The 288,358-nt window shown below is 46.1% G+C and overlaps 3 protein-coding genes across 5 annotated transcripts; 2 read left to right on the top strand and 1 right to left on the bottom strand.

Moving 5' to 3' along the window:
- Window positions 1-58,462: 58,462 nt before the first annotated feature.
- Window positions 58,463-116,620, bottom strand: GRSF1 (G-rich RNA sequence binding factor 1). 3 transcript variants are annotated; one of them, XM_077276313.1, is made up of 10 exons: window positions 116,513-116,620; window positions 82,694-82,847; window positions 81,977-82,132; window positions 79,193-79,381; window positions 73,117-73,255; window positions 72,511-72,692; window positions 71,744-71,865; window positions 71,486-71,624; window positions 59,482-59,568; window positions 58,463-59,017 (listed from the first exon to the last, which is right to left on the bottom strand). In XM_077276313.1, the coding sequence occupies exons 1-9, from the start codon at window positions 116,561-116,563 to the stop codon at window positions 59,519-59,521; spliced, it is 1,182 nt and encodes a 393-aa protein (XP_077132428.1). In that variant the 5' UTR covers window positions 116,564-116,620; the 3' UTR covers window positions 58,463-59,017; window positions 59,482-59,518. The 3 variants fall into 3 exon arrangements, with proteins under 3 accessions (XP_077132428.1, XP_077132420.1, XP_077132436.1); XM_077276305.1 differs by lacking the exon at window positions 116,513-116,620 and adding an exon at window positions 116,114-116,481; XM_077276321.1 differs by lacking the exon at window positions 116,513-116,620 and adding an exon at window positions 116,341-116,463.
- A 6,801-nt stretch (window positions 116,621-123,421) lies between these two features.
- LOC143787518 (MOB kinase activator 1B) lies at window positions 123,422-220,729 on the top strand. Its single transcript, XM_077276336.1, has 6 exons — window positions 123,422-123,552; window positions 184,499-184,665; window positions 187,726-187,819; window positions 196,515-196,648; window positions 201,380-201,543; window positions 217,445-220,729. The coding sequence occupies exons 1-6, from the start codon at window positions 123,539-123,541 to the stop codon at window positions 217,520-217,522; spliced, it is 651 nt and encodes a 216-aa protein (XP_077132451.1). The 5' UTR covers window positions 123,422-123,538; the 3' UTR covers window positions 217,523-220,729.
- Window positions 220,730-226,764: 6,035 nt separating this feature from the next.
- DCK (deoxycytidine kinase) lies at window positions 226,765-260,092 on the top strand. The gene is made up of 7 exons (XM_077276350.1): window positions 226,765-227,078; window positions 229,863-229,978; window positions 244,427-244,620; window positions 244,935-245,082; window positions 254,627-254,742; window positions 258,338-258,437; window positions 259,687-260,092. Exons 1-7 carry the CDS (start codon window positions 226,859-226,861, stop codon window positions 259,711-259,713), a joined length of 921 nt encoding a protein of 306 aa, XP_077132465.1. The 5' UTR covers window positions 226,765-226,858; the 3' UTR covers window positions 259,714-260,092.
- The last annotated feature ends 28,266 nt before the right edge of the window (window positions 260,093-288,358 follow it).

Below are 288,358 nucleotides of genomic sequence, written 5' to 3' on the forward strand. Positions count from 1 at the left end.
GAAAATCCAGAATTCTGGGTAAGTCGGGAGTGCCTGCCGCAACCTCGGACCTGTCACCCTCTAGACAGAAACGCCTCCAAATCTTCAGGTAGATTGCTGACGTGACTGGCTTCCTGCTAGCCTTGATAGTGGATATGACCAGGTCAGACAAGCCTCTTGCCTTCAAGATGTTCCTTTCAGGATCCAGGCTGAGAGATGTAGCTTCTCTGGGTCCGGATGGTACACTGGGCCCTGGTGGATTACATCTGGTCTGTGAGGGAGCTCCACTGGACTTTCTATCGCCAGGTCTACCAGCAGGGAGAACCAACTCCTTCTTGGCCAGTATGGAACTATCAACATCACTCGGGCCTGTTCTTCCTTGATTTTCCTGAGAACAGCCGGGATTAGAGCTAGAGGAGGGAAAGCATACGAGAGGGGCTCCGTCCACCTCTGGCTTAAGCCATCTATCCCTTCCGGCAGATCTTGAGGGTTCAGCGAGAAGAACCTTGAGACCTTCGAGTTTCTCCTGTTTGCGAAGAGGTCTATACTGGGAGTGCCCCAACGCTGGCACAGCTCCTGAAAGATGTCCTGGTTGAGTTCCCACTCTGTTGCAAACACTCTTCTGCTCAGGTAATCCGCTACAACGTTCTGGGAGCCCTCTAGGTGGATTGCCGAGATGGAAAGGATCGACCTCTCTGCCCAGCGAAATATTCTCCCTGCCAGCTCTTGGAGAAGATGGTGTCTTGGGCCTCCTTGGTGTTTTAGGAAGGAGACAGTTGTCACGTTGTCGGACAATACTCTGACGTGACGATTCTCCAGAATGCAATGATTCCTTCTCAGGGCTTCCCAGACGGCATACAGCTCTCTGAAGTTGGATGAGTTGCGAGCGACGTCTGGAGGCCACCTTCCCTGGAGGATCCTTCCTTCTAAGTGAGCTCCCCAGCCCTAGGCGCTGGCGTCTGTAGTAACTACTACGTAAGGGTCGGTAGTCCATAGTACTCCTGTTCTTAGCTTCTCCGGGTCTGTCCACCACAGGAGGGATCTTCGTACCGGATCTGGTAGATGTAAAGTATTGTCTAGAGAAGACTGACGACGGTCCCACTTGGAGAGGATTAGGCTCTGTAGAGATCTTGAGTGGAACTGTGCCCATCTTACGCATGGTATGCATGCCGTCATTAGGCCAAGCACTCTCATAGCCATCCTTATCGAGACTCTGCGTTCTAGTAGGAGTCTGATCTGAATCTGAATTGCCTCCAGCTTGGATTCGGGTAGTAAGGATATTCTGTTTGCAGAATCTAGACAGACACCCAGGAAGACCTTCTTGTGCTCCGGAATTAGGTCTGATTTTTGCCAGTTTATAATCATCCCAAGTGCTCCAATACCGCAATGGTTCGGTTCCTGTGGTCCAACAGGATATCTGGTGTTCTTGCTATCAGGAGAAAGTCGTCGAGATACGGGACTATAACAATCCCCTGATTTCTTAGGAACGCTACAATCTCCGACACCAGCTTTGTAAATACACGAGGTGCTGAGGCAAGACCAAACGGCAGGCACTGAAACTGGTAGTGACAGGTCCCGGACGGCAGGACTACCGCGAACCTCAGAAGCCTCTGAGATAGATGGTGGACAGGAACCTGATAATAGGCACTCTTCAAATCGAGAGTGCACATTACCGCGTTCTGATCTATAAGGAGGATTGCAGAACGGATGGACTCCATACGAAACCTCTTGTACCTGACCCAGGCATTTAGAGGTTTCAGGTTTACGATTGTGCGTGAGTCGCCGGACGGTTTTGTTATGGAGAACAGGGAAGAGTAGTGTCCCTGGCCTAGCTCTAGCGGTGGTACTGGTATTATGACTCTTGAGGACAGCATGTCCATTAAGTCTTTTAGCATGGAAGAGTCCTGCATAACCACCGTGGGTACGATGTACCTGTCTGGAGGAGGGGAGTAGAACTCTATACTGTAGCCCTCTGATACAGTGCGGAGGACCCATTGATTCTGCGTGACTCTGCTCCAGTTTACCGCGAAATGGCGAAGCCTTCCCCCTATAAGAGTGGCGTCATTGTGATTTGGACTTAGAGGAGGGGCTGAAGAAGAAACTCCTGTTCTTACTGCTGTGACCGCGGGAACCCCTATTAAAGCCTCTATTGGACCTTCCCCCTCGGAAGTCGGACCTGTAGTCGGACTGTCTCCTAAAGGGAAACCCTCTCCGAAAGGACTGAGGCCTCTTAGGCTTGTCCTCTGGGAACCCTTTTTTCTTGTCCGAAGCCGACTCTAATATAGTGTCGAGGGAAGGACCAAACACCCTTGCGCCTGAGAAGGGGATTGAACACAATTTTGTCTTGGACGCATTATCACCCGACCAAGACCTTAGCCAGACTGCCCTTCTAGCCGCATTAGACAATGAACCATTTCTGGCTGAAAATCTTACAGACTCAGCCGTCATGTCAGATAGAAAGGCAGTAGCCGATCTCATTATTGGGAGAGAGTTTAGGATCTCTGATCTTGGGGTCTTATTAGAGAGGTGCTCCTCTAATTGACCCATCCAGAGGTGCATAGACCTGGCAACCGAGGTAGCTGCGATGTTGGTCTTAATTAGAGCCGCAGAAGTCCCCCAAACATAAGGTCCTGCCTGGATTGCGGCTTAGATGCCTCCTCTACTTGCATGGTGCACCTTACAGCCTGCACCAGCTCGTTTGTGTCCTCCGCCTGGAAAAGGTACTTCCTTTGATGGTCCTGGCTTCCAGATGGAAGCTCGCCCTCTTCCTCAGAGATAGGCTCTTCAGAATCGGACCTGTCGTCCGAACTATAATCCACCTCCCGTCTGGCCCTTTTCCTGCTGGGCATAGGGCTGGACTTTTCCGTCAAGGTGGCCAGAGATGCTTGGACCTCTTCTCTTATTAAGGACCTCATCTCAGACAATAGGGAGGGCTGCTCGTCTCTCATAACCTTAGATGTGCAGTCTGCACATAAGGTTTTGCCATGAGTGTCCGGAAGCTTTGTACTGCATATCGGACATCTACTGGACTTTGCTGAAGCCTTCCCAGATTTCTTAGCTTGACCAGGGGGGACTGCTGAAGTTCCCTTATCCTTAAACAATATAAGATAGGGAAGGTAACAGGGAGGCTCTCACTACCAGGGTGCAGGGGGAGTTTGCGCTCTGCGCACTTACCCCATCCTCAGGTGGCATGCTTTCCATAGCTCCGGAGTACTGGTGCTCCCTGCGGCTTGTCGGCGTCTGAGCGCTGTAGTCCCTGAGCTGTTGGCTGGAGCGCACGCCTCCCCTGTATTCTCCGGCGTTACCGGAAGTGCCGGCAACAAATGGCGCAAACCGGAAGTGACGCGGTCCCCGGAACTTCCGTTGGAAGAGTCAGAGCCCGGCGTTCATGCCGCATGGAGGCTGCTGACCTCGGGGACCGCGTCCGCAGCCGAGAGCCCCCCCACCGGGAGGAGCGGCCGCTGGTCTTTGGGACCGAGGGACCCCCCTCTGGAGGGTTTCGGCCCTGAGCCTCTTGACAGGGGGAAGGATCTGGACGAGCCGCACGATCCCCCTGAGCTCCGGTAAGCAGCGCAGCTTTCTCTCATGTGTCCCTTGCAGGGACAGGAAAAACACTGAGGAATGGGGGTGGGACCGGACCTTTTAAACTCTCGTGTGTTTCCTGTCCCAGCAAGGGGGAGGAGGACGTCCTCCCTATAGTGCTGTCAGGATGACGTCCTGGAAATATATTTTTTGGTCAATCTCCATGCTCCCAGCCATGACCAACATTACTTCTACACATCAATTCTCCAGATTCTTTTAGGACTTGGGCCTAACCATCTAATAGTAGTAGGAGATTTTAATTTAGTACAATGTCCTGCCCTGAACCACTCCTCACCCTCCCCACAGACTTCAGTAGCCACTGCTTCTCTCCTACACTTCATGGAACAGCTCTCACTCTGATCTATGGAGAGTGATTGCAGCTAGAGAATGCACATTTCACTCCCTTACCAGTCCATTTCCTATATTGACTACTTCCTCATCTCCACACAACTATTTCCCAACATCATGATTCTCGCATCCACCCAATACAGATCTCAGATTATGCTCCTATTTCATTATCCCCGACTTTAACAGACCCAAGTCCCCAATCATGGAATTGGAGACTGGCAGAATCAGACGATTTCAAAACCTTTTCTAAAATTACACTGGAATGACTGGACGACAATGTCATCCATACTGATAATATCCCTCTACTGTGGCCAACTTCTAAGGCTGTCATGAGAGGCCATATCATCGGTTATCTGTCATGTAGAAGGAAAAGCCATAGAAATAAATGTGATGCCTTGCATGCCTCCCTCCTTCAGACTCAGACAACACTTGCCCTGTCCCCATCCCCCGTTGCACAACAAGCTTATTCTATGGCCAAACATCTCCTGGACTTTTTTTATACACCCCCAATCACACTGGCAAATCCAATTAACCCGAAACAAATTTTACCGCTGGGGAAACAAGACAGGCAAATTGCTAGTTACCCTTACTAAAAGCAAACAACGCTACAAACCAGTTATTAAACTGCAGAATCCCATAACAGGTTTGCAGATGACTGACCATTAAGAGATCACACAAATTTTCAGTGACTACTATGAGGATCTATACAGAGCCTCCCCTACCAATCTTCCCACAATTAATTCCTTTTTGAACTTTATTAACCTATCATCTCTGACCACAGAACAACCAATGATGTTAGACTCAAAGGTGACGGAGGACTAAGTGAGACAAGCTATAGCAGACGCATCTAAGAGTAAGACCCCAGGCCCTGCTGGTCTCTCCGCTAAATATTATACGATTCTCTCCCCTGATTTAGTGCCCATTTTGACTAACCTTTTATTGAAGCTTTTATTCAAGGAGCTTCTATCAACCAATTTGAAGACTCATGAACAATAGTTATCCCTAAATCTAATAGAGACCCATTACTGCCACAATCTTACCACCCAATCTCTTTCTTTAATCACAATTATAAACTCTTGGCAAAGATCCTAGCAATCTTTGCTGCCTTGCCTTCTATGTGAGACTCAGACAAGCAAGACAATGATCCAAAACACCGCTCCAAATCTACTCATGCATTAATGCAGAGGAACAATTACACTGTTCTGGAATGGCCATCCCAGTCCCCAGACCTGAATATCATTGAACATCTGTGGGATCATTTGAATAGGGTTGTCCATGCTCAGCGACCATCAAACTTAACTGAAATGGAATTGTTTTGTAAAGAGGAATGGTCAAAAATACCTTCATCCAGGAACTCATTAAAAGCTACAGGAAGCGACTAGAGGCTGTTATTTTTGCAAAAGGAGGATCTACTAAATATTAATGTCACTTTTCTGGTGAGGTGCCCATACTTATGCACCTGTCAAATTTTGTTTGAATGCAGATTGCACATTTTCTGTTAGTACAATAAACCTCATTTCAAGGTAGAAACATTACTGTGTCCAACAGTTATTAGATATATGAAACTGAAATAGCTGTTGCAAAAAAAAAACAATTTTTATAAAACATTAAGCTTAAGATTAATAGGGGTGCCCAAACTTTTTCATATAACTGTAAGTGGTCACAACAACGCAGGTCAACAAATGTAGCTATTTTCATAGAGATTAGTGTATATCATAATGTGCACACAAGCAGTAATATGTGATAGCTCTGTAACCCAATTGCTGTATAGTTTGGAAGGTAAAGTAGACATTTTTTAACAGTGTCCCAACAGTTTCGCAGGATGCCTCCTATGAAACGAAGGACCTCATTTTTCAATATAGAAATGCACAATGCAAGGCTAAATTATGGTGTAATAGGATGTCATTAGAAAATTACCATAAAAGTAAAAGACCAATAAAATTTGTTTGAAAAAGAAAATTACCATAATAAAAAAATCATACCGAGAGGTCTTCGAATCCAATTATAACCCACCAACGAACTGGGCGAATCAGACCTAATCAAAAAATGATTGACGGCAGCATCCACATGCTCTCTTGAATTTATTCAGATAATGTTAGAAAAGAGTATCTTGTCTCCACGGGAGGTTGATAATGAGGTGAATAATTTACAAAAATCCTTACGGAAAGACATGCCGACAGACCAATTTAAAAAATGGTCAAAGGAATTGGAATTAGACATCACAAAATGGGAGGATAATGTAAGTAAGGAAAAATTGAAGAAATTTCAACAGGATGTTGGGTATTATGATGCAAACAAGATATATAGATTGCAAAACCCCAGGAAGCGACCTGTGCCAGGTTCTAGAACCCGAGGGGAATCAGTGACATCTAGTGTATCGGATATTGAGAGTAATATATCCACTAGCGAATGTAAACATCCTCGGGATTTCCACCTCCGTAGCGGTAATCATAGAAAGACATTTCCTGACATGTTCCATAAAGCCCAAAGGAGGTCGCAGAAATAAAAACCAATACCAGGTGATCAACTAATCACAACACACATTATGCAGCTTAAGGTATTGGAATGTGGCTTCACTTTTCTCCCTCTCAACATTTAGATGCATTTACATCAATAAAAGACACCCATCTTTTTGCCAGAAAACTCATCCTCACGAAACTCCATGCTAAAAACTGCGTGGGTAATCAATTTACTACAAAACAAGAACAAGAAGCATTGGAAACCCTGAGGTCATTGGAGGAGGAAAATAGACCGCAGGAGGTCAGTGTTATACATCATCATGTTTTTTCGAAATCAAATAAGTTTCCACCTTTGGGGCTGTGTCCAGCCATCAATGTCTTTACCAACCTGGTTACCAGTGACATTAAAATGTTGGCATTGAACCAAAATATCCCTCCTAACCTGACCAAACCTGAAAGAACAGCGATTGAGGAACTCAAATCATGGAGGGATGTGGTTTACAAACAGGTGACAAGGGGGGGGGTAACCTGGTTGAGTGGCCAATTGAGCTATATGAGAAGCAAGCCAATAATAATAATAATAATTTTTATTTATATAGCGCCAACATATTCTGCAGCACTTTACAATTACAATAAGTTGCTCAATGACCCCAAATGTTACCGTAAATTGTCTTACAACTCCTTGTCTTTATTTCAGGCTGAACTCATCGACCTCATGCAGCGTTGGACTGGAGCATCTTGGGCCCACCAGAGAAAATCATTCTTGGTGTCCACTATGTAGCTACATAGAAATAAATACAAGACCACCAATTGTGTGGTAAAACGCGCTAATATCAGGGTATAATATAAGGTAAACAAAAACCTATATAGAAAGAAACACCAGAGATAATAATTTTTATAAACTGAGGAAAAACACTATAGAAATAAACCCTTAAAAAATTCCATCAGACCAGATTATATTATATAAAATATATTTTTATTTAAAATTAATTGCAATCACAAAAACATCACCAAAACGCATGGAAATTTTTATTACTAAAATTGTATAATCTACAACAGATATTTATTTATTAAGAATATAAAACATGCAATTATAGATAATATGTAACTCCTCCAATCGAGGTTTACTTAGGGATAGATGAAAAAATTATATATAAAAATCCCGTATGTGCAAGACAGGGCAAGTCCAAACTGATCAGTATAATAAACATAAAAATATATATAATGCAGCAAATAATAATTTTAGTAATCTAATATGTGATAAAAATCAGTCAAATAAATTTGTGAATAATATGTGTGTATATCCATATATACACACACACTCTTATTGTGTGCAGCAAAATAAATCAATTGTTAATAAAGTGCAATAGTGCAATGAAAAATAAATTACATACAAAACAACCAGTGTATCCACCAAAATTGTGAGCCAAAAACCAAAAACAAATAATTATATATTGCTCTGTGAAAGCGCTGCCAAATGTACCAAACTATATTATAAATACTGACCAGTTAGGAGTGCCACTGCCCTGCACACACCACTCCAACGCCGTTTCGCTCACTGCTTCATCAGGGAGTTACATATTATCTATAATTGCATGTTTTATATTCTTAATAAATAAATATCTGTTGTAGATTATACAATTTTAGTAATAAAAATTTCCATGCGTTTTGGTGATGTTTTTGTGATTGCAATTAATTTTAAATAAAAATATATTTTATATAATATAATCTGGTCTGATGGAATTTTTTAAGGGTTTATAATATAAGGTAGTACATTTCTTAATGATGTGGCAGGGGTTGGGGTAGCACCCTCATAGAATATAAAGTAGTCACCTCATAGGGTACAATGTATCCCCCTCATAGTATATAAAGTAGCCCCCTCATATAGTATAATGTAGCCCCCTCACAGAATATAATGCAGGCCTCATAAAGAATATAATGTAGCCCCTTCATAGCATATTATGCAGCCCCCATAGAATATAATATAGCCCCCCCAATAGAATATAATACATCCAGCCTCATAGAGTATAATGCCACCCCTCATAGGGTATAATGTAGCCCCCTTAGAGTATAGTGCAACCCCCCTCAAAAGGTATAAAGCATCCCCCCTCAGAATATAATGTAGCCCCCCATAGGGTATAATGCAGCCCCTTCAAATAGTATAGTACAGCCCCCACACAGAATATAATGTAGCCTCCTCAGAGTATAATGCAGCCTCCTCATAAGGTATAATTCAGCTCTTCCATAGAATATAAGGCAACCTCCCACAGAACATAATGTAGCCCTCTCAGGGTATCATGTTGCCCCCTCTCCACAGGGTATCATGCTGCCCCTTCCAATAGGGTATTATGCTGCCCCCCTCCAATAGGGTATCATGCAGCTCCGCCCATTAGGGTATTATGCAGCTCCGCCTCCCATAGGGTATCATGCAGCTTCGCCTCCCATAGGGTCTCATGCAGCTCCCCCCATACAACCAGGACTCACTGATATATATATATATAACACCTCTCCTCCTCCCTCCATGCTGATTCCAGCAGCGGCTCTGCTCCTATGTCAGCGGTGTCAGGAGGCCCTGATAGCGGGCAGTGTTAGCTGCAGCCTGAGGAAAACACTGCCCGCTATTAAAGTGAAATGAAGTCACTCCTCTCCACGCCCATGGGGGCCGGAGGAAGCGTGAATATTCATTTCACTTTAGCAAGCGGGAACAATACACTGTGTGCAGAATTATTAGGCAAGTTGTATTTTCGAGGATTATTTTTATCATTGATCAACAACCATGTTCTCAATCAACCCAAAAGACTCATAAATATCAAAGCTTAATATTTTTGGATGTTGGAGTGTTTTTCTTTTTAGATTTGGCTATCTTAGGAGGATATCTGTTTGTGCAGGTAACTATTACTGTGCAGAATTATTAGGCAACTTAATAAAAACCAAATATATTCCCATCTCACTTGTTTATTTTCACCAGGTAAACCGATATCACTGCACAAAATTTAGAAATAAACATTTCTGACACGCAAAAACAAAACAAAAAAAATTAGTGACCAATATAGCCACCTTTCTTTATGATGACACTCAACAGTCTTCCATCCATAGATTCTGTCAGTTGCTTGATCTGTTTACGATCAACATTGCGTGCAGCAGCCACCACAGCCTCCCAGACACTGTTCCGAGAGGTGTACTGTTTTCCCTCCCTGTAGAGCTCACATTTTATGAGGGACCACAAGTTCTCTATGGGGTTCAGATTAAGTGAACAAGGGGGCCATGTCATTATTTTTTTTCTTCTTTGAGACCTTTACTGGCCACTCTGTGGAGTAGTTGGAGGCATGTGATGGAGCACTGTCAAATCATGTTTTTCTTGAACGATACTGACTTCTTCCTGTACCACTGCTTGAAGAAGTTGTCTTCCAGAAACTGGCAGTAGGTCTGGGAGTTGAGCTTCACTCCATCCTCAACCCGAAAAGGTCCCACAAGTTCATCTTTGATGATACCAGCCCATACCAGTACCCCACCTCCACCTTGCTGGCATCTGAGTCGGAGTGGAGCTCTCTGCCCTTTACTGATCCAGCCTCTGGCCATCCATCTGGCCCATGAAGAGTCACTCATTTCATCAGTCCATAAAACCTTTGAAAAGTCAGTCTTAAGATATTTCTTGGCCCAGTCTTGATGTTTTATCTTATGTTTCTTGTTCAAAGGTAGTCGTTTTTCAGCCTTCCTTACCTTGGCCATGTCTCTGAGTATTACCTTGTGCTTTTTGTTATTCCAGTAATGTTGCAGCTCTTAAATATGGCAAAACTGGTGGCAAATGGCATCTTGGCAGCTTCACGCTTGATTTTCCTCAATTCATGGATAGTTATTTTGTGCCTTTTTTGCCCAACACGCTTCTTGCGACCCTGTTGGCTGTTTGCCATGAAACGCTTGATTGTTTGGTGATCACGCTTCAAAAGTTTGGCAATTTCTAGACTGCTGCATCCCTCTACAAGATGCAATTTTGGACTTTTCAGAGCCCTACCAAATAGAATCATATAAACTTTATTTATAACAAAGATAAAAACATGTATATAATCAATATAAAATAGGGGAGAAAACGAAGTGCAGGAACAACCGGCAAGTATGGCTGGAAAAAGTGGCTAAATGGACATAAAATTACCTCCAAAATATCTATATATGTATAACAACACACCGTATCACTTGACAAATGTAAAGTATGTTGGAAAGTCATGTGTATATATCATAATTCCACCGACGCAGCGGCTGATAGCGATCACGCACCATATACATATAAAATACACCTATATAATAGCATCAATTAATATATAATCACAAATGTGCAAAATCGCAAAATATAAAGATAGATAAACATAGGGTGCAAGATCACCACCAGCCGCGGTGCTGGGGAGTATAATCATATAACCACTGTGTGTGAAAAGAGGAACATAATTACCTAATGTAAGCCGCCAGCCAGGGACCCACCACACCCGACGCGCGTTTCGCTAAGGAAAGCCTTGTCCAGGGGTGGTGGGTAGCTGAAAATGAGGCTTATTTATATTCGTCATTATATACATTATATACTTATTCGCATGTGGCATTTGGTTTCGCTCAGCGCTATTTTTTGGAGTTTACTGGTAATTATCGCTTGGCTTGGTATTTTATTTTGTGAGGAGTTATAGGTGTTAACAACTTTTCAGAGCCCGTCAAATCTCTCTTCTCACCCATTTTGCCAAAAGAAAGGAAGTTGCCTAATAATTAAGCACACCTTATATAGGGTTTTGATGTCAGACAACACCCCTCCTCATTACAGAGATGCACATCACCCGATTTACTTAATTGGTAGTTGGCTCTCAAGCCTGAACAGCTTGGAGTAGGACATGTATGAAAAGTATCATGTGATCAAAATACAACTTGCCTAATAATTCTGCACAGTGTATTTGGCTTCCTGTCACCCGCTGCTGCTCCTCTGGCACCGGGGGCCCTAGGAAGCTGCTGGCCCTGTATGCCAGCAGGTGTCAGGACCTGGGCCCACCGGAGATTTCTCCGGTGGCCCAGTCCAACCCTGACCTCATATTAAAAGCTCATGCTCAGGGCATTGTATCAAAGACATTTCTAGACAATATTAGGAATTTTCATCCAAGGCTTCCTACCTTCTACTTAATCCTGAAACTACACAAAAACCCCACAGACCCACCAGGACACCCGATAGTCGGAGGTAACAGTGGCCTGTGTGAGATGATTTCAGATGTCGTAGATTATTTCTGGAAATCGCTGGTCGTGACTCTTCCATCATACATCAGGGATACCACGTCCGCTTTACAACGCCTTGACCAGTTATACTTGAGGACAATATGGTCATGGTGACAGCGGACGTGGAGTCTCTGTAGATTGCTATCCAACATAACCTTGGGATAGAGGCTGTTAGGTTGTTCCTTCGTTCCAGTAATCTGGACAGCCCCCTTGCTGATTTGGTCCTGACATTGCTGGAGTTTTTAAGCCATAACAACTTTATTTTTAATAATCACATGTATCTCCAGATACAGGGCACAGCAATAGGGGTCTCATGAGCCCCTTCATATGCTAATTTGCTTTTAGGGGTGTGGGAGAGGAATATTTTCCACAATGGCCTCATCCAGGAAATGAACAATGTTCATAACTGGATGAGGAACATCAACGGCATCCTCTTCTTCTGGGAAGGTGATCTGGAAGAATTGAATAACCTGATGTGCAAACTTAAACACAATAATCTTAACATCAAATTGACCTTTACATGTGGCAGACAAATTGATTTCTTGGACATCAAAATTTCAGCCTGTCCCGATGGATAAATACAAACAAACGTCTTTGGGAAAGCAACTACCACAAAGTTTTCCTTAAAGCGGACTCATCTCACCCCCTGTCCACTATCTGTGGAATCCCCATTGTACAGTTTCTCAGAGCCAGAAGAATCTGTTCCAACACTGAAAATTTTGACAACCAATCTGAAGATCTGATTCGGAGGTTCATCCAAACGGAATACAGTAAAAGATCCATTAAAAGAGCTATCTTAGGACCACAAAGACACCATGCAATGAAGAACTGTACTGTCCGCCTACTACGAATGATAAAAATAAGCCAGGTACACTTTATTTCCATGTACAATAACAAATGGCAAGTTCTGGTGAATATTATCCGCAAACATTGGAAAGTCCTAATGGTGGACCCTACTTTACGGCAAATTTTGCCTCCCATGTGTGGCAAGATCGGCTAATCTCAAGGACATCCTTGTCCAAAGTCACTATGAATCAAATAGACCTGGTAACGAAAACAATATACAGGGGGGAGGGGCCCCATGGGATTCTTCCCTTGTGGTGTCTGCAAAAGGTGTTTGAATCACACCAAATCCTCTAGATTTACCAATCATGATGGTTCCCGTACCTATGAGATTAGGAGATACTTGAACTGCTCCTCACGTGGTGAAATTTATCACACACAATACACCTGTGGAAAAATCTACATAGGCGTGACCAGGGAACTCAAGGTAAGGACATGTAAACATGTACGTGACATTGAGAAGGCTAGGACTATAGAGGATGTCACTACATTAATAACACTACCACAGCATTTTTTGAGATATCATGGATGTAATCCCAGGAGCCTGGTTATAAAGGGCATTGATCAGGTCAACATGGAGTCACGGGCTGGGGATTTAAGCAGAACACTAGTTTAACTTGAGAGCAAATGGATTTTTCGACTGGGCACCCCGAGTCCAGAAGGCCTGAACAGCATTTGTATAAATCATGTAGATATCAGGTAGCATCTTTTTCAGTGTGAGGAGATACTGGGTTTTTGTTATTTTTTAATTTCACCTTTGGTGTCTTTTTAACATCTTTAAGTATTTATAGTGCTTTGGAACAAAGCACTATATTGTAATCCGATCGTGGATAACTTCTTATTATAGTGAATCATGAAAGAATAAACGCAGCACTCACCGGCACCGTGGTCAAAATCTTCTTTATTGCGGCATAGAATAACACATCTTCACGGCACGGGGGAGTTTAGTGAAATAACCGCCTCACATGCTCTTATTTCACTAAACTCCCCCGTGCCCTGAAGATGTGTTATTCTATGCCGCAATAAAGAAGATTTTGACCACGGTGCCGGCGAGTGCTGCGTTTATTCTTTCATGATTCAGTATCTGAGACTGTTATTTCCAACGCTAGCACCGCTGTCTATAATACGTCTGTGGATTTATTTTATTTCCCAAATACACACCTTGAGATATCCTCCGAAAGAGAGTGGTGCCGCTTTACTTTTTTCTGTGATTTTGTCTTCTTATTATAGTGCTTTGGCACAAAGCACTATATTGTTATTCCATCGTGGTAAACTTCTTCTTATTATTATTATTAGGCTTTTTTCCGCAATTAATGTGGCCCAAACCGTAAAACGCACAGACTCCAGTGAGGTGTCATTTCGAAGCCAGCGTCCACGAGAGGTGTGCTAAGTTTTTTTCATGTCGATCGGATTTGTAGTTTTGGTGCAATTTGTATTTGAAAATTGTTTTCCCCTCATTGGAACGCATTGTTTCAATGCATTTCATTAGGGAAATTTTCCTATACGTTTATAATGGGCTGGTTTCTGAGGCAATTTCTAAAAATAACTGCCAACTGCCACCTGGCTGATTAGCTCATTAATATGCGCAGTCAGACACAGTTACTATGCCAACGCCTACCAACTCTACATCAGCCCACCAGGTCGCAGTTTTGTCAGATAATATCAGCTCTTAAAGTGACAGCACAGCACAATTCCAAAGCACTATCTGTAGTCTTATTATTATTACTAGATGGTGGCCCGATTCTAACTCATCAGGTATTCTAGAATATGCATGTCCACGTAGTATATTGCACAGCCACATAGTATACAGCGCAGACCCACGCAGTATACAGCGCAGAGCCGCATAGTATACAGTGCGGAGCCGCGCAGTATACAGCGCGGAGCCGCGCAGTATATAGCGCAGAGCCGCGCAGCATACAGCACGGAGCCGCGCAGCATACAGCGCAGAGCCGCGCATTATACAGCGCAGAGCCACGTAGTTATACTGCCCAGTCACGTAGTATATTGTCCAGTCACATAGTATACTGCATATCCCTGTTAAAAAAAAAAAAGAATTAAAATAAAAAATAGATACATACTCACCTCCTGGAGCGGCCGGTACCTGATGCTTGTTGCATCTCCTAGAGCGGCCGGTACACGATGCTTGTTGCACCTCCTGGAGCGGCCGGTACACGATGCTTGTTGCTCGCTCCGGTCCCAAGAGTGCATTGCGGTCTCACGAGATGATGACGTAGCGGTGTCGTGAGACCACACGTCATCATCTCGCGAAACCGCAAGGCATGCAGCGGTGACCGGGGCGTCGCGCGGAGCGGGAACGGCCGGTTCCTGATCCGGAGGGTCCACCGGAGGATAAATATGTAACTATTTTTTTTTTTATTATTTTTAACATAGATATTTTTACTATTCATGCTGCATAAGCAGCATCAATAGTAAAAAGGTGGTCACACAGGGTTAATAGCAGCGTTAACCGAGTGCATTACACCGCGGTCAACGCTGCCATTAACCCTGTGTGAGCGCTGACCGGGGGGGGGGGGGGGAGTATGCGGGCGCCGGGCAGGGAGTGCGGGGAGTAAGGAGCGGCCATTTTCTTCCGTACTGTGCGCGTCGCTGATTGGTCGCGGCAGCTATGACAGGCAGCTGCCGAGACCAATCAGCGAACGAATAACGGAAGTGCCCTTAGACAATTACAGTTAGGTCCATATATATTTGGACAGAGACAACGTTTTTCTAATTTTGGTTATAGACATTACCACAATGAATTTTAAACAAAATAATTAAGATGCAGCTGAAGTTCAGACTTTCAGCTTTCATTTGAGGGTATCCACATTAAAATTGGATGAAGGGTTTAGGAGTTTCAGCTCCTTAACATGTGCCACCCTGTTTTTAAAGAGACCAAAAGTAATTGGACAATTGACTCCAAGGCTATTTCATGGACAGGTGTGGCCAATCCCTTCGTTATGTCATTCTCAATTAAGCAGATAAAAGGCCTGGAGTTGATTTGAGGTGTGGTGCTTGCATTTGGAAGGTTTAGTTGTGAAGTAAACATGCGGTCAAAGGAGCTCTCCATGCAGGTGAAACAAGTCATCCTTAAGCTGCGAAAACAGAAAAAACCCATCCAAGAAATTGCTACAATATTAGGAGTGGCAAAATCTACAGTTTGGTACATCCTGAGAAAGAAAGAAAGCACTGGTGAACTCATCAATGCAAAAAGACCTGGGCGCCCACGGAAGACAACAGTGGTGGATGATCGCAGAATAATCTCCATGGTGAAGAGAAACCTCTTCACAACAGCCAACCAAGAGAACAACACTCTCCAGGAGGTCGGCGTATCAATATCCAAATCTACCATAAAGAGAAGACTGCATGAAAGTCAATACAGAGGGTTCACTGCACGGTGCAAGCCACTCAAAAGCATCAAGAATAAAAAGGCAAGACTGGACTTTGCTAAAAAACATCAACAAAAGCCAGCACAGTTCTGGAAGAACATTCTTTGGACAGATGAAACCAGGATCAACCTCTACCAGAATGATGGAAAGAGAAAAGTATGGCGAAGGCGTGGTACAGCTCATGATCCAAAGCATACCACATCATCTGTAAAACACGGCGGAGGCAGTGTGATGGCTTGGGCATGCATGGCTGCCAGTGGCACTGGGTCACTAGTGTTTATTGATGATGTGACACAGGACAGAAGCAGCCGAATTAATTCTGAGGTATTCAGAGACATACTGTGTGCTCAGATCCAGCCAAATGCAGCCAAACTGATTGGTCGTCATTTCATACTACAGATGGACAATGACCTAAAACATAAAGCCAAAGCAACCCAGGAGTTTATTAAAGCAAAGAAGTGGAATATTCTTGAATGGCCAAGTCAGTCACCTGATCTCAACCCAATTGAGCATGCATTTCACTTGTTAAAGACTAAATTTCGGACAGAAAGGCCCATAAACAAACAGCAACTGAAAACCACCGCAGTGAAGGCCTGGCAGAGCATCAAAAAGGAGGAAACACAGCGTCTGGTGATGTCCATGAGTTCAAGACTTCAGGCAGTCATTGCCAACAAAGGGTTTTCAACCAAGTACTAAAAATGAACATTTTATTTAAAATTATTGAATCTGTCCAATTACTTTTGGTCCCTTTAAAAACAGGGTGGCACATGTTAAGGAGCTGAAACTCCTAAAACCTTCATCCAATTTTAATGGGGATACCCTCAAATGAAAGCTGAAAGTCTGAACTTCAACTGCATCTGAATTGTTTTGTTTAAAATTCATTGTGGTAATGTCTATAACCAAAATTAGAAAAATGTTGTCTCTGTCCAAATATAAATGGTCCTAACTGTATATAGTAGATTACCCCGCTCACCAATTCGGACCCCGAGTGGCCCCACCCACCAAATCGGACCCTGAGGTGCCCAGCCCACCGAATCGGACCCAGAGTGACCCCGCCCACCGAATCGGACCCAGAGTGACCCCGCCCACCGAATCGGACCCAGAGTGACCGCGCCCACAGAATCGGACCTAGATTTACCCCTCCCACAAAATCAGACCCAGATTGACCCAACCCACCAAATCGGACCGCCTGAGGGGCACCCAAGTCTGAAAGTCTTGCAGGGGCAGCCCATGCACCATTCCAAAGCACTATCTGTAGTTCCTTCAGGAAATACCCATGTAGTTATAGTGCTTTGGAACAAAGCACTATACTGTTATTCCATCGTGGATAACTTCTTATTCTTCTTATTATTATTATGGTGCTTGAACCTCCTAGGTTCAAGCAACATATTGTAATCCGATTTCTTATATTTTATTATTATGGTGCTTGAACCCTCCTAGGTTCAAGCAACATATTGTAATCCGATATTTCTTATATTTTATTCTTCTTCTTCTCCGCGTTTTCCGCAATTAATGCGGCCCGAACCGCTCGGCGCAGAGACCCCGTTCAGGCGGCGTTTCGAAGGCCTCGGTGGGGACAGGTGTGCTATGACTTTTATAGTCGATCCGATATGTAGATTTTATTTAAATCGCATTTAAAAAAAAAAAATTTCCCATAGGAAATAATGGCGAACTTTCCATTACCCCCAGCTTGACCTTCCAAAGATGGCAGCTATGCAAATGTACGGTGTCCATTTTAGGACATGATCATTTATCACAGTCAAACATCAGAATAAAGTGAATATGACACCCTCTCGTCCCGTGTGTGAAAAGTAAGTGCCCCCCCGGCCCCGTGTGTGAAAAGTAAGTGCCCCCCCGGCCCCGTGTGTGAAAAGTAAGTGCCCCCCCCGGCCCCGTGTGTGAAAAGTAAGTGCCCCCCCCGGCCCCGTGTGTGAAAAGTAAGTGCCCCCCCCGGCCCCGTGTGTGAAAAGTAAGTGCCCCCCGGCCCCGTGTGTGAAAAGTAAGTGCCCCCCCCCGGCCCCGTGTGTGAAAAGTAAGTGCCCCCCCCGGCCCCGTGTGTGAAAAGTAAGTGCCCCCCGGCCCCGTGTGTGAAAAGTAAGTGCCCCCCCGGCCCCGTGTGTCAAAAGTAAGTGCCCCCCGGCCCCGTGTGTGAAAAGTAAGTGCCCCCCGGCCCCGTGTGTGAAAAGTAAGTGCCCCCCCGGCCCCGTGTGTGAAAAGTAAGTGCCCCCCCGGCCCCGTGCGTGAAAAGTAAGTGCCCCCCCGGCCCCATGCGTGAAAAGTAAGTGCCCCCCCGGCCCCGTGTGTGAAAAGTAAGTGCCCCCCCGGCCCCGCCCACCGAATCGGAGGCCAAGGGTCCCCGGCCACCGAATCGGAGGCCGAGGGTCCCCGGCCACCGAATCGGAGGCCGAGGGTCCCCGGCCACCGAATCGGACCCAGAGTGACCCGGCCCACCAAATCGGACCCAGAGTGACCCGGCCCACCAAACCGGACCCAGAGTGACCCGGGCCACCAAATCGGACCCAGAGTGACCCGGCCCACCAAATCGGACCCAGAGTGACCCGGCCCACCAAATCGGACCCAGAGTGACCCGGCCCACCAAATCGGACCCAGAGTGACCCGGCCCACCAAACCGGACCCAGAGTGACCCGGGCCACCAAATCGGACCCAGAGTGACCCGGCCCACCAAATCGGACCCAGAGTGACCCGGCCCACCAAATCGGACCCAGAGTGACCCGGCCCACCAAATCGGACCCAGAGTGACCCGGGCCACCAAATCGGACCCAGAGTGACCCGGGCCACCAAATCGGACCCAGAGTGACCCGGGCCACCAAATCGGACCCAGAGTGACCCGGGCCACCAAATCGGACCCAGAGTGACCCGGGCCACCAAATCGGACCCAGAGTGACCCGGGCCACCAAATCGGACCCAGAGTGACCCGGGCCACCAAATCGGACCCAGAGTGACCCGGGCCACCAAATCGGACCCAGAGTGACCCGGGCCACCAAATCGGACCCAGAGTGACCCGGGCCACCAAATCGGACCCAGAGTGACCCGGGCCACCAAATCGGACCCAGAGTGACCCGGGCCACCAAATCGGACCCAGAGTGACCCGGGCCACCAAATCGGACCCAGAGTGACCCGGGCCACCAAATCGGACCCAGAGTGGCCCGGCCCACCAAATCGGACCCAGAGTGACCCGGGCCCACCAAATCGGACCCCGAGGGGCCCCGCCCAAAAAATCGGACCCCGAGGGGCCCCGCCCGCCAAATCAGACCCGGAGTGGCGCCGCCCGCCAAATCGGACCCGGAGTGGCACCGCCCGCCAAATCGGACCCGGAGTGGCGCCGCCCGCCAAATCGGACCCGGAGTTGCGCCGCCCGCCAAATCGGACCCGGAGTGGCGCCGCCCGCCAAATCGGACCCGGAGTGGCGCCGCCCGCCAAATCGGACCCGGAGTGGCGCCGCCCGCCAAATCGGACCCGGAGTGGCGCCGCCCGCCAAATCGGACCCGGAGTGGCGCCACCCGCCAAATCGGACCCAGAGTGGCTACAACTAACAAAACAGCGCCTGAGGGGCACCCAAGTGTGAAAGTCTTTCTGGGGCAACCCGGGCACCATTCCAAAGCACTATCTGTAGTTCCTTCAGGAAATACCCATCTAGTTATAGTGCTTTGGAACAAAGCACTATACTGTTATTCCATCGTGGTAAACTTCTTCTTCTTATTATTATTATTATTATTAGGCTTTTTTTCGCAGTTAATGCGGCCCGAACCGCTGAACGCACAGACTCCAGTGAGGTGTCATTTCGAAGCCAGCGTCCACGAGAGGTGTGCTAAGTATTTTTCATGTCGATCGGATTTGTAGTTTTGGCGCAATTTGCATTTGAAAATTGTTTCCCCCTCATTGGAAAGCATTGCTTCAATGCATTTCAATAGGGAAATTTTCTTATACGTTTATAATGGGCTGGTTTCTGAGGCAATTTCTAAAAATAACTGCAAACTGCCACCTGGCTGATTAGCTCATTGATATGCGCAGTCAGACACAGTTACTATGCCAACGCCTACCAACTCCACCAGGTCACAGTTTTGTCAGATAATATCAGCTCTTAAAGTGACAGCACAGCACAATTACAAAGCACTATCTGTAGTCTTATCATTATTGCCCCGCTCACCAATTCGGACCCAGAGTGGCGCCGCCCACCAAATCAGACCCAGAGTGGCGCCGCCCGCCAAATCGGACCCAGAGTGGCTACAACTACCAAACCAGCGCCTGAGGGGCACCCAAGTGTGAAAGTCTTGCTGGGGCAACCCGGGCACCATTCCAAAGCACTATCTGTAGTTCCTTCAGGAAATACCCATCTATTTCTCTCTGTTATCAGCCATTCCCCGTACTGCTGTCAGTCTATTCTCTCTGTTATCAGCCATTCCCCTGTCCTGCTGTCAGTCTATTCTCTCTGTTATCAGCCATTCCCCATCCTGCTGTCAGTCTATTCTCTCTGTTATCAGCCATTCCCCTGTCCTGCTGTCAGTCTATTCTCTCTGTTATCAGCAATTCCCCTGTCCTGCTGTCAGTCTATTCTCTCTGTTATCAGCCATTCCCTTATCCTGCTGTCAGTCAGAGTGACCCGGGCCACCAAATCGGACCCAGAGTGACCCGGCCCACCAAATCGGAGCCAGAGTGACCCGGGCCACCAAATCGGACCCAGAGTGACCCGGCACACCAAATCGGACCCAGAGTGACCCGGCCCACCAAATCGGACCCAGAGTGACCCGGCCCACCAAATCGGACCCAGAGTGACCCGGCCCACCAAATCGGACCCAGAGTGACCCGGCCGACTAAATCGGACCCAGAGTGACCCGGCCCACCAAATCGGACCCAGAGTGACCCGGCCCACCAAATCGGACCCAGAGTGACCCGGCCCACCAAATCGGACCCAGAGTGACCCGGCCCACCAAATCGGACCCAGAGTGACCCGGCCCACCAAATCGGACCCAGAGTGACCCGGCCCACCAAATCGGACCCAGAGTGACCCGGCCCACCAAATCGGACCCAGAGTGACCCGGCCCACCAAATCGGACCCAGAGTGACCCAGCCCACCAAATCGGACCCAGAGTGACCCGGCCCACCAAATCGGACCCAGAGTGACCCGGCCCACCAAATCGGACCCAGAGTGACCCGGCCCACCAAATCGGACCCAGAGTGACCCGGCCCACCAAATCGGACCCAGAGTGACCCGGCCCACCAAATCGGACCCAGAGTGACCCGGCCCACCAAATCGGACCCAGAGTGACCCGGCCCACCAAATCGGACCCAGAGTGACCCGGCCCACCAAATCGGACCCAGAGTGACCCGGCCCACCAAATCGGACCCAGAGTGACCCGGGCCACCAAATCGGACCCAGAGTGACCCGGGCCACCAAATCGGACCCAGAGTGACCCGGCCCACCAAATCGGACCCAGAGTGACCCGGCCTCCAAATCGGACCCAGAGTGACCCGGCCCACCAAATCGGACCCAGAGTGACCCGGCCCACCAAATCGGACCCAGAGTGACCCGGCCCACCAAATCGGACCCAGAGTGACCCGGCCCACCAAATCGGACCCAGAGTGACCCGGCCCACCAAATCGGACCCAGAGTGACCCGGCCCACCAAATCGGACCCAGAGTGACCCGGCTCACCAAATCGGACCCAGAGTGACCTGGCCCACCAAATCGGACCCAGAGTGACCCGGGCCACCAAATCGGACCCAGAGTGACCCGGGCCACCAAATCGGACCCAGAGTGCCCCGGGCCACCAAATCAGACCCAGAGTGACCCGGGCCACCAAATCGGACCCAGAGTGCCCCGGGCCACCAAATCGGACCCAGAGTGGCCCCGCCCACCAAATCCTCAACTACCAAACCAGCGTCTGAGGGGCACCCAAGTGTGAAAGTCTTGCAGGGGCAGCCCAGGCACCATTCCAAAGCACTATCTGTAGTTCCTTCAGGAAATACCCATCTAGTTATAGTGCTTTGGAACAAAGCACTATACTGTTATTCCACCGTGGTAAACTTCTTCTTATTCTTATTATTCAGTCCGCACGTAATGCGGCCCGAACCGCTAAACTCACAGACTCCAGTGAGGTGTCATTTCGAAGCCAGCGTTCCTGAGAGGTGTGCTAAGTATTTTTCGTGCCGATCGGATTTGTAGTTTTTGCGCAATTTGTGTTTGAAAAAAGTCTTTCAATGCGTTTCAATAGGGAAATTGTCCCATACGTTTATAATGGGCTGGTTTCTGAGGCAATTTCTAAAAATAACTGCCACCTGGCTGATTAGCTCATTGATATGCGCAGTCAGACACAGTTACTATGCCAACGCCTATGAAGTCTACATCAGCTCACCAGGTCACAAGTTTTGTCAGATAATATCAGCTCTTAAAGTGACAGTACAGCACAATTCCAAACCACTATCTGTAGTCTTATGATTATTAGACTGTGGCCCGATTCTAACTCATCGGGTATTCTAGAATATGTATGTCCACGAAGTATATTGCACAGCCACGCAGTATACAGTGCAGAGCCGCGCAGTACACAGCGCAGAGCCGCGCAGTACACAGCGCAGAGCCGCGCAGTACACAGCGCAGAGCCGCGCAGTACAAAGCGCAGAGTCGCGCAGTATAAAGCGCAGAGCCGCGCAGTACACAGCGCAGAGCCGCGCAGTACACAGCGCAGAGCCGCGCAGTACACAGCGCAGAGCCGCGCAGTACACAGCGCAGAGCCGCGCAGTACAGCGCAGAGCCGCGCAGTACACAGCGCAGAGCCGCGCAGTACACAGCGCAGAGCCGTGCAGTATACAGCGCAGAGCCGCGCAGTATACAGCGCAGAGCCGCGCAGTACACAGCGCAGAGCCGCCCAGTATACAGCGCAGAGCCGCGCAGTATACAGCGCAGAGCCGCGCAGTACACAGTGTAGAGCCACGCAGTATACAGCGCAGAGCCGCGCAGTATACAGCGCAGAGCCGCGTAGTATACAGCGCAGAGCCCCGCAGTATACAGTGCAGAGCCCCGCAGTATACAGCGCAGAGCCGTGCAGTACACAGTGCAGAGCCGCGCAGTACACAGCGCAGAGCCGCGCAGTATACAGCGCAGACACACGCAGTACACAGCACGGACACGCGCAGTACACAGCGCAGAGCCGCGCAGTACACAGCGCAGAGCCACGTAGTATACAGCGAAGAGCCACGCAGTATATAGCGCAGAGCCGCGCAGTACAAAGCGCAGAGCCGCGCAGTATACAGCGCAGAGCCGCGTAGTATACAGCGCAGAGCCACGCAGTATACAGCGCAGAGCCACGCAGTATACAGCGCAGAGCCACGTAGTTATACTGCCCAGTCACGTAGTATATTGTCCAGTCACATAGTATACTGCATATCCCTGTTAAAAAAAAAAAGAATTAAAATAAAAAAGTTACATACTCACCTCCTGGAGCGGCCGGTATCTGATGGTTGTTGCACCTCCTAGAGCGGCCGGTACACGATGCTTGTTGCACCTGGAGTGGCCGGTACCCGATGCTTGTTGCGCGCTCCGGTCCCAAGAGTGCATTGCGGTCTCATGAGATGATGACGTAGCGGTGTTGTGAGACAGAAAGACGGAAGTGCCCTTAGACAATTATATAGTAGATTACCCCGCTCACCAAATCGGACCCCGAGGGGCCCGGCTCACCAAATCGGACCCAGAGTGACCCCGCCCACCAAATCGGACCCAGAGTGACCCCGCCCACCAAATCGGACCCAGAGTGGCTCCGCCCACCAAATCGAACCCAGAGTGACCCCTTCCACCAAATCAGACCCAGAGTGACCCCACCCACCAAATCGGACCCTGAGGTGCCCAGCCCACCAAATGAGACCCTGAGGTGCCCAGCCCACCAAATCGGACCGAGTGACCCCACCCACCAAATTGGTCCCTAAGGTGCCCCGCCCACCAAATCAGACACAGAGTGGCTCCGCCCACCGAATCGGACCCAGAGTGGCCGCGCCCACAGAATCGAACCAAAAGTGACCCCGCCCACCGAATCAGACCTAGATTTACCCCGCCCACAAAATCAGACCCAGATTGACCCAACCCACCAAATCGGACCGCCTGAGGGGCACCCAAGTGTGAAAGTCTTGCAGGGGCAGCCCGGGCACCATTCCAAAGCATTATCTGTAGTTCCTTCAGGAAATACCCATCTAGTTATAGTGCTTTGGAACAAAGCACTATACTGTTATTCCATCGTGGTAAACTTCTTCTTATTCTTATTATTCAGTCCGCACGTAATGCGGCCCGTACCGCTAAACTCACAGACTCCAGTGAGGTGTCATTTCGAAGCCAGCGTCCCCAAGAGGTGTGCTAAGTATTTTTCGTGCCGATCGGATTTGTAGTTTTTGCGCAATTTGTGTTTGAAAAAAGTCTTTCAATGCGTTTCAATGGAGAAATTTTCCTATACGTTTATAATGGGCTGGTTTCTGAGGCAATTTCTAAAAATAACTGCCACCTGGCTGATTAGCTCATTGATATGCGCAGTCAGACACAGTTACTATGCCAACGCCTATGAAATCTACATCAGCTCACCAGGTCACAAGTTTTGTCAGATAATATCAGCTCTTAAAGTGACAGTACAGCACAATTCCAAACCACTATCTGTAGTCTTATAATTATTAGATGGTGGCCCGATTCTAACTCATCGGGTATTCTAGAATATGCATGTCCACGTAGTATATTGCACAGCCACGCAGTATACAGTGCAGAGCCGCGCAGTACACAGCGCAGAGCCGCGCAGTACACAGCGCAGAGCCGCGCAGTACACAGCGCAGAGCCGCGCAGTACACAGCGCAGAGCCGCGCAGTACACAGCGCAGAGCCACGCAGTACAAAGCGCAGAGTCGCGCAGTACACAGCGCAGAGCCGCGCAGTATAAAGCGCAGAGCCGTGCAGTACACAGCGCAGAGCCGCGCAGTACACAGCGCAGAGCCGTGCAGTACACAGCGCAGAGCCGTGCAGTACACAGCGCAGAGCCGCGCAGTACACAGCGCAGAGCCGCGCAGTACACAGCGCAGAGCCGCGCAGTATAAAGCACAGAGCCGCGCAGTACACAGCGCAGAGCCGCGCAGTACACAGCGCAGAGCCGTGCAGTAAACAGCGCAGAGCCGTGCAGTACACAGCGCAGAGCCGCGCAGTACACAGCGCAGAGCCGTGCAGTAAACAGCGCAGAGCCGCGCAGTATAAAGCGCAGAGCCGCGCAGTACACAGCGCAGAGCCGCGCAGTACACAGCGCAGAGCCGCGCAGTACACAGCGCAGAGCCGCGCAGTACACAGCGCAGAGCCGTGCAGTACACAGCGCAGAGCCGCGCAGTATACAGCGCAGAGCCGTGCAGTACACAGCGCAGAGCCGCGCAGTACACAGCGCAGAGCCGCGCAGTACACAGCGCAGAGCCGCGCAGTACACAGCGCAGAGCCGCGCAGTATAAAGAGCAGAGCCGCGCAGTACACAGCGCAGAGCCGCGCAGTACACAGCGCAGAGCCGCGCAGTACACAGCGCAGAGCCGCACAGTATAAAGAGCAGAGCCGCGCAGTACACAGCGCAGAGCCGCGCAGTACACAGCGCAGAGCCGCGCAGTACACAGCGCAGAGCCATGTAGTACACAGCGCAAAGCCGCGCACTATAAAGCGCAGAGCCGCGCAGTACACAGCGCAGAGCCGCGCAGTACACAGCGCAGAGCCGCGCAGTATAAAGCGGAGAGCCGCGCAGTACACAGCGCAGAGCCGAGCAGTACACAGCGCAGAGCCGCGCAGTAGACAGCGCAGAGCCGTGCAGTACAGAGCGCAGAGCCGCACAGTATAAAGCGCAGAGCCGCGCAGTATACCGCGCAGAGCCGCGCAGTACACAGCGCAGAGCCGTGCAGTACACAGCGCAGAGCCGCGCAGTATAAAGCGCAGAGCCGTGCAGTACACAGCGCAGAGCCGCGCAGTACACAGCGCAGAGCCGCGCAGTACACAGCGCAGAGCCGCGCAGTACACAGCGCAGAGCCGCGCAGTACACAGCGCAGAGCCGAGCAGTACACAGCGCAGAGCCGCGCAGTACACAGCGCAGAGCCGCGCAGTACACAGCTCAGAGCCACGCAGTACACAGCGCAGAGCCGCGCAGTATACAGCGCAGAGCCGCGCAGTACACAGCGCAGAGCCGCGCAGTACAGAGCGCAGAGCCGCACAGTATAAAGCGCAGAGCCGCGCAGTACACAGCGCAGAGCCGCGCAGTACACAGCGCAGAGCCGCGCAGTACACAGTGCAGAGCCGCACAGTACACAGCACAGAGCCGCGCAGTACACAGCGCAGAGCCACCCAGTATATAGCGCAGAGCCGCGCAGTACGCAGCGTAGAGCCAAGCAGTATGCAGCGCAGAGCCGCGCAGTATACAGCGCTGAGCCGCGTAGTATACAGCGCAGAGCCCCGCAGTATACAGTGCAGAGCCCCGCAGTATACAGCGCAGAGCCGTGCAGTACACAGTGCAGAGCCGCGCAGTACACAGCGCAGAGCCGCGCAGTATACAGCGCAGACACGCGCAGTACACAGCACGGACACGCGCAGTACACAGCGCAGAGCCGCGTAGTATACAGCGAAGAGCCACGCAGTATATAGCGCAGAGCCGCGCAGTACAAAGCGCAGAGCTGCGCAGTATACAGCGCAGAGCCGCGCAGTATACAGCGCAGAGCCGCGCAGTACACAGCGCAGAGCCGTGCAGTACACAGCGCAGAGCCGCGCAGTACACAGCGCAGAGCCGCGCAGTACACAGCGCAGAGCCACGCAGTATACAGCGCAGAGCCGCGTAGTATACAGCGCAGAGCCGCGTAGTATACAGCGCAGAGCCACGCAGTATACAGCACAGAGCCACGCAGTATACAGCGCAGAGCCACGTAGTTATACTGCCCAGTCACGTAGTATATTGTCCAGTCACATAGTATACTGCATATCCCTGTTAAAAAAAAAAAAGAATTAAAATAAAAAAGTTACATACTCACCTCCTGGAGCGGCCGGTATCTGATGGTTGTTGCACCTCCTAGAGCGGCCGGTACACGATGCTTGTTGCACCTGGAGTGGCCGGTACCCGATGCTTGTTGCGCGCTCCGGTCCCAAGAGTGCATTGCGGTCTCACGAGATGATGACGTAGCGGTGTTGTGAGACAGAAAGACGGAAGTGCCCTTAGACAATTAGATAGTAGATTACCCCGCTCACCAATTCGGAACCCGAGAGGCCCGGCCCACCAAATCGGACCCCGAGGGGCCCGGCCCACCAAATCGGACCCAGAGTGACCCCGCCCCCTAAATCAGACCCAGAGTGACCCCGCCCACCAAATCGGACCCAGAGTGGCTCCGCCCACCAAATCGGACCCAGAGTGACCCCTTCCACCAAATCAGACCCAGAGTGACCCCTTCCACCAAATCGGACCCAGAGTGACCCCTTCCACCAAATCGGGCCCAGAGTGACCCCGCCCACCAAATCGGACCCAGAGTGATCCCACCCACCAAATCGGACCCTGAGGTGCCCAGCCCACCAAATCAGACCCTGAGGTGCCCAGCCCACCAAATCGGACCGAGTGACCCCACCCACCAAATTGGTCCCTAAGGTGCCCCGCCCACCAAATCGGACCCAGAGTGGCTCCGCCCACCGAATCGGACCCAGAGTGGCCGCGCCCACAGAATCGGACCAAAAGTGACCCCGCCCACCGAATCGGACCTAGATTTACCCCGCCCACAAAATCAGACCCAGATTGACCCAACCCACCAAATCGGACCGCCTGAGGGGCACCCAAGTGTGAAAGTCTTGCAGGGGCAGCCCGGGCACCATTCCAAAGCATTATCTGTAGTTCCTTCAGGAAATACCCATCTAGTTATAGTGCTTTGGAACAAAGCACTATACTGTTATTCCACCGTGGTAAACTTCTTCTTATTCTTATTATTCAGTCCGCACGTAATGCGGCCCGAACCGCTAAACTCACAGACTCCAGTGAGGTGTCATTTCGAAGCCAGCGTTCCTGAGAGGTGTGCTAAGTATTTTTCGTGCCGATCGGATTTGTAGTTTTTGCGCAATTTGTGTTTGAAAAAAGTCTTTCAATGCGTTTCAATAGGGAAATTGTCCCATACGTTTATAATGGGCTGGTTTCTGAGGCAATTTCTAAAAATAACTGCCACCTGGCTGATTAGCTCATTGATATGCGCAGTCAGACACAGTTACTATGCCAACGCCTATGAAATCTACATCAGCTCACCAGGTCACAAGTTTTGTCAGATAATATCAGCTCTTAAAGTGACAGTACAGCAAAATTCCAAACCACTATCTGTAGTCTTATAATTATTAGATGGTGGCCCGATTCTAACTCATCGGGTATTCTAGAATATGCATGTCCACGTAGTATATTGCACAGCCACGCAGTATACAGTGCAGAGCCGCGCAGTACACAGCGCAGAGCCGCGCAGAGCCGCGCAGTACACAGCGCAGAGCCGCGCAGTACACAGCGCAGAGCCGCGCAGTACACAGCGCAGAGCCATGCAGTACACAGCGCAGAGCCGCACAGTATAAAGAGCAGAGCCCCGCAGTACACAGCGCAGAGCCGCGCAGTACACAGCGCAGAGCCGCGCAGTACACAGCGCAGAGCCATGCAGTACACAGCGCAAAGCCGCGCAGTATAAAGCGCAGAGCCGCGCAGTACACAGCGCAGAGCCGCGCAGTACACAGCACAGAGCCGCGCAGTATAAAGCGGAGAGCCGCGCAGTACACAGCGCAGAGCCGAGCAGTACACAGCGCAGAGCCGCGCAGTAGACAGCGCAGAGCCGTGCAGTACAGAGCGCAGAGCCGCACAGTATAAAGCGCAGAGCCGCGCAGTATACCGCGCAGAGCCGCGCAGTACACAGCGCAGAGCCGCGCAGTATAAAGCGCAGAGCCGGGCAGTACACAACGCAGAGCCGGGCAGTACACAACGCAGAGCCGCGCAGTACACAGCGCAGAGCCGCGCAGTACACAGCGCAAAGCCGCGCAGTATAAAGCGCAGAGCCGCGCAGTACACAGCGCAGAGCCGCGCAGTACAAAGCGCAGAGCCGCGCAGTACACAGCGCAGAGCCGCGCAGTACACAGCGCAGAGCCGCGCAGTACACAGCGCAGAGCCGCGCAGTACACAGCGCAGAGCCGAGCAGTACACAGCGCAGAGCCGCGCAGTACACAGCGCAGAGCCGCGCAGTACACAGCGCAGAGCCGCGCAGTACACAGCGCAGAGCCGCGCAGTACACAGCGCAGAGCCGCACAGTATAAAGCGCAGAGCCGCGCAGTACACAGCGCAGAGCCGCGCAGTACACAGCGCAGAGCCGCGCAGTACACAGTGCAGAGCCGCGCAGTACACAGCTCAGAGCCGCGCAGTACACAGCGCAGAGCCACCCAGTATATAGCGCAGAGCCGCGCAGTACGCAGCGTAGAGCCAAGCAGTATGCAGCGCAGAGCCGCGCAGTATACAGCGCTGAGCCGCGTAGTATACAGCGCTGAGCCGCGTAGTATACAGCGCAGAGCCCCGCAGTATACAGTGCAGAGCCCCGCAGTATACAGCGCAGAGCCCCGCAGTATACAGCGCAGAGCCGTGCAGTACACAGTGCAGAGCCGCGCAGTACACAGCGCAGAGCCGCGCAGTATACAGCGCAGACACGCGCAGTACACAGCACGGACACGCGCAGTACACAGCGCAGAGCCGCGTAGTATACAGCGAAGAGCCACGCAGTATATAGCGCAGAGCCGCGCAATACAAAGCGCAGAGCTGCGCAGTATACAGCGCAGAGCCGCGCAGTATACAGCGCAGAGCCGCGCAGTATACAGCGCAGAACGCGCAGTACACAGTGCAGAGCCGCGCAGTACACAGCGCAGAGCCGTGCAGTACACAGCGCAGAGCCGCGCAGTACACAGCGCAGAGCCGCGCAGTACACAGCGCAGAGCCACGTAGTATACAGCGCAGAGCCGCGTAGTATACAGCGCAGAGCCGCGTAGTATACAGCGCAGAGCCACGCAGTATACAGCACAGAGCCACGCAGTATACAGCGCAGAGCCACGTAGTTATACTGCCCAGTCACGTAGTATATTGTCCAGTCACATAGTATACTGCATATCCCTGTTAAAAAAAAAAAAGAATTAAAATAAAAAAGTTACATACTCACCTCCTGGAGCGGCCGGTATCTGATGGTTGTTGCACCTCCTAGAGCGGCCGTTACACGATGCTTGTTGCACCTGGAGTGGCCGGTACCCGATGCTTGTTGCGCGCTCCGGTCCCAAGAGTGCATTGCGGTCTCACGAGATGATGACGTAGCGGTGTTGTGAGACAGAAAGACGGAAGTGCCCTTAGACAATTAGATAGTAGATTACCCCGCTCACCAATTCGGAACCCGAGAGGCCCGGCCCACCAAATCGGACCCCGAGGGGCCCGGCCCACCAAATCGGACCCAGAGTGACCCCGCCCCCTAAATCAGACCCAGAGTGACCCCGCCCACCAAATCGGACCCAGAGTGGCTCCGCCCACCAAATCGGACCCAGAGTGACCCCTTCCACCAAATCAGACCCAGAGTGACCCCTTCCACCAAATCGGACCCAGAGTGACCCCTTCCACCAAATCGGGCCCAGAGTGACCCCGCCCACCAAATCGGACCCAGAGTGACCCCACCCACCAAATCGGACCCTGAGGTGCCCAGCCCACCAAATCAGACCCTGAGGTGCCCAGCCCACCAAATCGGACCGAGTGACCCCACCCACCAAATTGGTCCCTAAGGTGCCCCGCCCACCAAATCGGACCCAGAGTGGCTCCGCCCACCGAATCGGACCCAGAGTGGCCGCGCCCACAGAATCGGACCAAAAGTGACCCCGCCCACCGAATCGGACCTAGATTTACCCCGCCCACAAAATCAGACCCAGATTGACCCAACCCACCAAATCGGACCGCCTGAGGGGCACCCAAGTGTGAAAGTCTTGCAGGGGCAGCCCGGGCACCATTCCAAAGCACTATCTGTAGTTCCTTCAGGAAATACCCATCTAGTTATAGTGCTTTGGAACAAAGCACTATACTGTTATTCCACCGTGGTAAACTTCTTCTTATTCTTATTATTCAGTCCGCACGTAATGCGGCCCGAACCGCTAAACTCACAGACTCCAGTGAGGTGTCATTTCGAAGCCAGCGTTCCTGAGAGGTGTGCTAAGTATTTTTCGTGTCGATCGGATTTGTAGTTTTTGCGCAATTTGTGTTTGAAAAAAGTCATTCAATGCGTTTCAATGGAGAAATTTTCCTATACGTTTATAATGGGCTGGTTTCTGAGGCAATTTCTAAAAATAACTGCCACCTGGCTGATTAGCTCATTGATATGCGCAGTCAGACCCAGTTACTATGCCAACTCCTATGAAATCTACATCAGCTCACCAGGTCACAAGTTTTGTCAGATAATATCAGCTCTTAAAGTGACAGTACAGCACAATTCCAAACCACTATCCGTAGTCTTATGATTATTAGACTGTGGCCCGATTCTAACTCATCGGGTATTCTAGAATATGCATGTCCACGTAGTATATTGCACAGCCACGCAGTATACAGTGCAGAGCCGCGCAGTACACAGCGCAGAGCCGCGCAGTACACAGCGCAGAGCCGCGCAGTACACAGCGCAGAGCCGCGCAGTATAAAGCGCAGAGCCGCGCAGTACATAGCGCAGAGCCGCGCAGTACACAGCGCAGAGCCGTGCAGTACACAGCGCAGAGCCGCGCAGTACACAGCGCAGAGCCGCGCAGTACACAGCGCAGAGCCGCGCAGTATAAAGCGCAGAGCCGCGCAGTACACAGCGCAGAGCCGCGCAGTACACAGCGCAGAGCCGTGCAGTACACAGCGCAGAGCCGCGCAGTATAAAGCGCAGAGCCGTAGAGTACACAGCGCAGAGCCGCGCAGTACACAGCGCAGAGCCGCGCAGTATAAAGCGCAGAGCCGTGCAGTACACAGCGCAGAGCCGCGCAGTACACAGCGCAGAGCCGCGCAGTACACAGCGCAGAGCCGCGCAGTATAAAGCGCAGAGCCACGCAGTACACAGCGCAGAGCCGCGCAGTACACAGCGCAGAGCCGTGCAGTACACAGCGCAGAGCCGCGCAGTTTAAAGCGCAGAGCCGTGCAGTACACAGCGCAGAGCCGCGCAGTATACAGCGCAGAGCCGTGCAGTACACAGCGCAGAGCCGCGCAGTATAAAGCGCAGAGCCGTGCAGTACACAGCGCAGAGCCGCGCAGTACACAGCGCAGAGCCGCGCAGTACACAGCGCAGAGCCGCGCAGTATAAAGCGCAGAGCCGCGCAGTATAAAGCGCAGAGCTGCGCAGTACACAGCGCAGAGCCGCGCAGTACACAGCGCAGAGCCGTGCAGTACACAGCGCAGAGCCGCGCAGTATAAAGCGCAGAGCCGTGCAGTACACAGCGCAGAGCCGCGCAGTACACAGCGCAGAGCCGTGCAGTACACAGCGCAGAGCCGCGCAGTATAAAGCGCAGAGCCGTGCAGTACACAGCGCAGAGCCGCGCAGTACACAGCGCAGAGCCATGCAGTACACAGCGCAAAGCCGCGCAGTATAAAGCGCAGAGCCGCGCAGTATAAAGCGGAGAGCCGCGCAGTACACAGCGCAGAGCCGAGCAGTACACAGCGCAGAGCCGCGCAGTAGACAGCGCAGAGCCGTGCAGTACAGAGCGCAGAGCCGCACAGTATAAAGCGCAGAGCCGCGCAGTATACCGCGCAGAGCCGCGCAGTACACAGCGCAGAGCCGCGCAGTACACAGCGCAGAGCCGCGCAGTACACAGCGCAGAGCCGCGCAGTACACAGCGCAGAGCCGCGCAGTACACAGCGCAGAGCCGCGCAGTACACAGCGCAGAGCCGAGCAGTACACAGCGCAGAGCCGCGCAGTACACAGCGCAGAGCCGCGCAGTACACAGCGCAGAGCCGCGCAGTATACAGCGCAGAGCTGCGCAGTACACAGCGCAGAGCCGCGCAGTACAGAGCGCAGAGCCGCACAGTATAAAGCGCAGAGCCGCGCAGTACACAGCGCAGAGCCGCGCAGTACACAGCGCAGAGCCGCGCAGTACACAGTGCAGAGCCGCACAGTACACAGCATAGAGCCGCGCAGTACACAGCGCAGAGCCACCCAGTATACAGCGCAGAGCCGCGCAGTACGCAGCGTAGAGCCACGCAGTATGCAGCGCAGAGCCGCGCAGTATACAGCGCTGAGCCGCGTAGTATACAGCGCAGAGCCCCGCAGTATACAGTGCAGAGCCCCGCAGTATACAGCGCAGACACGCGCAGTACACAGCACGGACACGCGCAGTACACAGCGCAGAGCCGCGCAGTACACAGCGCAGAGCCGCGTAGTATACAGCGAAGAGCCACGCAGTATATAGCGCAGAGCCGCGCAGTACAAAGCGCAGAGCTGCGCAGAGCTGCGCAGTATACAGCGCAGAGCCGCGCAGTATACAGCGCAGAACGCGCAGTACACAGTGCAGAGCCGCGCAGTACACAGCGCAGAGCCGTGCAGTACACAGCGCAGAGCCGCGCAGTACACAGCGCAGAGCCACGCAGTATACAGCGCAGAGCCGCGTAGTATACAGCGCAGAGCCGCGTAGTATACAGCGCAGAGCCACGCAGTATACAGCACAGAGCCACGCAGTATACAGCGCAGAGCCACGTAGTTATACTGCCCAGTCACGTAGTATATTGTCCAGTCACATAGTATACTGCATATCCCTGTTAAAAAAAAAAAGAATTAAAATAAAAAAGTTACATACTCACCTCCTGGAGCGGCCGGTATCTGATGGTTGTTGCACCTCCTAGAGCGGCCGGTACACGATGCTTGTTGCACCTGGAGTGGCCGGTACCCGATGCTTGTTGCGCGCTCCAGTCCCAAGAGTGCATTGCGGTCTCACGAGATGATGACGTAGCGGTGTTGTGAGACAGAAAGACGGAAGTGCCCTTAGATAATTAGATAGTAGATTACCCCGCTCACCAATTCGGAACCCGAGAGGCCCGGCCCACCAAATCGGACCCCGAGGGGCCCGGCCCACCAAATCGGACCCAGAGTGACCCCGCCCCCTAAATCAGACCCAGAGTGACCCCGCCCACCAAATCGGACCCAGAGTGGCTCCGCCCACCAAATCGGACCCAGAGTGACCCCTTCCACCAAATCAGACCCAGAGTGACCCCTTCCACCAAATCGGACCCAGAGTGACCCCTTCCACCAAATCGGGCCCAGAGTGACCCCGCCCACCAAATCGGACCCAGAGTGACCCCACCCACCAAATCGGACCCTGAGGTGCCCAGCCCACCAAATCAGACCCTGAGGTGCCCAGCCCACCAAATCGGACCGAGTGACCCCACCCACCAAATTGGTCCCTAAGGTGCCCCGCCCACCAAATCGGACCCAGAGTGGCTCCGCCCACCGAATCGGACCCAGAGTGGCCGCGCCCACAGAATCGGACCAAAAGTGACCCCGCCCACCGAATCGGACCTAGATTTACCCCGCCCACAAAATCAGACCCAGATTGACCCAACCCACCAAATCGGACCGCCTGAGGGGCACCCAAGTGTGAAAGTCTTGCAGGGGCAGCCCGGGCACCATTCCAAAGCACTATCTGTAGTTCCTTCAGGAAATACCCATCTAGTTATTATAGTGCTTTGGAACAAAGCACTATACTGTTATTCCACCGTGGTAAACTTCTTATTCTTATTATTATTATTCAGTCCGCACGTAATGCGGCCCGAACCGCTAAACTCACAGACTCCAGTGAGGTGTCATTTCGAAGCCAGCGTTCCTGAGAGGTGTGCTAAGTATTTTTCGTGTCGATCGGATTTGTAGTTTTGGCGCAATTTGCGTTTGAAAAAAGTGTCTCAATGCATTTCAATAGGGAAATTTTCCAATACGTTTATAATGGGCCTGATTTCTGAGGCAATTTCTAAAAATAACTGCCACCTGGCTGATTACCTCATTGATATGCGCAGTGAGACCCAGTTACTATGCCAACGCCTATAAACTCTACCAGCCCACCAGGTCACAAGTTTTGTCAGATAATATCAGCTCTTAAAGTGACAGTACAGCACAATTACAAAGCACTATCTGTAGTCTTATCATTATTGCCCCGCTCACCAAATCCGGACCCAGCCCACCAAATCGGACGAGAGTGCCCCCGCTTGCCAAATCGGACCCAGAGTGCCCCCGCCCGCCAAATCGGACCCAGAGTGGCGCCGCCCATCAAGTCGGACCCAGAGTGGCGCCGCCCGCCAAATCGGACCCAGAGTGGCGCCACCCGCCAAATCGGACCCAGAGTGGCGCCGCCCGCCAAATCGGACCCAGAGTGGCGCCGCCCGCCAAATCGGACCCAGAGTGGCGCCGCCCGCCAAATCGGACCCAGAGTGGCGCCGCCCGCCAAATCGGACCCAGAGTGGCGCCGCCCGCCAAATCGGACACAGAGTTGCGTCGCCCGCCAAATCGGACCCAGAGAGGCGCCGCCCGCCAAATCGGACCCAGAGTGGCGCCGCCCGCCAAATCGGACCCAGAGTGGCGCCGCCCGTCAAATCGGACCCAGAGTGACCCGGGCCACCAAATCGGACCCAGAGTGACCCGGGCCACCAAATCGGACCCAGAGTGACCCGGGCCACCAAATCGGACCCAGAGTGACCCGGGCCATCAAATCGGACCCAGAGTGACCCGGGCCACCAAATCGGACCCAGAGTGACCCGGGCCACCAAATCGGACCCAGAGTGACCCGGGCCACCAAATCGGACCCAGAGTGACCCGGGCCACCAAATCGGACCCAGAGTGACCCGGGCCACCAAATCGGACCCAGAGTGACCCGGGCCACCAAATCGGACCCAGAGTGACCCGGGCCACCAAATCGGACCCAGAGTGACCCGGGCCACCAAATCGGACCCAGAGTGACCCGGGCCACCAAATCGGACCCAGAGTGACCCGGGCCACCAAATCGGACCCAGAGTGACCCGGGCCACCAAATCGGACCCAGAGTGACCCGGGCCACCAAATCGGACCCAGAGTGACCCGGGCCACCAAATCGGACCCAGAGTGACCCGGCCCACCAAATCGGACCCAGAGTGACCCGGCCCACCAAATCAGACCCAGAGTGACCCGGGCCACCAAATCGGGCCCAGAGTGACCCGGGCCACCAAATCGGGCCCAGAGTGACCCGGGTTGACCAAATCGGGCCCAGAGTGACCCGGGCCACCAAATCGGGCCCAGAGTGACCCGGGCCACCAAATCGGACCAAGAGTGACCCGGGCCACCAAATGGGACCCAGAGTGACCCGGGCCACCAAATGGGACCCAGAGTGACCCGGGCCACCAAATGGGACCCAGAGTGACCCGGCCCACCAAATGGGACCCAGAGTGACCCGGCCCACCAAATGGGACCCAGAGTGACCCGGCCCACCAAATGGGACCCAGAGTGACCCGGCCCACCAAATCGGACCCAGAGTGACCCGGCCCACCAAATCGGACCCAGAGTGACCCGGCCCACCAAATCGGACCCAGAGTGACCCGGCCCACCAAGCCTCAACCCTGAGGGGCTACAACTACCAAACCAGCGCCTGAGGGGCACCCAAGTGTGAAAGTCTTGCAGGGGCAACCCGGGCACCATTCCAAAGCACTATCTGTAGTTCCTTCAGGAAATACCCATCTAGTTATAGTGCTTTGGAACAAAGCACTATACTGTTATTCCACCGTGGTAAACTTCTTCTTATTCTTATTATTCAGTCCGCACGTAATGCGGCCCGTACCGCTAAACTCACAGACTCCAGTGAGGTGTCATTTCGAAGCCAGCGTCCCCAAGAGGTGTGCTAAGTATTTTTCGTGCCGATCGGATTTGTAGTTTTTGCGCAATTTGTGTTTGAAAAAAGTCTTTCAATGCGTTTCAATGGAGAAATTTTCCTATACGTTTATAATGGGCTGGTTTCTGAGGCAATTTCTAAAAATAACTGCCACCTGGCTGATTAGCTCATTGATATGCGCAGTCAGACACAGTTACTATGCCAACGCCTATGAAATCTACATCAGCTCACCAGGTCACAAGTTTTGTCAGATAATATCAGCTCTTAAAGTGACAGTACAGCACAATTCCAAACCACTATCTGTAGTCTTATAATTATTAGATGGTGGCCCGATTCTAACTCATCGGGTATTCTAGAATATGCATGTCCACGTAGTATATTGCACAGCCACGCAGTATACAGTGCAGAGCCGCGCAGTACACAGCGCAGAGCCGCGCAGTACACAGCGCAGAGCCGCGCAGTACACAGCGCAGAGCCGCGCAGTACACAGCGCAGAGCCGCGCAGTACACAGCGCAGAGCCACGCAGTACAAAGCGCAGAGTCGCGCAGTACACAGCGCAGAGCCGCGCAGTATAAAGCGCAGAGCCGTGCAGTACACAGCGCAGAGCCGCGCAGTACACAGCGCAGAGCCGTGCAGTACACAGCGCAGAGCCGTGCAGTACACAGCGCAGAGCCGCGCAGTACACAGCGCAGAGCCGCGCAGTACACAGCGCAGAGCCGCGCAGTATAAAGCACAGAGCCGCGCAGTACACAGCGCAGAGCCGCGCAGTACACAGCGCAGAGCCGTGCAGTAAACAGCGCAGAGCCGCGCAGTATAAAGCGCAGAGCCGTGCAGTACACAGCGCAGAGCCGCGCAGTACACAGCGCAGAGCCGTGCAGTAAACAGCGCAGAGCCGCGCAGTATAAAGCGCAGAGCCGCGCAGTACACAGCGCAGAGCCGCGCAGTACACAGCGCAGAGCCGCGCAGTACACAGCGCAGAGCCGCGCAGTACACAGCGCAGAGCCGTGCAGTACACAGCGCAGAGCCGCGCAGTATACAGCGCAGAGCCGTGCAGTACACAGCGCAGAGCCGCGCAGTACACAGCGCAGAGCCGCGCAGTACACAGCGCAGAGCCGCGCAGTACACAGCGCAGAGCCGCGCAGTATAAAGAGCAGAGCCGCGCAGTACACAGCGCAGAGCCGCGCAGTACACAGCGCAGAGCCGCGCAGTACACAGCGCAGAGCCGCACAGTATAAAGAGCAGAGCCGCGCAGTACACAGCGCAGAGCCGCGCAGTACACAGCGCAGAGCCGCGCAGTACACAGCGCAGAGCCATGCAGTACACAGCGCAAAGCCGCGCACTATAAAGCGCAGAGCCGCGCAGTACACAGCGCAGAGCCGCGCAGTACACAGCGCAGAGCCGCGCAGTATAAAGCGGAGAGCCGCGCAGTACACAGCGCAGAGCCGAGCAGTACACAGCGCAGAGCCGCGCAGTAGACAGCGCAGAGCCGTGCAGTACAGAGCGCAGAGCCGCACAGTATAAAGCGCAGAGCCGCGCAGTATACCGCGCAGAGCCGCGCAGTACACAGCGCAGAGCCGTGCAGTACACAGCGCAGAGCCGCGCAGTATAAAGCGCAGAGCCGTGCAGTACACAGCGCAGAGCCGCGCAGTACACAGCGCAGAGCCGCGCAGTACACAGCGCAGAGCCGCGCAGTACACAGCGCAGAGCCGCGCAGTACACAGCGCAGAGCCGCGCAGTACACAGCGGAGAGCCGCGCAGTACACAGCGCAGAGCCGAGCAGTACACAGCGCAGAGCCGCGCAGTACACAGCGCAGAGCCGCGCAGTACACAGCTCAGAGCCACGCAGTACACAGCGCAGAGCCGCGCAGTATACAGCGCAGAGCCGCGCAGTACACAGCGCAGAGCCGCGCAGTACAGAGCGCAGAGCCGCACAGTATAAAGCGCAGAGCCGCGCAGTACACAGCGCAGAGCCGCGCAGTACACAGCGCAGAGCCGCGCAGTACACAGTGCAGAGCCGCACAGTACACAGCACAGAGCCGCGCAGTACACAGCGCAGAGCCACCCAGTATATAGCGCAGAGCCGCGCAGTACGCAGCGTAGAGCCAAGCAGTATGCAGCGCAGAGCCGCGCAGTATACAGCGCTGAGCCGCGTAGTATACAGCGCAGAGCCCCGCAGTATACAGTGCAGAGCCCCGCAGTATACAGCGCAGAGCCGTGCAGTACACAGTGCAGAGCCGCGCAGTACACAGCGCAGAGCCGCGCAGTATACAGCGCAGACACGCGCAGTACACAGCACGGACACGCGCAGTACACAGCGCAGAGCCGCGTAGTATACAGCGAAGAGCCACGCAGTATATAGTGCAGAGCCGCGCAGTACAAAGCGCAGAGCTGCGCAGTATACAGCGCAGAGCCGCGCAGTATACAGCGCAGAGCCGCGCAGTACACAGCGCAGAGCCGTGCAGTACACAGCGCAGAGCCGCGCAGTACACAGCGCAGAGCCGCGCAGTACACAGCGCAGAGCCACGCAGTATACAGCGCAGAGCCGCGTAGTATACAGCGCAGAGCCGCGTAGTATACAGCGCAGAGCCACGCAGTATACAGCACAGAGCCACGCAGTATACAGCGCAGAGCCACGTAGTTATACTGCCCAGTCACGTAGTATATTGTCCAGTCACATAGTATACTGCATATCCCTGTTAAAAAAAAAAAAGAATTAAAATAAAAAAGTTACATACTCACCTCCTGGAGCGGCCGGTATCTGATGGTTGTTGCACCTCCTAGAGCGGCCGGTACACGATGCTTGTTGCACCTGGAGTGGCCGGTACCCGATGCTTGTTGCGCGCTCCGGTCCCAAGAGTGCATTGCGGTCTCACGAGATGATGACGTAGCGGTGTTGTGAGACAGAAAGACGGAAGTGCCCTTAGACAATTAGATAGTAGATTACCCCGCTCACCAATTCGGAACCCGAGAGGCCCGGCCCACCAAATCGGACCCCGAGGGGCCCGGCCCACCAAATCGGACCCAGAGTGACCCCGCCCCCTAAATCAGACCCAGAGTGACCCCGCCCACCAAATCGGACCCAGAGTGGCTCCGCCCACCAAATCGGACCCAGAGTGACCCCTTCCACCAAATCAGACCCAGAGTGACCCCTTCCACCAAATCGGACCCGGAGTGACCCCTTCCACCAAATCGGGCCCAGAGTGACCCCGCCCACCAAATCGGACCCAGAGTGACCCCACCCACCAAATCGGACCCTGAGGTGCCCAGCCCACCAAATCAGACCCTGAGGTGCCCAGCCCACCAAATCGGACCGAGTGACCCCACCCACCAAATTGGTCCCTAAGGTGCCCCGCCCACCAAATCGGACCCAGAGTGGCTCCGCCCACCGAATCGGACCCAGAGTGGCCGCGCCCACAGAATCGGACCAAAAGTGACCCCGCCCACCGAATCGGACCTAGATTTACCCCGCCCACAAAATCAGACCCAGATTGACCCAACCCACCAAATCGGACCGCCTGAGGGGCACCCAAGTGTGAAAGTCTTGCAGGGGCAGCCCGGGCACCATTCCAAAGCATTATCTGTAGTTCCTTCAGGAAATACCCATCTAGTTATAGTGCTTTGGAACAAAGCACTATACTGTTATTCCACCGTGGTAAACTTCTTCTTATTCTTATTATTCAGTCTGCACGTAATGCGGCCCGAACCGCTAAACTCACAGACTCCAGTGAGGTGTCATTTCGAAGCCAGCGTTCCTGAGAGGTGTGCTAAGTATTTTTCGTGCCGATCGGATTTGTAGTTTTTGCGCAATTTGTGTTTGAAAAAAGTCTTTCAATGCGTTTCAATAGGGAAATTGTCCCATACGTTTATAATGGGCTGGTTTCTGAGGCAATTTCTAAAAATAACTGCCACCTGGCTGATTAGCTCATTGATATGCGCAGTCAGACACAGTTACTATGCCAACGCCTATGAAATCTACATCAGCTCACCAGGTCACAAGTTTTGTCAGATAATATCAGCTCTTAAAGTGACAGTACAGCAAAATTCCAAACCACTATCTGTAGTCTTATAATTATTAGATGGTGGCCCGATTCTAACTCATCGGGTATTCTAGAATATGCATGTCCACGTAGTATATTGCACAGCCACGCAGTATACAGTGCAGAGCCGCGCAGTACACAGCGCAGAGCCGCGCAGAGCCGCGCAGTACACAGCGCAGAGCCGCGCAGTACACAGCGCAGAGCCGCGCAGTACACAGCGCAGAGCCATGCAGTACACAGCGCAAAGCCGCGCAGTATAAAGCGCAGAGCCGCGCAGTACACAGCGCAGAGCCGCGCAGTACACAGCACAGAGCCGCGCAGTATAAAGCGGAGAGCCGCGCAGTACACAGCGCAGAGCCGAGCAGTACACAGCGCAGAGCCGCGCAGTAGACAGCGCAGAGCCGTGCAGTACAGAGCGCAGAGCCGCACAGTATAAAGCGCAGAGCCGCGCAGTATACCGCGCAGAGCCGCGCAGTACACAGCGCAGAGCCGCGCAGTATAAAGCGCAGAGCCGGGCAGTACACAACGCAGAGCCGGGCAGTACACAACGCAGAGCCGCGCAGTACACAGCGCAGAGCCGCGCAGTACACAGCGCAAAGCCGCGCAGTATAAAGCGCAGAGCCGCGCAGTACACAGCGCAGAGCCGCGCAGTACAAAGCGCAGAGCCGCGCAGTACACAGCGCAGAGCCGCGCAGTACACAGCGCAGAGCCGCGCAGTACACAGCGCAGAGCCGCGCAGTACACAGCGCAGAGCCGAGCAGTACACAGCGCAGAGCCGCGCAGTACACAGCGCAGAGCCGCGCAGTACACAGCGCAGAGCCGCGCAGTACACAGCGCAGAGCCGCGCAGTACACAGCGCAGAGCCGCACAGTATAAAGCGCAGAGCCGCGCAGTACACAGCGCAGAGCCGCGCAGTACACAGCGCAGAGCCGCGCAGTACACAGTGCAGAGCCGCGCAGTACACAGCTCAGAGCCGCGCAGTACACAGCGCAGAGCCACCCAGTATATAGCGCAGAGCCGCGCAGTACGCAGCGTAGAGCCAAGCAGTATGCAGCGCAGAGCCGCGCAGTATACAGCGCTGAGCCGCGTAGTATACAGCGCTGAGCCGCGTAGTATACAGCGCAGAGCCCCGCAGTATACAGTGCAGAGCCCCGCAGTATACAGCGCAGAGCCCCGCAGTATACAGCGCAGAGCCGTGCAGTACACAGTGCAGAGCCGCGCAGTACACAGCGCAGAGCCGCGCAGTATACAGCGCAGACACGCGCAGTACACAGCACGGACACGCGCAGTACACAGCGCAGAGCCGCGTAGTATACAGCGAAGAGCCACGCAGTATATAGCGCAGAGCCGCGCAATACAAAGCGCAGAGCTGCGCAGTATACAGCGCAGAGCCGCGCAGTATACAGCGCAGAGCCGCGCAGTATACAGCGCAGAACGCGCAGTACACAGTGCAGAGCCGCGCAGTACACAGCGCAGAGCCGTGCAGTACACAGCGCAGAGCCGCGCAGTACACAGCGCAGAGCCGCGCAGTACACAGCGCAGAGCCACGCAGTATACAGCGCAGAGCCGCGTAGTATACAGCGCAGAGCCGCGTAGTATACAGCGCAGAGCCACGCAGTATACAGCACAGAGCCACGCAGTATACAGCGCAGAGCCACGTAGTTATACTGCCCAGTCACGTAGTATATTGTCCAGTCACATAGTATACTGCATATCCCTGTTAAAAAAAAAAAAGAATTAAAATAAAAAAGTTACATACTCACCTCCTGGAGCGGCCGGTATCTGATGGTTGTTGCACCTCCTAGAGCGGCCGTTACACGATGCTTGTTGCACCTGGAGTGGCCGGTACCCGATGCTTGTTGCGCGCTCCGGTCCCAAGAGTGCATTGCGGTCTCACGAGATGATGACGTAGCGGTGTTGTGAGACAGAAAGACGGAAGTGCCCTTAGACAATTAGATAGTAGATTACCCCGCTCACCAATTCGGAACCCGAGAGGCCCGGCCCACCAAATCGGACCCCGAGGGGCCCGGCCCACCAAATCGGACCCAGAGTGACCCCGTCCCCTAAATCAGACCCAGAGTGACCCCGCCCACCAAATCGGACCCAGAGTGGCTCCGCCCACCAAATCGGACCCAGAGTGACCCCTTCCACCAAATCAGACCCAGAGTGACCCCTTCCACCAAATCGGACCCAGAGTGACCCCTTCCACCAAATCGGGCCCAGAGTGACCCCGCCCACCAAATCGGACCCAGAGTGACCCCACCCACCAAATCGGACCCTGAGGTGCCCAGCCCACCAAATCAGACCCTGAGGTGCCCAGCCCACCAAATCGGACCGAGTGACCCCACCCACCAAATTGGTCCCTAAGGTGCCCCGCCCACCAAATCGGACCCAGAGTGGCTCCGCCCACCGAATCGGACCCAGAGTGGCCGCGCCCACAGAATCGGACCAAAAGTGACCCCGCCCACCGAATCGGACCTAGATTTACCCCGCCCACAAAATCAGACCCAGATTGACCCAACCCACCAAATCGGACCGCCTGAGGGGCACCCAAGTGTGAAAGTCTTGCAGGGGCAGCCCGGGCACCATTCCAAAGCACTATCTGTAGTTCCTTCAGGAAATACCCATCTAGTTATAGTGCTTTGGAACAAAGCACTATACTGTTATTCCACCGTGGTAAACTTCTTCTTATTCTTATTATTCAGTCCGCACGTAATGCGGCCCGAACCGCTAAACTCACAGACTCCAGTGAGGTGTCATTTCGAAGCCAGCGTTCCTGAGAGGTGTGCTAAGTATTTTTCGTGTCGATCGGATTTGTAGTTTTTGCGCAATTTGTGTTTGAAAAAAGTCTTTCAATGCGTTTCAATGGAGAAATTTTCCTATACGTTTATAATGGGCTGGTTTCTGAGGCAATTTCTAAAAATAACTGCCACCTGGCTGATTAGCTCATTGATATGCGCAGTCAGACACAGTTACTATGCCAACGCCTATGAAATCTACATCAGCTCACCAGGTCACAAGTTTTGTCAGATAATATCAGCTCTTAAAGTGACAGTACAGCACAATTCCAAACCACTATCCGTAGTCTTATGATTATTAGACTGTGGCCCGATTCTAACTCATCGGGTATTCTAGAATATGCATGTCCACGTAGTATATTGCACAGCCACGCAGTATACAGTGCAGAGCCGTGCAGTACACAGCGCAGAGCCGCGCAGTACACAGCGCAGAGCCGCGCAGTACACAGCGCAGAGCCGTGCAGTACACAGCGCAGAGCCGCGCAGTATAAAGCGCAGAGCCGTGCAGTACACAGCGCAGAGCCGCGCAGTACACAGCGCAGAGCCGCGCAGTATAAAGCGCAGAGCCGCGCAGTACACAGCGCAGAGCCGCGCAGTACACAGCGCAGAGCCGTGCAGTACACAGCGCAGAGCCGCGCAGTTTAAAGCGCAGAGCCGTGCAGTACACAGCGCAGAGCCGCGCAGTACACAGCGCAGAGCCGTGCAGTACACAGCGCAGAGCCGCGCAGTATAAAGCGCAGAGCCGTGCAGTACACAGCGCAGAGCCGCGCAGTACACAGCGCAGAGCCGCGCAGTACATAGCGCAGAGCCGCGCAGTATAAAGCGCAGAGCCTCGCAGTATAAAGCGCAGAGCCGCGCAGTACACAGCGCAGAGCCGCGCAGTACACAGCGCAGAGCCGTGCAGTACACAGCGCAGAGCCGCGCAGTATAAAGCGCAGAGCCGTGCAGTACACAGCGCAGAGCCGCGCAGTACACAGCGCAGAGCCGTGCAGTACACAGCGCAGAGCCGCGCAGTATAAAGCGCAGAGCCGTGCAGTACACAGCGCAGAGCCGTGCAGTACACAGCGCAGAGCCGCGCAGTACACAGCGCAGAGCCATGCAGTACACAGCGCAAAGCCGCGCAGTATAAAGCGCAGAGCCGCGCAGTATAAAGCGGAGAGCCGCGCAGTACACAGCGCAGAGCCGAGCAGTACACAGCGCAGAGCCGCGCAGTAGACAGCGCAGAGCCGTGCAGTACAGAGCGCAGAGCCGCACAGTATAAAGCGCAGAGCCGCGCAGTATACCGCGCAGAGCCGTGCAGTACACAGCGCAGAGCCGCGCAGTACACAGCGCAGAGCCGCGCAGTACACAGCGCAGAGCCGCGCAGTACACAGCGCAGAGCCGCGCAGTACACAGCGCAGAGCCGAGCAGTACACAGCGCAGAGCCGCGCAGTACACAGCGCAGAGCCGCGCAGTACACAGCGCAGAGCCGCGCAGTATACAGCGCAGAGCTGGGCAGTACACAGCGCAGAGCCGCGCAGTACAGAGCGCAGAGCCGCACAGTATACAGCGCAGAGCCGCGCAGTACGCAGCGTATAGCCACGCAGTATGCAGCGCAGAGCCGCGCAGTATACAGCGCTGAGCCGCGTAGTATACAGCGCAGAGCCCCGCAGTATACAGTGCAGAGCCCCGCAGTATACAGCGCAGACACGCGCAGTACACAGCACGGACACGCGCAGTACACAGCGCAGAGCCGCGCAGTACACAGCGCAGAGCCGCGTAGTATACAGCGAAGAGCCACGCAGTATATAGCGCAGAGCCGCGCAGTACAAAGCGCAGAGCTGCGCAGAGCTGCGCAGTATACAGCGCAGAGCCGCGCAGTATACAGCGCAGAACGCGCAGTACACAGTGCAGAGCCGCGCAGTACACAGCGCAGAGCCGTGCAGTACACAGCGCAGAGCCGCGCAGTACACAGCGCAGAGCCACGCAGTATACAGCGCAGAGCCGCGTAGTATACAGCGCAGAGTCGCGCAGTATAAAGCGCAGAGCCGCGCAGTACACAGCGCAGAGCCGCGCAGTACACAGCGCAGAGCCGCGCAGTACACAGCGCAGAGCCGCGCAGTACAAAGCGCAGAGTCGCGCAGTACAAAGCGCAGAGCCGCGCAGTACACAGCGCAGAGCCGCGCAGTACACAGCGCAGAGCCGCGCAGTATACAGCGCAGAGCCGCGCAGTACACAGCGCAGAGCCGCGCAGTACACAGCGCAGAGCCGCGCAGTACACAGCGCAGAGCCGCGCAGTACACAGCGCAGAGCCGCGCAGTATAAAGCGCAGAGCCGTGCAGTACACAGCGCAGAGCCGCGCAGTACACAGCGCAGAGCCGCGCAGTACACAGCACAGAGCCGCGCAGTACACAGCGCAGAGCCGCGCAGTACACAGCGCAGAGCCGCGCAGTACAAAGCGCAGAGTCGCGCAGTACAAAGCGCAGAGCCGCGCAGTACACAGCGCAGAGCCGCGCAGTACACAGCGCAGAGCCGCGCAGTACACAGCGCAGAGCCGCGCAGTACACAGCGCAGAGCCGCGCAGTACACAGCGCAGAGCCGCGCAGTACACAGCGCAGAGCCGCGCAGTACACAGCGCAGAGCCGCGCAGTACAAAGCGCAGAGCCGCGCAGTACACAGCGCAGAGCCGCGCAGTACACAGCGCAGAGCCGCGCAGTACACAGCGCAGAGCCGCGCAGTACACAGCGCAGAGCCGCGCAGTACACAGCGCAGAGCCGCGCAGTACACAGCGCAGAGCCGCGCAGTACACAGCGCAGAGCCGCGCAGTACACAGCGCAGAGCCGCGTAGTATACAGCGCAGAGCCCCGCAGTATACAGTGCAGAGCCCCGCAGTATACAGCGCAGAGCCGTGCAGTACACAGTGCAGAGCCGCGCAGTACACAGCGCAGAGCCGCGCAGTATACAGCGCAGACACACGCAGTACACAGCACGGACACGCACAGTACACAGCGCAGAGCCGCGCAGTACACAGCGCAGAGCCGCGTAGTATACAGCGAAGAGCCACGCAGTATATAGCGCAGAGCCGCGCAGTACAAAGCGCAGAGCCGCGCAGTATACAGCGCAGAGCCGCGTAGTATACAGCGCAGAGCCGCGTAGTATACAGCGCAGAGCCACGCAGTATACAGCGCAGAGCCACGCAGTATACAGCGCAGAGCCACGTAGTTATACTGCCCAGTCACGTAGTATATTGTCCAGTCACATAGTATACTGCATATCCCTGTTAAAAAAAAAAAGAATTAAAATAAAAAAGTTACATACTCACCTCCTGGAGCGGCCGGTATCTGATGGTTGTTGCACCTCCTAGAGCGGCCGGTACACGATGCTTGTTGCACCTGGAGTGGCCGGTACCCGATGCTTGTTGCGCGCTCCGGTCCCAAGAGTGCATTGCGGTCTCATGAGATGATGACGTAGCGGTGTTGTGAGACAGAAAGACGGAAGTGCCCTTAGACAATTATATAGTAGATTACCCCGCTCACCAAATCGGACCCCGAGGGGCCCGGCTCACCAAATCGGACCCAGAGTGACCCCGCCCACCAAATCGGACCCAGAGTGACCCCGCCCACCAAATCGGACCCAGAGTGACCCCGCCCACCAAATCGAACCCAGAGTGACCCCTTCCACCAAATCAGACCCAGAGTGACCCCACCCACCAAATCGGACCCTGAGGTGCCCAGCCCACCAAATGAGACCCTGAGGTGCCCAGCCCACCAAATCGGACCGAGTGACCCCACCCACCAAATTGGTCCCTAAGGTGCCCCGCCCACCAAATCAGACCCAGAGTGGCTCCGCCCACCGAATCGGACCCAGAGTGGCCGCGCCCACAGAATCGAACCAAAAGTGACCCCGCCCACCGAATCGGACCTAGATTTACCCCGCCCACAAAATCAGACCCAGATTGACCCAACCCACCAAATCGGACCGCCTGAGGGGCACCCAAGTGTGAAAGTCTTGCAGGGGCAGCCCGGGCACCATTCCAAAGCATTATCTGTAGTTCCTTCAGGAAATACCCATCTAGTTATTATTATTATTCAGTCCGCACGTAATGCGGCCCGAACCGCTTCACTCACAGACTCCAGTGAGGTGTCATTTCGAAGCCAGCGTCCCCAAGAGGTGTGCTAAGTATTTTTCGTGCCGATCGGATTTGTAGTTTTGGCGCAATTTGCGTTTGAAAAGTGTCTAAATGCGTTTATAATGGGCCTGATTTCTGAGGCAATTTCTAAAAATAACTGCCAAATGCCACCTGGCTGATTAGCTCATTGATATGCGCAGTCAGACCCAGTTACTATGCCAATGCCTACGAACTCTACATGACACCACCACAGATAATATCAGCTCTTAAAGTGACCCGCCCACCAAATCGGACCCTGAGGTGCGCAGCCTCACCAAATCGGATCCCGAGTGGCCTCGCCCACCAAATCAGACCCCGAGAGGCCCCCCTCACCAAATCGGACCCCGAGTGGCCCCGCCCACCAAATCGGACCCAGAGTGGCCCGGCCCACCAAATCGGACCCAGAGTGACCCGGGCCACCAAATCGGACCCAGAGTGACCCGGGCCACCAAATCGGACCCAGAGTGACCCGGGCCACCAAATCGGACCCAGAGTGCCCCGGGCCACCAAATCGGACCCAGAGTGACCCGGGCCACCAAATCGGACCCAGAGTGACCCGGGCCACCAAATCGGACCCAGAGTGACCCGGGCCACCAAATCGGACCCAGAGTGATCCGGGCCACCAAATCGGACCCAGAGTGACCCGGGCCACCAAATCGGACCCGAGTGACCAGGGCCACCAAATCGGACCCAGGCCACCAAATCGGACCCAGAGTGACCCGGGCCACCAAATCGGACCCAGAGTGACCCGGGCCACCAAATCGGACCCAGAGTGGCCCCGCCCACCAAATCCTCAACTACCAAACCAGCGTCTGAGGGGCACCCAAGTGTGAAAGTCTTGCAGGGGCAGCCCGGGCACCATTCCAAAGCACTATCTGTAGTTCCTTCAGGAAATACCCATCTAGTTATTATTATTCAGTCCGCACGTAATGCGGCCCGAACCGCTTCACTCACAGACTCCAGTGAGGTGTCATTTCGAAGCCAGCGTCCCCAAGAGGCGTGCTAAGTATTTTTCGTGCCGATCGGATTTGTAGTTTTGGCGCAATTTGCGTTTGAAAAGTGTCTAAATGCGTTTATAATGGGCCTGATTTCTGAGGCAATTTCTAAAAATAACTGCCAAATGCCACCTGGCTGATTAGCTCATTGATATGCGCAGTCAGACCCAGTTACTATGCCAATGCCTACGAACTCTACATGACACCACCACAGATAATATCAGCTCTTAAAGTGACCCGCCCACCAAATCGGACCCTGAGGTGCGCAGCCTCACCAAATCGGATCCCGAATGGCCTCGCCCATCAAATCGGACCCCGAGAGGCCCCCCTCACCAAATCGGACCCAGAGTGGCCCGGCCCACCAAATCGGACCCAGAGTGGCCCGGCCCACCAAATCGGACCCAGAGTGGCCCGGCCCACCAAATCGGACCCCGAGTGGCCCCCCTCACCAAATCGGACCCCGAGTGGCCCCGCCCACCAAATCGGACCCCGAGTGGCCCCCCTCACCAAATCGGACCCCGAGTGGCCCCGCCCACCAAATCGGACCCAGAGTGACCCGGCCCACCAAATCGGACCCAGAGTGGCCCGGCCCACCAAATCGGACCCAGAGTGGCCCGGCCCACCAAATCGGACCCAGAGTGGCCCGGCCCACCAAATCGGACCCAGAGTGGCCCGGCCCACCAAATCGGACCCCGAGTGGCCCCCCTCACCAAATCGGACCCCGAGTGGCCCCGCCCACCAAATCGGACCCAGAGTGGCCCGGCCCACCAAATCGGACCCAGAGTGGCCCCCCTCACCAAATCGGACCCCGAGTGGCCCCGCCCACCAAATCGGACCCAGAGTGGCCCGGCCCACCAAATCGGACCCAGAGTGGCCCGGCCCACCAAATCGGACCCAGAGTGACCCGGCCCACCAAATCGGACCCAGAGTGACCCGACCCACCAAATCGGACCCAGAGTGACCCAGCCCACCAAATCGGACCCAGAGTGACCCGGCCCACCAAATCGGACCCCGAGGGTCCCCGCCCCCAAAAAATCAGACCCCGAGGGGCCCCGCCCACCAAATCCTCAACCCTGAGGTGCTACAACTGCCAAATCAGTGCCTGAGGGGCACCCATGTGTGAAACTCTTGCAGGGGCAGCCCGGGCACCATTCCAAAGCACTATCTGTAGTTCCTTCAGGAAATACCCATCTAGTTATATATTGTCCTTGTCTTGTTTTTAATTTATCCATTTATTTTGTCAGATAACTACTCTTGGGGCTTTCTGGGCATCTCAGGCAGTATCCTAACATATTCCGTCATGAGTGATGAGTAGGAGCATCGTTGTGACCCTCAACAAGTTTGCCACGTTATGGCGCCAAATATGTTCTCTTCAGTTCAGCACCTTCATCTCCTTCAGCCAATGGACTCTTTAAGCTACTTGTTCATTCTAATATGAACTTTATATATTAGCTCATTTGTGAACTGTATTTTATAAATTCCGTAAATTGGGTGATATTTTGGCATATGTATTTGACTTAATTTTCCACCTTACACATGCAATAGTCACTTTCTAATGTATTACCTACATAGGGGTGACTTTCCGCCATTATAGTACAATGTTGTCCTAATTTGCACAATGTACATGTCACTTTCTATATTGTCTTAACTGTATATGAGTACTGTGTCTTCTAACTCAACAAATATATTTCACCAATAACTTATTTTAGTATCTTTATACTATTCTTAGGCTATGTGCACACGTTGCGGATTTAGATGCGGATCCGCAGTTTTTGGACCCGCAGAATTGCATCAAATCCGCAGTGTGGTGTGCACAAGCAATGTTAGTCAATGGGAAATTGAGAATTTTTGTTCACATGCTGCATATAAAAAAGTGCGGATTTAGTTTTATTTTCCGCAGCATGTCAATTATTTTTGCAGATCTGTAGCGTTACTGCACCCATTGACCTCAATTGTGTCAAGCCAATCTGCAGCAAAACCGAAGGTTTAAAAAAGATGTGCGGTTTTGAAGCGGATGTGCCTGCGAGAAACGTTGCAGATCGGAAGGGGGAAGAGTGTGTGTGGGCGGAGACTGTGTGCGGAGATGTGCGTGTCTGTGTCTATGAGGCTGTGTGTGTATATGTAGGCAGGCATTCTCCGATGGGACTACTAGTCCCAGCTGGCTATGCCTGCTACAGTGACAGCTAGCCGGATGATGGGACAGTAGTAGTCTCATCATCCAGCTACTGTGTAAAAAAAAAAAAAAAACCCACATGCACACATACAGTACAGACATACAGTACATACAACACAGTATATAATCACCATACAGCTAATACCCGAAGCCCTCGATCACCTGTAAAAAAAAAAAATTTAAAAAATTTTAAAATAATAAACCGACAGTATACTCCCTGATCCAATGTAATCAATTTAATAATGAGTGTCCCGCAACGATATCCTGTGGAGAGCGGTCACATCGGTAGATGCGACTGCTCTCCAGGGGCTCCGGTGATACAATGACGGAAGATATCCTTCCGCACTAAATCCACCGCTGTGAGTGCAGAGTTTATACTGTCACTTGTAGCACCGCTCCATGGGAAAATTCTCATGCAGCAGTGCCGTAAAGTGAGAGGCCATGGAACCCTAAGTGATAACACTGCAGGAGCCATTGTCTCCTGTCAGTGTGTCACTGAAGGCCTATAGAGCTGTCACATCTCCTGATGTGACTGCTCTATAGGGGAGATTGTCGTGGGACACTCGTTATTAAATGGACTGCGTCAGACCAAGGAGTATTTGTGTTGGTTTATTATTTTTTCTTTTTTTCCCAGGAGATCGAGGGCATTGCATGGATTGGCAGAATAAAGATGGCAAAACTGTGTTTTATTACATTAAAATACTTTGTTCTGCATGTGTGTGTATTTAACCCATTAACCATAGGATTAGTAATGGATAGGTGTCTTATTGACGCCTCTCCATTAATAAGCTGGCTTGATGCCACCTTACAATTCAAAGGTGACATTAACCCCCTATTACCCCATATGTCACCGCTAGAGGGCAGTGGGAAGAGAGAGGCTAAGTGCTGGATTTAGCGCATCTTACAGGTGCGCCATTTCTGGGGCGGCTGTGAGCTGGTGTTTGTAGCGGGGGGGACCAATATCCATGGTCCCTGCCTAGGCTATGAATATCAGTCCGCAGCTGTCTGCATAGCTTTTTCTGGCTATTAATTATAGAGGACCCCACATCTTTTTTTTGGAGGGGGGTCCCCCTATTTTAATAGCCAGTAAAGGCTAAATATACAGCTGCAGGCTGTTATTCATAGCCTGGGAAGATCCATGGGTATTAACCCCTTCCCAGGCTATAAACATCGGTCCCTAGTCGTTGGCTTTCCCTCTATGGCGCAGAAAATTGCACGGGAGCCCATGCCAATTTTTTTTATAAATTAAACAGATATTGTGTTTAAGGTCACACTTGTGAGAAACTTGCACAAGTCTCTCGCATCAATACCCAGCACTGCCGCCAGCACTTGGGTCCGGAGCGTGTGGATGCATGTATTTCTATGCAGCTGAACGCTCCGGTCCCGAGTGCCGGCGGCACTGCCGGGTATTGAGGTGTGAGACTCGTGCGAGTTTCTGGCAAGTGTGACCCAAGCCTAATGCAGATTTTGTGTGTGTCTTTATTTAACTGTTTATGTACCATTTTATTGTTTATTACTAAACATCGGGCTTGGTATTATCTATCTATAGGTGGATAGATGATCGGTAGATCTATTATCTATCTACATATCTATTTACCTATTATTGTGTTAAACATTATTCTTCAATAGAGTATGTAAATGAAGAGGTTGGACAAGAAATGACCACAATTTTTTTGTTCAATAATAGATCTTTATTTAGCTTTCAATTTATTTTAGCTAGAGCAGGGGGTGGGGAACCTCAGGCCTGAGAGCCGTTTACAACACTCAATGATCTTTTATCTGGCCTGGAAACCACAGTGCTTGGGCCACCAGTCCATTAATTTCTCCTTGCTCCATGAGCATGCACACGTAGTGTTCACTACTGAACGCTGAGGCGCATGCAATGAAAGATTACATCCTGACAACAGTGAGTGTAATTGTTCAGAGAAAATTAATCTACAATGCCAGCCATATAAATACCTGCCAAATTTTTAATATAAGAAAGGAAATTATGCAACTCCACAACCCAATCTACGCCCATCTTCAATTTATTTCTTCCCTGGCAGGAGGAGATGTCAGAGGGAGCGGTGGCTGTGAGGACAATTCAGCCTGAAATGTCAGGGCATAGACTCAAATCCGGGACTATCCACTGTATCCAGGATAGTTGGGACTTAAGATGAGTGGATTGATTCACGAGACTCCGGTTCAGAGTCTCGATCAGTGGAACCTGGAGGCTGGAATGGAGACGGCGAATCTCTTACCTTTCAGGGTCCCCAGAATGGCTTTTGATTAGCCAGGGTTGGCGCAAAGTCATCTGTGCGTCCAGCTCATCTCTACTTCAGACCTGTGGTTTTCTTTTTTTATTCATTCATAGTCATAGCAGCCAGAACTTTCTCATCTTTATGTAGCTTCACTATATGACATCTGGCTTTTTTTGGGTGTCTGTAAGGCCGTGTGCACACATAGCATAAATACCGTGTTTTTGTTTTCTGCAGGTGTCCACACCAAACTACACAACAATCTTCTCTGACTATTGCTGCGCTTTTTTATGCCCCTTCCCTCTTATTTGATGTGTTTCTAGTGCAGATGTGAAGCATTTTTAATGTGTTTTTTATAGTCCAGAAAAGCTTTGATTCTGCACATAAAAAAGTAACTGCAGTTTTTACATGTTCTTTAAGGCTCCACATAGAAGACGAGAGGAAAGAAAAGCACCAAAATTGCATGAAAAAAAAACCTACTGTTGCATTTTTAATCAAAAAAATCAAAGCTTTTCTGCACTATTAAAAAAAAAAAAAATGTTAAAGTCTGCTTCATATCTGCACCAGAATCACATCAAATAAAAAGGAAAAAGCATAAAAGAAACAAAGCAAACTTATTGTTATTGCGTGCTGTGGTGCAGACACCTACAGAATAAAGCAATAGAAAGAATGCAGCATTTACGTCACATGTGACCACGGGCTCAGCATTACATTTTTATGAGTTTAATAGAGACAAAGTACCATTCGATATTTTTTTTCTGATCCCCAGAAATAATCTGATCACTGTGTTGTGAATGGAGTTACGATTACATGGACACCAAATGTTTGTTATTTAACGATTTGTAATTTATTTATTTATTTTTTTAAAGGGAACCTGTCACACCCCCCCCCCCCCCCCCCCGGGCGTTTTTAAGTAATAGAGCCACCTTGTGCAGCACTAAGGCTGCATTCAGTGAAGGTGGCTCTTGTATGCGCTCCCTTCTAACGCTGCAATATGAAGTTTTATAATTTTCGCGCCATACCTGTATTATATGTCCGGTGAGTATATTTTTTTTTCCCCCGGACTTAACCACCTCACCTCCCATCAGTCAATCATCCCCCCGCAGTGCGCCGCCTCCTCTGTCTGTAGTCACGTTACCGGCCCCTGCGCTGTGCTTTCCTTTTTCGAGCATGCACTGTTTGCGCTGCCCTTCAACTCACATCACCTGATCTAGTGATCTCACGCCTGCGTGTAGCCGAGGCCCGAGATCCCGCCTCGCAGCGTGTTGCGATTTATTCACACTGCGTGGCTGGGAATCTGGAGCATGAGCAGTAGTTCTCTGCGGCTGTCCCCATCTCCCTCCGCCTGTTTCCTCCAGCATTAGAGGACTCGTGAGCACTGCAGCATCACAGTGATACCAGGCTGAATGCTGGTGTGTGGGTCTGTGTGTGTGTGTAGGTTGGGCATAAGACAATGATGGGGGGTGATGGTGATAAGGAAATCATGAGGGCAATGATGGGGATAATGCAATGATTTTTGCTGATAGTGATAATGCAATGATGGGGACAATGCAATGATGGGGGTGATGGCGATAAGGAAATCATGAGGAAAAGGCAATGATGGGGTGATGTTGAAAAAGGCAATGATGGAGGTGATTGTGATAAGGAAATCCTTATCACCATCACCCCCATCATTGCCTTTTCCTCATGATTTCCGTATCACCATCGCGCCAGTTTTTTCCGTGAATTAATCCTTTAACACCTACAGCTCCAAAATTTTACACACACACACTACTAACATTATTAGTGAGGGACATACATAAGTCTAACGGATATACAATAGTTTATTGTATGTAAACCATGTCTCATATCCTGTCGGGTTCTGCAATGATTTTACAGAACCTGACAATTGAATTTAATCGCCAGAAGGTGTCTCTTTTACTTAAAAATGCCCTGCGATTTCACTAAAGTCAGTTGTTCAGTAGCTTTAGCTCCTGCCTGTAATGTTGAAGGCTACCAGGGAGACTCACAAGAAAGTCATTTTTTTATTTTTAGTAGCTTTATAGGAGCAAAAAAAAAAAAAGCTGTGGTTACTGCCGCAGCTCATGAATAGAGATGAGCGAATCTGTTTGGGTCTCTCCTTATTTGGCAAGCTATAGCGCTTACCAAATAAGCTGCAGAGGGAACCCGAATACCTGGACCGCTCCTGCTGATCAGCTGTCCGGCTCCGCAGCTCCATGTGTCGCGGCTGTGTGACAGTCACAACACATGCATGAAGAGCCCAACAAACAGGCTGTCCATGCATGTGTTGTGACAGTCCATTACGTGGATTCCTAAAATATATAATAAATTGGGTACAGTAAAAAACGCCAATGCAAGTCTATGGGTGCGAGAAAAAAACTCACACACCACATGGACCATCAGTGTGACTTGCGAGAAATACGCATCAGTGTCCTATAGAAAAGCCAGTAATTCAGTATGGTGAACAATAAAATCACACTGACAGGTAAAAATAGAACAGATAAAATAAATGTCTACACATAGTATAGGTAGAATATATATATATATTTCATAGAAAGTTAGATAGCAGAATAGCCGATAATTCAATTGTCGGTGTGCTGTTCCGTTTATCCTGATAGACTTTCAGCCATACATGGGCATTTATGTAATGGTAATATACTCAGTTCTATCATCTATTGTATTTGTTATACTTTGCTGCCATCTACTGGCCATTGCTGTATTACACTGTAATATTTTGTTATGGTACTTTCCCATAATACCTCTCTGTCTATAGCTCCTCCTATCTTTTTCCATCTCTTCCTGTTTTTGTACTCCTTGTTATCTTAGAACACACATGTGCGGCAGAGCTGGAGAAAGGATTTTCTTGTTACCTCTAACCTGGAGCTTCTATTGTCTCTAATCTGGTTCTTCTATAACAGCTCTAACCTACAGTCCTCACTCCTACCTCATCTTCATCCCTTCATCTTCCCTGACATCTCACCTCATCAAGGTACTGTAAATAAAGCCTGTTGAATTCATCACTGCGTCATCCTTCCGGACCACCACGCGCAGCTGATAAGGACTAGGAGCACAGGTTGGCGAGTAACGCTATCAGCCATTGTTTATACAGAGATTCGTGATCACATCCCCCAGACACATCTCATCCATGTATATCGGTGGAAGAATAGTCGGGTTCTGTAAAATCATTGCAGTACCCAACAGGATGTGACACATTGTTTACATACAGTAAACCATTGCATATCTGTTAGATTTTTATATGTCCCTCACTAATAATGTTAGTAGTGTGTGGGTGTAAAGTTTTGGAGCTGTAGGTGTTAAAGGATTAATTCACGGAAAAAACTGGCGTGGGCTCCCGCGCAATTTTCTCCACCAGAGGGGGAAAGCCAGTGACTGAGGGCATATTAATAGCCTAGAGAGGGACCATGACTATTGCTTCTTTCCCCTCCCCCGCCCCCCGGCTAAAAACATGTGCCCCCAGCCACCCCAGAAAAGGCGCATCTGTAAGATGCGCCTTTTCCGGCACTTAGCCTCTCTCTTCCCACTGCCTGTAGAGGTGGCATATGGGGTAATAAGGGGTTAATGTCACCTTGCTATTGTAAGGTGACATTAAGCCTGGTTAATAATGAAGAGGTGACAATAAGACACCTATCCATTATTAATCCAATAGTATGAAAGGGTTAAAAAATACACACAAACATTAAGAATAAAGTCTGCGCAGCCTCAGTGACGTCAGCAGTAGTCGGCCCCGCCTGACGCGGTGAACTTGACAGAGTGGGAAAATGTTCAGAAACTTTCCCAAGCTAATGAGTTCATGTAGGGTCAGGCATGGAGGCTACACAGGCAGCTTTTCATTCATTCCTCTGTGGTTTTGGTTTACAGCCTGGCCAGTAGCATTAGCACCGCTCCAGGTTGTAAACCATTTAACCCCTTGAATAGATTAGAGCGTGGGACTTAACTGTATGGCAGAAAGGTATGGGATATTGTTGCTTTTTTATTTTGGATTTTTTTTTTTTACAGAAGAACAAGGGCTTCGCTTGGATTGAGTGTAATAAAGATGGTAAACCCGTGTGTTTCATTATTTCATTAAAAGACTATTCTTAATGTGTGTGCATTTTTAACCCTTTCATACTATTGTATTAATAATGGAGAGGTGTTTTAATGACACCTCTCCATTATTAACCAGGCTTAATGTCACCTTACAATAGCAAGGTGACATTAACCCCTTATTACCCCATATGCCACCTCTACAGACAGTGGGAAGAGAGGCCAAGAACAGGATAACAATGATTTTACAGAACCTGACAGTTGAATTATCGGCTATTCTGCTATCTGGCTGTGTATGATAAATATATATATTACACACACACACACACACACACACACACACACACACACACACACACACACACACACACACACACACACACACACACACTACAGAGCAAAAGTTCGGAAACACCTTCTCATTTAAAGATTTTTCTGTATTTTCATGACTGAAAATTGTACATTCACACTGAAGGCATCAAAACTATGAATTAACACATGTGGAATTATATACTTAACAAAAAAGTGTGAAACAACTGAAAATATCTTATATTCTAGGTTCTTCAAAGTAGCCACCTTTTGCTTTGAAGACTGCTTTGATAAACCTAGAATATAAGACATAATTTCAGTTGTTTCACACTTTTTTGTTAAGTATATAATTCCACATGTGTTAATTCATAGTTTTGATGCCTTCAGTGTGAATGTACAATTTTCATAGTCATGAAAATACAGAAAAATCTTTAAATGAGAAGGTGTGTCTAAACTTTTGCACTGTACTGTATATAAGATAGATAGAGAGAGACGAATGTTTTCACGAATATTTGAGGCCATGGATCCATTCTATGTCCATTTTGCAAGCCGGCGAGAGAGAGAGGGAGAAAAAAAAAAATAAAAATTGCATCCTCACATTGCACACGGATGACATACGGATCACTATTCGGGAACATTGCTGCAGATCTCGGCCGTAAAAAAACGGCCCGTGTTTTTATACGTTGTGTGTGACGCCGGCCTTACACAGATAAGTGTTATTACCAGAATGGAAAAGATAGGAAGGTGGGAGGGAAGACATATCAGGATGTGGGCTAGGGTACACCAACTTGGGTAAAAAGATCAGTGGAGCATAGTTACAATACCAGACTTGGCTGTGTCTATGAGGGAAAAAATATACATAATTTTTTTAATCTTAGACAAAACCTTGCATAAAATTACCTTGTAAGTCCTAACAGGAAAAAGGGAACAGAACAACTGGTAAGATACAATAGATAGCATGTGATGCTTTAGTATAGAAAAATGAAAAAATAAAGACACGAGATGAAAGAACGGACCATTTTCCTGGTTTAATTTGTATTCCAACCCCATACTACAAATAAATGTAACGGTTTTCATAAATTTAGAACCAATTGCAAATTAACTATGCAAGGACTGAACCCACCACGAGGAGGAAATAAGACAACTGACCATTCACGGTACCACTTACCAGTGTCTGTCTATATATCTATGTGGGCACAAAGCAGGACAATTAAATGCCTGTTTATATCTTCTACTTTATGGTTTTCCTACAGTTTCAAAAGGAATTCCCTTCTGGATATTATCTTAGGCACTTTGATGAAACAAGAACATATGCTGCTGGCTCGCAATTTACATCCACTCTTCTGAGAGCTTTTCTTCCAGACCAATGAGTACTTTTGAGTTGGTAATCTCATGAAATATCTTTGTGTTTGCTGAATAAGTACCGGCTATCCTCTTACATTCAGCAAGGTAACAAATATATATATGTATTTAAAATAAAAGTCCTGAACTTTTAAACAGCCATTAAAAAGAAAATAGAGGTGTTTATACAGTCTAATGTCAGGAGGTGGAGAAGATACTTAAATGCCCTAAAAAAAAAAAAGAGACATGAAGACGTGAATTAATTGGTGTGATACCATGTAACGATACGTACAACACATACCCATACAAATTATATCACAGAATATAGAATGACATCTCAAAGAAGGAGAGAAAGGTCTTTCACGATCCCCTACGGCAAACAATCCCATACACTGGTAAGGGATGCCAGGTTCATACATGCCGGTTGTTACAGGGGTTCTCCACTACTATGTTATTGATGATCTATCTTTAGCAAGCGTCACCATTACCAGATTGATGGAGGTCCATCACCTGCTGCACCGACCTGTTACCAAGCTCTGGCAGCAGCTGGGTGTAAAGAATGTATGGACTAGAACTCCACTACTCTGTCACTATGTTTAGTGGCCACTCCAGAGAGTAAAAACAGTGCTAATGCCCATTTACAATGTACAAAACCTCTTATTACCACAAGCATTTTTATGAGTAGTAATACCTTTTTAATGTGGGCAACAACACGACCAAAACGGATCTCATTTACTATCTGGCGACGAATTCAGGAACAGTTCTAAGTATCCATGTTCTAAAAGAGGGGGAAAGAAAAAAAAAAAAAAAAAAAAAAGATAAATTTTAGTTTTTACGTGCTGCGCTAATTGTTTGGAATTCACTACCCAGGTTAATTCGATTAATCCCCACAGTTTTAAGAATGCTCTAAAAACGCATTTGTTCAGACTGGCCTACCACCTCAACGCATTAACCTAACGATCCCTGTGTGGCCCATTCAAATTTTTTACCATAACCATGTTCCTCGCATCACGTTCTCATACGCTTTATGCAGTTAATAGCCCTCTGTGTCTGTACTGCTACACACTTAGGCAGTGAACTGGTTCATGCAGCTTTACATGAACACCCGAGCCTTACACTATGGCTGGTCCAAATAACTAAAGCAATTGTTACCATCCACCTCTCGTGTCTCCCCTTTTCCTCATAGTTTGTAAGCTTGCGAGCAGGGCCCTCATTCCTCCTGGTATCTATTTTGAACTGTGATTATGGTTATGCTGTAATGTCTATTGTCTGTACATGTCCCCTCTATAATGTAAAGTGCTGCGGAATATGTTGGCGCTATAGAAATAAAATTATTATTCCTTGGTTACACTTGTGAAAATGCTAAATTTGGAGCTAAAGAAGCATTTTTGGGAGAAAAATTATTGTCTTATTTTCACAGCTAGGGCAATTGGAGGGGGTTTCCACTGTTTAGGCACATTAGGGGATCTGGAAAAGCAACGTGGCGTCCTTTATAGATTCCAGCAAATTTTGCACTCCAAAAAGTTGAATCCTGCCATGGTCTATTTTCACTTGTTGCCTTTTCAAAAATGTAAAATCTGGGGCTAAAGTAATATTTTTGTGGGAAAAACTACAATTTTATTCACTTGACATTGCTTTAATTCTGATAAAGCCCATAAAGGGTTACTAAACTTCTTGAATGTGGTTTTGAGCATTTTGAGTAGTGCAGTTTTTAAAATGGTGTCACTTTTGGGCATTTGCTGTCACATAGGTCCTTCAAAGTCACTTCAAATGTGACGTAATCCCTAAAAAAAAATTGATTTTGTAAGTTTTATTGGACAAATGAGAAATTACTTGTCAACTGTTAATCCTTCTAACTTCCTAACAAGAAACACTTTGACACCCATACAGATACCCCATATGTGGTTGAAAACTACTTTTGAGTAACAGTGGAAAAAGTGCTATATTGGAGTTCAGATTTTGTTGGAATGATTTGAGGGTGCCATGTCACATTCACAGAGCCCCTAAAAATGCCAGAACAATAAAAAAAAACAATAAGTGACGTCTTTTTACAAACTACACCTCTTCATGAACTTATCTAGGATTGCAGGGAGCATGTGCCTCACAGAAATTTATACCATTGGGTAGAGAAGAATGAATAATTACATTTTTACTGCTAAAATGTTTTAGCACCAAATTTTTCTAAGAGCTAATAGGAAAAACTGGGCCTCTTCTTTCATTGTGCAGTTTCTCCGAGTGCACCAATACCCTACATGTAATCGGAAACTACTTTTGAGGCACAGTGCAAAGCTCAGAAGGGAAGGAGCGCAGTAATTTAGTGCAGATTTTACTGTGCTGGTTTTTATACCATTGTGCAGTCAAGAAAAAATAATTACATTTTTACTACAAAAATTCTATTTTAGCTCCAGATTTTATATTTTCACAAGGGGAAATGAGTAAAAATGTAGAAAAGGAGATTTTTGTGTACTCACCGTAAAATCTCTTTCTCTTAGCCTCTAATTGGGGGACACAGGACCATGGGTGTTATGCTGCTGTCCACTAGGAGGCGACACTATGCATAATCTGAAAAAGATTAACTGTGGCTCCTCCTGTGCAGTATACACCCCTGGACGGCATCAGCCTTCTCCAGTTTTGTGCAAAAGCAGTAGGAGGAACGGAACATGAATAACATAATTATGCCTGTAAGAAGGCAACTATGTACGAGCTCAAGAAACAATATGAGAACTCAACAGTTACAACAGCCCGGAAAGGGCAACAGGGTGGGAGCTGTGTCCCCCAATTAGAGGCTAAGAGAAAGATTTTACGGTGAGTACACAAAAATCTCCTTTACTCTGTCGCCTCATTGGGGGACACAGGACCATGGGACGTCCTAAAGCAGTCCCTGGGTGGGAAGCAATGGACGAATATTGTGCAGACAGGCCCGTACACTTAGGGCACCGCCGCCTGCAGGACACGTCTACCCAGGCTCGCGTCCGCTGAGGACTGGGTATGAACCCTGTAGTGTTTAGTAAACGTGTGTAAGCTAGTCCAAGTGGCCACCTTACACACTTGTTGTGCCGAAGCCTGGTGCCGAATGGCCCAGGAGGCCCCTACCGCCCGTGTAGAGTGTGCCGTAATACCGGCTGGAAGAGGAGAATTCTTAAGGCGGTACGCCTCTTGTATGGTGGATTTGATCCACCTGGCAAGAGTAGCTTTGGAAGCTGGCATACCCTTGTGGCCTCCTTCCGGAAAGAGGAAAAGGGAATCAGACCTCCGGAAGGACGCAGTCCTAGACACGTATATACGCAAAGCCCTGACAAGGTCAAGCGTATGCAGAGCCTTCTCCACTCTATGAACCGGAACCGGACAAAGGGATGGTAGTGAAATTTCCTCATTGAGGTGGAAGTCGGACACAACCTTCGGGAGGAAGGATGGGCCCGTACGAAGAACTACCTTGTCCTGGTGAAATGCCAGGAAAGGCCGTCTGCAGGAGAGTGCTGTCAGTTCAGACACCCTGCGTAGCGAGGTGATTGCCACCAGGAAAACCACCTTCTGGGAAAGAAGGCGGAGCGGGACCTCCTTAAGAGGTTCGAAGGGTGGTTCCTGCAATGCTGTCAGGACCAGGTTGAGGTCCCACGTTTCTAGTGGTCGTCTGTAGGGGGGAACCAATCGGGAAACCCCCTGAAGGAAAGTCCTTACTTGCGGCTTGGTAGCAATGCGCTTTTGGAAAAGCACTGAGAGGGCTGACACCTGGCTCTTAAGCGAGCCCAATGACAGCCTGGGCTCCAGCCCCGATTGGAGAAAACCAAGTACTTTGGGTATGGAATAAGGGAGTGGGATCTGGCCACGAGATTCGCACCAGGTAAAGAAAGCTTTCCAGGTACGGTAATAAATCTTGGCAGAGGCTGGTTTCCGTGCTCTGATCATGGTTCCAATGACATCTGCCGAGAGCCCTGCCTGGGTTAGAACCCAGGTCTCAAGGGCCACGCCGTCAAATTGAGAGCCCCTGAGTTCTGGTGGTAGAACGGCCCTTGTGATAGAAGATCGTGGCGGTCGGGGAGACGCCAAGGGGCGTCTGCTGTGAGTTGTACGATGTCGGCGTACCATGTGCGTCTGGGCCAGTCCGGTGCAATGAGGATGGTTGGAACTCCCTCTTGTTTGATCTTCCTCACCACTCTGGATATCAGGGGGAGAGGTGGAAAAATGTACAGAAGCTGGAACTGGGTCCAGTCCTGAACCAGAGCGTCTGCTCCGAGCGACCGCGGATCGTGTGTTCTGGCAATGAAGTTGGAGACCTTGGCATTGAAATGGGATGCCATTAGGTCCACATCCGGGGTCCCCCAGCGGAGACAGATCTGTTGAAAAATTTCGGGATGGAGAGACCACTCTCCCGAGTCTATTCCTTGTCGGCTGAGGAAGTCTGCTTCCCAGTTGTCCACACCCGGAATGTGGACCGCCGAAAGAACCGACCCTGTGTCCTCCGCCCAGCGGAGGATATGTGACACTTCCCGCATCGCCTGGGTACTGCGGGTCCCCCCCTTGATGATTCACATATGCCACAGCCGTGGCATTGTCCGACTGTATCCTGATGTGAGAGGCTGCCAGTAAGTGATGGAAGGCCCTCAATGCCAGTAGGATGGCACGAATTTCCAGGATGTTGATGGGCATGGTCGCTTCCGCTGGGGACCACTTGCCCTGTGCCCTGTGGTGTAGGTGCACCGCACCCCAACCCGTCAGGCTCGCGTCGGTGGTCAGGACCTTCCATTGACCTGAGAGAAAGGATTTCCCCTTTGCTAGCGAGGTTGGCTTGAGCCACCAGTGCAGGGACCTCCTGGTTGACGACGTTAGCTGGAACTCCCTGTCGAGAGAAAAGGGATTCCTGTCCCAGGACTTGAGAATGGCTAGTTGGAGAGGTCTGAGGTGAAACTGGGCAAATGGGACAGCTTCTATTGCCGCTGCCATCTTGCCGAGGACTCTCATGGCAAACCGGAGAGATCGAGGGGGTTTGCGGAGGAGGGTGCGAACTGCAAGTCGGAGAGCCAGTGCCTTGTCCTTGGGAAGGAGCACTAGACCCCTGGAGGTGTTGAATAACATTCCCAGGAAGGTCAGGGACTGACTCGGGGTTGGTGATGACTTTTGTAGGTTGATTAACCAGCCCATGCGACTGAGAGTATCGGTTGTGATTGAGACGCTGAGCTCGCAGTCCTTGAAGGTGGGAGCCTTGATGAGTAGATCGTCCAGGTATGGAACGACTACTATGCCTCTGGAGTGCAGGACGTCCATGGTGGCTGCCATGACCTTGGTGAACACTCTGGGAGCCGTGGCGAGTCCAAAGGGGAGAGCCACGAATTGGTAGTGGTCCTGGCCTATTGTGAACCTGAGAAACCTCTGATGGGCAGGTGCAATGGGTATATGCAGGTATGCGTCTTGTATGTCTATGGAGGCGAGATATTCTCCCTTCTCCATGGACGCAATGATGGACCGAAGGGACTCCATGCGGAAATGACGGACCCGTACATATTTGTTGAGCTGTTTTAGGTCTAGTATGGGCCGTACGCTGCCTCCTTTCTTGGGAACTACGAACAGATTGGAGTAGAACCCTCGGAAGCGGTTGGTCGTGGGTACCGGTACTATGACTCCTGATTGACAAAGCGAGGAGACCGCTTGATGGTAGGCTCGAGCCTTGGCTGGCGGTTTTGGGGGGACAGAGAGGAAGAACCGGTCCGGTGGGTTGGAGGTGAAGTCTATTTTGTATCCGGAAGACACTAGTTCCGTGACCCACCTGTCTTCTGTAATAGGCAGCCAGACTTGATGAAAGAGCAAAAGTCGGCCGCCTACTGGTGTGGTGTCTTCCGGAGTCCGTGAGTCATGAGGAGGAGAAAGTCTGAGATTTTCCTCCTCTGGGCTTAGACTGGCCTGCTTTTGACTGCCAGGTCTTGTCCGACCTTTGCGTCGATCGTGAGTTGTCCCTGCGTGGGGAACGGTTACGATTTTGTACTGGACGTGAGACGGACCAGCCGGAGGAATTCCGAAAGGATCGGAATCGAGTTTGGTTACGCTTCTTGTAAGTGCGTTTAGGTTTCAGTTGGGGAAGAGAAGTACTCTTACCCCCTGTGGCGTTGGATATCATAGTGTCCAACTGTTCACCGAAAAGTCTCCCACTGAGGTAGGGGAGGTGCGTGAGGGACTTCTTTGAGGCTGCGTCCGCTTTCCATTCCCGCAGCCAGAGGATACGCCGAATCGTGACGGTGTTTGATGCTATCCCCGCGACTCCCCTTGCTGAATCCAGAGCTGCATGGAGCATGTAATCTGCTACAACAGCAATTTGAACCGCTTGGTCCGACAGTTCAGGAGCGGATGCTTGGAAGGCTTGTAAATTGTTTGCCCAGGCCAGGATGGCCTTGGCAGCCCAAACTGAGGCGAACGCGGGAGCCAGGGATGCCCCTGCTGCCTCGAAAATTGAACGAGCCATGCGTTCTACCTGCCGGTCTGCTGCGTCCCTTAGGGTTGAGCTATCTGGCAGTGAAAGGAGGGTCTGTGCTGCTAGCCTGGAGACTGGGGGATCCACTTCAGGTGGATCTGTCCATTCCTTGGTGTCCTTCTGTGGGAAGGGGTACCTCGCCTCCAGATATTTGCTTTTAGCGAATTTTTTCTCAGGCTGTGAGAGCTGTTTTTTAAGGATCGCCATAAACTCTGGGTGGTTAGAGAAAACCTTAGGCGGCTTCAGAGGTCCTTCAAAGGAAATCTGATGTTCTGGGGCCTCTGGTGGCGGATCAGAAATGTCCAGCACCCGATGGATGGACGATATTATGTCCTCAACTAGCGCTGTATTGCTAGGAGGGATTGGGATCAGGGACCCCTCCGTTTCTCTGTCTGAGTCAGAGTCGCAGATGCCTTCCGAATCCTGTGTATCACTGAGGCGTCCCCTGCTGGGTGAGCTGGGGAGGAGGCCTTCTCTGGTTGGGGATTGCGGAGATCTGCATTGTCTGTCCCTGGAATGGGACGGTCTAGATGACCTGGAGTAACGGTGTCTCTCCCTAGAGGGGGATGACCGTGTGCTATGGGATGACGCAGATGGACTTGATCTATGGATCCGCTTGCGTCGTGACCTAGACGTGGATGTGCCAGGGTCATCTTGTTCCTGAGTCAAGCTCTCCCTTTGCTGGGTAACGGTCATAGCCGGGGCATGACCCTGCAGAGCCTGAAGCAATGTTGAAGTTAGGTTATCTATAGACTGCGTCATAGATTGAGATATCTGAGTAGCCCATTCCAGTGTGGCATTAGACACCGAGGCATTGGCAGGGGCTTCTTGAGGCTGTGACTCAGTAGTTTGTATACAGTTCTGACAATGCGGGTACGTGCTACTACTGGGGAGAGCGGTCCCGCAGGCTGTGCAGAATGCATAATAGCAGTTCTGCCTGGTTCTCTTAGACCTTGAGCCCGGCATAGTGCACAGAGTGCAGAAGTGCTGCCAGCAGATGGACCTTACAGGGGTAGAGAACCTACAGGGGAGCTTTATAGGTAATATGGATTCACAGCTGAGTAAAGATAACCCAGCTGTGATCTTACCCCACCAGTGTACCCCTAGGTCCAGCGCCGAAAATCCACAGTCCTGTGCCCCCCGGAGACTGGCTGCCTGGTCCTGGTCCTGCAGACCGGGAGATGCAGGGTTAATCTGCAGCCGAAAATGGCTGCAGAGACAGAGGAGAGAGGAGGAGAAGGGGGCGGAGAGCTGGAAAAAGGCGGCAAGGCTATAAAAAACCCGCCCTTTCTGTCTCGATCCGCCCCTTGTATGACACTGTAGAGTGTCATATTTGTCATCCGGGGGGCGGGCCGGGGGGCGGAGAGGAGGCTGCTGCTTCAGCTAGGCCGAAGCCGGGGCCTAAATTAGATGCCTGAGGCCCAGAAGGGCTCCAGGCCGGCACGAAAGTCCGGGAGGGGGTCGGATCTGAACCGGACCCCTCCGGATTTGAAGGCAGGATGGCGGTGGGGCTATAAGCGGAAGGGGGAGCCCGGCTGGGGTCCCCCTGAGGCAGTATAGAGGTGGTGCTGCCGCAGAGACAGGGACGCAGGGAGCCCTGTGTCTGTATGTGCCATGCCTGCCTGCACTCCCCCCGGCCCCAACAGGAGCCCGCAGCTGGGCTGGGGTCCCTGGATGCAGGCGCAGTGTGCTGGCCCATTGCTGGGAGCTGTAGGATGCTGCCTGTACAGGCCCTACCTGAGGTGTCTCAACCTAATACCCCCAGAGGGGGATAGGGAGGGTGCTTTTGTCACACCTTCAGGGGCCTTTATCCTCGCCTCGACCTCAACCCAGAAACCAAAAGGAATTGGGGAAGGAGGGGGGTCTCGACTTCGAACCAACACCCGAGGGGTTGGGGAAGGAGCAGCATGGGGAATAGCCATCTCAACTTCAACTGGGCACCCCATAATAGGGGGCCGAGGAAGGAGCCATGCCGGGGGTCTCACAGGAGACCCTCTTTTCTTCATCTGTAATCCCGTCGGAAAACGGGAAACGGAGTAAAAATCTTTAGGTGTGCCTCCTTTGCGACACTAAGCAAAAACTGGAGAACGCTGATGCCGTCCAGGGGTGTATACTGCACAGGAGGAGCCACAGTTAATCTTTTTCAGATTATGCATAGTGTCGCCTCCTAGTGGACAGCAGCATAACACCCATGGTCCTGTGTCCCCCAATGAGGCGACAGAGCAATACCCCATATGTGTCTGAACAGTTCTGCTTAGCCACACAGTGAGACTTGGGAGGGCTAATTGCCTCCTGGAGCACAGATTTTCCTAGAATACCGTATTTTTCAGACTATAAGACGCACCGGACTATAAGGCGCACCCAGGTTTTAGAGGTGGAAAATAGGGAAAAAAAATATTTGAAGCACAAAATGTGGTAAAATATTTAATAACATAAATAACATACTATTATATGTGGTGTTATTATATATAATAGTATGTTATTATGTTGGAAGCTGTGGGACCAGTGTGGTGTCTGAAGTACGATATGAAGATGCTGGAGGGTGAGTATAAGAATGGGGGCACAGGGCTGATATTGAAAGCACCACTCCAGCACTGCAAAATAACACTGGAGTGCTGCTTTAAAATCCCATGGGAGAACTATAACTCCCAGCATGTCCTGCAGATCCTATGACATGCTGGGAGTTATAGTTCACCACAGGAGTGGCAGAGTGCTTTATTGTGTTTTGTAAAGACTAACCTCTTAATTATGGCAGCCTGCCAGCCACACTGTGGTGAGGTACAAGCATCCCATGGCTGCACAGAGCCCTCCCTCTTGTTGCCTCTCCACAGCACAGGTTATGAGGAAGCTGCAGATTCTAGTGGGGAGCCTGGAGTACCTGTGATGATGTCAAGAAGAGGGAGGGCTCTGTGCTGTGCCATGTGATGCTCCAGCCCGCCCACTCCTGACATCACACAGGTCCTGTTTGTGCACAGCACTCGGCAACCAGGCATGGCAGGCAGGTATACAGCGATCTCCTCTCCGTTCTGGCCCCTGCTGCTGCCTCCTCCTCCCCAGTACACACAGATCTCCCCAGCTGCTGCAGGAATCAGCAGCTGGGGAAGCCATGTGTGTCCCTGCATAAGTGCAGTATTCATTTGCTGCTCCCGGCTCACCGCTCAGCTGATCGGTGGGCGGGGAGCCGCTAATGAATATTCACTGCACTTAATCATCGGGACCACGTGGTTTTCCCAGCGCTGATTCTGGGCAGCGGGGACATCCTGAAGTTGGATAACAGTGAGATCCCACTCACTGCTGCTCCCTCCCCACATGCTACATCCCTACCATAAGACGCACCCACACTTTCCTCCCAAATTTGGAGGAAAAAAAGTGCGTCTTATGGTCGGAAAAATAGGGTACTTTGGGGATTCCATCTAAATCTCTGAGGGACGTGATTCAGATGAAACCCCCAAGGGATCCATACACTAAAATTACTCTGGACTCCGTCTGGCCTCTGGTCAGGGTTGTCCTCCTTTAAAGAGGTGCACAAAACTGTGGCCAAACGTGGTTTTATGCACACCTGAAAAGACGGACACTGCCAGATCACAGGTCCTATGGCATCCACAATGCCTCTTTATAGGTAATCTTCCACTGGAGATTCCATCTGAATCATGTATTTCAAAGATTTACATGGAAACCCCAAAGTAAGCACTCATAGTAGAGCACAGGATAAATGCGAGCCGAGCCTCACTGCGATATTTGGGAGGCAAAATGATCAAATCAACAGCAGGTGAAGAATTGGTTTTATGTATTTTTTACACAGTTTCTTGTGCAGAATAAGTGATTACTGTGATATCAGATTTATAGCACTGTCATCTTTGGCTGCTGTCACACCGTAAAAGATGCTTTTTTTTTTTTTCAAAAACAAGTTTTTGCATCTCCATATTTTGAGAGCTATAATTCTTCCAGATTTCTGCCGACATATTTAGTCATGTGAGGGCTTGTTTTTTGAGGGACGAGTTGACACTTGTATTGGTACCATTCTCTGTAACAACATTTTTTAACCCCTTTCTGCCAGCTGACGGAATAGTACTTCAGCTGGCAGATCCCCTGCTTTAAGGTGGGCTCCGGCGGTGAGCCCACCTTAAAGCCGCAACATGTCAGCTGTTTTGTACAGCTGACATGTGCGCGCAATGAGCGCGAGCGGAATCGCGATCCGCCCGCGCCCATTAACTAGTTAAATGCCGCCGTCAAGCGCTGACAGCGGCATTTAACTAGCGCTCCCGGCCGCGCGGCCGGAAGTGCTCGCACCGCTGACCCCCGTCACATGATCGTATGATGATAAAAGTTCAAATCACCCCCCTTTCGCCCCAATCAAAATAAAACAATTAAAAAAAAATTAAACATACACATATTTGGTATCGCCGCGTTCAGAATCGCCCGATCTATCAATAAAAACAAAGGATTAACCTGACCGCTAAATGGCGTAGCGAGAAAAACAAATCAAACCGCCAAAATTAAGGTTTTTTTGGTCGCCGCAACATTGCATTAAAATGCAATAACGGGCGATCAAAAGAACGTATCTGCACCAAAATGGTATCACTAAAAATGCCAGCTCGGCACGCAAAAAAATAAGCCCTCACCCGACCCCAGATCATGAAAATTGGAGAAGCTACAGGTATCGGAAAATCGCACAATTTTTTTTTTTTTTTTTTTTTTTTAAGCAAACTTAGAAATTTTTTTTCACCACTTAGATAAAAAATAACCTAGACATGTTAGGTGTCTATGAACTCGTAATGACCTGGAGAATCATAATGGTTAGTTTTAGCATTTGGTGAACCTAGCAAAAGAGCCAAACAAAAAAACAAGTGTGGGATTGCACTTTTTTTGCAATTTCATCACACTTGGAATTTTTTTCCCGTTTTGTTACATGGCATGGTAAAACCAATGGTATCGTTCAAAAGTACATCTCGTCCCGCAAAAAATAAGCCCTCACATGGCCATATTGATGGAAAAACAAAAAAAGTTATGGCTCTGGGAAGGAGGGGAGCGAAACACGAAAACGAAAAAAGCTCCAGGGGTGAAGGGGTTAATCGCTTTCTATTCCGATTTTTGGGAGGCAGAATGAACAAAAACCAGCAATTAAGGATTTTTTTATGCCATTCCACATGTGGTAAAATTGATAAAGCAGCTTTATTCTTTGGGTCAGCACGATTACAGCGATATAACAATTATATTCTTTTTATGTTTTGGCGCTTTTACACAAAAACTATTTTTATAGAAAAAAATTATTATTTTTGCATTGCTTTATTCGGAGAGCTAGGACTTATTTTTCTGGTGGTGGAGCTGCATGGCAGCTTGTTTTTTGTGGGACAAGATGACGAATTCAACTATACCACTTATATTATATTTACAGTTGTCTTTTTTATTGAGTTTTATTCCACTTTTTGTTTGGCAGTATGATGAAAAGGCATCTTTTGTTATGGTATTCACTGGAGAGATCGCTCCGGACGCAGAGATACCAAATATATGCATTTTAATTATTTATTCATAGAAATATTTATTTCTTGATACCATTTTTGTGATTTTTACCTCTTTTGGACTTTCACAGCAATGATCGCAGTTATTAAGCATATCATTTCGGTTAGTGCTGTACTGACAAGTTGGATCATGCATTTCACATGATTTAACTAATTTGCAAGCCCTTGCGACCCGGATGTCATCATGGCGACATTAAGTCACCATGGCAACAATCGGTCCCTCGCGATGACGTCAGCTGAACACCCGGCGCGATAGCGCGAGTGCACAGCTTTTGTGGTGCAAAATCGCCTGGATGCATCCATAAATCCAAGGTAGGTAAGTACTTACCAACCTGGACATATGGAAAAGCCAAGGTCGTTAAGGGCTTAAAAATTTTAAAGTTGTTAAATTTCCTAATTTTTGGATAAACAAATTACATTGACCAAACTTTACCACTAACATGAAGTACAATGTGTCACGAAAAAACAACCTCAGAATCACTAGAATCCGTTGAAGCGTTCCTGAGTTATTACCACAAAGCGACAATGGTCAAGTTTCAAAATTGTCCTGGTCAGGAAGGTGAAAACAGGCTTAGGGAGGGGGGCTGAAGTGGTTAAAGCACTTGTTGCACATTTACTTTGCTTGTATCAGCCCATTTTAAGTTGTGCTTATATCATAAAAAGTAGGCATAAAAAGTAGGCAGTCACTACTGTTATGTGAATGGTAGAAACCTTACGCATATGGCATCTGTTTTTAGCCATGGCAGCTACAGCATCCTCATGGGTCAAAAATCTTACTACAGCTTCCCCAGACGTTCCTCCTGCATCTGCGCTGTATTCAATATTTATCTTCAGTGGCATCACAGGGTGGAAAAACTGTTTAGGGGAGGAAAAAAAAAGTGATTTTTCATTTTCATTCCAAATGCTTATAATATTTATATAAGACCCTATCAGTAACATTATATTAAGACTTTCACTGCATATTATTAACTCACATTTGCAATATCTTGCCCAGACGCATGGAACGGGAGTCCTCGAATGTGGATATCATGGACTGGTGATGCAACTGGGAATTCACTGGTATCCGCTGCCTTCCCAGGCATGTCCTTCCCATAATCTGTGGGAGGAAAGAACCAAATTCAATACCTTATAGTGTAGCATATAACTTATAGGTTTTGCTTTATTAAAAAAATTACACCATAGTGGATTAGGGGTAAAGCTGCTTCTCAGCACTGAAACACCCATCACCAGGTCAAAAGTGGGCAGTTTACGTTGCTACTTTATTCCCACCACTTTAGGTTTTTTTAAAATCTGCCATACAGTTCCAGAGATCTAGGTTTTGTTTAATGCCACTTTTAATTGTATTTGCCAAGGGGGCGTGGCTCACAGGATTCCCTGGGGGAGTGTCTGTAGACTGCTCTGCATTATTAGCCACTAGGTAATCACCATAAAAAATAGTCTAATAGGTGCACTAAATTATAAGGCTCATACCTCTAGAACCATATGGTGGATTAGAAAATAAACAATGGAATACTCAGGGCAGCGGTGGGAATAAGAGGAAAAATTACCACTTTTTCATGTTCCTCATCAGGTGTATAAGTTGGACGATACTTTGCCGAATGTGTCCAGAGACTTTTATGCATGACCCTGCTGAGTAGACCCCTTAACATGCAAACATCTTGGTAAATCTCAGCCAAAAGGATAGTGTGCATTTAATCAGCTGTAGAAATATCAAATAATGAGAAAGGGAAGAGTATCTCACCATTCATGTGATTGTTCTCACTGACCAAGTCACACGGTCTGTCTTTATTTTCATTATTAATAGACACATCTGGGTCATAAAGTTCTTTCATGGTTGGAGCAAAAGTAACACCTTTCCTCTTCCTAACCAGAAAGCGAGCATTCTGAATTTCATTTTTTCTGCTTGGAAAAATTTCAATGTACCTATAAAGTAGTAAGAAGAATAAATAACGTTGAAAAAATTCTAAGTGAATTTCAGTCATATTGGAGCAACCCAAGTTTATAATTGCGGCGTGTGAAATGAGTGATCAGGCCTGTGTTACTGATATAGAGGCACTGATATGACCCGAGTGATAAAATGATCACAATCGAAACTTTTTTTTAAAAGCAAAATGTAGGAATTGCTGAAAAAGTCAAATGTGCCCATATAAGGTCTCAGGCTGTACAATTGAGCTGAACTGAAATGGCAGACACGCATATGGGCTACCCATTTTTTTCGAACCCCCAGTGATCATATGGTTATCACCTATCCTGTGTGATACCTGTTTAAACCCTTTTAAGTAATTGATGAAAAAACACAGCCACTATAGGCAATACTAGTATGTAATCCTTAAAGAAAACACATTACCTGCTGCCTATTTCTTGCTTGTGTCTCAAAAGCGCTTGCTCTGCATGTTCGTCGGAAACAAAGTGCACAAACGCCTCTCCTGACTTGCGCCCCCTCTGGTCAAACACAAACGTTATGCCTTCTTCGGCTATACTTAGACCTGTAAAGACATGCACATTAAAACAAAAGACCATTGAACATAAAACCACGTGGTGGTGTTTACTCCTCCTCTTCGAAGAGCTATAAGCCTATAACACTTTAATTTACCATTGACAAAAGCTATACGTAGGACTGGTATTGGTACCATTTTGGAGGTATGCATGGCTTTTTATTCCTTTTTTTTTTTTTTTTTTTAGGGAAATGCGAAGACTAAAAAAGCAGCAATTTACCAGTTTTGATTTTTTTTTTACGGCATTTATTGAATAGCCGAAAGAATTTTACATTTTGACAGATCAACATTTTACAGACTAAGAGATACAAAATAGAGGGCAGATTGAAATTATAGGGATTTTTTTTTTCACTTTTTTTTCCCCCCCACTTTATTTTCTAATCCTCTTTAGTTTTAGGGTTGTGAACATTTGCTTACAGTATTGCAGTTTATAGGGAAAATGATCTCATAGGAAGCACAGACTATAGTTAGGCTACACCGGAGTATTAGGGCAGCAACTATGGCGGGCCTTCAGCAGGCACCTGGCTGCCGTGGTAAACCACAGGCCCCCCGTGATCTAGTTGTATGGGAAGCCGATTGGCACACAAAATGGGGTGCCCCCTGGATCACATGCCTCAAATGCGGTCAGAGATTGACAGGTGTTTAAAGGGTTAACAGCAGTGACCACAGCTCCGATCCCTCTAGTACAAGGCAGATGTTCTATGTTGGATATGGGTTGAAACAGGCCTGTGAAAATCAGCAGCCAACAGCCTTTTATGTGCCCTGCTGTTATATATTTATAGAGCTACTAGATGGCGGCCCAATTCTAACGCATCGGGTATTCTAGAATATGTATGTAGTTTATTTATGAAGATTTAAGAATAATGCAATGAAAACACAGGATTTTCCGGGTAAAATATATACATTAGCGCAGTGGGGTTTAAAGGGAGGGTGCCATGATATTAGTTTTTGTATTAATAATTATTGATTATACAATCAATTATTTTTAATACAAAAGTAAATGTACCTCTTTCATACTTTTTTGTTTATTCACTTTTACATTCACCACTGGAGGCCGCCATTTTCATTAGTGTGGGTGTAAGTGTCTGGGCACGACACTTGCGCTCCTCACTTACGGCAGCCATGTACATAGGAGCCAACGGTCGGGCTCCGACCGCATCTCCTCCTGCCTCTCAGCTGTGACTTGGCCACGCCCACTGAGCTGCTACGTCACAGCTGTGAGAGGAGATCGCGGCCATTTTGTTTATTTTCCCCTGTCATCGCACACACAGCTCAGTGTGTGCGATGACAGGAGCTGCCAGGGAGAAGCTGCTGCTGGAAAGCAGGGGCCGAGGTAAGTATCTGCAGCGAGGAGCTGTGATTGCAGCCTGTACTTAGTATTACAGTACAGGCTGCAATCACTGCCGACCTGTTCAGAGCACAGCAGGGAGATCGTCCCACTGCTCTGCCCTGAACATGACTCGGCACTTCCTGGGAGAGGACGGAAGGTAAAGTAAAGCGTTTTTATTTTCTTATGCATTTACCACTGCTACCAGCCCCTATATACCACCTACCACTGCTAATCCTGTCCTGTGTAGCTAATCCTGTCCTGTGTAGCTAATCCTGTCCTGTGTAGCTAATCCTGTCCTGTGTAGCTAATCCTGTCCTGTGTAGCTAATCCTGTCCTGTGTAGCTAATCCTGTCCTGTGTAGCTAATCCTGTCCTGTGTAGCTAATCCTGTCCTGTGTAGCTAATCCTGTCCTGTGTAGCTAATCCTGTCCTGTGTAGCTAATCCTGTCCTGTGTAGCTAATCCTGTCCTGTGTAGCTAATCCTGTCCTGTGTAGCTAATCCTGTCCTGTGTAGCTAATCCTGTCCTGTGTAGCTAATCCTGTCCTGTGTAGCTAATCCTGTCCTGTGTAGCTAATCCTGTCCTGTGTAGCTAATCCTGTCCTGTGTAGCTAATCCTGTCCTGTGTAGCTAATCCTGTCCTGTGTATGGTGTCCTCAGCAGTCGGTATCACACAGGATAGGATTAGATACACGGCTCAGCAGTCGGTATCACACAGGACAGGATTAGATACACGGCTCAGCAGTCAGTATCTAATCCTCTCCTATGCACTCCTCTCCCCCCTGCGTGTCTTTCCCCATTGTGGTTTATTAATTTTGTTGTGGGAGATGAGGGAGTCGGGGATTATGTGTTCGGTATGGTTTAATAAAGGACTTTATTCTGGCCGAGTCTTTATTTACAATACAACTATAGGATTAGTAATGGATGGGTGCCTTATAGACGCCTCTCCATTACTAAGCCATGGGCTTGATGTCACCAGACAATATGAAGGTGACATTAACCCCACAAATATGAACCCCACTTGCTACCGCTACAGGGCAAGTGGAAATTGCCAGGCAAAGCGCCAGAAAAGGTGCATGTAAAAGGCAGCTGAGAGCTGATGTTTTTAGCCTGGGGGGGACAATATCCATGGCCCCTTCCTAGGCTATTAATGTCAGCCCGCAGCTGTCTGCATAGTATTTGATGGTTATTAATTATAGGGGGCCCCACGTCTTTTTGGGGGATGTCCCCCATTTTAATAGCCAGTAAAGGCTAAGTATACAGCTGGGAGCATGTGAGTACACCCTCCCCCCCATAGATCAGTACACTGCTCTCCTGAAATACTCTGTGCTCCTGTCACCCTGCTCCTTCCACCATACGTCTTCCCTAGAGCAGCACAATACCATATGGATCACGTATAATGCCGCTATATATATTTATCACATAATACTCCCATAAAGACCACACATTATGCCCTATGTGATGGTATTATATGTGATCTATATGGCGGTATTATGTTTGATCAGTGTTGTGGAATGATGTAAAAGCTATATGACGGTGGTATATGAGAACTATATGGTGGGATTATGTGTGATCTATGTGGCAGTACTAGGTGAGCATTATATGGCGGTATTATGTGAGAACTGTATGACAGTATTGTGTGATCTATTTGATAGTACTGTGTGATCTATATGGCGGTATTATGTGAGAACAAACACTATGGCAGTATTATCTTCAGAAAGCGGACCCATTCTATGGTGGTTCTGGCTGAGCACCTGCACGCGGGTCTGGGGTAATAGAGGAGGCAGCATGACCTCCAGTTAGGTTCAGTCAGGTGAATGTTTATCGTTACTATATGGCTACATTTCCTTCCCAGCGTCACCCCAGACTGCGCCTGTCGTATCGCTTTCACACATCGCCAGGACAGGATGGAGAAGACAGGATCTGAGGAGGGGAATGGGGTCTGCATGCAATGTCTGGATCAGAACAGGTCATCAATTCGCAGAAATGTTTCCTGGATTTCTGTGGAGCAGACGGTCCATCCATGTGTATAAAAGACAGCGCTCTATGTACAATCCCTGGCTGCTCCGCACACCGAACAGGGTGCCTCCCCCATAGGCCAGCACACTGCTCTCCTGAAATACTCTGTGCTGCTGTCACCCTGCTCCCTCCACCACATATCTCCCAGAATCCTTGCTGCCTGCCATCCTCGGTGACTGTCTACTCATCAGTATAAGGCTTCCGTCACACATTCAGTATTTGGTCAGTATTGTACCTCAGTATTTGTAAGCCAAAACCAGGAGTGGGTGATAAATGCAGAAGTGGTGCAGATGTTTCTATTATACTTTTCCTCTAATTGTTCCTCTCCTGGTTTTGACTTACAAATACTGAGGTAAAATACTGACCAAATACTGATAGTGTGACGGCAGCCTTACTCTGCAGTCACCAACAAAATGGCTGCTCACTGGGTTCCTGAATATCATCCGCTCTTATCCCTTAGCAAACACCCAGAAGGGGAGGAGAGGAGACATCACACACGTCAGCAGACTCCGCCCATAATTACTGCAGTGCAGTAATGTGAGCTAGTTGTACACTAGGTTTTTCTGAAATTTCAGCAGCTGCTCCCCCTAGTGTTTAAAAGTGGAAATTCCAAAACTTTTCAAATTATTTTTCATATTTTACTAAATTATAAACAAATGATAATATTTAAGAAAATTTAAACATTAATTCTTTACTTTTTTACAATTGCTGTAAAAAAAAATTTTGATGGCACCTTCCCTTTAAATCCCGCGCCAATATCGCTGATTGGTCACGGTCAGGTGCGACCAATCAGCGCAGCGTGGTTCAAATCCCGTGCCAATTCGCGGCCGGACTGCGCTTGTCGCTGATTGGTCGCGGGCAGACAGAATTAGACGATTATATAGTAGATACCTGATGCGTTCGAATCGGGCCACCATCTAGTATTCATATAAACATTGGTGCTTACATATATGTTTTAACCCATTATACAAACTGACATTGTTTTTCTCCTGTCTTTATTTTAAGAGTCAAAACTTTATTCGTCATCTATCGCTGTATTACAGCTTGTTTTCTACAGGCTGACTTATAGTTTTCATACACTATTTATTTTACCATATGATGAACTTAAAAACAGGGAAAATTTTTATTCTCTCCCTCACACACTGTCCTCCATGTTATTCTCTCCCTCACACACTGTCCTCCATGTTATTCTCTCCCTCACACACTGTCCTCCATGTTATTCTCTCCCTCACACACTGTCCTCCATGTTATTCTCTCCCTCACACACTGTCCTCCATGTTATTCTCTCCCTCACAGACTGACCTCCATGTTATTCTCTCCCTCTCACACTGTCCTCCATGTTATTCTCTCCCTCACAGACTGACCTCCATGTTATTCTCTCCCTCACAGACTGACCTCCATGTTATTCTCTCCCTCACAAACTGACCTCCATGTTATTCTCTCCCTCACAGACTGTCCTCCATGTTATTCTCTCCCTCTCACACTGTCCTCCATGTTATTCTCTCCCTCACAGACTGTCCTTCATGTTATTCTCTCCCTCACAGACTGTCCTTCATGTTTTTCTCGTTCTAGTATATGTATGTAGTTTATTTATGATTGGTCGAGGCCGGCCGGGCGCGACCAATCAGTGACGCGGGATTTCGGTTACAGACAAACAGACCCTTAGACAATTATATAATTAGACTAGATGGTGGCCCGATTCTAACGGTATTCTAGAATATGTATGTATGTGTACAACACAGCCCACGCAGTATACAACGCAGCCCACGCAGTATACAACGCAGCCCACGCAGTATACAACACAGCCCACGCAGTATACAACACAGCCCACGCAGTATACAACACAGCCCACGCAGTATACAACACAGCCCACGCAGTATACAACACAGCCCACGCAGTATACAACACAGCCCACGCAGTATACAACACAGCCCACGCAGTATACAACACAGCCCACGTAGTATAACACAGCCCACGTAGTATATAGCAGTGTGGGCACCATATCCCTGTTAAAATAAATAATTAAAATAAAAAATAGTTATATACTCACCCGCCGGCGTTCAGCGAAGCTGTCCCGATGCGCGAGCTGCTGCCGCCAGCTTCCGTTCCCAGCGATGCATTGCGAAATTACCCAGATGCCTTAGCGGTCTCGTGATACCGCTAAGTCTTCTGGGTAATTTCACAATGCATCTCTGGGAAAAATAGCTGGCGGCAGCCGCGCGCGCATCGGCGGACAACGGAAGGTGAGAATAGCAGGTTTTTTGTTTTTTTTTAATTATTTTTAACATTAGATCTTTTTACTATTGATGCTGCATATCTGCAGATCTGGACTTATGGAAGCGTGGTTAACGCGAAACGGCCATCGTCCTTTTTACTTGCACTGTCCCTGCCCTGTTTACTTTGTCCATGAATTTATATTGGAAATAAAGGTCTAAGGTTTCTTAGTCACAAAACGGAAGTGTTGCTGCTTTCCACTTCGTTTGGATTTACAAATATATATATATATATGTCACTGATGCTTTTTAGAACAAAATTTTACAAAATAAAAAAAAAATTATATAGAAATATAATATAATAATTACCTGAAAAGAAATTGACAATATCTTGTTCACTACAGCTATATGGAAGACCGCGGAGGCGCACAGTACCATCGCTTGGGGTACCAGCCACTGACTGTGCAGTTTGAGACACTGAGGAGGATGCAGTGGGTGACATAGGAGCTTGCAGTCTTTGCAGCAACGTCTCTGCATCTTTATGGCTCATTTCAAACACTGCAAGACAACAATCCAATTTAGAACCAAATAAAAAAACAAAAAAGTTAAAAAAAAAACAAAACAAGAACCGTAAATAGAAAAATGGTATCAAATAAAAGCTTTCTTCTGATACAGGATATCATAGGAGCTGACCTCATCCTGAAGGATCTCAGATGCTCAGAGCCACCATTGTAAAATCTGTAGTGTCTGAAAAGGAAACTATGCTCATACAGCTCTATTTTACTACATGCTGCATAAATGGGGTACGCAAAAGTTAACACAGGAATAAATGTGTATGGTCCCTTCTCTCTTTCCAAATATCTACCAAAAATCTAGATAAAACAATGCCCATATTGAACTATATATTAGAAAGGCTCTCCTGAAGAGAACAGAAAACCTACAAAAATATCAGGACTATAACAGCCAGAGTAAAACGGAATCTTTATTGAGAAAGAAATACAAGATTAAAAAAAAAAAAAAAAAAAAATGTAAAAGGAGAACGTCAGAGGCTGAGCCCACACAAGGAGCCCCTGACAAGATAATAGTTACCATCTGAAGAAGCTGTACAAGAAACGCACGTCAGTTTGACTTCCACACAAGTTTTTGCCCTCTCCGACCTCACTTTATCCTTAGTCTCCTAATTAGTATGGTCATTTCTCTTTACACTCCATGGTGCTCCTGGTTAGTCCATATTACTGCAGGACTTTGCCACAGCTTACTTTTTCTGACACTTGGCGCAGCACTCTATTTTTTATGTAATAATTTGGTTATCTTGTTCTGACTAAGGAATTTGCCATTTGGCTCTTCTAATTCTGAAGATTTATCATTATACTAATTGTGATATCTAATGATCTATCTATCTATCTGGCAGAAATTAAAGAGACCACCACATCAAAACTCTGTCATGGGCAGCCCAGTCTCCAGACCTGAACCCCATCAGAAACCTCTGGAATGTACCGTATATACTTTAGTATAAGCCGAGATTTTCAGCCTTTTTTTTTTTTTAGGCTAAAAGTGCCCCTCTCGGCTTATACTCAAGTCATTGTCCCAGGGGGGTTGGCGGGGGAGGGGAAGCGGTCTCTGCTTCTCCGATGCTATGGTCTCTGGCGCCAGCAGCTTGGTACCGCTCATTAAAGTAATAAATATGGAGGCAACTCCACTCCCATAGGGGTGGAGCGCATATTCATTACTTTAATGAGCAGTACCATGTGACAGCTGAACACAGGAACAAGCTGCCGGCGCCAGAGACCATAGCATCGGAGAAGAAGGGACTGAGCCAGGAGGGGGTGAGTATGACGGGGAGGGTGAGCCATGTGATATTCACCTGTCCCCATTCCACCGCCAGGCTCAGTCTTCCACGTCCTCTGACTGACGTTCAGGTCAGAGGGCGCGATGACGTGTTTAGTGTGCGCCCTCTACCTGAAAAGTTACTGCAGAGACCAAAAATACAGCGGCGCGCGGCGGTGGAACGAGGACAAGTGAATATCGCAAGTGCCGGGGGCCTGAGCAACGAGAGGGGAGTATATCATTTTTTTTTTAATCGCAGCACCATATGGGGCATCTTATGGGGCCATCAACCTTTGTGCAGAATTATATGGGGCATAATATTCTATGGAGCATCTTATGGGGCCATCATTATCCTTTTATGCAGCATTATATGGGGCATATTTTAATATGGAGCATCTTATGGGGCCCATCATGAACTGTATGGAGCATTATATGGGGCTCCAGATTCAATATGGATATTCAAAAACACTTAACCTATTGATGTCTTAATCAATTTTACTTTTATTGGTTGCTATTTTTATTTTTGCAATTTACCAGTAGCTGCTGCATTTTCCACCCTAGGCTTATACTCGAGTCAATAAGTTTTCCCAGTTTTTGTGGCAAAATTAGGGGTCTCAGCTTACACAAGGGGCTCGGCTTATACTCGAGTATATACGGTAATCAAGAGGATGATTGATAGTCACAAGCCATCAAACAAAGAAGAACTGCTTACATTCTTGCGCCAGGAGCAGTATGAAAGACTGATGGAAAGCATGCCAAGACGCATGAAAGCGGTGATTAAAAATCATGGTTATTCCACAAAATACTGATTTCTGAACCCTTCCCGAGTTAAAACATTAGTGTTGTTGTTTCTAAATGGATTATGAACTTTTTTGTTTGCATTATTTGAGGCCAGAAAGCACTTTGTTTTTTTTGACCATTTTTCTTTGTCAGAAAATAAATAAATGTATTGCTTGGAAATTCGGAGACATGTTGTCAGAAGTTTATAGAATAAAAGAACAATTTACATTTTACCCAAAAATATACCTATAAAGAGAAAATCAGACAAACTGAACATTTTGCAGCGGTCTCTTAATTTTTGCCAGAGCTGTTTCTCCTTTGTGCTTGATGGTAACTATTATTACCTTGTCAATGGCTCTGTGTGTGGTCTCAGCCTCTGTTTGACATTCTCCTTTTACCTTTATTTTTTCCCCTCAATATTTATTTCACTTTTACTCTGGCTGTTATACTCCTGATATTTTTGGAGGTTTATAGATCAAACAATGTCTTTAGGCTTTTTTTAACCTCACGCTACCACAGTGACCTGGAGTAGTACACATTTCTTACCTTCTACATAGCGCTGTCCCAAGTATTTCTTGTGCTGCTCTAATGCTTTTACCAAGTCATCTGCTGTCTCAAACTCAATGACTGCATCTCCTCGTGGTTTTCCATCCCTATTAAATATGAAGTGCACCCCTTCTGTGCCACTCCGTACATTGCAACCTGAAAAATAATAGAAACAGAATTCTAGAGAATACTTTTGCACAGCATAAAACAAAATAGATGGGACTGTAATAGATTTCTTGTAGTGGCGCACAACAGCTGAAAAGTGTGCTAAACTTATGAAGAGGCTGACATCTCAATGAGTTCATCATCAACGGTTTACAGAACGCCCGTCTTGATGAATCGAGGCCAACGTGCAAACTGTTTTCATGCAGTGAGATGAATCATTTATAAATCTAATAACTGTAACTAGGATGCATACCAGTGCTCCTAGTGTTTATCTGCTCCCTGGCTATGCCCCATACTTTCTGGATGGTGTACCATCCTGCACTAGAATAACATGCAGAGTCATGTCATGTAAAAAGAGGCAATGCCTGCAAGAGGAATAATGAGAAATGTAATCATTCACAATTCCACCAACAGAAAACCCTGGCAGCATCAAAACAAAGGTGCTGCACTGTGCACAGAGTAATTATGTCTGATCTATAATGTCAATTTCTATATATAGAACCCATGTAAGACTTCCCTTAAGGACAATGGTTTTACATTCCCCAAACATACCAGAGAAAAAATTGAGCACGTCTTCTGCCGTGCACGACCATGGCAGTCCTCTAGCACGCACAATGAACATCTTACTTGGTCCTTTGTTTACAGGCCCAAGTTCATACTCTGGTAAGTCAAGGTATTCTTCTGTTTCATGTAAGCTATATGGACTCTGTAAACACAAAGCAGAATATAAAGCTCAAAACTGATCATTTTTCAAGAAATACAGTTTCACTAACCCTCCTAAATTAATAAATGTTAAAAGTTAGAGAACCTGACAACAGAAAAAAAATGCTTTTAACCTGCAGACGTGGGGTTAATCTGCAGTTTAATAGCATTTATTTTGGTGACAGATTCCCTTAATTTAAAAAAAAAAATAAAAAAAAAAATGCAAGAATGAAATCCTATATGAACCAAATGTAGACAAATCTGACTCCTTCCTTATTAATGCTTTGTAGGGACCGGTGACATAAGAAAATGTTTTGTAATAAAATGTCAATGTACCAACATTCAGTTATCACGTTACTTTTTTTGTGCCGATATCTTTCAATACCTATACGAGAAGTGGTAGTCAGAGCTTCGCTCCAGAGCATGTACGCACACCTAACAATTCGTCATCAGCATAGTGCCGGCATGAAGATCTTGGGTACAGTGTTCATGATAGTCTTCCCACAGCATGGCGATGAGTTGGGGATAAGGGTCAGGTCTTGGAGACATGGTACTATACTTGGCAGGAAGAAACTGGACTACCATTCCTTCCAAGCAGAACCATGTTTTACATGTGAAACACAGGAAAAAGCAAAATACGAGTCCAAGAAACTAGAGTTCCACTTTAATCCACAAACTACAGTGACCAGTATATGCCATCCACAGACTTCTAGATCTAGTCTTCTGAAATAACCGATACTACATCTTCACACGGACAAGCTATGCAACTTTCTATAAAAATTAGCTTCAGGTCCAAAACCTGAAACACTACAGAGATCTTCTGATTTTTGCACACATCGGTATTGTCATGGGAACTGTATGGATCAAATCACAGAAAGGACATAATGGAAATATATGTAACCACAGGTAATCAATCATAAGTTAAAATACTAGTTCTTAAGAAATCATATGACAGGATGTTATACAGCAGTAGTGAACAGTGTAGCTGTGAATCCAGCACTAGGGAGTGATGTAAAACACCCTCCTCCCCAATAGAGTGTAATAGGTGTAAACAGACACCTCTGTGAGAGGGCAGTTCATCTAGATTTCACCAAGGCAGATTTCAGCCGTTTTTTAGGGTATGTGCACATGTGTGAGTGATTACATTTTTTAAAAGGAGTTTTTGAAACAAACTCTTCAAATCCTTCTTAAAAAAAACAAACAAACAAAAAAAAAAAAAACTTTGAGGACTGCTCGCTTCTGTTTCAAAAACTCTGCAAACAGACTAAGGCCCTGATTCAGCAAAGCAATTTTCTGGTGTAAATTTCTTTGAAAAGTTGCAAGATATTTATGCAACTCATAGCTGTGATTTTTTTCTTCAACTTTTGGCCTTTTCACAACAGTTTCTCCCAGCTTTGCCAAAATGGGTGGTCCTGGGATTGGATAGGTGAGTGACATCACAGCTTGTCTAAATTGTGACAAGTGTAGCGTACCTTATGCCAGCAACCTTACTCCTCTCGGGGTCCGAAGGAAGATTTCTGGAGGTGAATGCCACTTGTCAGATGTTCCTTATTGATTAAAAGGCATGTGCCTCCTAATAAATGAGAAGCGTCTATTGCCAACACACCTCTTCATCGAGATCTGCGTGAATGTCATTTGATGAATAGTCTTGATGAATAAGGGCCTGTGCGCGCTTGTACTCTTAGGGTTTGCTCACACAAGCAAATAAATCGGACGAGTGCAATCGGAATTTAAAAAAAAAAAAATAAAAAAAAAAAATCAGATTTCACTTGGCCTAATGTTAAAGTATGGGCCCACTGAATTTTATTCATGCCAATTTAGCATGTGAAAACAATGGCAGCATGTATCGGATCGCACCCATACTCAGCTGACTGCAGTGCGATTCCCACGGACGTCGGCAATGGAGAAATTACTTTCTCCTTCTCCTCTGCAGCTGTGCTGCCATTCTCTCATGTGAAAAGATTGGAGCTCTGACACTCGTCACACGCTCGCAGCAGAGTTTGAGCAGACTGTCAAGAGCATGATTCCAGCCTTAGAGTGGATAGTGAGTTCAGGAGGAAGTGTGGAGGTGAAGAAGTGGTTTATAAGTGGAGAAAGAAGCAGGATTCTCTGCTAAGATACACTACCAAGGGTCTTATATTTGCTTGTTCTGTTCATTAATACAAAAGCTTGCAGACACGATACTGACATGTCACATTTACAATTTCCTCTTTCATATGCCCTGAACATTCTTATCTGCCAATCTCATTAGCTCAGGCCCAGAATTTTCTTTTTTTCAAAATAATTGCAGGGAGAGGTTAACTGCTGCATGGCTGGATTCACCCTCTGGTTTTTATTGCTCAGGGTAAGGGATGCCTATCAATCTGTATGAAGGACAATCCCTTAGGTCAGGGTCACACGACTGTAGATTCTCTCATCTGAGAGAATCAGGTTAATTATGCTAATGACACTCTGATTAAAGTTTGCTCAGAGTCAAAGTACGATCCGATTCTCTCGGATGTGAAGATATTTCTTTCATTGTATGACTGTGGAAATCAGACTGCACTCATATGTCATCCAAGTGAAGTCCGATGTTTTCTATGCACCTATAGACTTGAATGGGTGAGTGTCTTCCATTTCCAGAGTTGAATGTCAGCATACTGTGATTTTCAGACTGATACTGTCAGAAAAAAATTAAAAAAAATCTGTCATCAGCACTGCCCCATTGAATGACAGTGGTTTCAGAACTATCCAAAAGAAGAAAAAAAAAAAAACTATAGCACTCATCGGATCTATACACTCTTGTTACCCTGGCTTTTATGAGTGACACTTGGTAGGGGCACTGAAAACGAGCAAAGAAGTGGATATTTTGTCCATGCACCAGAACATTTTGCTGCCTGCAGTTGTGGGAGCAGTGAGGTAAGCACTAAAAGGAGGCCATGAACTTCAAGGGGTTGTCCAGTCTTAAACTAGAAGCCTGCAGTCACTAGGTCCTCTTTAAGATCTACATGAAAGCTGATTTATTATCTAAGGCCAGAGACACACTGGTGCGAGATACGGCCGAGTCTCGCCGGTTAAAAGCAAGCTGTGGCACCTGCACTCCGGAGCGGAGCGTGCAGCTGCATGGCAATACATGGAGCTGCACAGCTCCGCTCCGGAGTGCCGGCGCCACAGCTTGCTTTTAACCAGCGAGACTCGGCCGTATCTCGCACCAGTGTGTCTCCGGCCTAAATCCTTTTCTCCATGTAGCCTATATTGAGCTCAGCCAAATCCTGCTTCCTTTGCCATTCACATCCAAACAAAAAAGTACAAAAATATAATTCTAAAAATCTACATGCAGACAATCACAACCTGTAAACCCCTAGCTGTATCTGTATAATCTAAACTCCCATGATGCATCATTCCCCGAGAACAGGAAATCAGAATTGTGAACTTAGCGAATGTGAGCTGATGTCCCAGCTATGAGGAGCACAGAGGTTGTGGCTATCAATGTCCTCAGTTATAGCAGTGCAGCCAGTGACGCTGCTACCATTAGGCGATTTGAGCTCTTTGGCTCAGGCGGCAGAAGAGAGGGGGCAGCAGATTCTGTAGTTCCCGGCCCCTAGGGGCCCCCAGCCAGGAGCGGACATACCGCCAATGCCACTGCTCTGGGGCCGAGAGGTGGAGGGTGGCCCCTGCAGGCAGGCCCCGTATCATGTAGCATCAGGCCCCTGTCACTCCCTCCTCTAATCCTGCCAACACCCTCAGCTGGGGAGAGAGCGGCGCGGGAAGTACAGGACTTCAAAAGGGGGGTGTGTCATGCAGGGAGAGACGCTGGCCAATGAACGCTTTCCTCACCAGACTGAGGAGAGCGCTCACTGGCTGCTGTCTCTGCTCTCCTGCATGGCGCGTCCCTGGTGACTGGCGAGTACTCAGTCAGGGGCCCCGCAGCACAGCACACAGGAACAGCAGTGGAGGAAGAGCAGGACTTAGGCTACGTTCACATTTGCGGTCTGCGCCGCAGCGTCGGGCGCCGCCGCATGCATCATGCGCCCCTATATTTAACATGGGGGCGCATGGACATGCGTCGCACTTGCGTTTTGCGCCGCATGCGTCACTGCGGCGCACGCGTCTGGGCGCAGAGGACGTAGCAAGTTGCATTTTTGCTGCGTCCAAAAATCAATGAAAAAAAGGACACATACGGCGCAAAACGCAGCGTTGTGCATGCGTTCACATTTGCGTTGTGTCGCCGACGCTGCGGCGCACACCGCAAATGTGAACGTAGCCTTACAGTGTGTCTTCTGCTCCCTCCACTGTTCAGTTCCCAGCAGGCTGCAGCATCTCCGTCCTCACTGTGAAGAGATGGGGAGGAGCTCACTGCACATCACAGCAGCACCAGGGGGCTGATATCAGTCTGCTCTGTGCCCCATCCCCCACAGTGGGGTCTGCAGCCCTCTCCAGCTGGACTGCCCTCCTCCAAGGCTCCTCTGATCACCTATACAAGATCAGCATGTGTGTATGTATGTGCTTGTTTATGTATGTGCATCTGTGTATGTACAGTATGTGTGTATCTATGTGTATGCTTCTGTGTGTATCTGTGTATGCATGTACAGTATATGTGTATGTCTGTGTATATAATATGTGCGTATCTGTATGTGCGATATATTTGTATGTATATACGGTATGTATGAACGTGAAAAAGAAAAGAACAACGCTGCACTCACTGTTAGTCGAAGGTTCTTCTTTATTGCGGCATACAATTATGCATCTTCATGGCACGGGGGAGTGTAGGTGGAACAGGACATGTGAGGCGAGACGACGGCCGTTTCGCGCGAGGTAATTGCGCTTCTACGGGTCTGAATCCGAGGGGAAACCACGTCAGAGAAGTAGGGGAGAAAACTCCTCCTCTCCAGCGTCATCTCCGATCGGACTGAAAAAAAGTGCAGCGTGCAAGGGTGAGTATAAAATCATTAATTAAAAACAACATCGGAAGCACATTAAATTCATAAAGTTCATATTGATACTCAAAACGTCAAAGGGAGTAGGGATAAATTTAGCAATCTGTTTGTAATTTTCAACCTAAACATAATTTCATGCGCCCTATAGTTATTATGCTATTTCTTTGTTTAGGTGGAGCATTGTCTTATCTACTAACAGGATTCTGATAAAAAATGCCGATTTGGCACAATACTATAGCAGATTTTTTAATTAAATACAATATCTAATGTGATGCTAGTGCGATTATCTCTGCTGTCATCTATTTTTCGTTTTGCCAGCATATATGAATCCAGGGGGGCCATGGGAAATGGAGGGCTGCAGGTGACTGCTATTACAAAAAAATGGACATATCTGTCCTATCATTGAAACCGGCAGGACCAGTCGCCCTAGTTCTCATGATCCATCTGGCCTCTCGTTGTAATAGGATTTTTCCCAAATCACCTCCCTGTACGGTTGGGAACACTCTTTCTATTCCTGCAAAGGTAAGGACTGTGGGGTCACTGTGATGACACTCTTGAATGTGGCTAATGAGCCTAGGTACCCCTTTGCCCGTTGAAATAGATTTAAAATGCTCTCTGAATCGAATATATAATTTCCTAATAGTTTTCCCTATGTAGAAACGTTTACAGGGACAATAGAGTACATATACAACGTAATCTGTTTTGCAAGAGATAAAGTGGGGAGTTTGATGCGCAATCGGGCCTACAAACAAATTCTGACCCGTTTCATGATACTGACAATACGGACAATGTCCGCACCGAAAATTTCCCTTCAAAGTGGTTTTATCCAACCAAGTTCCTTTTTTTATTTTTGTTATTCTGTTACGTACTAAAACATCTCTGATACGAGTGCTCCTTCTGGTAGATATAAGGGGTCCTGAAATGGTTTTGTTATTAAGGTCTCTATCTCTTTCTAATATGTGCCAGTGTTTACGGATGGTTGAACGTATCTCACTGTCCATAGGGCCAAACTGGAAGCAAAAAGTAAACCTGTTTTGGGAATTATTAAGGACATTGGTGTTTGTACGAGATACAGTGTTGATACGCTCGACTGCTGATTTTAATATTTTATCAGGGTATCCTCGTTCTGTAAATCTATGGAGAATCTCCTCCGATTGAATTTGAAAACTGTCCATTTTATTGTTCACTCTTTTAGCCCTCAACAGTTGGCTGTACGGAAGGGATTGTTTTATATGATTAGGATGGTAGCTGTTAAAATGTAATAGGGAGTTGGCAGATGTGGGTTTGCGGTAAATAGTGGTATTGATTTCTCCCTCCACTACCTTCACTGTTACATCTAAAAAGTCCATACTCTGATCTCCAAAATTGTGTGTAAAAGACATGCCCATCGTATTTTCGTTGTTCAAATAACTCACGAATAATTCAAATTCACTTTTTGTCCCGTCCCATACTAATATCACGTCATCTATATATCTCATGTATAATTTGATATGTTTCAAAAAGATATTTTTATGAGAATATATATAATCTTCTTCAAAGACAGCCATAAAAAGGTTGGCGAAAGTACATGCAACCGGGGTCCCCATGGCAGTCCCTGTGGTCTGTCTGTACCAATTATCAAGGAACATAAACGCATTGTGCGTCAATATAAAATTCAATCCTTCACATATAAAATCTACGTATTCCGGACTCTTGTCAGTGGTGTGCAAAACCCTTCTGACAGTGTCCACACCCAGAGTCTGAGGAATATTGGTATACAGACTGACCACGTCTATGGACGCCAGGGAGAACCCCGGCTGCCAAGAAAAATTATGTATTTGTCTCAAAAAAGAATTCGTGTCTTTAAGATACGCTGGGACGCTAGTGAGTAAGGGACGTAAAAGCCAATCTATGTACTGGGACAGGGGCTCCGTGAGAGACCCTATCCCAGACACGATTGGCCTACCGGGGGGGCAGCTAGTGGACTTATGAATTTTAGGTAAGTAATACCAGTGAGGTTTGGTAGGGTAATTATTGAACAATTTCTCTGCTTTCTTTTGTGTTAAGATACCACTTTCTACTGTTTTTCTCAGAAAGGTATTCAAATTATTTTTGTATTTCAAAGTGGGGTCACCCCCTAATTTAATATATACTTTGGTATCCGATAATTGTCTTTCTGATTCTGTTAAATACGCTTCCCTGGGTATTAGAACTGTTTTGCCCCCTTTGTCCGCAGGGCGTATAATAACATCGGTCCAACTTGCTATCTCATCTAGTGCTTTTTTCTCGTCCGCTGCCAAATTGGGAGGTGCTTTTTTATAATAGAGAGCTTCTATGTCTTTGATTACTAGCGTCTCAAATAGGTCGATGTTATTGCCGGGAGATATCGGAGGCATGTATGTGGAGGAAACTCCTCCCATGAATGGGCCGATGTCCTTGGGATTAATGGACTCTGATATTATTGGTTCTGAATTGGTGAGACTCAGTAACTTATCGGCCTCCTGTTGAAAGTCCGCCAGAACATCCTCACCTGTACCTGCCATAAATCCGAGCGGACCTATGAGACATGGTTCGTCCCCTTCATGCACATCAAGATTAGTGGTGTTATTCAGGAAATACTTATATAGATGAATCTTTCTAACAGACTTAAATAAATCAATTTGAAAGGAAACAAAATCAAAATTATTGGGGATGCAATAATTTAAGCCTTTTGACAGTAAAGATAACTGTGCCGGAGTCAGTTCATGTTGTGTCAGATTGAGAACAGAACTTTCCAGTCCAGAATTCATGGTCGTTCCTGTCTCCAGGATACAAACTTCCTCTTCTGTTGATGGTAGGAGCTTTGGTTTACGTCTCCCCCTCCGCGTCTTTCTCCTAAAGGGAGGATTGCGGTAGTGGAAATTTCTCCAGTACTGTTGTTGGCAGAATCGGCATTCATAATGGAGCCTTCACTCAAACTTGAGTCGGATTCTGTCGTTAAATAATCATGTCTCTTTTGTTGGTTACGCTTTCTTCTAAAACTACGTTTTCTTTGTTTAAAATTATTTCCTCCATTGTCTCCGTTTTGGTTCCAGTTGTTTTTGTTAATTTTATTCCAAGAGAAGATTGTGCCAGAGTCGTAATCGGCCTTATCCCGGAGGAATTTATCTCTCTTCCTCTGTTTGATTTCTGCTTGTATAGGGATAAGCTTAGCATCTAATTTTTTATTGAAATTTGTCCATTGACTCTCCGTTAATCTGCTCTGTAGTTCCGTCTGTGTTTTAGTGATCTCAGAACTAATCAGCTCGTAGTTTTTTATGTTGGATTTAAGAACCAGCTGTAACAGATCCTGTGAGCAACGTAACATGATTTGCTCCCATTCAGTTTTTAACGCAGTATCATTGCTAAAATGGGACATTTCTTTAAATACTCGGAGGCCCCTTGGGACGCGTCCGTTCTCCACATAAGACTTCAATGAGTTGTTGGTCCAGAACAATCTGATCTCTCTTTCCGAGAGGTTAGTTAATTTAAATTCCAATGTTTTAGTGCTTAACATCTGCACTTCATCTGCCTGTTCACAGTCCTTGAAGTAATTAATTGCATCCTCCCGGCCAGCTTGTAAGCTTGTACGAACAGGTGCTAGGTCTGAATCCATTATGCACTATGGCGTGTGCGTAAAATGGTGTAGTAGCTTCTATCTCTTACTAAGAGTGTGCACACAATCAAGTGAAAAAAACTGAAGCAATTCAATACATAAGAAAAAAGTGAAGTGGCACAACTCAGCTTCGGAGTTTCTCTACGTGTCCATGACCATAGCTAAACAGTGGTGCTAGCGTGGAGAATCCAGTCTAGAATGAACGTGAAAAAGAAAAGAACAACGCTGCACTCACTGTTAGTCGAAGGTTCTTCTTTATTGCGGCATACAATTATGCATCTTCATGGCACGGGGGAGTGTAGGTGGAACAGGACATGTGAGGCGAGACGACGGCCGTTTCGCGCGAGGTAATTGCGCTTCTACGGGTCTGAATCCGAGGGGAAACCACGTCAGAGAAGTAGGGGAGAAAACTCCTCCTCTCCAGCGTCATCTCCGATCGGACTGAAAAAAAGTGCAGCGTGCAAGGGTGAGTATAAAATCATTAATTAAAAACAACATCGGAAGCACATTAAATTCATAAAGTTCATATTGATACTCAAAACGTCAAAGGGAGTAGGGATAAATTTAGCAATCTGTTTGTAATTTTCAACCTAAACATAATTTCATGCGCCCTATAGTTATTATGCTATTTCTTTGTTTAGGTGGAGCATTGTCTTATCTACTAACAGGATTCTGATAAAAAATGCCGATTTGGCACAATACTATAGCAGATTTTTTAATTAAATACAATATCTAATGTGATGCTAGTGCGATTATCTCTGCTGTCATCTATTTTTCGTTTTGCCAGCATATATGAATCCAGGGGGGCCATGGGAAATGGAGGGCTGCAGGTGACTGCTATTACAAAAAAATGGACATATCTGTCCTATCATTGAAACCGGCAGGACCAGTCGCCCTAGTTCTCATGATCCATCTGGCCTCTCGTTGTAATAGGATTTTTCCCAAATCACCTCCCTGTACGGTTGGGAACACTCTTTCTATTCCTGCAAAGGTAAGGACTGTGGGGTCACTGTGATGACACTCTTGAATGTGGCTAATGAGCCTAGGTACCCCTTTGCCCGTTGAAATAGATTTAAAATGCTCTCTGAATCGAATATATAATTTCCTAATAGTTTAACCAAAACGGAGACAATGGAGGAAATAATTTTAAACAAAGAAAACGTAGTTTTAGAAGAAAGCGTAACCAACAAAAGAGACATGATTATTTAACGACAGAATCCGACTCAAGTTTGAGTGAAGGCTCCATTATGAATGCCGATTCTGCCAACAACAGTACTGGAGAAATTTCCACTACCGCAATCCTCCCTTTAGGAGAAAGACGCGGAGGGGGAGACGTAAACCAAAGCTCCTACCATCAACAGAAGAGGAAGTTTGTATCCTGGAGACAGGAACGACCATGAATTCTGGACTGGAAAGTTCTGTTCTCAATCTGACACAACATGAACTGACTCCGGCACAGTTATCTTTACTGTCAAAAGGCTTAAATTATTGCATCCCCAATAATTTTGATTTTGTTTCCTTTCAAATTGATTTATTTAAGTCTGTTAGAAAGATTCATCTATATAAGTATTTCCTGAATAACACCACTAATCTTGATGTGCATGAAGGGGACGAACCATGTCTCATAGGTCCGCTCGGATTTATGGCAGGTACAGGTGAGGATGTTCTGGCGGACTTTCAACAGGAGGCCGATAAGTTACTGAGTCTCACCAATTCAGAACCAATAATATCAGAGTCCATTAATCCCAAGGACATCGGCCCATTCATGGGAGGAGTTTCCTCCACATACATGCCTCCGATATCTCCCGGCAATAACATCGACCTATTTGAGACGCTAGTAATCAAAGACATAGAAGCTCTCTATTATAAAAAAGCACCTCCCAATTTGGCAGCGGACGAGAAAAAAGCACTAGATGAGATAGCAAGTTGGACCGATGTTATTATACGCCCTGCGGACAAAGGGGGCAAAACAGTTCTAATACCCAGGGAAGCGTATTTAACAGAATCAGAAAGACAATTATCGGATACCAAAGTATATATTAAATTAGGGGGTGACCCCACTTTGAAATACAAAAATAATTTGAATACCTTTCTGAGAAAAACAGTAGAAAGTGGTATCTTAACACAAAAGAAAGCAGAGAAATTGTTCAATAATTACCCTACCAAACCTCACTGGTATTACTTACCTAAAATTCATAAGTCCACTAGCTGCCCCCCCGGTAGGCCAATCGTGTCTGGGATAGGGTCTCTCACGGAGCCCCTGTCCCAGTACATAGATTGGCTTTTACGTCCCTTACTCACTAGCGTCCCAGCGTATCTTAAAGACACGAATTCTTTTTTGAGACAAATACATAATTTTTCTTGGCAGCCGGGGTTCTCCCTGGCGTCCATAGACGTGGTCAGTCTGTATACCAATATTCCTCAGACTCTGGGTGTGGACACTGTCAGAAGGGTTTTGCACACCACTGACAAGAGTCCGGAATACGTAGATTTTATATGTGAAGGATTGAATTTTATATTGACGCACAATGCGTTTATGTTCCTTGATAATTGGTACAGACAGACCACAGGGACTGCCATGGGGACCCCGGTTGCATGTACTTTCGCCAACCTTTTTATGGCTGTCTTTGAAGAAGATTATATATATTCTCATAAAAATATCTTTTTGAAACATATCAAATTATACATGAGATATATAGATGACGTGATATTAGTATGGGACGGGACAAAAAGTGAATTTGAATTATTCGTGAGTTATTTGAACAACGAAAATACGATGGGCATGTCTTTTACACACAATTTTGGAGATCAGAGTATGGACTTTTTAGATGTAACAGTGAAGGTAGTGGAGGGAGAAATCAATACCACTATTTACCGCAAACCCACATCTGCCAACTCCCTATTACATTTTAACAGCTACCATCCTAATCATATAAAACAATCCCTTCCGTACAGCCAACTGTTGAGGGCTAAAAGAGTGAACAATAAAATGGACAGTTTTCAAATTCAATCGGAGGAGATTCTCCATAGATTTACAGAACGAGGATACCCTGATAAAATATTAAAATCAGCAGTCGAGCGTATCAACACTGTATCTCGTACAAACACCAATGTCCTTAATAATTCCCAAAACAGGTTTACTTTTTGCTTCCAGTTTGGCCCTATGGACAGTGAGATACGTTCAACCATCCGTAAACACTGGCACATATTAGAAAGAGATAGAGACCTTAATAACAAAACCATTTCAGGACCCCTTATATCTACCAGAAGGAGCACTCGTATCAGAGATGTTTTAGTACGTAACAGAATAACAAAAATAAAAAAAGGAACTTGGTTGGATAAAACCACTTTGAAGGGAAATTTTCGGTGCGGACATTGTCCGTATTGTCAGTATCATGAAACGGGTCAGAATTTGTTTGTAGGCCCGATTGCGCATCAAACTCCCCACTTTATCTCTTGCAAAACAGATTACGTTGTATATGTACTCTATTGTCCCTGTAAACGTTTCTACATAGGGAAAACTATTAGGAAATTATATATTCGATTCAGAGAGCATTTTAAATCTATTTCAACGGGCAAAGGGGTACCTAGGCTCATTAGCCACATTCAAGAGTGTCATCACAGTGACCCCACAGTCCTTACCTTTGCAGGAATAGAAAGAGTGTTCCCAACCGTACAGGGAGGTGATTTGGGAAAAATCCTATTACAACGAGAGGCCAGATGGATCATGAGAACTAGGGCGACTGGTCCTGCCGGTTTCAATGATAGGACAGATATGTCCATTTTTTTGTAATAGCAGTCACCTGCAGCCCTCCATTTCCCATGGCCCCCCTGGATTCATATATGCTGGCAAAACGAAAAATAGATGACAGCAGAGATAATCGCACTAGCATCACATTAGATATTGTATTTAATTAAAAAATCTGCTATAGTATTGTGCCAAATCGGCATTTTTTATCAGAATCCTGTTAGTAGATAAGACAATGCTCCACCTAAACAAAGAAATAGCATAATAACTATAGGGCGCATGAAATTATGTTTAGGTTGAAAATTACAAACAGATTGCTAAATTTATCCCTACTCCCTTTGACGTTTTGAGTATCAATATGAACTTTATGAATTTAATGTGCTTCCGATGTTGTTTTTAATTAATGATTTTATACTCACCCTTGCACGCTGCACTTTTTTTCAGTCCGATCGGAGATGACGCTGGAGAGGAGGAGTTTTCTCCCCTACTTCTCTGACGTGGTTTCCCCTCGGATTCAGACCCGTAGAAGCGCAATTACCTCGCGCGAAACGGCCGTCGTCTCGCCTCACATGTCCTGTTCCACCTACACTCCCCCGTGCCATGAAGATGCATAATTGTATGCCGCAATAAAGAAGAACCTTCGACTAACAGTGAGTGCAGCGTTGTTCTTTTCTTTTTCACGTTCATTCTAGACTGGATTCTCCACGCTAGCACCACTGTTTAGCTATGGTCATGGACACGTAGAGAAACTCCGAAGCTGAGTTGTGCCACTTCACTTTTTTCTTATGTATTGAATATACGGTATGTATGTTTATGTGCATGTATGTACAGTATATGTGTATGTCTGTGTACGGTATGTGTATACTTTGTGTATATAACTGTATATGTATGTACGGTATGAGTATGTGTACCTGTATGTATGTACGGTATATGCGTGTATGTATGACGGTATGTGTATGTGCAGTATGTGTGTGCACGGTTTGTGTATGTGCACGGTTTGTGTATGTGCACGGTTTGTGTGTGTACGGTATATGCGTGTGTTTATGTATAGTACATGTATGTATGACAGTGTATATATGTGTATCTGTGTGTATGTATGGTATATGTGAGTGTTTGCATATACAGTATATGTATGTGTATCTGTGTGTGTATGCATGTACGGTATATTTATGGGTGTGTATGTATGTACAGGGTGTGTATGTATGTAAGGTATGTGTATCTGTATGTATGTACACTGCAGTATGTGTGTTTGCATATAAGGTATATGTATGTGTATCTATGTGTAACATATATATTTATTACAAACACACACATATATATATATATATATATATATATATATATATATATATATATATATATATATATATATATATATATATACACTGTATATACACACATACATATCTCCATCTCAGTGAAAAAATATAAATATATATATTTTTTAGAGGTGTGGGGCCCAAAATAGAACTTTTGCTATGGGGGCCCTGTGATTGCTATGTACGCCCCTGCTTGCAGGGCAGTAATAATGAGGGCAATCTGACTTGTTTCTCAGAGCCAGAGGCTCCAGGGTGCCATTGCCAGATTGCCATCATCCTAAGCAGTGTATCAGGCAGGAAGGGGGGGTCCAGACACATTTCTTGAACAGGGGCAACAAGCTATTAGTGTCCGCCCCTGCCCCAAGCCAGTGGCATGTCGCTAATAGCAGCACACCATGTAGCTGCTATGGGGCCCGTGAGTCAAAGGGGCTCGCCCGGTGCCAGTGAAGAAAGAGCAGTGGGTGACAGGAGGCAGGAGTCGGCTGCTACGCCTAAAGCCTGTGCCCGCTGCTAAAGAAAAATTCATAGTCACTGCTCCCCACGCCCATAGTCGCTCCCACCACTATGCACTGAAGCCGGTGCCGAGAGATGGGAGGGACTATAGGAGTGGAGAGAGGTGAATATTCACTTCACTTTAATAGCGGTCACAGTAGCCGCAGCTGCAGGCTTCCTGCTGCTAGGCGATCACATGTGCCCGCTACTAAAGGGAATGAATATTCACTGCTCTCCACACCCTTGAATACAATATATATCAGTACATGGTGGCCATAATGCTGTAGGACTGCATTATATTCTGTTGGGGACTGCATTATGTTCTATGGGGGGGGCTGCGTTATACTATATGTCAGTATTATATTCTAAATGGGGACTGCATTATACTCTGGAGGACTATGGGAGTGTATTATACTCTATGGAGGACTATGGGGAGTGCGTTATACTATATGGAGGATTAGAGGGAATATATTATACTATATGGAGGACTATGGGGAGTCTATTATACTATGGAGGACTATGGGGAGTCTATTATACTTATATCTTATGGGGCCATAGCACTTGTGCAGCACTATATAGGGCAAATATCTCTATGGAGCATCTTATGGGGCCCTTATTACCCTTTATGCAGGATTATATGGGGCATATTTTAATATGGAGCATCTAATGGGGCCCATCAAACTTTATGGAGCATTATATGAGGCTCCTGATTCAATATGGATATTCAAAAACACTTAACCTACTGATGTCTCAATTAATTTTACTTTTATTGGTATCTATTTTTACTTTTGAAATTTACCAGTAGCTGCTGCATTTTCCACCCTAGGCTTATACTCGAGTCATTAACTTTTCCCAGTTTTTTGTGGCAAAATTAGGGGGGGGGTCGGCTTATACTCGGTAACTGGATTTGCGCTGCTAGGCTTTTTTTTTTTTTTTTTTTTAATAAAACTCCGGGGTCAAGTGCCCGCCCCCCCTCCTCCCTCCCTCCTTCCCGCCTCCCCTCCAGCAGGGACTGTGGTGGGGGGGGGGGGGGGCAATTTTCCATTCGCCTCAGGCAGCAGAGAGGCTAGGTTCACCCCTGAGTGCAGCGCTCAGACTCACATCAGCAGCAGGGCTTCCTGAAACAGGACAACTGTGATGGATAGCTGTAAGTTGCCTCTTTCTGCTCGCTTTCTATTCTTCTTAGAGACAAAGGGCTAAGACCAGTTTACAGTATGAAGGAATCAAAGCTGTGGGACAGTCATATTAAAGGGAGTGCGTCACCAGGTGTCTGCTACCCAATCTGAGCAGGGACACTAATTGCATCGATGTGTCACTTACTGAGCTGCATGCTATATTAATAAAATCCCTGATTTATCTGCTGCAGATCTAGCAGTTCTCTGAATGCTTTTTGCATATGAGATGAGGATTTTATTGATACTAATTTGGGGCACATGTTGTTTCGATTGCTTATTATTGTATCTTTGATTTTTTGAAGGCAGAAAGCATGATGAAAGAATTAATTCAATTTTTTTTTTTGCTATTTACAGTATAGGTCAGTTACCTTTATATTCTAACAGACTTTTACATACACAGTAACACTAAAAACGTTTATTTTTTTAAAGGGGGAAAAGTGGTGTGACAATTTTTTCTTCATCATTTAAAACTTTTTACCGTATTTTTCAGATTAGAAGACGTACATTTTCCCCTCAAAAATTTGGGGGTGCAGCTTGTAATTCGAATATTCCGTACCGGACGTGGTGGGGCAGGGTCCTAGGTTCGCTGTTGGCGGAGGCAGGAGTGGGGTGATGCTGCGGATCCCAGACAGAGAAAGGTGTTCGGATGTGTGACACTGCGGGTGTTTGGTGGTGCAGGGGCTCCACCGACATTTTGTGAAAGCTCGGGACCCCCGCACTTCCATGGTTTACATTGCAGTGGACTCTGGGAAAAAGGCTGCTGGGGGGCAGTGTATGCACCGCTGGAGATCTCCACACCAAGATCTCAGGAGATGAGATCTCCGCTCCAAGATCTCCATCTGCGCAATGCGCCACCCCTTTTATTTTTTTTTTTTTTTGGGGGGCGTTTATACCGTCCCACGTTTGGTAAAATGGATAAAGCAGTTTTATTCTTCGGGTCAGTACGAATACAGCGATACCTCATTTATGTAATTTTTTTATATTTTGGCACTTTTATACGATAAACACTATTTTATAGAAAAAAATAATTATTTTTGCATCGCTTTGAGGACTATAACTTTTTTCTTTTTTTCGCCGATGATGCTGTATAGCGGCTCGTGTTTTGCGGGACAAGATGACGTTTTCAACGGTACCATGGATATTTATACCCGTCTTTTTGATCGCGTGTTATTCGACTTTTTGTTCGGCGGTATGATAAAGCGTTTTTTGCCTTTTTTTATTTTTACGGTGTTCACTGAAGGGGTTAACAAGCGGGACAGTTTTGTAGGTGGGGTCGTTACGGACGGGGCGATACTAAATATGTGTACTTTTATTGTTTGTTTTTTTTATTTGGATGAAGGAATGTATTTATTGGAACAACATTTTTTTTTATTATTTATTTAGGATTCTTTTTTTTTTTTTGCTTTTTTACTTTGCCCTGGGGGGGGGGGGGGGCATCACATTATATTGACAGATCGCTGATCTGACACTTTGCTGTGCACTGTATCAGATCAGCGATCTGACTTACAGCGCTGCAGGCTTACCAGCGCCTGTTCTGAGCAGGCGCTGGTAAGCCACCTCCCTGCAGGACCCGGATGCAGCCCCGCGGCCATTTTGGATCAGGGCCTGCAGGGAGGAGGCAAGAGGCCCTCGGAGCAACGCGATCACATCGCGTTGCTCCGAGGGTCTCAGGGAAGCATGCAGGGAGCTCCCTCCCTGCGCGATGCTTCCCTATACCGCTGGAACACTGCAATCATGTTTGATCACAGTGTGCGGGGGTTAATGTGCCGGGGGCAGTCCGTGACCGCTCCTGGCACATAGTGCCGGATGTCAGCTGCGATAGTCAGCTGACACCCGGCCACGATCAGCCGCACTCCCCCCGTGAGCGCGGCTGATCACTCTGGAAGTACTATTCCGTCCTTGGGAAGTAGGGCCCACTCCACATGGACGGAATAGTAAGTCCAATGGTAGAAAGGGGTTAAATTGAACTTTTTGTGAAAAAAAGTTAAATGTTCATTTTTTCCTTCCACATTCTATTAATTCTTGTGAAGCACCTGAAGGGTTAATAAACTTCTTCAATGGGGTTTTGAGCACCTCGAGAGCTGCAGTTTTTAGAATGGTGTCATTTGTGGGTACTTCCTACCATATAGACCCCTCAAAGTCACTTCAAATGTAATGTGGTTGCTAGAAAAAAATATATTTTGCTGGAAAAATGAGAAATTGTTGGTCAACTGTTAACCTTTCTAACTTCCTAACCCCCCAAAAAATTATGCTTTCGAAACATTGAGCTAAGGTAAAAGACATGTGGGAAATGATTTTTTATTAACTAGTTTGTGTGACATATCTTTCTGGTTTAAGTACATAAAAATTAAAAGTTAGCAAATTACTACATTTTGGCCAAATTACTGATTTTTTTTATTCCAAAAATAAACGCAAGTCACATCGAACAAATTTTACCACTATCAAGAAGTACAATATGTCTCAAAAAAACCCCCCACAAGTCTCAGAATCAGTGGGATCTGTTGAAGCGTTTCAGAGTTATTACCTCAATGTGACAGTGGTCAGAATTGTAGAATTTAGCCTGATCATGAAAGTGAAAACAGCCTTGGGGGGGGTTTAAAGAGAGCAGCTGCTAAAATACTATTTACAAAGCAGCAAACAGGTATTTGAAGCTGCTGGTGCTTCTGGAGTCCCGGAAACCTCAAGGGGTGGGATCATCCAGACACTTGCAGTTGTGCATAACCCTACTATTCGGACACCCCTAAACAGTGTTCACAAGCAGGAATTGTTACAGTGGGCCCAGGCACAGAAGAATGATTTTAAAACAGTCTTGTTTGCTGGTGAGCGGCACGCAACCCTGGATGGTCCAGATGTATAGTTGGTGGATGGCTACCAAATTCTGACAGCTTTAACACAGCAAAATAATCTTCATGCATAACGATGCGCCATCTCATGCTGCAATGAATACCTCTGAGTCTTTGGTTACTATGGGCATAAAAGGAGATAAACTCATGGTGTGGCCACCATCTTCCCCTGACCTCAACCCTATTGAGAACTTTAGGAGAATCCTCAATCAAAAGATTGATGAGAGTGGGAGACAGTTCACATCAAAACAGTATCTTTGGGAAGCTATTCTGATTTCCCGCAAAAAAAAATTCAATCAAACTCTCCAAAAACTCAAGTATAATGGATGCAAGAATTGTGAAGGTGACATCAAAGAAGGGGTCCTATGTTAACATGTAATTTGTGAGATTTTTGATTGAAATGCTGCAAATTCACCAAATGACCATATTCAGCTCTTTACAACCTATAAAATGGTTGGAAACTGTTTGCAGAATAAGGTGGTGCATTTTGAGTTTTTGAGTTTTGAAAAAATACTTATCATTGGCATGTTTGTTCAATAAAATGTGATTTATACGCCAATGGTTGATGAGTATACTCATTTGCATCAACCATTAAGAAAAATCAAATTAAAAAAAAAAATCAAATTAAAATTTTCATAATTTGGAATCCAGCATAAATGCCTAAATGGTTTACATAAGCATTTTGTAATTCCAATAATTACTAGTGTTGCAAAAACCTGTTAAGTGTGGAAAAAGTCCATTTAATGATATAAATCATATATTCGCCAACAATACTAGAGTTGTGACATGCTGTACTAACATGTGACCACAGCAGCCGTGTATAGCTTTATTAGGTAGTTTTTAAAGGGAACCTGTCAGCAGGATTGTGCACAGTAACCTACAGACAGTGTCAGGTCGGTGCCGTTATACTGATTACAATGATACCTTGGTTGATGAAAGCTGTCTTATGGTTGTTCTTTAATCTTTATTTTCAGTTTTGGGTTAATTATATGCTCGTGCTCAGGGGCGGCCTGTGGGGGGTCTTCATGTGGTGCGCTGATCAGATATTCATGTGTATGGATCTAACAAGTCACTTTCTGCAGGCGTGTGCCGGCGCTACAGCATGATCGCATCTATAATGAGTATTTAATTATTGTTTTTGATGGTATACGTAAATTTAAAAATTCTGTCTTTTTTAAATTTATGTATACTATCAAAATCAGTAATTAAATACACAGATATGATCATGCTGCAGGGCAGGTGCCGCGGTCTGCAGAAGAGGATTTTTTAAAAATACATGTCATGTTCTTTATGTAAACTAGGGGGCAGGTCAGTGAGGGATCAGTGACCTGACTCCAGTCTGCATTATGAATACCTAATCAGAGCACCACATGAAGACCCCCCTCCCCCACAGACCGCCCCGGAGCACGAGCATATCATTAACTCAAAACTGAAAGAAATAGTTACAACGCGGTAACGGGATTTCTCAGAGCCCATGACAGCACCACGGAGAGAGGAGATCCGCCCTTTAAGGACAGGAAACCTATAGATAAAACAGCGGTATCCCCCGAAACAGTTAGTTTACAGAGCACAGGAGGACCTCCAAGTAAATGCAAAAAAATAGGTATTAAGCTTACCGTTAATTATGTTTCCAGGAGTCCATCCTGACAGCACTATGGAGGACGTCCTCCTCCCCCTTGCTGGGACAGGAAACACACGAGAGTTCAAAAGGTCCGGTCCCACCCCCATTCCTCAGTGTTGTAACAAGAACCGCCTCAAGGGAGATGCAAAAAAATAATATTTAATGGTAAAGAACATAACACCATATATCAGGAACATATTACATCATATGTTTAGGAAATACTACAGACATGTCAGGTTCATATTACAAAGGCATAGTCATATTAACAGGGAGGGAATTACCCGTGCTGTCAGGATGGACTCCTGGAAACATAATTAACGGTAAGCTTAATACCTATTTTCCAGGACGTCATCCTGACAGCACTATGGAGAGTACCAAAGCACCTCCTCAGGGTGGGATTACCGCTTGGAGAACTTTTCTCCCGAATGCAGTATGCTGACCGGACAAAACATCAAGTTTATAATGTTTGCAGAAGGTATTCACACTAGCCCATGTAGCGGCCTTACAAATCTGCTCTAGAGAGGCGCCTGCCCTCTCAGCCCAAGAAGTAGCCATCCCTCTAGTAGAGTGTGCATGAAGACCTTTTGGAGGAGAGATGCCCTCCGACTGATAGGCCTCAGAGATCACAGACGTGATCCATCGAGCAATGGAGGCCTTAGAGGCCTTCTTTCCCTTATTTTTACCCCCAAACAAAATAAACAGGTTTGGATCGATTCGCCATGGGTTGGTGGCTGATAGGTAGTCGATGACCGCCTGTCTGACATCCAAGGAATGCAGAGCTTCCTCTTTAGAATTGGAAGGGTTACAGCAAAAGGATGGTAACACTATCTCTTGATTCCTATTTTTTAGAGTTCCCACTTTTGGAACGAACGAGGGATCTAGTTTGAGAACCACACAATCATCTCTAATCTGGAGGTACGGATCCCGTGTGCACAAGGCTTGGATTTCCCCCACCCTCTTAGCTGTGGTGATCGCCACTAAGAATGCCGTTTTACGTGTCAGGGCTGAAATGGACATGTTATCTGCCGAGGCGTAATTATTTTTGCAGAGGAAATTCAGGACAAGGTTAAGATCCCAAGGAGGAGTTAACTGTCTAATGGTGGGGCGCAATCTTTGGGTGGCTCTGATAAACCTAACTATCCAGGGATGTGTTGCTAGGGGATAGTCTAGAAAGGAGCTTAGTGCGGAGATCTGCACCTTTAAGGTGCTTGGCCTAAGCCCTTTATCGAACCCCGACTGTAGAAAATCCAGAATTCTGGGTAAGTCGGGAGTGCCTGCCGCAACCTCGGACCTGCCACCCTCCAGACAGAAACGTCTCCAGATCTTCAAATAGATTGCTGACGTGACCGGCTTTCTACTAGCCTTGATAGTGGATATGACCTGGTCAGACAGGCCTCTTGCCCTCAGGATGTTCCTTTCAGGATCCAGGCTGACAGGTGTAGCTTCTCTGGATCCGGATGGTACACTGGGCCCTGGTGGATTACATCTGGTCTGTGAGGCAGTTCTACTGGACTCTCTATCGCCAGGTCTACCAGAAGAGAGAACCAACTCCTTCTTGGCCAGTATGGAACTACCAAAATTACTCGAGCCTGTTCTTCTTTGATCTTCCTGAGAACAGCCGGGATTAGTGCTAGAGGAGGGAAAGCATATGAGAGGGGCTCTGTCCAACTCTGACTTAGACCATCTATTCCTTCCGGCAGATCCCGAGGGTTCAGAGAGAAGAACCTTGAGACCTTTGAGTTTCTCCTGTTCGCGAAAAGGTCTATACTGGGAGTGCCCCAACGCCGGCACAGTTCCTGGAAGATGTCCTGGTTGAGTTCCCACTCTGTTGCGAACACTCTTCTTCTGCTCAAGTAATCCGCTATGACGTTCTGGGAGCCCTCCAAGTGGATTGCAGAGATGGAGAGGATCGATTTTTCTGCCCAACGAAATATTCTCCCCGCCAGCTCCTGGAGAAGATGGTGCCTTGGACCTCCTTGGTGTTTTAGGAAGGAAACAGCTGTCACGTTGTCGGACAATATCCTTACATGACGATTCTCCAGCGTGCGCCGATTTCTTCTCAGGGCTTCCCAGACAGCATACAGCTCTCGGAAGTTGGACGAGCTGCCGGCTACATCTGGAGGCCATTGTCCCTGGAGAATCCTTCCTTCTAGGTGAGCTCCCCAGCCCCAGGCGCTGGCATCTGTGGTAACTACCACGTGAGGGTCGGTAGTCCATAGTACCCCGATTCTTAGATTCTTTGGGTCTGTCCACCAAAGGAGCGAACTTCGTACTGGACCTGGAAGATATAAAATACTTTCCAGAGAAGATTGACGACGGTCCCACTTGGAGAGGATTAAGCTCTGCAGTGGTCTTGAATGGAACTGTGCCCATCTTACGCATGGTATGCATGCCGTCATTAGGCCTAGCACTCTCATGGCCATTCTTATTGAGACTCTGCGTTCTAGTAGGAGTCTGACATGGACTTGTATTGACTCCAGCTTGGACTCGGGCAGAAGGGATATTCTGTTTGCAGAATCCAGACAGACACCCAGGAAGATCTTTTTGTGTTCCGGAATCAGATCTGATTTCTGCCAGTTGATGATCCATCCCAAGTGTTCCATTACAGCAATGGTCCGGTTCCTGTGATCCGTTAAGACCTCTGGTGTTCGTGCTATCAGCAGAAAGTTGTCGAGGTAAGGGACTATTATAATCCCCTGGTTTCTTAGGAAAGCCACTATCTCTGAGACCAGCTTTGTAAACACGCGAGGTGCTGAGGCAAGTCCAAACGGAAGGCATTGAAACTGGTAGTGGCAGGTCCCGGACGGCAGAACAACCACGAACCTCAGAAACCTCTGAGATAGATGGTGGACAGGGACCTGGTAATAGGCACTCTTCAAATCGAGAGTGCACATCACCGCATTCCGATCTATGAGGAGGATTGCAGAACGGATGGACTCCATGGGAAACCTCTTGTACCTGACCCAGGCATTCAGAGGCTTCAGGTTTACTATTGTACGTGAGTCGCCGGACGGTTTTGTAATGGAGAACAGGGAGGAGTAATGACCCTGGCCTACCTCTAGCGGAGGTACTGGAATTATGACCTTCGAGGCAAGCATGTCCCTCAGGTCTTTTAACATGGGAGAGTCTTGCATAACCACCGTAGGTACGATGTACCTGTCTGGCGGAGGCGAGTAAAACTCTATGCTGTAGCCATCTGAGATAGTACGAAGGACCCATTGATTTTGCGTGACTCTGCTCCAGTTTACCGCGAAATGGCGCAGCCTCCCCCCTATAAGAGTGGCGTCATTGTGGTTTAGTTTTAGAGGAGGGGCTGAAGAAGAAACTCCTGTTCTTACTACTCTGGCCACGGGAACCCCTGTTAAACCCTCTATTGGACCTTCCCCCTCTGAAGTCGGACCCTCTGAAGTCAGACTGTCGTCTAAAGGGAAATCCCCTCCGAAAGGACTGAGACCTCTTAGGCTTGTCCTCTGGGAACCCTTTTTTCTTGTCTGAGGCCGACTCTAAGATGGTATCGCGGGAAGGACCGAAAACTCTTGCACCTGAGAAAGGGATTGAACATAATTTTGTTTTGGACGCATTATCGCCCGACCAAGACCTTAACCAGACCGCTCTTCTAGCCGCATTGGACAATGACCCATTTCTGGCTGAAAATCTGACTGACTCAGCCGTCATGTCAGATAGAAAAGCTGTGGCGGACTTCATTATAGGGAGAGAGTTTAAGATCTCTGACCTTGGGGTCTTACTAGAGAGATGCTCCTCTAATTGACCCATCCAGAGGTGCATAGACCGGGCTACCGAGGTAGCTGCAATATTGGTTTTAATTAGAGCCGCGGAAGACTCCCAGGCTCTTTTTAGCAATATGTCCGCTTTACGATCCATTGGATCGCGCAAGGTTGACGAGTCCTCGAACGGAATAGCAGTCTTTTTGGCGACCTTCGCCACCGGGACATCCACCTTGGGTATCTCGTCCCAAAGCTTAACATCCTCCGGCTCAAAGGGTAGGCGCGACTTAAAGTCTTTAGACAGTGTCAGCCGACGTTCCGCCTCCTTCCATTCTTCGAGCACCATGGCCTTGATATGCTCACTGACCGGGAAGACTGTCTGCCGACGTGACATAAGTCCCCCGAACATCAGGTCCTGCCTGGTTTGCGGCTTAGATGTTTCCTCTACTTGCATGGTGCATCGCACCGCCTGCACCAGCTCATTTGTGTCCTCCGCCTGGAAAAGGTACTTCCTCTGGCGGTCCTGGCTTCCAGAAGGAAGCTCGCCCTCTTCCTCGGAGACAAGGTCCTCAGAATCGGACCTGTCCTCAGAAGTATATTCCAACTCCCGCCTGGCCCTTTTGCGACTGGGCATAGGGCTGGATTTTTCGACCATGGTAGCTAGGGAAGCCTGGACCTCTTCTCTGATTAGGGACCTCATCTCAGATAATAAGGTGGGCTGCTCCACTCTCATAACCTTGGATGTGCAGTCTGCACATAAGGTTTTGCCATGGGTGTCCGGGAGTTTAGCGTTACATAGTGGACATCTGCTGGACTTCCCAGAGGCTTTTCCAGATCTTTTAACTTGACCAGGGGGGACGGCTGGAGTTCCCTTATCCTAAACGATATAAGATAGGGAAGGTGACAGGGTGGCTTTATTACTGGGTGTCAGGGGAGTTTGCGCTCTGCGCACTTACCCCATCCTCAGGTGTCATGCTCTCCATAGTATCCAGAGTGTGACCGCTGCAGCGCCTCTCAAACGCTACAATACCTGGGATCCACGCTGGAGTGCACGCCTTCCCTGTACATCAGCGTTACCGGAAGTCGCAGTAACGGATGCCGCAAACCGGAAGTGACGCGGTCCCCGGAACTTCCGCCGGAAGAGTCAGAGCCCGGCGTTCACGCTGCTGAGTGCTACTGACCTCGGGAACCGCGTCCGCAGCCGAGAGCCCCCCCCCCCGGGAGGAGTGGCTGCTGGTCTTTGGAGCAGAGGGACCCCCCTCTGGAGGGTTTCTGCCCTGAGCGTCTTGACAGGGGGAAGGATCTGGCAAGCCGCACGATCCCCCTGAGCTCCGGTAAGCTGCGCAGCTTCTCTCATGTGTCCCTTGCAGGGACAGGAAAAACACTGAGGAATGGGGGTGGGACCGGACCTTTTGAACTCTCGTGTGTTTCCTGTCCCAGCAAGGGGGAGGAGGACGTCCTCCATAGTGCTGTCAGGATGACGTCCTGGAAATAAATATTTTAACCATAATACTTATAAGCAACACCCCATGACATACATAAATCATGATGTTCATGCGCATTTGCCTTCTGACTGAGCACTCCGCCCCTTACCCTCAGGTGTTTTTAATTGCAGCAGGATTCTACCCCTCCACTGCGATATAGACTTTAGTTAGGAGAGGATTCATATTAGGTTCCCAGAGAGATGTAGACTGTCTAAGTGAGGATTGGCATTAGGTCCTGGCAACAAGGATCGCCTTAACATGGCTGCCAGGCACACATGAATTGGCCAATTTATGCACTAAGCATTCTAAATTTCATATTTTTAGTGCAGTAACGCAATTCAATTTTCATATTTCACGTTTGCATGCTATAGCACTACAGAGAGCTACCTTTTGGCTTTATTATACATAAATCACACACAAACGAGAGCGTGCTCACCCACAAGTGATGGGAGGAAATATAAGGGTGCTGTCATGGGCTCTGAGAAATCCCGTTACCGCTAAGTAACTAAGTCTTTCTCCTTTCTCCATGACAGCACCACAGAGAGAATTGCAGAGAATCGTATCTTAGGGAGGGACCACATCCCGTAGAACCCTTCTCCCAAAGGTTAGATCAGGAGAAGATGCTAGGTCCAGCCGACAGTGATTATAAAAGGTAAAAGGTGATAAAGTGGCAGCCTTACAGATCTGTTCTATGGATACCGCCGACTTTTCCGCTCAGGAGGTTGCCACTGATCTCGTAGAATGAGCTCTCAAACCCTCCGGGGCGACATTCCCACTAGACGAGTAGGCCAACGAGATCGCATCTATTATCCACCTTGCCAAGGTACTATTAGAGGCCTTGAGCCCCTTCCTAAGCCCCTGAAAACACACAAACCGAAAACCTATCCCTCCTACACCCCTGGGTGGAAACTAGATACTGAACTAAACACCTTTTTAAGTCCAACGTATGGAAACTCTCCTCTCTTGCGTTTTTGGGGTTGTAGCCAAAAGGAAAGGAAGGACTACTTATTGGGACCTATGTAAACTAGATGCTAACTTGGGCAAGTATGCAAGGTCAGGTTTCAGGATAACACTGTCCTCTAATATTTGAGTGAAGGGAGGGCCTGCAGCCAGGGCCTGAATGTCGCTCACCCTGTGGGTTGATATCAATGCCACTAGAAGGACCGTTTTAAAGGTATAGAATCTTGAGTGAAGTGGAATTTAAGGTTTCAAAGGGAGGGACCTGTTAGAGCTGATAATACCAAATTTAAATCCCATGGTGGCAATTTCTGGCTGGCAATGGGCCTAGATCTTGCGGAGGCTCTAATGAATCTAACTACCCAAGGATTGCCTGCTATGTTATGATTATACAGGGCTCCCAATGCAGCCAACTGAACCTTTAAAGGTGCTAGTAGCAAGGTCCTGCTCTAACCCTACCATATTTGGGGGAAACCCTCTGCTCCTTAAAAGTGACCTTTCAAATGCCACGCTGTTAAATGTAAATTCGCTGCCTGAGGATGATATACAGGTCCTTTAGAGAGAAGATCCGGAACTTCTGGTAGTACCCAAGGGTCGGTGATGGACATCCTCAGCCTTGAGAACAAAATTCTTTTAAGTCACAAAGGGGCCTTCAGGGTTACTCTTGACCTGTCTTCCCTGATTGTTCTTAGGACTGGGATGGATCAGGATGACTGGGGGGGTTCATAGGCCAGGCTCTTATTCCACAGAGTCATGAAGGCATCTAGAGCCTGAGGGTTCCCTCTAGGATCTATGGAGCAAAAAGAGTCTACGCTTCTGTTGTCGATGTTGGCAAAGCGATCTATGACCAGAAGACCCCACATCTCTACAATCTGGTTGAAAGTGGAACCTTTTAGAACCCATTTGCCCTGCTCCAACTGAGTGCGGCTCAATATGTCTGCCTTGTAGTTCTCTACCCCCTGTATGTGGAGTGCCGTTAAGAGAAAGGAAATTGCTCTCCACCATCTGGAAAATCTGGGTTGTTATGTCCATCAAGGGTCGCAATCTGGTTCCACTCTGATGGTTCAGATAGGCTACCACTACTTGGTTGTCTGATAGATTCCCTTCAGGGTCAGCCTGTATGGGTATTAAGAATTCTATCAGCAGGTCACTAAGTTCTTTCCTGTTCGAGGAAACATTTCTGCTGACCCCGTCCAGATTCATAAGCAACTCTGCTGCCAAGATGAGCCCCTCAACCAGTGGGGCTTGCATCTGTGGTGACTACTCGAAACACTGCAGTCACCCAAGGAACCCCTTTGGTCAGATTTCCTTTTTTTTTCCCCACCAACCTAGGAAACTAATAGTTTTTGAAGAGCGAGTCATGTGTCCTTCTAACTGACCTTTTGAGGGAGATCTGATTTTTTTTAAGCCGTCCCACTGAAGATCTCTGGTGTGTATTTGGGCCCATTGAACCGCAGGCAAACAGGAGGTTAGGGAACCTAACAGTGGGATAGCCTTTCTCAAAGTCATGGATGGGCATTGCAGTGCCCTTGACACCTGCCCCACAATTTTTAACCTTTTGTCCTCCAGGGCTCGACACTCTTGCTTCTGGGAGTCTAGTATAATCCTAGGAACTCATGTACCCTTTTTGTTTCGATCTCTGATTTTTTTTTTTAAGTTTAAGACCCAACCTAAGCTTACTTAAAAAGGTCATTAAAAAGGTCATTACTCTCTCAAATTGAGCTCTACAACATTGGACCGAGTTGCCTATCACTAGGAAGTCATCCAGATAAGGGACAATCAAGATGTCCTGTTCCTTCATGTGCACCATTGCTTCCGCCACCAGCTTGGCAAACACTTGAGCCACCGCTAAGGCTACTTTCACACTAGCGTTGTACGACGCAAGACGAATTGCGTCGTTGCGACGTACCGACGCAAGCAGTGAAAGAGCCGCACAACGGGGGCAGCGGATGCTGTTTTTCAACGCATCCGCTGCCCCATTGTGATGTGCAGGGAGGCGGGGGTGGAGACGGTCTCGACGCACCAAAACACGTTACATGCAACGTTTTTTGGTGGCGACGGACCGACGCAACCGTCGCACGACGGTTGCGACGTGTGGCAATGCGACGCACTGCGTCGCTAATGCAAGTCTATGGAGAAAAAACGCATCCTGCAAGCACTTTTGCAGGATGCGTTTTTTCTACAAAACGACGCATAGCGACGTGCAGTGCACGATGCTAGTGTGAAAGTAGCCTAAGCCGAAGGGGAGAGCTTTGTATTAAAAAAAAAAAAAAAATGTTTTTAAATAAAAATCGGATTTCTTCCACTATGGAGACGGCTACCCTGAGGAACTTTTGAGAGTCTTTGTGTACGCGGATGTGATAGTATGCATCCCTCAGGTCCAGGACTGTCAAAGCAATCTGGAAACAATATTTTGACAGCTGTTTTTACTGACTCCATTTTGAAAGTCTGAGTCCTTAGATACTTGTTCAGTTTATTCAAGCTCATTATTGCTCGGAAGGATCCGTCTGGTTTCTTCACCAGAAACAATGGGGAGAATAATCCTTCCATCTTTTCCTGAGGGGGGACCTCTTGGAGGATAGCTTTGTCCACTAGATCCAACACTTCACACTCCAAGGTCAATTGTTCCTCTGAAGAGGACAGTAGAGGAGTTACCGGGAAATTCAGGACTGGAAATGAGAGGAAGTCTATCCTTAGGCTTGACTTTATTAAACTTAGTATCGAAGGACTGCTGGAAATCTTTTCGCAGGCAGGAAGGAAGAGGGATAATCTTAACCCCCACCTGGCAAAGACCATCACTGGGATGGCTTCCTATCTTGAGAGGAACCCCCAAAAAGAAAAACGTCAATTTTTCTTTTTTCCCCCTCTTCCCATCTATTTTGCTCTCTCGGGGGCCTCCTACGGAAACATTTAACTCCAAAAGGACTTCTTACATGTGGGAATAGACAGGTTAGGGAATCCCTATTACTTATCCCCAGCTTTTTTCAAGCATGTCATCTAATGTTGACCCAAAGAGAAAATTACCTTCACAGGGGATAGAACATCATTTTGATTTTGTGTGCATCTCTACAGGCTGCGTTAGAGAAAGCTACGGATTTGGCAGGTAGTTTAACTGAGTCGGCTGAAGAATCAGCCAAGAAAGCCGCGCCCCCCCCCCCCGCATTAAGGGAATGGACTCTAGTATCATCTCTAGATACCTGATCGTGGAGCTGTTTCTCTAATTGGGCTAGCCATATCATTAAAGGGAACCTGCCACCCCCAAAATCAGTGATGAGGTAAGCTCACCGTCACCAGGGGCTTATCTACAGCATTCTGTAATGCTGTAGATAAGCCCCCGATGTTACCTGAAAGAGGAGAAAAAGAGGTTAGATTATACTGACCCAGGGGCGGTCCGGTCTGATGGGTGTCTTAGGTCCGCTCCGGCACCTCCTATCTTCATTCCATGACGTCCTCTTCTGGTCTTCACGCCGCGACTCCGGCGCAAGCGTACTTTGTCTGCCTTGTTGAGGGCAGAGCAAAGTACCGAAGTGCTCAGGCGCCGAGCCTCTCTGACCTTTCCGGCGCCTGCGCACTGCAGTACTTTGCTCTGCCCTCAACAGGGCAGACAAAGTACGCCTGCGCCGGAGTCGCGGCGTGAAGACCAGAAGAGGACGTCATGGAATGAAGATGGGAGGCGCTCTACCGGACCTGAGACGCCCATCGGATTTTGGGGGTGACAGGTTCCCTTTAAAGACCTAGATGTGCAGGTTGCTGTTATAGCAGGTCTTAAACTGCCCCCGATGCTTCCCATGCACCCCTTAAGGAAGGAAACTGCCATTTTGTCCAGTGGGTCTTTCACAACTCTGATGTCCTTGAAGGGAAGGACAAGTTTTTGGGAAGCCTTCGCGACCGCTACATCTAACTTCAGGGCTTTATCCCAGGATCTTGATGCCAAATCATCAAAAGGATATTTCGTTTTGAGAGACTGTACATGAGTTTTTTTGTTTTTTTTTCGATCAGGTCTATTCCATTCCTTTTTAATTAGTGACTGTATATTCTCATTTAGAGGGAATGACCTACATTTCTTTTGTCCAAGTCCCCCAAACATCTTGGCATTGTCTTTTCTGTGTGAGGGTTCATCACTCCCATCGGGGCTCTTACTACCTTGACCAGACCCTCTATCTCCTCTAATGGGAAACAATGGCACCCTGCCAGCTCTTCCTCTGAAGATGAAGAAGAGTCCGATGAACCAGAGTCTCTCTGTTCTTCCTCGGAACTATTCTCGGTCTCAGATTCAGGGCACCTCCAGCTAGTCTTTTGCTTCTTGACACTACCCCCCTGGAGAGGGATTTAAAAGTGTTTTCAACCTCCGTCCTGATTACAGATCTCGATTCGGAGGCAAAATTCGGGATCTCCTCACGTACTTGTAGAGTCTTTTTTCCCAGGTGACAGGTAAATCCTCCTAACACATTGGGCCACACATGTGCTTGGTCTTAGCCAAGCATTTTCCTCCCTGAATAAATGAACAGAGAAAGGGGGACCCCAATTACAAAGTGAACTTTCACGAAGATCACTCACCAATCAGACGCAGCCGCAGATACCGGTTTAGAAGGAGGAATGGGGTCCGCTGACGGGCCTTTGGAGGCTGGAGACTTATCCACCGTGCCGTAGCTCCTGCTCTGTTGGGTAGAATGGCTGCTGGAACGTCCACTCCGCCTGGCTGAAGAATCATGCAGTCGCATCTCTTTCCTCTGTCTTCTTGAATGCTGCTGCAGGGAGTGTTTCACCCCGCTCCTTTTTAAATTAAAGCAGTCAGGCATGTCCCCTGTGCTTCTTTCGGTTTCTTCACCTGAAGTTCCCATGATTATGTGACCCGCCAGCCGCAACATCAGGGGGTGACCCAGCGCGTCCCCACGCATGAGCAGACAGGAAGCCCGAAAGCTGGCACCGGAGCATGGTGGGGCGGCTGCACTTCCCCCCCACCCGCACCCTGAAAGATTGTTTGGTCACAGCAGTGGCAGTTTCAGGACAACAAACCAGCTGCCTGAACCGGTCTGGCCAGGCCTGGACACCATCTCTTTTTATTTCAGGAATGCCATATTCAAGGTTCCCGGTCAAGGACAGGAAACCAACTGATGCGAGCGAGCGGTACAGCCCCTTTATTTGTAAGTTTCCTGTCCTTGAAGGGCGGATCCCCTCTCTCTGAGGTGCTGTCATTGGGGAAGGAGAGATAAAGATTTAACAACAATCACATGATGGATTTCATCAACCAAGGTATAATTTTAATCAGTATAACGGCGCCAACCCGACACTGTCTGCAGGATACTGTGCACAATCCTGCTGACAGGTTCACTTAAGAAAGCTCTTTTACATCCTTGTTGCAATCGGTGGGATTTTCTGCAGACTGACATTGCCTTACACAGTATGGACTGCACTATCAATGGGATACAAAAAAAAAAAAAAAAGGGTATGGTGCAGAACCTGGTATAAAACAATGGAGGGTCCTGATATCACAGTAAGTATCCTGTAGGGGACAGCCTGGTATAGGAGGATGGAGGCACTGGTGTCACAGCAAGTATATTGTGGGGGGAGCCAGGTAAAGATGATGAAGGCCCTGGTGTCACAGTGTTAGTATAGAGCCTGGTATTAGATGGAGGCCCTGGTGTCACAGTGTAAGTATAGAGCCTGGTATTAGATGGAGGCCCTGGTGTCACAGTGTAAGTATAGAGCCTGGTATTAGATGGAGGCCCTGGTGTCACAGTGTAAGTATAGAGCCTGGTATAAGATGATGAAGGCCCTGGTGTCACAGTGTTAGTATAGAGCCTGGTATTAGATGGAGGCCCTGGTGTCACAGTGTAAGCATAGAGCCTGGTATAAGATGATGGAGGCCCTGGTGTCACAGTGTAGGTATAGAGCCTGGCATTAGATGGAGGCCCTGGTGTCACAGTGTAAGCATAGAGCCTGGTATAAGATGATGGAGGCCCTGGTGTCACAGTGTAGGTATACAGCCTGGCATTAGATGGAGGCCCTGGTGTCCCAGTGTAGGTATAGAGCCTGGCATTAGATGGAGGCCCTGGTGTCACAGTGTAGGTATAGAGCCTGGTATTAGATGGAGGCCCTGGTGTCACAGTGTAAGTATAGAGCCTGGCATTAGATGGAGGCCCTGTTGTCACAGTGTAGGTATAGAGCCTGGCATTAGATGGAGGCCCTGGTGTCACAGTGTAGGTATAGAGCCTGGCATTAGATGGAGGCCCTGGTGTCACAGTGTAAGCATAGAGCCTGGTATAAGATGATGGAGGCCCTGGTGTCACAGTGTAGGTATACAGCCTGGCATTAGATGGAGGCCCTGGTGTCCCAGTGTAGGTATAGAGCCTGGCATTAGATGGAGGCCCTGGTGTCACAGTGTAGGTACAGAGCCTGGCATTAGATAGAGGCCCTGGTGTCACAGTGTAGGTACAGAGCCTGGCATTAGATGGAGGCCCTGGTGTCACAGTGTAGGTACAGAGCCTGGCATTAGATGGAGGCCCTGGTGTCACAGTGTAGGTATAGAGCCTGGCATTAGATGGAGGCCCTGGTGTCACAGTGTAAGCATAGAGCCTGGTATAAGATGATGGAGGCCCTGGTGTCACAGTGTAGGTATACAGCCTGGCATTAGATGGAGGCCCTGGTGTCCCAGTGTAGGTACAGAGCCTGGCATTAGATGGAGGCCCTGGTGTCACAGTGTAAGCATAGAGCCTGGTATAAGATGATGGAGGCCCTGGTGTCACAGTGTAGGTATACAGCCTGGCATTAGATGGAGGCCCTGGTGTCCCAGTGTAGGTACAGAGCCTGGCATTAGATAGAGGCCCTGGTGTCACAGTGTAGGTACAGAGCCTGGCATTAGATGGAGGCCCTGGTGTCACAGTGTAGGTACAGAGCCTGGCATTAGATAGAGGCCCTGGTGTCACAGTGTAGGTACAGAGCCTGGCATTAGATGGAGGCCCTGGTGTCACAGTGTAGGTACAGAGCCTGGCATTACATGAAGGCCCTGGTGTCACAGTGTAGGTACAGAGCCTGGCATTAGATGGAGGCCCTGGTGTCACAGTGTAGGTACAGAGCCTGGCATTACATGAAGGCCCTGGTGTCACAGTGTAGGTACAGAGCCTGGCATTAGATGGAGGCCCTGGTGTCACAGTGTAGGTATACAGCCTGGCATTACATGGAGGCCCTGGTGTCACAGTGTAGGTACAGAGCCTGGCATTAGATGGAGGCCCTGGTGTCCCAGTGTAAGCATAGAGCCTGGTATAAGATGATGGAGGCCCTGGTGTCACAGTGTAGGTATACAGCCTGGCATTAGATGGAGGCCCTGGGGGAGAAGCCGCCACTCCGCCGTGCCTCACTGCCAGGGCCCCTCTTTACCTGGTAGCTGCTGGTGCAGTAGGACTTCTCAGGCCTCCTGCTCTCCAGTCCTGGAGCCCACAGTCTTCCCGGCCGCCACAGCTCAGGGTTCCCTCTCCGCAGCAGTGCAGCCCCCCGGCCCTGGCCCCTCAGCAGAAGCTGAGCTATCGAGGCGCTGATGATTCTGCAGCTCCCGGCCATGCAGAGCTAGGGCAAACACCACACCCGGAAACCCAGGGGGAGCTCACCAAGTACCAGCCGAGCCGACGACGACAGAGAGAAAGACTACAGCTCCCATCAACCAGCGCTTTACAGTACGACCAATGGGCAAAGGTGAAGAGGCGTCAGAACTACAACTCCCAGAGTGCCTCGCTTTACGCCGACAAATCAGGGAAAGCGACAGTCATTTCCGTTACTTACTCCCGACCTGGTGACGGAGAGCTGCGGTATAGGAACTACACCTCCCGTCATGCGTCGGTGCCGCGAGTTGCTGCTAGAGCCGGCTGTCACGTGGAGAAGCGGATTGTGGTGACATTGTATTAGTCACCTGACCTTGTAACTACTCGTGCTAGCAGGTTAGGTTGTCGTTGGTTATATGCACCGCGTGATCAGATCCCCTTGCGACCCCAGGGGTGAAAGTCTGGGGGGCTGCAATTGGAGTGACTGTGTCAGAAGAAATCTCTTAACCCCTTCATGATCAGACTATTATTTTTTGCCACTTCTTCCAAAGACTATAACATTTAAATGTGTTAGAACGCCCTGAAGCCTTGTTTGTTTGTTTTTTTGCTGGGCCTCATGGAGTGCAGTGGAGATTCTTGAGAGGTCCTTCATGTCAAATAATGGCTGTGCACCCCATCATTACCAAGAGCAGGCCACGATGAGTGGCAGAGATAAAGGCTGTAGCAGACTGCTGTGTTGCTGTATACAGGTTGCTGCTAGTGGACAAGTTCTTAAAGGGAACCCGATTCTTAATTCCCAAACCGTGGGCAGCGGTTACAGTCAGGCGTATTTTTCTCTGAAACATTTTGGCATTTCTTCTGATAGAATATACTAAAGATCCAGCCGTAGACCGGACTAGTCCGGCTCTGCCCTTGGCCGGCTCTTCCCAGCGCTGCTGTCAGTGATTGTATGTAGGGAGAGACCTGTCAGTCACCTGCAGCGATGCTGGGAGAAGCCGGCCAAGGGCAGAGCCGGCCTAGTCTGACCTATGGCTGTAGTCCCCGGCCAGATCTTTAAAGTATACCTCATCTGAAATGCCGGAGCGTTTCATAAAACAGTGTACCTGGCTGTAATCGTGCAGCTACTATGTGACTCTGAATAAAAAACACTGCAAACATATCTCCCAGATGGCGACGGTCCTCCGATCACTGAGATATGTCCCCAGGTGTCTGTGATATTGTTTTGGCACATGACCACTGCAGCCAATCATTGGCCACTGATTGGCTGCAGCCTTGTTTCTGTCAGGGCTGATTTGCTGTAGTCCTGATAGATGCTCACTAGTTAGCATTGGAAATGTATGTTGGACTTGGGGCTTGTGTTTGGGCGATATAAGCGGTACAAGGGTTAAACGTGTGGCAGTGATGACAATTATCACCTACCCATAAAATAGGTGATAAATGTCAGATCAGGGCGGACAAACCCCCAGCTGATGATAGATGCTAAATGTCATTAGTGGCAAAACCCATTTTTAAATGGATAGCAAAATGCAGGGAAGGGTTTAAAATAAAAAACCTAAAATATGAGTTACTGTTGAATACTCCTGTGTGTACCTTCGTATCACAAGATCAACTTCCTGCAAATTCGCACTCCTGCTCGGATAAAAACACTTCTCAGAAATTCTAAGAGAAATATTTTCACCTTACTGTAAAATTTGTCGTGCGACCTCCGGGCAACAGTGACCTGTAGATACAACATGCCTCCATTACTATGTGTGGAGCCACGCTATGGAGACAACTATGAGGAGTCCTAGTTCACAATGGACCTGACAGGTCACCGATTCTCTTCACATATAGTTGTCATTTGGTGGATGATACACTTCCAGTTGTTACTTGTGGTTCTTCGTCCACTTTATTTATGACAGACGCTTCCATCTCCAAGGTTCTCAACAGATCACTAGGTCAAGACTCCATACCGCCAGTTCATCACCTCCAAAGCCTTTAGGCCACGTTTTAGTCAGTTTTTTACCTCAGTATTTGTAAGCCAAAACCAGGAGTGGTTGTCAGCGGAAAAAGAAACCCGTCACCACTTCTGTATTTATCACCCACTCCTGGTATTGGCTTACAAACACTGAGGTAAAAAACTGACCAAATACTGATAGTATGAACATGGCCTCATCAGTCTCTCCCATCTGTCCGATGGGGACAAGCTTGCTCCTCACTGGTAACCAGTGTCCCTGAAAAAAAGAGAGCAAGAAGCCGCACCAACAGCTGGTTTATGTCACCTGCACACACTTATTTTATGTCCTCATAATGCGTAAATGCCCATGCAGATATCGGGTGCTCTCCATGAAAAAAATCCAAACTTGAAGTACAACAGTCTGTTAGAAAATGCGAGCACTCACCATCCGCTAAAATCCACTTCTTTATTATGACATGTAGTCAAAAGGCAGGACGAATCAGGAAACAAACATGATTCCACAAGACGACGGCCGTTTCGCGCTTTCACGAGTCCACCGGCCGACGTCTTGTGGAATCACGTTTGTTCCCTGATTCGTCCTGCCTTTTGACTACATGTCATAATAAAGAAGTGGATTGTAACCAGTGTCCCTACCTAATTGCTGCACAGTCCCACATTTTCTTAAATATCTACATCAGGGTCTGTGCGCCACTGTTTGACCTATGAAGCTCAGCATGATAGCTGTCAGACAACTCTTATTGTATTGCCCTTTCCCTATTAATTCCCCATGTTATCCCACCCCAGTTTTTAATCAGTAGAAGGGTCCACCGACTGCTGTAAGTAATCTCCCGGATTCATGAACGTTACCTGCTTAATTACAAGGTACAAGATACTGTATCATTGGGGTACACGCGGATTGGGACTGCATTATTGGGGAACACGCGGATTGGGACTGCATCATTGGGGTACACGTGGATTGGGACTGCATCACATTGGGTACACGCGGATTGGGACTGCATCATTTGGGTACACGTGGATTGGGACTGCATCATTGGGTACACGTGGATTGGGACTGCATCATTGGGGTACATGCGGATTGGGACCTCATCATTGGGGTACACGCAGTTTGGGACTGCATCATTGGGGTACAGGCGGATTGGGACCTCATCATTGGGGTACACGCAGTTTGGGACTGCATCATTGGGGTACACGCGGATTAGGACTGCATCATTGCGGTACACGCGTATTGGGAACTGTATGAATAGGGTTTTGTAACAGTGAGTCAATAGGTGCTGTTGGATTTTACAGGATATAAAGGAAAATGGCAGGAATGGCAATATACATTCTTCAAAAAGTAAAAGTTATGGAAATCACAGGTTAAACTAGTTACTGATAAAGAAAATGAAATAACATTTTCAAAACATCTCCATTTATGTCAAGTACAAGCGACACTTGTAGAAAAAACCCCAGTTACACACCTTGGCTTGGTATCTCAATGCTTGTCTCAGGAATGTTCTGCTGAACTGAATGCACTTGGGCAGGTAGATCATCAAGTGTCACTGCTGGCCGTTACCTTTTCAATTGCCAAATTATGACGTCCCAGATGTGCTCGATGGGAGACAACTCCGTAGATGCTACAGGCCATGCAGTCTGCTCACAGCACCAACAACATGCGGCCTGGTGTTATTGTGATGAATAAGTTTCCTGAGACACTTTGGAGAAATGGCCGTACTACTGTTCCACGACCAAATCAATGTAATACCGAACTGTTAGTGAATAGGGGATCAGACTACTGTACATTAGGCAAGACCACACCATAATCCCAGTGTGACATTCCCTCATGAAGGCCTTTTTTGGTGGTGTTGACCCATTGCTGAAGAAGATAGACCTCCATTCCAACCTCCATTGTCATTTTGCTCTGTGCCATGATTGCCTTTGAGAAGAGTGGTGTGATGTCAATAGAGCACCCGTAGCTGAATGTGGGGCTCATAGCCCAGTATCGCGCACTTTCTGAGTATTTGTGTAGACATTGACACTTAAGGCTTGATATGTCGCAGAAGCCCATTTTTCATTATGCAAAAACCAGGCCACATGGTGCTACTGTGAGCAATAAACATGCTACCATTTATTATGTTTGCTTATATAGCACCATCATATTCCATAGTGCTTTACAGATATTATCATTACTGTCCCCATTGGGGCTCACAATCTAAGTTCCCTATCATCATGTCTCTGGAATGTGGGAGGAAACTGGATTACCCACAGGAAACCCACGCAAACACGGGGAGAACATACAAACTCCTTTCAGATGTTGTCCTTGGTGGGATTAGAACCCAGGACCCCAGCGCTGCAATGCTAACCACTGAGCCACCGTGCTGCCCCGTGTTACCATGGCTTGCAGCATCTCTGGACTTGTCTCCAAGCACATCTGGGACATCATTGGCCGGCAATTGCAAAGGGAGCTGCCAGCATTGAATCTTGATGATTTGTGTGCCAAGCCCATTCAGTGTTGCAGAACATTCCTCAGACAACCATTAATATTCTCATTGATAACATGCCACATGTTGTGTAAGTGTGTGTATTTCTGAGCAACTTGCTCATACTCGATACTGAGTAAATAGAGAGGTTTTGAAAATGTTGTTTCTATTATTTTATCATTAACTTGTCCATCGATCCTGTAATTTCCATAATTCCATGACTTTTTCATCTTTGTGTTGTAATTTTCAATTTTGAGTGTATGTGATCACCGTTCATGGACTATAGTAGGCGACTAGGTTGGTGCATCAGCTGCTCATGGCATATACGTATATACATTACTGAGCAAAACTTTTAGGCAGGTGTGGTAAAATGCTGCACCCTCCAAAATTCTGTTGTAGTTCAGAATATTTATAAATCCAAAATTTCTCTTGCTTTTATTCTTGTTTTATTAGAATATACCCCGAGATCATGTTCAATGAACTTCTGGGAACAACTCTCCATTGGTTTCCAGTTGGTTATAATAATAAAGGTGTGTGTTATTCATCCTGCGGAGATCCAGCCCTCTGTCCCTGCCACTTGTCTCGGCTTTGTTAACAGGCTGCAGCGCTGATGTCACGAGTGCAGTGTCTGTTGTTTGTCTTTTCCATGTCCCTTTTTCCTACGTAATAAGGGTCATTGAACTTCCCCTTTAACTGAACATCTGTGCAAAATAAATACAGCAAAATTATAATACTAATATCCCTCTGTGAAAAAGCTGGTAATTACTTTGGATAATCACTTCTAATACTTATAAGCTGTCAGTATAAAGTAGCACCAGCGGCGGCTGCAAGCCGAAGCAGGTCCCTGTGTAAGAACCGTATATGGGCCTTATACAGTCCAGTAGCTCATCCCAATGCAGCCCTTTATGTGACTGAAGCTGCTAACTGCCTTGGCGGTGGAAGTGCGTCCCCTTACCTATCGGGCCCCTGGGCGGCTGCACAGTCTGCTCCATATCGTATGTATCTCCCTGAGTAGCACTGACAGCTAGAACTCGAGCAGATACGTGTGTTTTTCGGCACATGATATTGTATTATTATTGATATCATGGTTATTTTTTCTGCTAAATTGATACATTGTTTTAGGCTCTATTATATTGGTGCTAAGTTACTTTGTAGAAACTGACTGGCGTTCTTTTCTTTTGCCGTACTTTGGAATGGCAGTGGAAGCTTTGTGGGCACCTTGTGCATTATCATTCTCCTGCAATGCTAGTTAGGTACCACTGCTGTATGGTACCTGGGAATCTTGGTGGTCCTAGTGTAGGACACTACATGGTGGCACTTTCTTAGAGATGTGGCTAGTGTGTGGTCATTGCAGCCTGAGAGAAATCCCAGTTGTGTTTATTGCTGCGTTTTTTTTTTTCATGCAAGGTTAAAATGTTTTGCTTTGTTTTTGCTGCTATTTTATTGCTGCATTTTTGTCAGGATACATTTGTCTCTTGTGCATGCTGATAACGTTTAGTGCATAAAAAAATAATCTAATTCAACGTCACCACTCCAGGGCAAAGGGGAAGAGTGAGGCTAAGTGCCAGAATTGGCGCATCATATGGATGTGCTTTTTCTGGGGCAGCTGAGAGCTGCTGTTTTTAGTCTGGGAGGGGGCCAAAATCTATGGCCCCTTCCTAGACAATTAAAGTCAGCCCGCAGCTGTCTGCCTACCTTTGCTGGGTATTACATATAGGGGGATCCTACATCATTTTTTGGGGGGTGCCCCATTTTAATAACTAGGAGAGGCTAAGTATACAGCTGTGAATTGATATTAATAGCCTGTGAATTACCCCCTTCCCAGCCTATAAACATCTGCCCCCAGCTGTCCGCTTTCCCTCTACTGGTTAATAAAATGTTGGGAGATCCAATACCATTTTTTTCAGAAAATAATTCAGTAAGTAATAAAATACATGTACGGTAAGCTACACAAGTACTGTACTAATTATATATGTCACTGACTTCTTTCTATTCTATGTGTATATATCTATTCTATTCTGTTGGGTAACGCTGTCTGCTGACTGTACTCGCATGGTCCGAGTGTCGTGTGATTTTTTTTTCTCACACATTGGCGAGTCTTGTCTGAGATACGATGACAATCGCAGCATGCTACGATTTTTTTTCTCAGTCCCATTCCAGCTGAGAAAAAAAATTGCAGATGAGCAGAGAATCATAGATTAACATTGGTCAGAGTGCAATCTGATTTTTGTATTGGATTGTACTCGTCCGTTTTCTTTGCAGGTGAGTATAAACCCTAAGGCTGCCGTCACACTAGCAGTATTTGGTCAGTATTTTACCTCAGTATTTGTAAGCCAAAACCAGGAGTGGGTGATATATGCAGAAGTGGTGCAGATGTTTCTATTATACTTCTCCTCTAATTGTTCCACTCCTGGTTTTGGCTTACAAATACTGAGGTAAAATACTGACCAAATACTGATAGTGTGACGGCAGCCTAAGGAGTCGACTCAAAATCAGCTATGCCACTCTATGGAGATAGCACTCAGATGACAGAAGGATTGACAGACAGGACAAGGTGATGAATCGATCCGCTCTTTTCGTATGTGGAGAAGTCGGTTGTGTGACCCTTCCTTATTGTGAATGTTATTGTGAATGTTATTGTGTATTGCGGTGTAAGTTTGCATTCATATTTCCTGTTCTTCCTTGTTTTGTCATCTTTGTCCTGTTTAAATAAAGTTGTTTGGGAAAAAAAGGCGTCTGCAGCGTGTGGTTCACACCCCCAGCTCTGTGGCAGAAGGATTCCAGCTGCTGTTGGAGTGGACTGTCACCTCCTGCGCTCTGCTGCTGTCCCTGCTGCTGTCGGCTTAGCAAGGAGATGAGCTTCTTGTTGTGAGTGTCACCATGTCACCCTCTGCATTGTCCCCCGGGCCGTGTGTCACTGTCCTCCTGTCTGCACAATCCATCACGTTCTCTCAATTGTCGCAGAGTGATCTGTCCATTGTCACCGGAGTTCACTGTCTGCCCCTCTGTTTTATGTCCTTTGTCTGTAAGGACTCGGAATTGAATCCGTTTCCACCGGTACACTGTGCCTGGCGTTTCTAGCGGTGCGTTGGTTTGGGCATTATAGATTGTGGTTTTGTATTTTCCTGTGTACATGTCATATACATCAATAGCCAGAAGGATCTTATTAGTAAACTTTTCAGCACATCTGGCCTTGTGCTTCTTTCAGTAGAGCATTCTCCGGTTCTCGTAACATACAAGAGAGACCAGATGTGGTTTCTTGGAATCTTAATGTCCAGGTTTGGTGGTGGTTTAAAGAAATATGTTTTGCGGAAATCTATCATGAAAATGTGTTGGCTATCCTAATACGTAAAACTGAAAGGATACCTGAATGTTTAATCAGTGTGTCCATGATTAACGGAGAAGGACCCCTGTCCCGTATGGAAGAAAAGTGCCAGCCCTAGGTTAGTGTTTGGTGGTGTCTACTGTTCCACTAGCCTGGTGACCCACTAGTCTACCTGTTAAGGTACCTTCACACTGAACAACTTAACAACGATAATGACAGCGATCCGTGACGTTGCAGTGTCCTGGATAGCGATATCGTTGTGTTTGACACGCAGCAGCGATCTGGATCCTGCTGTGATATCGCTGGTCGGAGCTAGAAGTCCAGAACTTTATTTGGTCGTCAGATCGGCGTGTATCGTCATGTTTGACAGCAAAAGCAACGATGCCAGCGATGTTTTACAATGGTAACCAGGGTAAATATCGGGTTACTAGGGCCGCGCTTAGTAACCCGATATTTACCCTGGTTACCATTGTAAAAGTAAAAAAAAAACACTACATACTCACCCTCTGATGTCTGTCACGTCCCCCGGCTTCCGCGCTGCTGCTCAGAGCTTCCTGCACTGTGTCAGTGCCGGCCGTAAAGCGAAGCACAGCGGTGACATCACCGCTCTGCTTTAGGGCCGGCGCTTACACAGTGCAGGGAAGCGGACGCCGGGGGACGCGACAGACACCGGAATGTAAGTATGTAGTGTTTTTTTTTTTTTACATTTACACTGGTAACCAGGGTAAACATCGGGTTACTAAGCGCGGCCCTGCGCTTAGTAACCCGATGTTTACCCTGGTTACCCGGGGACTTTGGCATCGTTGGTCGCTGGAGAGCTGTCTGTGTGACAGCTCTCCAGCGACCACACAACGACGAAACAGCGACGCTGCAGCGATCGGCATCGTTGTCTATATCGCTGCAGCGTCGCTTAATGTGACGGTACCTTTACTAATAGAGGTTATCCAGTGTAGAGAACCCAGTTTCACATATACTATTTGGGCATGCTGAGTTATCAGAAAAAGGGTCCTATGTCCAAGATTGTCCTAACTTCTTGGCCAGACTGCATTCTGATTTTAAGAAGCATCACTTTTTCTGGAGGAACTAACCTGTCCTATGTTACAGAGACAACCAATTAATTGAATAAGCACTGCCATAAACGTATAGTACATGTAGATACCACCCACAGGTCTTGCTTTCTCTTGAGAACAAGGCTCTGATGCCCTCCGATGCCAGTGGAGAGGTGGTTGGAATTCTCATTCGTTTGTATTGAAATGCTCTCTAATGAAAACAGCGTGCAGCAAGGCCCCGTTCTCAGGCTTGGACTGGCCCATAGGGGAACAGGGGAATCCCCCGGTGGGCCCCTGTGCAGACACTGGCCCCCAACCCCAATATATGGGTAGTACATGTCATAATTCACATGATTTACTCTGTACAGAAAAAAGCAGCATCCTTCATTCATTAACCGAACTGCCCAGTTTATTATTATATAGAGATATAGGTAAATTTGTGACAAGGGTAGTGCAATATTTGTGTGCAGGTGAAAAGTGGGCCCCCAAAGTCATTGTTACTGGTGGGTCCTTGTCACCCCAGTCCGACACTTCCTGTTCTCCAGATAGATGTGGGATCTCCATATTCTATACAATTTTATCATATCCTCTAGATATCTCATAGATATACAGGATGGCACTGCAGGGTAGCTGAGCAGTTAGTTTAACTGTACATGTGGTGGAAATGCTGTCTATTTTTGGCGATGAGTTGACCGTGGAAAATCTGCAGTGGATTACAATACCAACTACGTGGACAAGATTTATTTCAAGTTTAAGTATGACATAATACATTTAAATACTACTACTAATAAAGGGGTAAAATTGCAAAGTTCTTGTAAAAGCAAGCAACTTTTCAATACACCTCATATTAAAAATTCTCAATTCTCAAGGGCAGAGGGATTTTTAATTCTATAGTTTACAGCTCATTGCAGAAGTTTCCAGATAACTCTGCAGCCTATCAGAGGTAGCCAGTTTTTTAGGCATGGAGCGCACGCATGCTAGCTGGTTGGTATAAGCATGCAAGCGCTGCGGTGAATCTGACCAGATTGCAGGACCCATCTTCTGTCACTACACTTCACCAGTGCTGCAGAGGTAACGTTGCCTCTGCCAGCAGCAATGGAGAGAGCACAGGTCAGGCAAGTGGCTCAGCCATACCAGCAGCCCAGTCAGTCATCAAGAGCACACCGCCCTCCAGCAATCGGGGTCCTGAAAGAACCCCTTTCACATATCGTAATTATATAACATAAGGTAGAAATAAGTAGAAGAAACATGACTAAGTAAGTGACAGCTTGATATAAAAGAAGAAGAGTCAGTAGGGCAGGATAAAAGATTTTCATATCTCGTTTTAAAACATTTTTTAGGTTCATTTTGAAGGTTTCAGAGATGTGAGAGAGTCTGATCGGCTGAATTAGTAAGGTTCAAGAGGTAGAAAAGCCAAATGCAGGTTCTGACTCGGATTGTCAATCTGTTGAGTATGCATATCAGTGTTAAGGTACCTTCACACTGAACACCTTAACAACAATAACGACAGCGATCCATGACGTTGCAGCGTCCTGGATAGCGATATCGTTGTGTTTGACACGCAGCAGCGATCTGGATCCTGCTGTGATATCGCTGGTCAGAGCTAGAAGTCCAGAACTTTATTTGGTCGTCAGATCGGCGTGTATCGTCGTGTTTGACAGCAAAAGCAACGATGCCAACAATGTTTTACAATGGTAACCAGGGTAAATATCGGGTTACTAGGGCCGCGCTTAGTAACCCGATATTTACCCTGGTTACCATTGTAAAAGTAAAAAAAAAACACTACATACTCACCCTCTGATGTCTGTCATGTCCCCCGGCGTCCGCGCTGCTGCTCAGCGCTTCCTGCACTGAATGTGTCAGTGCCGGCCGTAAAGCGAAGCACAGCGGTGACATCACCGCTCTGCTTTAGGGCCGGCGCTTACACAGTGCAGGGAAGCGGACGCTGGGGGACGCGACAGACACCGGAATGTAAGTATGTAGTGTTTTTTTTTTTTTTTACATTTACACTGGTAACCAGGGTAAACATCGGGTTACTAAGCGCGGCCCTGCGCTTAGTAACCCGATGTTTACCCTGGTTACCCGGGGACTTCGGCATCGTTGGTCGCTGGAGAGCTGTCTGTGTGACAGCTCTCCAGCGACCACACAACGATGAAACAGCTACGCTGCAGCGATCGGCATCGTTGTCTATATCGCTGCAGCGTCGCTTAATGTGACGGTACCTTTAGGCTTTTCCCACAATCAGGAATTCATGGGTTGACATTATTCATATCAGATAGGTATGTCTTCTGAATTTCCTATATACAGGAAGACTCTTAGTTGTCTATGAGAAAACCGCTGCCAGATCCCTCTGGCAGCTGTTTATCTCAGGGAAGAACAAAAGGATCTGCAGTTGAAAATCCAGCAGTCTAGATTCTTCTCTCCCCCAACATCATCTGTCAGGGAGGAATCAGAGGCCTCCATGCACATTAGGCTTTCTTCCTATCCCGGCGATATCAGCAGTTTTGGCCAACGTTATTCTGACGTGTATGGGGGCCTTATGGGTTATATCTTCTAAGGAAAATAGCACAACGTCTTTGTATTAATTCGCATCTGGAAAAAGACTCTCCTGCCACTGTTGTTGTGTAATATAATCACCAAAGGAAAGGCAGAGAGCTCTCCTAGCATTGAGACTTGTCTCTGACCACTGACAGACCTGAAGAAGGGCACAAATGAAATGCTTGAAATGTTTGACTACATTTTCCATTATGGCAGAGAGTTTAATATATTTCTGAAATTCCAAAATCAATCTTATAATTTCAAATAGTGAAATTATTCGTCCAGTCAATTCTGCAAATTGAGAATGTGACTGGATCCGTGTGCCACTACATGGACCTGTCCACATCATTGATGGCTGCAGGATGTCCGAGCCTTCGTATGCATTATTCCTATATGTATAACAGATGGGAGTAGTGCATGCCGCCATCACGGTCCATGAAAATCACTCACGTGCACTTGCACATTGACGAGCATTTGTCAGTGTGTTGTCTGTGTGCAGTCCGTCATGCACATATTCATCTGACCGAAAATACGCTTGTCTGAATGTCTCCTCATGTACTACACAGCATTTATGTTTATCATATTATAAAATTGATTAGATTTCAGTGCTTACTATATTGGTGTTTTTTCATGTATTGAAAAAACTTCTTCAATATGGACAGGTGCAGCAAGTTTCCCTCTAAAATACATCTTATGGAGGACATTAAAGGGAATCTGTTACCAGGTTTTTGCTACCTCATCTGAGTGCAGCATGATGAAGGCAAAGAGACCTGAATCCAATGATGTATCACTTAGTTTACTGGGTGCAGTAGTTGTGACACAAAGTTTTTAGATTTAGCATGAAGCAGAGCTGAGAAGGCTTCCCCCGCCCACAACAGTCTCTCTGTGTAAGTACATATAGGCAGTGAGCTGCTTATCTCAGGAGGGGCGGAGCCGGACTTGCAAGCTAGTCACAGTAATGATAATAACAAGGTGATAAAACCTTCACTGTAAATAACAGCACACAGCTTGATATGTGACACATCATTCAGTTATGTGTCTCAGTCCCTCAGAATAAATGGCAAAAACCTGCTGACAGATTTCCGTTTTAAGATAAAAATGTATTAAGATATTATCCTGCAGGTTCCCATACCATCTTGGCGCGACGTCATGGCAAAGCGATACACATATTGGTGTATTTATATGTCTGCATATACAGTGATACTGGAGCCCATTGTTCAGTTACATACAATATTACCTTAATCTAATTCACAAACTCGCCTATGCTTTTATATGATAAACGTGGTAGTTTGTTAAAGGGGTTATCCAGGACTTTTTTAAATTTATTTTTACTATGGTAACCAAGACACAGGTAGTTGCTAACTATCTGCCTGTTGTGCTTGGCGCTGATCTCTTCCGACATAGAGCGGTTGCTCTGCCCTGTTGATGGGGTGTGACTGCTGATGAACATGCTGATTGACTGCCAGCTCCCCGCTGCCAATCTGCGGGGAGCCAGTTGTCATTGAGCATGATGGCAGTCACGCCCCGTCAACAGGGCAGACTGGAAGAGATGAATGATTATTTGAAGCAGCAGAATCGCCAGCAGGAGCGGTCAGTGATCACCCTGAGCTGGGGCCAGGCAGGTAGTTAGTAATTACCAGCCTTTTACTTTTTAGGCCCATGGTAAAAAAAAATGAAATAATCCTCAACAACCCCTTTAAATGAATGAAGAGATGTCTGTAAATACTGGACTAAGCGCACTGCTCATGTGGGTGGCAGTCCTGCAGCGGGGTCCACTAATACAGGTCAGTCTGAGCCTGTGTGTATGTATATTGTCTACTACACCTGCAGCATTTCCATCACATAGCGCCTGCTCATATTGTGTCTTCCATATTCCTGAGGACAGTTCTTGGTAGTCACACAAGTGCATTTATTTCTGTAAAGTGACAATAGTGGCGATTTAGGATAATTCTCTATGCTGGTGAAAAGGCGGACATCAGCTATACCGCGACATCAACATGTTTCTCATTCACAGGACAGTCCTGAACAGGGAGGGCGCTATATTCTGCGGTTTACAAATATGACTATTGAATTACTAATATTTTCTGAATATTTTTATAGAATACATGGCTCTTGGGGTAATAAATACCAATATTTTGACAAACACAGTCCTACTTACCAAAACTCATGTGTGGTCTATGTTGCATTGCATTCTGGGACAGTTTGTTTTCTTTTCGTTAATTATGCATAGCTTGGAGTTAAGCCTGTACCTCTCAGAATCCAGCTTTAACCAATAACCAGCTTTGTGTAGATGTACTAACTCCTTCACAACCTTGAGATTTTCTGTTTTTCTGCACCTTTGTTTTTTGCTCCCCTTCTCAGAGCCATATTTTGTTTGTTATTTTTCCATCCCTATAGCCGTGTGAGGACTTGCTTTTTGTGGGACAAGTTCTACTCTCGGATGATAGCATTGATTTTACCATATAGTGTACTGGAAAACGGGGAAAAATTCTAAGTGCAGTGAAATTGCTAAAAAAAAAGTGTAATTCCACAATTGGTTTTTGGTTTCTTCTTATTTACCATATTCACTAAATGCTAAAACTGACCTGCCAATATGATTCCCCTGGTCAGTAAGAGTTTGCAGATACCAAACATATGTAGGTTCTTTTTTATTTGAGTGGTGAAAAAAAAATCTGTAATTTGTAAGAAAAAAAATGGCGCCTTTTTCTGAGACCCGTTGCGCCTCCATTTTTCAGGATAGGAGACTATTTGATGGCTTATTTTTGCGCGCTGAGCTGACGTTTTTATTGATACAATTTTGGAGCAGATACAATGTTTTGATTGCCTGTCATTACATTTTATTCCAATGTTGTCACGGCCACAAAAAAAAAAGGTAATTTTGATGTTTCAGGTTTTTTTTTCTCGTTACGCCGTTTACTGATCGGATTAATGTAATTTATATTTTGATCAGGCATTTCTGAACACAGCAATACCAAATATGTGTGATTTAAACTTTTGTGTTTTTATTTTTTTAATAAAGTGTAAAGATTTTTTTTTTTTTTTATACTTTTTACTGGCTTCAATAGTCCTCTAAGGAGACTTGAAGCTGCGATCATCTGATCACCTGCTCTACAACTAGCACTATGTGTAGCAAAAATCACGATCTCCTATGAATGCCAGCCACGAGGCGGCATTCATAGGAGATTCACAATGACAGGCATTTCACAATGACAATACTTTTTACTTTATTTAATAGTCTCCTTAGGAGACTTGAAGCTACGGTACTGTGATCGCCAGTGCTCTACATAACCGCCGGCGTTCACAGGCGTATTGTAATGACAGGCATGGGGGTCTTCTGCAGCCCCCCGGCAGTCACGACAACCCATTGCCCCGCAATCAGGTGACAGGGGTGCCGATTGCTGAGACTTATGATGCGCTTTTGCCCAGCGTGATTGCTGAGACTTCTGCCCCGTCCGTTAGAGGCATATGACAGCTGATCAGATCAGCTGTCATGTGCCGGAAAAGATGCGGGTTCAGTGTCGGAGCCCCATCAAAGGCAGGGACACGACCTTTGAGGTACCTATACATCAAATGTTGTGAAAAGGTTAATAGAACAATGAGCATGAACTCACTATGGAACTTGGGGCCAGTGCAAGATATGTAATGCAATATATTTAAAAAATTAGGCAGCTTAATTTAATTACATCTACACTCAACATTGAAATTACAACACTACGAAGAAAAAGTCTTGGTATTATGTAAATCAGAAAATCAGTAGACATTAATGATAGGAAAATGACGAAAAAAACAGAACCAAAATGATCAAAACATCTCGATATATTCATTGACAGGTCTGAGCACCACATGCAGATTTACATACACTTACACGCCTTGCCATGCTATCAATTAGATTATAGTTGTCTGAGAGATGTTCTTCCACACTTGATCCGCAGCTTCCTTTGTAATTGCCAACCAATGACGTCCCATTTAGGCTACGCATGGTGCTCACAGTAGCACAATCAACATGTGGCTTGGTTTTGTTGTGTTGATAAATGGCTCTTGTGACAATTTTACGTTACCTCATGCAGGAATCTTCATGGCGTTGCCTGTGTGGTCTCTAAACCAATTTCCAGCTATCATTATGTCCAAGTCAAGTCATCACTGAATAGGAAAGACTTCCTTTCAAACCTGCATTGCCATCATGCTGTGCACCACAATAGGCTTCGAGAGTGATGGACTGAGGTCAATACAACACCTGTAGCTTGACGTCTAGCACCCAGTCTAATTCCCTGCAAGCGTTTTCTGATGGTTGGTGTAGATTCTGATTAGAGATCGTTGAACCCGAACAGAAATGTTCGGCATCAATACCGAACACCTGTTTGGGCACGGACTTCACCAGGAAGTCCGTGTTACTATTCTTGTTCAGCCCCCATGAACACCAGGTGTTTGTCGCGCTGTCATGGGTATGCCTGGTAAACACTGCTTCTGATCGGCAGGGACATAATCAATGCCGCTCACAACTACTGCTCCCATCAGCTGACGCCTGCTGCAGCTAAAAACAGTGAGAGCAAGAGCTGCTGATGGGAGTATTAATCAGCCAGCACCCGTGCTGTAAATAAGTAATTAAAAAAAAATGTTGTGGGTTCCCCTGTATATTTGATAACCAGCCAGGCAAAACTCAAAGGTGGGGGCTGCAACCCTCAGCTGTCAGCTTCAGCAAGGCTGGTTATGAAGAATTGAGGGTTCCCCACTCTGATTTTTTAAATTATTTAAATAATTATAAAAAAACAGTGTAGGGTCACCCCATTTTTAACAACCAGCCAATCTAAAGTAGACAGCTGGGGGCTGGTATTCCGGGCTGGTAAGGGGCCATGGATATTGCCACCCTTGGCCCCTCCAACCTAAAAATAGCAGCCCACAGCCGCCCACAAAAGGCGCATTTAATAGATACGCCAATCATGTCGATTTGTCCAGCTCTTCATACTTGCCCTGTAGCGGTGGCAAGTGGGGTTCATATTTGTGGGGTTGATGTCACCTTTGTATTATCCGGTGACATCAAGCTCACGGTGTAGTAATGGAGAGGTGTTTATAAGACACCTCTCCATTACTAATCCTATAGTTGTATGGTAAATAAAGACACAGCCAGAATAAAGTCCTTTATTTTAAATAAAACAAAACACTTCCATTTTTATTTCAAAATAACAAACATGGTTATACTCACCTAATGCATAATTCCACTAAATCCTTCATCTTCTGTAATGAAACAAAAATAATAAAATAACAATATCCCTCACCAATCCTTCGTTATGTCCCAAGCCATAATCCATGTCTGGGGAATAAATAGTTTTCAATCTGGACGGTGCCAAGATGCCACCGTCCGGGCTGAGAACCACTGGGGAATGAGCTGCTGTTAGCGCAGCATCAGTGACTAGCAGTGACATCATCAAGGTTTCTGCCAGTCACTGAGGCTGCGTTCCCAGCCAGGCCAATAAACTGCGTTGACATAGATGAGATCTCCGCTAGCACAGTGAGAAAAGTGAGGAAACCTCACACTTGTTTTGGTCCTACAATTATCGTGTGTTGGGTTGTAATTTTACAGTAGCCAGACTCCTGTAGTCTTCATTGCAGGTAAAATAATAGCCCGACATTACATTGATATGGTGAAGTAAGCAGTGGTATGGCCATTTCTCCAAAGTGTTTCAAGAGCCCACCACAACACCAAGCCGCATGTTGCTCATAATACTAAGAGCAGCTTCAGTTGCCTAAGCAAGCTACCGTGGCCAATAGTATCCCTGGACTTGTCTCCTATCAAGCACATCTGAGAGGTAATTGCTTGACAATAGCAAAAAGAGCTGCCAGCAGCAGATCATGATGATTTGCGTGCCCAGGTGATTTCAGCATGGCAGAACATTCCTCAGACAATCACTAATGGTCTAATTGATAGCAGCCAAGGGGAGTGAGTGTGTGTATTTCTCCACGTGGTGCTCATATACAACACTGAACAAATTGAGATTTTTTAAAATTTGGTTTCCATTTTTTCATCATTTTCACATCATTAACATGTGCATTGACCCTGTGATTTCCATATTTGCACAACTTTCCTTCTTGTAGTCACATTTTCAATGTTAAGGAGTGTACATAATGTCAAATAATGAAACATAAACATTAATCTATGTACTGTATTTGCTAAACATAAGTTTAAAGAGAACTCGAGCCTTGGTTTGTAGCCAATAAACTACCAGCGTGTCGTTATGCAGCTGGGGTTTAGCGAGCCCAACATGTTCTTGACAAAACTGGCTGTTTTGACATGCTGAAAGAAACGGTTTGGGCATTCCTTTTAACAAGCTATTAGCAAGGTCACAGTCACATATGTTGGCTTTGTTGAAGATTTCTGTCCAAAAACCACATTGAAAAACCTCAGCTAAGTACAGTGCATTGCCAGAGAGGTTTTACAAAATTCTGTTCACAATTCCATTTACTCAAGATTTCACCCTGTGCAATTCCATAGCTAAAATCCATGTAAAAATATTCATGTCACAGATTTCCTTTGCATTTGTTGCAAATGATTAGCTAAAACTTTCTTAGTATCTTAAAAATTATAGTTTTAACATATAAATTCTAACATGAATAAATACTTAAAGCGAACCTGTCAGCAGGCTTTGGCTGAGTTAACTACAGTGTCAGGTTGCCGCTACTCAACTGATTAAAATGATACCTAGGGTTAAGAAATCCGTCTTGTGGTTCTTGTGTAATCAGTGTTAGATGTTTTCAGTTAAAGGGAATCTGTCACCCCATTTTAGGCCTATAAGCTAAGGCCACCGCCGGGAAAGGTCAGAGAGGCCCCGCGCTGCACACTATAAGCTAAGGCCACCGGCATCAGGGGCTTATCTACGGCATTCTATAATGCTGTAGATAAGCCCCCGATGTAACCTGAAAGAGAAGAAAAACAATTTATGTTATACTCACCCAGGGGCGGTCCCGGTGCAGTCCGGTCCAATAGGTGTCGCGGTCCGGGTCCGGCACCTCCCATCTTCATATGATGACATCCTCTTCTTTTCTTCTTGCCACGGCTCCAGCGCAGGTGTACTGATTTGCCCTGTTGAGGGCAGAGTAAAGTACTGCAGTGTGCAGGATCGGAGCCTCTCTGACCTTTCCCGGTCCGATGGGCATCGCGGTCCGGGTCTGATGGGCATTGCGGTCTGGGGCTTCCCATTTTCATGCAATGACATTCTCTTCTTTGCTTCCTGCCGTGGCTTCGGCGCAGGCGTACTTTGCCCTGTTGAGGGCAGAGCAAAGTACTGAAGTGCACAGGCGCCGGGAAAGGTCAGAGAGATCATAACATCATCTAGTCTGCGAGATTTCATGAAGAAACAGAAGGTTTTGCACACACCGACATCCACAGAAGATCTGTGGTGGGGGTTCCAAGATATTTGGAGAATTGATGCTGTTCTTTCTGAAGACAAACAGAGGTTACACCAAATATTGATTTGACTTAGATTTCTCTTGCGTTTATTCATTCTGCTAAAATTACACTATTAACACTTATATTTTTGAAAGTTTTCCTACATATTTTTACACCTGCCTAAACTACTTTCACAGTTCCGTAATAAAAAAAAACCCTCCAAGCTAAACAGGAGGGGATGCTACTGAGGAGAGGAGTTATTTTTGAGGATTCATTTTGTTTCAATACATAATGTAAAACTTTGTCCTTGATATTGATGCACTCACTCTGCAGCTGAGATGTTTTGTCGCTTCTGCTTGTGCCTCCTGAGCTTATATCTGAGCTTAGCTCCATGGCAGATCCCTAGAATTTGCTGAGCTGTTAAGTTGCCAGCTATTCTTGACTCCTCCGAAGTTAGATGAGATTGTATTTGATTGCTCATGCCACAGGGCCATTGTCACGGCTGGTAGTTCTTTGCATTAACTCCCTTGGTAACAGGCCATGAGCTGTAAATATACTTGCAGCCACAAAGGCCTTGTTCTCGGCCTATGCATGTTGAACATTTCCTGACGTTATGATATTGATTGTTGCTTAGGGATACTTGGATCTTTGCCGTAGGGGAGAACAGCTGGGCCTCTTGCTTTCTTTTTCTTCCCACACGTGCTTTGTGTACATGCTCTGTAAAGGCCATGCATTCCCATTATTCATGATTATCATACAGACTACCAAAGCAAGGAACCGGTGACATGCCGTATATAAGGCTCAATCAAACCTTTCATGATCTTATGATCTTCTGTTGTTGCTTTTGTTTTCTCCTTTCCTTATTCCAAGAGCCATAACTTTTTTATTTATTCATCCTCATAGCCTTATGAGGGCTTGTTTTCGGCAGAACGAGTTGTACTTGTGAAGGACACCTTCCATTTTATCATGTGATGCACTGGAAAGCGGGAAAAAAATTCAAGTGCGTTGAAACTGGAAAAAACAGTTCCACGATTTTAATTACCATGTTCACTGTATGGTAAAACTGACCAGGCAATGTGATTCTCCAGGTCAGTACGGGTACACAGATACCAAACATGTATAAGTTTTATTTTTATTCAAGTGTTGGGAAATAATCTAAAAATTGTAAGAAGAAAACATTTCACTTGTGTCTATTTTTCAAGACCCGTAACGTCTTCATTTTCCATGATCTGGGGCTGGGTGAGGGCTTATTTTTTGTACCCTGAGCTGACGTTGTTATTGATACCATTTTGGGGTAGATACGATGTTTTGATTGCCTCCTATTGTATTTAATTAAAGCACCACTCCAGCGTTTTTTTATTGCAGTGTAGGAGTGGTGCTACTAATCTAAGTTCCTTGCCCCTAGTCTCATATTTCCAGGCACCGTCTTTCTGTTATCGACGCCACTCTGGTCTGTCCACAGCAGTTTATGACCAGCGGGATTGCTCCAGTATTTCACGGAGCGATCCGGAAGTCACAACTCAGTGTAAGTCTATCAGAGCCAGAATGAGGCTCTCATATGCTTACACTGTGAACTTGTGCCCATACCTCCCAACCGTCCCGATTTCAGCGGGACAGTCCCGCTTTGGCACCGGGGTCCCGCTGTCCCGCTTCGGGCATTTAAAATCCCGAATTTGCGGCCGCCGGTGAAGCAGCCCCGCCCACTCGGGAAGCGGAAGTTGCTGACTGAAATTACAGATTGGCATTTTAATTGTCCAATCTCAGTGTGCGGAATCCAAGCCATAGCAACCAATCAGGACGCAGCATGTCGGTTCGGTGGGCGTTTCTTGCTGCGGCCTTGGTAACCGCATCATGGTAACCCGCTGTACGGGGCGGGCGCACATTCCCGCGCACGCTGTGAGGAGCCGCACGCACTGACCCCAGCTCCGCCGTCCGCTCCCGGCACCATGAAGATCGAGGAGGTGAAGAGCACCACGAAGACTCAGCGCATCGCCACCCACAGCCATGTCAAGGGCCTCGGCCTGGATGAGAGCGGGATGGCCAAGCAGGCGGCGGCCGGGCTGGTGGGGCAGGAGAACGGCCGGGAGGTGAGGCTCAGGGCTGGGCATGCGTGGCTCTGGTGGGACTACAGGTGCCAGCAGGCCCGGAGATCTGGGATGCTGCCGCATCATGTCTGCACGTGTTGTTCACCACTCTGCTTGCTGTCAGTGACTGGAGACCTGAATCTCCTCCAGCTGTAGCAGGCTGACTGTTTGCTACAATGTGTCAGTGCAGGGGAAATGATCGCACTGGATGCAGTTGTAACGGAACCGCTGCTGTTTTCAGCTTCTGGATGATTAAAAGGGAAATCAGTCTTCACTGACAGCAAGTGGAGGTCTGGACGGTAGAAAAGACCTGCAGCCGACCGTGTACGAGCTGTCGCTCCACTATGATAAAAGGGGCCCTCGCCCGTCCCCCGGCCTCACTGTGTGTGTTACTCCCTCTCCCCAGGTCCACCTCTGAGTTGCCGCCGCTGCTCCTAGTGTCTGTTATTGTCTGCAGCCAATCACTTAACTCAGTTTCTCACCCAGAGTTGACGGCATGAGTCGCTGATTGGCTGCAGCGCTGTCGAAGTAACATGAGTGCTGCATATATATACAAAAGGGACTTGGCCCCTATAATAATTATACCAGCCTAAGGCCGGCGTCACACTCGGCATAAGACAATACGCCACGTATTATACGGCCGTACTACGGGCGTAATACGGAGAAATGTCCCCAAAATATTGATCCGTAGTCAGGGTGTGTCAGCGTATTTTGCGCATGGCATCCTCCGTATGTAATCCGTATGGCATCCGTACTGCGAGATTTTCTATGGGGCTGTGCTGCATTATATTCTATGGGGCTGTACTGCATTATATTCTATGGGGCTGTGCTGCATTATATTCTATGGGGCTGTGCTGCATTATATTCTATGGGGCTGTGCGGCATTATATTCTATGGGGCTGTGCTGCATTATATTCTATGGGGCTGTGCTGCATTGTACAGTATGGAGCGTCGTGTGTGGCCATATTTTTTTGTTCATAATTATTGTTAACGAAACATTGTGATCAGAAGTGCTAAATGGGTGTGGTTGGGGCGTGGCTAGTTGTGAAATGGGTGTGGCCTAAAATTTGCCGCGGCGCGCTACGCGCGCCGCTGACTTTGTCCCTCTTTCCCTTCCCCTAAAGTTGGGAGGTATGCTTGTGCCTGATAGTTCTGAATTCCGATCAGTCAGAAGTTGTGGTCACAAAGTGGTGGCACAGGACTGGAGAGGCACTGGGAAGAGCTGAAGATGGCAGCTGGTCAAAATGACATTGGGGTCCGAGGACGTAGAGTAGTGGCTCCACTCCACAAGGATACATTTCTCCAAAAAGTATCATGTAAGTTAACCATATGTTTCAATGGATCGTATATTTGTCTGTTGTCTCCTTTTTCTTATGTAGAAAAGTGTAGCTTTACAAGCCCTTTTATATTGAAAAAATCCCATGTTTTACAAATGTTTAGATGCATATTTGTTCAGAAAGTGCTCTGGATGCAACAGAGGAAGTGGCGGCGCCATTTCGGCTGTCCATAGACATGAGCACGTGGCTTGTCTGAGGTTTCATGTGTTTTCAACTGAGAAAAAGCCACTTTCAGAGGTGCCTGGCCTCAGCTTATCTCCTCTGAAAGCAAAAGGAACCAAAGGCCCGATCCTTCTCTCCCCCAACATTATTACAGTGGGGGAAATAAGTATTTGATCTCTCTGCTGATTTTGTAAGTTTGTCCACTGACAAAGACATGAACAGTCTATAACTTTAAGGGTAGGCTAATTTTAACATTGAGAGATAGAATATTAAAAATAAAATCCAGAAAATCACATTGTATAAATTATATAAATTTATTTGCATTTTGCAGTGAGAAATAAGTATTTGATCCCCTACCAACTGTTAAGAGTTCTGGCTCCTACAGACCAGTTAGATGCTCCTAATCAACTCATTACCTGCATTAAAGGCAGCTGTCTTACCTAGTACCTTTATAAAAGACTCCTGTCCACAGACTCAATTAACCAGTCAGACTCTAACCTCTACAACATGGGCAAGACCAAAGAGCTTTATAAGGATGTCTGGGACAAGATCATAGACCTGCACAAAGCTGGAATGGGCTACAAAACCATAAGAAAGACACTGGATGAGAAGGAGACAACTGTTGGTGCAATAGTAAGAAAATGAAAGAAATAAAAAATGACTGTCAGTCGACATTGATCTGGGGCACCATGCAAAATCTCATCTATCCTTGATCATGAGGAAGGTGAGAGATCAGCCTAAAACTACATGGGGGGAACTTGTTAATGATCTCAAGGCTGCTGGGACCATAGTCACCAAAAAAAACCATTGGTAACACATTATGCCTTAAAGGTTTAAAATCCTGCAGTGCCCACAAGGTCCCCCTGCTCAAGAAGGCACATGTGCCTGAATGATTCTGTGAGTGATTGGGAAAAGCTGCTGTAGTCAGATGAGACAAAAATTGAGGTCTTTGGCATTAACTCAACTCTCCGTATTTGGAGGAAGAGAAATGCTGCCTATGACCCAAAAAACATCGTCCCCACTGTCAAGCATGGAGGTGGAAACATTATGTTTTGGGGGTGTTCCTCCTAAGGACACAGGACTACTTCACCGCATCAATGGGAGAATGGATGGAGCCATGCACTGTAAAATCCTGAGTGACAACCTCCTTTCCCCCGCCAGGACATTAAAAATGGGCCGTGTCTGGGTCTTTCAGCAAGACAATGACCCAAAACATACAGCCAAGGTAACAAAGGAGTGGCTCAAAAAGAAGCACATTAAGGTCATGGAGTGGTCTAGCCAGTCTCCAGACCTTAATCCCATAGAAAACTTATGGCGGGAGTTGAAGCACCCAGTTGCCAAGCGACAGTCTCAAAATCTTAATGATTTAGAGATGATCTGCAAAGAGGTTGGACCAAAATTCCTCCTGACGTGCGCAAACCTCATTATCAACTACAAAAACCATCTGGCTGCTGTGCTTGCCAACAAGAGTTTTGCCACCAAGTATTAAGTCTTGTTTGCCAGAGGGATCAAATACTTATTTCTCACTGCAAAATGCAAATAAATTTAGATAATTTATACAATGTGATTTTCTGCATTTTATTTTTGATATTCTATCTCTCAATGTTAAAATTAACCTACCCTTAAAATGATAGACTGTTCATGTCTTTGTCAGTGGGATAACTTACTGAATCAGCAGGGGATCAAATACTTATTTCCCCCACTGGAAGCGGTTCCATTAACATAAAAGAAAAGAGAAAAAAATTATATGGCCGATTTGTATATTTTTTTTTTTATCAACCGTGTGGTGAAGGGTTAGACCTATTTCCTAACTGGGTTAAAATAAATGGTGGATTATCTTAGGTTTTCTTCAGATAGAAAAAAAAAGAGTGAGGGTATGTGCACACGCTGCGGATTTTGCTGTGGATCCGCAGCGTTTCCGCAGCTGCGGATCTGCAGCGGTTTCCCATGCATTTACAGTACCATGTAAAGCTATGGGAAATGAAATCCGCAGTGCACATACTGCGGAAAAAAATGCACGGAAACGCAGCGGTTTATTTTCTGCAGCATGTCAATTCCGCAGCGGTTTTTCACCTGCTCTAATAGGAAACTGCAGGTAAAAACCCGCAGCGGAAACCGCAATAAAAACCGCGATAAATCCGCAGTAAAAACCGCATGGGTTTTGCACTGCGGATTTATCAAAACTGCTGCGGAAAATTCCGCAATGGAATCCGCAGCGTGTGCACATGGCCTTAGAATGTAAAATCATTTTACATACTAAAGGCAAAATAATTCTAAAAAATAAAAGTACAATATGCATAAAAATAGTTTAAAGTTTAACTGTAACAAATATATGTAAAACTTCTTTGATGCTTGCAAAAGTTTCTAAAAGTACAGCAGCGACACGCTGGTAACGGTAAACAACTTGTGCCTCTGCCAGCAAAGTCAACATCGTAGTCTCTGAGGATTTCCAAGGAAGCGCTGTCCTTCCTATTGCTTTGCAGGCCTCAAGGAACAATTTCCTGACTCCTTATATCATCTCAGTATAAATTCTTGCTCTTTTAAAAGATTTTAGGATCTGTGTTCTCACATGACTAATAATATAAAGAAATATAATATAATGAAAAATAAAAATAGAAAAAATACTCACCTAATCCAGGCCCCTTGTCTCCCACAGCTCCTTTTCTCTGAGTACCGATTCTAACGCATCGGGTATTCTAGAATATGCATGTCCATGTAGTATATTGGCCAGCCACGTAGTATATTGGCCAGCCACGTAGTATATTGCCCAGTGATGTAGTATATTGCCCAGCCACGTAGTATATTGCCCAGTCACGTAGTATATTGCACAGTTACGTAGTATATTGCCCAGCCACGTAGTATATTGCCCAGGAACGTAGTATATTGCCCAGTCACGTAGTATATTGCCCAGCCACGTAGTATATTGCCCGGCCACGTAGTATATTGCCCAGTCACGTAGTATATTGCCCAGTCACGTAGTATATTGCCCAGCCACGTAGTATATTGCCCAGTCACGTAGTATATTGCCCAGGAACGTAGTATATTGCCCAGGAACGTAGTATATTGCCCAGTTACGTAGTATATTGCCCAGTCACGTAGTATATTGCCCAGTCACGTAGTATATTGCCCAGTCAGGTAGTATATTGCCCAGCCACGTAGTATATTGTCCAGCCACGTAGTATATTGCCCAGCCACGTAGTATATTGCCCAGTCACGTAGTATATTGCCCAGTCACGTAGTATATTGGACAGCGACGGAGTATACAGCACAGAGCCACGTAGTATACAGACTTAAAATAAAAAATAAACATATACTCACCTTCCGAAGGCCCCTTGAAGTCCTGGCCCTGTGTGCGGTGAACGCGGCAGCTTCCGGTCCCAGGGTTGGTATGAGCGCAGGACCTGTGATGACGTCGCAGTCACATGACCGTGACGTCATGGCAGGTCCTTCTCGCATACCATCCTTGGCACCGTAACCTGCCGCTTGCATGGAGTGGTCACCGGAGCGTCGCGAGGAGCGGGAAAGGCGGCGGAAGGTGAGTATATAATTTTTATTTTTTTTATTATTTTTAACATTAGATCTTTTTACTATTGATGCTGCATAGGCAGCATCAATAGTAAAAATTTGGTCACACAGGGTTAATAGCAGCGTTAATGGAGTGCGTTACACCGCGGCATAACGCTGTCCGTTAGCGCTGCCATTAACCCTGTGTGAGCGCTGACTGGAGGGGATTATGGAGCGGGCACTGACTGCGGGGAGGAAGGAGCGTCCATTTTGGCGCCGGACTGTGCCCGTCGCTGATTGGTCGTGGCTGTTTTGCCGCCACCAATCAGCGAGTTGGATTTCCATGACAGACAGAGGCCGCGACCAATGAATATCCGTGACAGACAGAAGGACGGACAGACAGACGGAAGTGACCCTTAGACAATTATACAGTAGATATATATATATATATATATATATATATATATATATATATATACATATCAAGGAGAATCTACCCATAATATCATCTGACAAGTGAAATTTGTAGTGCCACGTTACATATTCTACTCAGTTCTATTTAACCGTTTATGAAACAGCTGGGTGACCACCAATATGACCATCATGTCAGCATCCACAAGGGTTGTCAGCCAGCCTATCTAGAGCCCAGGATGACAGTGTTGCCTATGGGTGAATCAGTTCTTCCAGTTCTGGAAGTGATAATGGTAAAGATCTGCCTGCATGGCTTTTAGTTGACAGGTTCACTTTAAAATGTGTGGGTGGAAACCATTATGTAGAAAACATTAGTTTGTAGTAGTAGGAAATGAGATATACTGTATTGTTTAGATTAAATGCATGCATTTCTACTATTTGCTGCAGGGGAAACTACAAAATAGATGTCTTCACATGTCAAGTTGTCAGCTTATCCTGTAAAACAGGGAGTAAGAAATTGTGTCTGGAAGGCACACATATCAGCACCGCTAGTCTCTATCCCTTCAGGTGTACTGTACTTTTTAACAGTATAGTGTAACCTGTCGTTGATACTCCTACATTGAAAAAATGTAATTCCAGAAGAAACCTGAAAGACCCTAATATAAGTTAATGGAATCTGCCAGGGATTACTGGGATCTGTTTTAAAACAGAACAATGAATGCCACCATGACATTATGGTACAGTCATGAAGAAAAATTTACATGCTCTCTTAAATACAGTGTCACAGTTGACATCATTTGGATTGACAGCTGGTTTCCTGCAGTTAGGTAGCGGGGAGCCAGCTGTCAGTTAGCATGACAATGGCAGTGATGCCCCACCAACAGAGCAGAGTGGAAGAGAAACAGCTGCTCTGTTATCGTGACATCGACAGAAACTGCAGAATCGCCGGCAGTAGCAGTTTGTGATCACTCTGAGTCAGGAGAGGTCAGTAGTGGAGTGAACAGTCGGGAAGTTGGCAGCTATCTGCCTGTTAGTTCTTAGGCCCATAATGAAAAAATAAAATAGTCCCAGATAATCCCTTTAACTTGAATTATTTCCTTACATTGTTTACAGGTAATCAGAAAGGCAGCATGATCTATTGCTACCTCAATTAGATAGACAGTACTCATTATTATTAAAGGGCACCTGTCACCCCATTTTTTGAAGATGAGCTAAAAATACCGTTAAATAGGGGCAGAGCTGGGCGTTACATTAGTGTCTTTGTGTGCCTTTATTACCTACCTAAGCTGCCGAAATACCTTTGTAAAGTCGCCATTTTCTGCTGTCACTCACGCTGGTCTGGTCATATGGGCGTGGTGACAGCGCTGTTTCTCCCCCAGAAACCTGCTCATCATTACGTTGGTGGCGTAGTGGTGTGCGCATGTCCAAAGCGAAGATCCACTGCTCAGGAGATTCAAAACAGCGCGGTCTTCGCTATTCGCCGTTTACCGGTGGGCGCGGCCATCTTTCCTGTGGCCGCGCGTGCGCAGATGGAGCGCTCTGCCGGCCGGTGCTTCAGGAAAATGGCCGCCGCGATCTCCATCTGTGCACGCGCGGAATCCCGCGGCCATTTTCCTGAAGCCCCGACCAGCAGAGCGCTCCCTCTGCGCATGCGCGGCCACAGGAAAGATGGCCGCGCCCTCCGCTAAACGGCTGAATAGCGAAGACCGCGCTGTTTTGAATCTCCTGGGCAGTGGATCTTCGCTTTGGACATGCGCACACCACTACGCCACCAACGTAATGATGAGCAGGTTTCTGGGGGAGAAACAGCGCTGTCACCACGCCCATAGGACCAGACCAGCGTGAGTGACAGCAGAAAACGGCGACTTTACAAAGGTATTTCGGCAGCTTAGGTAGGTTATAAAGGCACACAAAGACACTAATGTAACGCCCAGCTCTGCCCCTATTTAACGGTATTTTTAGCTCATCTTCAAAAAATGGGGTGACAGGTTCCCTTTAAGGCCATTTATTCTCACAGAATTATTTTTACATAAAAATATTGTACTTATATATTGACAATCTGGGTTTTCATGTGATGAATTTCAGCTACCTTTACTCCACTGTCCTCTTGGCAGAACGTTCTAATTGAATGCATCACATACCAGTGGTTTTTCCTTCCATTACATTTGACTTAGCATTCGACTTGCCAACAAACATTTAAAGGGGTATTCTCAAGATGGGAACTTAACTCCTATCCATAGGGTAGGCGAAAACTTCCTGATCACTCAGGGCAATAGCAGACGCAAACAGAGAGTGCCTCTGCATGAATAGTTTATGGGCCCTTTGCACTCCAATCGCTCATCATAACGCACATTTCCAAACACTTTGGAGATGGAAGTGTCCCCCCTTACCTCTTGGGCCCTTGTGTGGCTGCACAGGTTGCACCAATGATATGTCCGCCCCTGAGCCAGAGTCTGAACACTAGGACCCCCACCGATCCCAAGAACTGAGTCCCGTGTGAGTATAGCGGTGGTTGATCATACGCAGTGCCATTCCACTCATTGTCATGGGAGTGCCCAAGACCAGCGGAACGCTGTGCCTGGCTTGCTCTTGCGGTCCCATTAAGAATGGAGCGTCACTGTGCATGAACGACCACCATTCCATTAACATGGGACTCTTCAGTTCCCCTGTTCTTAGGATCGGTGGTTGGTTCCCGGCGATTCAGACGTTATGCCCTATCCCATGGAAGAACGTCCGCACTTTAGAATACCCCTAAATGGTTATCTGCCTAGGAGAACTACAACAATACTTTGATTTAAAAGATATCCAAACTGTTTTGTCAGAGAAAAAGAAACCTATTTAAGGGTATGTGCACACGGCGACATTTAGAAGCCGCTTCAGGAAAACGCTGGCGGTCTATATTTTTATGTCACTTCTTGTTCACTCTACTGGGCACTTTTGCATATGATTCTGAGCAGAATTCACCTGAAAAATACGCCATGTGCACATACCATAAGGCAGGTAAACCAGGTAGAATTTGAATTCATGAATTAAAGAACCAAAAAGGCAACAGGAATACTTCAACAATGAGAACAAAGGAAGGAAGTGTAGGTAATGTACAGGAAGACAGAAGGAAATTTAAGTACTTTTCTTGATTGTGTCAAATAGAAGTTAAATATAGTCAAGACGCTCTAAAAATATTTATATCAAATCACTTTCCCTGTTTAGAGATATTAAACAAAACAATTAGTTTCCCCAATAACACTAGAAAAATCAGAAATGGCTCTTAAAAATTCCAGAAAATGCATCTCAGGATCAGATGTCTTTCCATTTCAACTACTGTATACGGCAGACATGTTACTCACCTGTCCTGATTCCAGCGCCGGTCCGTGCATCTTCCCTCTGTCACGACTGTTTCCATCTGCTCTTGTACACCCACTCAGGCGGCTGTCAGAGCACCCTACTACCACGTGCCTATACCCTACCTAGCCACCTAACAAACCTAGCTCTGTTATCGCTGGGCTTTGCTACGTAGAGGTACCTGCTGCAAACTCTAGTGCTGGGGAGTTGGAGTCGGTGTCCATTTTGGTGGAGTTGGAGTCAGAATCGGTTTAAATGGACCAACTCTGACTCCTAAAATATATAATAAATTGGGTACAGTAGTACAATGCAGGATGTACATTATTTTCATCAAAATTTGGGAAAGTTATGAAATGTCCTATAAATGCCTGTTCTGCTCCTGATCTAAGGATCTGGGCTTTTAGGTGAGATGAATCTGTGCTGCACTTTATGTACATGCTCAGTAATGAAGCTTTTCCTCCAGTGCTGTGGAGTCGGAGCGGTTTGGCTTACCCGCTCCGCAGCCCTTGCAAACTCAGCTCAACTTTTCCAAAGTGTTGCCTGCACTTTCAGTTCTGCTACAACCAGGTGCCTGATTGCTCTCTAGCTCAGCTATTCTGTAGTTTTGTATGCACATTTGACTCTGCTGCAAACAGGTGGGTGATTGACTGCCTTCTCAGCTCAGCTGTTCCAATGTGCTACCAACACATTTAGCACTACAACTCTAAAGCTGCTGTGCATTAAGATGCCTGTCCTTCAACATGATTCCGCTGTTCCTAAGTGCTATCCGCACGCTCAGCTTTGTTGGATCCAGATGTCTGCCTATATACATGACTACAGTTCCTAGTTGCTGTTCACACACTTTGCATCAGAATACTTGTAAGTCTACACGACTCTGCTGTTCCAAAGCGCCTCTTCCGATCCTTAGGTGTTCCATGTGCCATCCAGCAAACTGCTCCAGATGTTGAAGTCTACACGACTCTGCTGTTCCAAGGAGCCACTTCTGATCCTCAGGTGTTCCATGTGCCATCCAGCAAACCACTCCTGGTGTTGAAGTCTGCATGACTCTGCTGTTCCAAGGCGCCTCTTCCGATCCTCGGGTGTTCCATGTGCCATCCAGCAAACCGCTCCTGGTGTTGACGTCTACACGACTCTGCTGTTCCAAGGCTCCTCTTCTGATCCTCAGGTGTTCCATGTGTCATCCAGCAAACCGCTCCTGGTGTTGACGTCTACACAACTCTGCTGTTCCAAGGCGCCTCTTCTGATCCTCAGGTGTTCCATGTGCCATCCAGCAAACCGCTCCTGGTGTTGAAGTCTACACAACTCTGCTGTTCCAAGGCGCCTCTTCTGATCCTCAGGTGTTCCATGTGCCATCCAGCAAACCGCTCCTGGTGTTGACGTCTACACGACTCTGCTGTTCCAAGGCTCCTCTTCTGATCCTCAGGTGTTCCATGTGTCATCCAGCAAACCGCTCCTGGTGTTGACGTCTACACGACTCTGCTGTTCCAAGGCGCCTCTTCTGATCCTCAGGTGTTCCATGTGCCATCCAGCAAACCGCTCCTGGTGTTGACGTCTACACGACTCTGCTGTTCCAAGGCGCCTCTTCTGATCCTCAGGTGTTCCATGTGTCATCCAGCAAACCGCTCCTGGTGTTGACGTCTACACGACTCTGCTGTTCCAAGGCGCCTCTTCTGATCCTCAGGTGTTCCATGTGCCATCCAGCAAACCGCTCCTGGTGTTGACGTCTACACGACTCTGCTGTTCCAAGGCGCCTCTTCTGATCCTCAGGTGTTCCATGTGCCATCCAGCAAACCGCTCCTGGTGTTGAAGTCTACACGACTCTGCTGTTCCAAGGCGCCTCTTCTGATCCTCAGGTGTTCCATGTGCAATCCAGCAAACTGCTCCAGGTGTTGACTGTTGATCCAGCTGTGCTGTTCCACTTGTTGTCTGGCCTAGCTAATGTACAGTACTTATGGACGGGGATATGATGGCTATATGTTCAGTGTGTTGACCATGTGCTCAATGAATCAAAAAAAATTTGCAAATCCCAGCATGCACTTGTGTCATTCGTGTTAACCGACCAGGCTAGTGCATGTAAATGCAGGAGGTTCCTGCACCTGTCTGCTATATGGATGAGGACATGGAGCCAGTCACGTGTGCAATATACCAATAACCGATAATTTAATCCTGGATCGCCCATTTGAGTTTTTTTCTGTTCAATTTATAGAAGGTTTCCGCTGGCTTTTATCTAATATTGGATCAGCTTTATTATCCATGACTGTACTGTACAATTAGTATTTATGGGAAGCGTTCTCTAGTCCAGCTACTAACTTGTTGTTTTCCTGTTACTTCAGGGTGACCAGAGTCCTCCATTTCCTTATTGGCTTTAAACAATGCAATTATGTTTAGACAATTTAAGTATTATTTCTTGTGTAACTTCATCATGATTCTTGTTTTTGTGCTTTGTACAGAGTAGGAGCTGTCAGCGAAACAATCATTTATCTATCATCCAGTACAGCATTGGATCCGTAAGAAAAGCTACAATTACTATGAAATTGTGTTCAGCATTTGTGCTCTGTAGGGCAAGAGGCCAGATCTAAAATGATGCTTTGTCTGCAATTTTTAGGATGTGCTAAGGATATATTTAGGATATGTTCTGCATCCAATACCCCATTCACATAGTCCAGGGTAATGAAGGCACTGCTGATTTTATTTTTGCTGTTCATTAGTTGCCTGGATTTTGCTTGGATAAAAGCTACAAATTTTTGTTATGAATTAACACGGGTTAAATCCAAGTATCAATCTCTGATTTCTGCTGCAGATTCTTTGCCTATGGCAACTCCAGAATTTTAATACATACTGGTTAAAGATTTTACCGGCTCATTCATACCATTTTTTCTTTGCAGTATTTAAGTGCGGGTAAAAAATGTAAAGAATTTAAAGCATCTTTCATTGAGTTTTCTGCTAATGTTTTTGGTTGTGTTTTTATTAAAAAAAAATGAATATTTAAGGCTGGTTTCACACTTGCGTTTTGATCTGCAGCGTTTTAAAAAAAAAAAACGCATGTGGTGAAAAAACGCATGTAAACGCGGTAAAACGCCGCGTTTTTTAGACGCATGCGTTTTTCATGCAGAAAAAAAAACGCGGCGTTTACATGCGTTTTTTCCTGCGTTTGCGTTTTTAAACGCATGCTGAGAAGTGTGTGACAGCTGCCAATCATCAAAATCAACTAGAAAACCCACTATAAACAGAAATAGCTAGGGTTAGGGTTAGGATCCCTAGTAATGCAGCGCCCCAGAGTCCTGGTCGTTGCAGTACTGTGGCTCCGCCACTAAGGGGAGCTATGGTACGTCTGATTGCACTAAAGGAGTTTCTCTGACCAGGTAACACTCACACTACACTTCACACTCTGGTAAAACTGGGGGTTGGACAGGAAGACAGGGTGAGAAGTAGCTGGGAAGAGCTAGTGAGAGGACCTGTCAGGGATGGGATCCTGGCAGACTCCTCAGAGCAGAACTAACCAGTGCACAACGGGAATACAGTAAAGAGGAATTAGGACCAGAAGGAGTCGTGCTGTAGACCGAGGCAACATCCTTCTGAGGTGCAACAGTCGGTGGCCGGAACGCCGAGCAAGTAAGAGACTTTAAGTACTACTGCAAACCACGGCAGGACAGCCAATTAAAGGTTGGCTGTCTCACTTAACACCTAAGCAGACAACGGAGGCAGCTGTGGGAGAGGGGCGACTCTAGGGTCCCGGAAGAACTCCAGGCCTACCCCGTCATACGGGTGCGTCCTACCATATCATCTGGGGGACGGAGAGAACGAACATCAGAGACAGACAGAAACAGTTGTGAGGACTATCCCGGGAGCTCAGCAGGGAAGAACTACAACACACAGCGCTAGAAGGTAGACACTGATTCCCACCTGTAAAGAGAACTCCTGATGTGCCTTTGGACCGGCCGGTCTCAGACAGCCCTGTTGACAGCGCTCTGGACTGCGCGGACTCTAAAACCTTCAGTAAAGAGGTAAAGAGACTACAACCTGGTGTCCTCATTATTTACTGCACTGCACCACTATCATCATCTATCCACATCATTTACTGTGCGCCCCTCGGCAGGGTCACGGACCGGGGCCTAGCCACCGTGACAACCCCAGAGCAGAGATTCAGAGGCCCGGTATCGGGTACCCCTCGGCCCTGCGGCAGTGGGGGCGCTTCAGTAACCCTAGGGATCCTAACCCTACCCCTAACCCTGACAAGCCACCCCCCACCATCAAGGTGATAAAGGCATCCAAACCCTACCCCTAACCCTGACAAGCCACCCCCCACCATCTAGGTGATAAAGGCATCCTAACCCTACCCCTACCCCTAACCCTGATAAGCCACACCCCACCATCAAGGTGATAAAGGCATCCAAGCCCTAACCCTGACAAGCCACCCCCCACCATCAAGGTGATAAAGGCACCCTAACCCTGACAAGCCACCCCCCACCATCAAGGTGATAAAGGCATCCAAACCCTAACCCTACCCCTAACCCTGACAAGCCACCCCCCACCATCAAGGTGATAAAGGCATCAAACCCTACCCCTAACCCTGACAAGCCACCCCCCACCATCAAGGTGATAAAGGCATCCAAACCCTAACCCTAACCCTGACAAGCCACCCCCCACCATCAAGGTGATAAAGGCATCCAAACCCTACCCCTAACCCTAACCCTAGGGATCCATAGGAATTGGCTATTATGTTGACCTGGTGACCAGGACATTCTTCTAATAAAAAGCTTTGTTCAATGTGGACACCCCAAGATATACGGTATTGCTATAGAGTACTAAAAATATAAACTCGTAGAGTATTGACTGTCATATAGGGTTAGGGTTAGGGGTAGGGTTAGGGTTTGGATCCCTTTATCACCTTGATGGTGGGGGGTGGCTTGTCAGGGGTAGGGTTAGGGTTTTCTTGTTTTTTCTTGTGTTTAGGGTTAGGGTTAGGGTTTTCTTGTTTTTTCTTGTGTTTTCTTGTGTTTTTCTATAAAAACGCATGCATTTTTAACGCAAGCAAACGCATGTGCTTAAAAACGCATGCGTTTACATAGACAGCAATGCATTTTTTTGCCGCGAATAAACGCATGCGTTTTTTTGGGGGGCAAAAAACGCCGCTACAAATTACTACATGTTGCATTTCTGCAAATGAACGCACGCGTCAAAAAACGCATGCGTTGCCGAAAACGCGTCAAAACGCATGTGTTTTTTAATGTTAAGTATAGAAAAAAAAACGCATGCGTTTTTTAGCGCTAAAACGCAGCGGACAAAAACGCAAGTGTGAAACCAGCCTTAAACATGCATTTTTTCTGCTGTTTAATAGTATAATAGTAAAGTGCACAGAATAGACATCAAAAAATAAAATCACATGACAGGCAACCCCTTAGTGACTGAGCCAATTTTGACCTTAATGACCAGGCCAATTTTTACAATTCTGAACACTGTCACTTTATGAGGTTATAGCTCTGGAACACTTCAACATATCCCACTGATTCTGAAATTGTTTTTTCATGATATATTGTACTTCATGATAGTGGTCAAATTTTGATAGCCTTGTATTAATTTATGAAAAAAAGGTAAATTTAGACAAAAATATGGAACATTTTGCAGTTTTCAAACTTTTAATTTTTGTGCCCTTAAATCAGAGAGTGGTGTCACACAAAATAGTTAATAAATCCCACTTTCCACATATCTACTTTACATCAGCACAATTTTGGAAACATATTTTTTTGTTTGTAAGTTATAAGGATTAAAAGTTGACCAGCGATTTCTCATTTTTGCAACAAAATTTTCAAAACCATTTTTTTAGGGAAAAAGCGACGTGCTAAGTTCTTTTGAGTGTGGATGTCTATTTCGGTACTTTTGACAAGAGGAACTATAATATGACTCAATCCAGATTTGATAAATCTTTAGAAAAGGTTTGATGTCAACCACTTTTGAGTAATTGGTTATCAATTTAAATGGAATATGTCAGCAGGTGTTTACTATGTAATCTGACAGCAGCATGAGGTAGAGACAGCGATGTATCACTTAGTTTACTGGGTGCCGCAATTGTGATAGGCTCTAAGTTTTATCTGCTGCAGATCTAGCAGAGCTCAGTTGTTGAGCTGTGTATAACCTGCCGACACTACAGCTTTCTGTGTACATTGTATGGAGACAGAGAGCTGCTAATAAGTGCTGGGGACATGGTTGGACTAGGAGGTGCGAGGCCAATTGTCCTGTAATGATAATCTCCTGCTGATAAAACACTGACTCTATTGAAACAGCAAAATATAGCCCAGTAAGTGATACATCCCTGTACATTATGGTACTCTAAGATTGCATAGCAAAAACTTGCAGACAGATTCCCTTTAATACGGTTCTATAGAGACTTATAAGCTTTATATTTTCTTCAGCTAAAGCATAGTTGTTGACTAAGGCTACTTTCACACTAGCGTCGGTACGGGCCCGTCGCAGTGCGTCAGGCCGATGTACCGACGCATGCTGTGAAATAAAAGCACAACATGGGCAGCAGAAGCAGTTTTTCAACGCATCCGCTGCCCCATTGTAATGTCCGGGGAGGAGGGGGCGGAGTTTCGGCCGCACATGCGCGGTCAGAAATGGCGGAGACGACGCACACAAAAAACGTTACATGTAACTTTTTTTGTGCCGACGGTCCACCAAAACACAACGCAACCGTCGCAAGACGGATGCGACGTGTCGCAATGCATCGCTAATGTAAGTCTATGGGGAAAAAACGCATCCTGCAGACAACTTTGCAGGATGCGTTTTTTCTCCTAAACGACCCATTGCGACGTATTACAAACGATGCTAGTGTGAAAGTAGCCTAAGCAGCAAAAAAAGAAACTTAACAAATCAGAATTTCCACAAATATAAACCAAAGGCATATGAAAACATCATGCGTAGATACATGTATAAACACTCACAAGAAAACAGCGTGCTTTGTGCTTGAGTAGAACACTTCATGTACAGTATCACGTACAGTTGATCATTGCCACAGGGAATCAGTGTCAAACTCCAATATTACAATTTTCCGACTAGACTTGAGCGACATAAAAGCTTACAATTCAGTACATTTTGTTGTGGCGAAGTTCAGGTATTTTACTGCATTCATTGGAAGTGAACAGGCTTTCTCGAGAACCCAAAGTGATTCTTCATTTAAAAGGCGCAACTGTAACCATGTACTGCACTGCTTTATTAATAGAGAACAATCAGATCGTATCGTGCAACCTAAATCAAGATTAGAAGTGATCCATGAAACTGTCCTCCTCCTATGACTAAACAATGATTTAAGCTTTTTGTATGTTATACGGTATATGAAAAATATTCAATAAAAACTGTTTAAGAAAAAAAAAAAAGTTCATATATCCCCTTTTTGCCCCAGTGAAAATAAAACAAGATGCACATTTGTTATTGCTGCAATCAGAAATGTCTGATCTACAAAATATTAAAATAAAATATTTTTTTGTGTGCTGTGTTGTGCATAAATATGTGATTCTTTAGAATTTGTTTTAGTCTTTGCCTGATGAAGAGACCTGTGTAGTCTCGAAAGCTTGCAATTTGTTACCATCTTTTCAGTTAGCCATTAAAAGGTATCAACCACTGAGGACTCTCAATTCTAAATATTTAAAATAAAATATGAAATAAATGAATCCAATCCGTAAACAGAGAGAGAAAAAAATCAAAACACCAGTATTACGTTGTTTTGTCCGCCGTAACATTGCAATAAAAGGCGTTCAAAACATCGTATCTACCCCAAAATAGTATAAATAAAAACGTCAGTGCAGGTTAAAGGTTAAAACCAGAAAATGAACTACTAAATCTCCCACTATGGCAGAACAATAGAGACACTACTAAACTAAAGGCCCCGTCTCACATAGCGAGATCGCTAGCGAGATCGCTGCTGAGTCACAAGTTTTGTGACGCAACAGCGACCTCCATAGCGATCTCGCTATGTGTGACACGTACCAGCGATCAGGCCCCTGCTGCGAGATCGCTGGTCGTGTTGGAATGGCCTGGACCTTTTTTTGGTCGCTGAGGCCCCGCTGACATCGCTGAATCGGTGTGTGTGACACCGATCCAGCGATGTCTTCACTGGTAACCAGGGTAAACATCGGGTTACTAAGCGCAGGGCCGCGCTTAGTAACCCGATGTTTACCCTGGTTACCAAAAAAAACAAACAGTACATACTCGCCTTTCGGTGTCCAGGTCCCTTGCCGTCTGCTTCCTGCTCTGACTGAGCCGCCGTACAGTGAGAAGTGAGAGCACAGCAGTGACGTCACCGCTGCGCTCTGCTCTCGCTGTACGGCCGGATCTCAGTCAGAGCAGGAAGCAGACGGCAAGGGACCTGGACACCGAAAGGCGAGTATGTAGTGTTTGTTTTTTTTGGTAACCAGGGTAAACATCGGGTTACTAAGCGCGGCCCTGCGCTTAGTAACCCGATGTTTACCCTGGTTACCCGGGTGCTGCAGGGGGACTTCGGCATCGTTGAAGACAGTTTCAACGATGCCGAAGTCGTTCCCCTGATCGTTGGTCGCTGGGGAGAGCGGTCTGTGTGACAGCTCCCCAGCGACCACACAGCGACTTACCAACGATCACGGCCAGGTCGTATCGCTGGTCGTGATCGTTGGTAAATCGCTTAGTGAGACGGGGCCTTAACAATATATCCTTGCAGCTGCGAAATCCTTGATCCCCCATTAACTGGAATTCTTCAACTCTCCTCGCTACTCAGCAACTCTGTTCTAATATTGACCAAATCTTCCACATAGAAGAATTAGCAGCAAGAGTAAATCACAGTACTATCAAATTTCAAGAAATTTGGAAACACTGGATCCACTTTAGGACTCAATCATCCTTTTACTTTTACTCAACAATTGTATCATAACTCTATGTTAAACGCATATCCGAGAGTGCTACCCCCCCACACCCCCCCTCTCCATCTTCACTCTCCCCTCCTACCACTCCCCCCCACTTCCCTCCCCCCCTTCCTTCTACTTTCCCTTTTTTTATTGTTCAATTCTTTCCCTCTTTATAATGAGATATAGTTATCTAGGTCTAAAGTGATTGAGTTTTATATATAAGACTTACTTAAGTATTGCATCTGAATTGTTTTGTTTAAAATTCATTATGGTAATGGCTATAACCAAAATTAGAAAAATGTTGTCACTGTCCAAATATATATGGACCTAACTGTATGCCTCGCTGGGTGAAGTTAACACAGACCAGAGCCAGTGACGTGGGCAATCACGATAGCACCCATGAACCTCACGGGGGTGCAAGTGCCAGCGGCACTGGACGTTATTTACATGTGCCTGGCTGCGATCCAGAGGTGAGCAATTTCATGTGTGCAGTATTTAAATAATAAAGGACGCTAACTTGAAGGGAAGGTGCCACCAGTTTTCTTGTAGTTTTTTTTTTTTGTGAAATTAAGCTTAAAATAGTAAATAAAATGTACTAATGCAATGTTTGCACTGTTTGCAAACATTTCTATATGAAAAATATTCTATATTTTCTTACAAATATATATATTGACCACTAGGTGGAGCATTTTCCGTTTTAGACCTCAAGCAGCTATAGTGAGACTTACCAGCTTTACTGTTAGCTGGAAAATCTGGGCAGTAACTGCTGACATCAGCATTTCCCTCCCCTTTTGGGTGGTCTAATATCCCTGGGGCAGAATGAAGAGCAGCATCACAGGGCAGAGCCATTTTGTGTGTGACTGCCCTGTGATCTGCTATCACCAGCAGTTAGTGCATCAGAAGCACAGTTAGTTTATGTGGTGTGTATGGAGCAGCATTGTCTGTGCAGAGCTGTCTGTGGCTCATCCCTCAGTAAGATAAGAAGGAGCTCCAGGTCTGCAGTGAATGGCCAGGCATTGTGGAGGGAGGGGAGATATACATTGTATCAGGTGTCACCTCTCTCTGCAGGCTGGGAATGCAGCTTAATGGAGTGAATGGAGCTCCTGTGATAGAGAGTAAGTGGAGCTGGGCAGAGAGCACTGGGCTATAGTAAAATGGCTGCTAGTCACACCTACAGCAGTGAGTTGTGCAGCCCACAGAGGCGTGCCCAGTTCACTGCTAACACCTCTCCAATGTTAAAGATAGGAGATAATAGACCGGCGCTGACCCTATGTCCATGGGGTGCTGTAAAATAACACTGTTAGTGCCCTGCTACTGCTGCAAAACCAAGATGTCAGCCCCCAGTTCCTTCTTTAAACACATATAACACACGAAATCTGTTTCACATGCATTTAAAACTTGGTTATAGCAGCATGTTATGCTACATTACAGTGATTTATTAATGATCTACAAACGCGGTACCTTACCTTTAACTTGCATGAGTCACTGTCTCACTAAATTCACTGATGGAAACGCCGCTGCCTTACGAATATCAAGAAAATGTTTTGGTCTCTAAGCTGACCATACTATTGAGGCCTCCCAAATATTTCATCCCCTTCACGCCGCAGCCCTTTTTCGTTTTCGCGTTTTCGTTTTTCGCTCCACTCCTTCCCAGAGCCATAACTTTTTTATTTTTCCATCAATATGATCATGTGAGGGCTTGTTTTTTGCGGGACGAGTTGTACTTTTGACACCATTGGTTTTACTATGTCTTGTACTAGAAACGGGAAAAAAATTCGAAGTATGGTGAAATTGCAAAAAAGTGCAATCCCACACTTGTTTTTTGTTTGGCTTTTTTGCTAGCTTCACTAAATGCTAAAACTGACCTGCATTATGATTCTCCAGGTCATTACGAGTTCATAGACACCTGACATGTCTAGGTTATTTTTTTATCTAAGTGGTGAAAAAAAATTCAAAACTTTACTAAAAAAATAAAAAAAATTGTGCCATTTTCCGATACCCGTAGCGTCTCTATTTTTCGTGATCTGTGGTCAGGTGAGGGCTTATTTTTTGCGTGCCGAGCTGATGTTGTTAATGATACCACTTTTGTGCAGATATGTTCTTTTTGATCGCCCGTTATTGCATTTTAATGCAATGTCGCGGCAACCAAAAAACTTAATTCTGGCGTTTCAAATTTTTTTCTCGCTACGCTGTTTAGCGATCAGGTTAATGCTTTTTTATTGATAGATCGGGCGATTCTGAACGCGGCGATACCAAAAATGTGTATGCTTGATTTTTTTTTATTGTTTTATTTTGGATGGGGGGAAAGGGGGGTGATTTAAACTTTTATATTCTTTTTTTTTTTTCATATTTTTTAAAACATTTTTTTTTTTACTTTTGCCATGCTTCAATAGCCTCCATGGGAGGCTAGAAGCTGGCACAACTGGATCGGCTCTGCTACATAGCAGCGATCATCAGATTACTGCTACGTAGCTGAATTGCAGGCTTGCTATAAGCGCCGACCACAGGGTGGTGCTCACAGAAGGCCGGTATCCGTAACCATAAAGGTCTCAAGGACTTCTATGGTTACTATCCTGACGCATTGCTGACCCCCGATCATGTGAAGGGGGGGTCGGCGATGCGCTCATTTCCGGCCACGCGGCCGGAAGCGGTAGTTAAATGCCGCTGTCAGCGTTTGACAGCGGCATTTAACTGGTTAATAGCGGCAGGTGGATCACGATTCCACTCGCCGCTATTGCGCACACATGTCAACTGTACATAACATAATTATGTACAGCTGACATGTCATGACTTTGATGTGGGCTCACCACCGGAGCCCATGTCGTGAAGGGGTTAAAGTATTTTATAAAATACTTTATATTTATATATTTTAATATCTGTAGACCAAACAATCTCCCGAGTCCCCCACACAGAAATGTGCTCGGCTCGGCTAAATGCTTAGTGTTTTTTCTGTAGATTTACATCTACAAGTGCTTCTCACTAAATTAGAATATCATCAAAAAGTTAATTTTTTTTAGTTCTTCAATGAGAGGTGAGAGACACCAGACCCCACAATGCAGACGAGCTGTTGGCTGCTATCAAAGCAACCTGGGCCTCCATAACATCTCAGCAGTGCCACAGGCTGCCTCCATGCCACGCCGCATTGAAGCAGTAATTGATGTAAACGGAGCCCTGACCAAGTATTGAGAGCATTTACTGAACATACATTTTAGTAGGCCAACATTTTGGATTTTAAAATCATTTTTCAAGCTGGTGTTTATAAAGTATTCTAATTTACTGAGATAATGGCTTTTTTTTTTTTTATTGGCTGTAAGGCTGGTTTCACATGTGCGGTTGTGTCCGCAGTGTTTATGCCGCATACTTCTGCATGCGTCGTGTTTTCTTATCTTTAACATTAGGGACGCAGGTACATGCGATTGGATGCTGTTTGCCGCGTTTGACGACGCATGCGACGTTTCGTTGTCTGCGGCTTGGCGTGGTAAACGCTACATGTTGCAATTTTGGAGGCATGAATTTGCCGCCTAGAAACGTATGCGGTTGTTTGCGTCGAAAAAATGCATTTCAGTGTATGAGAACGCATGCGTTTGTTTGCGTTTGTGAACGCATGCGTTTTTCCACAGTAAACCTGTCTAGACACTGATTAGCCACCCCCCACATACAAACTGATAAAAAGAGGGAGTGGACATTGGCAGGTCACTACTCAGCAGACTGGGAAGAAGAAGAAGCTCTGAACCTGTGAGGATGTTGTCTTTCTCTTTTTTCTTGCTGCATGTATCAGAATGTCATTGTCTTCTTCTGAGGAGCGTCTTGGCCCTGAACATGGTGGAAACGAAAGTGAAGTGAGTACTCACCTCTTCAGATTGGTATGTATTCTCTGTCACATCTACACATGTGACAATTTATTTATTTTTTTTCAGAACAGTTCTTCAACTGCAGCAGTGGCCGAGCAGGAGCAGCATGGACAAGTTCGTGTGGCAAGGCTGCGTGTAAGTATACCTGACTGATTGTACTCTGTTTATTGTATCCTGACTGTACTATTCTTGACTGTTCATTTCTTCACCTTGCTTATTTCTTTACCTTTTTGTTCTCGACTCCTTTTGTTTTCTTGACTTTAGTTATTCTTGCCTGTTTTCTGTCTCTGTTGATTTCTTTCTTTTCCTTATTTTAATCTCTCCAACATTAATGTCTTTCTTTCTTTTCTAGGTTCCAGAACGGGATGAGGACCTTATTGATAATGATATCCTCATCTCCCTGGTCCATGAGCGAGTCCCGTTATGGGACACCCGGGTTCCGCAGCACTCGGACAACGTGATGATACGGTCACTATGGAATGAGGTGGCCCAAGCGATGATGGATGGCTGGGATGACACCCCGGCTCGGGTCCGCAAGGCATTTTGTAAGTATTGCAATGCGGTGTGATGCAGCAGTGACCTTGGCCGGGATCACACAACTGTGTGTGATGAGAGAAATCTCTTAATCTATGTGACGCAGACTGAAGAGACAATGGAGGTAATATAAGGCATATCTATGCTCACCTGAACAGCTGCCAGAAATAGTGAATTCATGATGCACAAAACCCAGCATCCTGAACTCACTATTTCTGAAAAATGGCATGGTGAGTATAGATATGCCTTGTATTACCTCCATTTTCTGTTCAGTCTACGTAATCTATTTCACACAAACTGAAGAGACGATGGAGGTCATATAAAGCATATCTATACTCACCAGGACAGGTGTCAAAAATAGTGAATTCATGATGCTGGGTTTTGTGCATCATGAACTCATTATTTATGTATCATAAATAATGAGTTCATGATGCACAAAACCCAGCATCATGAATTCACCTGGTGAGTATAGTGGTGACCTGGTGAGTATAGATCTGCTTTGTATTATACGTCCATCTTCTCCTCACTCTGCGTTCAATAGATAATGCAGAAGAGATGCAGGATGTAATGACGTCAACTACAATACCACTGACATCATAAGTGGTTTTGAAAGGAAAGACAAAGGAGACTTGGTACAGGTATCAAAACACGTTGTTTATTAACAACAAACATTAGGAACATTTAAAATATGACTGGTACAGACCCAACAGAACATTTTACACAATATCATCTTGCCATGCCACACGTCCGATGTCAGAAACAAAGTAGGCAGCAAATTGGTCCCGCATGTGGGCAACGTCAACAGTTGACCGCAGAGGGTGATGCTGGTAATCTGGCAATGGGTTTGCAACTGGTTCATGCAGTTCAATGTTGGGTCACTCCTTACCCATTATGTAATTGTGGAGATTCACACAGGCTTTGACAACCTCATCGGCTGTCTCCATTTTTAGATTAATGGCTGTCCCAAGAATGCGCCATTTTGAGACAAGAATCCCAAAGGTACACTCAACAGTTCTTCGGGCCCTGGTCAGTCTGTAGTTAAATATCCTTTTAGTGTGGTTCAAGTCCCGACTGGAATATGGCTTCAGTAGGTTTTCACACATCTGAAAGGCCTCATCCCCAACCATAACAAATGGCATCGGTGGGCCTTGAGTGTTGGGGAGAGGTCGTGGCAGGTGAAAATTAAAATTTTTGCCATACAAACGTCGGACTTTCGAGTTCTTGAACGTCTGGGAGTCATTGCAATGGCCAAAAGCTCCAATGTCCACGATGATAAAGCGACAGTCTGCATCTGCTATTGCCATGAGCACTACAGAAAAATATTTCTTGCAGTTAAAGTACTCCGATCCAGATCTGGCGGGTTTGGTAATCCGTATGTGCTTTCCATCCACTGCTCCCAAACAGTTGGGGAAATTACACACTCTCCAGAATTTGTCGTCAATTTCCAGCCACATTTCCACGGTGGGTAGGGGTATAAACTCATCCCGGAGAATATTCCACAAAGCCCGGCAGGTGTCCGCAACTATTCCAGACATTGTTGCTCACAAGCAAAAGCATAGGCAAGAAACAGCTTTATACTTAAATCCAGGTTGAAATAAAATCTCTCCATGCGAAGATCCATCATGACATAGGATACAGTAGCAAACTGTAAAGATTTCAGCAGTCCTAGGGCCTATATAAAGATATCCCATAACACACACCCACTGTTGTCCGATTGGCAGTGTCTGTTTATCTAGTTTTATCTCCTGTAAAATTTTTCACCATGCGCACAAAAAAAGCAAACGTATGCAAAACGCATGAAAAAGCTTCGTTTTTTTTTTTTACCGCATGCGTAAACTTATGCGTCTAAAAACCGCTGCGTTTGCATGCTGTTTATCGTGCTTTTCAGGTTGCAGAAGATACGCTGTGGATTCAACCGCAAATGTGCAACTAGCCTAAGCCATAATCATCAACATTAACGGAAATAAACACTTAAAATAGATCACTCTGTTTGTAATGATGCTATATAATATACGAGTTTCACTTTTTGCATTGAAGAACTGAAATAAATTACCTTTTTTATGATATTCTTGTTTAGTGAGAAGCAGTTGTAGATGTAAATCTACAGAAAAAAAAAACTAAGCATTTAGCCGAGCCAAGCACATCTCTGTGTGGGGGACTCGGGAGATTGTTTGGTCTACAGTTTCACTTTTTGTATTGAAGAACGGAAATAAATTAACTTTTTGATGATATTCTAATTTAGTGAGAAGCACTTGTATATATAAACTGCAAAACGCTATTCAATGATGGACATATTCCTTTTATCTCGTGCTGTATACTACTAAAACCGCTGGGTTTACATTGTGTTGACCTTTTTTTCAACATGTGTTTAGGGAAGTAGCCGACAGTGCAAGGTCTCCAACTAATAACAGACTATACTGCAACTCGGCTCTAAAAATATTCATGAGCAAGAGAGCCAAAATGATACTGGGAAGCTTAACATTATATTGTCAAAAAAGGAACAGCTGCTAAATTATAGCTATTTTGGTCTTTCTCTGCATCATGCCCACATACATTTGCCAAGAGGTTTTGGATAGGAGTGAACTTTCTTTGTCTGAAGGAAACAAATGGAGAAATGTCACTATTCCAGGCTCCTATGTGATGTGTTCCCCAGCAGATGTGGACTGAATGTGTATGGTAAATAATCACTTCTGGTGGGTGGTAAGATTATAGCTGTGCTGTGTCGTTGGTGCTAAGTTACGCGACATTAAAGGGAACTTGTCATTTGAATTTTGCTAAGTAAACTACAGGCATTGTCAGGTTGGCGCTGTTACATTTTTATATATTTTTTGCTCCAACAAAATGGTGCAGTAGCGGCAAGCGATGCTCTTAAAGGGAACCTGTCACCCCCAGGGCCTATTAAGGTAAAGTAGCCACCTTCAGCAGCACTAAGCTGCATTCTGTGAAGGTGGCTCTTATGTTTAGTATCCCTAGGAACGCTGAAATAATGACTTTTATAAATGTCCCTCCATGCCTGTATTACGTCAGGGAGGTATGATTTCTCCCTGACTCAAGCGCCTCGCAGCCGTCCATCATCCCTCCTCTCTGTCTTGTGCCGGCGCCTGCGCTCTGCAATTATTTCTCGGCATGCGCCGTGCGCGCTGCCCGGGAACTTACATCAGGTGATGTAAGGATATTGCGCCTGTGTGTAGCGGAGGCCCCAGATCCCGCCCCGCAGTGTGTTATGATGTATTCACACTGCGGGGCGGGATCTGGGGCCTCCACTACACGCAGGCGCGATCTACTTACATCACTTGATGTAAGTTCCCGGGCAGCGCGCACGGCGCATGCCCGAAAAATAAATGCAGAGCGCAGGCGCCGGTGACGGCACAAGACAGAGAGGAGGGATGATAGACGGCTGCGAGGCGCTTGAGTCAGGGAGAAATCATACCTCCCTGATGCAATACATGTATGGCGGGAAATTTCTAAAAGTGATTATTTCAGTGTTCCTAGGGATACTAAACATAAGAGCCATCTTCACAGAATGCAGCCTTAGTGCTGCTGAAGGTGGCTCTTTTACCTTATTAGGCCCTGGGGGGGGGGTGACAGGTTCCCTTTAATCTTTGTAAGCGCCACCTACCAGACAAGCGATAGACGCTACTATACATATGCCAGCGCCGTTTTGTTGGAGCTTAAAAAAAATGTAATCAGTGTAACAGCGCCAATCTGACAATGCCTGTAGTTCACTTAGCAAAATCCTGATGACTGGTTTGCTTTAAACTCCAGAGACAAAGCAAAAAAATAAGAAAAATACCATTATGGATACTCAACTGCTTGTGATATTTGGAATAGTCGCTGTTAAGTTCAACTCTTCTTCTACCCAACAAGAAAGCATACACCTAGCAGAGCTTTCCTCCTGGATCCACACACCCTGTGCTCCACTTCCACAGCCAATAATGTTTCCCAGCAGTCCTACCCCCTACCACAAAACACACCATAAATAAATGAACTACCTTAAACCCTGATAGGAAATTTGTCTTTAAAAGGAATCTGTCACTAGGTTTTGCTACCTAACCTGTGAGCAGAATAGACAGACACCCTGATTCCAGTTATATGTAACTTATTGGTCTGCTTGCTATACTTTTAATACAATCATGGTGTTATTAGCAGAAGAGTATCACTAGAGGAATAGTAAACCTGCTGCCTTGCAGTGCTCTATATTCATGAGCTCTGTATAATCACACCCACAGCACTGATTGGCAGCTTTCTGGCTATGCACAGTGTACACAGAAAACTGTCAATCAGTGGTGTATGCGGGGTTATACAGAGCTCAGCATTCAGAGGACTTCTAGATTTACAGCTACAGTAGATAAAATTAATTGTATTAAAAAAGAAAACTGCAGCAAGCAGTCCTGTAAGTGATTCATCATTGGAATATGGCCGTTGTGGCCCTACATTATGCTGTTCTCTGATGGGATAGGTAATATCTGGTGACAGATTACCTTTAAAGCCTCAAACATCAGGACTTGATTTGTGAAGCAATACTTGGAATGCTGCTTCAATGGTATTTTTGTGCAAGTATGAGCAATGAATATTTTTTACATAGAGATGAGAAAAACTAAGTACACCCTGTTTGAGTTATATGATTATACATATTGGGACATTATAAGAGAAACATCTGATCCTTTAGAAGGTAATAAAATTAGGTAACTAAAACCTCAGACATATAACATGACATGCTACAACGTGCCATTATTGATTTAACCTAAACTAAAGGTACCGTCACATTTAGCGACGCTGCAGCGATCTAGACAACGATCTAGATCGCTGCAGCGTTGCTGTGTGGTCGCTGGAGAGCTGTCACACAGACAGCTCTCCAGCGACCAACGATGCCGGTCCCCGGGTAACCAGGGTAAACATCAGGTTACTAAGCGCAGGGCCGCGCTTAGTAACCCGATGTTTACCCTGGTTACCAGTGCTAATGTAAAAAAAACCAAACACTACATACTTACATTCCGGTGTCTGTCCCCCGGTGCTGTGCTTTCCTGCACTGACTGTGAGCGCCGGCCGGAAAGCACAGCGGTGATGTCACCGCTGTAATCTGCTTTACGGCCAGCCGGCGCTGACAGTGCAGGAAAGGACAGCGCCGGGGGACAGACACCGGAATGTAAGTATGTAGTGTTTGGGTTTTTTACATTAGCACTGGTAACCAGGGTAAACATCGGGTTACTAAGCGCAACCCTGCGCTTAGTAACCCGATGTTTACCCTGGTTACCAGTGAAGACATCGCTGAATCGGCGTCACACACACCGATTCAGCGACTAAATAAAGTTCTGGACTTTCTGCTCCGACCAACGATGGCACAGCAGGATCCTGATCGCTGCTGCGTGTCAAACACAACGATATCGCTATCCAGGACGCTGCAACGTCACGGATCGCTAGCGATATCGTTCAGTGTGAAGGTACCTTTAGCCAAAATGCAGAAGCAATGTGTGATAAATTAACTACACCCCATGGTGTGGGCGAGCTTATACAGAGAACCAGTATTCAAAACACTGGTAGATCTTCAGCAGATAGGAGAGACATGTTATAAAAAAATACAATATATGGCCCAGTAAGTGATGCTTCGCTTGAATTAGGGTCCTAGATCAGGCTGCTCTGGGAGTGCCACATTCCCTTTAAAAGACCCCGTACACGTTAGATGAAAGTTGTCTGAACCTGCCGACCGACTGTCCAATCTGCATGACTCTCCTCCAACATAATGTCAAAGGAGAAAAGGCCGGGTAGTTGGAATTTGTGTATTCAGGGGAGATAATCCACTGCCAGAAGTGTCTGGCAGCAGCTTTGTCCTCTCTCGGTGTTGAAACCACATGAATGCTTAGTCTATATATGACAGAGACGGGAAAGATAGCGGTCTACTGACTGCCATCTTGTGTATGATCAGATTATTTGAAGAGAAGGAATATAAACCAGCTCACCCGTGATGGATAAGCTGAGTTTCGGGAGCACGGACCCGCTGTGTCCAGGCGTGTAGAATCCAAGAGAAGTAAATGTCCAGCTTCACCGAATCCGTGAAAAATAGTTTTCTTTATTCATAACCTTTAACATGGAAGATACAAACGTCAGCACAGACCATATGGGTACGAATCTCAACGCGTTTCTGGAGACTAAGCTCCCTTAATCATGAACATGGTGAATAAAGAAAACTTTTTTTTTTCACGGATTCGGTGAAGCTGGACATTTTCTTCTTTATGATCAGACTATGCCTGCTTTTCATACAGGTGAGACTTCAAATATCTGTACTTCCATTTATACAATTTTGCTTCCCAAATATGTATATGGCTGCTTTGTGTACCAGGCCCATAAGCTTCCTCAACTTGGACTGTGTATAGTGTTTTCAAGGCATTTTCATGTTATGCCAACCTTGCATAACAGATCTTTTACCTCCTAATTCCCCTTTGTTTGTTTTTTAACATTGTTAATTTTATTTTTTTCAACAAAATAATAATAGAATATATATTGTACCCATAAATAAATATTATTATAAACAAGATAAACAATAAAAGTACACATATTTGGTATTGCCAGGTCCGGAATGACCCGACCAATAAAACTGTTCTACTAGTTAACCCCTTTAGTGAACACCGTAAAAATATAAATAAAAAATGAGGCAAAAAACGATGCTTTATCATCATGGTGACGAAACAAAGTGGAATAAAACTCGATCATAAAGACAAATGTAAATAGAAATTGTATAGCTGAAACTGTCATCTTATCCTGCAAAAAAAAAAACAAGCTGCTATATTGCTCCGTCAGCCGAAAAATTAAAAAGTTATAGCTCTCAGAATAAAACGATTTTTTCTATAAAATAGTTTTTATTGTGTAAAAGCGCCAGAACATAAAAAAATATAAATTTGGTATCGCTGTAATCGTACTGACCCGAAGCATAAAACTGCCTTATCAATTTTACGACATGCGGAACAGCATAAAAAAACCACCAAAAGACAATTCCTGCATTGTTGGTTTTTGTTTATTCTGCCTCCCAAAAATGTGAATAGAAAGCGATGTCATGTGCCCAAAAATGGTACCAATAAAAACAGTTTTCTACATCGCTGAAAAAAAGGACACCGCTGAACAGAGGCCAGACCGGAGTCCAGAGTAAGCGCCCCCTGAAGAAGGTACACGTGCCGAAACGCGCGTCGGGGTGATCTGACGTCCCCTGGGCTGGACCGGACTCTTCATAGCAGGTGATATGTTTACTTCAATGCCTTCTTCCCTATTTATAGCCACGGTACTGCTGGATATTCCCGGTTATACTAGGTTACAGACACTGTGACTATCTGATACCTTTTGTGCACTGATCCTGCGCTGTACTATATGCCCCTCTACCTGTACGGGCTGATTCCGGACCACCACTGGGGACGTTAGTTCCCGGGTGACTAGTTTCTTTCATGTTGCTTTAGGCATATTTTCCATCTACTTGTCTCACCATATACTGTTTGGTCTTCTGTTGTGAATTTGGATTCTGGGCTCCCCCGGTGGCTACTGGTGGAATTGAACTTGTGACATCATCTTCCCTGTTCACCTGTTCTGATTAGATCTGGGTGTCGCTATATAACCTGGCTTCTCTGTTAGATGCTTGCCGGTCAACAATGTTATCAGAAGCCTCTCTGTGCTTGTTCCTGCTCCCAGACATCTACTAGATAAGTTGGACATTCGTCCATGTTTTGTTTTTGTATTTTGGTTCCAGTTCACAGCTGCAGTTTCGTTACTGTGTCTGGAAAGCTCTTGTTGATCAGGAATTGCCACTCTGGTATTATGAGTTAATGCCAGAGTTCTAAAGTAATTTCTGGATGTGTTTTGTTAGGGTTTTCTACTGACCATGAAAGTATGCTTTCTGTCTTCTGCTATCTAGAAAGCGGACCTCAAATTTGCTAAAACTATTTTCCTGCTGCGTTTGTTGTTTCATCTCATATCACCGCCAATATATGTGGGGGGCCTCTGTCTCCTTTTTGGGCATTTCTCTAGAGGTGAGTCAGGTCTTATATTTCCCTCTGCTAGCATTATTTAGTTCTCCGGCCGGCGCTGGGCATATAGGGATAAAAAGTAGGACATGCTACCTGGCTACTTCTAGATGATGCGGTAGGTTTAGTTCATGGTCAGTATAGTTACATCTTCCAAGAGCTTGTTCCTATTGAGGCTTATGCTAGTTCTCTGGCCATGGAGATCATGACAGTTTGACCGGCCCACTAAAGGGTTAAAATCCTTGGCTGAGAAAGGAGAGAAATAAGAAGTCTGCTGAAAATTTTTTTTTTTTTTTTTTTTTTTTTTTCTCTAGTAGTTAGTGTGCTCTTAATTGGATCACTTGCCAGTCTGTCTATGCTGCAGTCTTTCTTTTTTTTCTCTCTCCTTCTAATCTTTGAATGGCTCTATGTTCACCTGTCTATAATGGATCTGCAGAGTGTAGCTGCAGGTTTGAATAATCTCGCCACGAAAGTACAAAGTTTGCAGGATTTTGTTGTTCATGCTCCGGTATCAGAGCCGAGAATTCCTTTACCGGAATTCTTCTCAGGGAATAGATCTAGCTTTCAGAATTTTAGAAATAATTGTAAGTTATTTTTGTCCCTGAAATCTCGTTCTGCTGGAGACCCTGCACAGCAGGTTGGGATTGTGATTTCCTTGCTCCGCGGCGACCCTCAAGATTGGGCTTTTGCATTGGCACCAGGGGATCCTGCGTTGCGCAATGTGGATGCGTTTTTTCTGGCCTTGGGCTTGCTGTATGAGGAACCTCATTTGGAACTTCAGGCAGAAAAAACTTTGATGTCCCTATCGCAGGGGCAAGATGAAGCTGAAATTTACTGCCAAAAATTCCGTAAATGGTCTGTGCTTACTCAGTGGAATGAGTGTGCCTTGGCGGCTACTTTCAGAGAGGGTCTTTCTGATGCCATTAAGGATGTTATGGTGGGGTTCCCTGTGCCTGCAAGTCTGAATGAGTCCATGACAATGGCCATTCAGATCGATAGGCGTCTGCGGGAGCGCAAACCAGTGCACCATCTGGCGGTGTCCACTGAGAAGACGCCAGAAAACATGCAGTGTGATAGAATTCTGTCCAGAAGCGAGCGGCAGAATTTTAGACGGAAAAATGGGTTGTGTTTCTATTGTGGGGATTCTACTCATGTTATATCAGCATGCTTTAAGCGTACTAAAAAGCTTGATAAATCCGTTCCCATTGGCACTTTACAGTCTAAATTTATTTTGTCTGTAACCCTGATTTGCTCTTTGTCATCCATTACCACGGACGCCTATATCGACTCTGGCGCCGCTTTGAGTCTTATGGATTGGTCCTTTGCCAATCGTTGTGGGTATGATTTAGAGCCTTTGGAGACTCTTATTCCTCTGAAGGGGATTGACTCCACCCCATTGGCTAATAATAAACCACAATACTGGACACAAGTGACTATGTGTATTAATCCGGATCACCAGGAGACTATTCGTTTTCTGGTGCTGTATAATCTACATGATGATTTGGTGCTGGGATTGCCATGGCTGCAGTCTCACAACCCAGTCCTTGACTGGAGAGCTATGTCTGTGTTGAGCTGGGGATGTAAGGGGACTCATGGGGACGTACCTTTGGTGTCCATTTCATCATCTATTCCCTCTGAAATCCCTGAGTTCCTGTCTGATTATCGTGACGTCTTTGAAGAACCCAAGCTGGGTTCACTACCTCCGCACCGTGAGTGCGATTGTGCTATAGATTTAATTCCGGGTAGTAAATACCCAAAGGGTCGTTTATTTAATCTGTCTGTGCCTGAACATACTGCTATGCGAGAATATATAAAGGAGTCCTTGGAAAAGGGACATATTCGTCCATCGTCATCTCCCTTAGGAGCCGGTTTTTTCTTTGTGTCAAAAAAAGACGGCTCTTTGAGACCATGTATTGATTATCGGCTTTTGAATAAAATCACGGTTAAATATCAATACCCATTGCCGTTGCTGACTGATTTGTTTGCTCGCATAAAGGGGGCCAAGTGGTTCTCTAAGATTGATCTCCGTGGGGCGTATAATTTGGTGCGGATCAGGCAGGGGGATGAGTGGAAAACCGCATTTAATACGCCCGAGGGCCACTTTGAGTATTTGGTGATGCCTTTTGGTCTTTCTAATGCCCCTTCAGTCTTCCAGTCCTTTATGCATGATATTTTCCGCGATTTTTTGGATAAATTTATGATAGTGTATCTGGATGATATTCTGATTTTTTTCGGATGATTGGGACTCTCATGTCCGGCAAGTTAAGAGGGTTTTTCAGGTTTTGCGGTCTAATTCTCTGTGTGTCAAGGGTTCTAAGTGCGTTTTTGGGGTTCAGAGAATTTCCTTTTTGGGATATATTTTTTCTCCCTCTTCCATTGAGATGGATCCTGTCAAGGTTCAAGCTATTTGTGATTGGACGCAGCCCTCTTCTCTTAAAAGTCTTCAGAAATTTTTGGGCTTTGCCAACTTTTATCGTCGATTTATTTCTGGTTTTTCGGATGTCGTTAAGCCATTGACCGATTTGACTAGACAGGGTGCTGATGTTGCTAATTGGTCCCCTGATGCTGTGGAGGCCTTTCAGGAGCTTAAGCGCCGTTTTTCTTCTGCCCCTGTGTTGCGTCAGCCTGATGTGACTCTTCCTTTTCAGGTTGAGGTCGACGCTTCTGAGATCGGGGCTGGGGCAGTGTTGTCGCAGAAAAGTTCTGACTGCGCCGTGATGAGGCCTTGTGCCTTCTTTTCCCGTAAATTTTCGCCCGCTGAGCGGAATTATGATGTTGGGAATCGGGAGCTTTTGGCCATGAAGTGGGCGTTTGAGGAGTGGCGCCATTGGCTCGAGGGGGCCAGACATCAGGTGGTGGTATTGACTGACCACAAAAATTTGATCTATCTTGAGACCGCCAGGCGCCTGAATCCTAGACAGGCGCGCTGGTCATTATTTTTCTCTCGGTTTAATTTTGTGGTATCGTACCTACCGGGTTCTAAGAATGTTAAGGCGGATGCCCTTTCTAGGAGTTTTGAGCCTGATTCACCCGGCAACTCTGACCCCACAGGTATTCTTAAGGAGGGAGTTATCTTGTCAGCCGTTTCTCCAGACCTGCGGCGGGCCTTGCAGGAGTTTCAGGCGGATAGACCGGATCGTTGTCCGCCTGATAGGTTGTTTGTTCCTGATGATTGGACCAGTAGAGTCATCTCTGAGGTACATTCTTCTGCATTGGCAGGTCATCCTGGAATTTTTGGTACCAGGGATTTGGTGGCAAGATCCTTCTGGTGGCCTTCCCTGTCACGAGATGTGCGAGGCTTTGTGCAGTCTTGTGACGTTTGTGCTCGGGCCAAGCCTTGTTGTTCTCGGGCTAGTGGATTATTGTTGCCCTTGCCTATTCCTAAGAGGCCTTGGACACACATCTCGATGGATTTTATTTCAGATCTGCCTGTTTCTCAGAAGATGTCTGTCATCTGGGTGGTGTGTGACCGTTTTTCTAAGATGGTCCATTTGGTTCCCCTGCCCAAATTGCCTTCTTCTTCCGAGTTGGTGCCCCTGTTTTTTCAAAATGTTGTTCGTTTGCATGGTATTCCTGAGAATATCGTTTCTGACAGAGGAACCCAATTTGTGTCTAGATTTTGGCGGGCATTCTGTGCTAGGATGGGCATAGATTTGTCTTTTTCGTCTGCTTTTCACCCTCAGACTAATGGCCAGACCGAGCGGACTAATCAGACCCTGGAGACATATCTGAGGTGTTTTGTGTCTGCTGACCAGGATGATTGGGTTGCTTTTTTGCCATTGGCGGAGTTCGCCCTCAATAATCGGGCCAGCTCTGCCACTTTGGTGTCCCCGTTTTTCTGTAATTCGGGGTTCCACCCTCGATTTTCCTCCGGTCAGATGGAATCCTCGGATTGTCCTGGAGTGGATGCGGTGGTGGAGAGATTGCATCATATCTGGGGGCAGGTGATGGACAATTTAAAGTTGTCCCAGGAGAAGACTCAGCTTTTTGCCAACCGTCACCGTCGTGTTGGTCCTCGGCTTTGTGTTGGAGATTTGGTGTGGTTGTCTTCTCGTTTTGTCCCTATGAGGGTCTCATCTCCTAAGTTTAAGCCTCGGTTCATCGGTCCGTATAAAATATTGGAGATTCTTAACCCTGTTTCCTTCCGTTTGGACCTCCCTGCATCCTTTTCTATTCATAACGTTTTTCATCGGTCGTTATTGCGCAGGTATGAGGCACCGGTTGTGCCTTCCGTTGAGCCTCCTGCTCCGGTGTTGGTTGAGGGTGAGTTGGAGTACGTTGTGGAAAAAATCCTAGACTCCCGTGTTTCCAGACGGAGACTCCAGTATCTGGTCAAGTGGAAGGGATACGGCCAGGAGGATAATTCTTGGGTCACTGCATCTGATGTTCATGCCTCTGATCTGGTTCGTGCCTTTCATAGGGCCCATCCTGATCGCCCTGGTGGTTCTGGTGAGGGTTCGGTGCCCCCTCCTTGAGGGGGGGGTACTGTTGTGAATTTGGATTCTGGGCTCCCCCGGTGGCTACTGGTGGAATTGAACTTGTGACATCATCTTCCCTGTTCACCTGTTCTGATTAGATCTGGGTGTCGCTATATAACCTGGCTTCTCTGTTAGATGCTTGCCGGTCAACAATGTTATCAGAAGCCTCTCTGTGCTTGTTCCTGCTCCCAGACATCTACTAGATAAGTTGGACATTCGTCCATGTTTTGTTTTTGTATTTTGGTTCCAGTTCACAGCTGCAGTTTCGTTACTGTGTCTGGAAAGCTCTTGTTGATCAGGAATTGCCACTCTGGTATTATGAGTTAATGCCAGAGTTCTAAAGTAATTTCTGGATGTGTTTTGTTAGGGTTTTCTACTGACCATGAAAGTATGCTTTCTGTCTTCTGCTATCTAGAAAGCGGACCTCAAATTTGCTAAAACTATTTTCCTGCTGCGTTTGTTGTTTCATCTCATATCACCGCCAATATATGTGGGGGGCCTCTGTCTCCTTTTTGGGCATTTCTCTAGAGGTGAGTCAGGTCTTATATTTCCCTCTGCTAGCATTATTTAGTTCTCCGGCTGGCGCTGGGCATATAGGGATAAAAAGTAGGACATGCTACCTGGCTACTTCTAGATGATGCGGTAGGTTTAGTTCATGGTCAGTATAGTTACATCTTCCAAGAGCTTGTTCCTATTGAGGCTTATTAAGCTAGTTCTCTGGCCATGGAGATCATGACAGTCTTCTATTTGTGTAATTTTACTGATTATTAATAAAAATTGGTTTTTATTGGATTATATGACTGCATTTTTGTTGCTCCTAGTTTACTATGTGTTGGCAGTTATCCATATTGTCCATACACGGGCGGTGCATTTATCTGGTGTTATAATACTAATATCCGTGTGATCTATATGCACCACCAATGTTGCCTATTGGAATTTCTATGCTTATGGAGTCCAGAGTAACTCTACTGCAACAGGCGTGGAGGGGTTAATTTAAGATGTTAGATTATACAAAACAAGATTTTCAGTGTTAAATCGTTGACAAAAAATACTTCTGTGTCTAGTCATACTTGTTATAGTGCCACCTAGTGTTTCTTACACATTTCCTCTTGTACAGAGAAGGCTGAGTGATTGCCAATATTTATCGCGCAGTCCCGTAAATAAGAATCTAAAACTAGAAGCATTTTTTTCTCACCAGTATTGTACACATTCAGTGGCCCTTGTGAAGAACAATCAAAACACCAGGGGACACCATAGCAGGAATGTAATTATATATATATATATATATATATATATATATATATATATATATATATATATATATATATATATATATATATCTAATATATAAAGCTGAATGTGTGTGTGTGTGTGTATGTATGTATGTATGTATGTCCGGGATTGGCATCTGAACCGTAGCAGCTACAGCCACAAAATTTTGCACAGTCACACGTCTGGACCCCGAGAGCGTCATAGGCTATGTTGTGAGGTGAAATTTTAACCCCGCGCTTTCCAATTCACCAAACAATTTTGCCCCTATCTACATAATGGGGAAAAAGTGAAAGGAAAAGCGTTGGAGGCGTCGCAGCTACAGGCACAAAATTTTGCACAGTCACACGTCTGGACCCTGAGAGCGTCAAAGCTATATTGTGAGGTGAAATTTTAACCCCGCGCTTTCCAAGTCACCAAACAATTTTGCCCCTATCTACATAATGGGGAAAAAATGAAAGGAAAAGTGTTGGAGGCAAATTAACAGCTGCCAGATGTGAACAAGGGGGACTTAAAGAATGACAGCGATGGCACCAAAGAGTATATACTGTACAGTTGCTAAGGTGGGGCCCCAACATGGGATAATCACACCACCACGGGGATATGAACACACACACAAAATGCGCCACACACTACCACGTGCTCGAACACATATACCACCCTCAGTGCACATTTCACCACACATACACCAACCTCGCCACATAAAAGTAGAAACACAAAAGTCGCCGCTCAAAACTCGCCACGCGCAAAACTCTCCACATGCAAAACTCGCCACACGTGCAAAACTCGCCACACGCAAAACTTGCACACGCAGAAAAATTGCCACACGCAGAAAAATTGCCACATGCACAAAAGTTGCAACACATGCAAAAGTTGCCTCACACAAAACTTGCACATACTCAAAAGGCACCACACATAAAACTCGCCACGCGCAAAACTCGCCATGCGCAAAACTTGCTGCACACAACTTGCTACACTAACCTGTCACATGCAACTCGACACACAAAAAGTTGCTACACGCATGTCGCCACACAAAACTCATCTCACAAAAGTCCCTACATGCATGTCGCCACACGCAACTCAACACACACAACTTGACACACGAAACTCGCCCTAAAACACACACAAGTCTGGTATCCTTCAAAAATAAAAATCTGATTAATAAGCAGACAAACTACAAGAGCAACAAATGTACCATATAGGAATCCGGCAGCTGTCAGTCACATGACCAGTCTATTATGTGTATGTGTGAGCTAATATATACTGCCAGGGGGTGGGCTTACTGTTGGCTGGGGATTTATCAGGCTGCCATTTTAGCTTACAAATACTGAGGTAAAAATACTGACCAAATAACGTGTGAACGAGGGCTAATACAGGAGGAGATGGCATACAGCTATATACTATATACAGGAGATGACACACAGGTATATACTATTTACAGGGGAGATGACACACAGGTATATACTATATACAGGAGGAGATGACACACAGATATATACTATATACAGGAGAGATGACACACAGGTATATACTATATAGAGGAGGAGATGACATACAGGTACATACTACATACAGGAGGAGATGACATACAGGTATATACTATATACAGGAGGAGATGACACACAGGTATATACTATATACAGGAGCAGATTACCTACAGGTATATAGTATATACAGGAGGAGATGACACAGGTATATGCTATGTATAGGAGGAGATGACATACAGGTATATACTATATACAGGAGATGACACACAGATATATACTATATATAGGTGAGATGACACACAGGTATATACTATATACAGGAGATTACATACAGGTATATCTAATATATAAAGCTGAATGTGTGTATGTATGTATGTGTGTATGTCCGGGATTGGCATCTGTACCGTCGCAGCTACAGCCACAAAATTTTGCACAGTCACACGTCTGGACCCCGAGAGCGTCATAGGCTATGTTGTGAGGTGAAATTTTAACCCCGCGCGTTCCAATTCACCAAACAATTTTGCTCCTATCTACATAATGGGGAAAAAGTGAAGGGAAAAGTGTTGGAGGAAAATTGACAGCTGCCAGATGTGAACAATGAGGACTTAAAGAATGAGAGCGATGGCGACAAAGAGTATATACCGTACAGTTGCTAAGGTGGGGCCCCGACATGGGATACTCACCACACACGGGGATATGAACACAAACACAAAATGCGCCACACACTACCACGTGCTTGAACACATATACCACCCTCAGCACACATTTCACCACACACACACACCAACCTCGCCACATAAAAGTCGAAACACAAAAGTCACCACTCAAAACTCGCTACATGCAAAACTCGCCATATGCAAAACTAGGCTCACGCAAAACTCGCCACACGTGCAAAACTCACCTCATGGAAAACTCACCTCATGCAAAACTTGCACACACAGAAAAATTGCCACATGTACAAAAGTTGCACCACATGCAAAAGTTGCCTCACACAAAACTTGCACATACTCAAAATGCACCACACATAAAACTCGCCACGCGCAAAACTCGCCATGCACAAATCTTGCTGCACACAACTTGCTACACTAACCTGTCACATGCAACTCAACACACAAAATGTTGCTACACGCATGTCGCCACACAAAACTCATCTCACAAAAGTCGCTACATGCATGTCGCCACACGCAACTCAACACACACAACTTGACACATAAAACTCGCCCTAAAACACACACAAGTCTGGTATTGTCCTTCAAAAATAAAAATCTGATTAATAAGCAAACTACAAGAGCAACAAATGTACCATATAGGAAATACGGCAGCTGTCAGTCACATGACCTGTCTATTATGTGTATGTGTGAGCTAATATATACTGCCAGGGGGGAGGGCTTCCTGTTGGCTGGGGATTTATCAGGCTGCCAATAGCAACCAATCACAGCTCAGCTTCTATTTTGCTACAGTTAATTAACCTGAGCTCTGATTGGTTAATATAGGCAACAAAGACATTCTCAGTATAACAAAGCTAATATATGTTGTGAAATGCTTCTATTTGCTTAGTTTTTGCCTTTTAATAATTACATTTCTATCTATTTGTTTTGTGGTTTTTGTGTGCAGAATAAATTTTTGTTAACACATTCTATTTTGCTAACAGCAGTCATTAACCCGGGCGAAGCCGGGTAGTACAGCTAGTATATATATATATATCTAATATATAAAGCTGAATGTGTGTATGTATGTATGTATGTATGTATGTCCGGGATTGGCATCTGCACCGTCGCAGCTACAGCCACAAAATTTTGCACAGTCACACGTCTGGACCCCGAGAGCGTCATAGGCTATGTTGTGAGGCGAAATTTTAACCCCGCGCGTTCCAATTCACCAAACAATTTTGCCCCTATCTACATAATGGGGAAAAAATGAAAGGAAAAGTGTTGGAGGCAAATTAACAGCTGCCAGATGTGAACAAGGGGGACTTAAAGAATGAGAGCGATGGCGCCAAAGAGTATATACTGTACAGTTGCTAAGGTGGGGCCCCGACATGGGATAATCACCACACCACCACGGGGATATGAACACACACACAAAATGCGCCACACACTACCACGTGCTCGAACACATATATCACCCTCAGCACACATTTCACCACACATACACCAACCTCGCCACATATCACATATAAGTCGAAACACAAAAGTCGCCGCTAAAAACTCGCCACGTGCAAAACTCTCCACATGCAAAACTCGCCACACGTGCAAAACTCACCTCATGGAAAACTCGCCACACGCAAAACTTGCACACGCAGAAAAATTGCCACATGCACAAAAGTTGCAACACATGCAAAAGTTGCCTCACACAAAACTTGCACATACTCAAAACGCACCACACACAAAACTCGCCACGCGCAAAACTCGCTATGCGCAAAACTTGCTGCACACAACTTGCTACACTAACCTGTCACATGCAACTCGACACACAAAATGTTGCTACACGCATGTCGCCACACAAAACTCATCTCACAAAAGTCGCTACATGCATGTCGCCACACGCAACTCAACACACACAACTTGACACTCGAAACTCGCCCTAAAACACACACAAGTCTGGTATTATCCTTCAAAAATAAAAATCTGATTAATAAGCAGACAAACTACAAGAGCAACAAATGTACCATGTAGGAATCCGGCAGCTGTCAGTCACATGACCAGTCTATTATGTGTATGTGTGAGCTAATATATACTGCCAGGGGGTGGGCTTACTATTGGCTGGGGATTTATCAGGCTGCCAACACAAAATGCGCCACACACTACCACGTGCTTGAACACATATACCACCCTCAGCACACATTTCACCACACACACACCAACCTCGCCACATAAAAGTCGAAACACAAAAGTCACCACTCAAAACTCGCCACGCGCAAAACTCGCTACATGCAAAACTCACCTCATGGAAAACTCACCTCATGCAAAACTTGCACACACAGAAAAATTGCCACATGTACAAAAGTTGCAACACATGCTAAAGTTGCCTCACACAAAACTTGCACATACTCAAAACGCACCACACATAAAACTCGCCACGCGCAAAACTCGCCATGCACAAATCTTGCTGCACACAACTTGCTACACTAACCTGTCACATGCAACTCGACACAAAATGTTGCTACACGCATGTCGCCACACAAAACTCATCTCACAAAAGTCGCTACATGCATGTCGCCACACGCAACTCAACACACACAACTTGACACACGAAACTCGCCCTAAAACACACACAAGTCTGGTATTATCCTTCAAAAATAAAAATCTGATTTAATAAGCTGACAAACTACAAGAGCAACAAATGTACCATATAGGAAATACGGCAGCTGTCAGTCACATGACCTGTCTATTATGTGTATGTGTGAGCTAATATATACTGCCAGGGGGGAGGGCTTCCTGTTGGCTGGGGATTTATCAGGCTGCCAATAGCAACCAATCACAGCTCAGCTTCTATTTTGCTACAGTTAATTAATCTGAGCTCTGATTGGTTAATATAGGCAACAAAGACATTCTCAGTATAACAAAGCTAATATATGTTGTGAAATGCTTCTATTAGCTTAGTTTTTGCCTTTTAATAATTACATTTCTATTTGTTTTGTGGTTTTTGCGTGCAGAATAAATTTTTGTTAACACATTCTATTTTGCTAACAGCAGTCATTAACCCAGGCGAAGCCGGGTAGTACAGCTAGTGTATATATATATATATATATATATATATATATATATATATATATATATATATATATATATAATGTCGATAGTGGCTTGTAGGATCGCTGCTTCCAAAGGATGGCGCTATAGATTTCAAATCCCCTTCCTCTCTAAAGAGGCAATTTGCATATTAAATTTCCCAGAGGAGCATTGCACGGCGAATAAGCCTCCTTACATTGGCATGCCAGAGCTGGTATGTCACTCTCCACAAGGAGAAACGTTGGCACTTAGACCTCCGTAATAGCTACACACTGACGCATTTGTTCAAATGGAAAACTTGTTCTGTTTTACCTGAATTTATAGAAAAATATATTTAATCCTTCAATAATCCCTTATGAATGTTTTGTTGCTTTTTTCTCAGTTTGTTGTGTCAGAGCCAAGTCTGCATAATGATTACAGGGCAGCTGTAACTTCTATCCTATGGAAACAGTGAGCCGAATGTATAGAGAGGGTTTCTCAAGTATCAAAGAAGGCTCAGTACGGCTTTTCCACAGAGCCCCGAGCCAAGCAACTCTGCTGGAGCGGGGACAACGTTCATGGCTATTTATATTTGTGCTTAACAATTCGATTTCTATTATTTTAACTACAGCTGTGGTTTGAAGGACTTTTGGGATTTTTTTATTGTATTTTTTTTAATACTACTGTGTGTGCATGTGTGTGGTGAAATATGTGTATATATATATCTATATGTGTGTAGTGACATATGTCTAGGGGTATATATGTGTGTCTAGTGATAATGTAACATCTGTCCTGAAGGCAAGTCGCACCTAGGTGTTAACAGGTACTTCCTTGGGATTAGTAGACGTGTCTCCCTATCTCACCAGGAGGTCTAGCTAGAGCCAAGAAGAAAAGTAACATTTGGCACCTCTTAGGCTAGTTTCACATTTGCGTTTAAAAATGCAGCGTTTTAAACGCAAACGCAGGTGGTGAAAAAACACATGTAAACGCGTGCAAACGCTGCGTTTTTTAGACGCATGTAAAAAAAAAAGCGGCGCTTTGCCGCGTTTACATGCGTTTTTTCCTGCGTTTGCGTTTTTGAAACGCATGCTGAGAAGTGTGTGACAGCTGCCAATCATCAAAATCAACAAGAAAACCCACTATAAATAGAAATAGCTAGGGTTAGGGTTAGGGTTACGGTTGGGTTAGGGGTAGGGTTAGGATCCCTAGGGGTAGGGTTAGGGGTAGGGTTAGGATCCCTAGGGGTAGGGTTTGGATCCCTTTTTCACCTTGATGGTGGGGGGTGGCTTAGCAGTGTGTATTCTTGTTTTTTTCTATAAAAACGCATGCGTTTTAAATGCAAACAAATGCATGTGCTTAAAAACGCATGCGTTTACATAGACAGCAATACGTTTTTTTGCCGCAAAAAAAGCATGCCTTTTTTTGCGCTAAAACGCAGCGGGAAAAAAACGCAAATGTGAAACCAGCCTTAGGTCTTGGAGGGGAGATGCTAAATGCGGCCTGAGGTGATCTATTCCTGAGAACCTTTTCACAAGTGTCTCAAAAGAGAAAATAATATATTCATTAGTAGAGCGGCCATGGCCAATCAAACAGCCCACAATTATGATATTAACATGAGGGGCCGGTCTAGAAACCTGACCTCAGACCAAAGTTATAAATTTAGGCTGGAGACAGAGAATTGTGTTCACATGTGAGGGCAGCCTGAGAAGCTGATGTGTTCCATCAACTCCATTCACCCCCCCCCCCCTCAGGGAGCAGAAAGCAAACTACCAGTTAGATGATTTCTGTAAGTCTTTCTGCTGTTTATTTTGATACTGTTTTGCATAAGTTGTATGTCTTTTTATTATCATATTTTTATACCATTTTCTTATTGTAAGCATTGAACCTTTTGTTATTAAAGTATAAAACTTTAACAAGTTGAACCTTAAATGTTCTAAAAGAATCCATATGGCCCATGTGTACCTGGACTGGGGAGCAGGGAAAGGAGGGAAGTGGGAGTATCAGAGGCTATTCCCACCAATGTGTTGCTAGGCACCGACCTGGGGAGGATGGTGTCCCACTATGTTCCTCCCTTGCAAGTAAATGCTACAAAGAAGGAAGAAAGTGACCCACCTGAGATCCCGTGCAAGGAGAGAAAATGTCCTAATGCACAGGACTGTAATTATATGGCAGCTGTGACCTGGAGTCAGGCTGCGGCTCAGACTTAGGCCCAGAGATTAGATGAGTCTCAGACAGAACTGCCAGGACAGGAGGCCCATACTGTGGTCCCGGAGCCTCCATACATGGCAGACCCACCAAGGTCCCTGATAACAGACACTGAAAACTCAGCTTCAGACCAGGTCCTGGCAGTCACACTAGGCCAGGGCCTGCAGGCTGACAGTCAGAGCTTCCATGAGGCCCTGCAGACAGATGTAAGTCTGGAGGAGCTCAGATGTCTTGCAGACCGACCCCCTGCTGCTTCTGACAAAGAGAGAATATACTGGGACCAGGGCAGACTGTATACAGAGACTATCCCCACGGATACTACAGAATCTTGGGACTATGAACGGCGGCTGATCGTCCCTTATCCATTTAGGGAACAATTATTGAGAATTGCCCATGAAATTCCTTTGGCCGGACACCTTGGAATACAAAAGACTAAAGCTCGCCTGACACATAACTTCTATTGGCCCAAGATGGGGACAGATATTGCCAATTACTGACGATCATGTGTAGTTTGTCAGAGAGTTGGAAAGTCCGGGAATATACAGAAAGCTCCATTGATACCACTGCCTGTGATCGATGAACCTTTCCAGCGAGTGGCTGTGGATATCATAGGGCCCCTTGCAATCCCTAGCAGCTCTGGCAAAAAGTTCATTCTCACAGTGGTGGACTATGCTACACGATACCCGGAAGCTGTGGCGCTGTCCTCCATCCGAGCAGACAAAGTGGCGGATGCTTTACTGACTGTGTTCTCTCGTGTGGGTTTCCCCAGGAAAATGTTGATCGATCAGGGAACCCAGTTCATGTCTGATCTGATGGAAAGCCTCTGTGAAAGAATACAAGTACAGCATTTTGTGGCCAGCGCCTATCATCCCCAAACCAACGGACTCTGCGAGCGTTTTAATGGAACATTAAAGCAAATGCTCAAAATGCTGGTGGAGATTGAAGGGAGAGACTGGGAGCGGTACCTCCCCCATCTGTTGTTTGCCTACAGAGAGGTACCCCAGGTGTCTACTGGATTCTCCCCCTTTGAACTGGTTTATGGGAGGAGGGTCAGGGGGCCACTTGATTTGATTAAGGACTGTTGGGAGGACGACCCCAGAACTACTGGAGTCTCAGTGGTCGAATATGTACTGCAGCTCAGAGAGAGAATGCAAAAACTGAGCAACCTGGCCCATGAGAACGTGACCCAGGCCCAAATCAACCAGAAGGTCTGGTACGACCGTAATTCCAGAGTGAGGGCCTACGAGGAAGGGCAGAAGGTTTGGGTGTTGGTCCCTATGTTACAGAATAAATTGCAGGCCGCATGGGAGGGACCATACACTGTACATAAGCAGCTGAATGATGTTAATTATGTGGTGACACTAGATGAGCATGCAAAGCGTCAGAAAGTGTTTCATGTAAATATGTTGAAGGCTCATCATGCCAGGGAGGCCTGTGTCTTACCTGTCTGTAGTCTGCCTGAAGAGGGGGAGGCTGATCTGTTACTGGATGTCGGGGCCAGGACTCAGTACATGGAGACCCTGGAGTCAGCAGTTTAACCCTGAGCTATCCCACAGTCAGAGGTCTGAGCTGATGGGGGCACTCAGCGAGTTCACCGAAGTCTTCACAGGGGAGCCTGGGAGGACACACTTAGCAGTCCACCATGTGGACACTGGTACTAATCCCCCAGTACGGCAGTCTGCATACCATGTGTCAGCAGAGGTGAAGGCACATGAGGGAACAGGTAGAGGAGATGCTGAAACTCAAGGTGATACAAAAATCCCAGAGTGCCTGGGCCTCGCCTGTGGTTCTTGTCTCAAAAAAGGACCTAACTACCCGGTTCTGTGTAGACTACAGGAAATTAAATGTACTGAATACATGTAAGGTCTACCCCATGCCGAGGATAGATGAGCTGTTAGAGCAGCTAGCTAAAGCAGCGTACCTTACCATCATGGACCTGAGTAGGGGATACTGGCAGATACCCCTGACCAGAGAAGCTCAGGAGAGGTCTGCCTTTATAACGCCATTCGGGCTGTTTGAGTTTCTGGTGATGCCCTTTGGTATGAAGAATGCCCCTGCGACCTTCCAGAGGTTGGTCAATCACTTATTGGAAGGATGTGATGGTTTTGCCGTGATGATTTTTTGGCTCTCTCCACACCATTGGAACACCAAATTTGAAGCTTTTTCTTTGTCCTTTGCTCCATTTTCGTAATAATTCGATACATGCTTTGCACACTATGTGTGGTGCCCAAAACTTGTCTTGGTCCCCAAGCATAACCCCAAAATAGGCAAAATACACTTTTTTTACGAAGTCTGTTATGTTTCTTCTATGTTTTGGCAGTGTGTATTCACCACAAATGTAACAGAATGAGTCTGGATCGTTAAGACAACTTCTTCTTGATGAGTTCATGCTTTTCACTGGAAAACAGACAACAACATAAAGTTAGTGCAAAAATCAAGCTATGAACAAACTTTTAGAACACTAATTAACACAAAACTATATTGAGAACTGCTCAGTTCAAGTACTAATCCAAAGAAATTAATGAGATGATGCGTCGCATTTACCAACAAGTGCTATAAATAAGATACCAAAAATCTCAAAAACTTGAGCCAATCTGGCAAAACTGATGACATATTCAGAATCAGCACCCCAAAAATACCCCAAATTCATTAAAATATTTTGGACACCAGAAAAAAAAATTTTTTTTGTTGACCTGTGTAATTAAGTTCATGAAAGTAAGCGATGTTTACCTGAAACGTCTTTTCTGACGTGCTTGCCACTGGCATCTTTTTGTTTTATTACATATACGGTATACTGTATAAAATGGTGTGGCTTCCAAACAGAAGCCGCCAGGAGAATGGATAGGTCACTTCTTATAGCCAGTTTTCGAGGTGGTTAAAACTGACAAAAGACTTAACATTATGCACAGCAAGTCATTTGGACATTGCTATTCATATATTAATTCTTTTAAAAAAAATGTAATACTTTTTCAGGTGGATTCTAAGCGTAATCTGTCCGAAAAAGACATTGCACCGATCTGTGAAGACTGACGATTTTATTGCCGGTCTTGATGATGGGGCGTTGATGCTCCTAATTCATGAAGAGTTGCATGCCTCTCTATTAATCAGGAGCGTCTGGCAAGTGGAGTGTGCCACAACAGAAATCTTGCTCCAGATACTGGAGTGAGATATCTGCCGTAGGAAACGCCACAGCTTGTCATGAATTGGACCATCCTGTACCAGCTGCGCCCATTTTCACAGAGTTGGGGAAACTGATTTAAAATGCTAAATGTTGCTAAGTTTTGGCACAACTCCAAAATGTAACAAAATTTTGAGATTTTTCAAAGCTTTTAGGCTGGTTTCACATTTGCGTTTTTTGCCGCTGCGTTTTAGCGCAAAAAAACGCATGCTTTTTTTTCCCTATATTTAACATTAAAAACGCCTGCGTTTTTTTTTGCATGCGTTTTGCCGCGTTTGTCGACACGTGCGTCTTTTCTATGCTTGCGTTTGGTTGCAGAAATGCAACATGTAGTAATTTCTAGAGGCGTTTTTTTGCCGCGTTTTTAAGCACATGCGTTTGCGTTTAAAACGCATGCGTTTTTATAGAAAATAACAAGAATACACACTGCTAAGCCACCCCCCACCATCAAGGTGATAAAGGGATCCAAACCCTACCCCTAACCATACCCCTAGGGATCCTAACCCTACCCCTAACCCTAGGGATCCTAACCCTACCCCTAACCCTAGGGATCCTAACCCTAACCCTAGCTATTTCTATTTATAGTGGGTTTTCTTGTTGATTTTGATGATTGGCAGCTGTCACACTTCTCAGCATGCGTTTCGAAAACGCAAACGCAGGAAAAAACGCATGTAAACGCGGCAAAACGCCGCGTTTTTTTACAGCATGCAAAAACGCATGCGTCTAAAAAACGCAGCGTTTGCACGCGTTTACATGCGTTTTTTCACCACCTGCGTTTGCGTTTAAAACGCTGCGTTTTTAAACGCAAATGTGAAACTAGCCTTATACCAGAATTCCAATTAATCGCCTTGATCAAGCCTATTGTGTGCACATACCCTTACTTTGTGGTAACTTAAGTGAATAGCAAGCTATGTACAATATTGTTAGTGGGTGTCAGAAGAGAGGATCACAAGTGGGGTCCTGATGGACATTAATAAGCCCTTATACTACATATCAAAGTAATAATTTGTGGTGATAACTTCTATAAATTCTGGAACGTAATTAAAGTATAGAGTGACAACTCTCTTCTGTTTGTGTTGTTTTTCTTTTTTTCCAGTGGCAATCGATCTTCGAAAACCTTTAAGCCAAAAAAAAGTATTCCTGAGGGCTCCCATCAGTACGAGTTGTTAAAACATGCGGAAGCCACTCTCGGTAGTGGGAACCTCCGCATGGCTGTCATGTTACCAGAGGGAGAAGATCTCAATGAGTGGGTGGCTGTAAACAGTAAGTGCTTACTAATTAGAACAGTTATATTAGGTAAAAAAAAAAGTTACCTACCTAACTCTTAACTCTTCAGGTCCCTGCACCTCAGGGCTCCATTCCTAAGATGAGTATTTGGTGGTGACTTTTTGAGGTTGCAGATGTTCTGTAGCATTTCTTCACATACAATGCCTTGAAAAAATATTCATATGCCATGAATTTTTCCACGTTACACCCACAAATTTAAATGTTTTTTATTGGGATTTTATGTGATATACCAACACAAAGAAGCAAGTATTTTTGAAATGTGAAATAAATTATTTGAATTATGTTAAAAAAATAAATATGAAAATTGTGACATGCATTTGTACTCAGCCCCACTAAGTCAATACTCTGTAGGACCACCTTTCGCTGTAATAACTGATGCAAGTCTTTTGGGGTATGTCTCTACCAACTTTGCTCATCTGGAGGCTGACATTTTTGCCCATTATTCTTTGGAAACTGGCTCTAGGTCAGTGAGATCGGATGGAGGGTGTCTATGGACAACAATTTTCAACTCAATTCATAGGGGGCTGCTCTGGTTTTACATTTAAAAGGCCAATAGAAAAGAGGGTACAAGCACTGTGAATGTTCAGCCATCACTGCAGTAGAGGCTGATAACCTAGGCTACGAGCAGTATCTTGGTTGCCTTAAGGTACCGTCACACTCAGCGACGCTGCAGTGATATAGACAACGAGCCGATCGCTGCAGCGTCGCTGTTTAGGTCGCTGGGGAGCTGTCACACGGACAGCTCTCTCCAGCGACCAACGATCAGGGGAACGACTTCGGCATCGTTGAAACTGTCTTCAACAATGCCGAAGTCCCCCTGCAGCACCCGGGTAACCAGGGTAAATATCGGGTTACTAAGCGCAGGGCCGCGCTTAGTAACCCGATATTTACCCTGGTTACCATTGTAAAAGTAAAAAAAAAACAGTACATACTCACCTTCTGATGTCTGTCACGTCCCCCGGCGTCCACAGGGTTACGCGCTGCTGCTCAGAGCTTCCTGCACTGAATGTGTCAGCACCGGCAGTAACAGAGCACAGCGGAGGAAGTTCTCGGCAGCAGCGCATAACCCTGTGGACGCCGGGGGACGTGACAGACATCAGAAGGTGAGTATGTACTGTTTTTTTTTACTTTTACAATGGTAACCAGGGTAAATATCGGGTTACTAAGCGCGGCCCTGCACTTAGTAACCCGATGTTTACCCTGGTTACAAGTGAAGACATCACTGGATCGGTGTCACACACGCCGATCCAGCGATGACAGCAGGTGATCAAGCGACGAAATAAAGTTCTGGACTTCTAGCTCCGACCAGCGATATCACAGCGGGATCCAGATCGCTGCTGCGTGTCAAACACAACGAGATCGCTATCCAGGACGCTGCAACATCACTGCAACGTCACGGATCGTCGTCGTTCTCGCTGCAAAGTTGCTTAGTGTGAAGGTACCTTAATATTGAATCTCCAGCCCAACACGTCCGTGTTGACACTGCAGGAGCTGAAAAGGCGTGCACACAGTGTCTGTGCCGGGTGCTCTCATCCATCTCTCCTGTCTGCAGCAGATCAGATGCCGGCTACTTTGTGAGCCTATGTGCAGGGAGCAGGCACTATAGACAGGAGAATGCACTTACACTCACACTGTGTGTGCGTGCCTGTTTGGCACCTGCAGTGTCAGTGTGGTTGTGCAGACCCGGGTATTCAACTGAGGCAGCACTCTTTCTGGGCAAGCATTGTCAATCATTCTAAGGGAGGCTGTGCAGTGTGTAGATTCAGAGGGCAGAGTAGAGCACTGAGGTGTTGTGCATGACTATGGCGTATTGAGTAGTTATCATTTGCATGTAAAGGAAAAGTGTTTTTCTGTGCAATCATAGAAACGAACTCTATTACTGTAGGTATGAGTTTTATTGGGGGTCAGTCTCCTATAGGGGCTCAGTGTGAGGAAACAGACAGTGTGTGCAGTACATGCACACTAGAGAGGGAGAGGACTGAACAGAAGAAGACTGTGCTTACCGTGCGCACACTCCAGAGGGGGAGAGAGTAGCAGGCTGAAGCGGCAATGTGAAGAGACACAGACAAGGACGGGCGGGTCACAAGACCAGAGCGGGAAGGTCCTAAAGACAACAGCTAGCACCGGAGCGTACTGGGAGGCGCAAGGCTGAAAATAAGAGCCGGCAACACCGGGAGCGGAGTCAGACAAGCCAAGGTCAGTAACAGGAGGACAGCGCAGGACAAAAGGAGTGAGACAAAAATGTAGTTAGGTGTCAGGCCGGAGTCAATTAACAATAGAACCAAACAACGAAGTACAGAATCAACAGGCAATAACAAAGTGGGGGACAGACCGGATCACCAACAGGAAATATTCGTGCAGAGCAGGCACAAGGCAGAAACACACTAAAAACCAGGGTCAACTTAACTCATCCGAGGGCAGGAGTCAGGGCCGGACTGGCCATCTGGCGACTCTGGCAAATGCTAGATGGGCTGGTCCAGTTGTGGATCGCATTGTCTGCTATGCTGTTACCAGTATCAGCCTCCTCAGGGTGCATAATTAACCCCTGGCATGTCAATCCGAAAACTACCATAGGATCATGACACTCAGTCTCCTATAGGACTAAACAATCCGTATAAAATGAATTTTTGGGGAGATAGACATTTTGTGCCTCTGCAGAGAATTTGGAACTGTGGACCATAAAAAGTGAGTTCAAGCCGCTATAAAATATGTAATGAAATTTTGCAGCCGATTAAAGCTATTATTTTCAAATAGTGAAATTATGTTCACGAGTGGACATACATTTTTACTGCTAGATTTTAACAAAAAATAGTTTTTCCCTTCAGCTGAAATCTTACATTAGGATAACCATTTCACCAGTGGTCACTATAAAAACACTGGTGAAATGATTCTGACTGGACCTAGTTTGTTGTTTTTATCCCTCGAGTGTCATTCATGCTTAGATATTGTTCTTGGCCATGACACAAATGTTTTGTATACTTTATTTGCCAATTTCTTTTTATTGTGAAAGCTAACAAGTTTTCTTCACTTTAACAGCTGTGGATTTTTTCAACCAGATCAATATGTTATATGGGACCATCACAGATTTCTGCACAGAGGAAAGTTGTCCAGTAATGTCAGCTGGTCCAAAGTAAGAGAATTCTATTTAACATCCAAATTGCTCTAAGATTAAGTGGATTTTAACATGCCTGATTTATATTTTTCCTGCGCTGTAGGCATTCTGCTATATATCTTAGGGGTGACAGGGGAGGTGGCGGCATTTTGCTATTTATCTTAACCCCTTTCTGACATTTCTTGTACTAAAACGTCCCTGTGCTCTGGGCCTTTCTGACGTATTATTACTGTATGGCAATCGCACGTGCACACGGGCTGTGCGTGGGCGATCGCCGCCGGGTGTCAGCTGATTCTGACAGCTGACACCCGGCACTTTGTGCCCAGTGCATGATCAGCAACTTTCTTTGTCTGTGCAGAGCTGACAGTTTCTACAGCATGGGGATGCTGCTGCATCCCAATGATGTACAAGCGAGCAGCCTGCAAAAAATGATAGTCCTATATTGAGACAAAGTAAAAAAGTTAAAACATTTTTTTTTAAATAATTGTAAAGCTATTTTAAAAAATATCAAAAATAATAATAATAAAATCAAAAGATATTGTATCTATAAATAAATAATTGTATGAAAAAATATATAAACAAAAAAACTACACATATTTGTTATCGCAACGTCCGCAATGACCCAACCTATAAAACTGTCCCACCAGTTAACCCCTTTAGTGAACACCATAAAAAAATAAAAAAACATGGCAAAAAACAATGCTTTATCATCATACCGCTGAACAAAAAGTGGAATAAAATGCGATCAGAAAGATGGATATAAATAAACATGGTATCTCTGAAAACGTCATCTTGTCCCGCAAAAAACAAGCTGCCATACATCTCCATCAGCGGAAAAATAAAAAAGTTATAGCTCTCAGAATAAAGTGATGCAAAAATAATTATGTTTTCTATAAAATAGTTTTTGTATAAAAGCGCCAAAACATAAAAAACAAAATAAATGAGGTATCGCTGTAATCGTACTGACCCGAAAAATAAAACTGCCTTATCCATTTTACCAAACGCGGAACGGCTTAACCCACCCTTCAAAAAAAAATCCTGAAATGCTGGTTTTTGTTCATTCTGCATCCAAAAAATTGGAATAGAAAGCGATCCAAAAATGTCACGTGCCCGAAATTGGTACCAATAAAAACGTCAACTCGTCCCGCAAAAAACAAGCCCTCAGTTAATAGAGCAGTGGCTCATTTTATGGTTAGAAACGGAGCACTGGCATTGCATGGAAAAATAAAAACTGGAACAGCACCAGCAAAAAGCTTAAGGGTGCCGAGCCTCCCAGGGAATTTCCAAATCTCAATAATAAAGTTACAAAATGAAGGTAGAACACCAGTTAGAATTATGAAAAAATAGGTGATTTAATGGCCCTGTGAGGCAGGGAGGGGGAACATATGCAAGGGTCGATATGTGTCCCCCAGGATGTGGACAGAGTCCTATTAGTCCCGCTGGAGTGCCTTGTGGTCACAGCAGGATGCCTGTGAGTCACAAGGCAAAATAAAAGTAAGCATGGACCTGGTCAAGCTATTTGGCCAAGACATTGCTCAGGAAAACCCGTTGTTACAGAACCCCCAGCACCCAGAATATGTTATGCAGTTATTTGTATATATAATAGGTTCCATGTGAGATATATGTCCCTAATGCATCAGCCCACAGGCTGCGCCCCTGGGCAGAGGAGACAAGATATCCCCCTTCTGACCTCCCCCACCTTTGTAATTCCCACAGTAAATATCAGCAGGCTCCAGCCCCCTGCGGCTATTGTAATGTATGTCTGGCCGCTTTTGAATGGACCTGCCCTCTGTATCTGTTGTTACATATATTCTGTGCTCTGTGAATAAAGTGTTGTGAGACTGGAAATACGTGGAGAAGCAGTCAGCTTTTATATGCTCTCATGTAATCAAGGAATTCCAGCCAGCGTCCTTCATTCAGACTCCAGCCAAAGACAAAGTGGACCTCCTGAAACACGAGGTGGTACTGAAAGAGGTACCCCAGCTTGGTAGACCCCGTTACACCCGTTATGGGCTTTTATTTTTGAAACGGACTACAGAAAGGTAGCGGGGCGGTCCGTTTCCTCCAGGCCGGGTCTTGCAAGTGGCCCATGGCCACAGATTCCAGTTTAAGGCTGTGTTCACACGTTGCAGATTATTCGCGTTTTTTTCGCGTTTTTTCCCTATAAAAACGCTATAAAACCGCAAATAATCTGTTTATATTATGCATCCTATCATTTTTAATGAATTCTGCACTTTTTGTACACATGATGCGTTTTTTTCCGCGGTAAAAACGCATCGCGGTAAAAAACACAGCATGTTCATTAATTTTGCGGGTTTTTTGGCGGATTTCCCACTTAAAATGCATTGGGAAATGTCCGGAAAAAACGCATCAAAAACGCGGTAAAAACGCGCAAAAAACGCATGCGGTTTTCTAGCAGATTTCTTGCAGAAAATTTCAGGTTTTCTCAGGAATTTTCTGCAAGAATTCCTGAACGTGTGCACATAGTCTAAAAAAGCCCTGCAGGAAGGGTTTGGGTGTATCAGTTTGGAGTTTGCAACTTGCGGAGCCGATGGCTCTGCAGAAGCTCAGCCTGTGTGAATTAACACAGAGCCAGCAGAGCGAACTCCTGGCACCCGCAGCGTGATATGGTGGTGCAGTCGCCCTCGGCAACCAGACTCCCACGGACTGTTTGTTTCCCAGCTGTGATCCGGAGGATACCGTGTACTGTACACTGTGTGAGTGCAGACATTAAACACGTTTGCTGGTGACTCTTCCTGTGGTCACTGTCTGTCACACTGAACCAACCTCGCTGCATTACACCCATAATAATGCCGACATTTCAGTTTAAAAAAAATGAGAACTTCAAGGCTTCAGAAAGGTTTTCATTTTTTGAACCAAAATGTCACCATTATTGTGGGGCATTAAATCACTTATTTTTTCATATTTCTTATTGGAGTGTTGCCTCCATTTATGAACTTTCTGATACAAATATATCGTCAAGACTTACGGGGCGTTGTCGGGGCAAACTGCCTGTATCACTTGCTGTTTAAAAAAAAAAATCCCATGCGCATCATCTATATTGAATTCTATTATTTTGGATACATTGCTATGATTAGCCTAGAGTAAGAACTGTATTTGGTCTTTAAACTGTTCAACAGATACCAAACGGACACACGGATGACAAATGGATGATAATATGAATTAAAATCATCTGATTTTTCTGGATGAAAAATGGACGATTTTTTCATACACTTGTCTAAACCTGATCTTGAACATGCTGTAAATGGCTGTAATCACACAGCTTGTGTCTTAACTCTTTCTGTCTATGGTTTCAGCAGCCTGAATTTGACAGGTTCCCTTTAAGGAATATGGACACATGCCTTTAAACGCTGACTTTTCCCTTGAATGTTGTTCCAAATAACAACTGTGATAACCTGTTCTTAGCTTTATTTTGGTGGGAAATTCTGTTCAGAAGATCTAATATATGAACTAATATCCTTTCATTGCTACTCAAACCATATTTAGCTATTCTATTCCCATTAATACATTTCAGTGTATTGTCAACAAAAGGCAGCCATTAATTCCAATTATATATGCCACTGTCAGTTTAGACTTTTATACTATGTTGTCAAAAGCTGCTCTTAATAATCGTTAGTATAGTCATGTCAGTAAAGGAAGTATATGCTATAATTATCACAGTCATGCAGTCCCCAGTGGTCTCAAGTGACATAAGAAATAATCTAATAAATCAAATTCCCCATCTGTGAGGAAACCCACTGAAGACAGTTTGTCCGGGGTAAAAGCATGTAATATACATTTCCTCCACAGCATAACAATAGCAACAAGGTCTAACGATGGTATAGATTCATGGCTCACAACCTTTTCTGGTACAATAACCATATTCTAGATAGTACTCCTTACAATGCTGCAATTAAAGCAAAAAGAGGTTTCTAACATTAGAAAAAAAATGCATGGTTAGTACCTAGTAGCACCCCCTTTTGCAAGTATCACAGCTTGTAAACACTTTTTCTATCCAGCCAAGAGTCTTTGAATTCTTGTTTGAGGGATTTTCATTGATTCTTCCTTGGAAAATTCTTCCGGTTCTTCCCAGGTTTGTCTGGTTTGCACTGCCGTTTTGAGGTCTAGTCACAAATTTTCAATGATGTTCCGATAAGAGGCCTATGAGGGCCATAGTAAAACCTTCAGCTTTCACCTTTTAAGGTAGACTGTTGAGGATTTTGATGCGTGTTTAGGATCATTATCTATTTGTAGAATCCATCAAGAATTTGTTGAAATTTAATTAAATCTATTCTTCCTTCTACCTGTGGAATGTTCCTCGTGCCATTGGCTGCAACACAACCCCAAAGCAAGATTGATCCACCCCCATGCTTAATGGTTGGCGAGATGTTCTTTTCCTGAAATTCTGTGCCCTTTTTTTTCCACACATACCTTTAATCATTATGGCCAAATAGTTCTATTTTAACATTATCGATCCACAGGACTTGTTTCCAAAATGCATCAGGCTTGATTAGATGTTCTTTTGCATACTAATGGCGCTGAATTTTATGTTGAGGACGCAGGAGAGGTTTTCTTCTGATGACTCTTCCATGAAGGCCATATTTGTGCAGGTTTATTTGAACAGTAGATCAATGTACCACAACTTCAGAGTCCGGTAAATCTTTCTGAAGGTCTTTTGCAGTCAATCAAGGTTTCTGATTTGCCTATGAATTCTATGAACAGCTCTCGCTGAAGTTTTGCTATGCCGTCTAGACATTATCTTGACCTTGACTGTTCCTGTTAACTGACATTTCTTAATTACATTTTGAACTGAGGAAAGGGCATCTTTAGGCCATGTGCACACGTAGGTTCGGGTCCCTGCAGGTTCTCCCGCAGCGGATTTGATAAATCTGCAGGGCAAAACCGCTGCGGTTATCCCTGCAGATTTATCACGTTTTGTTTTGCGGTTTCCGCTGCGGGTTTACTCCTATACTATTGATGCTGCATATGCAGCAATATGCAGCATCAATAGTAATGTTAAAAATAATAAAACATGGTTATATACTCACCCTCTGACATCCCGATCTCCTCGGCGCTGCACGCACCGGTCCGGTTCCAAAGATGCTGGGCGAGAAGGACCTTCGTGACGTCACGGTCATGTGACCGCGACGTCACGGTCATGTGACCGCGACGTCACCGCAGGTCCTGCTCGCATAGCAAACCTGAGACCGGACGGCCGCGTGCAGCGCTGAGAGGTGAGTATATCATTATTTTTTATTTTCATTCTTTTTTTTTACCACAAATATGGTTCCCAGGGCCTGGAGGAGAGTCTCCTCTCCTCCACCCCGGGTAGCAACCGCACATTATCCGCTTAAGCGGATCAATGCATTTCTATGTGTGCAGAATCGCTGCGATTCTGCACAAAGAAGTGACATGCTGCGGGTTGTAAACCGCTGCGTTTCTGCGCAGTTTTTCCTGCAGCATGTGCACAGCGGTTTGCAGTTTCCCATTGGTTTACATGTTTACTGTAAACGCAATGGAAACTGCTGCGGACCCGCAGCATCAAAATCGCCGCGGTTCCGCGGTAAAAACTGCAATGTGTGCACATAGCCTAAATGATTTGCTATTTTCTTATAGCTTTTTTTCTGCTTTGTGAGCCTCCATTTTCAATTTCAGAATGCTAGGCAGCTGCTTAGAAAAACCTGTAGCTGATGTTTTTTGGCACAAGGTTAGAGGAGGCTGGATTTTTATAAAGCTGAGGAATTTGCATCACGTGGCTTTTCCTAACGATGATGGTGAATAACCCAACAGGCTAATTAAGGTCTGAAATCTCAGTAAAAGGTATCTGAGCACACAAATCTCCAAGGGTGCCCAAACTTTTGCATCAGCCCTTTTCCTTGTTGAAATTTTTAAAATGTAGCTGAAAAAGGACAGCACCGCTTACCTACCCAGGTCTCTGAACAAATGCACTGTAGGATGCAGCCAACCCATATAACAAAGATGTTGCAAAACGCAGGTGCAAAATACTAAATAGACAGTCACTCACAACCTACCAGTTCATGGAGGGGGAGACTGCTTAGTAAACAATTGCACAATAGAGGCCTGTATAGGGGGCTGTTCACATATAAGTAATGCATAGTGTCTGGTTCTCAACCTATTAGTCACGCCCATACTGTTTGATTAGGCGGGCTGGTCAGCACTCTGTCAATGTACAAAACACATATAAATATGTGAGGACCCTTGATGTTTTGTTGTGAGCTTGCATATCTTGGGCAAAATATCGACCAATACCTCACATATTATACAGTTAGGTCCATATATATTTGGACAGAGACAACATTTTTCAAATTTTGGTTATAGACATTACCACAATGAATTTTAAACAAAACAATTCAGATGCAGTTGAAGTTCAGATTTTCAGCTTTCATTTGAGGGTATCCACATTAAAATTGGATGAAGGGTTTAGGAGTTTCAGCTCCTTAACATGTGCCACCCTGTTTTTAAAGGGACCAAAAGTAATTGGACAGATTAAATAATTTAAAATAAAATGTTCATTTTTAGTACTTGGTTGAAAACCCTTTGTTGGCAATTACTGCCTGAAGTCTTGAACTGATGGACATCACCAGACGCTGTGTTTCCTCCTTTTTGATGCTCTGCCAGGCCTTCACTGCAGTGGTTTTCAGTTGCTGTTTGTTTGTCGGCCTTTCTGTCTGAAGTTTAGTCTTTAACAAGTAAAATGCATGCTCAATTGGGTTGAGATCAAGTGACTGACTTGACCATTCAAGAATATTCCACTTCTTTGCTTTAATAAACTCCTGGGTTGCTTTGGCTTTATGTTTTGGGTCATTGTCCATCTGTAGTATGAAACAACGACCAATCAGTTTGGCTGCATTTGGCTGGATCTGAGCACACAGTATGGCTCTGAATAGCTCAGAATTCATTTGGCTGCTTCTGTCCTGTGTCACATCATCAATAAACACTAGTGACCCAGTGCCACTGGCAGCCATGCATGCCCAAGCCATCACACTGCCTCCGCCGTGTTTTACAGATGATGTGGTATGCTTTGGATCATGAGCTGTACCACGCCTTCGCCATACTTTTCTCTTTCCATCATTCTAGTAGAGGTTGATCTTGGTTTCATCTGTCCAAAGAAAATTCTTCCAGAACTGTGCAGGCTTTTTTAGATGTTTTTTAGCAAAGTCCAGTCTAGCCTATTTATTCTTGATGCTTATGAGTGGCTTGCACCGTGCAGTGAACCCTCTGTATTTACTTTCATGCAGTCTTCTCTTTATGGTAGATTTGGATATTGATACGCCTACCTCCTAGAGACTGTTGGTCACTTGGTTGGCTGTTGTGAAGGGGTTTCTCTTCACCATGGAGATTATTCTGCGATCATCCACCACTGTTGTCTTCCGTGGGCGCCCAGGTCTTTTTGCATTGATGAGTTCACCAGTGCTTTCTTTCTTTCTCAGGATGTACCAAACTGTAGATTTTGCCACTCAGGAAATAGCCTTGGAGTCAATTGTCCAATTGCTTTTGGTCCCTTTAAAAATAGGGTGGCACATGTTAAGGAGCTGAAACTCCTGAACCCTTCATCCAATTTTAATGTGGATACCCTCAAATGAAAACTGAAAGTCTGAACTTCAACTGCATCTGAATTGTTTTGTTTAAAATTCATTGTGGTAATGTCTATAACCAAAATTAGAAAAATGTTGTCTCTGTCCAAATATATATGGACCTAACTGTATGTATTTTGTGCACTTTATTTTTCAGGGTGCAGCCAAGCCCAGCACATTTGGGTCTTGTATACAGAGGTGTCCACATGGGATGCATTGAGTGAGTGCTGGCCAGCCCGCCTAATCAAATAGTATGGGTGTGCGTGCCAATGTAGATGGATTAGGAGGGTGGATCCTACTGACTGATTTCATCGACTGCTCCTAAAATCAGAAGAGGATAACTATTTTAGATAAATTCCTTGGAACATTACTTTCAACTCATAATTACAAACATAATTTGAAAAAAAAACAAAAAAAAAACAACTAATACTCACCTAATCGCTCACCTGTCTGGCCGCCCTGATACCATCCAGTCCTCTTCTTTCAGTGATAGCAGTTGCAATCGCACCTAATGACTCTAATTCATGAAAAACAGATACATAAACCTAATAAAACATCTCTGGACCCACCCATAGCCTCCTCATTATTCCAACCGTCATGTTCTAGCACAACTCAGCTATTCTATACTCAGTTCTGCATGCAAGGGGAGAGCATGATCATGCTCTGGAGATCCAAGAACACACCAAAGAAATATGGTAGTAATAAATATTGGTCAAATAGTGGATCACACACTACATTCAAAACTGTCAATGGTCACCTAACTCTTAGAAATAAAAATTGATCATGTTAACATCTATCCGTCTGTATAAGAAAACACACAGGATAGAAGAACGAGGGGCCTGTAGCACTGAGAAGAAGCTGTGTGCTGCTGGGATACGTAGTTGTAGCAGGTAAAATGAAGGCTGCCCACTCAGCTATTAGAAGCAGTATGCACAGAGGCGCAGAAGGAGATTAAAAAAAAGTCACAAAGGTACAAAAAGAAACAATGTTTGACTTGTACTATAGTCATGCAGATAGAGTGCTTTGTAAAAAAACAATGCCTTTGTGTAAATAACCTTACATTGGAAATGTAAGTTAAAAAAAAGGAAAAAGCTATAACAACGTAATTTTTTTTCTAGGTATGAATACCACTGGGCAGATGGAACAAATATAAAGAAGCCAATTAAGTGCTCTGCTCCTAAATATATTGATTATCTAATGACCTGGGTACAAGACCAGCTTGATGACGAAACACTTTTCCCCTCAAAAATAGGTAAGAATATTTTCACAAACTATTGAATAGTATTTTCTTCTTATTTAATCATGATAGCATCTTCATAACTTAATACATATTTTTGTACCAGGCCAAAAGTTTTGAGGCTGAAACAAATTTTACTTTTCACAAAGTTTGCTGCTTCTGTGTTTTTTGACCTTTTAGCCAGATGTTTCTATGGTTACCGAAGTACAATTAGACTTTTATGCAAAAACTCACTACAGTGGTAACCCTTATTTTGCAAGACTTCTACAATTCACCACGACATGCTGGATATCAGTTTCTGGGCCAAGTTGTGACTCATGACAACCCAATCTTATCTTACCCATCAGTTCATGGAGTTAAAGGTACCGTCACACTAGGCGATATCGCCAGCGATCCGTGACGTTGCAGCGTCCTGCATAGCGATATCGCTATGTTTGGCACGCAGCAGCGATCTGGATCCTGCTGGGATATCGCTGGTTGCAGGGAGAGTGGACGAACTTTCTTTCGTCGCAACTCTCCCGCTGACACCGCTGGATCGCCGTGTGTGACGCCGATCCAGCGATGTCTTCACTGGTATCCATGGTAAACATCGGGTTACTAAGCGCAGGGCCGCGCTTAGTAACCCGATATTTACCATGGATACCATGGTAAAAGTAAAAAAAAAAACACTACATACTCACCGTCTGTTGTCCGTCACGTCCCCTGGAGCTTGCCGTACTGACTGTCTCAGCGCCGTCCGGCCGTAAAGCAGAGCCCAGCGGTGAACCTGCAGTAACAGCGGTTCACCGCTGGGCACCGCTGTTACGGCCGGCCGGCGCTGAGACACAGTCAGTATGTAGTGGTTTTTTTTTTTTTACATGGGGACTTCGGCATCGCTGAAGACAGTTTCAGCGATGCCGAAGTCGCTTGATCGCTGGAGAGAGCTGTCTGTGTGACAGCTCCCCAGCGACCACACAGCAACTTACCAGCGATCACGTCGCTGGTCGCGATCGCTGGTAAGTTGCTTAGTGTAACGGTACCTTTAGGTACCTTCACACTGACCAACTTTGCAACGATAACGATAGCGATCCGTGACGTTGCAGCGTCCTGGATAGCGATATCGTTGTGTTTGACACGCAGCAGCGATCTGGATCCTGCTGTGATATCGTTGGTCGGAGCTAGAAGTCCAGAACTTTATTTGGTCATCAGATCGGCGTGTATCGTCGTGTTTGACAGCAAAAGCAACGATGCCAGCGATGTTTTACAATGGTAACCAGGGTAAATATCGGGTTACTAAGCGCAGGGCCGCGCTTAGTAACCCGATATTTACCCTGGTTACCATTGTAAAAGTAAAAAAAAAACCACTACATACTCACCTTCTGATGTCTGTCATGTCCCCCGGCGTCCGCGCTGCTGCTCAGAGCTTCCTTCCCCGCCGGCCGGCCGTAAAGCAAAGCACAGCGGTGGCGTCACCGCTGTGCTTTAGGGCCGGCACTTACACAGTGCAGGGAAGCGGACGCCGGGGGACGCGACAGGCACCGAAATGTAAGTATGTAGTGTTTTTTTTTTTTTTTTTTACATTTACACTGGTAACCAGGGTAAACATCGGGTTACTAAGCGCGGCCCTGCGCTTAGTAACCCGATGTTTACCCTGGTTACCCGGGGACTTCAGCATCGTTGGTCGCTGGAGAGCTGTCTGTGTGACAGCTCTCCAGCGACCACACAACGATGAAACAGCGACGCTGCAGCGATCGGCATCGTTATCTATATCGCTGCAGCGTCGCTTAATGTGACGGTACCATTACTTACAACTTCTGTGACTTAATTTGTCCTCCCACTTTTTAACAACAGTTTCTCAATGGGATTGAGATATGGGGACTTAACTAACCATGGACCCAAAATGTCAACGTTCTGTACACTGAGCCACTTAGTTATCACTTTTGTGACATGATCTCCATCATGCTGCAAAAAGCCTCGTACAACATCAAGTGGCTCCTTGATTGTTGGAAGAAGTTTCTCAGGCAAAATATTGAAATACATTTCTTTATTCATGGAAGTGTTCTGAGGCTAAACTGTGTGCGCCCACTCCCCTGGATGAACAATATACTCACACAGAAATGGCCTCAGTATACTTTATTGTTGGCATGACACGGGACTCATGGTAGCGCTTTCATTTTCTTCTCCAAACACGCATTCTTCCAGATGTCTAAAACAGTCTGAATGGGGGCTTCATCATAAAAAATAACTTTGCAGGTAATACAGGGTTTGGACTGCAGAGTACTTCGGTGCATTTATATAAAGTTATGATGAAGCCCCCTTCAGACTGTTTAGGACCTTGGAAGAATGATTGTAGAAGAAAAGGTGAGCGGTAAGTGGAAAAATATTTCAGCATCATGCTCAAATTCCACATACGGTACATGGATCCACATGTCACCTGCAGATTGTTGCATTAAATAAATAGTACAATTACCTTTTGCAATGGCACCATTCTGAATCCTGTGTCCCCCACTGTATTGTAACATAATGTCACGTGACAGCTGCAGCCAATCATCAAGCCCCTAAACTCAGTGATTAACTGGAGAGATATGGCTCATTTAAGTAAGCATATAATCAGTCCATAAGCTGTTTGAGCCGTCGACAGCACAAGGGCCCATTACAGTCAGTGTACGTGGCTGTTTTTCCACACTGACTGATGGACTGCATGGAATGAATCTCAGCATGTACTTTTCTAGTTCAATTTATGAACCATAAAAATGTATGCAAGTGTAACTGTGCCCAGGGTGGTGGCCGCAGGCGAGTGTTATGTGTCCGACACCCTGGCACGTTACAGACAATTGAGGGTCCTGGCTGGGTGTTAGTGTTGGGAGGGCCTTGTGCCCGTGCAGGCCACCGTTTGCCGATGGTATTGGCTGGCCAGGGCCACGAGTTCCACAGATTAGTAAAGGAGACTTCTGTTCCAACATGGGAACTTTACTGAACTTGATGAGGGTTATGTACAAGGAATAGCGAGTACACAGTCTTAAGCACGTTTCATTCACAGCAAGAAGCTTTATCAGAGACATCGTCCTTACACTGTAGTCTGTTCATGGCCAATATAACACACTGCTTTGCCCTACTTCATCACAGCCTAGCTTGTTGCCACAGTACAGTTCAGCTAGTTCCTCTACACCCGCTCAGCAGCTCCGTGTTCTATAGCTATGGACGCCCTGGGTCTACTCCTCAGGAATCACTAGTCCGACAGTCTCAGTCCTCTTTAGGTCTTCAGCGTTTATCAAGCTCAGGATTTCTCGTGACACATCATCCTAAGGTGCCCTTTAAGGTATAAGGCCACTCTGTTGCTTCTGTAAGTTCCTAGTCTCGTTACCTCATTGTCCCGTTGTCCCCTTTGCTGTAGTTTACCCAAATGGCTGCACTGCACAGTTGTCACTTCTTCAGACTCTAACTCCTCTCTGACTAACTTAAGGAAGCAGGTCACCTGCCTTAGCACTATGCCCCCCCCTGTGGACTAGTCGCAACACTAACTCTCTCCCTGACCCTTAGTCTGTTGCTGGGGAAAAGTATCCTTTCACCTACATTCTATGCAAACACTACTTTATGTCCTAAGTCCTAACCTAAGTATTTCATGCATCACATCACTATACATTATAATACCTGACAGTCACTGGTGAAGTTATTGGGTGGAGATACATGAGCTGGTTTTAGTGGACATTCATAGACCGGGAGGGAGAATGTCCACGTATCTCCACCTGCAGTGTCCTGACAGAACCTTGGTGATATCACAGTCATGTGATCAGTCACGTGGTTGAGGACTCACATGGTCTCGCCTTAAATAGCTGAACTCCAGGGTTAGTCTGGGCTGTTGAGGACCTGGAGAGAAAGACTCCAGGAGAGTATGTATGTACATAGTGCTTGTGCAAGGACATTGTCAACCCTGACTGGGCTGACCCCCACTAGTGCAAGGACTGCACGAAGTGCTACCGTTTTGTGTTGCTGTGTTGCCCAGAGGGCTGTGTTTATTTTTGTGCTTAAAACCTTGGTTTATGCTGTACTAAATAAACCAAGTGCACCCTTAAAGGCGCAGTGTTCCATTGACTACCTCCATGTGTAGCCGAGTGAGCCGATCTACCACATTTGTCACATTACATAGGCAAACATCTTACACTTCACACGACACAAGAAGTACTCAAGGCACATGACATTATTCAGATTACACATCACATTATACACAGCGGTAATGTTTTCAAGGGGGAGCAGAGCAATACCGTATGTCCATCTCCTTACACATGATAAAGGAAGCTCTGGCATCCGTTCGCATACAGGCATAGAAAGAGGAACAAGGACCCAGCAATTTGCAGCCACAAAAGGCCAAATTTTCAATTCTTCCTTACTCAAACAATTCAGATTTTCATCTGGAAAGTTACTTTTAGCTAAAACACTTGATAGTATGTGCTGTAATGCTAGATTTAGATGATTATCTGAACCTGGCCTGAAGTTCAGTCCATTCGTTCAGCCCACCACAGCAGTTCCAGTTTTTTATGTTGCCCCTTGGGAATCTCCCACTCCTTATCTAAATTCATACCAAATATATACCAAACTTGTTTTTAGGATAGACCTGTTGAATGGAGTTTATATAACAAGCTATTGACATACAATTAAATGGACATGCTGAACCTTCCATACATTATATACTTTTGCAGCTGTGCTATCATCAGAAACCACTGGGCTAATGTTTACTGACTTTTGCTGAATAATTCTCTTATTTTCTAGGTGTTCCATTTCCGAAAAACTTTATGTCTGTAGCGAAAATTATTTTAAAGCGACTTTTCCGAGTCTATGCCCACATCTATCATCAGCACTTTGATTCTGTGATCCAGTTGCAGGAAGAGGCACATCTCAACACGTCATTTAAGCACTTTATATTTTTTGTCCAGGTAATGATGTCCACATCTTTACATTTTGACTTATTTCTGTTGGTTGTGAGAGTAAAAGAATAATACCTTATATTGTCTAATATCACTTTAAAACTTACATTTTCTAATATCTTACATTACAACTAGTACAGAGGAGGAAATCTGCATTACAACACAAAACAATTTAAGTCTTACCAGAAGCGATTTATGAAAAGCCCTTTACTGCTACTGTTTATATTGAGATGTTAAATGTTACTGAGTGAAATCACCTACTATATTAATGTTCACATAACTATAAGCCAGTTAGGATGTACATATTGATGTACAGTGCCTTGCTAAAGTATTCACCCCCTTGGGTTTTACCTTTTTTGTTACATTACAACCTGTGTTTAAATATTTTTGCAATCTGATTTGTGTATGATGCATCAGCACTAAATAGTGTAAGTTGCTGAACTGAAGTGAGAAAAATATAGGCATAAATTACATTTATGGGATTAAAATAACTAAAAACTGTCTTGTGCGTATGCATTCATCCCTTTTGCTATGAAGCCCCTAAACAATTCCGGTGCAAGCAATTACCTTCATAAGTCACATGCTTAGTGAGAGGAAGCCCACCTGTGTGCAATCTAAGCGTCACATGGTCTGTCAGTATATACACACTTTTCTGAAAGGCCACAGAGGCTGCCGCACCATACAAGAGGCACCATTAACCAAACACCATAAAGACCAAGAAGCTCTCCAAACAAGTCAGGGACAAAGTTGCTGAGAAGTCAGGGTTGGGTTATAAAAATATATCCCTATCTCCGATGATTGCTTGGAGCACCATCAAATCAGTTATCATCAAATGGAAAGAACATGTTACCAAAACAAACCTGCCAAGAGAGGGCTGCCCACCAAAACTCTCAGCTCGGGCAAGAAGGGCATTAATCAGAGAGGCAGCATAGTGATCAAAAGTAACCCTGAAGGAGCTGCAGAGCTCCCAAGTAGAGACTGGAGTATCTGGCCTTACGACCAGGGCCGTTTCTTCAACAGGGCGGGCAGGGCGGCCACACGGGGCGCCGTGGGGCCGGGGGGCGCAGGAGAGGCCTCGGGCCCCGGTGGTCCCCTGCCCGCTGCTGCTGCTGTTTAAGGGCTGTCAGGGGCGCGGATGCCGCGCTCAGTGCTGAGCGCGGGCGCGCCCTGCCCGAACTCAGCTGCAAATCTGACAGCTGAGCGGTCAGATCATCGCCTCGCGTCGCCGCGCCCCCCCCCCCGCACCGCACATAATGGTTGCGGCCACCTCGGCGCCGCCACTCACCCATACCTCCCAACCGTCCCGATTTCAGCGGGACAGTCCCGCTTTGGCACCGGGGTCCCGCTGTCCCGCTTCGGGCATTTAAAATCCCGAATTTGCGGCCGCCGGTGAAGCCCCGCCCACTTCCGGGACGTAGAGAGAGCCTGTTTTTTTTTTTTTTTATATAAAAGCTGCCTCCTGACCGCCCGCGCAACACCCCCCCCCCCTCCCGCCCCCTGTGCGGCGCTGCCACGCTGAAGGAGAGAGCCTGCAGCAATCAAGAAGAAAGGTCAGCGATTCACTACCTCTGGCTGTGTGTGCACGGAGCTCCGGCTTCTGCTCTTAGCTGCTATCCCGGCAGAGAAGGAGAGACGGGGGAGGTGCCGGGATAGTGCAGAGCTGTGAGCAGGAGACTGAAGACTTCAGCAGAGAGCTGCACATGGACATCAGCCGCCCCTGCATCACAGAGGAGATTGTGTGTGTGTGAATTGATGTGTGTGATGGCTGCGTGTGTGTGTGTGTGATGGCTGGGTGTGTGTGTGTGATGGCTGTGTGTGTGTGATGGCTGCGTGTGTGTGTGTGTGATGGCTGCGTGTGTGTGATGGCTGCGTGTGTGTGTGTGATGGCTGTGTGTGTGTGATGGCTGCGTGTGTGTGTGTGTGATGGCTGCGTGTGTGTGTGTGTGATGGCTGCGTGTGTGTGTGTGATGGCTGCGTGTGTGTGTGATGGCTGCGTGTGTGTGTGTGATGGCTGCGTGTGTGTGTGTGATGGCTGCGTGTGTGTGTGATGGCTGCATGTGTGATGGCTGCGCGTGTGTGTGTGTGTGTGATGGCTGCGTGTGTGTGTGTGATGGCTGTGTGTGTGATGGCTGCGTGTGTGTGTGATGGCTGCGTGTGTGTGTGTGATGGCTGCGTGTGTGTGATGGCTGCGTGTGTGTGATGGCTGCGTGTGTGTGATGGCTGCGTGTGTGTGATGGCTGCGTGTGTGTGTGATGGCTGTGTGTGTGTGATGGCTGCGTGTGTGTGATGGCTGTGTGTGTGTGATGGCTGTGTGTGTGTGATGGCTGTGTGTGTGTGATGGCTGTGTGTGTGTGATGGCTGTGTGTGTGTGATGGCTGCTTGTGTGTGATGGCTGCGTGTGTGTGTGATGGCTGCGTGTGTGTGTGTGTGTGATGGCTGCGTGTGTGATGTCTGCATGTGTGTGTGATGGCTGCATGTGTGTGTGATGGCTGCGTGTGTGTGTGTGTGTGATGGCTGCGTGTGTGTGTGTGATGGCTGCGTGTGTGTGTGTGTGATGGCTGCGTGTGTGTGTGTGTGATGGCTGCGTGTGTGTGTGATGGCTGCGTGTGTGATGCATTTGTGTCAAAGCTGCATGTGTTTGTGAGCTGCGTGCGTGTGAGCTGCGTGCCTGTGTGTGAGCTGCGTGCCTGTATGTCATTATACAGTATGGAGCATCATGTGTGGTCATTATACAATATGGAGCATCATGTGCGGTCATTATACAGTATGGAGCATCATGTGGGGTCATTATACAGTATGGAGCATCATGTGCGGTCATTATACAGTCTGGAGCATCATGTGCGGTCATTATACAGTATGGAGCATCATTTGCGGTCATACAGTATGGAGCATCATGTGCGGTCATTATACAGTATGGAGCATCATGTGCGGTCATTATACAGTATGGAGCATCATGTGGGGTCATTATACAGTATGGAGCATCATGTGCGGTCATTATACAGTCTGGAGCATCATGTGCGGTCATTATACAGTATGGAGCATCATTTGCGGTCATACAGTATGGAGCATCATGTGTGTTCATTATACAGTATGGAGCATCATGTGCGGCCATTATACAGTATGGAGCATCATGTGGGGTCATTATACAGTATGGAGCATCATGTGCGGTCATTATACAGTATGGAGCATCATGTGCGGTCATACAGTATGGAGCATCATGTGTGTTCATTATACAGTATGGAGCATCATGTGTGGCCATTATACAGTATGGAGCGTCATGTGTGTTCATTATACAGTATGGAGCATCATGTGTGGCCATTATACAGTATGGGGCACTGTGTGGCCATATTTTTTTGTTTATAATTATTGTATATGAAACAGTGTGATCGGCAGTGCTAAATGGGTGTGGTTGGGATGTGGATATGGGTGTGACTAATTATGAATGGGTGTGGTCAGAGGCGTGGCCTAAAATTTGCCGCGGCGCGCAAAGCGCGCCGCAAACTTTGTCCCTCTTTCCCATCTTCAAAAGTTGGGAGGTATGACTCACCTCCGCTCCGCGCTGGATGAACAGCGAGAATGAACAGCCAGGATGAGGCAGCTCGGCCACTCCCACACTGATAGCAGGGGCGCCGCGCTCTCGGCTGAGCACGGGCGCTCCCTGAGACAGTGATCAAAGAGCTAAGCACACACACTATCACTGTCAGACTAGGCTGCCTGGCTGTTGCCAATTTCAATGCTGGACAGGACAGGCTGCAGTCTAGTCTGACAGTGGTAGCAGTATAGCAAAAATGCCCACCCCCTGCCTATGGATTAGTCCTTCCCTTCCCAGCAGCCCCATTTAGCAGTCTGAGCGCGCTCAGACTCAGAGGGCAGAGGGCACTGACACACTGAACAGGTGAGGGGGTCTGAGGGATGGGATGGGTTGGGCTAGCCTTTTTTTTTGGATGGGGACCCCCACACCTGCCCCCCCCCAACCACCCTTGGGGCATGCTGATTTGGCATGCCCCACAGCATGAAACCCGGGAGGGGGCCCAGCTGACTTACCTCATCTTTGGCAGTCTGGTGGCATCCTCACCCAGGCGAGAAGTGTTGGAAAGAGTTATGGCAGTAACTGTATACCTGGCAACCAATAATTTAGCTTTTCGAGGATCGTCAAATACATTGTTTACACCAAATAATGGACATTTCCTTGGGCTTATAGAGCTTCTTGGAAAATTTGAACCAGTAATGAGAGATCATTTAAAACGAATTACTTCCCAGGAAATCCATACACATTACTGTGGAAATTTAATTCAAAATGAAATTATCTGCTTGATGGCCTCTCAGGTGAAGAAATGTATTCTAGAAAAAGCCAAAAGATCTAAGTATTTTTCAATAATGTTGGACTGCACACAAGATGCAGGTCACACTGAACAGTTGTCATACACCTTAAGATTTGTTGATATAGATGATGATCACGTAGCAATAAAGGAACATTTTATTGGCTATCGTCCTGCTACTGATACATCTGGGGAAAGTCTCGCCAATCTCCTTTTAGAAGAGATTAGTAAATGTGACCTGGAATTAGAAAATGAACTGGCAGAAAAGCTGAATTATTCGGAAGCTATTAATGCTTTTGCAGCGGCTAAATCTAGAAGAGTCAGTTTCTCATAAATCTGCAACCTACAATTTTTAGGATCTGTTTCCAAAATAATTAATAGATATTATTTACCTACAACTTTGTTCTCACCGTTAATAATTAGCATACTTGTCCCTTTTCCCCAAGTTCTATATAAGTTAAAGGCAAATTATAATTTATTAAAAAAAGGGAAGATACAAGCCTGCTCTCTATTTATTACTCAAGCCCACAAAAATAATGTTTATTATTTTCGGTGCCGGGGGGGGGGGGGGGGGGGGGAGAAATTTCCTACTCTCGCCCTGTGTCATTTTTGGGCTAGAAACTGCCCTGCTTACGACCACAATAAGCCATAGATGGTGCAAAATGTAGGAATATTCTTGAGCAAAACCTGTTTCAGTCTGATTTGAAACTGGGACAGAAGTTCTCATTCCAAGAAGACAATGACTAAAAACATACTGCTAAAGCAACACTCGAGTGGATTAAGGGGAAACATCTGAATGTTTTAGAGTGGCCCAGTCAATGCCCAAACCTTAATCCAATTGAGATAATGTGATCAGACTTGAAGCTTGCTATTCACCATAGGAAACCATCTTAGGGTACCGTCTCACAGTGGCACTTTGGTCGCTACGACGGCACGATCCGTGACGTTCCAGCGATATACATACAATCTCGCTGTGTCTGACACGCTACTGCGATCAGGGACCCCGCTGAGAATCGTACGTCGTAGCAGATCGTTTGAAACTTTATTTCGTCGCTCGATCACCCGCTGTCATCGCTGGATCGGTGTGTGAGACACCGATCCAGCGATGTGTTCGCTTGTAACCAGGGTAAACATCGGGTTACTAAGCGCAGGGCCGCGCTTCGTAACCCGATGTTTACCCTGGTTACCAGCGTAAACGTAAAAAAACCAAACAGTACATACTCACATTCCGGTGTCCGTCAGGTCCCCTGCCGTCCGCTTCCCGCACTGACTGTGTCAGTGCCGGCCGTAAGGCACAGCACAGCGGTAACGTCACCGCTGTGCTCTGCTTTTACTTTATGGCCGGCACTCACAGTCAGTGCGTGAACCGGACGGCGGGGGACCTGACGGACACCGGAATGTGAGTATGTACTGTTTTTTGTTTTTTTTTACTTTTACGCTGGTAACCAGGGTAAACATCGGGTTACTAAGCGCGGCCCTGCGCTTAGTAACCCGATGTTTACCCTGGTTACCAGTGAAGGCATCGCTGGATCGGTGTCACACACACCGATCCAGCGATGTCTACGGGAGATCCAGCGATTAAATAAAGTTCTGGCCTTTCTTCTCAACGATATCACAGCAGGATCCTGATCGCTGCTGCCTGTCAAACACAACGATATCGCTAGCCAGGACGCTGCAACGTCACGGATCGCTAGCGATATCGTTTAGTGTGAAGGTACCTTTACTTCTTGTGTGTCACTGTTCTCCACTGCCCTTATCTAATCTTATACTTGGTTAACCTCATGCTGCCCCAACCCCCCTACTTACAATGTATGAAACTGAAAGTGAAAATGTGTTACAAATTCTTAGTAGTAAAGCTCCTCCTCTAGACTAGATGTTTACTAGGTGTGCGTCTTCCAAGCATCTCACAGCTGCTACTCAGAAGAGGAAGACTGTAAGAAGTATTATCCTTTCAACAAACTTTGCATCAGTTAACTGTGAGTACATGAGGAATAACAGTATTACTGACTACTATATCAGTTGTACGACCTGGCAATAATTTTGTACAATTGTTTTTAGGAAAAACAATTGTCATTTGGATTGTGAATGCAGAATTAAAAACCTGAGAATGTCAAAGAAGCGTCACATTAAATCAGCTGTATTTGAACATTTCACCATCACTCAAGACAGAAAACATTATGTCTGTCAGTGTATGACAAATGATCCAGACGAAAATAAATGCTGTGAAGCCCAGATCAGTGCATATTCAGGCAAAGATAAAAATGCTCCTACCAGAGCTTCTAATCTAAAGAGACATTTACAGCGCTTTCATCCAGAAGTACTGAAAGCACTGGATGAGAAAGACTGCATCCAAACCAATGAACCAGTGCCCAGCTCTTCCAGCCAAACAAAGGAGCAAAGAACTTTGCAGCCATCAGTTGCAAGATATTTTGTCAGTGACAAAGTTACTGTGACAATGACAGTAGATACATTTAAAAAACAGATCATAGAGCTTGTTGTAAAGGATAGTGTGCCTATTTCATCATTTTCACAACCAGTTTTTATGTGTCTGAATGGGGAAATGGCCCGCAAGCTTGGTGTTTCTCTGGAGAGAGAGAGTATTAGAAAACTAGTAATTGAAGAAGCTTTTAAACAAAAGGAAGAACTTAAAAAAACTCTCAAGGGACGCTTTCTGTTTCTTAAAATGGTTGCCTGCACACGTCACAGAGTGAACTGTTTTGCCATCAATGTCCGATTTGTTTGTGACAAAAATGAAATAGTTACCAAGACATTGGCAGTAAAAGACACCAAAGCTCATCACACCAGCGAGTTTCTCCAGGTCTTGGTGGAAAAGGTTCTGCAAGACTATGAACTTAAAAAAGAGCAAGTTCTTTCTGTCGTAACTGACAATGCTTCAAATATGATAAGTACTATTAAGCTAATGAATAAGAGTAATGATGGTGACCAGCAGCTAGAAGAACATTCTGGGTCCACAGACACACAAATGTTTGAAATAGAGGAACACAGTATTGTAACTGAGGAGCAAACTGAAGTTGCTTCAGATGAACAGCAACATGATAGTTTAGATTATCTTGTAGAAACTGTCAATACGTTCTTTCATTCATCACATGCGCTGTGTTGTGCATACGCTACAGCTGGCTATAAGAGACAGTCTGCAAGAAGGACATGCTGCTGCACTGATTGGCAAGGTGAGAAAATTGGCTACTGTTGCCAGATCCCGTAAAGTTGACTCAATTTTGAAGAGACGTGCTGGAAAAGGGGCAATTATTGATCAAGCCACACGATGGGGCAGTACTTACTTAATGATTCAGCGCTTGGTTGAACTGAAAACCTTTCTTGTAGACATGGCTAACCCTCAACTGACGCTAAATGAAAGTCAGTGGAATCAGGTGACTGAGCTGGAAAAATTGCTAGAGCACCCATTTACAGTGACTAAAAAATTACAAGCAGAGGACTTAACTCCAGGTATTTTCTTAAAGGAGTGGAAGAACCTGATGTTTCGCCTGTCCCAAAGAGGAGGGTTAATTGCGAGTGGCATTGCTACATCAATGAAACTGAGAAAGTAGCTACTATTACAAAATAACATTCTTTTGGCAGCTGTTTATGTAGACCCAATGCATCGGATTCTTCTAGATGATCCACAGCTAACTAAAGGAAAAGAAGCTCTGTTTGCAATAGCAGTAAGGATGAAAGGGTTGCAGAACAGTCAGGAGGAACAAGAAGAATTTGGTCGTCCTGCCACATCTTCACCCTCATCAACTGATGAAGAATTTAATTTCGAAAAATATTTGGATCACAAGGACCATGCAAAGCGTTCCCGCATAGAATAGTCATCCCCATCAAAGAACACAGCCAGTACATTTCAGCAGAATTTTTCATGTGCACTAAAAGAAATTGAGAAATTTGACCATTCATCAAAAATAACAGTGCAACAAGCGATTCCTCTGTATCCTGACATTGTCAGAGATGTTGCCCGAGTGGTTACTGCTTTGCCACCAACCCAAGTTAGTGTAGAGAGGTTGTTCTCTGCTCTCAAAATAATTAGATCAGATTTGAGGGCATCCATGAAGGAGGATCTGACAGAGGCAATACTTTTTCTGAGGACAAATTTATAGATTTCTTCTTATTAACTGCACAACAGTGTTTATTGCATATTTACTTACAAGAGTTTAGAAAAGTTGATAAAAGTTATTTGCTATATTCTAATTGTATTCTAATAAATATAGTTTTTGCTCTAAGTGGTCTGATTTCTTATATGATGGTGAGAAACTGAATAAGCACGATGTTAATATTTTACAACAGTAAATTTATTGTTACGAATTGGCCATTTATGAAGGAGTCGGAGTCGGAACCTGATAAAATCCAGGAGTCGGAGTCACAACTGTGGCTAACCGACTCCACAGCCCTGCTCATAGGCCACATAGCAGCGCCGTGGTGTGCCGCTATTAATGTTACACCACTGGCTGTGGGCCCCTGGGGTGGCGGGGGCCCTAGGCAGCTGTCGGCCCTGTATGCCAGCAGATGTCCGTGCCTGGGCCCACCAGTGAATCCTCCGATTCTCTGGTGGGCCAGTGGACAGGAATTAAAGACAGTTTCCTGCTGTTGTCAGAATCTTTTAGGAATGCAATCTCAATCTGAAATAGGGGCATGTCCATTTTATAATGTGAATAACGTGATATATCGTGAAAGAATGCTAAAGAAAGACTGTCTTGATGTTAGTAAAAAAAAATAGTTTTACACCATTAAATATTGATGAAAATAGTATATGACCCAAATAGAGAAGCGGATTGAAATGACAAAAAAGTGAAAAGTCTGTCTGAACAACATATCATTAGATATGCTATCACCTTATGATCAGTAAGGGTCTGACCGTTGAGACCCCATCGATCCTGAGAATAAAGGGGTTGCAATGGTGGTTGGGTACTGAACTGCAGCACTCCAGGTGAGCAGTCTGTGCAAGGAACAGAAGTTAGTTCTATTCACATGAATGGAAACTTGCTACAATTCGATGAACAGCAGGTGACTTGGATAAACATGGATGTGAGTGCAGCTCTAATTTCTTGCAATATGCAATCACGTTATTTAATCTGAAAATTCCTTTAATTTAATAAATTAGATCTCAGCATAGAAAAAAAATTGTTTTCACATTACAGTTGTGCTCAAAAGTTTACATACCCGGCACAATTTTTGCTTTCTTGGCCTTTTTTCTGAGAATATGAATGATAACACCAAAACGTTTTCTCCACTTATGGTTAGTGGTTGGGTGAAGCCATTTATGGTCAAACTACTGTGTTTTCTCTTTTTAAATCATAATGACAACCCAAAACATCCAAATGACCCTGATCAAAAGTTCACATACCCCATTCATTAATACCGTGTATTTCCCCCTCTAACATCAATGACCGCTTGAAGTCTTTTGTGGTAGTTGTTGATGAGGTTCTTTATTTTCTCAAATGATAAAGCTTCCCAATCTTCATTGCAAAAAGCCTCCAGTTCCTATAAATTGCTTAGCTGTCTAGCATGAACTGCGTGCTTGAAATCTCCCCAGAGGGGCTCAACGATATTGAGGTCAGGAGACTGAAATGGCCACTCTAGAACCTTCACTTTGTTCTGCTGCAGCCAATGACAGGTCAACTTGGCCTTATGTTTTGGATCCTTGTCATGTTGGCACGTCCAAGTACGTCCCATACTCAGCTTCCAGACTGATGACTGCAAATTTGCCTCCAGTATTTCCTGATAACGTGATGCATTCATCTTTCCTAAAATTTTGACCAAGTTTCCTGTGCCTTTGTAGCTCACACATCCACAAAACATCAGCGATCTATCTCCATGCTATACAGTAGGAATGATGTTCCTTTCATCATAGGCTTGTTGACCTCTCTCCAAATGTAATATTCATGATTGTGGCCAAAAAGTTCAATTTTGGTCTCATCACTCCAAATTACCTTGTTCCAGAAGTTTTGAGACTTGTCTATGTGCTGTTTTGCGTATTGTATGTGAGATACTTTGTGGCATTTGCGCAGTAATGGCTTTCGTCGGGCTACTCGACCATGCAGCCCATTTTTCTTCAAGTGCCTCTTTATTGTGCATCTTGAAACAGCCACACCGCTAGTTTTAAGAGAGTCCTGTATTTCAGCTGATTTTATTTGTGGGTTTTTCTTTGCATACCGAACAATTTTTCTGACAGTTGTGGATTAAATTCTTGTTGGTCTACCTGACCGTGTTTTTGTTTTTACAGAACCCCTGATTTTCCATTTGGTATTCAATTCCTTGGATATATTTTTGTATTCCTTTCCTGTTTTCTACAGTTCAACTACCTTTTCCCGTAGACCCACTGACCATTCTTTTGCTTTCATCATGACTCACAATCCAGAAACATCAGTGGCTGGATAAAAGATGCAAGAGTCTGTCTGGATCCCAGAAACTCACTCAGCTTTTATGCACACACACTGATTACTAGCAAACAGGTCACAGGTTACCTTTATTAGCCATTCAAACCCATTTGTGTCAACTTCTGTGCATGTTATCAGGCCATAATCACTAGGATATGTAAACTTTTGTTCAGGGTCATTGGGATGTTTTGGGTTGTCATTATGATTTAAAAAGAGAAACCATAGTAGTTTGAGAATAAATGGGTTCACCCAACCACTAACCATGAGTGGAGAAAAAAGTTTTAGTGTTATCATTCATATTCTCTAAAAAAAGGTCAAGAAAGCAAAAATTCTGCTGGGGTATGTAAACTTTTGAACAGAACTGTATTTCTACACTTAAGAGACGTTCATATATTTAGTTCGGCATTCTTGAAAGGGATTTTCCAGGATTTTAATATTGAACATCTGTTAGCAAGTCTGGCCAGAAGTACACATTGTACAGAGCCAGAACGTGACAGTTCCATACTCTATAGCAGAACTATAGCTAGCTTTTCCTTCATCCAGGGCAAAAGGTACAATTTACTGCATTCATAATGTGTCAAAATACCTCTGTCCAGGCAAAGAGGCTTGTTTGGTTCCCCCAGACACCCAGCTCCCAGGGAAAATTTCCCGGTTGTGCCTCCCTCTGCTTAATAGTGACCATTCTTGGTATTGCAAATCAGAAGTAAATGAGAGCTGAGCTGCAAGCAGGGCCAGTTCCAGGTTTTTGTGGATCTCGGGCAAAAGAGTTTCAGTGGGCGCCTTTAACACATTCATGATGCAGAGATACAGCAGAGAAATATCGGTATAGCACAATGCCAAAGATTTCAATTACTACTTACATTACATGAGTCATATCAATAGCTCAGAAACCAGACAGTATAGTCCTCTATACAGTATTATGGGCACCACATAGTGCTCCGTACAGAATAATGGCCCCCATATATTGCTCCATACAGAATATTGAGCCCCATATATTGCTCCATACAGTATTATAGGCCACATATATTGCTCCATACCGAATAATGAACCCCATATATTGCTCCATGCAATATTATGGGCATCACATAGTGCTCCATACGGAATAATGAGCCCCATACAGTATTATGGGTACCACTTAGTGCTCCATACAGAATAATGCCCACCATATATTGCTCCATACAGAATAATGAGACCCATGTATTGCTCCATACAGTATTATGGGCACCACATAGTGCTTCAAACAGAATAATGAGCCCCATATATTGCTCCAAACAGTATTATGGGTACCACATAGTGCTCCATAAAGAATAATGAGCTCCATATATTTCTCCATACAGTATGATGTGTACCACAGTGCTCCACATAGAATAATGGCCCCCATATATTGCTCCATACAGAATAATGAGCCCCATATATTGCTCCATACAGTATAATAGGCACCACATAGTGCTCCATACAGAATAATGAGTCCCATATATTGCTCCATACAGTATGAGCCCCATATATTGCTCCATACAGAATAATGGACCCATATAATACTCCATACAGTATAATGAGCACAATATATTGCTCCATACAATATAATGGGCCCCATATAATACTCCTTATATAAAGGGCCCTATATAATGCTCCATATATAACGAGCCACATGTGATGCTCCAGTATATGATGGGCCCCATATATGATGCTCCAGTGTATGATGGGTCCCATATAATGCTCCAGTGTATGATGGGCTCATATATGATGCTCCAGTGCATGATGGGCCCATATATGATGCTACAGTGCATAATGGGTCCCATATATGATGCTCCAGTGTATGATGGGTCCCATATAATGCTCCATATATAACGAGCCACATGTGATGCTCCAGTATATGATGGGCCCCATATATGATGCTCCAGTGTATGATGGGTCCCATATAATGCTCCATATATAATGGGCCCCATATATGATGCTCCAGTGCATGATGGGCCCATATATGATGCTCCAGTGCATGATGGGACCATATATGATGCTCCAGTGCATGATGGGACCATATATGATGCTCCAGTGCATGATGGGACCATATATGATGCTACAGTGCATAATGGGTCCCATATATGATGATCCAGTGTATGATGGGCCCATATATAATGCTCAAGTGTATAATGGGCCCCATATATGATGCTCCAGTGTATAATGGGCCCATATATTGCTGCAAACATAAAAAAATAAATACCTCTCCTCGCTGGCCACTGCTCTGCTCCAGACTCCTCAGTGTTGGCGTCTTCTGGCTTTCAGCACAGACGTGACGTCATCGTGCCCTCTGACATGAAACGTCGCGGAAAACGCCAGAGCGGAGGAACAGAGAGAGGGAAGTATCGCAAGTGTCGGGGCCCTGAGCAAGCGGCGGGGGGCCCACTCGCAGGGGCTGGCACAGACACCGGGCCTCCATAGTGCACCGGTGTCCTCGACGGCGAGTAGGTTACCTGCCTGCTTAGGACCTCGGCACGTTCAGGATTTTTTGATTTTTTTCCGGCGGTTTTCCGCTATAAAAACGCGATAAAACCGTTAAAAAAACGCTTACATTAAGCATCCTATTATTAGAATGCATTCCGCATTGTGCACATGCTGCATTTTTATCCGGAGCAGAATTGCATTCCGGAAAAAAACGCAGCATGTTCATTAATTTTGCGGAATTGCGGTGATTCCGCACACATAGGAATGCATTGATCCGCTTACTTTCCGCACCATGCGGGAAGTAAGCGGATCATGTGCGGTTGGTACCCAGGGTGGAGGAGAGAAGACTCTCCTCCATGGACTTGGCACCATATCCCTGTTAAAAAAAAAATTAAAATAAAAAATAGTGATATACTCACCTTCTGATGGCCCCCGAAGTCCTCCTGTCTCTCTGCGGTGAACGCGGCGGCTTCCGTTCCCAGGGATGCATTGCGCGAAGGACCTGGGATGACGTCGCGGTCACGTGACCGTGACGTCAGAGGTCCTTCGCGCAAAGCATCCCTGGGAACGGAAGCCGCCACGTGCACCGCTGAGGAGATTGGGGGCCGTCGGAAGGTGAGAATAACCATTTTTTACATTTTTTTATTATTTTTAACATTCTATCTTTTACTATTGATGCTGCATAGGCAGCACCAATAGTAAAAAGTTGGTCACACTTGTCAAACACTATGTTTAGCAGGAATACGCATGCCAATTCCGTATGCGTATTTCCCGCGGAAGGGAGTTCCGGAATTGCCGCGGAAATGTCTGCGGCAATTCCGGACTTGTGCACATAGCCTTAATCTTTACATTTTCACACTTGCTGTTCTTTTAGGAAATTCAAATGTACACTAGCAGCAATAGATTGACCCTGACACTATTTTTTCTATTGATCATGTGCTAAGATTACTTTAAAAGGAAAGGCGGATTTCATCAATTGTGATTGTTGGACCCTTTGTTTTGTATATAAAGGTGTTATCTGTTATTGTAATCCTAAATGTGAAGATATTGAGACTTCTGAAAATGAAGTATTTCTCCAATAAAATTATTGCAGTTACACGTTTTGTTATACACGTTTATTTGTTGTTGTTTTTTGTGTATTGGAACAACACAAAAAAACTGAGAAAAAAAGGCAAACTGGGCACAATCTCACATAAAACCCCCAAATTGGTCTAGACAAAATTGTTGGTACCTTTCCAAAATTGTGGATAAAGAACTTTTGTTTCAAGCATGTGACGCTCATTCAAATTCACCTGTGGCAAGTAACAGGTGTGGGCAATATGAAAATCACACCTGAAACCAGATAAAAAGGGAAGAAGTTGACTCAATATTTGCATTGTGTGTCTGTGTGTACCACACTAAGCATTGAGAACAGAAAGAGAAGTGTCTGAAGACTTAAGAACCCAAATTGTTGAACAATATCAAGAATCTAAAAGTTAAAAGACCATCTCCAGAGATCTTGATGATCCTTTTTCCACAGTATGCAACATAAATCAGGATGTTCACAACCCATGGTAGCTAGTCTCCCTGGATGGCAAAAAAAATTGATGAAAGGTTGCAAAGCTAGGATAGTCTGGATGGTGGATAAGCAGCCCCAATCAAATTCCTGCAGGCTCAAAGTGCATCAGTATTATCGCAAAGTATCCATCAACATTTGACTGAAATATGGCAGGAGACCCATTAGGACCCCACTGCTAAAAAACCTAGACTGAAGTTTGCCAAAATCCTTCTGGGAAAGCATCTTGTGAACAGATGAGGCCAAGATATAACTTTTTGGTAAAGCACATCATTCTATTGTTTATTGAAAATGAAAAGCTTACAAAGAAAATAACAGAGTACCTACAGTAAAATATGGTGGAGGTTTCAAGATGTTTTGGGGTGGTTTTGCTGCCTTTGGCACTGGGTGCCTTGACTGTGTGCAAGGCATCATGAAATCTGAAAATTACCAAAGGATTTTGGGTCACAATGTAGTGCTCAGTGTCAGAAAGCTGGGTTTGCATTCTAGGTCATGGGTCTTCCAGCAGGACAATGACCCCAAACATACTTCAAGAAGCATCCAGAAATGGATGGAAACATAGTGCTGAAGAGTTCTGAGGGGCCAGCAATAGGTTTGGATTTAAATCTCATTGAACACTTGTGGAGAGATCTTAACATTGATGTTGGGAGAAGGCCCTCTTCAAATATGAAAGACCTTTGGTAGTTTGCAAAAGAATAGTGGACCAAAATTCTAGTTCAGAGGTGTGAGAAGCTTGTTGATGGTTATAGGAAATGGTTGATTGCAGTTATTTATTCCAAAGGGTGTGCAACCAAATATTAAGTTGAGTGTGCCAACAATTTTGTCCAACTTTGAGGTTTTGTGTGAAATTCTGTCACATTTTGCCTTTTTTTAGTGTTGTTCCAATACGAACAAAGGAAATACACATGTTTTGTTATACACACACGTTTATTTGCAATCATTTTCTGGGAGAAATATTTTATTTTCTGGAACAATTTAAAGGTTGCAAACACTTTCGGCCATGACTCTAAGTTCAGACTGTGATCTAAAAAAACAAAACAAAAACATTTTCTGTTCCGTTAAAATAAGAAATAAAGAGGAAATGTGAGGGGTCTCATATTTGATTTTACAGATGCAAGTTGAGTAAGAGCTACCAAACATCTTGCCATTCTGTGAACTCCAAAAATGACATACACTAATAGTAAAACTGTTCTGTTGATTCACAGGAGTTCAACCTAATTGACAGAAGAGAACAAGCTCCTCTGCAGGAACTAATTGAAAAGCTCACATCCAAGGATAGATAAGATCCAAGCCACAAGTGCACAGATGCCTTTTGTTTGAGCAAGCTTTATCATTTATGTTTCATTTATAATGGCCAAAACCGATTCGATTTGTGTTTCTTTAATGCGTGTGTGCTTACAGAGGGAATGTGATGTATCTATTTTCTTGCCTTCTAGTGATTCCACTTGATTGTATTTTACATAAGACGTGTCAGAGGAGAAGGAATCAGACCTACCCTTGTAATACTTTGCACACCATTTACTGCACTGAGGAGGTTATGTAAAATGTGCCTAATTTAAAGACGCCTCAATTTCTACTCAACCACTAAAGATACTGTAATTACGTGAATGCTTGCTGATTTCCTAGCTAGTGTAGTAAGCAGCCAAATGGAACGAGACCTGATGTGTGCTTTGCCCACAGAAATCAGTGTAAACTAGACACTGTGAATAACTTTTCATCCAAAATAGACTCTTAAAAATGAGACATAGCATAAAAGTGAAGATTTTGTTTATTTAGTTTCTAATTTATCGGCGGTAGAGGTAATGTATGGATATTTCTGACCTAAGGCAGCATATTCACATAGATCTTGTTACTTGCACAGGTTTCATAATGTATGCCTTAATCTAATGCTGTTATTACACCTAACAAGCAGTTGAGAGTTGTGACAAAATCCTGCATTGTTCTGTGGTTTGACTTGGCCACGAGAAGCAGGTAATCAGTAATAGGAATGTAACACATTAGCGCACATAGAACAAATACTTTCAATTGCATAGCAATATTCGGGAAGTTTAAGTTAATGAGAGTGGATTTATAATAAACTGTTCACCAGTGATGAGCGAATCTGCTCTCCTGTTATTCGAGTATCTTCAGCGTGCCCGAATAATATGTTCGAGTCCCCGCGGCTGCATTTTTTGCTGCTGTTAGCTAGCTGGAACACATGCCAGGATTGCCTAACAAACAGGAAATCCCTAACAGCCGGAAAACATGCAGCTGCAGGGACTTGACCATATTATCCGAGCATGCCCAAGAGCATGCCCAAGATACTCAGATAACACCTGAGCAGGCTCCCTCCTCACTACTGTTAACCCATGATAGAGCTGGTCGGGGCCAAGAAACAAAGTCTACTGCAACATGTCAAAGAAAGGCCAATATGTGGACAATACTATCAGGGGCTTCTGTATATTACTCAACACTAGTCTAATCAACTTGCACAGATACAGACTCACAGGGAATTTTTACTAATAAAGCTAAAAGATAGTCAGACTTGTATATGACATGAAAGACCAGGAATGAGCTTGGCCATATCTCCACTTCTGTGCATCATCTCTTTCCTCTAAAACACAACAACAATAAATTCTTTAACACTTGTAGAGTCAATGGCATATCCAACAACCTAACGGTCCGTTTACATTGACCAACGGGCAGCACGATACGACCAACAATCAGTAAACTTTTACCTAACGGAGGGCATTCGAATGCCTGTGTAAGCAGACCAAAGTAAACCGTGAACATTGTGGGATCTATATTAGATCGTTCAGTGCACATAGGCTGCCACTGCTCTTGTCAGAGTCCTGATTACACAGGATGATGCACTGCTGAGAATGATGAGCTTGTATGCTGCATAAAAGATTATTTCATCCAAGTGAGTATTTTGCTCATTCATTGAGTGATCAGCAGACTGTGCTTTCATGGAGGGCGTTGGAGCAGGGCAGCTGAATCAAATTGCTCATCGTTACTATGAAGTCTACAGATGTTAGACCAGTTGTATGTCAACCATGGCTGCTGATGCACATTGTTTTTAGGTGATGATATTGACATTATAGTCAGTAACCAGACAGTCCGCAGAAGTTTGTAGTTTTACTATCTGAATTTTTGAAGGGTGGATGATCAGCCAATAATGTGAAAATCATGTGCTAAAGGGATTGTTCTTTTTCAAATATAATTAGTAACTCACTGCATTTTGTTTAAAAATAAAATACACTGTGAGTCTTTGCCTCTGCTCCCAGTGTCTGGCATTGGTTGCAACGCTGACATCACCTTGACAGTGCGGTAGCCAATCAGTAAGCTAATAATCAGTAATCAGTGTAGACGGAACGCCCAACTGTGATCCGCTGAGCTCACGGATTGGCTGCCGACATTGGTTGCATCGCTGACATCACCTTGATGGTGCGGTAGCCAATCAGTAAGCTAATAATAATCAGTGTAGACGGAACGCCCAACTGTGATCCGCTGAGCTCACGGATTGGCTGCAAACATGACATCAGCACTCCAGCCAATGTCAGGCATGAGGGGCAGTGGTGGAAACTCGATGGTGGACACAGGAAGGTGAGTACAGCTCAGATTGTTGTTTAATAATATAATGATGAAAGAATTACCTGTGAAAGGGAACAACCCATTTAACATAAATTATGATCACATACATCAGTATACAACAAACAATCCTTTTAATATTTGCAAAGAGGCATGAGACTTTGCGTCAATCCAATTTCTGATATTAAACATTGTGGACAAGTACTTATATCTGGAAGTAATAATGCTAGAAGTGCAGAGAGTTCTTTTATGAATATGGTGGAGTCATAGGCAAAACAGCATAACATATAAATATCGTTAATACCACTGCTGATCAATATCAACTAGAAGCCATATTTCCAGTTAGCCGACTCTAAAGATACAGCTTTTATATATCCCGGTGCTGCTGTAGTTATAAGGTGAGTAACACTCAGGAGTCATATGTCAATCAATGAACAAGATATACTGCTCCATTGTACTGACTAGTCCTAGGTAGATATTTGTTATACATTTTCATTGACTTATCCAATGTACTTAAAGTGGAACTAAACCCAACAGACTGAAACATGATGTCTCCTCTTATGGACAGCAAAGACCCTATATGTAAATCAGTGAAAAAAAGCAAATTTGATTGTGTATCTTGTCTCTGCTAGGAGCCAATCTACTGCATAGGAATACAGAATGGAAATTCTTATGTGTTGATTGGGCATCTGTAGAGCTTTTCCTGTACTCGATGATGAACATGCCAGCTCAGTTCACAACCTTTTCTTATAGGTTTAGTTCCAATTTAAGGAATCAACGTATATTTTTTTATTCTCTGAAATAACTGATATAGCACTTACTGGTAAAGATAAGTCCATTATATAAAACATTACTTCAAATGCAATATATGTTTTGCAGAACTTTTATTGTTGAATAAACCGAGAGAACTCCTGTGTCTACGAATGATTTATTTGTTGGTTATTGTGTGATACATAGGTGCAATACCTGTAGCCAAATGGTGGGAGCTGCAATTACTGAATCTTAAAGGGTATGTGCATTAAATATGTCAAATGATTTGGGAATGGGATCTGAAAAGGCAGCATTGATTGTTACAGCACTATGTCTCCTTTATTGACGTCAATCGCCCATTGGGGATCACCGCTCCTATGAGCCCGCTAAAATAATCTTTAGCGATATTGGAAAATGGATTAAAGGGCACCTGTCAGATGGGGGGTTAGTAATGGAGTAAGTCTGTGTACAAAGGTTATAAAAATGCCTCTTTTGTAGACAATTGATCGACAGTTGCAGAGAAATCACACATTGACTTCATATGCTAATTAGACCGCAAGTTCAATAAAGGTGCATGGATGCACTTCCTTAGCCTTATCTCTTCAAAGTACTCCCTGGCCTGCAGAGACATGCGGTTGTATGCGGATGCGTCCGCATGCAGCGTTTTGACGTGCCGCCGAATGTAACGTTGCATTTTCTTGCGTTCGTCCACATGTCAAAACACAGCATTCGTACGCATCCGCATGTCCATGCGTACCCAATGTTAAAGATAGGTAAGCAGGATGACATAGGACGCATGCGGAAGTAGGCGGAGCTTAAGGGAAAAAGTACGCAGCTCCTACGCAGGGCTGCCGAACGCAAGTGTGAACTTAGCCTAAAGTCTCTGAAAACCTCCATCATGCATACATTGGGAACATACTGCATATGTGCCAGGACAAGCAGCAACTAAAGATGCATAAGATTTCACATGACTGGAGGAAATAGATGTTAATAAGTATCTCTTTAATCTTCGATTAAAAAACTTATACAGCCATTGTATTAATTGTATTACTGAGAGCCTGCTCACAGGTTCACTGCAAAGTGTCCATTCAAGACTAATAAGTTTAACCCCTTTCTGACATCCAACGTACTATCCCATACATGTGGGCTGGGCCTGTCTGACCATGGACGGGATAGTACGTCGAAGCCGATCGGCCGCGCACACGGGTGGGGTGTGGCCGATCAGGGCCAGGTGTCAGCTGATTCTCACAGCTGACACCCGGCACTAAGTGCCCAGAGTGGTCACGGACTGCTCCCGGCACTTTAACCCCCGAAACACTGCGATCAAACAAGATTGCAGGCGTTCCGGTGCCAGCAGAAGCATCACGTTGTCCTGAGGGTTTCCATGGAGACCCCTGGCACCAAGATGGCAGCGGGGTCCTTCCAGGTCCTGCAGGGAGGTGGCTTGTGAGCGCTTGCTAAGAGCAGGTGCCGGCAAGCCTCCTTCACTGCCTGTCAGATAGCTGATCTGATGCAGTGCAAAGTGTCAGGTCAGCGATTTGACTTTATATAGTGATGTCCCATCCTGGGACAATGTAAAAAAAATATATATATATTAGCATGTGTAAAAATATTTTTAAGAAAATACATTTCTTTATGTAAATAAAATAAAACAAATAATAAAAGTACACATATTTAATATCGCCGCGTCCGTAACGACCCAACCTATAAAACTGTCCCTCTAGTTTACCCCTTTAGTGAACCGCATAAAAAAACAAAACAAGGCAAAATAACAATGCTTTATCATCATACCACCAAATAAAAAGTGAAATAACACGCGATCAAAAAGACATATAAATAAACATGGTACCGCTGAAAACGTCATCTTGTCCGGCAAAAAATGAGCCGGCATACAGTGTCTTTAGCAAAAAATAAAAAACGTTATAGCTCTCAGAATAAAGGGATGCAAAAATAATTATTTTTTATATAAAATAGTTTTTATTGTATAAAAGCACCAAAACATAAAAAAAAAAATGTTATAAATGAGGTATCGCTGTAATTTTACTAACCCGAAGAATAAAACTGCTTTATCGATTTTACCACACACGGAACGGTATAAACACCCACCCAAAAGAAATTCATGAATTGCTGTTTTTTGTTCATTCTGCCTCCCAAAAATCGTAATAAAAAGCGATCAAAAAATGTCATGTGCCCGAAAATGGTACCAATAAACTCGTCCCGCAAAAAACAAGACCTCACATGACTCTGTGGACCAAAATAAGGAAAATTATCGCTCTCAAAATATGGTGATGCAAAAACTATTTTTTGCAATAAAAAGCGTCTTTTAACGTGTGACAGCTGCCAAACAAAAACCCGCTATAAATAGTCAGGGTTAGGGTTGGGTTTAGGGGTGAGTTGGGGTTAGGGTTGGAGTTAGAATTGGGGAGTTGCCACTGTTTAGGAACAACAGGGGCTCTCCAAACGCGACATGGCGTCCGATGCCAATTCTGCGTTGAAAAAGTCAAACGGCGCTCCTTCCCTTCTGAGCTCTGCCATACGCCCAAACAGTGGTTTACTCCCACATGAGGTATCAGCGTACTCAGGACAAATTGGACAACAACTTTTGCAATCCAATTTCTCCTGTTACTCTTGTGAAAATAAAATTTTGGGGGCTAAAAAAAACATTTTTGTGGGAATTTTTTTTTTAAATTTTCATGGCTTTGCGTTATAAACTTTAATGAAATACTTGGGGGTTTAAAGTTCTCACAACACATCTAGGTAAGTTCCCTGGGGGGTCTAGTTTCCAAAATGATGTCACTTGTGGGGGGTTTCTACTGTTTAGGTAAATCAGGGCTCTGCAAACGCATCATGACGTCTGCATTATAAAACGTCACTACTTCCCTTCCGAGCTCTGCCATGCGCCCTGCCATGCGCCCAAACAGTAGTTTTCTCCCACATATGGGGTATCAGCGTACTCAGGACAAATCGTACAACAACTTTTGGGGTCCAATTTCTCCTGTTACCCTTGTGAAAATACAAAAAAGGGGCTAAAAATAATTTTTGTGGAAAAAAAAGTTATTTTCATGGCTCTGCGTTATAAACTTTAGTGAAACACTTGTGGGTTCATAGTTCTCACAACACATCTAGATAAGTTCCTTGGGGGGTCTAGTTTCCAATATGGGGTCACTTGTGGGGGGTTTCTACTGTTTAGGTACATCAGGGGCTCTGCAAATGCAACATGACGCCCGCAGACCATTCCATCAAAGTATGCATTCCAAAACGGCGCTCCTTCCCTTTTGAGCTATGCCATGCGCCCAAACAGTGGTTTACCCATATATTGGGTATAAGTGTACTCAGGACAAATTGCACAACAACTATTGGGGTCCAGTTTCTCCTGTTACCCTTTGGAAAATAAAAATTTTGGGGCGAAAAGATCATTTTTTTTTCACAAAAATGATTTTTTATTTTTACGGCTCTACATTATAAACTTTTGTGAAGCATTTGGGGGTTCAAAGTGCTCACCACACATCTAGATAAGTTATTTAGGGGGTCTACTTTCCAAAATGGTGTCACTTGTTGGGGGGGATTCCACTGTTTAGGCACATCAGGAGCTCTCCAAACGCGACATGGCATCCTATCTCAATTCCAGTCAATTTTTCATTGAAAAGTTAAACGACGCTCCTTCCCTTCTGAACTCTGCCATGTGCCCAAACAGTGGTTCCCCCCACATATGGGGGTATCAGCGTACTCAGGACAAATTGCACAACGACTTTTGGGGCCCAATTTCTCATGTTACCCTTGGTAAAATAAAAAAATTGGATCTGAAGTAAATGTTTTGTGAAAAAAAGTTAAACGTTCATTTTTTTTTTTTTAAACATTCCAAAAATTCCTGTGAAACACCTGAAGGGTTAATAAACTTCTTGAATGTGGTTTGCAGCACCTTGAGGGGTGCAGTTTTTAGAATGGTGTCACTTTTGGGTAATTTCTATCATATAGACCCCTCAAAGTGACTTCAAATGTGAGGTGGTCCCTAAAAATAAATGGTGCTGTAAAAATGAGAAAGCGCTTGTCAACTTTTAACCCTTATAACACTTATAACTCCCTAATAAAAAAAAATTGTCCTCAAAACCACCTTCAAGAACTTTTTATAAACCGTTCAGGTGCTTCACAGGAATTTTTGGAATGTGAAAAAAATGAAACTTTTTTTTCACAAAAAAAATGTACTTTGGACCCATTATTTTTGTTTTATTTTGACAAGGGTAACAGGAAAAAAGTGGACCCCAAACTTTGTTGTGCAATTTCTCCTGAGCATGCAGATACCCCTCAAGTGGTGGAAAGCTGTTTGGGCGCATGGCAGAGCTCAGAAGGGAACGAGCGCCATTTGACTTTTTGAATGCAAAATTTGCTGGAACAATAAGTGGAAGCCATGTCCTGTTTGGAGATCCCCTGATGTTACTAAACAATGGAAACCCCTTACGAGTGACCCAATTTTGAAAACTAGACCCCTCAAGAAATGTATTTAGATGTGTGGTGAGCACCTTGAACCTCTAGGTGATTCACAGAAGTTTATAACGAGCCGTGAAAATAAAAAAAAAATCACATTTTCCCTACAAAAATGTTATTTTAGCCCCAAATTTTCCATTTTCATAAGGGTAACAGGAGAAACTACACCATACAAATTGTGTCATTTGTCCTGAGTACGCCGTTAAAGCATATGAGGGAGTAAACTACTGTTTGGGCGCACGGCAGGGCTAGGAAGGGAAGGAGCATCATTTGACTTTTTGAATGTAGAATTGGAGTAGATAGTGGATGCCATGTTGTGTTTGGAGAGCCCATGATGTGCCTAAACAATGGAAACCCCCTACGAGTGACCCTATTTTGGAAACTAGACCCCTCAAGGCATGTATTTAGATGTGTATTGAGCACCTTAAACCCCCAGGTGCTTCACAAAAGTTTATAACGTTGAGGCATAAAAAAAAAAAAAAAAATCATATTTTCCCCACAAAAATGTTATTTTAGCCCCAATATTTTATTTTCACAAGGGAAACAGAAGAAATTGCACAATACAATTTGTAGTGCAATTTCTCCCGCCAGAGAGCTTGGCATGTGATGGATATGAAACGTTTACACTGATTAAAAACAAAAAGAACAGTGAGCAGATCTCTAGAAATCCAAACACTTTGCTGGAACTGTAGGACACTGCGCTCTTGATGCAGCAAAAACACGCAGCGTGAAAAACGCATTAAAAACTCATCGCAGCCTTATTGTACAGCGGCAGGAAACGCCTGAAGAATGGTCGGATCACTTCATGTAAACAGTTGCCGATTTTGGAAACCTGAAACTAAAAACAATAAGGTAATGTGCACACTCTGCGGATTGGCAGCTGTTTTCCATGCGTTGTACAGTACCATGTAAACCTATGGAAAACAAAATCTGCTGTGCACATGCTGCAGAAAAAAACCGCGCGGAAACGCAGCTGTTTATATTCCGCAGCATGTCAATTCTTTGTGCGGATTCCGCAGCGGTTTACCCCTGCTCCTCTATAGGAATCCGCTGGTGTAAAACCGCAGGTGGAATCCGCACAAAAACTGCAGGAAATCTGTGGCGCAGTTTACCTGTGGATTTACCAAAATCAGTGTGGAAAAATCCGCACACCATTCCGCAGCGTGTGCACATAGCCTAAAAAAAGACGGACTGTTAGAGCAACAATGTCGGCCCTCAATAGAAATGTATAGAATTATTTCAGGTGTTTTGTCAGTGATCTCACAAGGTTTTTGGAACAAACCTGATTAAACACGCCTGAAAAACCGTACAGCCCGGCCACGTTCTGTATTTTACCTCAGTATGTGTAAGCCAAAGATCAGGAGTGGGACAGTCAGAGGAAAATAGACCAATACTGACCGTGTGAACATGAAGACAGAATTACTTCCATGAGGGGTTAATAAGGGCGTGTGCATTATATCGTGGGCGGGATTATACATGGAGAATTCCCGCGCAACACCTGGACACCACAATTCTCCGGTAGACCGGGCTCTGTGCAGATGTATGGAGTCGGCGGCGCAATGACACGGCTCCCCCCTGCTCCCGGTACGGGCTGTCTCCTCTCCACCCTGCTCCCGGACATTATCCCCGCCCACCCCGCACTAGTGACCTCTGACCTGACAAGTCCCCGTCCCCATCCCCAAGCAATTACTGAAATCCCCGCCCCCTAACTGACTATTGGTTCTGCGCTTTCCATTCGGTGCCCATCTTCATTGGTCCCGGTAAACCGCAGTCGCTGATTGGTCTAGAGTAGAGCTTCGAAAAGTCAGTGTCCAATCATGTCTCCAGCTCCGCCCACTCATCCTGCGGGCGCAAAAACTCAAAGGCAGAACGAGCGGGAGATTCAGCGTCATACCTCCTGTCCGTGTAGTGTGAGTCCCGCCATGGCCACCCCGCCGAAGAGAAGCTGCTCCGAGCTCCCTCCGTCACCCTCCTCCGCCACGTCATCCCCGGGTAACAGGAGCAAGGTGAAGCGGATCTCTATCGAGGGGAACATCGGTAGGAAGTGGGCCTGGGGCGGACACCTGCTGCAGGGGCGGTGTATCCGTGTGCTGGGCCGGCTGAGCTGTTCTATGGTGATGCCGAATTATTGGGCCGCTGGAAGTCAGGTCAGAGGGATACACATCGCTCTCATCTGCGGTATAAAGGGGCAGGTCCTAATCCGTCCGCTGCCCCTTGTGGCGCTGTGCTCGGCCATTGTTAGTGGCTGATCTTTGTGCATTTCTGGAATGCTGGGACTTGTAGTTCGCCCCCTTTGTCTGATCACACGGTCACTACAGACTGTGGTTGGCCCTCTGGGTAAGTGCTGGCTCACTGTGTACCCCTAATGCACCTGTCTGAATGTAATGGGGCACAGAGCTGGACATACAGGCATTAATCTAGCACATGAACACATGGCTGTATACAGCTGGGGCCCATTGGCTCCTGCTCCTCAGTAGGGAGTCACTTCCTGCTTTCCAGACCCCACAAGCACCCAGTGTATTGTACTGGCGCAGGTAGGACGATGCGTCTGGGTTTAGACCTCACAAGGCCGTATTCACACGTCCGTTTGTCACCGCCAGAGCACGGACTGGCGCTGGGTCTCCTGGCCTGATCTTAAAGGGAACCTGTCATGTCAAAGATGCGATTAACCTGCTGAACTAAGGCCAAGCTGGCATTCTAAAGCCTTATAGCCACCGCAGTGACGCCTGGCTCCTGGGAGAACATGTGCTGTCTTCCCACCCTGCAGCCTCGGCCTTTGTCGTAGAGGTGCGTCTTCAGTCACTGATCAGTAAGGCTTCTTTCACACTTCTGTCTAGAGACGGCCGTCATAATGCGTCAGAGCGACATATCAACGGATGTCGTTAAAAGATCGGCAAACGGATGTAACGCATCCAATAACCTGACGGATGCGTCGAATTTATTACCGGAATTTCAATGCATAAAATTCGAGAGAGATTTTCCGCCGTGCAGAAAAAAACGTTCCTCTGAATGTTTTTTCCGCATGACGGACAGCAATTTTCCGACAGATCCAGTGCACGACGGATGAAACGGATGGCCATCCTTCACAATCCGTCGCTAATACAAGTCTATGGGGAAAAAACAGGATCCTGCAGAAAAATTTGCAGGATCCTGATTTTTCAAAACTCGACGGATTTCGACGGGAGGAAAAAGATGAAAGTTTGAAAGAGGCTACTTGTTTCTGTAACCACAGCCCCACACTGACTGACAGCCGGCTGTAGTATAGCTGCGTGTTTCTGTATGAAATCTGACTCCAGTGAGGGGACACTATGGCCACAATGACGTCTATAGCTTTGCACAACTTGCCCTCATCTGCAGGGTGTTGTTCTGTGATCACACACCGCACCCCTAGCTGTCACCTGTTTTTCTGAGCCAGGTGAGCTATGCAGCCAGGCAGATAGCTTCCAGTCACACAGGACACAGATGTCAGCGCTTACCAGATATAGCACATCTGACAGTTTATTAAAGGCAGCCTGTTTACGCTGCCCTAACCACAGACCATATGATTCAGCGACAGGAGTTGGTGCCATACGGTATCAGGGAGATGAGCCGTTAGATGTAGAAAACATGGTTGGCACAGTCGGCTATAGCTGGGTGCTCTATGGAAGGGATAGTCCCACACAATATGGATAAAAAAAAAATCAAGGCTCTCAAAAACTGTAGGTATAGTGGATTACTTTTGAGTCTTCAGCCCTTGTAAAACCAGAGGCATCAAATTGTCAGTTTTGGTCCACATCAGACCTTGATCACGGGCTATGAATTATGTACATGTAGAAGAAAACAGACATAAAGGCCCTGATTTGTCAAAACTTTGAACAGTTACTAGGCTGCTCCCAAGCCACAAATGTTACTCCAGTCTATAACTGGAATAAGATTAGTCACTCATCATGACCAGCATGAAAAATGCTGGTCTTGGTGAATAGGGGCCACAGAATCAAATATATAGGGAAATGGAGCAAGGCATGCATCTATAATATATATAACAAGACATAATATAGCTGCAACATGAACAACTAAAAACAAAAGTTCATGTAAATGGGACAAGATGAAGAGGCGAGAACTGAGGGAATAAAAAGGCAGCCATCAGACGAGGATAATGTGTACTTTACTGAAATAGATGTTGCAAAAGGAGTATGTCGGAGATGGTTCAAGAATCTGAGTGTAGTCAAACATACGGTATAATGCATCTATAGGTGATCTTGGCCAGATATAAAGGATGCCTGGATTGTTTCTAACTCCACAGGTAATAAAGCAATAGCTTTGTCTTCATGGCCTTTATTAAGAAGGTGATGCTCACAGGTAATGCAGAGAATCCTGAAGACATGTCCCAGACAATATTGTGAGACAAGCCTTCTTGGGTAAAAACATAAAGACTGGCACAAAACAAAAATGCCCATATCTCTAACTGTGTGGCAAATTAAAAAAATATATATTTTTGCAGAAAGATTCACCAGTGCAATGGGACTAAAAGGAGCAAAGCCCTTTTAACCTAGTGACAGGTCCTACTTGTCTAAGGTAAAGTTGGCAAACTGGAATGTGAGGTAGGTTAATAGTTTTAGTATGTACCCTAATATCTGTTGGTGAACATTCATGCATACTATGGCAGGAGTCTGAGGCTTATCTAGTTTAATGCTCCAATCCTTATTTCCCTGTGGAAATGCCGCAAAGTGTGCGTGGAAGGTGGAATTCATGCCGATTCGAGTTTGGAAAATGCATCAAAATTCAATGTGGAAAAAAGGTTTACATTTCTATTAATGTTTTGTCATTGCCTCCTTTTAACAGCGGCCGGCAAATCCACTTTTGTCAACATCCTCAAGAAATGTAATGAAGACTGGGAAGTGGTTCCTGAACCTATAGCAAGATGGTGCAATGTCCAGAGCAATCAGGATGAATTTCAGGTAGGAGACTATTGAAGCAGGTTAAAAAGTAGAAAAAAAATTTTTTTCAACAATGTCAAAAAAATCAAAACGTTCAAATCAACCCCCTTTTGCCCCCTCAAATAAAATTATATGCACATATTTGGTATCGCAAAGTTCAGGAAATGCTCGAGCTATCAAAATATAAAAATAATGAAACTGATTAACAGTGTAACGAGATGTAAAACACTCAAGTTGCGCTTTTTTTTTTTTTTTTTTGCCACAAGGTTGCAGTAAGAGAGGATCAAGATGAGCTTGAGCAATGGCCAGTAACTAATAAAATGGTATTTATAAGGGAGAGATGGAAGATTGTACATCTGGGCAAGAAAAACGAAAATTAAATCTACAGAATGGGAGGAATAGAACTAGGCCACAGCACGTGTGAAAAAGACTTGGGTATACGAATAGATCACAGACTGCACATGAGTCAACATTGTGATGCAGCAGCAAAAAAAAAGCAAACACCATTCTAGGATTTATTAAGAGAAGCATAGTCTAAATTAAGAAATTATCCCCCTCTATTCCTCCTTGGTCAGGCCTCAATCTTGAGTACTGTGTCCAGTTCTGGGACTGCAAAGTATGTCCTACGAGGAACGGTTAAAGCATCTGGGAATGTTTAGCTTGCAAAAAAAGGCTAAGAGGAGACTTACCGTAATAGCTCTCTACAAATATATGAAGGGCTGTCAGTGTAGAGGGATCATCCTTATTCTCATTTGCACATGGAAACAGGAAAAGCAATGGAAAGGGAGAAGATACAGATTGGTTATTATAAAAAAAAAAAAAACACAGCTTTTTGACAGTGAGGACGATCAATGGGTGGAACGTCTGAGATGGTTTAGTGAATCCTGCATTGAACAGGTTGTTGGACACTATGACCCTTGAGGTCCCTTCAGACTGTAACATTCTATGATAAAATACATTAACGGGCGATCAATAGATCGTATCTACCCAAAATGGTATCAATAAAAATGTCAGCTCAGCGCGCAAAAAAGCAAGCTCTCACCCAGCCTCCGATCCGCTACGGGTCTAGTAAAAATTATTTTTTAAATTCTCCCCACCACACCAGCTTCCTCTGCGTCTTGTACAGGTCACGGATTATTCAGTGACCTGTAGTGATGAGCGAGTGTACTCGTTGCTTGGGTGTTCCAGAGCACCCTCGGGTGACCTCCGAGTATTTGTTATTGCTCGGAGATTTAGTTTTCGTCGCCTCAGCTGCATGATCTACAGCTACTAGCCAGACTGAGTACATGTGGGGATTCCCTAACAAACAGGCATTCCTCACATGTATTCAGCCTGTCTAGCAGCCGTAAATCATGCAACTGAGGCGATGAAAACTAAATCTCTGAGCACTAACAAATACTCGGAGGTCACCCGAGCAAAGAGTATATTCGCTCATCACTAGTGACCTGCCTTCTTTTTACAATTTTGCATTGCCATCATTGTGTACAACTCTGCATATACATGTATTTTGGACCTCCATTTCCCCTTCATTGAGTGTCTGTACACATATAGAGCCCAGTTTATTGTGCTCACAGCTCTTATTGAATTAAGTGTATTTCACTCCTGCACGCCCATCACTAAGAGGTGTGCTCCACTTAATGACGCGAGGATCAAATGACCTCTGCATAATGGTCTCACTGAGTGAATATTCTGCATATAGGGCACCTACTTGGCAGCTACTGTATTTTTTGGGCTATAAGACTCATCCCAAATTTTCAGAAGGGCAATAGGTGACAAATTAAGGCATGAAATGGGGGTCCAAATTCAGCTTACTGGGGGTGAAGGGGATCAGCATTGCTAGTGGAACGAGGTCGCAGGAGGTGTTCGGTGGTCCAGTGATGATCTGACCTCATCCCAGGCAGGTTCGGTGGTGCGGGGCCTCTGCTGACATCTTGTGAAAGCCCGCCATCCCCAACACTTCCATTCTGCAGTGCGGTGGCTTCCAGGACTATAGCCTCCGGAGGCCACTGCATTGCAGCAGTGGATGTGCGGGGGGCTCCGGGCTGTCGCAACATGTCGGTGGAGCGCCTGCACCACTGAATGAGCCTGGGATGGGAGTCAGATCATCGCCCTGCCGCATCTGACCACTAAACACCCCCTCTTGCCAGGGCAGGCAGGATCGCCTGACCCCTCCATCTTTTTTTTGTGTGATTTGTTTTTCGCAGTGCCCATTCACTTATATTTCACTGCACTGTAACAGCATGCCATAGTATATAGCCCCATGGTAAGATTTACATTTCTAGGCATAATAACGGGACCAGCACAATCTAAAGGCTTTGTTCTCATAGCCTTATGTGGTCCCCCCCTAATCTTCTGCTAGATGATCACTAAAACATTTTTCTCCTACGCCTTATTGGGGGACACAGGACCATGGGGTGTTATGCTGCTGCCACTAGGAGGACACCAAGTAGACAGAAAGATTAACTCCTCCTCTGCAGTATACACCCCTTCACTGGATACAATTTCAACCAGTTCTTGCTTAGTGTCTTAGGAGGCACTTGGGTCTTTTTTCCCAGACCCCAACTTTATTTTAATTCTTGATTTTTTAATTTTATGTAAATTTTTAATTTTTTATTTAACGGAGTGAAGGGGGCGACGGGCCCTTTTTTTCATAGGGTCCGCTCTCCCCCGAACCAACAACAGGCGAGCACGACGAGTATACCTCCCCGTCCCTCTCCTGCGACGTATGGCGCACAAAAAAGTTTGCGCCAGGGCAACGGTTCCTTTTTGGTCCCGATTTCCCCCAACCCCCTCCAGGACCCTGCATTACAGCAATGTAATCTGGAGAAGAATGCAGTCCGGAGGGGATGTTGTGCCGCAGCCCCCCTCTGCTACAGCAGCGTGATGCATCAGGGGCCTCTCCATCCCCATCCAGGGTGCATGGATTGAGTTCACATCCTCACAGAAGCACCCGCATGTGAGAACCGGGACAATGGCGGCTGTAAGTACCTTCAGGGGAATCCCCCCTGCTCCCCCTTAGCGGCAGCGATGCGGTCCGGGTCCTCAGGAGAGGCACCGCCGACCGGGGGTCGGTGGTGCTCGGCGGCGCTCCGTCGCGGCCGCCGCCGCACATCGTCGGCAGGCCCCCAAAAATTTAGTCCCCGGCTTCTTCAGCCGGAGTAGGCCGCAGTGGGAAAATTTCCTCCCACGGCCATAGCTCCGCCCCCTACATCGGCGCTTCTCGTCTGGGACGAGAGGCGCCCTCCAAATCTCGGGGGCCATATTTCCTCTCTCCCTGCACGGAGCCCACGCTTCTACAAGCGCTCCAAGGAGAACTCCTGGACATAGAACCGCCATATCTCTCTCTGGGGACACAGACAGGACCGTGGGTAAGCTGTTTCAAAAGCTTAACCCTTTCTCTGCGTATACTGCCCGCTCTGTCCCTAAGGCACTATGTCTCAATCCAAGGAGACAAAAAAGGGTAACAAGAAGCACACAGTGTTTTTCACTGTATGTGCCACTTGCAATGCGGCCCTGCCCCGAGCCCACACTACTCCTTTGTGTGCGGATTGCGTCTCGCCCTCTGTGCAGCCGCCCCTTGCCGATGCCGCAGCCGTCGACCTGGTAGAGCCTAGCCCCCTGAGTGGGCAACCTCTCTGTCACGATCTGTGGCTTCCCTAGCCAGGGCAATTGACTCCCTCCGGGGCCCCCCTCCAGGTCGGACCGTTGAGGATTCAGACGACGGTATGGATACTTCTACCAGCAGGGGGCGTACCCGGTCACTTTCTACCAGGGGCTCCAGAAAACGTGTTCACGTTTCATCCCCTGACCATGAGCTAGCGGGCCCTTCAGTACCTGCAAGATCTGCTTACAGGTCCCCTTCCCCAAACTCGGATGACTCTGAATATGAGTCCGACATTTCCTACGTTCAGGACCCCCCCCTCCTCCCAAGAGTCTCTCGACTCTCTCATTGAGGCGGTAAACCAGAACCTGAAGGTGACTGAGGACTCCGCTTCGGAACCCGAACATGTGGTGTCTTTCAAGAAAACTAAACGTGTTAAAAATGTTTTTGTCACTCACCCTCACTTTAAGGAGATTGTACAAAAACATAGGGATCGCCCAGATAAACGCTTCTTGGGACAAAAGTCCATCGAGGCCAAATACCCTTTTTCTCGGGAATTAGTCAAGGACTGGCTGCAGTCTCCCTCGGTGGACCCTGCGGTGTCACACCTCGCGTCCAAGACCATCCTGTCTCTTTCGGACGGTTCCTCCGTTAAGAATCCCTCCGATCGCCAGATTGATTATCTGGCTCGTTCCGCCTTTGAGGCCACAGGAGCGTCTCTCTTCCCATCCTTCGCCGCCTCTTGGGTGGCTAAGGCTATGGTCTCTTGGACCGAGACTCTTTCCTCTAACGTCCAAGCCAGTAATTTACCTCCAGAAGCCAGCATCCTGGTTAACCAGATAGCGCAGGCCGGAGACTTCATAGTCAACGCGCCTATGGACGCAGCCAATTGCACTGCACAGGCAGCCGCCAATGCAATTTCCATCAGGAGAGCCCTGTGGCTCAGGGATTGGCGAGCAGATTCGGCTTCTAAACGTTCTCTAACAGCCCTGCCTTACCAGGCTGGTCGGTTATTTGGAGAAAAATTGGACCAAATGATCTCGGATGCTACCGGAGGGAAAAGTAAATTTCTTTATCGCCTCTCATTGGGGGACACAGGAACCATGGGTGTATGCTGCTGCCACTAGGAGGCTGACACTATGCAAATAAAAAAGTTAGCTCCTCCTCTGCAGTGTACACCCCACCGACTGGCATTATACTCTTCAGTTTAGCTTAGTGTCAGTAGGAGGTGGACACGGGTCTTTCATTAGACCCTTATCTACCTCAATGTGCGTCGTTTCTTTTCAGATTTCCGGAGGGATACAGGGTGAACAGTCACACCTGTACTCCCACAATTCGGACTATGAGTACGGCGTGTACTGCCACCCCGTATCCTCATAGATCCTTCTGCAGGACCAAGAGCCTAGCACACCAGCGTGTTTAGAAGTCCGGTCCTGCATCCGTCCCCCACCCACTCGCCCACCAGAGCCTGTCGGTTGGAGGAGACGAGGACGTCCATCATGGCTCCGTGGACGTCTCATTTCCCCTCAGGTTAGTAACGGCGTGGGATGTTTAGGTGAGTATTTCCTCTCCAACCCCCCGGGATCTTCCTCGCAGTGTGGGGAAGTAGAAGTACCTTAATGCGGTGTTTCTTAGGGATCACACCTTAGCTGCACCCTTCATCGGGCTCTCCCTGCAGCCGCACGGCTCGGCTGCCACAATGTCCCCTCTTACAGCGTGACAGCCTGGCAGGGGACGTCTGGCTTTCCACTGCCGCGCCGCTCTACGGCCTCACCGCTCGGTGGCCGCAATGTGTCCTCTGCGCGGCATTCTTGGGGCTGCCGCGCTACTTATTCCTGCGGTCGGCGCCGGCTTCTGAGCACCGCTCCGGCGCCGCGATTCTCTTCTCCGGCGGCGCCAGCCTCTAATTTAGGTCCCGGCTTCTGCCGGGGCCTACTTCTGGCGCCGCGACCCCGCCTCTTCCGGTCTCTAGGGGGGCATTAGCAGGTCGCCGCGCTATTCTGTCCGTGCGGCGCACTGCTCCGGCGCCGCGGTTCCTTTCTCCGGCGGCGCCGGCCTCTAATTTAGGTCCCAGCTTCTGCCGGGGCCTACTTCCGGTTTCACGCCCCTCCACTTCCGCTGCTGCGGGCGGGCTTTTTTCCCGCCCGACATCTGTGCCCTACCCACCGGCGCCTCTGTGTCTGGCCCCGCCCGCCTTCCTCCAGGGACACTCAGCATTGGAGCCCACGCAGTGCGGCCCGCACCGCATCTCTTCGGCACAGCACTGCGCAGTATACAGCACCTCAGGCAGGAGTTTTTCACCCGACAGTGGGACATCTTTCAGGACCGGGTCCGTGAGTAGCTGCACTGCAGACTGACACCCCCCTCTGCCTCACTGTCCCCTAACCTGCTGGCATTTTCTTCAGGGACCTCTCAAAATGTCTAATTCTAAAGGGGGCCGCTCCCGTCCTCCTACTTCTTCCTCTTCTGCCATAGTCAAGTTCTTTGCATGTTCGTCCTGCAACAGCAAACTTCCCTCAGGTCAGTCCTCTCCGCTCTGTCAGGCCTGCAGCAACCCAATTGTTCCCACCGCCCAGGTTCCCCCGGCCGATCCGCCCGAGAGTGATACCCCCATCCCAGGCTGGGCCTCCACTCTGTCTCAATCGGTGGCCGATTTAACACGGGTGTCTCAAACCCTGGTGTCCGTGCTGGATCGATTACCTCTGCAGACCCCCGCAGTAGCCAGCGGGTCCCAGGAACCACCGCCCGAGCCCTCCTTGATACGCCACAAAAGGTCCAGGCAGGACTGTCGGTCTGAGTCCTCTTCGCGTTCCATCTCGCCACACGGCCCTCCCCGGCGGTCGGTGTCCCCCCGATCCTCCTCCCCTGAGTCAGGCGAGGCTCTCTCTGATGCGCCCTCGGAGGATTTTTCGGAGCTGGATTCTAACCAAATCGCCACTATGAGGGATATGGTCCAGAATCTCATTGGGGCAATAAACCAAACCTGTGGCATCAAGGATCCCTCTACGGAACCCGCAGATCAGGCGGTTTCGTTTAGACGGGCCAAACCACCTTCCAAGTTTTTTGCTCCTCATCCTGAATTCGTGGAAATCTTGTCCAGAGAGAGAGAGAACCCGACCAGACGTTTTCAGAGGGGAAAACGCCTGGGTGTGTTATATCCTTTTCCTCCAGAACTTACCGCCAATTGGACGGCCTCTCCCTCGGTGGATCCCCCTGTCTCCAGGCTGTCCACCAACACTGTGCTTCCACTGTCCGGCGGAGCATCTCTGAAGGACTCTAACGATAGAGTTGTAGAATCCTTTGCGAAGTCAGCCTTTGAAGCGGCTGCGGCAGCGCTATGCCCAGCTTTTGCTTCTACTTGGGTTTCTAAATCTATTTCCAAATGGGCCAAAGATCTCCGTCGCGGTATCCTGGACGGGGCGCCTCCCGCGCAACTAGCGGAGCTTGCCAACCAAATTTCCCACGCTGGTGAATACCTGGTCTCCGCCTCCCTGGATACCGCGTCTTGTGCGGCTCAGGCTTCCAGCAATGCTGTTGCCATCCGCCGGACCGTTTGGCTCAAGGCCTGGCAGGCGGACTTATCTTCCAAGAAGTCCCTTACCAGCCTGCCCTTCCAGGGCTCTCGTCTATTTGGTTCCCAGCTGGACCAAATCATTAAAGACGCCACCGGAGGTACAAGTTCTCTTCTCCCCCAGGCTAAGCCTCGTCGTCCTCCTAGACGGCAGTTTCGTCCCTTCCGGCCTTTTCGCCGTTTCGCGGCGTCTAGCTCCTTTTCCCAGCAGCAACAGAGGCCACAGGCACGTCAAGAGAAGAAGGCGGTGTCCTTTAGACCCACTCCGTCCTGGCGTCCTCGCTATTCCCAGGGTAGATCCTCCAGGTCCAGGACTGGAAGATCCACCTCTGCATGACTCTCGGCAAGACTCCAGCCCAACTCCCAGGTTGGGCGGCCGTCTTCTCTTTTTCAGGGACGTCTGGCTTTCCGCAGTAGAGGACGCATGGGTCAGGGAAGTTGTATCTTCGGGATACAAGATCGAGTTCGTTTCACGACCCCGGGATCGTTTCTTCGAATCCCGTCCTCCAAGAGATCCCGCTTTAGTTCCGGGCTTCTTTGCAGCCATCGCTTCTCTCCTCAAAGCCGGGGTTATCGTTCCCGTACCAGAAAAAGAACGTTTCACGGGTTTCTACTCGAACCTTTTTGTGGTACCGAAAAAGGACGGCAAGGTTCGTCCCATTCTGGACCTCAAATTGCTGAACAGGAGAGTTCATCTGAGACGCTTCAGGATGGAATCTCTTCGTTCAGTAATTGCTTCCATGGAGGCCCAGGAGTTTCTGTGCTCAATCGACATCCAGGACGCCTACCTACATGTCCCGATTTTTCCTGGACATCACCGTTTCCTGCGCTTTGCAGTGCTCCGGGAACATTTTCAGTTCGTTGCCCTGCCGTTCGGCCTAGCAACCGCGCCAAGGGTGTTCACAAAGATCATGGCAGCACTGATGGCCATCTTGAGGGTCAGAGGCCTGGTCCTTTTTCCTTACCTCGACGACATCCTCATCAAGGCTCCGTCCTTTGCTCAGGCCCACGAAAGCCTGTCTATTCTTATCGACACCTTAGTCCGTTTCGGGTGGCTGGTCAACCGGAAGAAGTCCTGCCTTATCCCTTCTCAGCGCATCATCTTTCTGGGCATGCTCTTCGACACTCGCCAGTCCAGAGTCTTTCTTCCCAAAGACAAGAAATCCACTCTTTGTCGGGACATACGCTTGCTCCAGGGTCCTCGGCCTCTCTCTCTCCGTTCGGCCATGAGGGCTCTGGGGAGGATGGTAGCAACATTGGAAGCGATTCCCTTCGCCCAATTTCACTCGCGGCCCCTCCAGCAAGCCATTCTGTCTCAATGGGACAGGTCTGTCTTCTCCCTGGATCGGCCAATCCGTCTCTCTTCTCGGGTCAAACAGTCTCTCAACTGGTGGCTGACGTCTCCTCTTGTCTCCCAGGGCAGGTCCTTCCTTCCAGTTCACTGGCAGGTGGTGACGACGGACGCCAGCCTGCTCGGCTGGGGTGCGGTGTTTCGCCACCTGACGGTCCAGGGCCGTTGGTCGTCGCAGGAGTCGTCTCTGCCAATCAATGTCCTCGAAATTCGGGCCATTTTTCTGTCCCTCCGCCACTGGGAAACTATTCTCAGGGGCCTGCCAGTCCGGGTCCAGACGGACAACGCCACGGCCGTGGCATATGTCAACCATCAGGGGGGGACCCGGAGCTCCCTAGCCCTTGCCGAGGTCTCCAGGATCCTCCTTTGGGCAGAGGCTACAGTTCCAGTGATATCGGCGGTGCATATCCCCGGCGTGGACAACTGGGCCGCCGACTTCCTCAGCCGCGAGGGCCTCGCGGCAGGGGAATGGTCCTTGCATCCGGAGGTCTTCCATCAGATTTGTCTTCGATGGGGGACTCCGGACGTGGACCTCACGGCGTCTCGAATGAACAGGAAGGTTCTGCAGTTCGTCTCCAGGTCTCGCGATCCTCTCGCAGTGGGCGTCGATGCTCTGGCCATCCCTTGGTCACAGTTCGGGCTGCCTTACCTGTTTCCACCCCTTCCACTTCTTCCCAAACTGTTGAAGAAGATCAAAGCGGAAGGAGTGCCGGTCATCCTGATCGCCCCGGATTGGCCCAGGAGAGCTTGGTTCGCAGAGCTCGTCAACCTCCTCGCGGACGCCCCCTGGCGCCTTCCAGACAGGCCCGATCTGCTGTCTCAGGGTCCGATCTGCCACCCGAATTCTCGGTCGCTCAGTTTAACGGCGTGGCTGTTGAGACCGCGGTTCTAAGAGCGTCCGGCCTTTCAGACCGGGTGATTCATACCATGATTCAGGCTCGGAAGCCTTCGTCTTCCAGGATCTACTACCGTACCTGGAAGGCTTACTTCCGTTGGTGCGAGTCCAACCGCGTTCCATCCATGACCTTTTCCCTGCCTTCTCTTTTGGCCTTCCTTCAGGCAGGACTGGATTCGGGCCTGGCTCTTAGCTCCCTGAAGGGCCAGGTTTCTGCGCTTTCCATCCTCTTTCAGAAGACTTTAGCTTCTCGGCCACAGGTTAAGACCTTCCTTCAAGGAGTGGCCCACACTGTCCCGCCGTACAGGGCCCCTGTGGATGCATGGGATTTGAACCTGGTACTGGACGTCCTGAGGTTTTCTCCCTTTGAGCCCCTTCGGGAGATTCCTCTATCAGTTTTATCTTGGAAGGTGTCCTTTCTTGTGGCCATCACGTCTATTCGCCGCGTTTCCGAGTTGGCGGCTCTGTCTTGCCGACCTCCGTTTTTGGTCATTCACCAGGATAAGGTGGTCTTCCGACCTCCACCTTCTTTTCTTCCTAAGGTGGTTTCAACCTTCCACCTCAACGAGGACATCATTTTACCTTCCTTTTGTCCAGCTCCGACTCATCCTCTGGAGCGCTCTCTGAACAAGCTGGACCTTGTCAGGGCTGTGAGGATCTACCTGGATAGAACCTCCACTTTTCGAAAGACTGATTCCTTTTTCGTCATTCCTGATGGCACGCGCAGAGGCCAACCGGCTTCTAAGGCGACTATTGCTCGCTGGATCAGAATGGCAATTTTGGAGGCTTACCGGGTCAAGAACAGAGTGCCCCCTCCTGGGATTAAGGCTCACTCTACCCGGGCAGTCGGCGCCTCCTGGGCGGTGCGCCACAGGGCTTCCGCCCTACAGCTTTGCAAAGCGGCAACTTGGTCTTCCATCCACACGTTCGCCAAATTTTACAAGGTCCATACCTACGCTTCGGCGGATGCCAGCCTAGGCAGAAGGATCTTGCAGGCGGCAGTGGTGAGTCCTCTGACCTGATGGAAGTCTTTTTTCCCGCCCTTGGGACTGCTTTGGGACGTCCCATGGTTCCTGTGTCCCCCAATGAGAGGCGATAAAGAAAACAGGATTTTTGGTTGCTTACCGTAAAATCTGTTTCTTGGAGCCTCCATTGGGGGACACAGCTCCCTCCCAATGTTTCTGTTATATGTTTTTATGACTGTTCTTCTGTTTACAATTCTCAAGTTTGTGGTTATGGTTTTTCAACCTTGTTACTTATCTCCTACTGCTTTCTCACTAACTGAAGAGTATAATGCCAGTCGGTGGGGTGTACACTGCAGAGGAGGAGCTAACTTTTTTATTTGCATAGTGTCAGCCTCCTAGTGGCAGCAGCATACACCCATGGTTCCTGTGTCCCCCAATGGAGGCTCCAAGAAACAGATTTTACGGTAAGCAACCAAAAATCCTGTTTTCTCCCCCAGCAAAAGCCTACCCGGCCCTTTCGGTACCAGCAGCAACCTCCATTTCGGCCTTTTCGGTCCAATACCAACTGGTCTTCTACATCCTCTACCCCCGCATCAGGACGAGGTTCGCGCGGTGGCCGAGGCGCCCAGGTCTCTTACAGACCTAATCGTAACTGGAGACCCAGGCCTAAACCTCCCGGGTCTAAGGGATCCGCATCCCATGGATCCTCCGCCCAATGACTCCTTGCATCATCCGGTGGACTCCAACAAAGTAGGCGGACGTCTACTCTTGTTCCGTCAAGCCTGGCTCTCAGTCGTTTCCGACGAGTGGGTCAGAGAACTGGTGTCCACCGGATACAAAATAGAATTTTCCTCCCCCCCCCCCACACGCTTCTTCCAGTCTTGCCCTCAAAGGTCAAAGGCCACAGCGTTTCTCCAGGCAATACGGGCACTACAAAAGGACGGAGTCATCATTCCGGTCCCCCTAGAACAAAGATTCAAGGGTTTCTATTCGAATCTGTTCGTGGTCCCAAAGAAGGACGGATCACTACGTCCGATCCTAGACCTGAAGCTACTAAACAGATTCATAAAGATCCGACACTTCAGGATGGAATCCCTCCGTTCTGTGGTCGCGTCTATGGAAAAGGGAGAATTCCTGGCATCCATAGACATCAAGGATGCCTACCTGCACATACCTATCTTCCCTCCGCATCAGCAGTTCCTTCGCTTCGCCTTTTGCGGGGAACACTTCCAATTTGTGGCCTTGCCCTTCGGTCTCGCCACCGCTCCCAGAGTTTTCACGAAGGTCATGGCGGCTGCCATGGCCATTCTTCATTCCAGGGGAGTGGTGGTAATTCCGTACTTGGACGACCTGCTGATAAAGGGTCCTTCCTACCCAGCGTGCGAAGAGTCCGTCGTTCTCACGGTGGATACTCTTTCTCGCCTGGGATGGAAGATAAACTTCGAAAAAACTTTTCCAATTCCGTCTCAACAAATCTCCTTCCTGGGGATGATACTGGACACTTCCCGTGGTCTGGTCATACTCCCTCAAGACAAGGCTTTGGCCTTGCAGCAGGGAGCCCAGCGTCTTTCTCGTCCAGTATCCCACTCCATTCGCGCCAGCATGCGAGTTCTCGGGCAGATGGTAGCGGCCATGGAAGCGGTCCCATTTGCGCAGTTTCACCTCCGTCCCCTGCAGCATGCGCTACTGTCGGCTTGGGACGGCAACCCGTCCTCCCTCGACCGCCGATTCATCCTGTCCCCTCGGGTCAGGAAGACCCTCAGGTGGTGGACGCTGAAGTCCTCCCTAACCCAGGGAAGGTCCTTTCTCCCACTACGGTGGCTGGTGGTGACCACCGATGCCAGTCTCATAGGCTGGGGAGCGGTCTTCAACCATCACACAGCCCAGGGGCGGTGGTCCATTCAAGAGTCTCGCCTTGCCATCAATATCCTCGAGATTCGAGCTATCAGGCTAGCATTGTTCCACTTTCACCGACTTCTGGCAGGTCATCCAGTCAGAATCCAGTCCGACAACGCCACGGCCGTGGCATACATCAACCGTCAGGGCGGAACTCGCAGCAGGACGGCCATGCTCGAGGTGTCTCACATCCTCCATTGGGCGGAGTCGAACCATTCGCCCATCTCGGCGATCCACATTCCAGGTGTGGAAAATTGGGCGGCGGACTTCCTCAGCCGCCAGGGCATCGCCTCCGGAGAATGGTCCCTCCACCCGGAGGTCTTCCAGCAGATTTGCCATCGCTGGGGGACCCCGGATGTGGATCTCATGGCTTCCAGGATGAACAACAAGCTTCCTCAGTTCCTTGCTCGGTCCCTCGACCCACGGGCCCTCGGAGTAGACGCCCTGGTTCTGCCTTGGCGCCAATTCCGCCTTCCGTACATTTTTCCTCCTCTTCCCCTACTACCGAGGGTCATCAAAAAGATCAGGGCAGAGGGGGTACCAGTGATTCTCGTCGCGCCAGACTGGCCGCGTCGGGCATGGTACGCCGAACTGGTTCAGCTGGTAGCCGACGTCCCCTGGCGTCTTCCAGATCGCGCGGATCTTCTTTCACAGGGCCCCATTTACCACCAGAACTCAAGGGCCCTGTCTTTGACGGCCTGGCCGTTGAGTCCTGGATTCTAGGCCAAGCGGGTTTCTCTCCCAGGGTGTCCTCCACCATGATCAGAGCTAGGAAACCTATTTCCATGCGTAGTTACCACCGTACCTGGCGAATTTTTTTCTCATGGTGCGATGCACAGGGACGATCCCCTCTAGTATTTTCTATTCCTTCCATACTGGAGTTTCTTCAGTCCAGACTAGAGTCGGGACTTGCCCTTAGCTCCCTAAAGGGTCAGGTTTCGGCATTGTCAGTCTTTTTCCAGCGGAAGATTGCCAATAGGTTGCCGGTAAAAACTTTCTTCCAGGGAGTTTCCCGTGTGGCGCCTCCCTACAAGTCACCCTTAGATCCGTGGGATCTCAACTTAGTTCTCGGAGCTCTTCAGGAGACTCCCTTCGAACCGCTACAGGACGTTTCCTTGACCTTCCTTTCTTGGAAGGTAGTCTTCCTAGTAGCCGTCACGTCCATCAGAAGGGTCTCGGAGTTGGCTGCGCTCTCCTGCCGCCCTCCTTTTCTAATTTTTCATCCGGACAAGGCGGTATTGAGGACCTCTCCCACCTTTTTGCCCAAGGTCGTCTCCTCTTTCCACCTCAATGAGGAAATTGTTCTGCCTTCGTTCTGCCCGGCACCTGTCCATCGCATCGAAAAGGCTCTACACACTCTTGATGTGGAGAGGGCTCTTCGTCGGTACGTCTCAAGGACGGCTCCCTTCCGCACGTCAGACGTCCTGTTCGTACTTCCAGAGGGGCCCAGGAAGGGTTCTCCTGCTTCAAAAGCCACTCTGGCAAAATGGATTCGGTTAGCCATTCAAGAATCCTATTGTGTCAAAGGTGTTCCTATCCCAGCTGGGATCAAGGCTCATTCTACTCGGTCGGTAGGCGCCTCGTGGGCCATTCGGCACCAGGCGTCAGCACAGCAGGTCTGCAAGGCTGCGACGTGGTCCAGTTTGCACACTTTTACCAAGCATTACCACATTCATTCTATCTCTTCTGCAGACGCCGCCCTTGGCAGGCGCATTCTGCAAGCGGCAGTTCCTTAAGCCGTAAGCCAGTGGTACATGGGGTATTAGCATATTGCTCCCCACCCAGGGACTGCTTTTGTACGTCCCATGGTCCTGTGTCCCCCAATGAGGCGTAGGAGAAAAGGAGATTTTTGTTTACTTACCGTAAAATCTTTTTCTCCGAGCCACTCATTGGGGGACACAGCACCCACCCTGTTAGCCTGTTTTGGCTTGTTGTTACTTCTTTGGTTTTGACATAGTTGTCTTTATTCATGCTCCTAATGCTTTACTACCGAACTGGTTGAAATTGTATCCAGTGAAGGGGTGTATACTGCAGAGGAGGAGTTAATCTTTCTGTCTACTTAGTGTCCTCCTAGTGGCAGCAGCATAACACCCCATGGTCCTGTGTCCCCCAATGAGTGGCTCGGAGAAAAAGATTTTACGGTAAGTAAACAAAAATCTCCTTTTTTTTTCTCTTCCACATACTTTACAGGAACTCACAACATCCCAGAAGAGTGGTGGCAATCTTCTTCAGATGATGTATGAAAAGCCTGAGCGCTGGTCCTTCACCTTTCAGTCCTATGCTTGTCTCAGTCGTATTCGGGCTCAGGTGAAGGCTTTTGGAGGAAAGCTGAGGGAAGCGGAAAAACCCGTACTCTTCTTTGAGCGTTCAGTTTACAGTGATAGGTAATGGCCTTACTAGTTAAACTTTCTCTACCAAGTAGTTGGCATTTAATAACTGCTGTTAGGCATAATACATGGATACATTCAGACACTGATCCTGCACTTAAAAGCCATGAGTTTGATATGTGTAAGTCTTCACTCCAGTTTTCAGTCTCAGTTTTTCCTATGTAAATTCACATTGCAACTTCCTGGGCATGTAAATTAGTAAATAAGGGTAGATGATGTGTACATGTAAGCCTGCATTTACTACATTTTGACCTGTGGATGTGCCCCAAGTCTCTGCACTCGGCAATACTCACTATTTCCCTTTCTTCCAGATATATTTTTGCCTCTAATCTGTATGAGGCGGAGTGTATGAATGAAACAGAATGGACCGTTTATAAAGACTGGCATGAGTGGATGAATTCTCAGTTTGGCGCTGATCTTGAGCTGGATGGCATTGTATATCTCCGTGCAGCACCTGAGGTAAATTCATTTTATATGGTTCTGATGCTTAGACATAGGGTTTTTTTTTTAATCTGATTTTAAAACTTCACTACCAGTGTACTGACTGTGACCACTTCTAAAATGGTGAGCCCTTTTTCATATAAAAATTCTGATTCTTGCCTAGTGCAGCCTAGAATGTGAGAATTCTAAAATGCCGTATAAAACCGGTTTTACCGTGAAACCAGCATCATGCAAGTGTTTTAAAGGGGTTCCCTTTAAATTACTTTCCGGCCTGTATTTCAGGCCCCTTCACATGCCTGTGATTGCAGTACGTGTGGTAACTTTTCTTTTTTTTCTTTTTCTTTTTTTCTTCCAGATACCACTGTGCCCATTATAACATATGGCGCTGCACACGTCTGTTTATTTGCAGACCATAGACATGTCAAGTTTTTTTTGTTTTGTTTTTATTACTAAATATCTGATATTTTTGTGTACAAAATACTAAGTCTCCTGAAAAACAATTATATTAGCCTACAAAAAAAACTTGGAGAACTCTTAAAAATAAAAAATCAACAATTCTTTATTAAACATAATTATTAAAACATATAGATTGTAAGTTAGCACGTGACTGGACAATATATGGTACGCTCAAGTAAGAAGTGGCATTGATATCAGACAATTCTTTTAAAAATACATGATTGTTCTCTAAAAAGCCGTCCTCATCTGGGAATATGGAACACTATTCACTATACATCCACATGGATTTACTTATCTTAATAATCTAATAACCGAAAAAGAGAGACTAGTCACAGATCTCCACAATTTCTTTATATAAAATTAAGGAAAACCATTAATAGGATAGTTATACATATTTTATTATAGTGCCTTCTAGTGGGATGGAAAGAAATACATCCTATTGGTGATTTAACACCTTTCTGACCTCGGACGGGATAGTACTGTCTGAGGACAGAACCCCCGCTTTGATGTGGGCTCCGGCGGTGAGCCCGCATCAAAGCCGGGACATGTCAGCTGTTTTGAATACCTGACATGTGCCTGCAATAGCGGCAGGTGGAATCGCGATTCACCCGCTGCTATTAACTAGTTAAATGCCGTTGTCAAACGCTGATAGCAGTGTTTAACTACCGCTTCCGGCCATCAGGCCGGAAATGAGCACATCGCTGACCCCTTCACATGATCGGGGGTCAGCAATGCGTCTGCATAACAACCAGAGGTCTCCTTGAGACCTCAATTGTTGTTGATGCCGGATTGCTATGAGCGCCACCCTGTGGTCGGCGCTCATAGCAATGCAGGAATTCAGCTACATAGGAGCGATCTGATCTTCGCTCCTATGTAGCTGAGCCGATCGAGTTGTGCCAGCTCCTAGCCTCCCATGGAGGCTATTGAAGCATAGCAAAAGTTTAAAAAAATATAAGTTTAAATCACCCCCCTCTCGCCCCATTCAAAGTAAAACACTAAAAATAAAATCAAACATACACATTTGGTATCGCCGAGTTCAAAATCGCCCGATCAAAAAAAAAAAATTAACCTAATTGCTAAACAGCATAGCGAAATAAAATTCGAAACGCCAGCACAGTGGCTCAGTGGATAGCACTGCAGCCTTGCAGCGCTGGTGTCCTGGGTTCTAATCCCACCTTGGACAACATCTGTAAGGAGTTTGTATGTTCTCCCCATGTTTGCGTGGGTTTTCTCCGGGTTCTCAGGTTTCCTCCCACATTCCAAAGGCATACTGATAGGGCTCACAATCTAAATTCCCTACCGGGGACAGTGATGATAATTTGTGCAAAACTTAAGTGCTGCGGAATATGTTAGCGCTATATAAAAATAAAGATTATTAGAATTACATTTTTTTGGTCGCTGCGACATTGCATTAAAATGCAATAACGGGCGATCAAAAGAACGTATCTGCACCAAAATGGTATCATTAAAAAAGTCAGCGTGGCGCTCAAAAAAAAAACCCAAAACCCTCACCTGACCCCAGATCACGAAAAATGGGTATCGGAAAATGGCACAACTTTTTTTAGCAAAGTTTTGGGAAAAAAATTTCACCACTTAGATAAAAAAATAACCTAGACATGTTTGGTGTCTATGAACTCTTAACCCCTTCACCCCCAGAGCTTTTTCCGTTTTTTAGTTTTCGTTTTTCGCTCCCCTCATTCCCGGAGCCATAACTTTTTTTATTTTTCCGTCAATATGGCCATGTGAGGGCTTATTTTTTGCGGGACGAGTTGTACTTTTGAACGATACCTTTGGTTTTACCATGCCGTGTAACAAGAAAACGGGAAAAAAATTCGAAGTGCGATGAAATTGCAAAAAAAAGTGCAATCTCACACTTGTTTTTTGTTTGGCTTTTTTGCTAGGTTCACTAAATGCTAAAATTGACCTGCCATTATGATTCTCCAGGTCATTGAGTTCATAGACACCAAACATGTCTAGGTTATTTTTTATCTAAGTGGTAAAAAAAAAATTCCAAAGTTTGCTAAAAAAAAAAAAAAAAATTGCGCCATTTTCCGTTACCCGTAGCGTCTCCAATTTTCGTGATATGGGGTCGGGTCAGGGCTTATTTTTTGCGTGCTGAGCTGGCGTTTTTAATGATACCATTTTGGTGCAGATATGTTCTTTTGATCGCCCGTTATTGCATTTTAATGCAATGTTGCGGCAACCAAAAAAACATAATTTTGGCGTTTTGATTTTTTTTCTCGCTACGCCATTTAGCGATCAGGTTAATCCTTTGTTATTATTGATAGATCGGGCGATTCTGAATGCGGCGATACCAAATATGTGTAGGTTTGATTTTTTTTTATTATTATTATTATTTTGATTGGGGCGAAAGGGGGGTGATTTGAACTTTTATATATTTTTAATTTTTTTTATATTTTTAAACACTGTTTTTTTTTTTTTAATTTTGGCATGCTTCAATAGCCTCCATAGGAGGCTAGAAGCATGCACAACTCGATCTGCTCTGCTACATAGAGGTGAAGCACAGATCACCTCTATGTAGCAGAAATGCAGGTGTACTTTGAACGCCGACCACAGGGTGGCGCTCAAAGCAATCGGCCATCAACAACCATAGAGGTCTCAAGGAGACCTCTGGTTGTTATGACAATGCACCGATGACCCCCGATCATGTGACGGGGTCAGCAGTGCGAGCACTTCCGGCCGCGCGGCCGGGAGCGCTAGTTAAATGCCGCTGTCAGCGTTTGACGGTGGCATTTAACTAGTTAATGGGCGTGAGCGGATCACGATTCCGCTCGCGCTCATTGCGCGCACATCTCAGCTGTACAAAACAGCTGACCTGTCACGGCTTTGAGGTGGGCTCACCGCCGGAGCCCACCTCAAAGCGAGGGATCTGCCAGCTGACGTACTATTCCGTCAGCTGGCTGAAAGGGGTTACTGACCTGGAGAATCATACTGGCAGGTCAGTTTTAGCATTTAGTGAACCTAGCAAAAAAGCCATACAAAAAACATGTGTGGGATTGCACTTTTTTGCAATTTCACTGCACTTGGAATTTTTTTCCCATTTTATACTACATGACATGCTAAAACCTATGATGTCGTTCAAAAGTACAACTCGTCCCGCAAAAAATAAGCCCTCACATGGCCAAATTGGCGGAAAAATAAGTTATGGCTCTGGGAAAGAGGGGAGCGAAAAATGAAAATACCCCTGGTCATGAAGGGGTTAAACATCCCACTGCAGTCTTCCCTATAGTTCCCTTATATGTATTTTTGCAGAGTATACAAAGCACCAATCAATAGTTATATATACCTTTCTTTATAAATCCGTATCATAGTAGCAGCAAAAGTGCAGACAGATAATTTTCTAAAGTGCAGAGTGCATTATAGCTGCGACTGTAGTCTTTTCTTTTTTGGTTATAAGATTATAAGTAAATCCATGTGTATGTATAGTGAATATGGTTCCATATTTCCAGATAATGAGGACGGCTTTTTTTTAGAACAATCATGTATTTTTCAAAGAATGGTCTATCAACGCCACTTCTTACTTGAGCGTACCATGTATTGTACATGAAAAAACAAAACTAACAATTGCTGGGTTTTTTATTCTGTCTCCCAAAAATCAGAATAGAAAGCGATCAAAAAAAGTCAGTATCTTCTAGTCCGGATGTACCTGCTCAGGCTATGGTGAGGGGGTGGGGCAGCGGCGTGTCACAGGAGGCTGCAGCTAAAGCCTGTGCCCACTGCTAAAGAGAAATAAACACTGCATTCCACACCCATGGGTGTGGATGACAATGAATATTAATTTCTATTTAATAGCATCCTGGTATGCATGACCCCATCAGAAAAACATTAACCCCTTCCCGACCTTTGACGCATACGCTGCGTCATGAAAGTCTGTGCCAATCCGACCTATGACGCAGCGTATGCGTCATGGAATGATCGCGTCCCTGCAGATCGGGTGAAAGGGTTAACTCCGATTTTACCCGATCTGCAGGGACAGGGGGAGTGGTGCTTCAGCCCAGGGGGGGTTGCTTCACACACCCCCCCCCCCCCGCGTGGCTACGATCGCTCTGATTGGCTGTTGAAAGTGAAACTGCCAATCAGAGCGATTTGTAATATTTCACCTAAAAAACTGGTGAAATATTACAATCCAGCCATGGCCGATGCTGCAAAATCATCGGCCATGGCTGGAAATACTCAAGTGACCCCCCCCCCCCCCACCCCCCACCCACCGATCGCCCCCCCAGTCCTCCGTTATGGGGTCCGGTCCCCTCCGTCCGCCTGCCGGCTCCCCCGTCCTCCTGTCCGCTCCCTCCTTGTTAGTATTCACCCCCCCTGTGCTCCGATTACCCCCCCTGTGCTCCGATCCACCCCCCCCCCACCACCCCTTCATACTTACCGATCCTCCCGGTGTCCGTACGTCTCCTGGCTGGGCGCCGCCATCTTCCAAAATGGCGGGCGCATGCTCAGTGCGCCCGCCGAATCTGCCAGCCGGCAGATTCCTTACAGGTACATTTTGATCGCTGTGATAGGTTCTATCACAGCGATCAAAATAAAAAAAAATAATAAATAAACCCCCCCCCTTTATCACCCCCATAGGGACAATAATAAAATAAAGAAATTTTTTATTTTTTTTTTTCGTTTTCCACTAGGGTTAGGGTTAGAACTAGGGGTAGGGTTAGGGTTACGGGTAGGGTTAGGGGTAGGGTTAGGGTTATGGCATGTGCACACAGTGCGGATTTGGCCGCGGATCCGCAGCGGATTGGCCGCTGCGAATTCGCCGCTGCGAATTCGTAGCAGTTTTCCATCAGGTTTACAGTACCATGTACACCTATGGAAAACCAAATCCACTGTGCCCATGGTGCGGAAAATTCCGTGCAGAAACGCTGCGTTGTATTTTCCGCAGCATATCAATTCTTTGTGCGGATTCCGCAGCGTTTTACACCTGTTCCTCAATAGGAATCCGCAGGTGAAATCCGCACAAAAAAACGCTGTAAATCTGCAGGTAAAACGCAGTGCCTTTTACCTGCAGATTTTTCAAAAATCGTGCGGAAAAATCTCACACGAATCCGCAACGTGGGCACATAGCCTTAGGGTTAGGGTTGGAATTAGAGTTAGGGTTGGAAATAGGGCTAGGGTTGGAAATAGGGTTAAGATTAGGCTTGTGGTTAGGGTTACGGATAGGGTTAGGGGTGTGTTGGGGTTACAGTTGTGGTTAGGGTTGGGATTAGGGTTAGGGTTGGAATTAGGGTTACGGGTGTGTTGCGGTTAGGGTTGTGGTTAGGGGTGTGTTGGGGATAGGGTTGTGATTAGGGTTATGGCTACAGTTGGGATTAGGATTAGGGGTGTGTTGGGGTTAGTGTTGAAGTTAGAATTGAGGGGTTTCCACTGTTTAGGCACATCAGGGGTCTCCAAACGCAACATGGCGCCACCATTGATTCCAGCCAATCTTGCGTTCAAAAAGTCAAATGGTGCTCCCTCCCTTCCAAGCCCCCAACGTGCGCCCAAACAGTGGTTTACCCCCACATTTGGGGTACCAGCGTACTCAGGACAAACTGGGCAACAACTGTTGGGGTCCAATTGCTCCTGTTACCCTTGCAAAAATAAAAAATTACTTGCTAAAACATAATTTTTGAGGAAAGAACAATTATTTGTTATTTTCACGGCTCTGCGTTATAAACTTCTGTGAAGCACTTGGGGGTTGAAAGTGCTCACCACACAACTAGATAAGTTCCTTGGGGGGTCTAGTTTCCAAAATGGGGTCACTTGTGGGGTGTTTCTACTGTTTAGGCATATCAGGGGCTCTGCAAATGCAACGTGACGCCCGCAGACCATTCCATCAAAGTCTGCATTTCAAATGCCACTACTTCCCTTCCGAGCCCCGGCATATGCCCAAACAGTGGTCTACCCCCACATATGGGGTATCAGCGTACTCACAACAAACTGGGCAACAAATATTGGGGTCCAATTTCTCCTGTTACCCTTGTGAAAATAAAAAATTGCTTGCTAAAACATATTTTTTGAGGAAAGAAAAATGATTTTTTATTTTCACGGCTCTGCGTTGTAAACTTCTGTGAAGCACTTGGGGGTTGAACGTGCTCACCACACATCTAGATAAGTTCCTTGGGGGGTCTAGTTTCCAAAATGGGGTCAATTGTGGGGGGTTTCTACTGTTTAGGCATATCAGGGGCTCTGCACACGTAACATGATGCCCGCAGACCATTCCATCAAAGTCTGCATTTCAAAACGTCACTACTTCCCTTCCGAACCCCGACGTGTGCCAAAACAGTGGTTTACCCCCACATATGGGGTATCAGCATACTCAGGAGAAACTGGACAACAACTTTTGGGGTCCAATTTCTCCTGTTACCCTTGGGAAAATAAAAAATTGTGGGCTAAAAAATCATTTTTGAGAAAAGAAAAATTATTTTTTATTTTCATGGCTCTGCGTTATAAACTTCTGTGAAGCACTTGGGGGTTCAAAGTGCTCACCACATATCTAGATTAGTTCCTTGGGAGGTCTAGTTTCCAAAATGGGGTCACTTGTGCGGGAGCTCCAATGTTTAGGCACACAAGGGCTCTCCAAACGCGACATGGTGTCCGCTAATGATTGGAGCTAATTTTCCATTCAAAAAGCCAAATGGCGTGCCTTCCCTTCCGAGCCCTGCCGTGCGCCCAAACAGTGGTTTACCCCCACATATGGGGTATCATCGTACTCAGGACAAACTGGACAACAACATTTGGGGTCCAATTTCTCCTATTACCCTTGGGAAAATAAAAAATTCTGGGCTTAAAATCATTTTTGAGGAAAGAAAAATTATTTTTTATTTTCACGGCTCTGCGTTATAAACTTCTGTGAAGCACCTGGGGGTTATAAGTGCTCACTATGCATCTAGATAAGTTCCTTGGGGGGTCTAGTTTCCAAAATGGGGTCACTTGTAGGGGAGCTCCAATGTTTAGGCACACAGGGGCTCTCCAAACGCGACATGGTGTCCGCTAACGATTGGAGCTAATTTTCCATTCAAAAAGTCAAATGGCACGCCTCCCCTTCCGAGCCTTGCCGTGCACCCAAACAGTGGTTTACCCCCACATATGAGGTATCGGCGTATTCAGGAGAAATTGCCCAACAAATTTAAGGATCCATTTTATCCTGTTGCCCATGTGAAAATGAAAGAATTGAGGCTAAAAGAAATTTTGTGTGAAAAAAAAAAGTACTTTTTCATTTTTACGGAACAATTTGTGAAGCACCTGGGGGTTTAAAGTGCTCACTATGCTTCTAGATAAGTTCCTTGGGGGGGTCTAGTTTCCAAAATGGGGTCACTTGTGGGGGAGCTCCAATGTTTAGGCACACGGGGGCTCTCCAAACGCGACATGGTGTCCGCTAAAGATTGGAGCCAATTTTTCATTCAAAAAGTCAAATGGCGCTCCTTCCCTTCCGAGCCCTGCCGTGCGCCCAAACAGTGGTTTATCCCCACATATGAGGTATCAGCGTACTCAGGACAAATTGTACAACAACGTCCATGGTCCAGTTTCTCCTTTTACCCTTGGGAAAATAAAAAAATTGTTGCTAAAAGATCATTTTTGTGACTAAAAAGTTAAATGTTCATTTTTTACTTCCATGTTGCTTCTGCTGCTGTGAAACACCTGAAGGGTTAATAAACTTCTTGAATGTGGTTTTGAGCACCTTGAGGGGTGCAGTTTTTAGAATGGTGTCACTTTTGGGTATTTTCAGCCATATAGAACCCTCAAACTGACTTCAAATGTGAGGTGGTCCCTAAAAAAAATGGTTTTGTAAATTTTGTTGTAAAAATGAGAAATCACTGGTCAAATTTTAACCCTTATAACTTCCTAGCAAAAAAAAAATTTGTTTCCAAAATTGTGCTGATGTAAAGTAGACATGTGGGAAATGTTATTTATTAACTATTTTGTGTCACATAACTCTCTGGTTTAACAGAATAAAAATTCAAAATGTGAAAATTGCGAAATTTTCAAAATTTTCGCCAAATTTCCGTTTTTTTCACAAATAAACTCAGAAATTATCGACCTTAATTTACCACTAACATGAAGCCCAATATGTCACGAAAAAACAATCTCAGAATCGCTAGGAACCGTTGAAGCGTTCCGGAGTTATTACCTCATAAAGGGACACTGGTCAGAATTGCAAAAAACGGCAAGGTCATTAAGGCCAAAATAGGCTGGGTCATGAAGGGGTTAAAACAAAATTACTTTTCTGCGCTCCCTCACAGCATCTTGTTCCGGCGCCAGCAGCTGCTTTTTGCTTGTAAGCAGCGCATGGCAGGGACTTCATGCTCTGCTTACAAGCCGCAGACAGCTGCCGGAATACTAACTGCTCTCCACGTTGTGACTGTGTGTGGAGGGCAGTGAATGATTGCCTTTAATAGCTAGCGTGTGTAGTGTCAGCCACCAGCTTCCTTCAGCTGCTGGGTGGTCATGTGTGCCGGCTACTTATGAGAAATGATTATTTACTGCATTCCACGCCTATGGGAGTGGAGCGGGGTGAATATTCATTTCTCTTAAGTAGAGGACACAGGTGACCGCCGGCAGGAATCATACCAAGATAAGGATGGGGCCCTGCACGCCAGGGTGGGGATGAGGGAGGCCATGTATACCAGGGTAGGGGATATTAAGTAAAAAATTTACACTTTTTTTTTTTTTATTATTCTTATCTCCTCCTCTAAAACCTGGTGCATCTTTTGGTCCAGTGCGTCTTATAGTCCGAAAAATACGGTACATCATGAAGTACCGTAACAGTGGTCATATTTGTACATTAATGGCCAAGCTTCATTTTACAAAGTGGCTTGGTCCTTAAGGGGTTAAATCCACCTTCACACCTGCTTATTTTCCCTCAATTTGTACTCTTCCCTCTCTTTGACAGCGGTCATACTGCCAGACAAGGGTGGAGATAGATGCAAACCAAGCGCGTGAGAAGGTGTATGTAAATTCTTGTGCCTCTCCTTATTGTACTGCTTGATTCTTATATATACTTGTGCACTTTTCTACCCTAAAACTCCAAGACAGCAAGTGTGTAAATTTTTTATTTTTTTTTGCTTTATTTTTTTTTCTTCGTTAAAAGTTCTATCTTTTTCAGAGATGCCTAAACAGAATTTACTCACGTGGGAGAGAGGAAGAACAGGGAATTCCTATGGAATATTTGGAGAAACTTCATTATAAGCATGAAAGCTGGCTCCATCACAGAAACATGAGGTTAGCTACTTATTTGCCTCTTCTAGTAATTGGCATTTTACGAACAATTCTCAAGTCTCGATGGGTTGCCACCTTTTTTTCTAAGTTAACAAAACCTTAGTCACCTAATTCATTGGAAAATGTGCAACTTGCTGTAAATAACTTTTATTTTTTAGTGGTAAGACCATATCCAGGAGCAACCTATTCTGCCCCTTGTGAATGACCGCCCACATTTCCCCATTTGCCATAGATTATTTTAAGGGGTTTTCCTGGAATGGGGGGAAAAAAGACTCCGTATAGACAGTAAGCAGTGATGTAGGTGGCAGATGGCTTGAGCAGCATGTCATTACTGTTTAACCCCTTCCGGATGGGGTTATTTTCTTTTTCCATAGCCTTATGAGGGCTTGATTTTTAGTGGGACAAGTTGTCATTTTCAATGACCTCATTCATTTTATCATGTATGCGTTGAAAAACAGGACAAAAAAATTACATGTGCTTTGAACTTGCAATTTCAATGTTAATTACACTATTGTGATTAACTTGCCATGTTCACTATACAGTAAGGGTATGTGTCCACGTTCAGGATTGCATCAGGATTTGGTCAGGATTTTCCATCAGTAATTGTAAGCCAAAACCTGGAGTGGAACAATTAGAGGAAAAGTATAATAGAAACATATGCTCCACTTTTGCATTTATCACCCACTCCTGATTTTGGCTTACAAATACTGATGTAAAATCCTGACCAAATCCTGAACGTGGACACATACCCTAAGACTGACCTGGAAATACGATTCACTGGGTCAGTAGGATTACACAGATGCCAAACATTTGTGCGTGTGGCTGTTCAATTTTCAGGAAATGGAGCTGTGAGGGCTTATATTTTCGTTCCCTTAGCTGATTTTTATTTTTCTCTTATACCATCTAGGGGTAGAGGCAATCCTTTTTTTTTTTTTTTTTTTGGTGGTTTTTTTGACTGCCTTGTATGTCAATGTTAAGGCGGCAAAATTCTCATTCCACAATTTACCAATTGGATTAATTTATCTTGTTTTGATCACTTTCTTGAACCCAGTGATGCCAAATGTTTTTCTTTTTTTTTTTTAATTTTTTTACTGGGTTAAAAGGCGTGATCTTAATGTGTTTTTTTTTTTTTTTTTTTTTTTTTGCTACATATTTAAACCTTGAAGCTGCAATCGTCTGACTTGTGCTTACATAGCAGTGCATCAGCTTTGTGTAGCTGGAATCATGATCTTGTATGAAAGCCATATAAATGCTTGCGTTCACAGGACTATTAGAATGACAAACACGGGGTCTTCAGCAGATCCCTGGTTGTCATAGCAACCCATTGGCACCTCATGATCACCCCACGTGCGTAGAATGACTTGCCTGCGCATGTTAAATGCTGCAGAGATGTGAACAGCTTTATTTAGCAGCTAGGAAAATAGAAAAAAAATGGAGTCCAGCTCAACAGGACTGGATTTTCCATTTTATTTTTCAAAAGAAATTATAGTGCATACAAAAGAAAAATATACATGGTTGTCATGACCCAGTCAACACGTTTCGGCTGCACTAGGCAGTCTTACTCATGACAGCTGTTGTAGCTCTGCTGCAGTTAATGCACATGATGGCTAATTTAATCAGCCACCTTCCTCTGGGAAAAATGCTGTCTAAGGCCGGTTTCACACGTCAGTGATTCCGGTTTGTGAGGTGTCAGTTTTCTCACGTACCGGAGACACTGACTGACGTAGACACTTTAAAATCAATGTGTCTCTGCACATGTCAGCGTGTTTTCGCGGACCGTGTGTCCGTTTGGAAAGCACGGAGACATGTCAGTGTTCGTGGGAGCGCACGGATTACACGGACCCATTAAAGTTAATGGGTCCGTGTAAAACACGTACCGCACACGGATGTTGTCCGTGTGCCGTGCTGGAGACGGCGCTTACAGTAAGCGCTGTCCCCCCTGTGTGGTGCTGAAGGCTGCATTCATCTCTTCTCCCCCGCAGCGTTCGCTGGAGAGAAGAGATGAAAGATCAATTTTTTTCTAATTTTTTGTTAAAAATAAACTTTGCTGGTGTCCTCCCATCCCCAGTGCGCCGCCCGGCTCCTTGCAGATGCAGAGAAATACTCACCTAGCTCCCGCGATGTCTCCTCTCCGCGCCGCGGCTTCTCCTGTATGAGCGGTCACGTGGTGCCGCCCATTACAGTGATGAATATGCGGCTCCACCTCCCATAGGGGTGGAGCCGCATATTCATCAACTGTAATGAGTGGCACCACGTGACCGCTCATACAGGAAGAAGCTGCGGAGAGGAGACATCGCGGGAGCTAGGTATTTCTCTGTATCTGCAAGGGGCCGGGCGGCGCACTGGGAATGGGAGGACACCAGCAAAGTTGATTTTTAACAAAAAATTAGAAAAAATTGATCTTTCATCTCTTCTCTCCAGCGAACGCTGCGGGGGAGAAGAGATGAATGCAGCCTTCAGCACCACACAGGGGGGACAGCGCTTACTGTAGCGCTGTCTCTCCTACACGGTCCGTGTGGTACCCGGGCGACACACGGCTGCTGCACGTGTGCCACACGGATGGCCTACGTGAGCTCACGGACACGGATAACTCCGGTACTGATTTTTCCGGTACCGGAATTATCTGGACGTGTGGGACAGGCCTTAGGGAGTCGGCATATGTTGAAAGGGGGTCAATCTCCTGCTCCCGAACAACCCATCTTAACTTACCGTAACAATTTTTTTTCACTAGTTTAGTTTGCATTTCTGGGGTGGCAGACTATCCTTAAGTTTACAAAAAGCAATTCTGCAGGTTTTTTGGATTTTGTTTTAACAGCTTCACTGTGGTAAAAATGCAATGTAACTTTATTTTGCAGATCTGTGCAGTCACAGCTATGCCAAATTCTATATAGATTGTGTTTCACTACTTTTGCACAAACACAAAAAACAACCCTGCAATGATTTGCCTTGCCATATACGGAGTTATAATTTTTAAAGTCAATGGAACTTGCAAGATGGTGTCAGCTGCCTAGCATGCTGTGTAGAGGCCTCTCCATACAACTGCTTTCAACTTCACCATAGATGTGGTAGGGGTTAAAATTGTGACACTGCAAATAACTGAATTCTGAAAACTTGCTTGTATGGCAGCAAGACTGATTCCTTTAATGTTAATAATGCTATTTTACACAAATGTCATGGCCAAGTGCATCAGGTTGGTGAAATAAGACGTCCTACTCAAATAATAAATAGGTTGTCAACGACTAGATCAACCACTTCTTGATCAAAATATTTGGCCCCCTATTAAATAATAAAGCCTATACTCTGTCCCCGCCTTCGGACAAATTGAACATGAAGAGGAAGTCGGGGCTGCAGCTGATCTCGGATTTCCTCTTCCTGCTCAATTCGACAGAAGGCGCGGACAGTGATGCCAGCTCTGATTGGTCACCGGTGTCTCATCAACATGGGAGTCAGAGTGCGGACACCGGCGCAGGCACGGGAGGAGAGTATAAGCTTTAGTTTTGGGGGCCAAGCAAGAGTATGACAAGAAGTCCAAGTAGTAGACCACTTCTTTAAACCATTTTTAACTAGGTAAATGAGAATCTAACTTTGATTTTTGCAGTCTGGATTTTGCCTATTTGCAAGATATCCCCATTTTGACCCTTGATGTCAATGATGATTTTAAAGACGATAAACAGAAGCAAGAGTGCCTTATAGAAAAGGTAAAGTGGAACCACACTAATTTTACTGTTGCAAATAAAACCATAACTAGTCTCCCCCACCCTCATTATTGAAAGCTTGTAATTGCCTTCACTAAAGCAACTTCACTTCTTTCCTGTTCAAAAAATGGGATGTCTCCAAATGTAGAATAGTTTACTAAAACTTGAGACTTGCTTTACAAAAAAAACACTTGTTAAATACCTTATAAAAATCTTTGAGCTCCCCTGATCTTGTTTCTCTTTTCCATTTAGTGCGATGTCACTCCATTGCAGAGATATTCGTGGTTGTTTCTTGGAGCCCAGTTGGCCTTCAAGGCTGAATCTTCTCTGGTGCACGCTTTCTCCTCTCCCAGAAGCAAGCAGATTTTACAGTGCACTCCAAGAAGCAAATGTGAAGATCTCTGCATTGGAGTGTTGCAGCACAAAAAGGAATAGATGAAGGCTTTTTTTTTTGGCAAGTGACTAGTTCTCTTTAAGAGGTGGTTTAAAGGGAACCTGTCACCCCCCCAAAATCGAGAGTGAGCTAAGCCCACCATCATCAGTGTCTTATCTACAGCATTCTGTAATGCTGTAGATAAGCCCCCGATGTATCCTAAAAGATAAGAAAAAGAGGTTAGACTATACTCACCCAGGGGCGGTCCTGGTCCGGTCCGATGGGCGTCGCGGTCCGGTCCAGGGCCTCCCATCTTCATAGGATGACGTCCTCTTCTGGTCTTCACTCTGCGGCTCCGGCGCAGGCGTACTATGTCTGCCCTGTTGAGGGCAGAGCAAAGTACTGCAGTGTGCCGGGAAAGGTCAGAGAGGCGCAGGGCCTGCGCACTGCAGGACTTTGCTCTGCCCTCAACAGTGCAGACAAAGTACGCCGGAGCCGCAGCGTGAAGACCAGAAGAGGACGTCATCCCATGAAGATGGGAGGCCCCGGACCGCGACACCCATCGGACCGGACCGCGACACCCATCGGACCGGACCGCGACACCCATAGGACCGGGACCTCCCCTGGGTGAGTATAGTCTAACCTCTTTCTTACCTTTCAGGATACATCAGGGGGCTTATCTACAGCATTACGGAATGCTGTAGAAAAAACCCTGATGTCGGTGGGCTTAGCTCACCCTCGATTTTGGGGGTGACAGGTTCCCTTTAATGAGCTTGTGTATTAACTGATGGACAAAGGGGGCTGTGGAAGGGTTTGCCACAGCGCTAATGTATGGAGTCGGTGTGGCTGTTCTCAATAGAACTCCTTTTCTTTTTACAGGTTAAAGAATTCCTCACTACGTTATAACATCCAGAAGACTGTAATAAGCACTTAGTTGAAGAAGCATTGAATTTTTTTTTTGTTTGAAGTGACAATATGTATCATTGTGCAGCTAATGCTTTTGTGTTTTTGAGGGAGTTTTTTTTTCTATTTTTTATAAATTTTCTATGGCAAAATTGAGTAGCTTAGATATTTCAATTGAGCTATGACTGTCAGCACTTAAAATCTTAACAGGTTGTTATGGATTATGTATATGTACATATATTTAAAAATGACTATCCTGAATTGTTACTTGCTATGTGTTTTTGTTGTGTTTAAGGCTACTGTTAATGCACATTTTATAATCTGCAGCTTTATGTCCATGATTTTTTAATTTTGTAATATTTACTAAACATATTGGATAAAAGACCGAGTATTGAGTCTTCCTCACTGCATGCATGATTATGATAGACTTTACATGCTTGTTAGCCCATCTAAAGGCTATTCTTACAATTTCATGTCCAATTTAACCCCTAACGACCGCTGATACGCCTTTTAACGGCGGCCGCTAAGGGTACTTAAACCACAGCGCCGTTAATTAACGGCGCTGTGGAAAAACTGAATAGCGCCCCCCAGAGTCGGATTTTCTCCGGGGTCTCGGCTGCCGGGGGTAGCCGAGACCCCAGAGAACATGATTCGGGGGTTTTTTTTACCAACCCCGCTTTTGCGATCGCCGGTAATTAACCGTTTACCGGCGATCGCAAAAAAAACAAAGCGCGATCTCCCTTTTAATTTCTCTGTCCTCCAATGTGATCGCACATCAGAGGACAGAGAAAAGGGGTCCCCGATAGCCCCCCGATACTCACCTGTCTCCCCCGGTGCTCCTCGTGGCTCCCGATGGGCGCCACCATCTTTTTCCGGCAAAAAAATGGCGTGCGCCGGCCGGCACAGGGAGGATCTTTGGGGTCTCGGCTGCCGGGGGTAGCCGAGACCCCAAAGAACATGATCGGGGTTGGTTATACCGACCCCTGTTTTGCGATCGCCGGTAATTAACTGTTTACCGGCGGTCGCAAAAAAAAAAACGATCGGTAATTCTCTGCCCTCTAATGTGATCGCACATCAGAGGACAGAGAAATAGGGGGATTCGGGGACCCTATTATACTCACCGATGTCCCTGGGTGGTCCTGCTTCTCCTGGCCGCTGGCGTCTTCTTTGGGAATCAAAATGGCATGCGCAGTGCGCCCCGCCATCTGCCGGCCGGCAGGAGAAAGCAGTTGGGGCTAAAATTAGGGTTAGGGTTGGGGCTAAATTTAGGGTTGGGGCTAAATTTAGGGTTGGGGCTAAATTTAGGGTTGGGGCTGAATTTAGGGTTGGGGCTGAATTTAGGGTTGGGGCTGAATTTAGGGTTGGGGCTGAATTTAGGGTTGGGGCTGAATTTAGGGTTGGGGCTGAATTTAGGGTTGGGGCTGAATTTAGGGTTGGGGCTGAATTTAGGGTTGGGGCTGAATTTAGGGTTGGGGCTGAATTTAGGGTTGGGGCTAAATTTAGGGTTGGGGCTAAATTTAGGGTTAGGGTTGGGGCTAAATATAGGGTTGGGGCTAAATATAGGGTTGGGGCTAAATTTAGGGGTAGGGTTGGGGCTAAATTTAGGGTTAGGCTTCTTTCACACTTGCGTCGGTACAGGGCCGTTGCAATGTGTCGGCCCGACATACCGTCGCACGTTGTGAAAATTGTGCACAACATGGGCAGCGGATGCAGTTTTTCAACGCATCCGCTGCCCAATCTATGTCCTGGGGCGGAGTTACGGCCACGCATGCGCGAAATGGCGGACGCGATGTACAAAAAAATCGTTACATTGAACGTTTTTTTGTGCCAACGGTCCGCCAAAACACAACCGATCCAGTGCACGTCGCGATCCGTTGGCAATACAAGTCTATGGGCAAAAAACGCAACCTGCGGGCACATTGCAGGATCCGTTTTTTGTCCAAAACGACGGATTGCGACGGATGACAAACGACGCAAGTGTGAAAGTAGCCTTAGGGTTGGGGCTAAAGTTAGGGCTAGGGTTAGGGTTGGAGCTAAAGTTAGGGTTAGAGTTGGGGCTAAATTTAGGGCTAGGGTTGCGGCTAAAGTTAGGGCTAGGGTTGCGGCTAAAGTTAGGGTTAGAGTAGGGGTTAGGGTTTGGATTAGGGTTGGCATTAGGGTTACGCTTGGGATTAGGGATAGGTTTGGGATTAGGTTTAAGGTTGGGATTAGGGGTGTATTAGGATTAGGGTTAGGTTTGAGGTTAGGGTCGAGATTAGGATTAGGGGTGTGTTGGATTTAGGGTTTTGATTATGGTTAGGGTTGACATTAGGGTTGTTTTGGGGTAAGGGTTATGATTATCGTTAGGGTTGTGATTAGGATTATGGATCGGGTTAGGGGTGTGTTGGGGTTAGGGTTGGAGTTAGAATTGGGGGGTTTCCACTGTTTAGGTACATCAGGGGGTCTCCAAACACGACAGCCAATTTTGCGCTCAAAAAGTCAAATGGTGCTCCCTCCCTTCTGAGCTCTGCCGTGCGCCCAAACAGTGGGTTACCCCCACATATTGGGCATCAGCGTACTCGGGATAAATTGGACAACAACTTTTGGGGTCCAATTTCTCCTGTTACCCTTGTGAAAATAAAAACTTGGGGGCTACAAAATCTTTTGTGGAAAAAAAAATATTTATTTTCACGACTCTGCATTCTAAACTTCTGTGAAGCACTTGGGCATTCAAAGTTCTCACCACACATCTAGATAAGTTCCTTGGGGGGTCTAGTTTCCAAAATTGGGTCACTTGTGGGGTGTTACTACTGTTTAGGTACATCAGGGGCTCTGCAAACGCAACATAACGCCCACAGACCATTCTATCCAAGTCTGCATTCCAAAACGGCGCTCCTTCCCTTCCGAGCTCTACCGTGCGCCCAAAAGGTGGTTTACCCCCACATATGGGGCATCAGCGTACTCGGTATAAATTGGAAAACAACTTTAGTGGTCCAATTTCTCCTGTTACCCTTGTGAAAATAAAAACTTGGGGGCTACAATATCTTTTTTGTGGAGAAAAAAATATTTTTCATTTTCACGACTCTGCATTCTAAATTTCTGTGAAGCACTTGGGCATTCAAAGTTCTCACCACACATCTAGATAAGTTCCATGGGGGGTCTAGTTTCCAAAATGGGGTCACTTGTGGAGGGTTTCTACTGTTTAGGCACATCAGGGGCTCTCCAAACGCGACATGAAGTCCGATCTCAATTCCAGCCAATTCTACATTGAAAAAGTAAAACGGCACTCCTTCTCTTCCAAGCTCTGCGGTGCGCCCAAACAGTGGTTTACCCCCACATATGGGGTATTGACGTACTCAGGAGAAATTGCACAACAACTTTTGTGGTCTAATTTCTCCTGTTACCCTTGTGAAAATAAAAATTTGGGGGCAAAAAGATCATTCTTTGTAGAAAAAATGAGATTTATTTTTTTTATTCTTATTTTCACGGCTCTACGTTATAAACTTCTGTGAAGCACCTGGGGGTTTAAAGTGCTCACCACACATCTAAATAAGTTCCTTAAGGGGTCTAGTTTACAAAATGGGGTCACATGTGGGGGGTTTCCACTGTTTAGGCACATCAGGGGCTCTCCAAACGCGACATGGCGTCCGATCTCAATTCCAGCCAATTCTACATTGAAAAAGTACAACGGCACTTCTCTTCCAAGCTCTGCGGTGCGCCCAAACAGTGGTTTACCCCCACATATGGGGTATCGACGTACTCTGGAGAAATTGCACAACAACTTTTGTGGTCTAATTTCTCCTGTTACCCTTGTGAAAATAAAAAATTTTGGGCAAAAAGATCATTTTTGTAGAAAAAATGTGATTTTTTATTTTCACGGCTCTGTTATAAACTTCTGTGAAGCACTTGGGGGTTCAAAGTGCTCACCACACATCTAGATAAGTTCCTTAAGGGGTCTAGTTTCCAAAATGGTGTCACTTGTGGGGGGTTTCCACTGTTTAGGCACATCAGGGGCTCTCTAAACGTGAAATGGCATCTAATCTCAATTCCAGCCAATTCTGCATTGAAAAAGTCAAACGGCGCTCCTTCACTTCCAAGCTCTGCGGCGTGCCCAAAAAGTGGTTTACCCCCACATATGGGGTATTGGCGTGTTCAGGAGAAATTGCATAACAACATTTATGGTTACATTTCTCTTTTTACACATGTGAAAATAAAAAAAATGGTTCTGAATTAAAATGTTTGCAAAAAAAAGTTAAATGTTCATTTTTTCCTTCCACATTGTTTCAGTTCCTGTGAAGCACGTAAAGGGTTAATAAACTTCTTGAATGTGGTTTTGAGAACCTTGAGGGGTGCAGTTTTTAGAATGGTGTCACACTTGGTTATTTTTTATCATAGACCCCTCCAAAATGACTTCAAATGTGATGTGGTCCCTAAAAAAAAAATGGTGTTGTAAAAATGAGAGATTGCTGGTCAACTTTTAACCCTTATAACTCCCTAACAAAAAAAAATTTTGTTTCCAAAATTGTGCTGATGTAAAGTAGACATGTGGGAAATGTTATTTATTAACTATTTTTCGTGACATATCGCTCTGATTTAAGGGCATAAAAATACAAAGTTTGGAAATTGCAAAAAAAATTTCGCCATATTTCCGTTTTTCATAAATAATCGCAAGTAATATCGAAGAAATGTTACCACTAACATGAAGTACAATATGTCACGAAAAAACAGTCTCAGAATCAGCGGGATCCGTTAAAGCGTTCGAGTTAGAACCTCATAAAGTGACAGTGGTCAGAATTGTAAAAATTGGCTCGGTCATGAAGTACCAAATTGGCTCTGTCACTAAGGGGTTAAGGTAATTTCTCAAGTGCCCCACTACGGATGCTTTTTAATCTTATGCTGGACCTATTGTGATTCATGGAAACCTGAATTGAGCTAGCGAACACTTAGTTTATCGCCAGTCAAATGTTTACCCCTCCCCCACCCTCCCTTCTACTGCATAGTATACATTATTGGGGTCTTCCTCTATAGAAGAGCTCATTCTGCTGTTTACTATAGTTGAACAAACTGTATACAGATGCATACCAGCCAACACATTTTTGGATGCCATATGTTGTCTAGGTTTGTGTCTCTATTGATGCTCCCAGCATTTCTGCACAAATTAGACAAATTTTGCTGGAAGCATTTTGTTTTCATTGTATCTTTTAAGAATTTTTTTTTTTTTTTTTTTAGCGGCTTTTTTTTTTTTTTTTTTTTCATTTATTTAAAGCATTACCTTTCTAAAAAATAATTTCCAATTGTTTTGGAACTATAGTACACTAATATTTTTTTGTGCCGCATGAGGAATGCACCAGATGGTCTCTGTGGGATCTTTGCAGTAGAGGGCTTGTCCCACAAACAGTTAATTTTAATCAACAGATCCTGAAATATTTTCCACAATTAAGGTGTTAAAAAATAAAAAAGTTCCTGTGCTGAGCTAATCTTAGGGTAAAAGCCAAAACCAGGGGCACATTTCTAAGTCATATGACAAGGCTTGTTAGCCGATATTGACTTTTATGATTGCCACTTTCTATAGGTGCCAGAGACAATTTGCATATTTCACGGAGGAGCATTGCAGCTCAAGTCTCCTCACCTTGGCATGTCACTCTCCGCAAGGAGAAATGTTGCTCCTTGGAACCCAGTCAGACACCTCTCACCCAGCCAAACCAAACCTCACACTTTGCACTCACTAGGGTGCAATACCCCAAAACTGTCTGCAAATTGAGATTTTGGCTTTAATCCCAAGTCATGTGACAAGTCTCATAGAAGTTTATATTGACTGTTAGGATTGCTACTTCCTATAGGTGGCGCTAGAGTTTTAGTCCTCTTCCTCTCTGAAGAGACAATTTGCTGTCACCATCACCCCACTTTCCTGATCTTCCTCACCCTGATATTTCTTCCTGGTATGTCCGCTGGCTGCTATGACTGTTTTTTTTTTTTTTTTCCCCCTTCCCATGCATGTTTTCTCATTGTAAATCCTTGATGCCAATACACAGTTTGGCTTTATCTTTCCATTTTGGTCTATTTCCCCTTGCATTTTCCCTTCTGACTTCTAATTAATCCCCTCCTGTGTCTGTGACCAGTCTCCCTGCTGCCCCTCCCTCCTGATCACACCTGGCCTATTTCATGAGCCCTTAGCCTGTTATAAATTCAGAGTCACAGGTCTGTCTGGACCTTGGTCTGTCTCTATAAGGATGTCGCTAAAAGGATAATAACAAATATAGCAGAAATATGCCAGAAATGAGCCAGAAGTGAACAGAAGGTAAGACTAACCCCTGTTAATAACTGTACTCAATTTCATTAACTTTCTGCCACACTATGCTGACATACGCTATAACAGTTTTGGCTCCCTTACTCCTCACTCTCCTTCGCTATCCTCAAACACCAGCACCCCCTAACCAAGTAATAATCTCTCCTTCCCTCCTGCCTCCCCACCTGACCTCCTCCACTGACCTTCTCCTCAACCTCAGATCTCTCCTAATAAAACACAAAACAAGTCGCCCACTCTCCTTCTCTCACCTGCTCTGTCTCTCTCTGCTTCTCCTCACTGCTGGTGACATATCTCCCAATCCTGGACCCCCACAGCTCATACCAACCATTACTACCTCCTCCTATCGCTCCCAGCCCACTATAAATACCCGTAATCTTGCCAAACTCAAACCCGTGCCCATGACACCCACCCCCCTGCAACCTCTCTGGATCACTATGGAATGCCCGCTCCATCTGCAATAAACTCCATGTGATTCACGACCTCTTTACCTCTCGTAATCTTTTCTTTCTGGGCATCACTGAAACATGGCTGACACCCTCTGACACAGCCTCCCCTGCTGCACTATGTTATGGTGGCCTCCACTTCACCCACACTCCTCGCCCTGGCAACAAACATGGTGGAGGAGTGGGCCTTCTCCTTTCTTCCAACTGTACCTTTAACGCAATCCCACCTCTACCCTCCCTTATCCTCCCCTCTTTTGAAGTCCACTCTGTCCGCATCTACTCCCCCTACAACCTCCAAATGGCCATCATATACCGACCTCCGGGCCCGGCCACTGCCTTTATTGACCAATTCTCCACTTTCTCTCTGCTGACATTCCCACCATCATCATGGGTGACTTCAATATCCCCATTGACACCCACCAGTCAGCAGCCTCCAAACTCCTGTCCCTTACTTCATCCTTTGGACTTACTCAGTGGTCCTCCTCAGCCACCCACACAGATGGACACACATTAGACCTGGTCTTCACCCGTTTATGCCCCCTATCTAACGTCACAACCTCCCCTCTTCCTCTATCCGACCACCATCTACTCACTTTCTCATCCCTGCCTTCCTCACCTGTCACCCATGTCCAGCACCATGCGCACCCACGCAGGAACCTCGCACACCTAGACACCCACACACTCTCTGACTCTATCCTACCACTGTCCTCTATATCCTCACTACAAGACACTGCCACTGCTTTCTACAATGCCACTCTTGCATCAGCTATTGACACGGTTGCCCCTGTCATGCATAGCAGAGCGTGACGAACCAATAGACAACCCTGGCACAATAACATCACTAAAAAGCTTCGGCAAGTGTCCAGAATTGCAGAACGGCGTTGGAAGAAAACGCATTCACAAGATGATTTCACTGCACTCAAACAAGCAACACTGGCATTCAAATCAGCTCTCACCTCTGCTAAACAGGCCTATTTCACAACCCTCGTATCTTCCTTATCCCACAACCCCAAACAGTTGTTCAACACTTTTAACTCCCTCCTCCGCCCACCACTGCCCCCTCCAACTTCCCTAATCGTTGCCGAGGACTTTGCCACGCACTTCAAAAATAAGATAGACCAAACAAGGCAAGTCTTTGTTGTCCAACCACCACTACCCCTTTGTATGAGAGATCAATGCCCAAACCCCATAACTTCACTCTCCAAAATCTCTGAAGGGGAGCTTGCTCATCTTCTCTCCAAATCACACCTCACCACTTGTGCACTTGACCCCATCCCACCTCCTCCCCAACCTCACCACCACACTAATCCCATCCCTAACCCATCTCTTCAACCTTTCACTAACTTCTGGTACCTTCCCCTCTGCCTTCAAACATGCCACAATCACACCTATCCTCAAAAAGCCATCCCTTGACCCAAGCGCCATGTCCAGCTATCGCCCCATATCTTTGCTCCCATTTGCATCCAAACTCCTTGAGCAGCACGTCCATGCTGAACTTTCCTCTCACTTTGCATCTAACTCTCTCTTCGACAACCTACAATCTGGCTTCCGTCCCCACCATTCCACTGAGACTGCCCTGACCAAAATTACTAACGACTTACTTACAGCCAAAGCTAACAGACAGTTCTCTATTCTCCTCCTCCTAGACCTGTCCTCTGCCTTTGACACAGTTGACCACTGCCTCCTACTACAGATCCTCTCTTCCTTTGGGGTCAAAGACCTCGCCCTATCTTGGATCTCCTCATACCTTGCCAACCGCACATTTAGCGTTTCCTACTCCCATACTACCTCTTCATCTCGCCCCCTCTCTGTTGGTGTCCCTCAAGGCTCTGTCCTAGGACCCTTACTCTTCTCAATCTATACACTCGGCCTGGGACAACTCATAAAGTCCTATGGCTTCCAGTACCATTTATATGCCGATGACACTCAGATCTACCTCTCTGGTCCAGATGTCACCTCCCTGCTCTCCAGAATCCCAAAGTGTCTATCAGCCATATCCTCCTTCTTCTCCTCTCGCTTCCTCAAGCTCAATGTGGACAAATCTGAACTAATTATCTTTCCTCACTCTCGCATATCTTGCCTACCTAATCTATCTATCAAAATAAATGAAATCACACTTTCCCCTGTCCCCAAAATCCGCTGCCTCGGAGTAACCCTTGACTCTGCCCTGTCCTTCAAACCGCACATCCAAGCTCTCGCCACCTCCTGTCGCCTCCAGCTCAAAAATATTTCCAGAATCCGTCCTTTCCTCAACCCACACTCTACCAAAATGCTCGTGCATGCCCTAATCATCTCCCGCCTCGACTACTGCAACATACTCCTCTGTGGCCTACCTTCTAACACTCTCGCACCCCTCCAGTCCATCCTTAACTCTGCTGCCCGTCTAATTAATCTCTCTCCTCGCTACACTCCTGCTTCCCCTCTTTGCAAATCCCTTCACTGGCTCCCAATTTCTCAGCGTATCCAGTTTAAATTACTAACACTGACCTACAAAGCCATCCATAATCTTTCTCCTCCGTATATTTCCACACTAATCTCTCAATATCTTCCCTCACGTAATCTCCGGTCCTCCCAATACCTCCTCCTTTCCTCCACGCTTATTCGCTCCTCACCCAATCGCATCCAAGACTTCTCCCGAATATCACCCATCCTCTGGAATTCAGTGCCCCAACACATCCGGTTATCCACTACTTTTGGATCCTTCAAAAGAAACCTGAAAACCCATCTCTTCAAAGAAGCTTACAGCCTGTAAAGACTACACGGCCACCTCAACACCACTGGAGCTACTGCAACCCTTGACCTACTGTCTCCTTCCCCACAATCCTGTAGATTGTAAGCCCGCAAGGGCAGGGTCCTCTTCCCGCTGTACCAGTCTGTCATTGTTAGTTTTGTTTACTGTAAGTGATATTTGTATTTTGATGTAACCCCTTCTCATGTACAGCACCATGGAATTAATGGTGCTATATAAATAAACAATAATAATAATAATACTGTGTATTGTGTTGTGAATTCTGCTTTTGGGCTCCCTCCGGTGGTTGTAGGTGGTAATGCAGTTGTCCCTGAGTTGCAGTCCTGGTCAGGTGTATCTGCTGATTGCAGTTCTGACTGGGGTATTTAGGCGTGCAGGATTCATTAGTCCTTGCCAGTTGTCCATGGTTGTTGGGAGGTTTTGGTCCTGGTTTGGTTCCTTCTGCCTTCTGTCAAATCAGCAAAGATAAATGTCTGGTTTTGTTTCTGTGGCACACATGCTGTGTGCTTAATAATTCTGTGCTATTCTGTTTTGTTTTTTTTTGTCCAGCTTAGATTGTGTCAGTATTTTCTCAGTCTTGTTGGATTCTCTGGAGTGGCAGATATACATTCCATGTCTTTAGTTAGATTGTGGAACTTTTTGTATTATCTGCTGTGGATATTTTTGGAAGGGTTTTAATACTGACCGCTTAGTATTCTGTCCTATCTTTCCCTATTTAGCTAGAGTGGCCTCTTTTGCTGAATCCTGTTTTCTCAGTCGCCCATGACAGCACACCAGAGAGAGGGGATCCACCCTTCAGGGACAGGAAACTTACAGGATAAAAGGGCGGTACCTCTCCCCTGCATCAGTTTGGTTTCCTGTCCCTGACGGGGAACCTTCTGGATGGTACCTGAGAAGAACCGTGAGAGAGCCTGGAAATCCGGAGCCGGCCAGTCCGAGTCCTGGCAGCGGGGAGGCCCCTGCCACGGCTGGTGCGGTGTCCGAAGCCGCCACGGCTACGACCGACGGGTCCTCAGCGTGAGCGGGGGGAAGCGTAGCTGCCACTCCGGATAGGTGTTGGGGCTCCCGGCATTCGGCCGCACTCAGGATGCCGGCGTTTCCAACATGGCGCCGCACCGGAGGTGATAGGACGACTTCCGGTTCGGGGGCAGCGCTGTAACCAAGGTGTACCAAGATGGCGCTGCCCCGGAACCGGATTACTTCATTTCCGGGACCCTGACTGCGCGCGCATGCGCAGTAGCATTTTCGAGAAAAAAAAAAAAATGATGGACGGTTCCTCATCGATGCAGCCACAGAGGAGGGGCTAATGAGCGCTCTGCTTAAAAGATGGTGCACATAGGAGCTCCTTGCTGCATGCCGTCCCAGGGTAATATAGCCATGGAAGACAGCGATCAGCAGCTCCAGCCGCCGCAGCAGCGCCACCATCAACGACCGAAACCGGACGCGCAAAAGAAGCGAACCTCTGCGGGCACCCGGAGTTCTCGGTCTGGTAGCCATTCCACACAGCGTAGCAAGAATTCCAGCGTGGTGAATCGGCTACCATATACGGATCTCTCTTCAAGATCCTACCCCTCCTCCAGAACCGGTACCTGTGGCTGCGTCTGATTGATGAGTGATCTTCGTGAAAGCTCATTTTTTTGTAATTGGGGTCCCTCTTCTCCTTTATCCTAGGCAAGGAAGAGAACGGCAAAAACAAAGCACAGAACCTGCCCATTGTGCGATAAAGAATTACCGCAATCTTGGGATAAAAAGTTATGTGATTCGTGTATTGGTCAAGTCCTCTGCGAGGAAACTCCAAACTTTGCCTCTGAGTTACGGTCCGTAATTAAAACAGAGGTGGAATCTGTGTTTAAAACCCTTAAAGGAGAAAGGAAAGTCAGTAGGGAAAAACCTATCCTTTATAGGAATTCTGATTCCTCCAGCTCTGATATTGTAAACTCAGATACACAGAACTCCTCCTTCTCTTCCTCAGATGACGAAAGGGGAGGTCGTCATTGTTTTCCCTTAGATGAGGTTGACGGCCTTGTTAAAGCGGTGAGGTCGACAATGGGGGTATTGGACCCTCGTCCTGACAAAACAGTTCAGGATGTTATGTTCGGAGGACTATGCCAAAAAAAGCGGAGTTTTTCCCCTAAATGAAAATATACAAACATTAATCAAAAAAGAGTGGGAAAAACCAGAGAGGAAAAATGCATCAGTTCCCTCTATTAAAAGAAAATATCCCTTTGAAGAGGAATCTTCCACTTCATGGGATAAGGCTCCCAAACTCGACGTGGCGGTAGCTAAAGCCTCAAAAAAGATACGCGTTACCATTTGAAGATATGGGAACCCTAAAAGATCCTCTTGACAAGAGAGCCGACACCTTTCTTAAAGGTCTATCCCTTAGGGTAGCCGAAAAACATGAAGAGATCCAAGATACCATTAAAATAAGGCTTTATTAGTGGGAATTATATCCAATGCCATAGTGCACAAGCACCTAAACAAGAAGTGGGGGGCTACCACAATTATCATGCTAAACAGCACTTTTTAACAATGTGAAACAGACTGTAGCGCCAAATGAGTCAGATATACATCATTTATATTGCATAGGTATATATCAATACATTAAGTATACAAGAGCGACCGCCATATCTACCTGTGACTTGGCCCAGCGTCCCACCTCACCCCAACGCGCGTTTCGCAATTGGCTTCTTCCGGGGGCGTGTCTGGGGCAGGGAAGTGCAGAGTTTTTATTGTGCATAAGCACCAATCAGCCATGGTGCCTGAAACATGTGACCGCATGTACTAATAGATAGCGCTCGGCACTTGTCGGCGCATGCGTCTTCTGTGTCTACATCCTAACCAAGGTCACTTCCGGACCTGCGCTCAGTGGAACGCTTGCTGGAACGCAAGCGGTCCAGTGTAGAACGCGATCTGAAGTGAATAGGACGGAAAGAGGCGCATGCGCACTGCCTTACAACTATTAAAAACGCAATAATATCACAAAAAACAAAACACAAAAAAAATGTATAATGTGCACATATAAAAAAAACATATAATATAATAGAGCAATGTAAATCTCTCAGTAATGAAACATAATTTCCTTGCGAGCATTTAAACCCATGGGATAGCTAGTGTTAAGGCAAAACATCCAATAAGCTTCACGCGTCATTAGCCGTCTTTTCAGATCTCCTCCTCTGGGTGTCATTCCAAGCTTCTCAATACCAACAACCCGAAGGAATGCAGTGTTTCTTTGGTGACTGGTGATAAAATGCTTGGAGGCATAAGACACAGAGCGGTTATTATTAGTGAGAACAATAATATCAGTAATATGTTCAGAGATACGTGTCTTTAACATGCGAGTAGTGCAGCCTATGTAGCTTAATTTACATTTAATGCATGTTATCATATAAACTACATTCTTGCTATTACAATTAATAAATTGCTGAATTTTATGTTCTTGTTTATCACTGCTATCAGAAAAAGAATGCGTAACAGCAGAGTGGGCACATGTGCGACATTTGGAAGCGCCGCAATGATAAAAACCTCTATGATGTAGCCATGTGTGGGAGTTTTTACTAGACTTAAATAGGCTGGGTGAGAGAATGTCAGATAAAGTAGTGGCTTTTCTTGCAATCACCTGACAGCCAGAAGACAAAATTTCAGAGAGGATCTCATCCTCGTATAAAATGGGAATGTTTTTCAAAATAAGAGACTTTATGTCGTTGTACTGAGGGCTATATTTAATAGAGCAAAAAGTTTTTTGATTTTGATATAATTTATTCTCCTTATTTTTTGGTAACAGCATATCGCTGCGTTTTTTTTGTTGTACTATGTTTTTAGCTCTATCAAGAGACCACTTGGAATAGCCTCTTTTATCCAATTTTCTACAACACAAGTCAGTCTCTTGCTTTAAGATACTAGTATCATTACAATTCCTAGTTATTCTAGTGAGCTCACCCACTGGTATGGACTTTATTGTATGTCCAGGATGGCTACTGGACGCATGTAAGATGCTGTTGCCAGATAATGGTTTATGAAATGTAGAGGTAGTAATAACATGGCCCACAGTGCTACACAGTGTCAAGTCCAAAAAAGAAATCACATGTGGATTATGACTGCATGTAAAGCGAAGATTGAAATCATTAGAATTAAGATGGATGAGAAGCTCTGGTATGGCAGATACATCGCCACTCCATATAATGAGTAAATCGTCGATGTATCTACCATACCAGAATATGTCCATAAGAAATGGGTTACAATCAGAATAAAGAAACAATTCCTCCCAGTATGACATAACCAAATTTGCAACGGATGGTGAATGTTTACCTCCCATGGAAACCCCTTTGCATTGGAGGAAAAACTGCTGATCAAAGGAAAAGTAATTATGAGTCATTAGGAAAAAGATAACCTGTATGATATAATTGCACAAATCGCTAGTGTAATTACTGTACTTATGCAGATGAAATTCAAGTGCTTGAATGACAATATTTTGTGGAATACAGGTATACAATGAAATGACATCACAACTTATCCATTGAAATCCATCACGCCATACAGTATTGGAGAGCTGATGTAAAACATCTCTTGAGTCTCTCAGGAACCCTGGCACTCTCACAACCAATGGCTGTAGAAGGGAGTCCACCCATTGACTTAGATGTTCTGTTAGAGAACCCATCCCTGATAATATAGGGCGCATCGGTGGAGGTGTAGTACCTTTATGTACCTTGGGTAAACCATATATTGTAGGTATAATGGGACAATCAACCTTTAGGTACTCGATATGTGCTCTGGTTAGAACACCCAATGCTGCACCATCATCAATCAAGCTGAACAGTTCCTTTTTATAAGCCGATGTGGGATCTGAAGGCAGTTTTCTATACGTTGTGCTGTCACTCAAAAGATTATACATTTGGTCTTTGTAAGTCAATGTGTCCATGACAACAATCAGGCCACCTTTGTCTGCCTTCTTTATAGTGATTTCATCCATCTTTTTAATTTCTTGGAGAGCCTTACGCTGTTTCCAATTTAAATTGCCTTTGTATGTTTTCTGTTGGACATATGTGTCTAAAGATCTCAAATCTCGTTCAATGACAGCTTGAAATCTGTCCATACAGTCCACTCTTGATTGAATGGGGTAGAATGATGGATTTTTTGTAATAAATTGGTCAGCTTGATTTACATCCCGAATTGAGGATGCACTAGAATCACTCAGATCATTCAGATTTTTCAGAAGGCATTGTTCATTAAACATAAGGTCACAAAATTCATTACTGACAACAGAAATATCCACACCGGCAGTTGATTCCTGTTTAAAAAAATGTCTTTTGACTGTCAAATTACGAATAAATCTATTGATATCCATCAGTGTATGAAATAAATCAAAACGTTGGTCCGGTGCATATTTAAGTCCCAAGGACAACACTTGCAATTGTTCAACTGAGAGATCACAGCTAGAAATATTTAAAATGTTAGAAAAATCACCTGAAAAAGATGTTACTTTCTGTTGCGGGTAGCCATGCGAGAGTTTCCTGCGGTGTTTGCGGCCCCCGCGCCTCTTGCGTTTTTTGAATTGAATCTTCTTGGTCTACGGTAGTAGGTATTAGTATTGTCCATACTTTGATTGATATTTTCATTACCACCAGTTTCAATAGACCCATTATCCATAGAATCCATGTCTGAGGAGCTGAAAGAAACTCGGCGCTCAGATATATCAGAAGAATTAGTACGTTTCAGGATTGGGCGAGGGCTTTTATGTGCTTTTTGCCATCTGCCCCATTCATATACCTGATTTGTTTGATAATCTCTTAAGTCACGTTGAAATTTATTTTTCTTGCGACTCATGATTAAATCTTCTGATTTCGATAGAGATATTTTAATATTTTTTAATTCCTCATTAAATTTGATGGTGTCTTTATTTACCAAGCTAGTTTTAATGTCATTAATTTCTGACTGAATATTTTTCAGCTTAGTGTCCTCATATTTCATAATTAGTTGCATTAGCTGGATAGAGCAATTGCTTAGGATCATGTTCCATTCTTGCACAAACTGCTGTGAATATGTGGTGGTGGGAATTTTTTTAATGCGCAATCCTCTAGGGATCATTTCTTTTTGCACATAATTGTCCAGTGTAGTAAAATCCCACCACACTTTCATTTCATTTATCATCAGTTTTTCAAGCTTACTAACGTCTGTGCTGAAAAGGTCTGACTCAGACCCATCCATTGTGGAGGATAGATCCATTGAGAACAACTGAGCCGCTTTGCGAGCTCTTTCTGGACTTTCATTCATTTTGTAAAGATATTTCCAAAATACCCACAAACAAAAAAAGAAACAAAGAAAAATATATGCCTTAGAGCACAAAAATGTAAAACAAAGCAGACACTTGTTTTTACAGGCTCATTGTGTGCACGGTTTCCAAAACTGGACTATGACAAAAGTGAAAAAAAAAAATTGACAAAACCAGCTCACCTACTAGGCATTTGTTGTGGGGAAGCCCGGATAACGTGCAGTTGTTTTTTTATATGTGCACATTATACATTTTTTTGTTTTGTTTTTTGTGATGATATTGCGTTTTTATTGTATATATTCACTGTTGCATCAGGTGGTGGATTGATTCACTGTGATGAGTCACAGCTGTTATTTAAACCTCATTCTGGTGCATGGTGAGCAGCTTTGAAAAAGAACTTAGTGTTCGAAACATGTAGCATGCTGCCATTTCTTCTCCTGTGAACCATGTTTTTGGATCTTGGATTTTATCTTCAATAAATTTTGATATTTTTGGAAGCTGGATTTTCTCCTCCATTTGTTCCATTGCCTTACGTGAAGACTGCACGTTATCCGGGCTTCCCCACAACAAATGCCTAGTAGGTGAGCTTGTTTTGTCAATTTTTTTTTCACTTTTGTTACAACTATTAAGCCTGTAGGAACTAGGACAGGACTCGGGGAAGGGAATGCCGTTGTGAAACATATTGAGACTTTTTGATTGCACTGGTCACTTTATATATTTCACAGGCACTATGTAATTATTATAACTTTTGACAATAAATCACCTTTTAAATAATGTTATATATGGTACGGTTTTTAATGGATAATATATTAGAGCACAGTAGTATCTTAATATAAAGGCACTTTTATTCACACTGGCACATGGCACTTTCTGCACGGCTATTGAATTAACGTTATATGGCAGTGGTATCCTCGGCTCTACAAAACGTCCCTGTCTCAATATGTTTCACAACGGCATTCCCTTCCCCGAGTCCTGTCCTAGTTCCTACAGGCTTAATAGTTGTAAGGCAGTGCGCATGCGCCTCTTTCCGTCCTATTCACTTCAGATCGCGTTCTACACTGGACCGCTTGCGTTCCAGCAAGCGTTCCACTGAGCGCAGGTCCGGAAGTGACCTTGGTTAGGATGTAGACACAGAGGACGCATGCGCCGACAAGTGCCGAGCGCTATCTATTAGTACATGCGGTCACATGTTTCAGGCACCATGGCTGATTGGTGCTTATGCACAATAAAAACTCTGCACTTCCCTGCCCCAGACACGCCCCCGGAAGAAGCCAATTGCGAAACGCGCGTTGGGGTGAGGTGGGACGCTGGGCCAAGTCACAGGTAGATATGGCGGTCGCTCTTGTATACTTAATGTATTGATATATACCTATGCAATATAAAATGATGTATATCTGACTCGTATTTGGCGCTACCGTCTGTTTCACATTGTTAAAAAGTGCTGTTTAGCATGATAATTGTGGTAGCCCCCCACTTCTTGTTTAGGTGCTTGTGCACTATGGCATTGGATATAATTCCCACTAATAAAGCCTTATTTTAATGGTATCTTGGATCTCTTCATGTTTTTCGGCTACCCTAAGGGATAGACCGTTAGTGTTGATTATATGTTTAGAAGTGCCAGTCTAACTATGAGGACATAGAGTGTTTTAACCTTTCTTGAAGGTGCCTGGGAGTCGGCAGGAGGATGCTTGAGACCGGCCATAGCAGCGGCTTGCACGTCACGCTCCCTTATGATCTGGATTGACAACTTAGAGAAACAGCTGAGGGATGGGGTACCCAGAAATAAAGTGTTAGACTCTATTCCTATGATTAGAGGTGCCGTGGCATTTCTAGCTGATTCGTCTGCCGACTCAATCAAGTTAACGTCTAAATCTGCAGCCCTCTCGAATGCAGCACGCAGAACCCTGTGGCTAAAAAGCTGGCCAGGAGATTTACAAACTAAACACAAACTGTGTTCTATCCCGTGTGAGGGCAAGTTTCTCTTTGGAGAGACTCTAGACGATATCCTGCAAAAAGCAGGTGATAAAAAGAAGGGGTTCCCCAACCTGACTCCAACGTTCATTAAGCGGCCCTTTCGGAGTAGGAAATTTTTCAGAAGACCGCCAAGAGAACAAAACCGCTGGGACGATGGGAAAAGAAGAGAAAGAGGGTTCTTCTTCGGTAGTTCCCCATGCGATAAGAAACCCCCCCTAAGTGACGTCTCCCCCAGGGTGGGAGGGAGGTTGTCTCAATTCCTCCCGGCCTGGGAAAAAATTACTACCAGCCCCTGGATACTAAATCTGATAAACGCAGGGCTTCAAATAGAATTTTTTTCCCTACCCCCCCGACACTATGTAGTAACTCCACCGAGGTCTTCTACCCAACAACAAGAAGCTCTAGAACTCGAAATCCTAAAATTATTGGACAAAAATGTCATCCTGGAAGTTCCCCCTCTGGAGAGAAAGAAGGGTTTCTACTCCCCATTATTCCTGGTTCCCAAACCCGACGGGTCTTTCCGGACCATAATAAACTTACGGAAATTAAACACTTGCGTAAAGAACAAACGATTCAAAATGGAATCAATAAAGTCGACAATAAAAAACCTGTTTCCGAACTGTTTTATGGTAGTTCTAGATCTCAGCGACGCGTATTATCACGTCCCCATCCACAATGATTCTCAAAAATTCCTCAGACTGGCAGTGGTCATAAAGGGGCAGATAAGGGAATACCAATACAGAGCCCTTCCCTTTGGCATATCAATTGCGCCTCGCATCTTCACCAAATTGGTAGCAGAGATGATGGCACATCTAAGAGAAGAGGACATCTTAATCGTTCCATATTTGGACGACTTTTTGATTGTAAGCAGCTCGGCCCAACTCTGCAGTCAGCAATGCCAAAGAGTGATAGACATTTTTAAAAAACTAGGCTGGCTGGTGAACCTTCAAAAGTCAAAACTGGAACCAACCAGGGTCCAGGAATTTTTGGGTCTCACTCTGGACTCAAGTTCCCAAGAATGTCGCCTCCCAATTCAGAAAAGACAAAAGATATTACATCTAGTGTCAGAAGCTTGTTCAAAACCATCCATGTCTCTGAGGAAGCGATGTCGTTACTGGGGTCCCTCTCTGCTTGCCTTCCAGCAGTTCAGTGGGCGCAGCTCCACACGAGACCCCTCCAGTGGGACATTTTAAAAAACCAGAGTTTACTAAGGGGTCGGTTAGAGGGTCGCATGACTCTAAGTTCGCCCGTTATTCATTCCCTAACCTGGTGGTTAAATCCCACCAACCTATCAAAAGGGATTCCATGGGTGATAGAAGGCCCTCAGATAGTAACCACAGATGCTAGTCCCACAGGGTGGGGGCTCATCTGAACAACAAAGTCGCTCAGGGGGTATGGACAAGTCAGGAACTCGGGACTTCCTCAAACCAAAAAGAGCTGAGAGCGGTGAATCATGCACTACTTTTTTCCTAAGAGAATTACAAGGGCATCATGTCCGAATTTTTTCGGACAACAAAGTAGTTGTAGCTTACTTGAACCACCAGGGGGGGACCAGGTCTCAAACATTAATGGAAACTACCTCCGAAATTTTCAGCCTAGTACAGAACAATTTTCTATCCCTATCAGCCCTACATATAAAAGGAGTAGAGAACCAGGAAGCCGACTTCCTAAGTCGTACCCAACTAAAACAAGGAGAATGGTCCTTGAATCAGGGGATATTCAACAAAATCACAGACTTATGGGGCATCCCTGTAATAGACCTCTTTGCAAACATGCACAACAGGAAGGTGAAAACCTTTTGCTCCTTAGATCCCAGAGGGAATCCTCAGGCAGTAGATGCATTTACGATTCCTTGGACACAAACTCTTGCGTACGCATTTCCTCCCATCATCCTCATTCCAGCAGTTCTGCGGAAAATCAGGCAGGACAAATCCAGACTTATCCTAATAGCCCCCTTCTGGCCCAAAAGGGCCTGGTTCTCCTGGCTGAGGATGCTATCGATCACCGATCCCTGGGTCCTTCTGGATCTTCCGGACCTTCTGTCTCAGGGACCGGTGTTCCACCCCCAGTCAGAGAATCTCCACTTAACAGCGTGGAATTTGAGAGGTCACTATTGAGGGATAGAGAGTTTTCTAACAAACTAGTCTCTATACTAATGAAAAGTAGAAAACCTGTGACCACAAAAATATATGGTAAAACTTGGCAAAAAATGTTATCCTCCGGGGTCAGGTTGCAAGACGGGGTTCCAGTGACTGAAATATTAGAATTTCTACAAAAGGGGTTAGACTTGGGCCTTTCAATAAGTACCTTAAAAGTACAGATATCAGCCCTAGGAGCACTGTACTGTGAGAACATAGCAGCAAACCCTTGGGTGATACGGTTTATCAGAGCAGCCGCAAGGTCTAAACCTGTAACAGTACAAAAATTACCAACTTGGGACTTGAACTTAGTCTTGTCAGCCCTGACAGAACCCCCATTTGAGCCTGTAGAGTCAATACCTCTTAGGATTCTATCTCTTAAAACTGCCCTCCTAATAGCCCTGACATCGGCCCATAGAATAAGTGATCTCCAAGCCCTGTCCGCAAACCCTCCCTTTACACAAATCCTGGATGATAAAGTTGTACTAAAGACAGACCCTGCCTATCTACCCAAAGTGGCATCCATATTTCACAGGTCCCAGGAAATAATCCTTCCTTCCTTCTGTCCAGACCCTAAAAATAGGAAAGAAGAAAAATTCCACACACTAGATGTGAGAAGGTGTCTAATCCAATATATTAAATCCACCCAACAGTGTAGGAAGGAAGGGTCTCCTTTTATCTGCTTCCAGGGGCCTAGGAAAGGACTCAAAGCTTCTAAGAGCACTATAGCACGATGGGTAACAGACGCAATAGCCTTGGCCTACTCATCCACCGGGAACGCCATTCCACAGGGACTGAAGGCCCACTCTACAAGGGCTATGGCGACCTCCTGGGCCGAAAGGTCAGGGGTACCATTAGATCAAATCTGTAAGGCGGCCACCTGGTCATCACCCTCAACCTTTTTCAGACACTATCGCTAAGACCTAGCCTCTTCATCTGACCTAACCTTCGGAAGAAGGGTTCTGCAGGCTGTGGTCCCTCCCTAACCAATATATCTCTGCAATTCTCTCTGGTGTGCTGTCATGGGCGACTGAGAAAGTCATAGTTACTCACCGATAACGGTGTTTCTCAGAGCCCATGACAGCACCTACTTATTCCCCCCCTCATCACGTGTGCGGTGAGCACATTATTTTGTGTGAAGTGCCTTTTCATATAGACACGGTGTTTACTTGTTAAGCAATATGATAAAATTGTATATTTTATGTTGTTGTGACTAACCTGGAGGACCTCCGATGCTCTGTAAACAAAACTGATGCAGGGGAGTGGTACCGCCCTTTTATCCTGTAGGTTTCCTGTCCCTGAAGGGCGGATCCCCTCTCTCTGGTGTGCTGTCATGGGCTCTGAGAAACACCGTTATCGGTGAGTAACTATGACTTTCTGCCTGCGTGTGTCTTTCCTCTCCTACTCAGTCAATATTCGTGGGGGGCTGCCTATCCTTTGGGGTTCTGCTCTGAGGCAAGGTAGTATTCCTATTTCCATCTATAGGGGTATTTAGTCCTCCGGCTGTGTCGAGGTGTCTAGGGTTTGTTAGGCACACCCCACGGCTACTTCTAGTTGCGGTGTTAGTTCAGGATCTGCGGTCAGTATAGTTTCCACCTACTCCAGAGAAAGTTCATGCGGCTCCAAAGTCACCGGATCATAACAGTACAACTGGCCCACTATGAGTTAAATGCATCTCAGAAGAAGGGAAGAAAGGTGTTGAGTCATTTTTTTTCTGCAGTTTGCTTTGCCTTTTCTTCCCTCTTTTTCTCTGGGTGGCTAAGGAGTCTTGTGTTAGCATGGATGTTCAGGAATTAGCTTCTCGTGTAGACCAGCTTGCTGCTAGGGTACAGGGAATTTCTGATTATATTGTTCAGACTCCTGTTTTAGAGCCGAAGATTCCTACTCCTGATTTGTTTTTTGGTGACAGGTCCAAATTTTTGAGTTTTAAAAACAACTGTAAACTGTTTTTTGCTTTGAGACCTCGATCCTCTGGGGATTCTATTCAGCAGGTTAAAATCGTCATTTCCCTGCTGCGTGGTGATCCACAGGATTGGGCATTTTCCCTGGAATCTGGGAATCCGGCTTTGCTTAATGTAGATTCCTTTTTTCAGGCTTTAAGACTATTATATGATGAACCTAATTCTGTGGATCAAGCGGAGAAGACCTTGTTGGCCCTATCTCAGGGTCAAGAGGCGGCAGAATTGTATTGTCAGAAATTTAGAAAATGGTCTGTGTTGACTAAATGGAATGATGATGCTTTGGCTGCAATTTTCAGAAAGGGTCTTTCTGAATCCGTTAAAGATGTTATGGTGGGGTTTCCCACGCCCGTCGGTCTGAGTGATTCTATGTCTTTGGCCATTCAGATTGATCGGCGCTTGCGGGAGCGCAAAACTGTGAGCGCTGTGGCGTTGTCCTCAGAGCAGAGTCCTGAGCCAATGCAGTGTGATAGGATTCTGGCTAGGACAGAACGACAAGGGCTCAGACGTCAGAGTAGGTTGTGTTATTATTGTGACGACGCTTCTCATGTCATTTCAGTCTGCCCTAAACGGACAAAGAGGATCGCTAGTTCATTTACCATCAGTACTGTACAACCTAAATTTCTGTTATTGATGTCCCTGATCTGCTCATTGTCATCATTTTCTGTCTTGGCGTTTGTGGATTCAGGCGCCGCTTTGAACTTAATGGACCTTGAGTTTGCCAGGTGTTGTGGTTTCCCCTTGCAGCCCTTGCAGAACCTTATTCCTTTAAGGGGCATTGATGCTACACCTTTGGCTAAAAATAAGCCCCAGTTTTGGACACAGGTGACCATGCGCATGGCGCCAGCCCATCGGGAAGATTGTCGATTTCTGGTATTGCATAATTTATATAATGCTATCGTGTTGGGTTTTCCGTGGTTGCAGGTACATAATCCTGTGTTGGATTGGAAGTCTTGTCTGTGACTAGTTGGGGTTGTCAGGGCGTTCATAATGATGTTCCTTTAATGTCCATCTCCTCTTCCGAAATTCCAGAGTTTTTGTCTGATTTTCAGGATGTATTCGATGAGCCCAAGTCCAGTTCTCTTCCACCACACAGGGACTGTGATTGTGCTATTGATTTGATTCCAGGCTGTAAGTTTCCTAAGGGCCGACTCTTCAACCTGTCTGTGCCGGAACATACCGCTATGCGGAGTTATGTTAAGGAGTCTTTGGCGAAAGGGCGTATTCGGCCATCTTCACCGATGGGAGCGGGATTTTTTTTTGTTGCTAAGAAGGATGGCTCCTTGAGACCCTGTATTGATTATCGCCTCTTGAATAAGATCACGGTCAAGTTTCAATACCCTTTACCTTTGCTTTCCGATTTGTTTGCTAGGATTAAGGGGGCTAGTTGCTTTACGAAGATTGACCTTCGGGGGGCATATAATCTTGTTCGTATTAAGCATTGTGATGAATGGAAAACTGCGTTTAATACGCCCGAAGGCCATTTTGAATACCTTGTGATTAGTGTTGAGCATTCCGATACCGCAAGTATCGGGTATCGGCCGATATTTGCTGTATCGGAATTCCGATACCGAGATCCGATACTTTTGTGGTATCGGGTATCGGTATCGAAACAACATTAATGTGTAAAATAAAGAATTAAAATAAAAAATATTGCTATACTCACCTCTCCGACGCAGCCTGGACCTCACCGAGGGAACCGGCCGCGTTCTTTGCTTAAAATGCGCGCTTTTCCTTCCTTCCGTGACGTCACGGCTTGTGATTGGTCGCGTCGCCCATGTGACCGCGACGCGACCAATCACAAGCCAGAACGTAATTTTAAAATCCTGAAGGACCTGAAATTACGTCACGGCTTGCTGTGATTGGTCGCGTCGCGGCCACATGGGCGGCACGCGACCAATCACAAGCCGGGACTTCACGTAAGGAAGTAAACGCGCGAATTTTAAGCAAACAACGCTGCCGGTTCCCTCGGTGAGGTCCAGGCTGCGTCGGAGAGGTGAGTATAGCAATATTTTTTATTTTAATTCTTTCTTTTACACATTAATATGGATCCCAGGGCCTGAAGGAGAGTTTCCTCTCCTTCAGACCCTGGGAACCATCAGGGATACCGTCCGATACTTGAGTCCCATTGACTTGTATTGGTATCGGGTATCGGTATCGGATTGGATCCGATACTTTGCCGGTATCGGCCGATACTTTCCGATACCGATACTTTCAAGTATCGGACGGTATCGCTCAACACTACTTGTGATGCCATTCGGGCTCACTAATGCTCCATCTGTTTTTCAGTCTTTCATGCATGATATCTTCCGGACTTATATTGATAAATTCTTGATTGTATATTTGGATGATATTTTGATTTTTTTCTGATGATTGGGAGTCTCATGTGGAACAGGTCAGGATGGTATTTCAGATCCTTCGTGACAATGCTTTGTTTGTGAAGGGGTCTAAGTGTTTCTTTGGGGTGCAGAAGGTTTCTTTTTTGGGTTTTATTTTTTCTCCTTCTATTGTCCAGCTTAGATTGTGTCAGTATTTTCTCAGTCTTGTTGGATTCTCTGGAGTGGCAGATATACATTCCATGTCTTTAGTTAGATTGTGGAACTTTTTGTATTATCTGCTGTGGATATTTTTGGAAGGGTTTTAATACTGACCGCTTAGTATTCTGTCCTATCTTTCCCTATTTAGCTAGAGTGGCCTCTTCTGCTGAATCCTGTTTTCTGCCTGCGTGTGTCTTTCCTCTCCTACTCACGGTCAATATTCGTGGGGGTCTGCCTATCCTTTGGGGTTCTGCTCTGAGGCAAGGTAGTATTCCTATTTCCATCTATAGGGGTATTTAGTCCTCCGGCTGTGTCGAGGTGTCTAGGGTTTGTTAGGCACACCCCCCGGCTACTTCTAGTTGCGGTGTTAGTTCAGGTTTTGCGGTCAGTACAGTTTCCACCTACTCCAGAGAAAGTTCTTGCGGCTCCAAAGTCACCGGATCATAACAGTATTGGCGGTGTCTGACCCTGCAGGCACACTGTCTGATCATACCATGATCTGATACATCTCCTAGGCAGGGAAGGAAGCAAAAAAGTACCGTATATACTTGTGTATAACCAGATTTGTTTATTTTTTTTCTAAGCAATTTTTTTTTGTGTTGAACCCCCCACAACCCCCCCCCCCCCCTTCCTTCCTCGGCTCATACATGAGTCAATGTCCCAGAAAGCTGGTGGGGGAGGAGGAGATCAGAGGCAGGAGCCGGCAGCTGCAACGAAAGCCTGTGTCTGCTGCTAAAGAGAATTTAATATTCACTGCTCTGGCAGTAAATATTCATTTCTCTTTTATAGCGTGCACAGTTACAGCTTACAGCAGCAGCCGGGCTATAATGAGTGCCTGCTCATTAAGCTAATGAATATTCACCTCTCTCCACTCCCATAGGCGTGGAGTGAATATTTGTGGCATCCCAGGAGTTCGGGTACCACAGTGGTGCTGCCTTCCTCTCGGGGGAGGTAGTGCCATGCCTGGAGACAGGAGGGATCCCTTTGGCAGGTAATCTTACATGCAACACTCTGACTCCAGGGCAGAAGGGGGAGCTCTAAACGCAATTTAAGGGGAACTTCCCTATATACATCCTGGTCTGGAGGAGGAGTCAGTCTGGTGCCGACAGTTGGTAGCAGACAGTGAAGGAGCACAGAAAGACTTAGGAGCTAGAGGAGGCCTGCGACTGGACCTCTAAGCTGAGCGCAGAAACCGGGAGCCCGAGGTCGTGATGAACTACAAGTCCCACGGCAGAACCAGAAAGCAGGAAACTAAACATAATACCTGAGGTACAGCGGCAATCAGAGCCCGGAGTCACTGTGGACAGAGACCCCAAAGAGACAGCTCAAGTTGCCTACCGTGCAGGTACTGTCCCTGGACAGGGAAGAAAGAGGGCCTTGTTAGACAACTACAGGCAGCAAGGGACCACAGACCAGCGCATTGTGGAAGGCTCCCAAACTGACCTGTCAATGGGATTTCCACTTGTCTTCAGGCTGCCTGGACTCCATCTACACCTGTTGCCGGTACGCTGGACTGAGGCTGCTTAACGCCAGTAAACCAGGTAAAGACTGCAATCCTGTGTCCTCCATTAATTTGCCGGCATTCACCATCCCTGCCAAACACATCGGGAGCCCTGGGGACCCTGCTTCACCTGTGGGAAGGCACACCATCATTGCTGCAGCACAATCACCCCCAGAGGACCCCTTTAAGCAGCATCGGTCACCTCTGACTGAGAACCACAGGTGGCGTTACGAACTGTCATAATTTCCACAACCCTTTTAAATGCAGTCCCTTTTACTTGAGCCACGGACCGGGTTGCTGTCAGTGACCACCCCTTTAATTGCGACCGGACCCGGTACCAAGTATCCCCACTGCCCTGACAGGTGACTCATATTACCTTAATGAGCAGTGACACATGATCGCTCGGCTGGAAGAGCTGCTGGCTGGAACGCAGGGAAGGTAAGTAGGATTTGTTGTGGGGTGTTTTTTTTTTTTTTAAAACATATGAACCATGCATACAAGGACCGGGATGGGAAGCCATGCATACATAGATAGAAGGATGGGGGATAAGGGGACCATGCATACCTGTCTTCTCGAGTCAATACGTTTTCAGGTTTTTTTTGTGGCAAAATTAGGTGCCTCAGATTATGCTCGGGTCGACTTATACACAGGTATGTAAGGTATACTGGCTGGACAGTAGGGGTTTGTGAGGTAAACCATTACTTAAAAACAGGGAGTGTGATCTTTTGCCTCACAAAAAGAATCAGCTGTGATCTCATGGTGTAATGTCTGTACGCCCCACACCCCCTCCCCTCTCTCTTCCCTGCCCAGGAGCTGTGGTATGATCAGACCATGTTCCTGTACAGTCAGACACAGACAGTACACAGCAGGGGCACATTTATAAGATTGTATCGGCACAGGAGCTTTTTTTTTTTCTTATAACTTCCACAATTGGATGAGTTTTCTAAGATTTATAATTGAACTTTGTGGGGAAAACCCTCTAAACTTCAGGAGTGTATCCCCAATATTTTTCTTCCCCCCCCCCCCCCCCCCAAGTACTCATGTACCTTGTGCATAGTCTCATTAATTGAAGGTGCTCCAGATGTGACAATCTTTATGCAAGTGTAATAAAGCACACAAACTAAAATTGTCTAAAAGCAGTCATATAATAAAGTGATCAGAAACTCTTAGGGTATGTGCACACGTTGCGGATTTTGCTGCGGATTTGGAAAATCCGCAGTGCAAACCACTGCGGTTTCTTCTGCGGATTTTCAACTGCACTTTCCTATTGGTGCAGGTTGAAATACGCTGCGGAATCCACAGAAAGAAGTGACATGCTACTTCTTTTTTTCCCGCAGCTTTTCCGCAGCATGTGCACTGCGGATTTTGTTTTCCATAGGTTAACATTGTACTGTACACCGCATGGAAAACTGCTGCAGATCCGCAGCGTCAAAACCACTGCGGATCCGCAGCAAAATCCGCAACGTGTGCACATAGCCTTAAGATATTTCAGTTCAAGGTTAGCAAATCTGTGTTGGGGTCCAGACATTGTGTGAATTTACAACTGTGTAATTGTAGGAAAGTTAGGATGAGGTTCTCCATAGACTTAGTGAGAGCTTTTGACCGTTAACTTTGACTTCTGATTAGTCAGGAGATGTGGTCACAAGACTGTGACACGGGACTGAAGTAGCGCTGAGAAAAACTGAAGCCTGCAGCTGGAAGTATAATCTTAAGGTACCTTCACATTAAGCGACGCTGCAGCGATAGCGACAACGATGCCGATCGCTGCAGCGTCGCTGTTTGATCGCTGGAGAGCTGTCACACAGACCGCTCTCCAGCGACCAACGATGCCGAGGTCCCCGGGTAACCAGGGTAAACATCGGGTTGCTAAGCGCAGGGCCGCGCTTAGTAACCCGATGTTTACCCTGGTTACCAGCGTAAAATGTAAAAAAACCAAACACTACATACTTACATTCGCGTCCCCCGGCGTCCGCTTCCTGCACTGACTGAGCGCCGGCCCTAACAGCAGAGCGGTGACGTCACCGCTGTGCTGTACTTTCACTTTCACTTTACGGCGCTCAGTCAGTGTGGGAAGCAGACGCCGGGGGATGCGAAGGTGAGTATGTACTGTTTGTTTTTTTTACATTTTACACTGGTAACCAGGGTAAACATCGGGTTACTAAGCGCGGCCCTGCGCTTAGTAACCCGATGTTTACCCTGGTTACCAGCGTAAAATGTAAAAAAAAACAAACACTACATACTTACATTCGCGTCCCCCGGCGTCCGCTTCCTGCACTGACTGAGCGCCGGCCCTAACAGCAGAGCGGTGACGTCACCGCTGTGCTGTACTTTCACTTTCACTTTACGGCGCTCAGTCAGTGTGGGAAGCAGACGCCGGGGGATGCGAAGGTGAGTATGTACTGTTTGTTTTTTTTACATTTTACACTGGTAACCAGGGTAAACATCGGGTTACTAAGTGCGGCCCTGCGCTTAGTAACCCGATGTTTACCCTGGTTACCAGTGTAAAACATCGCTGGCATCGTTGCTTTTGGTGTCAAACACGACGATACATGCCGATCTGACGACCAAATAAAGTTCTGAACTTTGTTCAACGACCAGCGATATCACAGCAGGATCCTGATCGCTGCTGCCTGTCAAACTAAACGATATCGCTAGCCAGGACGCTGCAACGTCACGGATCGCTAGCGATATCGTTTAGTGTGACGGTACCTTTAGGCTCTTTGAACTTGGGTTAGTATCATCGCTCCATCTCTGACACAGACATGCACACACAGATGCACATCCTCCCCCCCCC

The sequence above is a fragment of the Ranitomeya variabilis genome, chromosome 1, assembly GCF_051348905.1.
Source record: "Ranitomeya variabilis isolate aRanVar5 chromosome 1, aRanVar5.hap1, whole genome shotgun sequence".
NCBI classification, from domain to species: domain Eukaryota; kingdom Metazoa; phylum Chordata; class Amphibia; order Anura; family Dendrobatidae; genus Ranitomeya; species Ranitomeya variabilis.

Excerpts from the sequence above, each read along its gene's own strand:
- GRSF1 (XM_077276305.1), bottom strand. The coding sequence starts at position 116,293 with ATGGCCGGGAGCTGCAGAATCATCAGCGCCTCGATAGCTCAGCTTCTG. Across the intron at positions 82,848-116,113 it reads ACTGCACCAGCAGCTACCAG|AGTCCATATAGCTTACATGA; the intron begins GTAAAGAGGGGC and ends TTGTGTTTACAG. Across the intron at positions 82,133-82,693 it reads CGTGCTCAATTTTTTCTCTG|GTTGCAATGTACGGAGTGGC; the intron begins GTATGTTTGGGG and ends ATTATTTTTCAG.
- LOC143787518 (XM_077276336.1), top strand. Across the intron at positions 184,666-187,725 it reads TGAGTGGGTGGCTGTAAACA|CTGTGGATTTTTTCAACCAG; the intron begins GTAAGTGCTTAC and ends TCACTTTAACAG. Across the intron at positions 201,544-217,444 it reads ACTTTATATTTTTTGTCCAG|GAGTTCAACCTAATTGACAG; the intron begins GTAATGATGTCC and ends GTTGATTCACAG.
- DCK (XM_077276350.1), top strand. The coding sequence starts at position 226,859 with ATGTCTCCAGCTCCGCCCACTCATCCTGCGGGCGCAAAAACTCAAAGG. Across the intron at positions 229,979-244,426 it reads GCAATCAGGATGAATTTCAG|GAACTCACAACATCCCAGAA; the intron begins GTAGGAGACTAT and ends CATACTTTACAG. Across the intron at positions 258,438-259,686 it reads AAGAGTGCCTTATAGAAAAG|GTTAAAGAATTCCTCACTAC; the intron begins GTAAAGTGGAAC and ends TTCTTTTTACAG.